The sequence below is a fragment of the Doryrhamphus excisus genome, chromosome 1 (assembly GCF_030265055.1).
Source record: "Doryrhamphus excisus isolate RoL2022-K1 chromosome 1, RoL_Dexc_1.0, whole genome shotgun sequence".
Lineage (NCBI taxonomy): Eukaryota > Metazoa > Chordata > Actinopteri > Syngnathiformes > Syngnathidae > Doryrhamphus > Doryrhamphus excisus.
The window spans coordinates 7,460,199-7,744,266 of record NC_080466.1 but is presented as its reverse complement, the minus strand read 5'-3'; the positions used below and the strand labels follow the sequence as shown (position 1 = coordinate 7,744,266).

The following is a 284,068-nucleotide window of genomic DNA, read 5'->3' as shown; positions in this document are numbered from 1 at the left end:
CACTGTGATCTATAGTTAACTTGAAATTAATTGAAATTACTCGCAGATTGTTAATCACTGTTTTTATCTATACCTGTACCTTTGCAGGATCATTTTAAAGTTTTTAAGACACCTAACAATGTAAAACTGAAAACTGTTTTTTTAAACAGCTCAACACAAAATGTATAAAAACAAACACAACAACCAGACATTGGTAAAGTAAACTGTTCATCACTCAAATATTCTCTACAAGCAAATAATGTGACAAACATTGCAAATAAAGGTCTGCAAAAACACCCAACAACAAAGTGAAAACAGGATGTTAGAAAAATAAATATTGACAACAAAAACAGTCAGTAGTTTATGAACTAGGACTGCACCCATAGACTGCAGTGCAGTCAAGCTCTAGCTTATATTTCACTTCCAAACACTCTTTTACAGAGACATTTACAAACACTCTATTTATCACACTTTTCTTGTTCTGGCCTCTTCAACAGAGTGTTTTAGCCTGTCATCTTTGATAAACACAGCAGTTCAAGCACAAACGCTAATAAATAATAATAATAGCGCTAATAAATTCCCTTGCAAACCTTTACTGCCATTTCATTTAGTGCTGTGTGTATGCTCACTCACTTCTGCCTTTGTCACATTGACACACACCCTCTTGCTCCAAATAGCTGTCCTAAGCTATGCCCGTCGGTAACTAGCACCTCACAACCCAAAATGGAGCTCACACTTCAAGCACTGTATAAATGACAATAAAAAACACTTACAATGCTCTTGCACCTTGTCTCTTGTCTCTGGTATTTGAGACCTGACAACTCACCTCTCAGAAACATTAGATACAGATAACTTTGGTTTTCCTTTTATTTGTCCATTTTTGCTCAATATTTGTTCCCGCTTATGGGGAAAGCATCAAGTGCCACACCAACACATTTCCTCAAATTACGATGTGGGCCGAGGGTTAAAGACCTGTGCATGTTAGTTATGTTTAAGAAATTTTATACAGCGTTAAAAGTGAATTTCCATGAACTTGTTATTAATGCGGGGACTTTGACAGCCCTAGTTAAAATAAAACATTTTCAGTAGAGCATATCCACTCATTGACATTTTTGTTGCCGGAAAACATTCCAATTATGGTGCTTAACATTTTGTATGATTTCCTCCTTTTCATTCTTGTGCCAAGAGTAACCGAGGGGTTGTTAACGCTTCCAATTGAGCGCACTGTTACTGATTTTTAAGATAATTACTGCATTATGTGAGCATCTTTACGCACTAGCACAACAAGTTATATCAATAATATAATTAAGCCTACTAATATTGGTAATAATCATACTGTAATTATATTTTTTTACAATCTGTTGTTAAGTGTGCAGTCTGCATTTAATTGTTGTTGTTCTGTTGACAATCAGGACTTTTTAAAGGCCACTCATCGCCTTTGCCAATTAGCTCCATGATGGCTTTCACGTGAAATTAGCCCAGCCATTGTTGTGGAGTGCAGGTGAGACAGCAGCCCGCAGTAGCCACTAGACCACAAGAGACACTTGATGTCCCCACACCCCCTCACAGCAACACTTGTGAGGGCTTTATTGATGTTATTCTACGTTGGTGCATAATCGACTGAAACTCTCAATGATTATTGTTAGATGTCAAAGCGAGAACTCTTCAATGCATCTCATAGTTAAATTGCCAAGCTAAAATAATAAAAGTTGTTGGGTTCACAAGTCAAATCAGCTTGTTTTTATCAGTGTTGTTTTACCGGTCGCATTGTTCAAATCTTCAAACCTCACCATTATTTTATTGTACGTACTGTACAATGGAACTGCCAGAATTCTTATAATTTTGAATGAAACACAATCCAACACGCCTGAGATTGCATAGGTCAGCGTTAGATTTCTTTCCACCAATTAGTGATGTCTTGAACCAAGATTTTCATTGTCTAATCTGATTTGTTAGATTTTGTTCACAGTTGACTAATTGAAAGTTGTTGGGGGTTTTATTTATCTTGTAATTCTTGGATGGCACAGCAAGAACCCTCATGATTTTGAAAGGCATGATGCCTGAAATGCCTGAAGCGGGGGTGCTGGAGCCTATCCCAGCTGTCTTCAGGCAAGAGGTCCGGTACACACTGGACTGGTCGCCAGCCAATCACAGGGCACATATCGACAAACAACCATTCGCACTCACATTCATACCTATGGACAGTTTGGAGTCGCCAATTAACCTAGCATGTTTTTGGAATGTGGGAGGAAACCGGAGTACTCGGAGAAAACATGCATGGGGAGAACATGCAGACTCCACACAGAGATAGCTGAGGGTGGAATCGAACTCCGGTCTCCTAGCTGTGTGGCTAACCACTCCCTCACCGTGCATCCATCCATTTTCTATATCCCTTGTCCTCAGTAGGGTCACATGTGCGCTGGAGCCTATTCCAGCTGAATTTGGGTAAGAGGCGAGGTATAACATAGACTGGTTGCCAGTTTGTAGCTGATCTTCAAAGCTTCTTAAAAATATTGTTCAATCTAAGTCATATCGCTACTATATGTTTTATTTGACATTTTTATCAGATTCTCGTGGCTGCTAACTGACTATCTTGTCACACTTTGTTTGTTGTGCTGCTGTTACTGTGTGTTTGATGCCTTAGTGGGGGAGGGGGTGTATGTGTCTGACACCTCTTTGGTTCTGTTAACCCCAATCAGGTTGTGCTGGACCTCTGTGGAACACCTGGTCCCACATGCATTGATGTGTGTTTGTGTGTTGAAGTCTCTGATGCTGAATCGATGGGCCACCTTGGGGATGGCACAGCGGACCGCATCGAGGGAGGGGGGCTGGTGGGGAGGGTGGTCTGCCAGCCTCATTCTTCACACTTTTTTTAAGAGAGGCGTGCGCACGAAATAATACCTGCTCATTAGGAGCACGCCGCCTCCTCCTGGCTAATTCATCGTGTACTGTCACTGGCTTGTGTACGACCCCCGGGAAAGACATAAATTACACGCTGGAACCAAGCGGTCGAGCGGCCGGCTCCATGCCCCCGACGCTGCTGATTTATCAAGCAAATTACTGAGTCCTGCTCGGCCCAAACACTTTGCAGAGGAAATCACCGACTAACCCCAGAGCCAACCGATTTATTGAAAAGCTGTCCCCCACCATCACCCATCTAGACCACCGCCCCTCCCGACTCCACACTTCCCCCATGCCACTCCACTCATCTTTCACCAACTTAATTAAAATCCATCCCGTTGGCTCGTTGGCATTTATTACAACCAGTGGGCTAATGAAACAAAGACAACGACAAACCCAAAGCTGCTTTGTGACAATAAACATTTTACAACTCCGCACACTCACACATGCACACACACTGGGCCTTCCTTTTGTAGTGACATTTAAACACGGTTTAAGATAAGGCAATGTATTAACACTGGAGGTTTGCTTTTAAAGTAGGACACTTAGACATTGCTTTTGTTTTAAATTAGCTTTCTTTGATCAAATTATTAAGTGTGTGGTATAAATGGTCGAGTAAGTGCATTATGTTATGTTGCGCCTGTATTTGTAGAAAAAAAATATTCACTGGGAAATGGGAGGTTGCTTGAAAACCTTCAGATATTAATATTCATATGTAGCATTTTTTGTGGTTAAAAACATTTTCGTTACTTGCTGCTGATGTTTTTCCATTAGGAAACTTATATACTTGTGATCAATCAATTAAACTTTATTCATAAAGCCCTTTTTATACATTTAAAATGCAACACAAGGTGCTTTACGGTGTTAATAACAATGGCTGGACAGTGCCCCCGCCCCCCGTGTCATACACTGACACACATGCATACACGCTTATACACAAATTAATGTATGGCTAAGCCATTACCAGACCACAGCCGCCAGGGCAGTGACACAGGATACACAACGGTAAGCAGACACACCACCTAATGGGCCAGTACCTCGGACAGCACCCCCTTCACAGCCATATCCAATATAACCCTTGCATACTAAGTAAAATAGTAAGAATATTAGTAAAAATGAAGATAAAAGTTAAACTCAATAATATTAAAATACAAATAGAATGAGATAATAGGGAAAGTAACAATACAAATACCTGATACATTATTCATGCATCCATTCATTTTTTATACCGATCTCCTGACTGTGTAGCCGACATGCTAACCACTTGTCCACCGTGGCTCTGGGGTTAGTCGGTGATTTGTATGTTTGGGCCAAGCAGGACTCGAAAATATGCCTCCATTTTAGCATCCTGGCTTTTGGGATACTTAGAGACCAATGCCAGAGGAGCTCAGAGTCCAGAGGGTCTGATCTGAATGATATGAAGGTCTAAGATCATCAAGACATTCACAAACCAGGAAAAGGAGGTTTAAATTTTATTCTGGTAGCCAAAGCAGCCATTCTAAAACCAATGTAACCTTCAGTGCCAACCTTCAGGTCTTTGTCAGGACATTTTCAGCTGAGTTTTTTAATAATTAGAGATGAAATTCTCTTAGGAAGGCCAGAAAGCAGGGCGTTGTAGGGTGATGGGCTGCCACTGTTGGTAGATGATTGGTCAAGCATTCACTGAGCATTTGAGGATACACAAGCAAACACAGTAGGCCCTTATTTTCCTCTTTTGTTGTGTGTTTGTCTAAAGCGGTACTGTGCAGTAGAAATACATGAACAAACATTAAATGACAAATACAAGTACCTGCTGTACTCACCAAGGATGCTTTTCCATTAATGAAACAAAGTACTATTTCTACATGGATGACATCGCTATAATCATTGTAACATGCAATGGCAAATGGCAAAAATAAACATGCACGTTAACATTAGCTTACTTTGCTGCAGTGGGCAGTGGTATGTACTGTGCACTAGTACAGTGGCTAATTATTCTAATATTTCAAATATAATATTTAGCATTCAATGGGTGGTGTTTTTTCTAGTTTCTTGTTGTTCTATTTTTCCAGTGGCAAACATATCACCCCAACTTAGCCTCCACAATCTCCACTTTGCTGTAGCGGCCCAAAAATGGTACCGTGCTGTGGAATAGCGATTAATTTTCTTGAAAAAAAAAGTTAATTTGTTACATATTTTACTTTGTAGAATTTTTTGCTCCAGCTGTCACTTTTCTTGCTGCCTCAGTCTCCTCTTGGATAACACGTCTCTGTAGAAGCCACATGTAAAAGTAAACACAGGACCCATTGTGTCAGATTTCCTACTAGGTTTGTTTGAAAGTGGTTTCTATTGTGTTTTCTATTGTGACCTTGAACAGATGTATAGCTGTTGTGAGTCCTAGATATAACAGAAGTGTAACCAAGCTCAATCCTGGTGCCATAATTGAGTCTTCTACCAGTGTAGAGTCTTGATACAGAGCCGTGATACTTAAAGTGCAAATGTGTCTTTATTAAATAAGCAAAACAACAACTGCATTACTGGTCTATCCGCTAAGATGGGAGGTGCAAACGACATTCTGTTTCTTGGTAGTTGCTGGACTCTCTCCCTTTCCTGCTTTTTCTCTCACCTCCTCTTGAGATTTGGATGGGTACGGATGGGGGGACTGCATGGAGGAAAGTGCTAAATTAGCTGGCTGATCTGTGCTCATTGCCGCATACACATCCCCCTATTACCACCGCCCGGGCGCCGCTTAATATTCCGGGCATGGCGAAGCGCGTCTAGATAGCAGATTTATCAAATGGGAAAATGAATGTATGATGATCAGTTAAATTGAAAATCAGCGCCCGGGTGACAGACCGCGCTGACACCTCGGTAATTAGAAAGAAAAATGATGGCGTCCGAATGCATAATAGAGCAAAAACAATTTACGCCCATACACACTACACCCCCCCTCGAGCTCCATCCCCACCCGCCCACCTTCAACGCTGTAATGACCGTGCGTTCAAATTGAAAATTTCTCCCAGGATGAAATTGAATTCATAAAATGTGATGCATGAGGGATGTTTGTGTTGTCCCGCTCTCTCACTCACTTCCTATGTCCCGTTCAGTCTTTAACTTTCCCCGAAAATTGAACCAACAGAGTGGATGCTAAAGGTTAGAGGTCGGTGTCTGTCATATACTTTGTCCCCCAGTAGCAAGCAATGATGGACGATGTAAATTAAAGCATTGGAAAGATGAAACAACCCAAAGTATATGCTATTAAAGCCCACCACATTACCCACTATTACCGTCATTTTCTTGTTTTCTATAAGTCATTACGCACTTACCAGCCAATTCATTAGATACAAAAAATATTCAATAATATACAAGAAATACAATAAAATTCCACCTTTACAGCTGTTTGAAGCACTTTGCAATTCTACACCATAGTACAACATAGTGTGTGTTTTTGAACACCATCTTGATGATCGACAACATTGCGCATAACAATCTAGTCCGTTTGCCCTGTACAGTATCATTCCATGGAATTGAGTGCCCAGACAAAGCATCTCACGCATTACTGACTCAGTCTCTGTGTATTTTTTATAGTGTGTGACTGCTAAATAACCTACCATGGAGCCAAAGAAAGTTGCAGTGTCAGCAATTAGACAAAGAAGGTAAGGGTGTTGGATTTTTGCTTCGATTTTTGAATTATTTGATTTGCGTTGGATCTTTTGGCGCAAATAACTGATACTAACCAATGTACTGTATTTTCTGGACTATAAGTCGCTCTGGAGTATAAGTCGCACAAGGCCAAAAATGCATAATTAGATAGAAAAAAACATACATAAGTTGGAATGGAGTATAAATCGCAGTTTTTGCGGGTTATTTATTTTACAAACTACTTTCAAACTATTAAAACCGACATTACATCCTCTTGGAAGGCAAGTTCTAACAACAAAAGAATAGAGAACAGGTTGAATAGGTGTAAGATATGCTAACACAATGCTTATTCAGCTACACAAAAAATGTTTATGTAACAAACATTTTTTTCATTTATAAGTCGCTCTGGAGTATAAGTCACAGGAACAGCCAACCTATGAAAAAAAGTGCGACTTATAGTCCGGAAAATATGGTATATTGTTAAATGGGGTATTGGTCAAAACTGAGCAATCAATATGTTGCTTTTTTGTTGTAAATCATATTCAAAAACGTGGCAAATAAGATATGTGTGTTTTAATTACATGTGCTTAATTGAAGGAAGATATTTTAGTCATACACGCTATATAGGTCTTTGCTATAAGGCAAGCTCAAATATTTTGTAATTAATCGGCCTCTTAATCTAACCGATTAAAGACTGTAAAGCATTTTTCCTTCTAAAAAAAAAAAAAAGAATTAACGATTTAATGTGATTGTTTCGGTCAAAGGGGACGTTTCCTGAGGCCTTATGGGAAAATAATGTCCTTATGAATTAAATAATAGGGTTATTACTTTCATTGATTTTGGCTGTCTGGGAATTTAGTGTTTAGCTCGGGTCTTAACGCAGCCTCCTCCTCCTCTTGCTCTCTCCTCATCCTGTTGTCTAATTATTTTCCTATAAGCCGCCTGCTTCCTGCAGCGCAAACAGCACACTCACTGGGCAAAAATTATGTAAATATTATTAAAGGGACTCGGGCGCGGAAATTCATTTTAGCTTGGCTCTGCAGAGTAAAGCCTCCGTCCCTCGGATCCTGCGTCAATTTATTTGCAAATAAAGGCGCGGTGACCGGGAGGGATCAGGGATATTTAGGCGGCCTGTCAACGCGGCTCCTCTGTGCACACGCCGACCAGAATTAATGGTTTTAATAATTGGGATTTCACTTTCCAGAGAACTGGGTGGCGTTTATAAGCACCTAATCTTAACATGCTCTTTTCTAAGCAATCCCTCTGGTATCCATGAGCATTTTTAGATCATTTTCAAGGATGCTTAAGCACCTCTAACATACAAAATAGGACATATAGCAGCGACAGTAATGCATTTAAGAGGAATGTGAATCTCAAAAGACGATATACAATGAATTTTGAGGCAAAAAGATGTGTATATCAAAATTAGATAGCCACCATAAATCATTGTTCACACTACAAGTCCCAGAATGCATTGAGTTTTGTCATGTAGCTGCCTCTTTGCTACTAGCTCCAACTGAGCATCTGGTGTAATTCGTTTGAACACAAACGGGTTTAAAACACCATGTAAGCCATGTAGTGTATAATTATTACAAATGTCCATCAAATGTCTGTTTGTCACAAGTCTTGTAAGCTAGCGGTGATTAGATTAGCTTCAGTTTACGTGCTAGTTAAAGCACAAGCAGAGAGCTTCTTGTGCAGATGTATTTTTAACCTACAGAATTGGTATTTAGATCACTTTTCCCCCTTATATCATCATAAATAAACAATAGATCCACTTTCATTCACTCTAAGTCAGCTTTAAACGCCACTGTTGACCATAAGTGCCTATTTTTATTGAGATTTGTAAGTGACATATTTGATTCTACGTTTTTACCAAATTCATTAAGTACTAATATTTATTATGTAAGTTATTATGGCGTGTGTAGGCCAGAGCCTGGAATATCTCTTTTTTTGGCATTATAATTTTATTTATTTAATATATTTATATTTTTTCACACCTTGTTACATTCAGGAGCTATGATTTTAGTGTTTTATTATAACTGGGGCCAAAGAAAAAAAATCTGATCCCTAAACATCTTTCTTAGTTTGAGCCCCCTACCCAAAAAAATGATTAATATGAGTCCTCACTCCCCATCTTTCCATTTTTTCCTTGCCTGAATCTTTATCTGGCTCACTCCCAGAGGGGCCCCCCCACAATAAAAACAAATGACGAGGGGCCCCGGTACCTTTTGTGAAGGGGAGGGGGGGGGGTGCAAAAAGGCAGGCAGGCAAGCAGGCCGTACGCCTGTCCTATTATGTGCGACACATGATCAATAGGGCGATAAGGCAGCGACATCAATATAAGCGACAGAACAATGAGGGATATCATCGAACATCTATCTTAATATAGCCTGCTACAAGGGCCGCCTGACAAGCCGCCAGCTCATGAAAATTCCGCCCCACGAATCACCCACCCCCTTGTCCCACCCAAACCCCCCACCCTTCATACGCTCAATAGTCTATGCGCACACACGCATGCAGGCGGCGAAGCGCGTGCACAAGCACCGTGCAGCTGGCTATTATTCCCCCATTTCAATTTGACACCCATGCCTTTCATGCTAATTCTATTATTGTAGGAAGTTTATGTGATTCCATATCACTAGAAATCACTAATGTCTAATAACCCTTTGGGCTGAGAAGGGGCGGGTGGGGGAGGTGGGAGGGGGGCTGCCTGGAGACCCTGCAGCAGCCAGTGGGAAAATAATTACTTTCATATCAAAACTCTGCAGGAGGTGCAGGGTCCTATAGCCGGTGGCCACTAACCTCATTCCGGGCCGGCCTTTTTCAAATGAATAAATTTGTTAAAGCAATAAATACAAACAGCCAGACGGTGGTGAGCTACGAACGGCAAAGATGGAGGATTTGTCTGTTCTAAGTCGCCGCCCACCCCCCCCCTTCTTCCCTTCTCTTCTTGCTCCATACCTGCAAAGACAGCACTCACTTTTTAAACAATAGCTTTTATTTATCAAAACGTTTACATATAAATATCATTTTCTCCTTTGTACAATATCTGAGGATTTCCGTTGCAAGTAAAGATGTTTTCTTTTACAGGTTTTGCTCGACCAAAAGGAGAAAACCTGCATCTGATGATGAGGGTGATGAGGAGGGTTAACCTCAGGATTTTGGACAGGTGATTTAAAAAAGTAGGCGGGAATTATAGCCCCTTTTCCGCCAAGATGTGCAGTTCAGTTCTCAATGGATGGTGCATTTTTTTTTTTTTTACCACCTTTGCTGAAAGTTCTGCAGAATGCTGAAATAGTGATATAGTGACTTTTCTTTTGGGTTGCCAAATGTCCGAGAGGGTGGAGCTGGGCACATTGCAGTTCATTAATTGGGTGTCAGGCAATGAATGAATGACTTTAGCCCCTTTTACACAGCTTGTTCTGCAGATCGTATCAAAGCTGTGACAGAGCTGGGACTACACCGTGTAAAGGCTGTAAATGCCAAAAATGGTAGGACAGCTGTGTGAAACTGGCTCATACACAGTTGCAGCAATAGTCTGTCTTCACTGTGTTCTGTATGAAAGGAAATTTTGTTGCACGCAACTGCGTCGGTAATCCACCTTTGCTGAGTTCTTGTGAAAGATTATTGTCATATCAATGTTAAACTGACTGAGTCACACACAACTGTGACCTCGCCTCCACTGGGTTCTGTATGAATAGTAAGTCATCTGTTACAGCTCTGATTTCTGTGTAGTAGAGCCTCTTGTTGCACTTCTATGATGCCTGTATGTTGTTTGTTTAGTGCACCAAATCAGGGTTTATCGTTCCCAACTGTACCTAAGCGAACTGAACTGTACCACTTGGTGGAAACGCGTGTATTCCTGATATGTTTGCAAGCATCTACTGTATGCAGAGCTTTGGGAATGTTTGAACAGTCCACTCTCAGAACAAAATGTACCTTTAAGGAGTACAAACCTTAAAGGTTTTTTTTTATCCATTACGCCTTTGACAGCTCAGGAACATTCCTGTACCTTTAGCGGCCCTGGATGAGGTACCATTGAGTCTACCAATCAGCTCTATGAGGTACATTAGGTTAGACGGTACCTTGTAGGAGCAAAATTGACTCCAACTGCGCCCCTTATTTCTGACAGTGTCTGAGCAAGCATGCGTTAGTCCATATCCACATCCTCGCCATCTGTTTCGGGTGCATTTCTACAGTCTGTGTTTATGCTGAGACACTCTGAGAGGTCTGGAGATGCTGGCTCTTCTTTTGCGCTCCGCTCCTCTTTCGCACTCTGTTCCTCTTTCACGCTCTGCTCCTCAGCTTGGCAGTCGGTAGTCAGCTTGGCCTCTGCTTGCATCTCGTCGGAATTGCCACACTGCAAGGACGTCAGAGAGTCGGGAAGCACACCACAGTCGCCAGCATGTTCCTCTGAGTCGCCTCTATTGCTATCAGGACCGTGGTGGTTGGGTGTTTTATGATCCGTGGTTGTAGGCTTAGTGAGACTGCAAGAAAGGTCAGTGGGAGTCTGTTCAAGGCTTTGTCCGAGGTGGAGCCTGTTGCCCTCCTGACATGGCGCTGCCTTCAAGGCCGTTTGTGGCACAAGAAAGCCAAGAGGCTGATGGGTAATGGGGTAAAGCAAAAAGTGGCCTTTACCCACCAGTGTCCTCTGAGTGGGCAGAGAGAAGTCCAGCTGTGGTTTCCGTCGAGGCGTGGCGTCCGAGAGAAGGCTCTCCACGCTGAAAGGGTTGCGCTTCTGCAGGGCCGACGACCTCGATCCTGCAGGACTACCAGAGCTGTGCGTGCTTTCCGGAGAAACCTGCTCTGCTTCTCTTCTTTGGTTTTGGTGGTTGAAGTGTCGTGTTTGGTCACAGCTGGATTCGGTTTGGTGTCGTACTTCGGAGCCTCTCGTTGTCAGGGGAAGTTCCATGTGAATATTCCCGTTCAGGCCTGAAGAAGGCTGCTGCTCGCTGTCGGTGAATTGCGACACACCGCTGTCGCTTTCTGAACCGCCGGGTGTGTGGAAGCTGTCACCTTGCAGAAGTTTGTTTTGTGACTTGAGCAGCTTCCGCTCCTGTTTGCGTTTCTTCTTCTCTGCACGTTCTTGTTCCCGCCGCGCAATCTCCTCAGGGTCCATGGGCTCACCGCTGCATGTGGTCGGATGGGAGTTGTGCGCAGGCCGACCAGGCCCTTTCTTTGTGTTCTCCTTCTTTCTCCACTTAGCACGTCGGTTCTGGAACCAAACCTGTGCACACAAGACGGATTTACTTGTCAGCAAAACAAAACGCATGCTACAAATGACTTCACTAACTAATTAAAAATTTTAAATTAAAATTAATTTGCAACAATTAAAGTCAAGACAACAACTGTAAACCATAAACTAAGTCTTCAATTAGTTTAATTCAAGTGTCAATGGGCAAAAAAAGAGGCTGAGAAAGGGTAAATGAAAAATGTATTAACATTTAAACACACAAAGAAAACTAAATATTTTAAGATAAAGGAAAACTAGGAGGAACAAACATGAATTACATCACAAAATAGATTATATGAGATTACCTTCAACACATCCATCCATTTATCTATTTTGTATAATATAACTCGCCAATTATCTGTCATTAAAATCTCCATAAACAACATCTCAAATTCAAACATTTATAATAATATGCCCATAAAATACACAGCTTCTTTTGAGCAGATTATTATTATAAATTATTATATAAATCACCACATTGTTAAAGTAATTGCCAATGCTTTGGAAGTTTTTTGGTGGGAAAATACAAAAAAAAAACTGAGTCACATGCCTAAGTCACAGTTGACTAGGCCATATACAACAGTTGAATGACACAATCTGTTAAACTGAGGATGTAGGCGTTTTTAACTGTTTGTTTTGGCAAAAAAAAAAATAATAATAACTTGGCCAATTATTTAACAAGGTCAAAACCTCTCCATCATAAAGTGAATGGTACCTTTCAACATGTTGCTTTTAACTTGTTTGACCATACAATGTCTGTGTGCATGGTTGTATACTTGCAGCAGGTTAGGAGATTTAAGTACTCGTTTCGCTTTAATCACCAATGACTTTGCTTAATTGCTAACTCCATCAATTAGATCTAATTGCACCCTAACTAATTGGCAGCGTCTCACCACTACCACCCCCAGCCAATCCTACAAGCCCTCCGCTCTAAGGGGCTCACGTCCCTCTCACGCCCGCCTGGGAGATTCTCCCTGGCCGGCTGCTGGGCTCGCTCAGGGCCGCGTGTTGGCCGCTGATAAGGTTGGACGAGTGAGAGGCGCATAATGAGGACGAGGCGCTGACACGGTGCGACAATGTGGATTGTTGATGTCGCAAACCTGCGATAAAGGAGCGTGTTAAGCGGCTTGAGGACTGAATAATCTCAGGTTTAGGTGCAAAAATCCGCAAAATACATAAAAGCCACCGCGGGTTGTGCATGTTAGCTAGAAAATGCAAAAGAACACTTTCGTTTGTGCAGATACAACAAACCAAATATGCTTCTTATTTCCTGAAATGCAATATATATTAGTAATAATTTATAATTTGGTCATTAATTTATTAGTTAATAAGATAATCATGCATTAATACTGTTGGTATGTATTCCTATTGCTACAATAACCAGTAAATGTATTGTAATTATTATTATTAGTGGTAGTATATTTATTAACATACTAGATGATCAACGTTTCAAAATGAACTAATTACAGTAATCATCATATATTTTAATTATAAATATAATAATTATTAGTGTGTTTATTAAAAATAAAAACTACTCACAATTTGTGTGCATTTGTAAGTCGCTATACTTATTTTATAAAATAATTGTATCTACTTATAAAGATGGAAAAATATTATTTTCCATCCAGTAGGCTCAGCAAATAGCCTAGTTTTTATTAACCCCTAAATCAATAGGTTGTGTCCATGCATAATTCACAGGCGACCCTTCTTTATTGAAGCTTTGGTAATTGACAAATAGCACGCCCCCACCCCCTCCCCAGTATGTAAAGGGATGGCCTTCACTGGCCACCTCCTAAACAAACACCCTTGGAACATTTCCTGGCATCTTTTGGTGGTGTTGTGCCGCACTGAATTAAAAAAAAAATAATGTAAAAAAAATGGCTAATTACCTGAACCCTGGACTCCACCAGGTCGAGCCTGAGGGCCAGTGCCTCCCGCATGAACACATCAGGGTAGTGGCTCTCGTTGAAGGCCTTCTCCAGCTCCTCCAGCTGCCAGCCTGTGAAATTGGTCCTGGTTCTTCTCCGTTTACAACCAGGACTTTCTTTGTCTGGGTCCCCGGGATCTGTTGAAGAATTGTTACATCATCATTGATGTCAAGGAAATCTATAATTGACTGACAGCTTCGCCAATTAGTTGATAAATTACTCTTCTATGCTGCAGCTTAATTAGATATTTTTTTTACAAAAGCTTCTAACTTTTCGTTCCAGAATCAGTTGGATGGGATTTGCTGCTGTGTTATTAGGCAACCAATAGCAGTTTGGCACCTTTTATTAAAGCATACAAAGGAAGGAGCACATGATTAATTTCTGTAAAATCAAGCAAATATTGTAATATTAAAATACTGTACATACAACATACATATTGTTTCTAATCAGTTGTCATCGATTATTGCACTTAAAGCTTATCATGATAAAATTACGAATAAAAGAGGTACCTTTTTTAAATATACAATTATACATCCACGGTGGGTGAAGATGGAGTCCTTACCGGAGAGTTTGTACGGTCCGTCGGGCGACAAGAGCCCGCTGGAACTGACCACCGAGGCCGAGCAGGAGCCGTTAAGTAATCCGTCTATAGAGAAGGGGACCGCGGCCGCAGATTGAAGCTGGTGCGCGCTGGCGAGCTCGTAGACGTGCTGCTGGGAGTGGTGGTGGTGATGTTGCTGGTGATGCTGATGCTGCTGGTGGTGGTGGTGAGGACCGAGCGGGTACGGAAAACCCACCAGCCCGCCTAAGGAGCCACCGAAGTGGGCGTGAGGATGATGCTCGAGGACGCGACTGTCCATGCTCGCCCGGGCTGCATGCGGCGGGGCCGAAGTGAGGATGCGCAGGAGGGGGCAGTGTGTGGCTGAACATGCAGTCAGCAAAGCAGGGAATGATCGGAAAAGAAGGTCGGGAGCTGATGTGTTGTCTCCCGCGGCCACGGATGAGCGTGTGGAAAGCCGGCAGCGACGTGTTGTGGTTCAGCCGGAGATGTCAAGATCGCTTCCCCCGCCTCTTCGAGCCAGCTCATTAGGACTCCCCCATCTGCTCGCGGGACCAATAAGAAACCTTAATGGCCGTGTGACATCACAAGGCTTGGAGGATTCGAGGGGTGCGAGCGTTGTTAGGGTTTTTTCTTTACTTTTACCCCTCAGCTGGGTCGATCAGCAATTACATCTGGTATCACCCATTCATTCATTTATTCATCAACATGCCCAAAAATGCAGCTGGACACTCAATGGCAAAACACTCCAAAAGTACACGTTACTGCCATGTTAGATGATCCACAACAGCTTTTACCTCCAAAATACAGCAGAATCCAATGCAAGTCGTGTGTATTTTATTTTATTATCATGTAGTTTTGTGATTTGCACTGGACAATAACTGCAATGCCTCATACTGAGAGCAGTTACTACTATTTTGGCTGCTTTATTCAGCACAAAAGTCCAATTTTGTATTACTATTGGAAGCAGCTCTCTGTAGCATGTGATTGCACAAATCGCTATGGCATGTCACGAGACGAGATATGAGAACGAGACGAGATTTTAACATTAATTTTAACAAATGAAAAAATATTTAAAGACATATGATAATGGATTGTAATTTACTAATTTTATTTCTACCTTCCACTTTGTGCATATGCACCAGCCCCGCCTCCACCCACCAACACAAAGAGGCTGTCTGAGTGGCAAAAGGGGTGCTCCAAGGTACTGACACCGATGCACAGAGTGAACTCTCCTCTTGCCTGTTTGGAGGCAAAAGGTGAGGAAAACAGACATGCATGCACTTGGCAATATATTTGGGGCCACCAATATCAGTTATTGTGTAATTAATTAATTAATTGATTATTGTCCGAGGCCTTGTGACGATGGGATTTCTAAATGTGAAATCATGTCATGGTTTTAATCTCACGAGTTCTTGTGCCCCCCTACAAATTGCAAAAGAAAAATCAATTTAAAATTAAAAGTTGCAAGCAGCTTTGACCGGGATAAACAGGCCCTCACACCCCTGCACAACTGGGGAGGGGGGGGGGGGTGGTCAGCAGGCACAAAGTGGGCAAAATGCAAGACTCACACGAGTATGGCGCTATAGGCTTCTCAAGCAGAACCTTCATATGCATACTATATAGCCACGAGGGTGCGCATCTGAGTCAATGCATACACATGGTGACCTAACCTAGTATAAAAAATATGGAGGTGATCTGACCATCTGTAAGGTAGTTATGAATCGGATACAAATACAATACAAATACGAAAACCCTGTTTTTCAATTCCATGGAGTAATTAGCCAGCAGGAAACAAGACATCCAAGTCGCACAAATGCTTGAAATTTTGGTTCTCTTGTTTTCTATACTTGCAATGTGGATATTTTATCAAAGGGAGGAAATACAATAAAAATGCACAAACATTTGCATGCACAGCATGCAATAACTTAGAATGAATGTTGCAATCTGTGTGTGCAGGCGTCCTCCAACTTGTCTGAGGGTGTTCTCCACAGCCAGAGACACCTTAAGTCCAGGAAGAAGCAGATATGTAAATTTTTCTGCAAAAGAATTGTTAATTCTTCAAAGTTTATGGTTGCAGCTTTGCTCAATGCACACTTCCATTGGGCTTGAATTGACTTATATTTGGCCAGTCTGGCTGACGTATGTACGTTTATTTAGTGCTCAGCTCATATATCCTTTTAAAATTAATTATTTTAATTTCTATTAGCAAGATATTCTGCAAGTTACTGGACACCTGTGAAGTTATTGCGTATACCGTATATAAGAGTGGTGTGAAGAAGTGTTTGCCCTCTTCCTGATTAGTTTTGTCACATGTAAATGTTTCAGATCATCAAACATATGTAAGTACTGAACACACTTTTTAAAGTCATCTTAATAGGATTCAGGTCAGGACTTTGACTCTTGGCCACTCTAAAGTCTTCATTTTGTTTTTCTTCATCCATTCAAAGGTGGACTTGGTGGTGATCATTGTCCTGGTGCAGAACCCAAGTTTGTTTCAGCTTGAGGTCACAAACAGATGGCTGGACATTCTCCTTCAAGATTTCTTGGTAGACAGCAGAATTCATGATTCCATTCATCACAGTAAGTCTTCCAGGTCCTGAAGCAGGTAAATAACTTCAGACAGTCGCACTACCACTACCATATTTTACTGTTAGTATGATGTTCTTTTTCTGAAGTGTCAGATGTAATGGAACACACCCCTTCAAAAAGTTGAACATATGTCCCATCAGACCAAGGTCTTTGGGATCATTAAGATCAGCAAAATTGAGACTAGCCCTGATGTTCTTTGTTTCGCAGTGGTTTTCGTCTTGAAACTCTACCATACAGACCATTTCTGTCCAGTGTCTTTTTATGGTTGAGCCATGAACACTGACCTTAGCTGAGGCAAGTGAGGTCTGCAATTCTTTGAAAAATGTTTTTTGTGGCCATCCACTCCTGGGAAGGTTCAACACTATTCCATGTTTTTGTCATTCGTGGATAATGGCTTTCACTGTGGTTCGCTGGAGTCCCACCTTTTCCAGAATGATAGATCTCAATTAATCACAGTTATGTTTTAACTGCATTTAGTGTTCAGTTGTGTTGTCATTGATTAATATTGAAATTGATTTTATTTTTTTTAACATTTTATTGTGACAAACATGCCAAAAAATAAGAAATCAGAAATGAGACTTTTTCACACCACTGTATATACTGGCAAAAATAGCGATGGTAACTAATTTATTTAATTAATTACGGAAAAATCCTTACCGTAATTAATGCATACTCATTATGGCAAGCCACGTCTCTCTCTTATGATGACAGACGATGCTCCCCACAGACTCACACAGATTCTGATGCTCTTTTATAACTTTATTTTGACCTGAACACATTAACAGCAGTCCAATTCCAACACCATATATGTATCTCCAACTCCAAACAAACACGTCTCTTGTTCATTCGTTATTGCAATGACACTTCCTCATTATCACTAGACAGACCGCAAGATGCATTCACAGCCACTCCAAACATCACAGCAACATCTTTAATAAGCGTGTATGTGTGGTCTAAATGGAGAGAAATGCCAAGAAAATCAGTAAGTGAATATTCACATCACTCACTTTGTAACTCTTAATGTGGAAGTACAATTTACTGCATGCAAGTATACCCGGAAACCCCAGAATATTCACTCAAAATGTGAATTAAACTTAAATGATATGATGTCTATGAACACAACTCCTCACTGCTCATAATAACAGTTAATGTCTGATTCAAATATTTTGCTATTAAATAAACCAGTGTTAGGTAAGTCGATTTTCAGATGCGTGTGCCATCTCTTAACTTGATTAAAATTTTCAGTTAATTTGTCATTGTTAAAACATAAATATATATATAATCCTGCCATGTTCTTTCAATAAAATACAGTTAAAATAAATTGCATATTTCAGACACAGTGTGATTAATCATAATTAATGTGATTAATCTGCTTAAAAATTGTAATCATTTGACATGATATATATATATATATATATATATATATATATATATATATATATATATATATATATATATATATATCATGTCAAATGATTATATATATATATATATATATATATATATATATATATATATATATATATATATATATATATATATATACACCGTATTTTCCGGACTATTAAGTCGCACTTTTTTCATATGTTTTTCGCTGTTCCTGTTTCGCTGTTCCTGTTTCGCTGTTCCTGCGACTTGTACTCCGTAAAATAAATTATCCACTAAAAATGCGACCAGTGCGACTTACATATGGTTTTTTTTCTACGTAATTATGCATTTTTGGCCTTGTGCGACTTATACTCCGGAGCGACTTGTAGTCCATATATATATATATATTGAGGGGGGTGAGAGACAGAGTGATAGCTACTAACTACTGTATATAATTTTGACTAGCTAGCGATATGCAGGATTTGGAGTTTGATGCTTCAAGGTTTCTGATTTCAAAGTACGTGCACTTTTCAAAAATGTGCAAAAAAAATTCTACTACTACAGAATCAGTCACCATCAGACACTCCCATTCCATGTGTTGTTGGTTTTAATGAAGGCAGGAATTATATTTATTACTAGTTTTCCTTCACAAAGATGATGTATGAAATTAAACATGTGTTTATTAATGTCAAGACAAGACAATGTGCAGCCACTAGAAAGGAACATAATTCGTCCCCTGCTACCAAAAGCAACTCAGACTGCAGAAAACTACATCAACTGCAATGCTAACATCCTGTAATCTATATATCAGGGGTGGACGACCTACCCTCAAGAGCATCCAGATCATGCCCACTATGCAATTCTAAAAAAGAGCTGTTGAAAAAGCCCCAGAACAGTTAATCATTTTCATAAATATAGTTTGGCCCATGGAGGCCCCTGATAGGATAAATGATCCACAGCCTTCATACAATCTCAGAAAGTCAGCTGTTAAGGAATGTTTTTTTTTTTTTTTTGCCGGTTTCCAAGTGACAATCATTCCGAGCGATATATGTTGTGTGTGTGTGTGTGTGTGTGTGTGTGTGTGTGTGTGTGTGTGTGTGTGCTTTAAATAAGCTAATTATCCAGTTGAGGTCTTGTCTAATGGCCCTCGACTTGAAGTGTGCATTGGAAAACGGGAGGTGTTGAAATTTGCAGTCATGAAAAGGGGCCAGCACCAACTGGCTGTGCGGCCCTCATCTCCAATGACGGCGGTGGAGGGAGGCTGGGTGGGGGGGGTGTAAGAGAAAAAGATTATACATATAAATTGTAAACGGTGTCGCTGGGGCCAAATCTTGCCCGAGGCGGTGACTGCTTCATTTTGTGTTAAATTTCTTGACAGAGAGACACCGGCGTGCTGGTGAATACTGAATGGTAATCAGAGCTGCTTGAATAAGTGCCCCCCCCCCATCCTTCCTGCCCCTCCCTTTCTCCTTCCATTATACTGTGAATTAATTCGACTTTATTTATCCAATTTCTGCAGCTGACAGAATGTTAATTTGAGTTGAGATTTCTCTCTGCTGTTCCACGCGTGACCCCGCGGCCCCCGGATTGGCGTGTTGTAATAACCCGAATCTTTCACCAGAAGCTCCGATAATTGTTACCTTATTAGCATGTAAATTGTTTAATTAATATTATTATGAAGAAGCATATAATCCCCTCCGTTACTTGACCTGCAAGTGGGCTCCTCTGCATTTAAATGTCTTGCTTGTTAAATGGCCTCTTTAATGTCGCCTTATAAACCTCTTCCTGCAATCTTAGCGCAACTTTGAGCACTTAAGTGGTGCTTTTGATGTCGCCCCATCTTCTTCTTTATGTCCCTGCTGCTCTCCCTGATGCCTATTTATTTTCCTGACATCAAAATCTATCGCTTTCTTGTCATTTGCTTATAAAAGCTTTCTTTCACAAAGGCCCTCGCCCCCACCCCTCTCTCTCTCTCTCTCCACTCTCCCGGCGGCGGTGCGAGCCAAACGCATGCGGCGCTCGATGAAAAGCAGCCCTTGACATGAGGTCCCATGAGAGTGCACCATTTAAATTTGCTTTTCTTCCTTCCTCCTCCCTCTTTTTTTTTTCATTTGCAGGGTACGAGTGACATTGTCAGATGCTAGCTTTAATTAACTTGATAATAAGATGGCCGATTCACATAGAAGGCTAGCCACCAGCCCCAAACAAGCCTCCCATCTTCAATGAGCAGGCACCGCAACTACATCCACATTCTGAATACAAACATGAAACAATGCAGCTAAGTAACTGTCATCACATTGTCACTATAAATAATATAATAAATAATAGAGGTGGCCTTTGACAGGGCGTGTCCTCGAGGTAACGAATAAGGAAGTGACTTCGATGTTGGAAACAAAGATGGCCACTGAAGTGATTAGCATAGATACTAACATACTGTAGCAGCAGTTTGATCAGAATTACTCTGAATGGACGCTGAAAAAAGTCTAAAGTTAACAGAATAAAGTTGTAAAGTGGGATTACATTGTAACTACATTAGTTATGAAAATAAAGTCATAATATTAGGATGTAATATGAAGTGGCATTGTAAATTGATGGACGGAGGTTGTAGTTTATGACACAAAAATGTAAACACATCTGGTTCATGTTTCAACCAACCCCACAAAAGCGACTTTGAGCTTGTAAACAAGGGCACCCTCTGAAGTAGTTAGCATAGATGCTAACATAGCAACAGTTTTATCAGAAAATTACTAGTTTTAATTGTGGGATGTGATGGGAAAATCCTTCATCCAATGACCTTTTAGTTAAGATTTAGGTTTTTTTTCCAAATAGTTTCTATCTTAAGCATAGGCTACAACCTGTACAGCAGGGTCTACGTGCAAAAAACACAAGAAACGCACGGACGGCGTACATCTGACTGAGCATAGATGAGTTCAGTTCAAACAAACCCTACAGGCGCTTACAATTCTTTCGTGCGTGTCTTTTGTACGTTTTGATGGTGTCCATTTTTTTCACACATTGCACTTGCGGACTCCTATGTTGCGTGCCGCACTTGCAGCCCAGATATGTAATTAGTGTGGCCGACAGACATTCAGATATTTCATGCATCCTCCATGCATGTCGAGATCTTACGCCTTCATGGTCACTACAACTACGTTCTCCACTAACCAAAAAAGAAACAAAACGCAGCAATTTGGGGAACTGCAAAAATAGCACGGCTATAAAAATCGTCAAATGGAAAAAAACCTTTGAAAAAAATGTTGAAGTTGCCAAAATAGTTGAAAACTACTAGAAAAAGTTGTACAAGTCATGACATAAATTTGTCACTTTTTCTTCATCACATTATTTTTAGCAATATATTGTCTTGGATGGTTCATTCATGGCAGCCACCTTGAAGACTGTGACATGATGACATGTAAGCTTTAGGCACTCACATTCATTGACCAAGAAAAAGAAAAAACGGGAAAAAGCTCTCCGGCTGTGTATTTGTGCCCTAATACATGAGATATCTATAATTAACATCTTGTCCTTATGTCTTACGCCTGAATAAATTGGCAGCACACTCACAGAGACTCATTATTAGCTGCTTTCAGCAGAGGCCTGCACACATCAACTTCACTAAATCGTTATGTTAATGGTGTGTGTATGTAGGCTGTATTCTACTGTCTAAACCAACCGGCCTGCTGCTTCATTTCAAATGTTCAGTTCAGAGGAGGCCCAATTAAACATAATAGACCATACTTTTTCACTTTGCAAACCAGTAGTTCACCTACCACAGATTCTCAAAACACATGTTCTGCTCTAGTACTGTAGTGCAAAGCCTCTCAAATAAGGACAAATGTGTTCAAAATTAGCAAAATGTATCCAATAAAGATAAGTAAATTGCACTACAGTGGTACCTCCATTAACATCTGTCCTGGTTAGCACGTTTTTCGGTTATTCATAATTTTTCGTAAAAATGTTGCCTTGTTTGTGTTTACCCGCTTGATTAGCATGCAATATGGGGCATGTAACAAACTGTTGAATTTGTGCTTGGTTTGTTTACGCTGCCATTTTTCTTTGGGAACGGTAGTCTTCAATGAAGGTAAACAAAACTTTGAACCTTCATTTATTGTCTTATTCGTCATGTATTTGCATTTAGAATGTTTTTTAAGACTATAATTATAAAGCTATAAAAACATGTTTTGTATTAACCGCAGATGACATCATAAATGGGCGACGTAACTTCTGGTTCAGTAAACCATGTTGTTATAAAAAATATATATATATATATATATATTAAGAAACCAGACGCACTCATGCAGTGTATTAACAGCACTACAAGATGTGTACCTGACTGTACGCTAATCGGAGAATGCACGCAAACAGAGGCAAAATTGTGGCATACATTTTCCACCTGGCTTGTGGTTCGATTTCATTTCATGTAGTTATTAGAAAGGTGTCCTACTTGACTGCTTACTTAGTTTTTGTGTTTGAAACAAAACAGCAGCAAAATTTGGATTTCAGTTGAATAGATGTCAAAGGTCCTGTTGATCAGGCAAAATGCAGATTCTGCAAAATCTAAAACGTTTACTGTGTGGGTTATTGTGTGTAGCTGCTCTATAGGAGACCACAACTCAATAAAATTGACATAATAGGTCCCCTTTAAGTAGAAATGCTCTGAAAAAGCTCATGGAACTGTTACATTAAATAGTCAGGTTATCAAGCCTATAGGACTTAGCTGTTTTGTATGTACAGTATCTAAAAAACAACAACTTAACCACAAAGACTTCCTTTTGTGCAAAGGAGATCATAAAGAGTGGACCCTCTCACCCAGCAGGTGAGTAAACAGGATAAGAAGCTTTCTTAGAAGAGTCTTAATACTTGCCTCTGGAGAGAAGGAATCAAGTCACATTTATTTTTTAATTAGTCAAAGCAAGGTGATGAAGAGGAGCGTTAATTAGCTAACTCTCCTCAGTGAAGTTGCTCATTATTTAGCCAATGGCTTGATAATTAAGAGTCTAATCTAAATTAATTGCAGGATGCTTTTTTTTGATTTGCGCACATGCTCTCAAACGAGGAAAGTGGGTGCAATTCCAATTACAAGTAAAAGGATTTCAAGTATTGATCTTGTGTTTTTTTTCTGCACACAAATGGCATAATAGCAGCTTTGATCGTTTGGAGAGGTAAAGAGTCCATTTCCAGGCGGGCGCTTTGCATCTCCTCATGTGCATGCAATTAGAAACAAGTCTTATTATGAATCTAATTGGGCTTATGACGGAATATGCAAATAGTTCTTGTTGAGTATTCCTTCATTCCACTTCTTCTTGGAGGGATTCAACAGGATGCATGTATAAAAAAAAAAAAAAAGTAAATAGAACCACCATTCAAACAGCAGCTGCTCATTTTAAAAGTGACTGATCACCTTTCCCTGAAAAAAACATGCTCAATATGCCATGAAATTCCATGCCTGAAAGAGTCCAAAATTCCATTTTAATTGTTATCAATGACTCAGATCTGCCTTCTACTCTCTACCACCCCCACCATCTTTGAGCGCCAGATTTGGCACAAGGCATATGGAAATAGTCCTAATTAACCTCGTCCTTCACAGGGGAAAACTCTTATGGAGATTCACACTTTTAAACATATTTAGGAGTGGATAGACCATTTTATGTATATATTTTTTAGTTTATAGAAGATGTTGCTTTCTCACAGACGCTCATAAAAACAGAAAAGCAAGCAAGTGTTCTGTTTCCCTGTCATTTATTTTATTAATAGAAAACTAATATATGCTCAAAAGAACAATTAAAGGTCACTCACTCAGAGGTGGTCCTGCTCTAGAACCCAAGTTGGTATCAGCTCGAGGTCACAAACAGATGGCTGGATATTCTCCTTCAGTATTTTTTGGTAGACAGCAGAATTCATGGTTCCATTTATCATTTATTACAGCAGGTCTTCCAGGTCCTGAAGCAGCAAAAGAGCCCCAGACATCACACTACCACCACCACATTTTACTGTTGGTAGGATGTTCTTTTTCGGAAACATGGCCTTACTTTTACACCAAATATAATGGGACACACCCCTTCCAAAACCAAAAACATTTGTCCCAAAGGTCTAGGGGATCATCAAGATGTTTTCTGGCAAAGTTGAGATGAACTGTTTTTGTTCAGCAGTGTTGTCTTGTTGGGAGTCCTGTACACTGACATTAACTCATGCAAGTGACAGACAGTTGTTTGGATGTGATTGTGGGGTCTTTTGTGACCTCTTAGATGGGATGTTGCTGCGCTGTTGGGTTAGTTATGGTTGGCCGTTTTTTTTTTCTCCTTAATAACATTTTATTTAAAAACAGCATGTTCAGTTGTGTTGTCATTAACAAAAGGGTATTTATTTAGTTTTATTTCGTTATTTAGTCATTAAGACAGAGTCTAGTAATAAAAGAAATAGATTTAATATTCAATCACTGTTGTGATATTGAGGCGGTTGGACAACCAAATATGCCTACTCTGTGTTTTTATTGCGTCATTTCACCTTGTTTGTTTGAAAAGCGTATCTTTCACATTTTAAAGTTTTACACCCACCCGTCCATTTTCTATACCGCTTATCCTGAGTTTTAATATTCGTGTGAAAATTGCATTATGATCGAACCTGTTTTTCCACATTTATATGTGCAGTTTAGTAGTTGTGACAAATCTACTGTATGAACAGTGTTAATAGGATAAAAAAAAGTGAACTAATGTACACCCTTGAATAATCTTTTTTTCTTGCACTGATCATGATTAATGTTGAAAGACCTGAGTGAGTAGATAACTCCCTTCAACTGGCAGGATAGCAATCACAACATGACAGTGTCTCCTTCCGAACATGCTCCTAATTGTTTACCACAGCTTGTTTACATAAACACAGACCACTTGGGTGGGGGTTGGAGAGTGGAGTGTGAGCTATGTATACTGTAGAAGCACAGAGAGAGAAATTAATTTAAAAATGGTGGCAGATAATTACTTATCAATTAAAGCTGTTATCCGGTCCTAATTAGGCAGCGTTCATTAAATACAGCCAATTTAAAACCTTAATCAAAGCTAGCGGGGCCTGACAACACAGCCGGGGACCAGCAAAGGGCTCCCCCCAGTGGACTACAGGGGAAGTTGACATACTTTTAAAGTATTTTTTTAATTAATATTTGGCTACCTTGAAAAATATTCACATACTTTACTCAATAATACAAAAACAGTAATTTCATCGTTTAAAATCACACTGGTTTTGCATAGTTTTAACCCATCTGAGGTAGATGTGTTAAGTATAGTATAAACTTCCTTGCTAGTTGGTTCCAATAAAAATGAAAATGAAGCAGCATATTCTTATGCCTTTTTACTCAGGTTTTTGGTAGTAAGCACTGTGGGATCTTGGAATTTGGAATATTATTTGTGGTGAGATCATTCCTCTCCACAACCATCATCTCTCATTAAAACATGATTTAAAACCTCTTGTTTTCACTCCCATGTTTCCCATGTCTTTCTATGTAAACAAAAGGCCTATAGTTCTCCTAAATATTGTTTACAAATCTGTCTAAACGTCCTACTATGGAATAATAAGATGGCAAGTAGATAGTTTGATTATTGCACAGGTGTGCATAAGTCTGGCCCCAATAAAAGGCCACACAAAAAAATTTCAGTTTTATCACACAACACAATGCCACAGGGAGCGTGCAGGTAGGCATGATGACTGCAGGAATGTCAACCACAGCCTCATCACCTCCAAGACACCCGCTGTAACAATCAGTTTGCATAACCAAATAATTTCTGCACAAACTGTCAGAAAGCGTCGCAGGAAGCTCATCTGCATGCTCGTCGTCCTCATCGGGGTCTCAACCAGATTGCATTTTGTCAACGCAACCGACTTCAGTCGTGAAATGCTCATATTCCATGACTATAGTTAGTCGTTTATTGTGGAGCGAGCGGCCAATTGTGGCAGTGGGGTTATGGAATGGATTGAACACTGATGAATTTATAGGCCTTTTGTGTGGTTTTCCATGGAAAACATTTTAGATATGAGTTCAGCTCATGGAAAAAAAAGTGTTTTTTTTATATTTTTGTTGAGTTGCCTTTATGATCTTTAAATGGGCATCGTGATATCTGTTGTTCTTTTCTTGCTAAAGCATATCCAAATCTATTATATTGAATGTCTTTCTATAAATTACAGCTATTTATTGTACACAATCGGGAAAATAAAATCCTGGGCCCGATGTAAGTAAGACTGGTATCGATAACAGGTACCATTAATGAAAACAGTGATTTTTTAAATATTTTATATTAGTATCTCCTGCCTGCAAATGACTTAAATAATCATACTGTTTATCAATACAGGTGGATCCAATGTCCTAACTGTGTATGTGACTAAGGAGTTTTCAAAAAGGAGGGGTGGGGGGTGGCAAAGATTTGCAGGGAGGTGCACAGCTTGACGAAAATTGATATCAACAGTTATGTTTGATGGTAATATGAATAGTTTTTTTGGTCCCAATGTGGGAAAACAGCTCAATCGTAGTCCAGAAATTTAGTTTTTCAGGGGACTAATCCCCCAAAGGAGGGCTCAAGCATGTGTTTTTATGTTCTATAAAGGTACGCTAGAATTAGAATGATGCAAAACATTGCTTACTCCAAGTTATCTCATAAGATATTTGGCTTTGGAGTATAAATATTTTGAGGCTTGTACTGTTAAACTGAACCTTTCAGACAGCATTGTGTGTAATATTCAGTAACTCTTGTATTGCATATCATATTGTATTGTATTGTATAGCATATATACAGTATATTGTTGAGCAGCTTTCTTTAACAGTGCATATGTGCTCTCAAATAGAACATTTCCTTTCACTGATAATTGGTGTCATTGTTGTGAACACCCTAACAGTCCTCACCCTCTGGCCTCTACTTTGATTTAACCCCTTCTCTTCTACGGGTCCAACAAAAGCACACAATGCCCAGCACTGAGGAACAACTTAATTAATATTGGCTCCTGTTTGCTCTTCTTAACGAATGAGGGATTTATGCACCTCTGGGACACAGCCTCTCTCAGTCGCTTTGAATTATCCCCCAGCATTGTCCTCCAATTTCACTACTGTGATCCTGCACCGGCGGGGCCCATGTCGCCGGGCAGACCACTACACACACACACACAGAATGAGGCCTCCCCCCATGGAGTCCATCTGTCCTGTCCATCTTTGTCCCACTCGGGTGTGTTTTGGTTCATTGTCTCCAGCATGTTTATTGTTTTAATGCAGTGCTGCTGTTCCAACCCATGTCATCAGCTCAAATAACCGCCATCCCATTAACATGTTAGAAGTGGGGGGGCTTGACAAACCAAAATTGGCTGCAATCTGATCCCCCCCCCCCCCCCCCCCCCCCATGCTGGTCAGAGGAGCAGGGGTAAAGGAAAGAAAGAGGATCCATATTATTTGCATTAAAAGCCTTGCACCGTGAAATTCATGTATAATTACAAAAAGGGGTAGTGGAGGATGGGGGTGATGTGTGTGTTATGCAGATCGAGGACATGTGTGGAGTCAATCACGCTCGGAATTGGTTATTTTGGTGATATGCTAACACAGAATATACGGTGACAGATTGCAATTATCCCGTTATTGTAATTGTCAAAGTCAATTCACTGCAGGGCTGACTGCATTAGGCTTTGCATGAAAGGGAGCCTTTTTTTTCCTGCAGTGCTCTTAATTTATAAGAGCACTGCACTCTGATATAAGAAAATGCCCCAATAAAAATACTGCTGTCATACCCTTAACTCATTATGACAGGATAGCACTGACTGTTAATCCCAAATTCTAACATATGCTGAGTTAGATTTTATGTTTCCATCCATCAATCGATTTTCTATACTGCTTGTCTTCATTAGGGGTCAAAGGTAAGCCAATCGCAGAGCAGATTTCAATTGTACTTGTACCCCAAGCAAATATAATATGAAGCAGTTAGTCATGTAACTTAAGGAGATATTCTGCCAGTCTCAATAAAATTATGGTAGGATTCCTTAAGATCTTCTTTGGGATGTACAAACTTTCATTGTACCAGTCTATTTTTGCCAAATAAGTTGTTAATCTTCATTTGTTAGCGGTACAAAAATATTAAGTTTAACTACATTTTTGTTTCCAAACAAATTTTATATTTGTATTTATTTAATATTTTTATTTTATTTTACCTACTTTTTGTGTGTTGTGTGTTGGCATATTTGTATTTGTCATACTTTTTGTGTGGTACTTTTTGAAACATGTCATTGCAATTTATTCAGGTATTGTGTTCATTTTGTTTAGTTTTATTTTTTTTTATTTGTAAAATATTTGGGAGAGAAAAAAGTACGCACCCTTTTATGGTTTTCTTTCCATTGACTGTACTGCCACCCAGTGGTATAAATCGTGTAGTGCAGGTTGTTGCACATACAAAGCTCATTCCATTGGAAGTATGATTCATTAGTTGAATAACACGCTACCAATGTCTTTATTGTTATTGTTACTATACAGGACGCCATTTTAGGGGTCTAAACAGAAAAATTAGGGGTACACATCACACATCAAAATTGACTTTCAAAGTAAATTTTCATTTTAAAAAATTCTCCAATTTTCAATGCATTACTGATAAATACTTGAACAATTAATGGCCACTGTCTTCTCTAACCACCCAGCTTCTGTTCCTACCTTCTGGAAGGCGTCTTTGGTGACATATACATTGTACCTCCATTAGGTCAGCTGGGATAGGCTCCAGCATGCCACCCCTGTGACCCTAATGAGGATAAGCGGTATAGAAAACAGATGGAAGGACTGTATTATGGGGTTAAAGCGGACATATGTCTAAAAACAAAACATTGTCATCACACACAAATACTTAGTTACAGTATTATATCACCATATAAAGACATTTAACGACATATTAACATATACATTAAAGGTCATGGGGCATGAGATGTTATCCAGGATCTTGATAGGAAATGCTGTGATGTATTAAGCATGTTTTTTTATGATTTTCAATTCCATAAAAAACACTGCTATCTATTTTCCACGCTTCCACAAGTTGTTGATACAAACAAGAGGTAATGATGAAACACTGATATCATGTGTGATGTCATGGAAGATCGTAGCACTTACAAAGCGCCCAATCAGATTACTCCTATGACACGTGCACCATGAAAGGAGACGGCTATGTGACGACTCAGCATTGGCAGTCATTTTGGGGCAAGGGAAATCCTTCTAATTTAAGATAATGCACGACTAAATGACAATTACTATGGCCGTAAATGCAGTCATGTTTTGCAGGCCATTACGTCATTTCCGTAAACACCTGCCTCCATTTAGTCTCTAATTAAAGTCACATGGTCTCCTCGCAACTGTTTCCAAGCGAGATGGCTCAGCCTCGCCGCGTCCAGCTGACATCTGTGACCTGTCAAGTTAACACGGCGGGCACCAGCACTAGAACCACCATTCTACCCCAGAAGCAGACGCCGTGTGTCGACAAGGAAACCACCGCTTCTGGGGACACGGGCTCGATCCGCCTCCTCCTTTCCTTGTTCGAGCCCGACGACCACAACTTCCCGGAGTTTAGCTACTCTCAACTGCTGGAGGACAAGGTACGACGACGTTTTTTGTCAGCTTTAACACATTATGTATATATATTATAATGCTTTGTTTTTTTCTTTCTAGTTGAAATGTGAAATAATTAGTTCATGTGCTTTTATCTTTGACTATGTTTATGTCACGTGAATGAACGTTATGAACGTTTGTATGCATCTTCCAGTTAATCCTGTATTTGAAATTATGGTTTTCCATTAAGTTTTGATGGGTCAGTCATATTTGTCTGTCATCTAATTAAAAAAAATGTAAGCATATTAAGTGTGAAAATATTTATAATTTACTTTTTTAGAAGAGCAGCAACAAAAATGAAGTCCAGCCAAGGTCCATATTTGAAGAGGAGGAACAAAAGGAGAAGGCACACTTGGCTGATATTGCCAAAAAGATGGAGGAAAAATATGTGATTTGCTGCAGCTTTATGAATGTTTTTTTTTTCTTTGGTGTGGAATAACTCAACTGTGTGTGTGTTCATTGTAGACCGTAAAGAAAAAGCAGGATCGGGTTCAGGACTTGATTGATATCGGTTACGGTTATGATGATGAAGATTCCTTCATCGACAATTCTGAGGCTGTGAGTGCTTCCAAGCGTACATCTGCATATTCGCACCAAGCACCACATTAGGTTGCACCTGCATTGTTTGGATCATACAAGAGTATTGGATCATCAAATTGTGCAGGTGCACCCCAAACTATTTACACAGGAGGGCACATATAGACAAACAACCATTCACACTCACATTCATACCTATGGACAATTTGGAGTCAACAATTAACCTAGCATGTTTTTGGAATGTGGGAGGACTGGTCGCCAGCCAATCACAGGGCACATATAGACAAACGACCATTCACACTCACATTCATACCTATGGACAATTTGGAGTTGCCAATTATTCATTAATTCATTCATTTTATATCCTCACGAGGGTCGCGGGAGTGCTGGAGCCTATCCCAGCGGTCTTTGGGCCAGAGGCGGGGTACACCCTGGACTGGTCACCAGCCAATCACAGGGCACATATAGACAAACAACCATTCACACTCACATTCATACCTATGGACAATTTGGAGTCGCCAATTTAATAAAACAACAGGAATTCATCTTTGCTATTGAATGAGTTAAAGGAACAACCCATCTTTCTTGTGTCAAACAACAGTTTTGCTTTATACATTATGTTGGCAAATATGTTTATAGTAACTGCTTTCCTCAATGCAGTACGACGAGTTTGTGCCATCGTCCATCACCACCAAATTTGGAGGCTTTTACGTCAACTCTGGTGTACTTCACTTCCGTGAGGCTTCTGACACGGATGACAAGAAACCCCCTGGCACCTCCAAAGTAGGCACAAAATTTAAATTTTTTTTATGACATTCCTTTTAGGTCATGAGGCACCTTTTTTCACTTGTCTGGCAAGAATATACAATATGGAGATAAAAACTTTTAATTGGACATTGACATACATTGTATTTTAGGGGAGCGTAGTGTTTTTATTCCCTGTAGGTGTCAGACCCTTATCATTTGGCTTATCACCCAGAAAATTTGCATCGTTCCATAATTATTTCTGACCAGCATCTGATGTGACGTCTAAAATGCTTGTTAGTCGCTGACACTTGCATTAAACATAATAGAAGTTGGTGTCAGGTGTTAAATGCCACACACAATTTCAGGCATTTCGGAATACCATCATAAACAGGCGGCATCTGACCTGCCGCAGTTCATATTCAACTCTGATGCTACCTCCTGACAATTCTGGGTTGGTTTTGCCTGTCCTATTCCAAATCAGTGTTGTTTATACACAAACGGGACAATGGGCTGTTTCAAAAGAGCAAGTGCCAATATGAGAGGGAGCTTATCACTGAGTCTATGTTCATCCTTAAAAAGAGCCTGCCATGTGACGGCACTCCCTATGTTGTCCAGAAACGTAAACTCAAAGACAGACAGGACCAGTCAAACCCAAAGAAGAAAAGCTGTCACAAAGTTTCAAAGGATCAAAACGATGCTGATGCACAGTCAAGGTGAGAGGTTGCAGTCATCGTTTTACACCCTGAGGTGTGGTATGAGGTGTGCTAACAATCCTGTTGGCTTTCAGTGCAGCGGCTGAGATGGTGGCAGTTGACGACACGACAATGCTGATGAAGAAAAAAAAAAAGAAGGTGGCGGGTACGCTGAGCGTCACCAGAATGCTCAAAAAGTTTCGACGAGAAAAGGAGTTGGAGCGACAGAAAATGGAAAGTGGTCATCCAAGCACGGTCGCCCTCCCAGAAACCCCTGTGATGCCCATGTGCCCGGCAGACGCTGGCGGAGGCGGAGGCTCGGGATTGACTGACCCGCTGCTCAGTTTGATCGGATCCACCAATGAGCATGTACTTCTCCAGGCCGCCAACAGGGTGGAGTTTGACATCGATCTGGACTGTCTGTTGGATGTCGGCGAAGAGATTTCCTCACCGCAATTAGCAACTCAGTGTTTAGCAGAAGCGCCACCTCCAACCCAGCCCAAAACAGATGACCAGCCATGTTCCTCCTCTAATGCACCTCCAATCAAAAAGATGACCCAAGCACTTTCTCTTCAGTATGCCCCACTGCCTGACGGACTCCCACCCCTCCTGGAGGATAGCATCAAGAAACTGATGTTGGTAAAGCGCACCTGTCTATTGGCGATGATGATGTCACATGTCTGACCACAACGACTGAACTCACACATGCGCACCTATTGTTTGTGCAGGTGGCCAAGACCTCTGAGAGTGAGTCCAAACTCAAGTTCTTCACACCAGAAGTCAACTCTGTCCTGCTGGAGTGAGTCCCTCCAATGCACACACACACAAACATGACGTACCAAAATGATAAGGTCCCCGTATTTAAAAAAAAAAAATCATTTTAAATAAGGTCCCACAAGCCAAGTATGCATTGCACAAATTACACTGGGGTTCAGACAATATAAAAGTGGTGATGGAAACAAGCTGTTTGTAAATGCCTGTCTCTGTGTGTGGCTCCAAGACGCGCTATTGTTCATGTTATCCATTGTTTTTTATACAGTGGGTAGCGAAAGTATTCATACCTATAAGCAGCACATAACAAAGGAAAGGTGTAATAAGCTGTAGTCAACCACGAAACATCCTCCTCCTGTGCTGCTTATCCTCACTTGGGTTGCAAGGGTATGCTGGAGCCTATCACAGCTGACTTAGGACGAGAGGCACGGTACAACCATGAAACCGCGATCATTTATTGTTTAAAAAAAAAAAAAAAAAGAGTGAGGGAGCGAAGTTTGAACCACAGTGTAACAGTACAGTGCAATATTGTACACTTTTGTACACAAAAATATTGTACACAATTGGTGTCTTCTGTAGCTGGCTGACTGGATGGTTGGCAGTATACCAGGCTTTATTTTAAGATGTGCAGTGAAGCCTCATTTAAAAGTCAATTTTGTACACTGATTCTACTCACGTGTTGACTGTCTTCACATTCAGTATAGAGTGTCAGTGCCGTGAGCATGGCGGACATCTGCGCTCCAGAGTGTACGCATACCTGTCGTCCTTCCTTCCCTGCAGCAAGGACACACTCTTGAAACGTGTCAAGAAACTCAAACTTGCAGTGAGTAACCTGTACACCACTGTGCCAAAATGACCGTGTTCAATTTGTGGGCTTTATTTTTATTTTTTTTGCAAAGGAGGACCTTTCCAATGTAGAAGATCCTGTGCAGAAGCTGAAGGAGGCCATTGGGCGAGCCATGCCTGAGCAGATTGCATGTTTCAATCAACACTGTGAAGAATATCAGCAAGTTAGGACCTTAAGGTGAGATTTTTAAATGCTCAAATACGTCAGACTAGCAGTGTAACATGTATTCGTAATCAAATTTTCTTGGAATGGAACAGAAAAGTACAGATTTTCCACACAAAAAACAGAGAGGAACCTATAGTCACAACAAATACAGTATAGTCCAGCCGGTGGCCAAGAGCAGTCATGGCATGCAATAGTGCCAAGGAGAAGCCAGAGCTTGAAAAATCTCTTGTTAATATTTCTTGTTTGGGGAACACTTTTGCAATTTGTTCTCTTACCGTACAGAAAATTAACCGAATTGTGACCTTTATAACCGAGGTATGTACCTTGACTATAATCACATATGGTCATAATCATGACTATGACCTCATTTAATAAAAAAGCCTGGTTAAACTGCTTGTCAGGATGACTGAGGAGGTTAATGACGTCAAGCAAGGTGGCCAACGGAACAATGTAGAAGACAAAGGAGTGAGAAGAAGCGGAGGTCCTAAGAAGTTGTTCAAATGGAATGAGGAGATCAGGTGAGAATGTGAAGAATTATTTTTGTGTTTCATTTCTATGTTTAATATTGTACTGTGTTTGCAGGGAGGGCTTGTGCAATGTGCTGAAGGAAAAACTGGACATATTTAAAAGCAAAAGTGAAGGTAGTCAGCAACTGGAGGACTACCTGAAGACCTTTTTAGATAATGACATCAAACATCTTTGGCCTAAAGGCTGGATGCAGTCCAGGTATGTGGTGCTGTGTTTATTTTGTATCCATCTCCATCGCTGTGTTGCATCCAAGTGTATGTGTGTTTTCAGGGTACTGATAAGCGAGAGCAGGAAGATGTTGGGCCTCCAGGCTTTACTCCCGTGAGTACATGAAGTCATCATTTGGCAGCATCAATCAAACGCTCAGTGAAGCATAATACTGCAATTGAACAGAATGAGGAGGTCGAGATCGGAGAAGAAGCAGTCAGTCATTGACGTTCCAAACGTCGGATCGCTCCCAGTCAAAGTGGAGCCTCGTGAAGTGGTCGAAGCTTCAAGCGTGTCCCGTGTAAACACGGAGGCCGATAATGAAGTCATCATCTTGGATTCAGATTCTTCATCTCCGCCGCAGATTGATGAGCCCTTGCTCAACCCTGCACCGGTGAACATCCTCACTGAGCAGGCGCTGGTTCATATGCGCCCCCTGGTGCCCAGCCAGGAGCTCTTGGTAGCCGCGGTGGCCAAATACAAACGTTCTCTGCAGCACTGGAGCTTCAACACAGGCAATGGCAGTCCACCACTTCCACCGCCACCTCCTCAGTGCAGCCCAGTCGACTTTGCGGAAGATGCCCTGTGTCACGCGGTTCTTCCTCACCTGCTGCAAGACTTCATGGGGCCCACTGGGAGTGTCAACCCAGAGGTCGAGATGAGCTCAGATGATGTCATTGTATAACCTCAGACATGGTCCATCACGATACGATGTGACATATTTCCTGAAACCTAACAACTTTATTCGAGATAAATGGAGGTCAGGTGCAGTCTAATACGCTTGTTTAGAATTTATTCACACAATAAAGACATTGCATGTTCTATTAGCTGTTTCTTTCCGTTTAACATTAACGTAATTAGTAGAGACATGACTGGCTTGAGATCAACATTGTCGAGGTATTTACAGTCTTATTTGTCTAATATGTTTGCATTTTGCATATTTGCAATTACTCACCAGGTGTTTGATCAACAAAAGCAAATAGCTGAACTCCAGATCAGAAAATATTGATATTAACGTTTGGAGCACCCGTTCTGCTCACATTCCAGAAATATGCATGCTTGGAGGCAATGAATGTGGGTGTGAATGGTTTGTCCAGTCCAGGTTCTGCCTCTGCCTCATGCCTGAAGACAGCTGGGATAGGCTCCAGCCTACCTGAGTGGGGACAAGGTGGTGTAGAAAATGGATGGATGGGTTGTGGCTGTAGGCAACCTCCTAATGTACTTTTTGTTAACTCCACAATATGCCAGTCGTTGCATTTGAGACTCACGTGCGCGCAGATGCAGAATTATTGATTTTGAAAATCTGTTCTGAGATACTTAGTACTTAGTATATTACTATATACTAAGTACTAATATACTTAGTACTAATATACTTAGTATATTTAGTCAGTATATGGATTATAAATTTAAATGAAAATACATTGTCAAGTAAGGGCAAATATGTTTATTCCAGTTTTATTTTACAAGCTCAGATGAAGTTTTAGTACTGGACTATTGTACATTTTTGGGTTTTGTAAAAGTACCTGGACAGGCGTCCTCAAGAGAAAGCCCTCATTATCGGCTGTAGTGACAAAAAAAAAAAGAGGGCAAAACTCCCTGACAAGTGTCCACACAGCAGTGAGACTTGAATCCCTTTTGGCTTCTACAACAAGTTCCATGTCAGTAGAAGCAGGGTCGCAAACAGAAAGTGTCTTTTACCTGGCTGTGCAGTGCCTATGAGAGAGGATGGGACACATTAAACACTGTGTGACACAAGTACAAACAATATGAACCTAAATATACCTCTGCTAGTGATCACCTCCACCTCTACTGTAAGATTCCTCTGTCCAAAAAGCCCGGTCGCCAAGACTGTGTATTTTCCCGCATGCTCCGTCATTGAGTGAGTGGGTGGTACCACCAGGCGGCCATCTTTGAGCCAAATAACCGAAGGTTGGGGGTTTCCTTGAACCTCGCAATGGAAGCTTTCTCCCATTCTCACCTGCAGCTTTGCAGGACAGAGTAGCTGTGGGCCATCTGAGGAAGTACAAGAGATACTTGTACATATTATTCCCAAACATTTCACAGTAGTTTGTCATTTAAACAATTTAGTGGGCCTCGTTCATCAGCTATTGTTTTTTTTTTTATTGTCCCATAAGACAGTATTGACTATAAATTCTGCCTAGCAACAACCATCATGTGCTGTAATAGTGATCTGAGTTTCTGCATCCTGTAGGCCAGGGGCGGGAACCTTTTTGGTTTTTGTAACACTCAATGCCGTACAACTAAATATGTGCATTTTTAAGACCAGTGCGCAGGTCACACAGCTAGGACACGCAGGTACTCCGGTTTCCCCCCACATTCCAAAAACATGCTAGGTTAATTGGCAACTCCAAATTGTCCATAGGCATGAATCTGTGTGTGAATGGTTGTCTATATTTGCCCTGTGATTGGCTTCCGACCAGTCCAGGGTGTACCCTGAAGTCAGCTGGGATAGGCTCCAGCACGCCGGGGCTTTTTGAAATGAATTAAGCAAGATGGATTTTACAATAACCACTGTGGAATAGGCTCCCTGTGACCTTATTGGAAATGGCATCAAAGATGGACAGATGGATTTCAGTAATATTTAACTTTAAAATGTGGAAAAAATATTAGAATTAATATAAATATATTTTCTGATGTTAAATGAGAGCCAAATGCAGTCATCCAAAGACCAACATCTAACTGGCGAGCCATAGGTTCCCTACCCCTGCTCTAGGTATGGGGGGATGGGGACGGTCACCCTGAAGAAGTTGGAAGGAGTGATATTTTAAAGAAAGTGGTCATAATTTAGCCAAAATTGTAAAATTTTCTTAATTATTTTTTTTAAATCAATTTTCTTAAGTATTGATCCTACTCCGGTTTCCTCCCACATTCCAAAAACATGCTAGGTTAATTGGCGACTCCAAATTGTCCATAGGTATGAATGTGAGTGTGAATGGTTGTTTGTCTATATGTGCCCTGTGATTGGCTGGCGACCAGTCCAGGGTGTACCCTGCCTCTCGCCCGAAGACAGCTGGGATAGGCTCCAGCACCCCCGCGACCCTCGTGAGGAAAAGCGGTAGAAAATGAATGAATGAATGAATGAATGAAGTATTGATCCTCGTTCACTTACAGAGGACAGCAGCAGGGAGTTTTTGCGACGTGACTGCTGGAGGCCACTGTGGTCCTTCTGGCTGCAGTCGTAATTCAGCCTCACACCAGTACAGCGCCCCGTCCTCCTCTCTCCTGGGTTGGACATCCAGAGTGAAGACTTCGGTCACGGGCGTCTTCTCCATCACATCCGAACGCAGTTGGCTCAGTCTTGTTTGACCCCTGTAGAAGGTCACAACGAGGTTCCCGGCGGGGGCCACATCTTGTACAGTACACTGTAGGGTGTACTGGCGATGCTCGAAAAGCGGGCCTGTGTGATTGGCAAAGCTGATGGACACGCTGTCTGGAGGCTCTGTAGGCGACAGAATATTAAACCATGATGAATTTTTTTTTCCCCACTTATGACTTTCTACTTGCATTGGGGCTTTGTAACACACACGAATCAAATCAAATAAATCAACTTACTGTAAACAATGACAGGGAGGCGAAGATGACAGGGTCCCTCTAGATTTGACACGGCATAGCACACTGCTGAGATGCTCCACTCTTTCATATTGTCCACACTCCAAACCAGATAGTTCTCCATTGTAGGTTCAGGAGCCACCTGATCATGATGATTCACAACTTCACATCCATAGAACTACCAACACACTCAAAATTGACTTTTTTGATGCATGAGCGTTCTACTACAGTTTGGCCCAAAATCTATTCTACAAACACGGAGTGGGTAGGATTTATAGCCTGTATCCAGATACTCCCAAGATTGTCAATATATTTGGAGCTTTGCTTCATGCAAGAACCAAGCAGTACATGATGATATTTTCACCAAAGAAACTGCAGTCACAGGGTATGATAACTTCAGAGGTGGGGTACAGCCTGGACTGGTCAGTATGACTTAAATTATCATTTAAAATAGGCCTATATATTTAAAGTGACATGATGGCCAATATTTAACCCTGGAACAGACTATTTAGATTAGAATTTGGGGGTAATCTGTACTATATTGTACTAATACAAATGTGAAATGGTTCTCACCAGTGAGACTTCCCATCCCAGCAGGAAAAAGTCTGTCCTTGACACTGAGCAGTTAGCTGTGACTGGGTCTCCAAACCTCCATGTTGAAGACAGTTCATAAATTGAAAAAAAGATATTGAATGATCATACAGTATCGATCATACATTAGTATTACAAAGTCTTACTATTATTTTGACTGTATTATGTTATGTCATTTTTCATCTCTATTGAGGAATCCCTTACTGGTCTTTAATGAATGTTTGGAAGAAGTGAAGTTCAGAATTTGGATTTGTACCTGACCACCATTGTGGAAGGGGACATGGTGAGAGGGCAACGTTGTTGTTCTGCTGAATCCTCTGTGATGGGAGGGATGCTGGTAGATGGACAAGGTCCAGATGGGAGAAATGTGGGGAGGGGAGGTGAAATTTGTGAGGGTAGAGGAGGAGCAGGTGTGTGCACAGAAAGGGGGGATGAGGTAGCTGAGGTATAAAGAGGGAAAAACACAGATTATAATGTTTTTGCTTTTGCCATTGCAAATGAACCTCCCGTATGAGTCATTGTTGCGTAATGCAGACAAAGGTCAATTGAATTTTGCCATCTGGTGGAATCAGACTGTTTTTAGCTGATCTATTGTGAACCATTGTTTTATTGCAGGCTGAATACACCCAGTGTGTTCCTCTGAGGAAGGAAGGACACCCTGCCCAACTCCAAAGAACTCATAGCTCCTCTTTTCTACCGCCATTGTTTCACTGGAGACTGGGCGCCTTCTCCACCCTCCCTGTGTGTGTGTGTGTGTGTGTGTGTGTGTGTGTGTGTGTGTGTGTGTGTGTGTGTGTGTGTGTGTGTGTGTGTGTGTGTGTGTGCGTGTACCTTGTCACAACAAATTGCAATTTTCCAACAGTACCCACACTTAAAAATCTATTAAACAATTTGTCAAGCAGCAATCATTAGTGAAGAAAGGTAATTCAAGGATTTGATTCAATATAAATAAAGAAATACTGATATACAACATCATTATTATTAATACTTTGGAAAAAATGGGGAAAAGGCATACAGTAAATTTCATTGAATTGAAAATGAAATTTTAATCAAATGCAAATTTTCAACAATTTCAGTGATGATTCAAAGAGAATCTGCACACCTCTCATTATTATAAAGAAAACTATTACTGTTTCTACTAAACTAAAGAAAGTATTGCAATGTCATACAATAGTTATATATACAATATATATATATATATATTAATCATTGAAGTTGTACTCATTCAAACAGAAATTAGAAATGATCATAAAGAAAGGAAAATATTTGAAACGCCAAAATGTATTTTTTCTTTTTCTCATTCTCAATCCAAACCAGTTTTATTTCATTTGATTGACATTTTTGAACATATTTCTCATATAATTAATGTACGTTAAACAATCTGTTGTCTTTGAGTGTATTTTCATATGTAATTTTAAATAATATTTTGTAACAAATTGATATCATACACACAATGGTGATCCAACATGTCACATTTGAAAGTGGACGTCCTCAGTCCCCGCCTACCACGTAGTGATGATCACACTCACCTGAGCCAAACAGGTGAAGCAGCAGCAGGGTGATCCTGATCCACCTTGACGGGTGCATCCTTCATCAAATATGACTTTCCAACAGCTGGAGCCACTGTGTCTGATGCAGGCAGTGTGAGACCTTTGAAGACTCTTCAGGGTTTTATTTGTGTGAGTGTGTGTGTGTGTGTGTGTGTGTGTGTGTGTGTGTGTGTGTGTGTGTGTGTGTGTGAAGCTGATGATCAGGCAATTCCTTTGCTTTGGCCTCTCAAAAGCCACCATGGGCGTTCTCTGTTGGTATATCGGGAGAGGAAGGAAGGGAGGGTCAAGAATAATGGTGTGTAGCACACTTGGCAAGAAGGCATGGAGCTCCCTGTATGTGTGTGTGGAGCTGAATACTCCAAACTCCCAACATGACCAATAGATATGCATTTAATTGGGAGGTGTTACTCATATTTTGATGGAACTTTTAGGGGTTACCGTATTTGGGGGGAAAGTTTCCAAAGGCCTCGAACTGACAGGGGCTCAAATAAATAGAGATGTGGTGAAAAGAGCTGCCTTGAAGGCACAATGTCATTTTTTTTCAATAGGGCCCAGAATTACTGATGAGAGAATGAGCTTGTTCCCTTGTCATCCATCCCCAAATGTTGTCAATCGCAACACACAGGATGGTCTAAAAGAGTGATGTTATTACTCTGGAAGAATCCTTTGTCAGGCGGCCATTAACCCAGTCATTACCACACAGACAATGGCCTTCAATCATGAGGGATGCCCCTGGAACATCTCCACAACTACCATTTTGACACCCCTGCACAACATGAAGCTCCATTGTTCCATTGAAGGAAAAAGTGAGACAATTTTGACTCAAAGCTTCCAAATATGACGATTTTCCATATAAAGATCGAATGCATATAAATAAATATGAATCAATAAGCAGTCTATGTTTGGTCAATAAAGTTGCGTATTTTGTTAATTTAAGCTTCAAAAAAACGTATAGGTTTGTCCGTAACGTCACATGACGCAATAACGTAACAATATAAAGTGTTCCACGTGTCAAACCTGTTGCCTTCTGTGACGTCTCCATACAACACACAATGGGGGACGTGGACCCGGAAGCCGGCTGTCAACACAAAGTCATGTGACCATAAGGGAGACAATAGCAAGTAACAGGACATTCGTGATTAAAAAATATGTATGTATTATTACAAACCATTTAATATGATACACTTTAAAGTATATTTCATTTAGTTTGGCTGTCAGTGTGTGACAAAGTTGGTGACGTCACTTCCTGTTCCCTGCTGAATGTTTGGCTGTCGAGTCAACAACCAGGAAACGAGATGTGCTAATGCTAAATGTGAACAACCTACTGCTAGCCTGGCGCTATGAAAACACACAATTACCGGAGAGCTAAGCGAATTGTGCTAGATTGACAACACGACGCTATTGAACAGCTGCCCGTCGGAGTGAGTTACACGGATTAGAATCGCTAAACGTTGCTTGTCGTTTTGTGGAGACCCGGACATCTGGTTCGTCCAGCGGTAACGTTAGCAGCGGGAGCTTTGCGGCGTTCTCTCTGGGGATGGCTGCGGCGCGCAGAGCTGGTGTCGTGGCTGCATTTCTACTCCTGTTTCTTCTGGTTGGGTGCAAGGCAAGGATACACAAACTCACCCTGAAGGTAAGTCGACATATCTAGGCAGATGAGATCGTGTTTGCTTCGAAGCTAGCATAGCTGCAGACGACGTTGGATTCGTTAGCTAGCTTTTGCATTAAGAGGCTTTATTAGTGTCATGTGCAGAATAGCATGTCGGGACTGTTGTATACTTCAAATCTGATTGTGGATTTTATGTTTTGTGTTCATCATCAGAACGAAACACGCTTTTTCGTCCACCTCAACACTTTTGGCTTTTACGCGAACGGGACTCTTGACGTCAGCCTACGGTCTCTGCGCCTCCCACAGAAACCGGTCAACTATAGCGTCTACCCTGTAAGAGCCTCTTTGTTGGATTTATCGACAATAATGTTTATCAAATGTCCAATATCGAATCAGCTGATAAGCACTTTTGCAACATATCCCAAAGTCTTAGCCTGTGTAGAAAGTGATCACGTGTTTGATGATGCTTACACAAGCATGTGATCTTTGTTTTTTTCAGGTTGGATTCAGTCTCTCCAGGTCCCGAGTGAGTGGAGTCTTGTCTTACACAGTGAGTGCATAATGTTGTACTTTATAGGGTACATATGTTATACTAATGAAATATTGTCATTTACTGATATACACAAAAAAGTAAAGCATATTAAATTTAAAGACCTGTAAATAAGACGCAAAATGTTGAGTCCCCATTGGCAAGAGCCTGGAGTTTGATAATGGAATGAGTGACAGGCACAGCATGTTTTACCGGCCAGCACCAAAAATCCAGTTTTACACAAGTGGAATTGTGGACAGGGATAACAAAGTTCTTTTAACACACACACACACTAGTGGTTTGGTGCATTAGTACATCTGTGGGTGTATTGCAAAGCCAAACACTCACGTTCATACCTATGGACAATTTGGAGTCGCCAATTAACCTAACATGTTTTTGGAATGTGGGAGGAAACCGGAGTCCCCGGAGAAAACCTACGCATGCATAGCAGATCATGTCCAACAGAGATTCGAACGCAGGTCTTCCCGGTCTCCTGACTGTGTGGCCTAGATGCTACATGCATGGTCCTGTTGTGTTGCTGCATGCAAAATGAACATCCATGGTTATTCTAAACAGTGGCAATAATGCGACTCTTTTTGACTTCCTCAGGCTGAAGAGACAGAGACCTGCCCCCTCACGCTCAGTAAAGTGACTAATAATGAACCCCTCATCCTCTTTCTTGTTGATATCCACAGCTGCAGGTGTGTACAGTCATTTGTGTTATTCTTGACAGTATGACAGGATTATTAAATGAGATTATTTGGTCTTTGCCATGTAGTGTCAACGTGCGTGTCTTCGGAGACCAAGACAATATTTTGAGCGCCAAATTGAAGAGCGATGTGCAGACCAAAGTGAAAGGCAAGCTTCCCCTTTCCCCAACACCCATGCAGTCGCTGCATGGTACAGTCACATGTCGTAATACAGCGTGCTTTGTATTATGCGAGGTTGTTGAGGCATTTCTTCAGCTAAGTAAATAGTGTGACATATCCACACTAAATTGTACATAGCAATGGACAGCCACAATTCAGTCCTGGATACTGAAACTTCTCAGCTTTTGGAATACATCTTAAAACACTATTAATTTATGAGGAACCTCATTCTCATAACTGTCATGCAAGTCTGAACCAACTTCTTGTATTGCACTTCATTCTTAACTGCACTACTGTATAGTAGAAGTTAACTACAGGAGACTAATAGTAAAAATTGTGATGTACATTGTTTTCTTTTGTTACAAAAATTAACTTTGTCAAATTGTATTGAGAAGCCAAGACAATGACCTTTGTGGCGCCACTTTTTTATGTCTCCTACAAGTTCCTTTTCTGGTTCTATTGTTGGCATGATTCATATTTTCCTTCATTGATTCCCTTTTGTGTGTGTGTGTTTTTTTTTAAAGGCTTGTCTTGGCCCGAGCCTTTACAACTAAACTTACTTACCTTAAGTGCACTAACACAACTGATTGTTGGAAAACCAGTAAAACCTCTGACACAACACAAATAACATCAAGCTACATGTTTGTCTGCTTCAGGTCAGAGGTCAAGCAGGGAGGCTCCTGCCAACGCTCCTGCTAAGCCTGTTGAGCAGACGAAAGATGGAGATAAAACGTCTGGAAAAGTTCCAGATGAATCAAATGCAAAAACAGAGCTTGTGGATCAGACAAAGCAGGATCAGACGGCAGGGATTACGCTTCCCGAATTCCATGTAAGAGGCATCTATTCTCGTGGCTATGGCGTAATTGTAAACGTTCATCTTGTAAAGTATGTTTTTACCTGTAGCTCGACAAGAACAAATCGCTGACATTGGCTTTGGAGAAAGTTAACGACACCTACAACTTCAATGTAAGAGCACTTTCATCATGCGTCACCCATGTTCGAGTGACCCCAAAGTTAAACGTTCTCTCCACCTTCTCCACAGTTCCACCTGCTGGTGGGCTTGCTGGCTGAAGGCTTGTACAACTTCAACTTCTACTACTGTCAGAACATGGAACCTGGCATAGACCATTCCTACTCCTTCACTGTAATTTTACAAAATTTTCTCATATGTTCTCGCCTCATACACACTCTTTAAACCACTGTATGTCCTCCACAGCTGGAAGTGACGGAGAAGAATCCCGGAGGCTTCCTGTCTGCAGCCGAAATCCCACTGTCTCGCCTCTACATTGGCATGGCTGGAGTCTTCTTCACCGCTGCCCTGGTGTGGGTGTACACGCTCATGAAGCACAGGTACTTGCACATGTTAACTGCACTTCAGTGCCTCAGTCAAGTCAGGCAATGATCACCATTGGTGCTTCTGATGTGCAGGTACAGTGTGTTTAAGATCCATTGGCTGATGGCGGCGCTGGCCTTCACCAAGTCCACATCTTTGGTTTTCCACAGTGTGAGTTCCACAGTCCAAAATAACTACACATTAAAAAAAAAAGGTTTCTCAAAGTAACCACATCAGCCATAACACTCTGACTTGGTCCAGCAACTATTTACCTTTTGGGTGTTGCACAGTTCCAGCAATATAACAACCGCTGTTTACATTAAATGGAATGTAACGCTTGTCAGAGTTTGGTCAAACGAGCTTAGGGGAGAGGGGGTTGGGAATAGGAAAATTGCGCATTTGAAAAATGCAATTTTCACTGTGACACCACAGCTTCCTGAAACATCCACCACTGCTTGAAACACTACACAAAGTGTCTAAAAATGTCACTGGAAGCAATGTGTGTATACTACCAGCCCCGCCCCACCCACAAGACCAAAACACTGTTTGACAGATGAAAGGACTCACACCGTTCATGCCATTGTGCCATGCCATTGCGAACAAACGTGTCAAGTGCTGAAACCAATGCACAGAGCGAACTCTCTTCCTGCCTGTTTTGAAGGCAAGAGACGTGGAAAACAGACATGCATTCACATGACGACCATTTTTTTTTATGAGAAATTGTCACGTTTTAATCTTGTGACACCACAAGTTCTAAGCGAAAATAGCCAGCCTTTCGGAGGTGAGTAATGTTGGATTTAAATGCTTTATTGAGCACCTCAAGCCTCACTACTTTATGTCTGTAGTTGATAAAAACTGTACACTTTTTCTGATACCCGCTGTTGCAGACTATGGTTCACTTTGAACCACATTTTGAATTTCCGCCTCTTAGCAGCAATCCCTTTTTAAGAATGCATTACCCCCCAAAATGATAGCAAAGTGTGTGTATGCATGATAAGAGTTGTGCATAAATGTAAGCATTTTCCTACACACAAATACAAGTGGTTAAATCCCATACTTTGAATGGGAATGTTCCTACCCACGTTCTGGGCAAATTATTTGACTTGGTTTGTGGTCTTAGCTCTGCTGCTGAAATACATTTAGAAAACGCAAGGAACACATAACACATTTGGTTGAATGACAGAATTCATTTTCATAGATTTTTTTGTTTTTTTGAAATAACCATATTGATGTGGACATAGCCTTTGTGTGCTAATGTCCTCCTGCTGTCCCTCTTCCTCTTTCAGATAAACTATCACTTCATCAACACAGAGGGGCATCCCATCGAGGGCTGGGCTGTCATGTATTACATCACACACCTGTGAGTCCACTTCCTCAGAATTGTCGCTTCTTTATCATGTGCGTGTTTGTGTATTACATATTTTTGCCGACTGTACCACCCAGGCTCAAGGGGGCGCTCCTGTTCATCACACTGGCACTGATTGGCACCGGATGGGCCTTCGTCAAATACATCCTGTCTGACAAAGAGAAGAAGATCTTTATGATTGTCATTCCCCTGCAGGTGTGGACTGTGAGCTACTGGGATGATTGTTGTTGTTGTTGTTGACATGCTTGTGTGTTCCATACAGGTCCTGGCCAACGTGGCCTACATAATCATTGAGTCCACGGAGGAAGGCTCCAGCGAATACCCTCTGTGGAAGGAGATACTCTTTCTTGTCGACCTCATCTGCTGTGGCGCCATCTTGTTCCCTGTTGTCTGGTCAGTTTTTTTTAGAATCTATACACTAAGCTGTACATTGACTACTCTAAAGTCTATTCATTGAGAAAGTATCATAAATGGGTGTATGGGGAGATACACTATATGTGATACTAATGTGTAATGTGTTTAATAAAAACAACAATTATCTTGTAGGTCCATCCGTCATCTACAAGAGGCTTCCAGCACCGATGGAAAAGGTGAGAACCTTAAATTTAGACGGCCACACGTCTCATCATCATCTGACTAACTGATTTACTTGATCATCCAGCTGCCATGAATTTGGAGAAGCTCAAGCTCTTCCGGCACTACTACGTCATGGTGGTTCCCTTCCATCCTTTTTACTTCTGTTCATCTTGTATAAGTGTCTAATTTTCTTGTTGTCTTTCTCTTTAGATCGTGTGTTACATCTACTTCACAAGAATCATCGCCATCCTGCTCAAGGTCACCATGCCCTTCCAGTGGCAGTGGTTCTACGAGGTACCTCTTGTCTTTTGTCATGGGATGTTTTCAATTAAACTTAACTTAACTTAACTTTCCTTTTTGTCCTCAGTTCCTGGTGGAAGTGTCCACATTGATCTTTTTTGTGTTGACGGGATACAAATTCCGACCCGCTTCCAACAACCCGTACCTCCAGCTGCCCCAGCATGATGACGATGAAGAAATGGATGAAATGTAAATAATCTTTTTAAAATCAGAATTGGTGCATACATGGACTTTATTTTAATGGACTTAAAGGGGACCTATTATGCTTTTCCTCTTTTCAGACTTGTAAATGTTGATACAATGTAGTATTCTCGTGTTAAACAATGCCAATGCGTCAGATACTGAGGTTTGCACATTGGAAAGTGAGCCCTGAAAGAAGTTTTGGACAGCTTTGCTCAAGATTTTTTTCAACACAGTTCGACTGATGTCAATGCTATGCGGACATCCTTATATGGGTTGCAGATTGCCTGCACTCAACAAACAGAGGCCTACATTTCCGGATCGTTCTCCAGATCGCTTGGGAGTTTGACCAATCACAGCAGAGTGGGCTCAAGGAGAGGAGATGTGGGGGTACAGTAAATTACACAGACCATTTGAGCGGGAGGCAGGAAATCCAAGAAAACACTGCTGGAAGAGGCGCAGAGTTAGGAAGTTCTAGAAATCTTTCTATGGAGGTTAGCTGCTGTATAGCGGTCCACAACAATATAATCCGAAGTCCCGGAAATGAATATAATGGGCTCCCTTTTAATGGTTCCGTGTTTTCCAGAGTGACGGAGTCGGGTGCACTGGAGGGCATTTCCAAAGTCAAGAAGACGTCCAACGGACGTGAGCGCCAGAAGGAAGCCACCTTGTGAGCATGGGCGGGGATTCATTAGCGGAGGACAAGGACCCAATAAGGCCTTCCACCCATGGCCACTGCCTCCTCTTCTTTCTTTTTTTTTTTTTGTGCAGTGGTTTATCGTGGTCCTTCCCACTCACTGCCTGCCTATGCAAACAGACTTCTGTGTCTTTGGAAAAATGCCCGACAACAGAGGGGCGGACTGACGAATGAGTTCTCCAAAGATCATTTTAGCTTTTTTTTTTGGTGTGTGTTTCTATTTAACACGGTACTTGCATTGGCCTTCCTCATATTTCTGCGTGTGCTGGGACGGGCTTGCAGGTCCGATTTATCACTAGAACTTGCTCAGGTTCTCACCCCCTTCCCCTGGCCAATCAAAATGCAGGCAACATTCAGGGTTCTACTGATTGGTTGAGGCTGCACGGTCCGCGTTACTTTCCTGATGGGGATATTTGAGGTTGTAAATTTTACTACATTTAATTATTGGTCCATTTCAGTATTGATGTTGGATTGCCCGTCACCGCCGCTGTACCTTTTGCGCTTAGCTTGTTGAGGTCACTCAAGGTTAGATGACCGAACCACCCTTTTTTTTGGCTTCACTGTGCCATTCTTGACAAACAATCTTAACAGATAATTGCTTTTGTCGGCTATTGTTTTTTTTTAGCATTCTACTTTGGATATGATGCATATTTTATGGATTATTGACAAGTTATTGCTATTGAAAGGTCAGAAGACTGTAAATAATGATTCCCCCAGTTCCTCAAAAAAGACAGTAATGTACAGAACTGTGCTTTCAGTTTGTTTGGAATAATGTGAGTGCAAAGTCAAAAGTGAGAATGATACTACTGAGATGACCACACACACACACACACACACTCCTATTCATGTGTGTTGCCTTCCTGCAAGGACACAAGTGTAGGGTAACTATACAGCTTAAACTTCACTGAGGGTTTTTCCATGTCTGTGACTTATAATAAAGCTGGTGTTCTGGTGTGCTAGATTTTATTTACTTCATCATGTATTAGCACTGGTTTCCTTAGCATGGACATGCTAAGTTTTTGTACAGTCAATGTGCTGGCAGGTTTTTTGAGTAGTATTCAGACTAACTTTCAACAAATGTTGAGCTCAGGTTAGGCTTGGTGTTAAGATTAAGCTTGAAGGTGGGAATCTAGACTAGGTTTGTGGTGGGGGTGACGTTAGTGTACTGTGATTGGCTGGCGACCAGTCCAGGGTGTACACCGTCTCGCCCAGTCAGCTGGTATAGGCTCCAGCACACCCCTGCAACAATGAGGATAAACAGCAAAGAAAATTTGAAGTTTGAAGTTTTTAATACAGGCTGCTAGTTACGAAATGAGAAAAGAAGTTAACTCAAAATGTCATTGATACCACCTCCATGCTAGATGCTTGAGATGCTACTCAGGATATAGCAGGATATACTATACACCTGGTCACCTCAGTGCTCTGCTGAACTTCACAGAATTTATGCCCGACAGGGACAATGTTGTGGTGGACTTGCCACTCCCAGCTCCCAACCATACTCCATCACCTCTCAGAGCCTGAGCTGGTTTCATGCTGGATGCATCTCCCTGAGTGACTGTTTCCCTGCAGGAGTATCAAGCACCGTCAGGAGCCAGCTTTCACCCAGCGACATTAATCCGAGAGGGCTGGACCAGCAGATTCCCAGAAGCAACTTCACCATCTTCTCAGAGAAGGGCATCAAACCTATTACAACCGCCCTATAAAACCCTCAGGCCAACCGTAGTACAAAGTTTGCCCACCTCGTCTACACCCACCAAAAGGAGAGACCCCAATGATGACTCCCTCCTCTACACAATGACCCAGAAGCAGTTCAACCGGAAACGTTGTGTGAGTCGTCCTGTGCACTCCCTATCCAACAGGGTTCGAATCTCTCGTCTCAACCGTTCCCACAAGCCACTCTTCATCTGGGTGACGCCACATTATAGACCACTGCACACCTGGGACCAGCCACCTTGTACCTGAAACCACAACCCAGCAGTGTGCTCGGCTATAAAGGACTGCGGAGATTCTACGAGGAATCCACGCCACTATTAGTACACTTGAGTCTGTGAGCACCTTAAAAGGGGGTGGGGCTTATTGTTAGACAATAACCTTGCCAGGGTTACACAGAATGTTACACATAAAAATAGCACGATTAGATTCCGAATGATGATTCCGAAGGTGACTCGGTACACAAATCACTTTTTAATTGTATCTTTCATTTTTGATGCAGTAATGAATAATGTCAAGGCCTTGGGTTGAGGAAAAGGTAAGAATTAGGGTTAACACTTTTATAGTGCTTTAAATCAATCTAATCTAAATGCGTCTATGAGCTCGTGCACAGTCCTTTCCCGGCTAGGCTCCGGCTCTGCCCCTCCCACAGGCTGCGCTGCGGATGGATGTAGTTGGTGCGTCAGCAGAGTGCAGCAGACAAGCAGCAGACACGCCGCAGTCAGTCCCAGTCAGCCAGTCTCTGCCTCTCCATCAGCTCGGCACGCTCCGTGGGAAGGACACTCACGTCACGCGGGACTGCAGGGACCATGTGAGTGTCAAAGAATGATTATGCACAACTGACATGCTCATTTTGGGGACTTTTCTCTAAGTCACCGTCAAGTTGCCGTCATTGAGGATGAGACATGCAGTGACTGATTTTGCAGATATGCATTTGACATGTTTTGAGCTTTAATAATACTAAGCTTATTAGAGTGTTTCATGCAAACATGGGGATGCTTTGCTTGCTGATCCTGCACATGACCTCAAAACGTCTTTGCTTTGGAGAGCATGATGATGATGCAGCACTACACTTCCTCTGCAGTGACAATGCACCACAACGCTGGTGCATCTCTGCACATGTTTCCCATGCAGCATTAAAAGCTTTATTACCAAATTTTCAAATGTATTTTTGTGTCTTGCAGGACTTTCTTCTCAGCTGTGGCTGTGTTGACCCTGGTGGTTATCACTGAAGGAAGTGTTGGGTAAATATGAAAACTATTAACTATATTTAGGCTTTATTTTAATTGTTTAACTGTACCTTTTTTGTAGATTAAAGTAGTCCTCGTCTAGATAAATGCACAATGTTAAGTATCTTAAATTTGCTAAAGAGCACTGAGATTGACGTGTTTACATGTGATGGTTCTTTGAATATGCTCATTTATGCCTACTTCCCCCCAAAATTATTTTTCCCCCTCTTTGACTGAAATATAAGTACCAAATATAAATTCTTTTGTATCAATAAAACCTTAAAAGATTACTTAAATTCAACAACCTCATCTATCCATCTATGCCGCTTATCCTCACTAAGGTCACAGGTATGCTGGAGCCTATCCCAGCAGTCTTCGGGCGAGAGGCGGGGTACACCCTGGACTGGTTGCCAGCCTCATCTACGTAAACATGACCATTTTGGCAACATTAATTTAAAAGTATATTAAATTCCTTGACTTGACTTTGACTCCAAGCAAGCTAATGGTTCACATGACCTCAAACCAGAAGGGGGTAACATTAAACATTAAACTAATGTTTAGCTACAATAAAGACACAGATGTTGCCAGTTGTATCAAATCCCATAATTCTGTTGGTTGTTGTGGTCATATTAACATATATCAACTGGTTCTTACTGGTTTCAGCCCCAGCACTAATGGCAGCTTTTGCACCGAGTCAAAGGAATGTCTCCAGTTCGATATGGTCTGCAGAACAGATGAATATGAGGTGAGGGATACTGATAAAAGCACCATAAAATGACCTGTGTGTGTTTCCTATGGTTGTCAGAACACTACTGCTGTTTACAACGATGTCATGTAAAGTGATGAATTTTGTGTTGAGGTGCGCCACTACAGCCCCACGCGCTGGGTGTCCACAGACGCCGAGGCCTACTTCATGGGCGTGGGTGCCGCCATGGCCTTTAGGAGACTTTTTCAGTACATCACTGGAGCAAATGAAGCAGGTAAGGACAAACCAGTCTTCAGTCTTTCACCTCATGGGTGTCCAAAGTGTGGTACAGGCGCTCTTTGGTACCCCAGGTTGTGTTTTTTTATTTATTTTATTAGACCTTGGAACATTCTTACAAATACAATTAAACAAGAAAACTATGACAATAATAAAGCTAAAATATTAGGTAAGAGAGTAAAATAAAGCAGAAAGCTGAAAGTGTAATTTTGGGAAACAAACAAAACTTGTATAATTAAGTTGTGCTGGGAAAAAAAGTTATAATATTATGATAAGAAAGTCAAAATAATATGAGAATGCAGTGATAATATTATGAGAATGTTCCATTTTCTATACCGCTTATCCTCACTATGGTTGCATGGATGCTGGAGCCTATCCCAGCTGTCTTCGGGCGAGAGGCAGGGTACCCCCTTGGATTGGTCGCCAGCCAATCACAGGGCACATATAGACAAACAACCATTCACACTCACATTCATACCTATGGACAATTTGGAGTCACCAATTAACCTCGGTGAAGAAAATTTGGACAACCCTGCTTTTGGAACTTCATTCAGTTGTTTAATTGCATTGTCAGGCATCCAGATGGAGATGACCGCACCTGTCCTGGTCAAAATCCCGGAGGAGACCAAGATGTGGGAGCCGGCCGTCTACACGCTCAACTTTCCGCTGCCTGCAGCCTATCAGGACAAGCCGCCAGCACCCACCAATGACAAGGTGAGCTGCAGGATCAGCGTTTTTGCTTGAGCGTTGTTAACATGATAGCGAGTGTCGAGTGTATCCGGCTCGCTCTGCGGACTTTGAAATAGAGTTGATCACAAGGTCACTGCTGTGACTCCCATGGAATCATAATCATAATTCACCCATGTTTCCACCGTATTTATATAACAGCTAACCACCTTTCATTTGTCTTTGATACAGTTGTACTTCACTGAGATGCCCGAGATGCACGTCTACGTGCGCAGTTATGGAGGTTGGATGCTGTCGGTCACCTCCAGGCTCCACGCTCACCTGCTGACTAAAGAACTGGAGAGAGTCAGAGCGACCTACAACCACAGCTACCACTATGGAGTGGGATATGACAGGTGAACACTTATTATTATTATTATTATTATTATTATTATTATTATTATATTATAGCGTAAAGAACTACTGAGACTAAAACTATGTACAACAGCATGCTAAATGGAGCACTTACTGTAAATACTGTAATTATAACCAGAGCGTTTAGTTACGTACTTAAACCGCAAAGGATGGACTTCCTGTTGCAAATTTAAACCTGGGGCACTTCAGTCATAAGCCACTTGGAAAGTGTTGACAAAGTAGCTAATAGTATACATATATGTGTGTGTGTGTGTGTAGCCCCTTGAAGTTATTGAACAGACACAATGAGGTGTGGTATGTGGCCGAGGGGGCACCAGTCTGCACCGACCCCCAGGAGCCAACCCCCGCCCACACCCCGAGGGCGACCCCCAACTCGCTGGCTGACCTCCCATCAGACCCCCTCCCGAACATGCTCTCTGATTCTCCAGCCCTCACCAACCTGTCATCATCCAACTCCTCGGACACACCCACTGACGTGCCGACAGACACACCGACTCTCGTCCCATCCGATTCCCCTCCCAGTCCGTCTTCTTCTGCCCAACCCACATCCGGCCAGCCCCCCACCTCCGCTCAGGTTTCTGTGGACCAGGACCTGGCTAAAAACGCCACTGGGCTTGACTCTGTGGCGCCCTCGCTGGAACTCCAGGGGGTCACTGCGCTTTGGAACGGCACGGAGCATGTCTTGGTGGACACACAAGCAGGAAGTAGCGTCAACCAACAACAAGATAGTGTCTAAGTAGAGAAGGATGCCACTATTGCTCCACCATGTTTAGCTCTGTGTTCTTTATAGCAGCAAACACACTGCATCGGTCTATCATGTTTGCATCATAGAAACACGTCAATGTTGCTATTAGCTGCTAAATTTAATCTAATTCTAAAGACAGGAAACAGTTGTATATTATAAAATCAAGCTTCTGGTCCCTTTTTAGCTACTTTTATTCTTTGCACTACATAATCATGTGATCTGTCGTCTGAGGACAGCCGCTTGAATAGTTTCCCAAATTGGGGTGTGTCTTTCTCCTCATGATTTGCCAATAGTGTTGAAATTTATCAACAACATCCTGCAGTAAATGTTATTAGGCTCTTGCCATAGTCATCTAATATCAAATATTTGTGTCACTAAAAGCTACGTTGTGTGCTCTGAGGAAGGTACAATAAAAAGTAACAAATACCCACCAGGCTCATTGCTTATATGTATGTGGTTTTGTTTAGTTTTTGGTGCTTCTTTCTTTAATTATAGTGTATGAAGGCTGTTACAGGCCGTGCCTGGCCCTTTAAGAAGAATTGCATTGTGGGCAATTGAATCTTTCTCTCTTCCCCTCTGTCTCCATTGTTTTCTGCGTCCTGATTGGCCGTAGACCATTGTCAATCAATCTCCATGTGCTGCCCTGCCTTGTCTCCTGTGTGTCATCGCTAGCTTCCTTGCTAGCTTCAGTTTGAAGGAGTCGTACTGCAGCAATACATAACAAGGATACAAAAATGCTATGGGACAGCTAAATGGGACAACAAAAATGGCAGGTTTGCGGTTAGTCAGCATTTTTTTGTTTCGGTTGTGTTTTAAATAATCAAAATGTGCATATGAAACAATGCAATGTTTTTTATGAGGGCTTCATAGTCGAAATAGGTGTATACGACAGCTTTGTAAGCTAGCTGAAATTTTAAAAGGGAAAGAAATATGTGTTCATGATTCACATAAGGATTCTGAATGATGGGAAAAATTACAAAAAAAGTGTGCAGGTCCCCTTTAAAGGGCGAGGCTCGGCCTGTAACCGCATCAATAAGCTGTAATTTCAAAAAAACAAAAGCAAATCCGCCAAACAGCAAGGGAACACTACTCAAAAAAAATATCAACTGTCCAGATGCTTCCCATGAGCAAGAGTGTATGCTTTTTTAATAATAAAATGTTCAACTTGGTTATACAGTACAGTAGTTGTTACCACACATGAATGTTGGTTTTAAAGCACCATCTTTATTCACATGCACTCTTAAATAGAGCACCATGATAGACACCCTCAGTTAGTAATCTTCAGTTATTTTGTGTACAGTAAAAAAAAAATCAGCTTCATTTGCATGTCGGGATCATTTCGCAACCAGGAAACTACGTACATATCGGTTCTCACCCACAGTAAATAATCATTCATTGACAATCTGTATCATTATGACACATCATTCGAGATAGGATGCTTTACAAAATGAATGTCCTGACAGTTTGTAAGCATGTATAAAAGTGACATTCTACTGAAGAAACTGTGGAACCAGTGGATGCACTTATCTTGTTATTGGACTGTGGCCATTTTGACTAAAGTTTTTTTACTGTATAAGAAATGAAAAAATGTGGATATTTTCATGCACATCAATGACAACCTTTTTTATTACCATTCCTGATCCAACATAAGCAATTACTGAAGGTTTGGAGGAGTTATCTGTCAGGATCAGGAGCTCTCCTCTTGACTTTAAACTACCTCAAAGTTTGAAGATCATCAACATCCATCCATCTGACCTTATCTTTTCTTCCCAGTCAGCTTGGGTCCAGTTGAAAATATTACCTCAATTGTCCGGCACCATTCAAAATCAATAGGGCTCTTGAGGTATGTGGGGAAAACTTTAAATGCCCTAAAGAAGAAAGGTGCATTTCTTTAATTTTTGACCTCACATGCCTCAGCCATCATTGTTTCCTTCAAAATGAATTGGGATCTTGCACTGACAACCCCTGAAAGATGGGTGGGTTAAAAAAATGTTGTAAGAGACATCCTGTGAAATTGATTCATGTCTTCTGCCGATAATCCATGGAAGAAGAAGGGATAAGGCGGGGTTAAATCCCACCTAAGCAACAACTTAATGTAAAATCCATCACTTGGAAACGAGCGCCTTCTTGGTGAGGCTTGCCCTCCTGCTGCCCCCACCTCCACCCGCTGCCCCACCTCCATGCCACAGATGGCCGGGGATGGTAAAGGCGTCCACGCTCATACCCATGGTCTTAGAGGGGATGGCACTGAACTGCTTCCTATCCGAGCTGTATTTGTACATGGACTCTACCTGGGCGGAGCTTATTGTCCTGGGTCCCACGCCAGCCAATCGCACAAGCTCCTGGGAGTCAGGGTTGGTGGTGTAGACGCCTCTGAACTGGCAGCTGGAGTCGCGCAATAGGATAAGGAAGTGGTTGGCAGGGCTCTTCTCCATCTCCTGTGGTTGAAGGAAAAAGAGGTGAAATATGACATTAGCGGGTGGGTTGTGGTCAGAATGTTTTGGTGAACATGCTAGCATACATCTAGCTAATGCAGATATCCTTAACCATTTAGAATTATTACACAAATGGACAATGACCTTGAAACAGTTAGTTGCTAAGTCTTGCGAAAGATGTTTTGCTTGATTGCTGATTGTTTGTCAGTCCCCTAAAGATATACAGTGTTCCCTCACTCCATCGTGGTTAACCTTTTGCAGACTCACTCTTTTGCAGATTCCTGCACCACGGAATAAATGAATCCTTGGCTCATGGAGGACAACGAGGGGGAAACAAACACAACGGCGGGAGCAACACACTTCAACAAGGACGCAAAAACGCTACAGCTGAATGGCAAAGAGCCACGGCCAGAGGAGCGAAACACATGTGAGTTACTTTAGTTTCTTGTGTCCAACCAAAACAAAAATTGCAAGTAAAGTGAAAGTGTCTAAACAAGAGAGAAATGTGAGAAAATGTTAATGTGTGTCTGAGAAAAGTATATAAAGTGTATGATGGTTTTGCAGCCTAAAAGCATGTATAATAATTGTAAACAATATGCCGGCTTTCACTTACTGCGGGCTATTTTGGGAACCTACACTATCCCCGCGATAAATGAGGGAACAATGTATAGCAAATTTTGTGATGGTTCATCCTACTTATGGGGTCAAACTTAATGTTTAATAACAGCATAACCATGTTGTGTATGACATATTGTCACCCTTTCAAGTGCAGTGGTCAGCAGTAGAAACGTTGTTTTTCACATGACTATGTGGTGTGGTGGTATGACCTTGAGAACATTCATATTAGCGCTCACATTCACCTCCACTATCTTATTCTTTTGGCTCTCATTGACCTTCCCAGCCAGGCAGCAGCGAGACAGAGCATTATGGATGATGAACTTGTTGGACTTGAAGCTTGGTTCTTTGAAGAGCTTTGGACCTGATCCAGAAAACACAAACATCACCGCTTGTTGTAATTGAACCAATGTGGGTATATGAGGCCATGCTAACATGCTAAAATACCTGTGTATTCCAGAGCAGGCGAGGTTCCATTGGAACCAGTTTCACAGTCTCCATCCTGCTTGGCCAACCGACTCGGTATAACACATCCAGAAGGCGAATCAGGTCGGCTGTCACATGACATGGCTCAATCAGATGCACAGTTTGGAGCATGTGCAGTACAATGCTACAGTCTAGACTTAGCAATGCTTGTGTATCTTTTCTATGTTTGTAACTTAGCCAACTACAGCAGAGGATGGCAAACAGAATGAGCACCTATGGACTTTCTTGTCGCTGTCGTTTCCATCTGTAGCTGCCAGGTTGAGTGACGAGTGAGATTTAGTCATCTTGGAGGCTGTAAGAACACAAGATCCTCGTCATAAATAAATCTTTGCAAGTGTCTAACTTGCTGACATTTTTTTTACCGGTGGATTTCTTAGCGGGGCTAAGAGACAACTGTGTCTCCTCCCTGGTCACACTGCGAGGACGCGCTCGTGTCTTCCTGACAGGCGATCGACCTTGACTGGTGGGTTTCTGCTGTAGAACCTTGTCCAGGTCGTCCATGAGCCTCAGCTGTTGGCGGCGTGCATATTCGGCACGTGTGAAATCCCCACGGCGGGCTGGAGTCGCCGGAGGGGTCGGGGAAGATGAGATGGTTCCAACCGCAGGTGAATTGGAGGGGGAGGCTGTCTTGTCAGAAGATGGTCTGGGGACAAAGGGAAAGTACTTCAGCATTGGTTGGACTGATTCATTTTTTTCTGTAGGGGTACCTGCCTTTTTTCTCGTTCTTGTTCTTGACACTGTCTCCTCCTCTTCAGCTCCTCTGCTCTCTTCTGCTGCCTCTCTAGAAGTAGAGCTTTGCGTTGAGCCATCTCGCCTTCGTTTTGCACATCCTCCTGCAGATACCTCATCAGTTTTTACCATTTTACAAAACAACTGCCATTTTTGTCACTTACCTTAAAGAAGAATCCTATGCCTCCTTTAGCTCCAAGCTCGTTTTCTCCTGGTTGTTCTACTGGGAACCCTTTTGCCTGGTCTTCACTGGATTCAGTTTGTTGGTCAGAAGAGTTCCCAGCTTCTGTGGCCAAATCCAGCTGTTCTGTGGCATCTGAAGCAAGAACAATGGCAGGCTCCAGAGCGCATTCTACCCGGTCACTCATGGAATCAGAAGAAAAGTCCTGCCCCTCATCTGTTTGCTCATCGCTGCCCCCTTGTGGTCCTCCAAGGGAGGAGAGTGACGCCTCGATCCCTGCGCCGCCAGCCCTCCCTCCATCTCTTCCCGTGGTGTATGCAGCAGAAATGGACAATGTTTCACTCTCAAAGGAGCATTCAGACGGAGCTCCAGAGCTGCTGCCAACCCTTGGTTGAGGAAGCATGGACACCATCAAGGCCTTATGGGCTTCGGTCACCTCAATGTCCTCCTGCTCAAGTTCCAGGCTGAACTGGGTGGGTGTCTCGCTGGATCCAGTGTCTGACGTGCTCTCATCAGGTGGTGGCGCTGGCTGGGGGGACTCCTGAGGCGTTCGAGGCCCGCCAATGCGGAATGACGATGTGGTCTGCACTTGACACTTGCTGGGCGACACTCTTCGCAGATGGGGGAGGGTGTCCACATTGTGAGTGGGCGTCAAGACACGATTAAGAGGCGGGAACTTGAGCTCCGAGGGTCGTGGGTGAGGTTGGGGGCGTGATTGATGTTTGGGACTGCGTGGCGTAGACGAGGAGTGGATCTTGGTACGAGAGACAGGAACGGAGGAGGAGATGACTGTTTTCGGGGAGGTTGATGCCGAAGGAGCATGAGTTCGGCGGGATGGCGAGGAGACAGAGGAAGGATTGGGGACAGTTGGTATCATCCAGGCTTTGCTGGTGCTCATGTTAGGACTTTTGGTGGGCGTTCTTGGTGGTGTCTTTGTAGGGGTGTGGGGAGGGTTCTTCGTCGGTGCCTTGGAGTTACTTTTAGGTTTTGACTTGGGAGTGGCTTTGTATGAGCTTCTGGGTCTCTGGTTGCCCAGAAGTTGCTGCTGCTGTTCCGTTAGCTTCTGCATGTCCGTCTGGAGGGACTGCAAAGCTTCACTCAGTTTCTGAACTACTTCATTGTACTCCACAAGGATGGCTTCTCCTCCTTTCTCTTTCGCTTCACCTTTGCTGTCAATAGAAAATGTCACCTGCTTCTCCAGCCGAGGTGGGTTTGAGACAGATGGCTTGGCTTTCTCCTTGTCTGCTTTGTTGTCTGTCTTTTCCTTGTCTTCCTCCTTTTTCAGCTGCTCCTCCATTCGAGTGAGGCGCTCCTCCAGGGTGAGATTGTCCTCCTCCATTCCCTCTCCTCCTCCCTCTCCTTGCTCTCGTTTTATTTTAAGAAAAGCTGTTTTTCCGAGTCTTTGTCTGTGCTTGGCGAAGATGGCTTCAATTCGTCTCTTTTGGGCTTCGATACTTTTGCGTTTTTCCTCCAGACGAGCACCTAGCTCCCAGGCCTCTGAACCCGGTTCAGTACCTCTAGGGCCCAGGCCTGGAGTGCAGGGTGTCTGTGGTGTCCCTGGGGTTGTTGGGGTAGTGGCCAAGTCATCCCCAGTGGTTACTGGGTGTCTTCTTCTGCTGTCTCGTCGCTCTGCGAAGCTTGTCATGCGTGGGCTGCTGCTGGCACTGTGGTGACCTTTGCTGGGCCGAATATTACCAGGGGCGTTTCGGGGGATGTCGTCAGATGCTTCAGATGAGTCTACGCTGCCGTCTCGCAGTACAGAGTCATCATCACGTGACATATGAGTGGCTCGTGGTGACCTCTCCTTGCTCACACCGCCATTAGCCTCACCACTGACCGGCCGATACACAACTCCTGAACAGCAGGGGGCGGAGCTACTTAGCTGTGGATTGTCCTCCATCGGGGAATGCAGGAAGAAACCAGCAGGGGCACCCTCGGGACACAACCTGGGCTCTGGTCTTGTTGCCAACACTCCCTTACCACCTTTCTCTGTAGTCCTCCCTTTCTTTCGACCTTTGGTGCCAGGAGCAGGAGCCACCTGCAGCGCCTCCTCGATGGTGGGCAGCTCTCCCAGCGGCGCCCAGGAAGAATGCAGCGATGGTGCTGAGGCGCTGACCAGGTGGCTGAGGTCCTCGGTGGGGCTGTACGGAACGCATGCCGTTGTTGCGGGGATGGCGGCGCTGAGGCTGTCCGTGCTGACAGAGCGAAAGACAGAATCTATTGGGTTGCCCATGACAATATCAACATCACTGTCCAGCCCAAATGGGATGCTGAAAGTCACTGCTGACAGAGGACGACTGCAGGAAGTGGGAGGGGGGGGTGTTGGTGATGGTGGCGGTGGGGCAGTGATGTGAATGCAGCAAGACCACAGAAGCCAAAGTAGGAGGGTTTAGAAAATTAAGGCAAAGTATGAATGCAACAGCACATTGACTACAGAACCAACATCCAAGTGTCATACCTGATCTGTTTCTTGGTCCAACTTTTGTTTTCTGGAAGGAGATAGAGGCACAAATTAGTCTGTAAACATGTATTTTAGTTTAATTAGTCACTAATAACACTCTTATGAGACAAATTTCTACAAGTGTGTCTCTCAAGTTGTTCCACACCAAACCCTTTTTGGGCCTTCAAACTCTTTCCACAAAGTTCATTCATTCATTTTCTACCGCTTTTTCCTCACGAGGGTCGCGGGGGTGCTGGAGCCTATCCCAGCTGTCTTCGGGTGAGAGGCGGGGTACACCCTGGACTGGTCGCCAGCCAATCACAGGGCACATATAGACAAACAACCATTCACACTCACATTCCTACCTATGGACAATTTGGAGTCGCCAATTAACCTATCATGTTTTTGGAAAACCCACGCATGCACGGGGAGAACATGCAAACTCCACACAGAGATGGCCGGGGGTGGAATTGAACCCTGGTCTCCTAGCTGTGAGGTCTGTGCGCTAACCACTAGACCGCCGTGCCGCCCCTTTCCACAAAGTTATTTTATTTTAATTTATTCTGTACCATTTTGCAATGCAACTCAGTGAGTGACATGTAAAAAGCCTTACCAATACAATGAAGAATACTGTCCAGCCAATGATGAGAGCCTGTTAGTATGTATTTACTTGCGCAGCACATTAGTTCATTAACATTGTCAAGTAGTACGTACCAATGTTTATGCTTAGCTTATGGCGCAGGGGAGTTAAGGGAACTGAATGCTGCTTGCTAACCTGGTATTATGGTGAAACAAACAGGCAATGCCACATTCACTCACCAAGCTTAAGTAAAAGAAAGATCTTTAAGGTGGACAACATAAATGGTAAAATTTATGTTTAAGTTTCCTCCCACATTCCAAAAACATGCTAGGTTAATCGGTGACTCCAAATTATCCATAGGTATGTGAGTGTGAATGGTTGTTTGTCTATATGTGCCCTGTGATTGGCTGGCGACCAGTCCAGGGTGTACCCTGAAGTCAGCTGGGATAGGCTCCAGCATAGCCTCCTGATCCTAATGACGATAAGTAGCACAATAAATGGATGGATGGATAATGGTAAAAAAGAAAAGAATGGAAAATGAAATGACAACTAGGTGTTTCCTACTAGATTTAGTTAATTAAATGGTAATTAATTGCGTCTCAACACTTTAGTGTGCTTCTTACCTGGTGATAACGGAGAAGAGATGGGCACAAACGGTTGTTTGAAGATGAATGAGGGGGAACCACTGAAACAGGACATCATAGTGTGAGACACCAGATACTCATACAGTAATCCTTTGTTTACCGCAGTTTAATTGGGTCCGAAATTAATTTCCACAAAGTAGGATTCATAGATAGAACATAGAAAACCTTTTTATGACCTTCTACATAAGTTTAATTGTGTTAAGTTAAGTGTTATTACAGCTCTCAGGACGATTGTTATTATTTTTGTGTTAATTGTGAGATAATCTGGTGCATGTATTACTACTGCCACCGAGTAGACTACAGTTCATCAACATCCTTTAATCTCAGTCAACCACGAGTCAATTACTAAATTTAAAAAAATTGAAATATGTTGAGGCCGCAATGATTAAACAGCAAAGTGTCAAGGAGCGACTGTACCACAGTATTGTTAAGGTGTACAGGTTGGACTCAGGTACCTGTTGCTGTTCCCGCTGACAGGACTGGTACAGAAAACTAAACCTGAGACATCTGCAAGACACAAAGGAAGCACAGCCTGCGTGAAACTACTGTAAATGCTCCAATTAACTAACGCCCTCTATTCAATTAACCAACAAATAGTCTTGCATGGTCTAAAAAGCAAATAACATGAGTGCCTAGTTCGTGGCAGCTAAAAAAAAAAAACATTGGCATTGATGGTTGTGGCTGAAGCAACCTCATGATGTACTTTCTATGAAGTTGGTTTATGGTCCAAAACATACCTGTAAGGTCGACAGCTTGTAGTGGTTGAACAAAATCTGGCTTCTTGATTTCAAACCACTCCAGCAGTTCGGCGACGAAGCTCATGATGTTCAGCTGACAAGAAAAGCAGTTATATTATTTATATTATAATCATTTAACAGCCCTATATGTCCCTATATGTCTATCATGTGTTAAGAGTGACTTAGGTGTTCATTTAGGTGTACTGGAAAATCCGACTTAACATAAATTACACTTGACTAGAGTAGCGGGAGCCCTAGAGCAAAAAAACCCAAACAAAACAGTGTTCCTTCAAACAGCTTTAAGGGTGCTGCTGCTTCCTCTGCAGGTATGAATTATGTATATATGCAGTATTATATATTTAAAAGTTGCTAATGCTTACATGCAGGAGAGGTGGCGCATAGAGAAGGTCCTCCAGGAGAAGAAGGCAGCAGCTCTGCAAACTATTCTCACAAAAATCTTTAATCAGCTGAAGGTTGTAAAGACTGTCCGCCACTGACATGGTGTCCTTTAGACAAACATCTGGAACAATAACAACGATGGAATAATTATTGTTTTGTCCAGAAGAAAATATCAATATTTGATGATGTAGTGTATATATGTGTGTGTGTACCCTCCAGAGGCAGCACGTTAGGGCAGTAGAAGTGCAACACAGCAGCTATCGCACAGCCATTAGATAGGTCTTTGACCGCAGTGACCAACGGGAAGGTGGGAGTCAATTTAGACTGCACTTTGTCCTTCCTGTATCGGATCTAAAGGAGGAGCACAAAGCCAGGGAGGTCAGAGTGAAGACAGCACAGCTTGGACTTACTAAAAAGACTTGTGTCCTTGTGTGATACAGAAATAAAGACTGTGAAGCCACAACAAGAAACGCAAAAACAAGAGCCAAAGAATACTTGCTAGCCACAAAATTAGGTACATCTGTACGGTCTAATAAGATATAATGCAAGCACTGTATCAAAAATTCTGTCTTTAAAGGCATAACTATGCTTGACTGACATGAATATACATGTTACAATTTTACTTAAAGGGGACCTATTATGCTCATTTTTCGGCCCTGTATTGAGTTGTGGACTATAAAGCAGCTACACATGATAAACAGCTCAGAAAGCTTTTTAGATCTTCCAGAATTTGCACCCATTTCAGGTGTATTTCTTTGGATTTCGTGCTTCCTGCGAAAATGGTATGTTTTAATTTATTTCACAGCCTTGGAGGACTTCTGTTGTCGTGCCATTAGCTGCTGAACCCAACTTTATAGGAGATGATAACCGGTATAAGAGTTGATAATAAACTGCGATTTATATTTTTAACATATTCGTTTTTAACATACAGCCATATGCTTTTGAACCATTACTTACACAAAATAAACACAGTTCGGACACTGATAAATTGTTACTTACTGCTTGCTCATCTAACTCTTTGACACCAAGTAAAGTTGAAAGGTTGTCAGCGAGTTTGTTGGCTAATCCAGCTGCATATTGGCCCATGTTCAGTGTGAAATTGTTAACAATTGTAGCTTTCCCTTAGACCTGAAGAAACACTTCCTGAGAGCCATTGCTAAAAACATCAACACTGAAGCAGACCTTGGGGAAGGGCAGCCAGCGTATCTGGCCTATGGCGCTGGCCCATATAAGGAAGCCAGCCTATGTGTGACATCACAAACCTCCGGTTTAACAACGCCCTCTGAAACAGAGCAAAATAAGTCTCCTTTAAATAAGTTAAACTTCAACAAGTTCAACTAAACAGTTAATTCCTCACACCGTTGGTGGAGGTAATTAATTCCTTTCTGACAGTGTGTCAATCAAAAATGAGCATTGTTATCGTCATAGAGGGAAAATTTTAGATACAGCTCTGGAACTGGCTCTCATTAGATTGTACAAGTGTACCTGATGTTGTGGCCATGTTGTGAGTGCATGTGACTATAAAAATACAACATAAACACACACCAACTGGAGGGCTTGGCCTCAAGCTCCAGAAAACCAAGCATTGAAGAAATGTGACCAACAAAAACAATTTTTAAAATATGGTTTTTAGGTGAAGATGCATCAAACGCACACACACTGGCAGCCATGAGGCTCTAAAACAAAAAAAGCCTTGTTGGAGGAGGTCAAAGGTCATTATCGAGCACTAGACATAGGGCAGGGGGTCACGCCTCCCGTAACGTGACTTTTTGGCACCAGTGCAGTGAAATAAAACTACAATGCAGCTTTAGTGTTAGGGTGGAGATTAGTGAGTCAGTGAGGTGGAGTATTGTTGCTACAGGAGACGTGGAGGACGAGAAGAGCGAGGTGTTATACGTTACCACTGGTGGTTTGTTCCCCGACTCCTTCAAACAAAAAGCGATAGCATGCTGGATGGGGGATGGCAGAGAAGAGGGACACAAGCGTAAAAATGACAAAGGGGTCCCCTGTAACACATTGACACACGGCGACAGGAGGGGGAGGAAGAGGAGGGTGGAGGGCACAGTGGTGGAGAGGCGAGGCGGGGGACAAACAAGGCGGGTGTGGTTTCACCTCCCTGCCCTCCTTTCTTGCCTCCTAGCATCCCTTTTGCTCGATTCCCTAGAGTCACAATGTCCTAAGAGCAGCGATGTATTAGTGGCCCACCAGAGGGCACCCTTTCTCTCTAAGATACATTTTACTGTGGTTTTGTAGGGTTCAGTTTTCGTCACGGTTGTCTCAATTTTTGTATAATGTCTCGATTATTGTATGGCCAAACAGTACGTCTAACAAACTAGTTGTGTGCCCAAACAAAGCAGCCAGCCATGCATTGATGACTAAGTCTCTGTGAAAAATGGATTCAATTGGGACACTACAGACAGATTCTGGCCAGGGAATCCTTTAATTGTCTTTATTATGTTTGTGTGGTTTATTTGCTACTCCATGTAGATTAATGATAAATCAACTTTCTTTTCAACATTAAATGTTTAAATTACTTGTCAATCATAAAATTACTGGGGAGCATAGTAAACCTCTAAGGTTGAACACTAGAGTCACTAGAGTAACTTAAAAAAGAGCTAACCGCTGCAATAGGAAAATCTTACAAAACACCATAATTTCTAGTGTATAAGCCACTAATTTTTTGTTCAAAATTGCTACTATTTATTTAAATACTGTGCTAAATACTGTGACTAAGTGAGGAAACGGTAGCTTTTTCATTGGTAGTAGCACGCTACCAGTGCACTCACAATGAGCTTGTCAACCCATTGGAAATTGCAGGAGGTAATTTTCTATAACAGTATACAATACAACAGTTTGACTCAATGCGTCTTACAATGAACACTAAATTCATTACACAGTAACTTAACACTCAAAAGATATACCTGAGAGTTACCCCTACCTGAGTTTTCCCATAATGCATTGTGTCTGAGTAATGCATTCATTGGCGGCCTGCCAGGGCTCTGCAATGACATCAACCTCCCTCCCTGTCGTCATCTGGTGGACAAAGCCAGCATTGCAATGCCATCCATCCATCCATTTTATGCTGCTTGTCCTCCAATGAAATGCTTTGCTCAGACGAAGTACATTATGCACTATTTAAAATTCATAATGGTACATGTTTGCATATTGATTAGTTATATCTTTTGAGTGTTAAGTTGCTGTGTGGTGATTTTTGTGTTCTTTGTAAGATTGTACAGTGAGTTACATTGAGTAATGACCTCCCACAGGTTCCAATGGGTTGATAAGCTCGTCATGAGTTTTTCATATAGCTCATGATTAGCTCCTGTCGCTCATGATTAACAGCTGCCTGGTCTCGTGCGCACCACACTGTGCCATTTTTTTCACATGGACATGTACAGCTTATACACTGGAATTTACAGAAATACATTTTCCCAAATCGTGCGATTGAATGAGAATTTCATCTTCTTTGACTTTCCACCTAATTTTTTTTAATAGTGAATCACTCATTGCTTGTGCCTAGCTACTTTTTCATAGAAAATACCTCAGACTCCCAAATATTAGCAAGCACACATTGCAGCACAAATCTCTTTGGTCAGCTGACATGACAGGCAGTTCATTTAAAGAGACACACAGACACACACATACATACTCACACACAGATATCGTATATATGCAGGCCCATCAATGTCAGCCACAGCGAGCACGCACTGAGAGGACATACTGCATATGAGCAGGCGATAGCACACTTACGGGGACTAGCTTCCAGTACCAGCGGGTGGATGGGCCCTGCTGGAGAGCAAGGTGTGCCGACAAGAGACCAGCCCGGGAGAGACACAGTGAGGATGATGATATTAGAAGCTTGACAAGGGGGGGGTGCTTGGCAAAAACAACATGTGTGAATGTATGTGTCACCACCCTTGACATCCTACCTTCACGGTGGGACCATTTTAAACTTCAACTTTATGCATCTTTACCGTTTCCTGAGAAGGTTGTTGATCAGTACATGGCTGAGACTTGGCCGGCTCCTCTTCTTCTGTACTCTCTCTCAGCTTCTGGTTCAGCTTTAAAGACAACAACATGCAAGTTAGGTCACCTGGGCTAAGTTCCGCCCCCTGTGGTCATGCATAGAATGATTCCATGTGTCTTTCACCACACTTGACGCACCCTGTTGACCCAAAAGAGCAGTGCGTTCTCCCACGGCGCCCCGACGCCCATCTGCTCTGCCTCCACCGCCATTTTGACCCTGCCCACTACCTCTCTGGCAGCCAGTGACATCAGAGAGTCGATCATGGCAAGGTGGGCTTTCTGCAACCGGGACACAAAACTGTCACTCAACTTCGCTGTGATTATACAAATGCCTTGTAGGTACGCTTCCAATCATTTGTGGTGTGGAGTTAGATGGACATGATGGACATGCCTACCATCTTGATGGGGACATGGCAGAGGTCATTCTCGGTGATATCCACATCCTGGACTTTCGGAGCGACCCCTTTCTTTGTGAGGAACTGCAGCAGGGCAGAGTTGTCAGCCGGGGAGTCCTGTGATGCCGACACGGTGGCACCCTGACCCTGGGCCAGCAGGGCCTGAACTCGGCAGTAGAACTCAGGGGAGACGAGCAGTTTGGAGATGGCTGGCTTGAGGTGTTCTTGTTCATACTTGTCCTTGTAGAGCGGTTCCCGTAACTCCACTGGGACATTCTCTGGAAACAGACAAGGGACGTGAGATAAGTAAATTCATGGTGGGTTGATGGGGACACCGGAAGGTGGGACTTAGCAGAAAAGCTAATGAGTAGTGCAGCATATTGTGATTGATAGGCAGACTGCCCAATGACTTAATGTGGAGTTATTTAAAATCTGACAAATTACTATGAAAGCAGGACATAAATAAAAGGCCATTAAAACCAATGATGTGGTGTTCATAGTAATTTATAAATAGACCGACCAATGACTGCATCGTGTTTAAAAAGTCCACCGATTATTTTACAGAAAAGAGTGTGGCTGCATAGTGAGTGATAGGTAGACTGCCCAATGAATTCATGAAGGAACAAGGCGTGTGACGTTATATCAATATATCAAACTACTGCAATGTTTTAACATACGATGGATTATAGATTATTATCTGTAATCGAAAAGTCTCCTACAACTTTTATTTCACATCGAAAACCTGCAAAACACTGAGAGTCAGTTTGGAAAAGTCTCATCCAAAAAGTCACAAAAGACCCCACAACCACATCCAAAGAACTGCAGGCCTCACTTGCCTCAGTTAAGGTCAGTGTTCATGTCTCCACCATAAGAAAATTAGTGAGCAAAAGTGGTCCAGTTATTAGGTTTAAGGGGAATGGATTTTTTTTCTCCCTTAATAATCAAAGGTTTCATTTAAAAACTGAATTTGTGTTCAATTGTATTTGTATGAAGAAATATTTAAATTTGTGTGACAAACATGCAAAAAGACAAGAACGGAAGAGGGCAAACATTCCCATTAAACCGTTGACCAATGTCTATATAAACACTGACTGAAAAGTACAGTACAGGAAGGCGGGACCTACACAGCCCCAGTGGTGCAGCACATAATGATTGATAGGTGACTAAACAGTATGAACAGTGACTGAAATCGGGTCAGTGGCTATACAGGAAGGGTGTAAAAATACAGTGGGTAGACTGCATGAAAAGTATGTGAAACAGGCAACCAATGACTATACAGAAATGTGGGACGTACACATACATCATCAAAACCAATCAATACCTAAAACGTAGTCACGATGACAAGTAAAGTTTTGCCACAGTGGAGGTTTGCTATTGTCCTACAAGACGATGATGTGGTCTTCTTCTGCATGAACAGTCCAGGAACAAACAGCGATGATTAAGTCACGCAACCCACAAAGAAGACGACAACGTTCCGCAAGCGGGACAGCACTGAAACACTGACCCACATTCCCGACACTGCAGTCTCAGAAGGATGCTGGAACTGTCGGGCTGACTAGAGGGAAGTCTCCAACGTCTATGCGAATTTATGAGTGTCTTATGATGTCTTCTTTCTTCTCTTATGTAACTCCTCCTCCAATCATCACTACCCTTAATAGAATCTACATTTGAGTTGTTGTCGTCCCATTTTTAGCTGACTCTCAGTTAGGGTGTTTACTTTGTGAAATCCTTTCACACATTCAGACACCAGTGGCAGGAAATGGGATGGTTGTCACTATGGAAACGATGGAAATGGAAAGCAGTCATTATTGTGTCCCAGCAGCGACAGAGGCAATGAGACACGACTGCAGAGTAGTAAGGCGGGCGGTGTTAACCCGTTTAGCATAATGCTGAGCTAATCTTATACAGGCAGAAGCAGGAATCTATGCCTCTGAAACATGGCCTGACACACCATGTATGAAAAGCTATGACTTTGACCATGTTAGTTTTTTCCTGGAGGAAAAGCTCCATAATTTAGTCAGAGTTCATACAATTTATTTTGTGGCTCTTCTCTTTTATGTCCCCTCTATAATAACGTACGAGCCAATGTTGTTGGGTTTTTGGTGTTGCTCTTTGTTCTCTGTTGTTGCTGTTCATTCTTTGTCTCTGTCATTCCCACCTTAAACCACTTACTATCCGATGCGTACTAACTGATGTTGACGCGACTTTCTCCTTGTTCTTGGCACAAATTCCCACTTAAATTGCAGACAAGGTGAAGCTCTTTTCTCCCTGTATGTCCCTTCTTAAACCAAACCAACCAATGTTCATTCATTAATTCATTTTCTACCGCTTTTTCCTCACAAGGGTCGCGGGGGTGCTGGAGCCTATCCCAGCTGTCTTCGGGCGAGAGGCGGGGTACACCCTGGACTGGTTGCCAGCCAATCACAGGGCACATATAGACAAACAACCATTCACACTCACATTCGTACCTATGGACAATTTGGAGTCACCAATTAACCTAGCATGTTTTTGGAATGTGGGAGGAAACCGGAGTACCCGGAGAAAACCCACGCATGCACGGGGAGAACATGCAAACTCCACACAGAGATGGCTGAGGGTGGAATTGAACCCTGGTCTCCTAGCTGTGAGGTCTGCGCGCTAACCACTCAACCGCCGTGCCGCCCCAACCAATGTTTTTTTTTTTGTCAATTAGTAGGTTACTTTCAGGATGACGAACAATTAGGTTTCACTGAGGACATAGTGACCCTAAAGTAAAAATTCCTGTAAAGTCGTCCCTCGCCACATGGCAGTTCAAATTTCACTGCTTCACTCGATCACAACTTTTCATACATATATCAATTAATGTCATGCTGTTTCGTGGTTGACTACAGGCTATTATAAGGTAAAAATATACATACTGAAGAAATTTGCTTAAATTAAACATTTTCGAGCATAAAAATGGCTAAGCCATTAAGAAAATCCATTCAAATGTGAATGTAGTATTCTATATTAGTCACTAGATGTCAGCAATTATTCGAGGAGACAAGCACCAGACTTAAATTATCTAAATGATATGAATGTAAAGGTGACTATATGACTGTTATTTCATGTCTACAGGTAAAGGGACACAATAATGTTAAAAACTGTATTTAGAAGATTCTGGTTCATAACTACAGAAATATTAAATTTTTAAAAAAGAAGTCCTACTTTGCAGAAATTTACAACAGCGATAAAAGAGGAATTATTGTATTTAACGTTATGCAGATTGTCATCAAAACACAATTCAGAAAATACAAAATGCAGCAATTTTTGGTATAATTCTAGTCAAACTCCTGTGACTGAATCCTACTATTTACTGCTGTGGTGACTATGACTTTTACTCAGCATATAATAGCCATCTCTAAATAGAAGCTCTGGTGTCATAAGGACATTGGAGAAGTCATCACTTGATCATTCGGCCATGTGTTCAGCTCAATTTGTGTGTGTGTGTGTGTGTGTGTGCGTTTGTTGGGTCCCATGTGTGGGCCTATTTTCCCCTTGTAGTCACTATTAAAATTAAAGTTACCCAGTGGGCAATTGAATGAATAAATAGATGATGTTAAATAATGGAAAATTCACATTTTCCCCATATGTTAATTATTGGTCAACAGTGCTTCATCAAAAAAATAAATTAATATAATATATATAAAAACAGAGAAATGTTAACCTTTTAAACATTGTAATTTAGGTAAGAAAAAAAGTATACTATGCTGAATAATTTAGTCCAATTTGTATTAGATGGCACGACACTGACCATGATACCTAATAAAGTGATTGATTAGTCATGGGCACAGTGACAGTGGAATGACGTCACCTAGCAAATACACAAAGACCAATCAACACACACTTCAACGTTGCACCTTTACCGATTCAGACTATAATACTACCAATAAAACAACAACAAAGCAGTCACCTTGTAACAGTGACACAAATATTATGCAGCTAGCATAGAACCGCCACTGGCTGACCCACTTCCATGCCGCACAGCAGCACTTTGCAGCAAGTAGTCTTTTGTTGCACTGAAGGCAACCTCCACGCAGCCCACGTAGCGTTCACACTTATAAGGGGTTCACCGACAGAACGTGATGGGAATTATAAAAAATGTAATTAGCCTTGTCATGTGGCGACCATGTGGGGAGGAGCAGCTCAGTATGGAGAATGAAGCAGCAAAAAAGGCCACATTAAGCATCTTCAAAGAAGGGTAGATTACACAGTGTATACAATAAAAAATATAGTATAGTGAGTGCCACACCCATCCATCCATCCCTTCATCCATCCGTGCATGCATGTAGAGAGCCCCCGTGGATGTTACCTGCACATCCGTAAGACTTGCACAGCAGCCACCGCACGCTCGCTCGGATCCTCGCCCTGCTGAAGTCACACCGGTCCAGAGGTGTGATCTCCGGCACGGAGAAAGGCTTCCTCGCTGTCGTCGTTGTGGCCTCGCCGGGAGAGTCCACCATGGCCGCGCTGTGGCGCACGGAGCACCGGCTGGATGGATGGATGGATAGGGAGGAGGGATGGGAGGCTGGAGCGAGGAGGAAGAGGACGAGGAGGAAGAGGGTGGGGGATCTTGTGACGTACACAGCCGGAAGAGAGTAAATCACAACTGGGAGACTTTAGAAACACTCTACCACCAAACACTGAATACATAATAAAGTCAATATATAAAGCAAATTAAATATACAGTTGGCAGAAAACCCTACATTTCTGCATAAATCGGTCATAAATTGTAATCTGATCTTCATTTAAATAGAATAATTTCCATAAGAATAAACTAATACCACACGTATTGAAAATAACAAGCTGTGCCACAGGTTATCATCTCCCCGTGGAAACTAGTTGTAGCAAACACGTACCTTTCCCAATATTTACATTTGAGAATATTAATATGTATTTATAATCCTGAAAATGAAATGCTTTCACGTACTTGATGCTGATGAATCAAGTGTCGAAGATGTCAGCGTGGGAGCGGAACACCAACGATCTTGCTCACAGTATTCACAACTTATTACCTTCCGGTTCCGTTCACCATGTTGTGATGCAGCCAGTGAAGATGCTCTCATGGTGCAACCATAGAAAGAGCAAATTATGTGGGATGATAACAAAAAAACAAACAAACACACACTTTAAAAAATGTAAATAACTACGTACATCAAAATATACATGTAAATGCAACGAGCCATTGTTTTTATTTAAAAGGAAACATACAGTTACAAACAGTTTTGCATGTGTATGTTATTTGTTCGACGGTCCTCGAATGCACCATTGTGAGTGTGCTAACTTTCTCCCACAGATAGACGTTTACCTCTCACGACATATTTGGTCCCAAATGCTGTGTTGATGCATAAAGGTAACTTTTGATGATGTTAGTGAGTGATGATGTGTTTATTTGTTGGTACACAGCCTCAGGTTTATTCATGCTAGCACACTGCCTGCTAACACACACATCAACCATCGTACTGGTGGCTGGTCGGTCTATATTCATTTTCTGGTTTTATGTTGTTACTGTGTTAGTTTTGCCCATTACATTAAAAAAAATATATTAGATACCCGGATAAACAGAAGAGAATGGAATTGAACTATCCATTTGAAGAGTAAGGATATAATATATAATTTCTTGTAATGTTAGCGCCCTCTAGGCAGCTGAGGAACCCCACTGCCAACAGTCTCTTTTATGGCTCATGCTTTTGTTGTGTCGTGTAATGCCTCTATTTGGCCACAAGGAGGCAGGCTCATACAGAGTCAGTACAGTCCTGTATACATGTGTCACATTGGTGACTTCTTTCTGAATTATTTGTCATTTTGCATCCGTAACTCCACATCAGCCTCTAATGTTTTGTGAAAACAACAAAAACAAGCCTTATTAATCTAGACCAGTGGTGGGCAAACTTCGGCCCGGGGGCCACATACGGCACACCAAGCGTTTGAATCCGGCCCGTCACTTGTTTTCTAAGTATTTAAACTTTTAACGTACATGCTGGTAACATGACTTGCAAGTCGGATGTTTTGTTAAGTAAAAAAATGAAAAAACAAAACTGTAAAATTCAATTTTGTAGTTTGATGTGGTCTGATGTTTAAAGTTAAAAAGACATACTAATCCCTTTTTTTTTTTAATCACTAACCTCAAACACTGGCAATTTATGCCGTTTTTGGGTGCTTCTGGGGCCCCTGTTGAACGTGTGTGAGGTTTCCCCTGTTTTGTGGAAAAGTGCATTAGAAGCAAGTTGAAAAAAAATTACATACCACCAGGTGTGGGCAAACTAAGGCCCGGGGGCCACATACGGCACATCAAGCGTTTAAGTGACACCCGTCACTTCCCTTCTAAGTATTTCAACTTTTAATGTACATGCTGGACACATGACTTGCAAGTCGGATGTCTTATTCAGTAAAAAACGGAAAAAAAACAAAACTGTAAAATTCAATTTTGTAGTTTGATGTGGTCTAATGTTTAAAGTGCTCCAAAAAAAGGGACATTAGAACATATAGCCAATAGTATGACACTTTTACAGATAAAATTAGACATATAATTCAAGGTGGACTGCTTAGTATATATACTTAAATATATATTCTGGCACCCTGGACAGTTTTGTTAACCCAGTGCGGCCCATGAGACAAAAAGTTTTCCCACCCCTGCTATAACCCCTTTCAGGGAAAAAATAAATGACAAAATAATATAATAATAATGACTACAACATGACTATACTGGCGGTACTGTATTAGCAAAAATGAATTTAAAAAAATCTGTCATAATTTTTTTTGTAACATTCATTTTATTTTGTTATTTTTATTATAGTATTATAATATTAAAGGTGCTGTATGTCTTTGGCTCTAAATAAGGACATTTTCAAACTAAATTTGTAATACAGCAACACTGGCAATTGCCGTAATTTGGCATTCGGCTGTCTGTGCTATGCTATGCTGTTGTTATGATGGGCCATAAATTCAATGAAAGCCAACTTTAGTAGCTAAACTTTAACTCATTAGCTGACAACAACGTAACTTGTGCCCAAGTGTTTGCTATGCTGGATGTAGATTACATCCACGAAGCATGTGGCTCTGAGCACCTGCAGGGCCGACATCACCTTTAACCTGTTCACTTGGTGACTGATGGCATACCTTGCCAAAAGCAATGCCTGTGTCTTTGTTGGAGACGTCAGTGCAGTGCGTTATTTAGTCAAAGACTAGCAGCACAGTGGATCATTGTGAAAGCGATACCAGTGAGTCAAAGCACCCTTCCTGGAATCGATCCAGAGACGTTGATAGCGCTCAGCACATGCTGTTGACATATAGATGCGCCGTTTTTTTTTTTCATAACTGCCAATAATGAAGTGCTTTTCTTTTTACTCCAAAGTCATGACCCTCCTGTGTTTGGTTGCCAAGCATAAATCAAACAAGCTATTGTCAACCTTTTGAAAAGGACAATCTGTGCCATTGTTAGTAACCTGACAGGGGACAGCACCACACCCCCCCTCTCTGTTTGATGGACACTCCACCTACAATGCAGTGGTGTGAAACGTAGCCCCACCCCTTTTTGCAGCAAGTCCGCCAATGAAAAGGGAACATCGATATGTAAATCATGAGGCGAGCATGACGGAGGGTGGAACAGGTGTTGGTTGTCACCTGCAACTGAGGTGAATCTGCCTATTGTCTCACGGGAAAAGCACACAAGCTAATGAGGATGTATCAAAACACATTCATGCTGTCAGACGCAACCATAATCTTAAATTATGCACACGATAAATTCCATGTTATTAGAATTTAAATAAACCTAATGCAAAAAAATGTCAATCTCATCTGTTAGTTGAACATTCTACTATGGAATGTGGATCCAAGTTCCTGACAGACAGCATACCACGCACGCGTCACGTTGTAGTAGAGTTTCGACGTGTAGGTTGTCTGCACATGAGTCTTTCCACCAATGTATGGACATGACAACCATAACAATCCATCCCTGGGTGACCTTTTGGTTAAGGATTTAAAACCACACACCTTTAACATTTCATGATTACTTTTACTACTTAAGTGATGTTCGGCTTGTTAGCAACATGCATTTTCAGTATGTGTTGTGTCCTTGTTAAATGCTGCTCCTGACAACAACATGAATTAATTTTGCACATTATTATTTTAGCGAATGCGCGGCACCTTCATTAGCATCTGGAATTAGTTTACATAGCAACAAGCTGGTGTAGCCTACAATACTCCATGTTGGAGTCACACACTGCTGTGGGATGGCATTCCATTTTTCAACCAGGAGTTCATTCTGGGAGCTTAATGATTTGGAATCAGAAATGCCATTTAATTGGGACAAAAATGTCAGATGTTGGATAAAAGTCTTGTTGCATACCAAAATAATGCTGTAGAAATTATATTTTCCTTTGAAAACACAAACCTGCTCCGAAAACATCAGAACATGGTAGAAGGAATTCAAAGAAAAATTCTTTGATTTCATCTTCTAGGCCTCCTCCTTCATCTAACCTCAAACATGCTCAGTTATGTTCATGTCTGGTGACTCGGCCCGCCAATCTGGGCTATCTTGACCTTCTTCACTATCAGGAACTTTGATGTAGACGATATGAGAAGTAGCACCAATCCTGTTGAAGAATTTGCCTTCTCTTGTGATTTGGAAGGTGAATCGAGGACTCTACTTTGCCAGCACATATAGACAAACAACCATTCACACTCACATTCATACCTATGGACAATTTGGAGTCGCCAATTAACCTAGCATGTTTTTGGAATGTGGGAGGAAACGGCAGTCCACGGAGAAAACCCACACATGCACGGGGAGAACATGCAAACTCCACACAGAGATGGAATTGAGGTGCAATTGAACTCATCCGCCATGCAGCTGAAGGGGAACATCAATATAAAAAAATACACGCTTCCCTTTACCTTCCAAATTATAAGAGGAAGCAATTTCAGCAGGATGGCTCTCATTCTCCCATCAAAGTTGCCAGTAGTAAAGAAGGTCAAGATGCATGAACATGAACATGAAAATAATTGAGCATATTTGGGGTTAGATGAAGGAGAAGGCTTGGAAAATAAAACCAAATAATCTTCATGACAGCTGCTAAGTGGTTAGCGCGCAGGCCACACAGCTAGGACACCCGAGTTCATTTCCACCCTTGGGCATCTCTGTGTGGAGTTCTTTTCACATTCCAAAAACATGCTAGGTTAATTGGTGACTCCAAATTGTCCATAGGTATGAATGTGAGTGTGAATGGTTGTTTGTCTATATGTGCCCTTTGATTGGCTGGCGACCAGTCCATGGTGTACCCTGCCTCTCGCCTGAAGACAGCTGGGATAGGCTCCAGCACCCCCACAACCCTTGTGAGGATAAGTGGTAGAAAATGAAAAATGAATGAATGAAGTCTGGAGTTATTCCAGATAGCTTTAGCAGTTATTAGGAGTCATTGGAGTCATTAGGAGTCAATCTAAACTTTCTCTCCTAATTAAATAAAACTCAACGAATGATAGAAGACTTAATTTAGCTATAATAAGCATAATCTAGAGGCTTTTGTCTTTCCTAGGAGTTATTTCTAATTCCAAATGATTAAATAATGGGCCATTCTCACTGTGTGTGTGGGTGAATAATTTGTCTGGACAGTTAGGATTAAGGTTATTATTGTTCATACAGCCTAGATAAGTGACAAGACCATTGCCAAATACTTGGTGAAATGTCCCCCCACCAGACACGTACGCCGTTATGAGCGTGTAATTTACAGAAAATTATAATATGTAAACTTGTGCGCCCAATTTTTTTTTAATCATTGCGGATGGATGTTGTATCATCATTCCACCCTGGTTGGAATGGCTTGTTTTTCCAGAGATGTAGCTGCCACATGTCCCAAATAACAGACACATAAAAACTTACATAAACAGACACATTTCAGCGACATATTTTATTTAAAAAAAAAAGACAACTCGGAATAATAAACAAGCAATGTGCTGTGCAACAAGTACACAACACTCTTCTTGGCACTCTAGCGTATGTGCCTGTTATTTCACAGTGAAAACAAAGTGATACAAGCTGCCTGCATGATAGTGATTGTCATCACTAAATAAAAAAAGACGAATGTAACAGTGTTTTCTCTATAAAATGACAAAAATATTAAATAACAGCTGCGCTGTGTAGGAGGTGGAATGTTAAGCCCAAAATTATTAATAACCTTTTACGTGAAAAAGTGAATGCAACTATCAAAGTAGTGTTGAGATATTTAATTCTTTGTATATCCAATAAGATCAGGGATATTAATCATTTTCAAAATTAAGAAAATGTAGCTCTGGTACAAATAATTTTGGGCTTTTTTTATATGAATACATTTACAGCCACACCACAACAAACAATAACCACGCCAATATTGACTTCATAAATAAATAATCCCAATCTGATTCAAGTTAAACATGTGAATATCTTTCAAAATATCTACACTTATTTACAGCAACATGCGTCACATCGGACATCTTTTATTCTAAACATTTTCTTCATCTTTGTTGATATCAAGAAATTCAGCAGCTTCAAGCATTTGCAATGTAAACCACGTCTTTGTAGTATTAGCAGTCTTAACATTCATCAAGGTCATCAAGTTGGGGCTAAAGAGCGAGGGCGTGTTAACTATCAGTTATTACTCTGAGCATTAACAAGGCATTTGAATGGATTTGAACTCCTAGCAAATGTGTAGAAGGCACACGTGTGGATTAAGACACAGGTCTGAGTCATCAAGTTGCTTTTGTGCAACAAATCGACTTCGCTTGTCATATACAATCATTGGACAGTATTACATGGAGCACCAATGATTATATGGTGGTGCCAGGCAATAATAAATATGAATATGGAGCAAGTACATTCAGACAAAAGCTGTGCAAGTAAAAGCATCTTCTGAATCTTTTGATTCTGAGGATGTTGAGGTTCGACTTGATGGCATCCTGAGGGCGTGCCCCACCTCCCGAATTCATATAATTCATAGTTTGGTGCACTATGGAAGATTGAAGTTGAAGAAGAAACATGGCCTTATTTTAGTGCTGGAAAACCCGTCAAAACCTTCACGTGTTCAGGGTCAAGCAACATCAATATCATCCATATTAAGGACTTGTCTCTGAAAGAAAAAAAAAAAAGGCATTGAATATTTTAACGTTTGTAATAATGAGATAGATGGCGTAAAGACTTACCTGAGGAAACACATAGTGTTCCGTATTGTTTCGGCATATATGCACCTCATCCTCGGTGGCCTTCTGGTAAACAGGATTGACAAAGTGGATGGTGTTGGTGTTCCTCAGTCGCCAGTGTCTCCATAGCAACACTGTTCCAAACACCAGCAAGATCAGAGCCACTGAAAAGAAAAAAGAACGAGTGGATTAAAGCAATGTCCGGATAAACAGGGCCACTTGAGTTTTACACTACAATGTTGAACATTACCGATTGGGATTGCAATGTAGAGAGCTGCAGAGTGGGATGACTCTGCTTCTGCAGGCCCATTAACATACCTATTGACTGAAAACATTGTTTTGGTTAGCCTGTTTCTTTCTGGAGAATCAGTCAGAAAACATTACAGAAAGTAACTTATTTTTTTCAAGGTTTTTTTTTTTGTGACGCATACGTATTACTCTTTTAAATGCATATTGTTAGCTCACTGGACAATAGGTAGGGTAAGTCACTGTAGATGAATTACACTGTTGACTTCATGTGAAAAAATCTGTACTATCCCTTTAAAATCAGCAAACGTACCTGCCAACAGAACAAGATTTGACTTGCTATAACCCAAACTGAACTTTTTTTTTCCAAGTGTAAACAATGATGAGTTATTATTATGTTATGATATATGATGATGCTTTCCAATGACTGCATAGACAGCAATTGAAAATGCCAGCCACTCAAATCAAGCTTGAAGGCGGGACCTGACACTTAAACCAATGCACAGGGAAAGAATACATGGCGACTGAGATCATGAAACCCAACACAATTTGAACATATTTTGTCAGGGGAAGAAAAATACAACTATTACTACTATTATTTATACAAAAAGTAGTGCATATATTGACCAAATCTAAGATCCCCAACACGGATTTAATGTGATCTACAAGCCGGTGTTAGTTGAGCTGTACCAGAAGGCTGTGGAGAGGAGACGTTGGGATTTTGGGGTTGAATATTCAATTTCCCTGTGGTTGTTTTGGCCGCTATGGTTGTAGTAACGGCCTGGTTGTTGCCTGATGGACAAAACAAACACAAAAGTTAATTGTTGAAAGTGACTGCTATGTTTTACTTCATCTTCAGCGACCTGTGCTGTGGGACTCTACCTGCTACACATTTCCTCATGTCGGGTGCCATGGTCAGGTGATCCGGGCAGGCACAGGTGTATTTCGGAGAGTTTTGATTGATGACAGGGGCGGGGAGGCACAAGTACTCGCAGCCTCCGTTGATATTGTTGCTTTCTGTGCACCAGTTTGGACCTATAACAGAGAAATGTTTAGAAAATGTGATACGACTAAGTCGACTTAGATTGGATCTCGACTGTGGTGATGTTCTTGTACCGCTTGGCTGCTTGAGGTTGTGATAGAGCACTATATCTTCAGGATGGTCCAGGTCTCTTGCCACCTCCGTAATATCCTTTCCTGTCTTACGGTTAGCACTGAAAACAGCCCCTTTGCTTGTGTCTGTCCAAAACACTTTGTCCTGGTTGAAAGAAAAACATATCTTAAAGCTAACACAGGATTAAGGTTTATGTGGAATGTACAGAAGAGACACAAATTACAAAGTATATTGCACACTTAACAGGTAACAGTTTTGGTGGTACGATACCAGAATATGGCATGAATATGGCTAACTGGACAACAAACCCTACGACCAAACTAAAGATGTTTGATATGAAACGAACTTTGTGGCCACTGAAGACATCACTCACCTCAAAGACAGTCAAAGAGAGGGGGTGCAAGAGCTTTTGTTGATTGAAAATGACAGTGTGCCTGGTCCCTCCATTTACATCTACACTGGAGAGTGTGTGCAACTTGGAGTCCACCCAGTAGAGTCTCTGGTTGACCATGTCTGTCCACACCAAAAAATTCCACTGGTTATTATTAAGAGTTCCTTGCACATGTCTGAAATAGTAACTGATGCTCATTAGATTACCAAGGGTTATTCCGTTCGGCCACACAATGTTGTCCGATACTAAGGTGATTCGGTCGGCTCCATTCAAGCCACTCTTCTCTATCTTTGCCTCTTTGCCCCAGTCAGTCCAGTACATGAAGCTGCCATGAAGAAATGATGGTTAAAATGACAACCGGCCACTCAATAAAACTCCTTACGGCTACTCACTTGTTCACTGGATCCACTGTAATGGCTCTTGGCTTCTGCAGGTTTTCTGTGATCAGTGTTTTCCTCTTGCTGCCATCTGTTGTTGCCACAGAAATGGAGTGCAAAGAACTGTCGGTCCAGTAGATGTTGCAATGGATCCAGTCGACCGCAAGGCCTTCTGGGGCCTTGATCTCAGTGTCAATGATCGTGGTGTGCTGAGATAAGTTGGCGGCCATGTCAATCTTGGAGCTGTGAGGGTGGGGAGTTTTTTTTTTTTTTAATACCAATGTCCAGATGAAATCCTCTTCAACGGCAGTCTACCATGTAACAGAACATCCATCCATCCATTTTCTATGCCGCTTATCCCAACTAGGGTTGTTGGTAGGCTGGAGCCTATGCCAGCTGTCTTCGGACAAGAGGCAGGGTACACCCTGGATTGGTCACCAGCCAATCACAGGGCACATATAGACAAACAACATTTCCACCACACTCACATTCATACCTATGGACAATTTGGAGTCGCCAATTAACCTAGCAAGTTTTTGGAATGTGGGAGGAAACCGGAGTCCTAGGAGAAAACCCACGCATGCATAGGGAGAACATGCAAACTACACACAGAGATGTGTCACAAAACAAAGTGATGCAATGTGGAGAAAGTCATTTCCAGAAAAGGTGTTATGTCAAAAGGAGTCCTGACAATAAAGTTTACAATACGTAAAATGCAGACAACCACAATGTATCACCCAGGCATCCTTCCACCATTTTGATTCTGTGGTGTTCAACAAAACAATCCAAATCGAGTCATAATGTCTACTGTCTTTAAAAAAATATATTTGCTAATCAAGGTCTGCACAAAGAATCTCATCTTTAACGCCTTTGACCTTTCTACCGCTTATGGCGTTCATAGTCATGGATGAGCTGGAGCCTACACCAGATGACTTTAGGCGAGAGGGGGGGTACACCCTGGACTATTCATTCATTCATTCATTTTCTACCGCTTTTCCTCACAAGGGTTGCGGGGGGTGCTGGAGCCTATCCCAGCTGTCTTTGGGCGAGAGGCAGGGTACACCCTGGACTGGTCGCCAGCCAATCACAGGGCACATATAGACAAACAACCATTCACACTCACATTCATACCTATGGACAATTTGGAGTCACCAATTAACCTAGCATGTTTTTGGAATGTGAGAGGAAACCGGAGTAGAAAACCCACGAGAACATGCAAACTCCACACAGAGATGGCCGAGGGTGGAATTGAACCCTGGTCTCCTAGCTGTGAGGTCTGCGTGCTAACCACTCGACCGCCGTGCTGCCCCACCCTGGACTAGTCACTAGTCAATACAAGGCACATATGGATCACAGTGATGAAGCAAGAGGTTTTAACCTGTAGATTTTCTTGTGGGAGAGGTCCGACCAGAAGATAATCTTTCTGGGCATGTCAATGTCAAGAGCCACTGCGTTCTTCAGCCCGTCCATCAGACACACATACTCGCTGTTATGCACGGTCATCTCCCTCACTTCATGTCTGTTTGTGAAATACAGGGTGGGTACGGTGCCTAAAGGAACAAGTAGAAGGGGAAAGGATGACTGAGCGGTCTCCAAGATAAACTGTGTGACTGCAAGTTGTTTCAAGCACTCACCTGACTCAGCCTTGCAGGTCTTCCTAACACGGTCCATGGCATAGCCTTCTTTACAATCACACTTATAGGTTCCAGGCTCATTGATGCAAATCTGGCTGCAAATATCCGGCTCTGCACATTCGTCGATGTCTGCAGAATGGTCAAAAAGTAGAAATAAGCATCTTTGCATTGTTTTTTTAAAGAAACACACACACCTTTACCATTTCTTAGCCTCTCACCTTCACATTGTTTTTTGTCCGCCTTCAGTGTGTAACCTACAGGGCAGGAACAGTTGTAGCCAATCTTCAGATCTGTGCAGCTATGGGAACAGCCTCCATTTCCAATCAAGCACTCGTTTTTGTCTGAGGAGAGCCACAGAAGTACAAACATAAACATATTGTATAAATATCTTGTGTCCCTGATCAAGTGGTCAGTCATGACATTCATTTATTCATTCATTTTCTATGGCTTATCCTCACGAGGGTCGCGGGGGTGCTGGAGCCTATCCCAGCTGTCTTTGGGCGAGAGGCAAGGTACACCCTGGACTGGTCGCCAGCCAATCACATGGCACATATAGACAAACAACCATTCACAGTCACATTCATACCTATGGATAATTTGAGTCGCCAATTAAGATTTTTGGAATGTGGGAGGAAACGGGAGTACCCGGATAAAACCCATGCATGCAAACTCCGCACAAAGATGTCCAAGGGTGGAATCAAACTCCTAGCTGTGTGGCCTGCAAGCTAAACACTCATCTGCCGTGCAGCCAGTCATGACATCTATTTTCCCAAAGTTAATGGAAACCAGCAGTAGATTCTTTCTTTCAAAGTACACAAGTCACAGTCACATGTTCCACGCTATGAACAGTCACGGTGCTGGAGACTGAGCAGGACAAATAATACTTACAACACTCAGACGCTGGTTCATCCGACCAATCCCGGCAGTCTCTCTGACTGTCGCACACCTTCGCCATGCTGATGCACTCCCCGCTGCGACATTTGAACTGAGTGGGGCCATCACACGCATTTTCTGAGTAGAAGAGCATGGGGACAAGGTAAAAAGTAATTAGTTATAGTTACTAGTTACTTCTCAAAAAAAGTAACTGAGTTACTCCACTACAAAAGTAACTATTGCATTACTCGCCACTTCTACATTCCGCTGTTTAAGTGCATACATTGCGCCCAAGTAGAAGTAGAAATTGATAGACCATTATGGTCAGTCTGCATTCACTTAGCACCGGAATGGGTCACTGATAGCTACAAAGTTTTTCAGTCTGGTTACCGCCGTTTACGTCAGCACCAGTGCCATAATGACATCTACTTTTGATACGCTTGCCTACGTGCATGTAGACGTGTGTAATGAAATATCTAGTAGTTCAATCCTATTTAATGAAATAAATCTGATAATAGCAACAAAACAATTAGGTACATTATTAATAAAGTCACCTGCTTGGCAGCCCAACTCATCGCCACCGTCTGAACAGTCGTGCACTTTGTCGCACTGACGGCTGCCATGGATACAGGAACCGTCACTACACTGGAACTCATCTAGGCGACAAGTAGGGCGAGCTGGAAAAAGACAACAATTGGATGAAATGAGGACAAAGACAAAAGACAAAGGATAAGATAATAGCAAATAGCAAATTGCACTCACTGCAGTTGACTTCATCCGAGTGATCCTGACAGTCTGTGCCACCATCACAGTGCCATGCGCCGTGTATGCAGTCGCCATCGGCGCACTGGAATTCATGCAATCTGCAAGTCTTCTTGTCAGGCTGCTTGTCCACACAGTTCTCTGGCCACTCATCAGACCCGTCGGTGCAGTCTTTGTCACCATCGCAGCGCCACCTATCTTGTATGCACAATGAGTTGTTGCACTGAAAGTGGCTTGGGCTGCACGTCGGCTTCGGGCAGGAAGCCTCATCTGAGCCATCGGGACAGTCCCGGTCAAGGTCACACACATAATTGGAGGACAGACACTGGCCTGTGGTGCAGCGGAACTGGTTGTCTGAGCACTGCTTTATCACTAGGGTGAGGAAACAGGTTGTAAATATTAACAGTATATTATCCTTTGCAAATATGAATGTAGAATACATTTTAAACATATATTACTGCTATAACTTACTGCAGTTTTTCTCATCTGCGCCGTTGTTGCAGTCATCTTCACCATCACAGTGCCAACCCAGTGCGATACACTGATTCTCAGGGCCACCGCAGCTGAACTCTGTATCTTGGCACATTTTGGCCTCTGGGTGACCAGAAAACAGGAAGTAAGACTTTATTTTTACTGAGCACAATAGAAAAAGATACGCGAGTGCCATAAAACGTGCTACAGTTTATGGTCTCACACTCAAATTCAATGGCAACATCACAGCCCTCATAGAAAAATACAAGTTATGTATGAAAAAAAGTGTAAAGGCAAACCACAAAACATACCGCATGTTTCAGGTAGTTCATCAGTTCCATCACCACAGTCGTCTGTACCGTCACAAATCCACCTGCGGGTCACGCACCTGCCGTTTGCACACTGCAGCTGACTGGAGCTGCATTCATACGCTGCATAAAAGAGTGACAAAGAAAAACTTACTATGAAGTTAAATGATCTAAAAACACGATCTAAGCAATGCAAATGCTGCTAAATGTGCAAAAATATGACATAGATACAAGAGTATGATGTAGAATTGACATAAATAATGCAAAAGTGAATGTGATGTTTTCCAGTTTGTGTGAATGGTTAGCCCATAGTTTATGGGGTCAGAGGACAGGGAGGGAGTTGTATATTTTTAGAAAATGTTTTACAACAAAGTGTTATTGAAAATGCACTAAAGTTTTGTACAGAAAATTTCACACACAGACAATGCACAGATAAGATGGTCGGCGTATATTCTATTGACCTGCAAATATGTGGGTAGGACCACACATGGAATCATTAGTTACCATGGCAGTAATTCATACATTGCCATTCTATTAAGGTGACAAAAAAACATGACCATAAGGCAAAACAGGCATCACACAATACAAATTGATTGCACACTGAAAACTTACAAATTACAGCTACAGAAGACACAGGAAAATCAAACAGCACGAAACAGGAAACACATGGCAAGATAAAAGCACAAAAAACAATAGTCTGAAATATCAAGTAAATGTGACGCAACACACTAATCATCGTTTCATTATTAAAGTTAAAAAAGTTTTAAAAAGTTCAAAAAGTGTCTTATTTTCACATTTAAATAGTCAATGAGGTTATTTTTTACACTTGCACAGTTAAGAAGGCTAAAATGTTATTCTAAAAAAATGCCTGCACAGTGAAAAAAAAAAGTTTTATATAGATTATTTTTCCTTTGGGAAAATTTGACTGAATAAAGTCATGACTAAAATAGACTTCATCTTACTTGTACCACCACTAGCACGCCAGCTCATCTCTTCATCTGTATCGATTAACAGAAAAGAGAAGAGTTTATCTGCGTGACAACTTCCTTGTTGAGCTCTTAAGTAGTCCGACCCCACAAGTAACTTTGGTGTCTTCAATGTTCAGAGGTCATGGCCCGAGATTATCACACCTATAAGCAAGCTTAGGGGTTAAACGGCACAGACCACAAACATGTACTGTATGTGCAGCAAACATCAGACTCCCCAAGTGAGGGTGTGGCCTTGTGCATCACTGCCTGTGTCCGTGACCCAGGAAGACAAGTCAGACTGGCCCTTTAAGACAATAGCATGGGAGGAGTTCCACAATCACACCACTGGTTGCTGATTGGTCCCACAGTGGTCTTTCCTGTAGTGGCATCACTATGGTAACCCCAAAGAATAGACTTCTCAACAGGAAGGTGGCTTACTAATGGCATGTCTGATGTTTTTTTTAATCATTATGGCAAGAAAAAGAGCTAAAACAAATTAGAAATTAGAAAAGAAAATAAGGTAAGCGGTTGCAGTCCCTTCAGCATCCTACCCCCTCCCTGCTTATTCCCAAACCACAACGCCAGCCCATTTGTGACGCAATCGCCTGACGGGAAACCTTCGAGTATTTACAGGAATAGATCCAGAGTAAGTGCAGCTGTTGCACAAAAGCGCAACCAACACAAGGAGACCACAACATTTGCAACGGCCCCCAGTAACCAAAGCATGCTTCACCACAGACTTTCACAGAGACATTGTCACGTTTTCATTTCCTATCACTCATCTTCCATGCCGCCTCCATAAAAGAGCCATAAATGACGCTCAGCGTCTAACGTGGCCTCAATTGTGCACTTCTAAGCAACAGTATGTGATGGCTGTACCTTGAAATGAGAGTGTCAATGGCAATGACACTGACTTGCGACAAGAAAATTAGCATCTCTGTCATCGCCATGGCAACCAGAGATCACATATTTCATTGGTCTATAACAGGCCGGACTCCCCAGGTCCAGGTCCTGCAGCATAACAACAATTTTCAAACCTGGTAAGCTAACTTCACTCACGTTTAAAGGCAAAATGTATTGAATTTTAGTGCAGTGAGAAAGTAAGTGTCATTGTCGCCCAGCTCCGACGCCCCCTGGATGATATAATCTGATAAATAACCCCCCAAAAGTGCCACCATTTTGATACAGAAGTTGAGAAACACTTGAATTCAAGAAATAACATAGCTTGTCCCTCACCTGGCTGCCTCATAGCCATCTTTGCGACAATCAAGTCTTCAATCAAGGTAAGAGTGACGTTAATGTTAATTTATTAAAATGAATTCACTTAGAGTACATTTCGGTTTGGGTCAGTCCTTCTGGAACATGTCGTTTAGCTCATACAGCTGCTCTTTTCTGACCACGTGTTTCTGGATAAAACAGGTAAAAATGCATTAATGCACTAAATTAAAACAACAGGTCAAAAGAGGCATCTTTTTAAATGCAGATTTAACTCTACAGTGAGTTGAGTTTTGATGCTTAAAAGTGGGTTGACAACTGCAGCTTTGCAGCGTCTTCCTGAACCACTCAAAAAATCAATCATCTGTGTCTGGTTTAATATAATCTCCTGAATAAACGTTGCTGCTGCTGCTTAACTGACAGCAACCTACAAGATATACAGATAGCTGTTCTTTTTATGGATGCTATTTATACGCACAGTTCCTGGCAACCCTTGTTGCCATACACGGTCATTGTTTCAAACAGCAACAAGCTGCTATGATCCACTTCAAATTGAATAAAAGTAATCTCGCAGCAGAAAAGAAACTATCATTGCACAATAATCTTCCTATATGAGCACATGTTCACCCACAATTAACTTTTTATGGTACAACCACTTACTACACACATAGGAGCTATACAGAGCCGTGTTTGTCCACACACAGAAAATGGTTAATTAATAACCAGGCTCCATTTACAATGTGGAGCCTCTGGAATGGATTACAACTAGTGTTACTTGATGCATCCATAAAAGGCAGCACATCCCGTTTGTGTGTTTTTCCCTCCATCCGCCTGCTTCCTCGAGTGACATCACCCCCAGAAATGCCCAAGTGGAGGGATTGCTACATAAACTGTGAGTGAAACTCCAATAGGAAGTGACTCACATGTTTTATCATTGACTGGAACCCAGAACCCACCCAGAAGTCAAGTTAATTCTTTGCACGTTGTATCTAAAGGCACAGGTGACCAAACCTTTCCCACCAAGGATTGCATACTAAAAAGGGGTAATTTTAATATTTTTCATTTCAAAACAATCCAACATGCTTAATGCTAATTAATATGCTTAATAATATTCTTAAAAGCTTGTCAGCTACATCATTACTAGCATTCAGATTTCTACTTTTTCTCCTGACATCTTTTTGCTTTCCTTTGTCTTGAATTTAGTGCAATTTTATTTAACTTTATTTTTATATATATTTTCAGGTGCACCTGACACTTTATGAAGCATATATCGTAAATACTGTACAGCATATCCATGTTAACTTTACTTAATGATATTTACCGGAGATATAAATGTGCATAATTCAGCTCACACACTTTTCACCACTTAAAACATATCTAGTGATTGAATCTTCAGACCAAATATTGCATTGATTTGTCACAGCCAAAGAGAGAGAAATGCAGATTTTCCCGTATTTCCATGTCCCACATGGACCAACCTTCAGAGAGGATGCCAGGGTACTTTGCCACGCCTACCCTTAAGCGACTCTGTACTTTGACCACGCCCACCGGAAACCCTCAAACCAACCGGCGATATGGAGTCGTCATATAAAGCTTGACCAAAGCTTCACTAGTCAACAAAATCAAGTCCAACTCGTACATACAAATCTCAAGCGTTACAATTTACATTTTATAAATTTTAATAATTAACTTTTGAATCACACTCAAGTAAATAGCTGCATTTAGTTAAAATTGGCGCAAACGAAGAAATACAAAGTACCGTGCTGTCGCCAATGAATCAACATTAAGGTCCACGATGCTGCCAACGGTATGTCTCACCTGTCAAAGCAGAGCAGCGGATGAGCATCAGCAGGCAGCAACATGTGTACAGTCGCATCCACATCTTCTTCCTTCCACCGGAAAAGGACAAACGTTCTCAAGGATGGGCGAGTTCAGTGAGTGAGTGAGTGAGTGGGCTGCCCTAACTCTGTAAGATGCGAGTGAGGAGTTGAGAGTGAGAGGAGCAATGATCCCATTTGGACCAATTTGAACAAGGACTATAAAGGGGCGGAGCTATAGCAGTGGCGTGATGTTTGAAATTGGACGACGGGGCTTCCAGGAGGCGGGACGATGGGCGGAGCTGCTTTGATGACGCTCTTTATAGTGTGTTTAATACAGCTATAGTTGGGGAAAATAAGACTCAATGGACATTTTATTAGGTGCATTTGCACACTAATGAGGTCTATCAAAAACGAGGCTTTTTACTATAACTATAATATTACATTTTGAGCCATTATCTTGTAGTTCTGCTGCTGTCTGACTGCACTGCATACACTGTCTCTAATATTCATGTCTTGCTGCTAATTAAGTTAACCAATAGCATGGTAGTTTTTGTTTCAGACATGTGTAACAGGTTACATGAAGGGACATCACATGGTTACATTTGCACAATTCAACATGTCTGAAAAAAATACTGATAATTCACTCAGACCATAACTTTTACATGTTGACACTTATTACAGAATATTTCACTTTACATCATTTTCCATTTACATTTGTATGAAAGGATGGTGCTTTTAAAAATCAAGGAGCAAATAGGAGTTAAAATATTGACACTATAAATTGTGTCCAGTATTGAGAGAATGGATACAATTTCAAGAAGGATACATTTGGAATAAAGACAGGATTAAATTTGAATTAATGAAACATCAAGGGTCGTGGGGGGGTGCTCGAGCCTATCCCAGCTGTCTTCAGGCGAGATGTGTGGTACACCCTGGACTGGTCGCCAGCCAATCACAGGGCACATATAGACAAACAACCATTCACACTCACATTCATACCTATGGACAATTTGGAGTCACCAATTAAACTAGCATGTTTTTGGAATATGGGAGGACCGGAGTACCCGGAGAAAACCCACGCATGCACGGGGAGAAAATGCAAATTCCACACAGAGATGGCCGAGAGTGGAATTGGACTCGGGTCTCCTAGCTGTGTGGCCTGCGCGCTAACCACTCAGACCACCGTGCAGCCTGTCTTTGTGGGTTATGTCTTTAATTTCCTTGTCATTGTGATAGAATCTTTTGATAGAAACACAGCATCCTTCTACAATATAGTCACTATCTCTCCTATGGACATGTCCCAACCATCTCAGTCTGGCCAGATACTTTATCTCCAAGGCCTCTAATATGTAATGTCCCTCTGATGTACTCGTTCCTGATCCTATTAGTCGTGTAGTGTTCCATTATTTTGACTTTTGGTCTAAATATGGCACCCTTATTATGAATTGTTGTGGATTTTTTGCTATAAAATTTGTTTAAAAATATTGTACCAGAGAAGGAGTTTATAACGAAGGAGTTGCTCAAATATGTTTGATAACGTCCATAATGTGAGCCAACTCAATGCTATTTTGCTAATGGTGCTGCGTTTCGGATTAATTGGCCTGAGTTTGACAGTTTGCTTACTTATCAATACAGTATGCTGAACACACAGGACAAATGTTCTCATGAACAGAAAATGCAACATACAGTGGTTCAAATGTTGTGTTGTACTAAATTTACTACTGGTAATTCTGCATGTTTAAATACTTTTATAATGAAAAAAATTAACTATGTGTGCATCAAGTCATTCAGAACAAAGTAATTTATGTTTATGTCATCATAGCCTTTGGTAACACTACAATAAGGTACACAATTAGGTAATTCCAGTAGTTAAGTAGGTAAGTTAACCTACCTAACACTAACCACTACTCATTAGTTCCTCAGTAACTTCTCTAAATTTGTGTGCCATAATCATTAGTCCCTCAGTACCTACTGTGTAGCTTATGGTAAAGTGAGACCTATAGCCTTTATAGGGTCAGTTTGGTAATACAGGAATAATTGCAGACAATAATTAATATTATATTCCCAAATGATGCTACGGGCATGAATAGTGCTAGTAAAAGTATTTTTGGAATGGGGAAATACTGGCTTGGTTACATATTTTTACATGGCTTTACCCACCCACAAAGATGTCTCCACCCATATATGGGCCTTCCTGTCTATGCCATAATAAGTAGTGGTGCATTCAAAGACCCCTCTCCCTAACAGATGTTAACAGCTATTTGTTATCTGTTGCAGAAGTTCAGTTGGTCCTAGAAACCAAATCTTTTAAACACCTACCCCATTACTCCCCTGAGTGGAAGGACACTTTTTTTCTTCCTTCAACACAGGCTCTGCTGAAAATGCTGTGAATTTCCACTCTCATCAGACTCACACTGAATAAACATGAATGTCAGTCTACATCAGGAGTGGGCAAACTTTTTGACTCGTGGGCCGCATTGAGTTAACAAAACTGTCCGGGGGACCAGAATATATATTTAACACACACACTAAACAGTCCACCTTGAATTATGTGTCTAATTTTATCTGTAAAAGTGTCATACCATTAGCTATATGTTCTAATGTCCCTTTTTTTCTGGAGCACTTAAACATCAGACCACATCAAACTCCGAAATTTAATTTTACAGTTTTGTTTTTTTCATTTTTTACTGAATAAGACATCCGACTTGCAAGTCATGTGTCCAGCATGTACGTTAAAAGTTGAAATACTTAGAAAGCAAGTGGCGGGCCGGATTCAAACGCTTGGTGTGCCGCATGTGGCCCCTGGGCCGTAGTTTGCCCACCCTTGGGTTATAGCCACAGGTTGTTTGATTTGTCTTAGTTTTTATTCTGAATGCCCTTCCTAACACAACCCTTTTATTTATCCGAGCTTGGGACCAGAACTGGACATCACCAGTGACTTTGTTTTGGGATTGTGGCCTGGAATCGAACCTGCGCCAGCTCCATAAAACTAGCTTGGATTACTGGTTTGCACGTTGGTTATCAGTCAGGAGATCAGGAGGTTCGTATCTGTGTTTGGGCATCTCTGTGTGCAGAGTTTGCATGTTCTCCCCGTGTGTACAGTATGTGGATTTTCTCCGGGTACTCTAGCTACCGCCCACATTCCAAGCATATGCATCTTATTCATTGGAGACTGGGTGTTTGTCTGTGCTCTGTGGCATTAAAACATAAAGGAATTTCATTGAAATGCTGAATTATACAAATGAGTTAATTTTGTTTTCTGCTTTAAAATATGTTTCTGTGATTGCATGAGCATATTTAAGGTTCGTCCAATGAGGAAGAACCAAACCCATGTGGACACAAGAGTGAGATAGTAAGAGACAAACGGCTAATCTGTCTCCTCAGTGCAAACACTCGAGAAAAATGACACAGCACTTTGTAAGGGTGATTCTGCTTTGTGTATAGAAGCAGTGCCCTCTAGTGGATAATATCAGCGGTACACCATTTTCCCTTTGGCCCAGGTGAGCTACACTGGTGAATGTTTCACCTGGAAACGATGACGTCACAACGCGTTCAGGAAAGAGACGCTGTACGTCCAAGATCACCGCTGAGGAGTCGCCTTGGTGCGGATTAGTTTTATATTTGAAAACATTTAATAACTTGTGGACACGAGTTGAATATTTCGACCCAACTTATAAACGCGAGATGTCTCTCTCCGCTGTGTTTGTGTTGGACTTGAAGGGCAAGGTAAGGAACTATTTTCATATTGTGATTTGTGATTTATCACTTACCTTCATCGAAGTTACCGTTTTTACACGATGGAGACAAACATTCTAAAATGTAGTGGGTGCAATAAGTGCAGCGTTTACTGCTTGACATTAATGGCGGTGGCATAGTTAAAAATTAATGAAGCGCAAACGATGCTATTGGGTTAACATTTGTGTGCTTCCGGGTTCATATCAGGAGTGGTATTGCGAATACTGACTAGTGTTGGAAATTCCGGCTCTTTATAGAGAGCCGTTTCTCACTAAAAAGAGTCGATTCTTTCATTGTCAAGTTCGGCTCCTCAGATTTTTTTGGTCTCAATTTATTGCCAAGTTATGTGTATTGTGTAAGATTGCTGATTGAAAAAAATACTTTATTTTAATAGATTTATTTAAAATCCTCATTGAACATCTACAAAAAAATCTGGTTGTTCACTGACACATCACTGATACTGACACTTTTCACTTGAAACGCTGAAGGATTTTGTGATTGTTTTTTTGTTGATCATGGTCACAATAAAACACAGGATATTAAGATATTAAACGGGACCTATTACACTCATTTTGAGGTCTCTGTATTGAGTTGTACACACGATACAACTTGCACAGAACGCTTTCTAGATCTTCCAGAACCTGCACGTATTCCAGCTGCATTTGGCTCTTCAGCTGCACATTGGCTTTTCCAAAACTGTTTTAATTGGATAGTAGTTAATAGTCTGAGAAGGAGGTGATAAGAAATTGACTCATAGACTCATGATGATTCAATGTTTTAGTTCCGGCTCATTTGTAAAATGCCACAAATATTATTAACATTCTATGTATAATATTCAGGTGCTATCATGAGAGCATCCAACAGAGGCTTTGCTCAGTCACTATCACTGAGTCATTGATATCTATGATGATGCAACACAGACCATCCCCAAGTTCATCTTTTCTTCCCTGTTCAGGTGCTGATATGTCGGAACTACAAAGGTGACGTGGACATGGCGGAAATTGACCACTTCATGCCTTTGCTAATGCAACATGAAGAGGAAGGGCTGTTGTGCCCTGTGATGTCACACGGCAATGTTCACTTCATGTGGATCAAACACAGCAACCTGTACTGTATCCTTTACCTGCTTTAAATGTGGGAGACCTGTCCATCCCCGGCACCTCTGCACCATCTCATGAGATCCACTTCCAGACGAGGGACTATTTCTATTTCTATATGCCTATTATTTTGGTGTAGTGGTGTTCCCACGATAATACACACATTACTATATTACGTTAATATCAGTGTCAATCAACCTAAGCAATATGAGAGTATTTCCTCACACGCTGGACCCCTCTCTTATAGATGCTGTGCCCCAATTAATTGCATGGTGCTTTGGTTACTTGAATAAATAAGCCTCAAATTGGGAGCTGTTAGGACTTTTACTATCACTGAAACTCCTCACGTACACCTCTTTCAACTTTTGGTGAAAGCAAGGCATGTACGTATATAAAGTTGATGTTTATGGTTTAGTTTAAAGAGACAGTGCATCTGTATTTCAGTAAATACCTCAATAGACACTTTACACCAGTGGTCTCAAACGCGCGGCCCGCGGGCCAAATGTGGCCCACAGGACACTAGTTTGAGGCCCCCGCCTTGATATGAAAGTTTAATGTTAGTGCGGCCCGCGCAAGTTTGATATGGATGCTGTATGATATCATGTACCCAGAAAAAATTATTAAGTTTGATTAATGTTCATGCTAAAGGTTAAATAACTGTTAATAGTTATCCTCCCTATCCGTGTGGAAGTGGTACGTTTTTGGCTATTTAAGTTTAAAGGAAATAACTTGAAGGCTACCGTTTAGGTCGCTAGCTCTTTGCTGTTTTATTATTATTATTATATTTATTTATTTATTATTGATTGATTTTCTTTATTCTTGATTTGTTTATTTATTTTTCATCTTATTTTGTGTAGAAAAATAAAGTAAGATATTTGAAAACAGTGGAATGTTTTATCAGAGCTTTTCTTGTAGAAAATTGGAACCAAAGCAAAGTTTTTTTTATTTTTTTGTTTTTAATGAATACATTTTTTCCCAGTCTCACCCAGACCCAAGCTCCAGTGGCCCCCAAGTAAATTGAGTTTGAGACCCCTGTTTTACACCCATTCTATGTACAGTGTAACACGTGCTATGTAGTAGCAAGCTGTGGACAAAAAGTCCTTAACTTGATACCTCCACAGTGGTGGCCACCACTAACAAGAACTGCAATGCCTCCCTTGTCTACTCGTTCCTCTACAAACTTGTTGAAGTGAGTATTTTTCTGCATTATTCCATGCAGCCACTCTCTTTGGAAATATAGCGTTTAAAGCCTATTGAAGACCTGAAGTGAAGCGAAGATGAAAGACTACATCCATCACAGTTGTCGTGTTGTGCAGGTGTTCTCAGAGTATTTCAAAGAGCTGGAGGAGGAGAGCATTCAGGACAACTTTGTGGTCGTCTATGAGCTGCTAGACGAGCTGATGGACTTTGGATTTCCTCAGACGACTGACAGCAAGATCCTGCAGGAGTAAGTCTAGGCCAGATATTCACATGGCATGTCTATGTGACGGCATTGTTACACTGAATGTTGTTTCTTTCAGGTACATCACTCAGGAGGGTGCCAAGCTTGAGGTGGCCAAGACAAAAGTGCCCACCACTGTGACTAACGCTGTGTCCTGGAGGTCTGAGGGCATTAAATACAAAAAGAATGAGGTGTTTATTGACGTCATTGAGTCCATCAACGTACTGGTAAGTTTCCATTTCAACAAGCTAATTTTCTTTGGTCGCTCTCGGGCTTCAAGTGTCGGTCCCACTTACAGTATTTCACCAACTCATCAAGTCCTGCTCTGCCTTATTATTTTTAATATTTTTATTTTTAAGTCGACATATATGGTTGACCGTGTTTCTCATACATAAGATATGAGAGTCCCTCGTTTCACGGTTAATTGTTTCCAGAGACCCAACTGTAAGTGAATTACTGTGAAGTAGTATTCAATATAAATGTATTGCTTAAACATTAATTTATGAAGCATTCATCATTCATGATTCAAAACCTATCCACCTCACAAATGTGGCATATCAAAATTCTGATAAGACTTATTGATTGATTGCTTGATTATCGCACAGGTGTGTCTTCGGTTTGCCATAATAAAAGGTCACTTCATACTCCATACTCACCCAACATGTCACCCATTGAGCACGTTTGGGATGCTAAGGGTCTCTCGAGACCACCACCAATAGAGTTAAACTGCACATTATGGAGTGGCCTTTTATTGTGGCCAACCTAACACACACCTCTACAATAGCCATGCAGTTTCATCAGCCACACTTGTGAGGTTGATACTGTAGATTATGAATTATGAATGATGAACGCTTACTAACACAGGCTTAGACAGATTGATTGTAACATTGCTGCACTTCAACCAATAAGGACTCTACAAATACTGTGGGAAAAAAAAGTTCAATATTATGCTTAGGTTATGCATGCAGTTATAAAACATTTCAAAAAATGTACCTGTGTTGTTTTATGACTCAGTTATGTACATTACATGTGTATATTTAGCTGTATTTTAAGATTGTTGTACATTTCCAGGCATGTTTTACTTATTTATTCAGGTGAACGCAAACGGCAGTGTGATGAGCAGCGACATTGTGGGCAGCATCAAACTAAAAACCATGCTATCAGGGATGCCTGAACTGCGACTCGGCCTCAATGATAGAGTGCTTTTCGCTCTTACCGGACGTACGTATGCCGCTAACATCTTCATTAATAACAACCTTCCTGGTGTTTATTTTGACTGTCGTTTTTTTTTTCAGGTGACAAGGGTAAGACAGTGGTGATGGAAGATGTGAAGTTTCACCAGTGTGTGCGTCTGTCACGCTTTGAGAACGACCGCACCATCTCCTTCATTCCTCCAGATGGGGAGTCAGAGCTCATGTCATACCGCATCAATACTCATGTTTGTACCTTTCACTTCCTTATCAACACAATCGCCTAATTCAGATTAGTCAACCTATATTGAAGTTGGTTTGGAAACAATGTTGTTCAGAGGAAATAATATAAATCAGTTCCAACATCAAACATGCAAGAATCGGGATGTTTTCAGCTTCCAGGAATTGTGTACTGTGGGGCCATGCATTATAATGCTGCAACATTGGAGTTTGACAGTATGTCATATGGCATACACTGTTTACTCGTAAGATTTAAACACAACACTCTAGCTTCATTCAAATAGAGATCCTACAAAATGGTCAGGTCAGAACCATAACAGAAGCACTGGCATTGTTCGCCTTTTCCTTTTACGGGATAGACTTTCATCGTAAATTAACCAATGTTACTAAACAAAATAAAATACTCTACCTTCCATTTAAAAAAGCGACAACATGTATGATGACTCCAAGCAAAACAGTTGAGTGTAAAGTATAGTCTCCAGCTCAAGGATTTTCATTGTATCCATCAAACTCGACGTTAATGAATACAATTATTATCTCTCTTCTTTCACAGGTGAAACCACTGATATGGATTGAATCAATCATAGAGAAGTTCTCTCACAGCAGAGTTGAAATCATGGTGAAGGTAGACATTCACACAGACACACAATGTTTACAAAAACTGATTTCATTTTAATGCACTGATATGTGCTCTTTTTTTTTAATTCTCAAGGCCAAGGGACAATTTAAAAAACAATCTGTTGCAAACAATGTAGAGGTGAGTGTTCCTGTCCCCAGTGATGCTGACTCACCTAAGTTCAAAACCAGCACAGGCCATGCCAAATATGTACCTGAGAAGAACTTGGTGGTGTGGACCATTAAGTCTTTTCCGGTAAGAATGCATCCATTTTTTTAAATAAAAAAAAATATCAATAATTTCCTTTAAATCTGACTAAGTTATCTTATCTCTATCATTACAGGGAGGTAAAGAGTTTCTAATGAGGGCTCACTTTGGTCTGCCCAGCGTGGAGAATGATGAACTTGAGGGGAAGCCTCCCATTACTGTCAAGTTTGAAATCCCATACTTCACCGTCTCAGGAATCCAGGTTCACATTGTTGTTTGCAGTGCATGCCAGATCAAGAAATATTACAGCTGACATGATGATTGTTGCTTCATGGATTTCAATGCATTTGCCTCAACTACTTTTTTTTTTAGGTGCGATATATGAAGATCATTGAAAAAAGTGGTTACCAAGCGTTACCATGGGTGCGCTACATTACCCAAAGCGGAGGTAATTGACTATTTTTGCATTTTATGTGTTAATAAGCTACACTCAGATGTACCAAAAAGTATTTTTTAAGATATTTGGAAGACATGCTAACATACATATAATACAGATATCCTATATAAGTTTTATCATCGACCATTAGACTTATTATGACTTATTGACAGTAAGTCCCACCTGTGGCTCTACCGGATCTATGTTTTGCTTGATGGTGACCATTTTTTTCATCTTATCTTACTCAGATTTGTTTACATTTTTCATTATCAGAAAAATAATAGCAGAGGAAACACAGTTGGGGTGCATGATTTTTTTTTTATGTTATTGAATTTAAAACATATATTATTTCTCTTTTTTAGATTACCAGTTGCGGACCAATATGTAATGCTTGAAGAGCGGCTTTGTATTCCTTTCTTCCAGAACTTCCAGAAGACAATTAAATACTCTATTGAACCAGCAGACTGAGAAAATGTCTTTAAATTTCACCTAAACTATTTAATGCCGCTGATGTTTATTCTTGTGGTTGTTAAGTTTGTTTTTATTATTGTAATAAATAGGCATCTGAAAATAAAGCCCAGGATTATTCCATTTGTCATCAGTTACGTTTTTGTTCTTGTGTTTTTGTTTGCAAAACATATTTCCAGTATTGCATTGTGAAATATTTCAGACAACAAAGAAGCCTGTAGGACATAAATTATTGAATGTCCTCTACAAACATCAACGTATACGAATGGCCCGCTTTCTTCCAATGCGTTCACATTGGCTGACCGTTGCTGTTGCCACGGTGATAGTGTAGTAATCTAGCTGTAGCTCCGCCTTTTTTGACCATATATGGCAAAACCCTACCCTCTAGGCGAGGTGTGATTGGTCAACGCGGGTTCCTCTTCTGTGTTTGTAAATTGTACACTGGAGACGCAACTGTGTTGAGAGCTCAGCGCGCAAATGTGTTTTTCCAATGTTGATAAACATTTATTTTTCGTATTTCATTTGAATATTACCGCTCCTTGAGGACATAGAGGGCAGAGAGCTTGACGACGTAGTTGAACTTCCCCACAAAAAGCGAGCGAGGTAAGTTTAAACCCCCTTTTAGCTATTCACTCTTTTATGTTAGCCGTTAGCTTGGATGCTAACCGCCGTCAAAATTCAGTTGACATGTCGCCGCTTTCGGTCGCCGTCACCGATAGACGGATGTAGCCGAATCATGTTAAGTCGGATAGACATTTTGGTGTGGAAACGGCGAGCCAGCTGCTGTGGTATATAGCTAACTACGGCAGACGTCAATTCTCCGCGTTTGATCGTCGCCTTTCGTTATCCAGTGTTTGTCTGAGACGTGTCCGCCTCTCCCCCTTCAGAGAAGAGAGGTGAACATTGCAGTCTAACATGGTTTTCAGTCAGATGGATGCCGCTAAAGCCTTGACGGAAGCAGCGGCTAAAGGGAACCTCGGCGAGGTGCAGAGGATCTTGGAGGAATGCAGGCTGCATCCCGATACTGTCAATGAGTTTGGCAGGACAGCACTACAGGTACACATGAAGATTATTACACTGACGTTGTGCTGAGCGACAGCTAGTCTTGTTTGTTTTCTAAAAATACACCTGAACTGTTCTTAAATCTACAATTCAAAGTGTGGAGCAATCTTTATGCACACAAGCATCTTTCCAGTGTCAAACTGTTGTCACCACAAGTAACATTTTCATTCTTCTAAGTGTAAAAGTAAGTTAAACACTGTTCTGTAGAAACAAAAGAACAATGATGGGATGCGGAGATGCATTCTTCAAAGTGTAAAAAGAAGTTAATCACCTGTGATAAACTGGAGCTGTATTGTTTTGAATGTGAGCCAGTGTACTTGGAAACTTATTTTCTTTTCATTGATGTTGTCAAGGCGGCACGGCGGTCGAGTGGTTAGCGCGCAGACCTCACAGCTAGGAGACCAGGGTTCAATTCCACCCTCGGCCATCTCTGTGTGGAGTTTGCATGCTCTCCTCCGGTTTCCTCCCACATTCCAAAAACATGCTAGGTTAATTGGTGACTCCAAATTGTCCATAGGTATGAATGTGAGTGTGAATGGTTGTTTGTCTATATGTGCCCTGTGATTGGCTGGCGAACGGTCCGGGGTGTACCCCCGACAGCTGGGAGAGGCTCCAGCACCCCCGCGACCCTTGTGAGGAAAAAGTGGTAGAAAATGAATTAATGATGTTGTCAACTTTGGCCAAAAAAGCTTGAAGATGTTTAGTTAATCCGTTGAAGTTAAAAGTGGAGCATTGAAAAAAAAAACAGGGTTTAACTGCGTGTAGGCTAAAGCTAACATATCAGACGACAGATCTTGACAAAGCGTTGTTTGCCCCCCTGCAGGTAATGATGATGGGAAACTCCAAGGTTGCAGATCTGCTCCTGGAAAAAGGAGCAGATCCCAACGTCCAGGACAAGCAAGGGATTGCGCCGGTCCATGACGCCGCCCGCACAGGATTTCTGGACACGCTTCAGGTTCTGGTGGCGCACGGTGCCTCCGTCAATGTGGCGGACCAGGTCGGCGCTCTGCCCATCCACATCGCCATCCGAGAGGGCCACCTGGACGTGGTGGAGTTCCTGGCGCCGCGCTCCGACCTGAAGCATGCCAACGCAAGCGGTCAGACTGCAATAGACGTGGCTCGAGCGTCACACGAGCCAGACATGGTCCACCTGGTGTTTGCTCACATTCACTCTTAGTCTCTGCTGGCTTGTTGGTGTGCTAATCTTAACCTCATATGTTTGTTGTGTGTGTCGTTCAAACCTGGTGACTTGAATTCATTGCTGTGTAAAAGGTTTGTTTTTGTTCATTGTAGCTCAACTTGCATGCGTGACGCAGGACATTTTGTCATGGCAGCTTCTTTTTCAGTGAGTGGGTGGCTACACACAGTAGGCACCTCTTTTGCACAGTGCAATTTAGGCACCTTATATACAAATGTTTATCTCTTTGGGAGTGCACATTAGCCCGTTTCCCTCCCAGTGTTTTTGTCACGATTGCATCATTTGCATTGTGTATCCGTTGATAACTTGTGTTTTTGTTTTCAATTTGATGACTCTTCAAATGGTGCAGCGTAATTACATTGTATAGTTGTTTCCTATTAACTAGATGAACTTAGACTTTCAATTATTTATTGTTGTTGAAATAGCAGTAATATTCTTGTGACTTTGTAAAATGCATCATTCATTGTGATTTGTTGAAATGTTATTTATACAAATAATACTTTTAATACAAAAGTGAAATGTTTCACTTTTCTATTTGAATACGAAAGCACAAAAATAAAAGTTTGGAACACTTGAAATCAGTTTTGTAGCCGCTTTTCCTCATTAATCACCATTGACCATATTTATAACAAACTTGTCTAATGTCACACTTCTTTAGAATTGAATATCATGTTAGATTAAACAGCTGTTCCTAATGTTGTGGCCACTGACATGCAAACAATGACCCATAACCAACCGTAAAGATGACAAGGCGTGTACCTGATCACTCCACGACTTGACTGATGGCTGATGAGGGCGTTACTTGCAGGGGGGAAAGAATACACCCTAGCTAAACAAAATGCTAGTTAGTTTGGCTTGTTGGTTGAGAAGGTGGAAATGTGCAAAAATAAGGTATGAGTCAACACGACACGCCTTGTTGGAGGGGTGTTATATAGTTTAAGAATGCACAAGAATGATGGGAATAGTTTTTGTGAACATTGGCGATATCATGAAAATAACATTGTACTATGGAGAGGGGTTAGCTTTCACAAGAAAGATGTAATTTTTGTAATGGTACAAGAAAATATTAAAGTTACAAACATGTGTTAACACCATTACCAACACATTTGGAAAAGCCAAATACTGCTGCTTGACACTACTGAAATTGACTCTATAAACCGTTTTTAGTGGGGAAAAAAGGCTTTAGAAAAGTTTTTCTCATAATCTTAACACTTTAATTTTTTTTTTTGTAAAATTATGACTTCAACCCATAACCTCAGAACCCCCCCCCCCCCCCCCCCCCCAGTGTGGGCCGTTTCCAAGTCTACAAAGCACATGCATACTAGGGGTGTGAATCTCAGCACTGAGGACGATTGATACACATCCCAATGCACTGCCAGCGATACGATACTTTAACGATATATGCACTTTTTGGGGACGGACAAATAGCTCCTGGACAATTAGGAAAGCAGCTGAAGATCCACTGACCTGATTTGCTTGATTTTCCCTGGTGTCCGACGACGTGGCGGGAGACTTGGACGTGTTGTGGTGTTATGCACTTTTTAAGGGTGTTTGTATGTTAGTCGTACTGCCGTGTGGCAGCGGCATTTTTTTCAAATGACGGACGTTTTGTCGAGCTTCCGTCGTTCTTTGCGAATCCGTAGTGTTTCCAAACATATATTAAATATAGAAACTTCCTCGCTGCTGCTTGCGTGCGAACGTCCATGTTGTTTTACTAGTAGTTGTATGTGCTTCACGGCTTCCGTCCGTATTCAATTCAATACGCGAAATAATGATGGTGCATTCATTGTACTTGGGGAACAGCATAATAAAACGGGGCTTGCAATCGGATTTTACCGATACCCGCAAATGCATCGAGATGAATCTAGATTTCACCCATCATGAAGTGGATAAAACCAAACCCAGTAGCGAAAGGGGTGAGTTTTCCTGCTGATGTTCATTAGAGGGTAAAACTAAGTAAATTACAAAAGAAATTATATACAAATAAAATGATTTCATTGTTAAATGAGCAAATTATGAGAAGTTTGATGATGATTAAGGGTTAAGAGAGAGAAGAGAAAAGTGAAAGAAGAGGAGAAACGACCAAAGATAAAAAGCTTTTGTGCTTCACTGCATTGTCTTGTTTTGATTGATTGAATTAGATTATAGCTTGAGGTTCAGGTTTGGGGTTTTGCTTAATGTTTCACATGGGGTTCTTCAAAATGAACAATGTTTAAAATAATAAATTGTATACATCAGACAGACTTTTCCACAAATTTATTGTTTAATTTGCCTTCAACAACACAGCATAGCACAGACAGATTGAAAAGTTAAAGTAGAATGAAGTGATGTTTTGTTTGCACGTTTCCTAAGTTCAACCGTTGACATACTGTAATGATAAAGTACAGTACTGTTCTGGAAAAAAAAAAGTCTAAATACACCAAAAAAAATGGTCTATACAGAATATACCACACCGTACAGCCATGAGGCGTTCACAAGCAGAGAAGAGCTACTGTCCCTCTGGTCCTTTGTCTTGAAACAATATGAAAAGTAGATGAAATAGCTTTTAACATCCTAAAATCACCACATAAATTAGAACGCAATTAAAAGATACAGTACTTATTTGATGGATGAAGACCTCGATGTGCTTCTAAGATGTTTGAAGTGCTATGGGACCAGGTTAAAGCAGCATATACCTTTGAGGCAAACATACACAAAAAGAAGCCCCACCACCATTAACCCTCAGTCAAACAACTGTCGGACGTTTTTTTGGCATCATCGGAAAAATGCTGCGGGATCGCAAGAAGAAGTCCGACCCAAACATGCAACGTACATAATGCTTTCTAAATGTGACGGTTGGTTAGGACACCATGCAGGATTACTGCAATGAAACCTCAGCATTTGGAGACTATGTTCTACTGTCTATTTAGTTGACTTATATGCAATGTCTTTGGCCATTTTTAACCTCTATACTGTATTACAAGACCTGCAATGATATTCATATGAATATAATGAAAACATGTTCACTATAATACTTTGTATTGAATGGCTTGGAATCCACCTACAGATCATTTTGAACAATTAATTACGTTACTATAAGGATTAAAAGCAGTAGTCTTTGTCAAAGTAAACTTCACCAAACTAAAATGGCTGATAATGTTGTTATAAGCACCTTATAAAGAATGAATAAATGGTTCGTATTTTTTCGCTCAACTTGCTACCACAATGAGATGATAGCATTTTGGTAATGACCTAATTCATAACATGCATATATTAGAATACAAAAACCAACATTTATGAGTTGCCAAGGACGTAATAAGCTCATTTGTGTCCTTAAAGTGCAATATTTTGCATGTATTTTCAAACTCTTCCACAGTATTTGTGTTGTGACTGAGGGTGGATGGAGGTTTTAGTCTGCAGACCCAAAACAGGAATTTATGTACAGTCATGGGGAAAATGACTAGACCAGCCTTGTTCTTTTCAGTTTATTTCTTCATTTTAATGCCTGGCACAACTGAAGGTGCTTTTGTTTTTACAAATATAATGATGTTAACAAAAATAGCTAGTAATAGTTTAATTTAAGAGGGTATTTCTAGCCATTTCCATGGTTTTCTGGTTAATAACCAAAATAAATGAAGTGCTTACATGAATAACTATGGCATTGTACTGAATTCCATGTTGTTGTGTTCATTGTGTTATTCAGATAACATACTTAGAGTGGAACCAGACATTAAAATTAACAAGCAATTGAAGGCTGGTCTAATCATTTTTTCCCATGACTGTGAGCAGGAGGATGGTCCCTTCATAGCGTATCTTCTCTTCAACTCTCTCTCAGTGCACTTCACGACTCTTCGTCAGTGGCACTGACAGAGTGATCCTAAGAAAATACACACACACAACACGTGTTTCCTAATTTAACTTGGAATTAATAATGTAATAATAAATAAATAAGCTTGTTTCTCAAATGATGACAAAGAAAGCAATAGAGATCGAGCCTTGACATGGGCTTTTACACAGGGTCAGGCAAAATGATCTGACACATTTGTAGGTTAAATAAAGTAAAGGAACAAAACTGTGTTTTTATTTTCGAAAAGTACATATAATGCCATTTTGCTTTGTTTCTTTATGATGCCATTGTTTTTCGTTTCTTTTTCAGTTGCTGCCATGAATTGGACTGGTGATGTTTATCAAAACAAACAAATCTGTAACTGCAACACAACGAGCGTTCCGTTTGCACTTCAATCTTGGTAGACATGATCCCGTACCAGCTCGAAACACGATGTTGTTATGAGCTACTGGATCTGCATTGAAACAAAAATCGACCTCACGCCGCCAGAACTGATTTAATTTTGAAAACATAATGAAACAGAATGGCATTATATGTACTTTTTGAAAATAAAAACACTTTTTTGGTTCTTTACTTGCCTTTTATTTAACCTACAAATGTGTCAGATCATTTTGCCTGACCCTGTAGAATTCAGTAGATTTTCAACTCCCTCAATTTTTAAAACAATCAGAAATTGTTTTATTGCCAGGTATGATCATACACATACTAGGAATTTGTTTTGGTGAAGTAGGTGCAGACACATCCATTAAAAATGAAAATACAAAATATACAGTATAAATATATATACACAGTCTGATTATTACTATGAGTTGAGTTGTTTGCAAAAAATGACTAATTTCAGAATAATAATAAAAATGTAATTTTGTAAAGAATGTAAAGAAAACTGAATGTAAGGTGGAGCAAATGCTGAACCACAAATATGCGGGTAGCTACTGTCTTTAATAACATATATTAAATATTGCTATTTCTCCGCTGCTGAGTAAAGTATCTATAAAAAGGCATTTTTAAAAATATCTCATTTATCACAGTTAATTGGTTCTGATTCAAATCTGCAATAAATGTCTGTTGTTCCCGCAATTACTTCTGGTGCGTGTACCTTTCACCATTAAAGTAACATCACTGACACCTAGTGACCAGTATAGAATACTACATATCATAATTGGAATGTGTCTTCTGATGCCTTATATTTGTGTTGTACTTCATTTACCAATTTCTATGCTTCAAAATGGATATTTCGGTCCAAAATATGTCAGATTTGCTTAACTATGCATATATATTTTTGACAAACTATAGTAAACAGTGTATGTTGTATTTTGGTGTGTCTTCTATTCTGTTTACTTGCTTTATTCAACTTCATTCTTCTGTAAAGTGTCTTTGAGTATCTTGAAAAGTGCTATACAAATAAAATGTATTATTATTATTATTATTATAAACCATGAACATGCATGATTCATTCATTAAAATACGTATGTAAAACTATGATAAGGAATGAAGCTGAGAAACTGGAGCCAGGATGGGAGTGGGACGACACTATACCATTACTGGATCTCTGGTGTACAAGTGTACCTAATATTGTGATCAGTGAGTGGACACACAATCATGCACGCACACACAGTAAGTTACCTCCTCTTGTTCATCTTCAGAGTCATCATCACTAACCACAGGTTTGGCTCTGGTGCGTCCCGATCGTCTGCTACGTCCCTTTCCACGTTCTCCTCCTCGCTCCTTCCTCCCCAGTCGGATCTTGACCTTGACGGAACGAGCTGAACATGCACACACACACACACAGGGATGGAACAATGTATAAATAGGAAGCCTATTAATGCTGTCAGGGGCATAGAAACCCACTTTTCTTACTTTCAGACTCTGATCCGTCGTCCTGCTCATCCTCCTCTTCCTCACTCTCCTCACCCTCGCTCTCCTCCTCCTTCTCGATCTTTTGCCTCAGACTGGTGAAGACAGACTGCAGTACGATGGAGTCCTCGTATATCTGCTCACATCGAGTAAGAAACATCACCGTCGCTGCATGTTGTTCAATGCTTACGAATTTTTGTGTGGATGGTGATCACCAGTGATCCCTCCAGGTTGAAGGTTTGAGCATTCTGGAAAAGCAGCATGACATCTCTCTCCAGGTCACCAAGACTCCGATAGCGGTGGCCTCGAATCCTCTCCTAGTGTTGGTGAAGGACATTATTGAATTGAAGGGGAAAAAAAAATAAATCTTGTGACGATACCTTGATCTTTCTGAAGTCCACAGGCTTGCGGATGAGTTCGTAGTACTCAGGCAGCTCCTTTCTTGATGGCAGCTGAATGAACACCTCACTGAGCTGACGACCACTGGTGCTAGAGGACATGACATCATCAGGATGAGACCAAAGCTAATACATAACAAGGTCCTACCACAAACTATGGATGGAAGAAGGTGATACATTTCGGGATTGCTAGCAAACATTCATTTGATCTTGCTTTTCAATTTTTACCCATCTTTGTATCTGATGACAGCATCAATGATCTTCTTCATCTTCTTGGTCAGGACGGGGGGATTGGGAGATATCTTCTCCACAGGCGGTCGTCCCCTTTTCCTTTGCCTCTTTGCATCTTCATCCTTGTCTCCTCGTCCTCGTCCCCCTGAGGAGCACGAGGGAACGGGGAGGTCCAGGTCTCGATCCCGCTTTCTCTTCCGCGTTGTCTTCTTGTGACGCACCTCCTCCTCCACCTCCTCCAGGGTACCCTCCTCTATCGCCTGCTCAGGAGGGAAAAACAAGAGACTCAAGTCAGTCCACTTCCACGCTACTTTTATGCCCACTCTTTTCCTCCAGTTACCTTGAGCCACTGCTTCTCGGTCAGCGAATCGCTGTAGTCCACCTCCTTCCGTTGGCGAGAGCCTCGTCCAAACATTTTTTCCTCCTCCTCCTCACAGGTGAGGCGCTCCACCTCGGCATCGTCCTTCATGATCCAAGTGGGAAGCTCGTCCTCCTCCATCAAGCGAGGTTTGCGGCGTGGGTTACGGGCCTCCTCGCGGCGCCGGTCCAAGTCCATACGCTGGGAGGTAACAAAAGCATTCATTCATACAGTGAAAATTAGGTAGTCATGTGAAATGTATTCGAAATGTAACGGTTGTATCATCGAGATTATGCTGGATAGATAGTTCAGAGAAATCAAGTTTTGTCCAGGATTGTTTTTAAAAAAAGAATGTCTACGGTAGGATATTACACCGTACAACCCATAACACATACTGGGGAAAATTACTGAAATGAGGTTCCTTACAGTGGCAAATTTGGCTAGTTCATTAGCTGCCGCAGCTGACAACAACCAAGCTCTAGTAATTCTACATTCGATCAAACTTACTTAAGGTATGTCAGATCAAAACACAATCACTGCATAAGAACTCAAAATGTGATATTAGTGGCCCTATTTCCTGAAGCTGCACTCTAAGCATCATGGGAACTGTAGTTCTTTGAGATTACTTACTGTGATCTGCAACCTATTTTCCGTTTATACATTCACACATGCAGTAAATATTTGGTGAGCGAATGGTTCCCAAGTATATTAATGCATGTGTGAATGTATAAACAAGAAGCACTAACTTCAACTTCTTTGTAGAAAGGCGTTTTATGAAAACGAGTATATTTACTTGTATAAATTGACAGCGCAGCCTTGACGCATCCAATATGGCGGCAACATTGATGTAACGGAGCAGTGGACAAACCCACTTGACGCAGCTTTTATGGGTGCTTGGCTGAATTTCTATAAATGTGTGAGGAATGGGAGGTGTAGTGTGAAGGCGTGTGAAAAGTATGACTCAGCAGCCCTGTAATTGGTAATACCGGCTCATTAGCCCGTAAAAATCCATACATTAGCCATGTTGTTCAAGCCGTAGGGTACAAAGCATGTGAAAAAAGTAGTGATTTACAGTCCAGAGATTGCAGTATTTTGAAAGTTTATTTGAAATAATGATTTAACTGTAGAAAAAAACTGCTTCCTGTATTTTTCTGCAATCTAAAAATGATTAAAAAATATAACCAAACAAAATTAGTCAGGTTAATTGTTGACTCCAAATTGTCCATAGGTATGAATGTGAGTGTGAATGGTTGTTTGTCTATATGTGCCTTGTGATTGGCTGGCGACCAGTCCAGGGTGTACCCTGCCTCTTGCCCAAAGACAGCTGGGATAGGCTCCAGCACACCCGCAACTCTCGTGAGCGGTAGAAAATGAATGACTGTGTCCATGCCTACAGGAAATACAGCAGTTGTTTTGTTTTGAGTGGATCAATACAGACCATGAATTGATCAAACTCTTCCTCACTCCTGGCTATCATCTGGTTGACCGTCTCGTCGTCTGGGACCTCATCCTCCTCCTAAATATGAAAAAAATCAGCAAAGCAGAGAATAAGAAAGAGAAGTCTCTAAAAATGGGTGGGTGTGTTGCTGGTGCACGCACACACATTTATACGTAGACACACTTCCTGACCCCAGACCTCGTCTTGCTCTTCATGTTCCAGGATGGCCTGCAGGAAGGCCCTGCGCTCGTGGCTGGATGACTTCTGGTCAAACATGCCTGCTTGGATGACCTTTTGGTCTACGTTCAGTTTGTACTTGGCGGCGGCCAATATTTTCTCCTCCACGCTGTTGACGGTGCACAGGCGCAACACGCGTACCTCATTTTGTTGGCCTATGCGGTGAGCTCTGTCTTGGGCCTGCAGGTCCTGGAGACAAGGGCAACACAAAATGTATATCCTAATGTAGACTAAAGTAGTTAAAATATGTTAATGTCACAATTTAATAACAATTACAAATACTAAATATCTAAAGCCACACAAAATATTGGCATTTGTATGCTATCAAAGTATGCAGTTGTGTTTTGCTTTTTCTTGAGATTTTGGTGCCATTTTCAGCTGCTTATTCCAAAAAAACAGAAGCCTCAAGAAAAGATGTTATGAGAAGAAGAAACATAAACATGTTCATATCAATGAATTAACAATTCAGTAGTAGATAGATACAAGATACATATCTTAGTGGGTCACTAAAGACCCACTAAAGGCCAGAGAGCATTTCTAGAGGGTGACAAGCTCAAGATGAGGGTGCTAGAGAATCAGATGACAAAAAAAATAATTAAAATGACACCTGGTGCGGGTTCCAGTCGGAGTCAAAGATGACCACAGTGTCTGCAGACTGGAGATTGAGGCCGAGGCCTCCTGCTCGAGTGCTCAGCAGGAAGATGAAATAATCGGACTCAGGATCATTGAAGGTCTTCAGTAACATTCCTCTGTCTTCAGCCTTGGTGGTGCCTGGCAGGACCAACAATAATGTCAGTTATTCATTCACTTCACACCACCATTTTGTTCAGGGTTGTGAGTAAGCTAGAACTGATTGCCCTGACTGCCCTCAAAAATTGTCAGTTTGACGATATCTTGATTGGGGCCATTTTCCTAGTTATATATTAGGGATGTTCCTATCAAGATTTGATGCTACAGATTCCGATACCGATCATTAGTGAGTTATATCAGCCAATACCGATCACATGGATTCATTGCACGTTTTTGAAATTATTTATGATGAGCCAGTGTTGCCTTTAGACAATTCCAAGGGCCCCTGGCAAATAGGTAATGTTCATTAACACAAATAGTGTTTGGAAGACAAGACAATTAGTATCAGGATAACAACAGACACTTGAAAAAGTTAGCACATACCTGATGAACGTAGTATCCAAACATTAGCTCCAAACTAACCACATTGCTTGTTTGTTTTAAAAACAAAATGTCACTGTGGTAAAAAGGTCACATTTGGAGTCTGAAGACGAGAAAATGGGCAAATAATTCTAGCTAGCTAGTTAGCTGCAGCCATTGACAGCTAGGCAAAGCTAGTATATTATTGTATATTTCTTCGCTACCTTTTGAGTGTTAAGTTGCTGTGTGACGAATTTAGCCTTCATTCTAAGATTACACCATGAATCAGACTTATATTGAGGAATGATCTCCTGAGATTTCCAATTGGTTGACCAGGTTGTCTTGAGTTCCCTTATAGCCTGTGATTGGCCCCTGCCAAAGGAAGAGCTAATGTTTCATCGCTCACTTGTCAGCGGCACAGTATTTAAATGATTTGTAGTAGTTCTGAAGTATAGGAGATGTCACAAGATTCTCTGTACGAGATGCAGGGTTCAAAGTTGAAAATAAACAGTGAAAATACATACAAATTACGGCAATCAAATTAGCCAACAAATTAGCATTAAACTATATTGTGTGTGAGTCCACACTGTGAGTCTTGTCTGCTGTCCTGTTTATTTATAACCATCAGTATTAGAAATCTACAACATTTTTATGACGCATACCTGTCTTTGTTTGTGGGGAACTTGAGTGCAAGTGTAGGGTCAGTCCAGGAGCGAAAACACCCAATTTATCATAATTAACTTGCAAAGAAATGAAAGAATATTACCATCTAGACGCAGATATTTGAAATTGCGGTAGGCAAAGTAGTCCTCCATGATGGTCATCAGTGATGTCATTTGACAGAAGAGCAACACTTTATGGTTTGTCGCTCGCAGTTTGGGTAGGATTCGATCTAACACCTCAAATTTTCCTGATGCTCGATACAAGTCAGGGCTGATGGACAAGGGGAAAAAATACATATGGTAAGAATACAGAGTACATATGAGTGGGTGTGCGGAGGAATTATACGGTCTTACCCTTGAACTATTCCACCAGAGAAACCCAAATGTTCAGAGAAGGATTCCTGCAAAAGAGTCAAAGTGAACTTCAATTGTGACAATATAAATTAACCCCACAAATATCCTGACAAGTGTACACTATTACAAAGGAGTATCAGCACCACAGAAATATCAATATTATGTGAATAAAGCTTTTTACAAGAACAAAGTAATAATATTATTATACCTCTTACTTACTTCTACAAATATAACGATTTCCTTGGAACATTACAAAGTTACTATGCTCCTTCAAATACCATATCATATTATTTTTATTATTATTTCATGTTGCTTGACAGTACCTCAATCTGCTGGAACATGTATGGGTGGTTACAGATCTTCCTCAGCTGCATAATAGTATTCATCAACGTCTTGGTGCCTCCTTTGCCCTGATGATGCATAATAAAGCAGATGTTTATTATATTGCTAACTATTGTGGCAAAGCCAACAGTGCTGACACGCTAAAAAGAAGGCATAAATCTTTGTCTGATTTCAGCCTTTAAACCCAAACGATGTCTATCCTCCACCTTCTTGTCTTTCTCAGAGCCATCAGTCAGCAGCACGCCCTTGGCCTGCATGTGTCTGTAGAGCACCCGCTGAAGAGACGACATGTCACACTTGATCACATACTCCACCTGTAGGGATTGGCAAGGCACATTAATGAGGGAATATAAATAATACATTAATGGTCTGTGATTGAAACAAAAGGTTCTCTGATGTGTCCATTATTCATGTCCCTTTCAGCAATTATTTCATTATATCTTCTCAGGGAAAAGGAACAATACTATAGAAACTGGTCGTGACAATAAGTGGTCACTCTACAGCTTGTATAGCAGTATAGATTTACCATTCTCGACACACAGGATTAACTCAACAAAGCCACTATTGTCTAATGTACAGTATCCTTGCTGCGAAATAAACTCAGCATGCCTTTTCTGGAAGTTGTGCCTCTACTTCCTTCTTCAACCTGCGCAGCAAGAAGGGACGGAGAACTTTGTGCAGACGACGGATTATCAAGATAGTCTCCTCTTCATTGAGATCCACCTGCAGGGAAGTGACAGGACAGATGCACAGCAGTGAGAACGGCCGTGGTGCCTTGGTTAATGTCAATCTGTTCCAGAAGGTCCGACTCAAACCAAAACAGAGAGCCGTGGGACTGCGTAGTAGGATCAACTGCATAGTATCAACTGAAGACACCGGAGATAGGCTAGCCGCTATGCTACTGTATGTTATCCATGTTATGTTATGTTATCGGAGCCGCGAGCCCAGTGTGTGGAGTGTGGTCTGACACTATCTAGCGCTTTAAAAGTAAAATCTAAATATTGGTCTTTTTTATTAATAAGCCTGACCTAAGCCTTCACATTTTCGTGCTTGATTTGTTCCATGAATTATTAGCAAAAGTTAAGATAGGTTTAATAAAAAGCTTTGTGGTGATCACATCTTATCATGTCATATTCATTCATTCATTCATTTTCTACCGCTTTTCCTCACAAGGGTCGCGGGGGTGCTGGAGCCTATCCCAGCTGTCTTCGGGCGTGAGGCGGGGTACACCCTGGACTGGTCGCCAGCCAATCGCAGGGCACATATAGACAAACAACCATTCACACTCACATTCATACCTATGGACAATTTAGAGTGGCCAATTAACCTAGCATGCTTTGGAATGTGGGAGGAAACCGGAGTACCTGGAGAAAACCCACGCATGCACGGGGAGAACATGCAAACTCCACACAGAGATGGCCGAGGGTGGAACTGAACCCTGGTCTCCTAGCTGTGAGGTCTGCATGCTAACCACTAGACCGCCGTGCTCATGTCATATTATTATTCATTAAACTTTATTCATATTTTAGCTTGTTAAAATGTGAGTGGATTTGATTTATCAGTGAAAAAAAGGTCGAAAAGGTTAAGAACCCCCCCCCCCCCCCCCCCCCGTCTTAGAGGAATTGTGTGTGGTTTTTTGTGTGGTTTCACAATAAAGGACACATTCTGCCTCATTCATGTCAAACAATCCCAAATACTAAGGGTTTGGCAGAGGTTTGCGCTCAATTTAGATCTTTTCTACTTTAAAGTCATACTAGTAGAAGTGAAAAATAATCCTCATTGTATAAAGCACAGATGTGACCTGCTCACCTTCTCTCCGGTCATTGCAAAGGGGGCGTTGAACCATTGCTCAAAGGTGCTGCAGCTCTTAAAGATGGTAGGCAGGAGGAAGTTGAGCAGCGCCCACAGCTCGGGGAGCTTGTTCTGCAGCGGCGTTCCGGTCAGCAGTACCCTCCGTGGCGCCAGGTAGTGCGTGTTTAGGACTTGGGTCAGCTTACAGTGGTGGTTCTTCATGCGGTGGCCCTCATCCACGATCATGTACTTCCAACGGATCTGTTGGAGGGTAGTAAGAAGTGCAAACTGGATAAAGCTGTCATTCTCTGTCTGTCATTGTTCAACGTCACCCGAGCTGACCAAAAACATGAAGGTGCACATGTGGAGGACGTCTTGGTCCTCTGTCATCATGAGGCAGGCCTTGAGCACTCTGCATGGAGCCTTCTCTACAATACGCACCTGATAAGGCCGTGAGGAAGCCTTATATGACTACATGCGTGCATGGCAGCATGGCGGCTACAGAAGACCGTGGGACCGTAGTAGTGAACAGACGACAGTAGCACCTAGGAGGAAGCACTGAGACGCAGCAACAAAATACAGCAAAAAAAAAACTCACACAGAATAAAATAATTTGCAAAAAAATGACAAAAGATGTCAAATCAGGGGAGACAAATATTTAAGGATGTGCTGCTATAAGCTCACCTTGGCCAGGACTTGTTTGTCTTTGATGATGTACTCATAGGTGGTGAGTAAAACATTAAACTTGCCACTACGCAACTGAGGGACAAAGGCTCTTCTTGCTGCAGGAGAACCCTAAAGGCAAGACACCATATAGAAACAAGGTTATAAATAGGGATCGACCGATATGGTTTTTTTGGGGCCGATGCCGATACCGATTTTTTTCCATCACCCTCAGCCGATGGCCGATTTTGCTTGGGCCGATATTTGTGGCCGATACTGCTTCTGATCCCTCAATTTACATGAAAAAATGACCATGATAACAAATATTACAGGTCTCATGTTTAAACAAATATTTATTGAAATGTAAACACTGAACACAGTAGGATTCAGCTTTCTTAAACACATTTAAACGGCAGATTTAAATTTATCTAGCATCGATGTGATGACTGCTCCTCTACAGCGTGAGGCGCACCCCCCAACATAAAGCTGCCCCGGCGGATGCCTGACTGTAAATCATGCGATGGAAAAATACATCGGCGAACCCACGCATGTATCGGTCGATACCGATACAAGGAAAAAACGCAAATATCGGCCCGATATATCGGCCGGCCGATGTATCGGTCGATCCTTAGTTAGAAATAAATAATATAAACATCGACTTTTGTCACTCCTCACATTTTAGCAGGCATCTTCATAACAGTATGTCCCCTCAAGGGACAATACTATAGAATAAAACTTGGGTATTCTGAACAACAGTGTTTCCCTGGGTTTAATATACAATGACCTTGGAAATTAAATGTTTCCATGTATCCCCTGCATCAACTTGAAAACTCACCTTATAGGACACTTTAACAACCGTGGGTGCCCACTTGTCAAACTCATACACCCAGTTCGAAAGAGTCCTGTCAATTAGAAACAGTTAATTGATTCAAGAATTAACTGTTCCAAAATGAATATGGATATAGGAAATTTAGCTGACGAGAGAGGTACGATGATGAGGTAGGGTCCGTTGAGCCTCTTGTGCTCCATGAGGTACGTGATAAGTGCAATAGTCTGGATGGTTTTGCCTAGACCCATTTCATCAGCCAAGATGCCATTCAGGTTGTTGTTGTAGAGGGACACCAGCCACTCCAGACCTTTAATCTGACACACAAGCAATTATTCCGACACACAACAGCAGGCTAGCATAAAACACAGAGTCAGCATATACTGTACGTGTCCACTGTGCTATTGTTTGTGTTTTTCTTTAGATTTCGTCATCTTATTGAAGATGCAATCTTCCACAAGGATTTCGTTACCAATCATCCAGAATTCCATAAGTAAAAGAAAATGTTCTGTTTCCGTGGCTGATCACATGTTAAACTTGACTTATTCTATGGTGTCCCACAAGGAAGACATCTAGGACACTTGTTATTTTACTGGTTATTTAACTGGTGATTGTTTACCTGGTACTGTTTGAGTTGTCCATTTATCAACAAAGTGGACTGCTTTTCCACCTTCTCAGTTACAGCATGAGCCACAGCGTAGTAAGACTGAAGTCCTCGGGCAAATGCCGCTCCACTGTACTCATCATCCACATCCTGTTTAGCATTCCTGCACAGGAAAAGTATATTGGTCTCAGTTACATCAGTCCCACGAGAACCTCCATCTCTAGATTTAGTTTGATTAAGTTTGCGCACTCACTCGATGATGTGTCGCACGTCGACTTCCGATACATCCTCGCTGTCGGGATCTGTAATCTTCTTCTTTTCTTCTGTTGGCGCTGTTGAAGGCTGATGCTCCTCCTCTTCCTCCTGCCACAAAATACAGTTCCGCCAAATTTGACAATTTGGAGACCAATGTGCAAACCCAAACGCTCACCTCTTCCTCCTCTTCATCCTCACTGTCTTCACTGTCAGAGCGTGGAGCCACCTCATAGCTGGACAAACACAGTATTGAGGGTTCGTATACATCTGCATTCAAACCCACATTTTAAACTACCGGTACTTTACTTGTTGTTGTAAATTATGCACTCAAAGTTATTCAACCACCCAACTGCAAATTCTATCTATCAAGTAATTTAAATCTGAGGACGTAAAATAGTATAAATAATAATAATAATAACAAAAAATACAATACATTTTTTTTTATAAAAGCCTCTCGCCCAAAGACACCAGGGATAGGCTCCAGCATACCCTGCACTACTAATGAGGATAGATGGGTACATAAATCTAAAAATAGAAAAATAAAATTTGGTATTATTGTATTAAAAATGCTTCCAATGTTATAGCACTTTATCATAATCTCGAGCACTTACAATTAAAATTGTTTTTTTTTTTACTGTAATAATTTATTGAACCAATCCTATAATTTTCAACAAATAGATTCTAAGGCCACGCAGACAAGGCAGAGATGTGAGAGTGATGCCTTGTTGACAGCATTTAGGAAGCAGCATTCCCATATTTAAATCCCTACAGGCACTAAATTAAACCCATTTCTAAAGGTAAGCAGCCCTGTACATTGAATGTACACTCAGATTGATAAATGACAATGCATCTGTTCCGCATTCATAATGATGTCTTACCCAGGGTTCATCTCCAGCCACGTTTCCAGCTGTCCTGCCTTCGGAGCATCCACCCCAGTCAAGATGTTGCCACTGTCCACATGGATGACCTTCACAGGCAGGTCACTCATCTGACTGGTCTCATCCAGAGGCTGCAGAGTGAGATTAGAGTTAACATTCTTAATGGAAGTAAAAAAAAAAAAAAAAGTATCACCAAGAAATGCTGCTTTTGCACACCTCTCCATCAGGACCCAGAGCTGGAGCTTGTCCTTCAGGGCTTTCCACCTGCAACAGAAGAATCACTGGTGTACCTAATGTTGTATGTATGTACAGTACATATGAATGTATGTATAACTGTTATAACTATCTGTTTACTGCCCTCTTCATACCTTCTTCTTTTTCTTTTTCTTCTTCTTCTTCTCCTTGAGGGCCTGTGCAGCTTTGTGTGCTCTGACCAGCTCCGTGAGGTTGGCCACATACTCGTCAGTCTGCTGCAGCAGGTAGGCCAGACGCTTGTCCTTCTTCTGGTCGATCAGTTTACGGTAGCCCTCCTCATCCTCAGCCTGAGTAGAAAGTCACACATATAGAGTCAGCTAGAAGGCGTGTACCGTGTGTTGTGTGGGTCAGCATGATAGGTGATGACATGTTACCATAAGTCTCCTCATTCTCTCTTTCTCAATGCGTTCGTTCTCTTTCTTCTGCTCTCGCTCAGTGTTGGCATGATAAGTGGCCACAGCTTTGGTCAATTTTTGGATTTTGCCTGTGATGGAACGATGGTACTCCTTGAAGTCTTTGGCATGCTGAAGGATGCTGTTGAGATACTCCTAAAATAAAATGGTGGACGACAACATTACATAATTCAATGAAGCAAGAAAAAGCCAACGTATTTACTTCAATGGGAACCAGCAAAATCAAATGTGATTAATACAAGATTTATATTAAAATATATGGTATTCAAAGATAATATGCTTAGTTATACATGATACTCTCAACACAAATGAATATAATAGAGCCATATTAGATATATGAAAATAATGCCATAATTCTGAGAGGAAAACTTGCAATAAATACAAAAACATTTTTATTGAAAGAAAATAGTCATAATTTTAGAAGAATAAAGCTGCAAATTATGTCAATGTTGCAATATTACAATAATGTAAGAGAACAATGGTTTTATATTGTGAGAAAAAGTTGTATTTTGGTGAATAAAGTCATAATATTAAAGGATGAAAAGTGCAATTTTAAGTGCAAAATTATGAGAACTAATAATTTAGAATGAAGAATGATAGTACATGATCAGTACATAAAGTTGTATTATATATAAAATTTTATATATAAAATGATATGAAAAAGAGATGAATGTCAACATTTCAATGAAAGTCCACATTCCTATGAAAATGCTAAGAAAAAGGACAAAATAGTGAGAATTTCCTGTGAATATAGCTGTATAGTCAGATCAAAAAGGTTTAATTTTAGGATAAAACTGTCATTTTCTGTGAATAAAAGGTGTATATTCTGAGAAAAAAAGATGTAATTTTGGGACCCAATCGTCATCATTTTTGTATATTCATAGAAAAAAAGTAGGAAAGTCTTAATATTACAAGAAGAAAGTTGAAGGCTCTCCGTGGATCATACAGGTGTACCTGTGTTACATGAAAACATTTGAATAAAAGTGGCCTACCTGATGCTTCTGTCTGCGTTTGCGCTCTTGTTCAATCTTCTGCTGCTTCTCCAGTTTCTCTGTGATGCGGGCCTCTCGCAGACTCTGCCGTTTGCTGCGTTTGTACGCTTTGGCGTCCAGAGCCGTTTCAAGAGCTGTGTCACGACGCATGCACACCACCACCTCCTGTCGCAGCTGGGCATGAAAAACAAACAAGAATAAATACAATCTGATCAAGTCAATGACTTATGAAATATTTCAGTGTGGTTGTAGAGGTTTTCACCTGTCTTTGAAAGTTAAGAAGTCTGAGAGCTTTCAGCTCGATTGTAGCTTTGGTACGTAAATCTCCAGCCAGAGAGCCTGGCAGATTCTCCAGCTCAGCAATGCGATGTGTGATGCGAGCTTGTAACCTGTGCACAGTTGTTACTTGAGAGTTCTTTCAAGATGAGTCCAACAACTAACAAACTGAGAAAGGAAGCTGCTGATACCTGTACTCCCTCTCCTGCAGAATCTCCACTGGGTCCAGGCCGCAGGGTTTCTGAATGGGGGTTATGCGGCTCTGCTTGCTGTGGTAAGGCATCATGGGAGGAGGCTGTGCCGGCTGGCCGGGCGACTGGGTCTGCGGAGGCATAACAGGGGAGGCCGCGGGGGGGACTGAGGGGGGAGCAGGAGACGGTCGTCCTGTGGGTTGAGGAGGGATCAGCTTTTGGGGGGCATTGGATGGCACAGCTGCATTCACCATCGGGCCTGCGAAGTGATGGAATCTAGACATAAAACTTGCAGTATCTCACAAAAGTGAGAATAGGCCTCAAATTTCAGCAACCATTTTATTATTTACTGTATTCTCAATAGACAACACTATAGCCATGACACTTGGATATACTGTACTTTAGAGTAGTTAGTGTAAAGTACTATGATGTGGTGGTAGCATCATGTTCTGGGGCTGCATGAGTCCAAAATTTTACACCTTCCCCAAAGCACACTGTGCGCAAATCTCCAATAAACTCATCAAGTTACCCCCACCCTCATCAGCCAACCCCCAGAAGTAAAAGTCCACCCGTCAGTGTATGTCATCCCTCTCTTCGTCAAACCTTGCCAGTCCCTATCTGTACAATGGTAGTACATTGGTCGGCGATCACCACTTTGATAAAGTCCTGGACTACTATATTGGGTAATACAAGCGTTGACGAGGCAGCAACCACTGCAAAAAAACAACAAGGAATTGCTAACGTCTGATTTTGTTATCTGATTTATGTCTACGGCTTCATATTTTCTCTATTACAGTATATGGACTATATTGGGTAATACAAATGTAAAGGTGTTGTTTCATGTCTAGAGGACTCGAATAAAAGTTAAAAACTGTATATAGAAGATTGTAAACAAGTTTTCTACGCCATATAAAAATAGTCTATTCTTTAATATTGAAAAAAATCAAAAAAGTTACAAAAAATTCACTTCTCACTGTCCAATCTAGAACAATTAACAGTGATAAATGAGGGATACTATATTCCAGTATATAGTAATGTCTCTTGAGAATATATACTTCACTGAAGTGTATTCACATTTTATGTGCTTTATCACTTTTAGGAATTTTCACAGCCCAACCACAAACCTTCAGGCCAAGACTTGGGTGGTCCATTGTGGTTTTGTCCTTGCATCCCAGTTGCACTACCTGGTGGACCAGGGGGAGGCATATTGGGACCCATCATTCCTACTAAGAATGATTGTCTTTAGTATTAAATTTTAGTTTGTATTCATATTGTTATAAAGACTTAATTTGACTGTCCTCACCATGAGCTCGGCTGTAGCCTGAACTCATCGGTCCTGGTGGTCCACCTCCTGGAGCCAAGCTCGGCATAGGTTGCTGCATCCCGGGCATAGGTCTTTTCCCTTGCACGGCCATCTGGAGGTGGTCTGGCAGGGGCTGACCCCGGGCCAGCATCTTATAGGCCATGATCTGAGCTCTCAGTTGGTGCAGTTGGCTCTGGTTGAAAGGAGTAGGACCCCCAGGGCCGCCAGGACCTCCAGGTCCAGCAAGGCCACTGGAGGATTCAAGGCCTGCCACTAGGCTGGGGACAGTGGAGCCTAGGTTAGGTGCAGGGCTGGGACCAGGCCCTGAACTGCCAAGTGCTCCTGGGCGGTTGTTGGGGCCCAATGTGTGCTGATCTCCACTGGGGCCTTCTAAAGGTGTGGAGGTAGATCCAGGGCCAATCGAAGAGGAAGATGAGGAGGAGGATGGAAGTAGAGGTCCAGATGGCGGACCGTTTGACGGGACTGGACTAGAATGATCTGAGCCACCTAATGGAGAGTGGTAACCTGGAAGACACAGAGACAGGTTGGAGACAAAGACCTTGTGCTATGGTTGTTTCCCGATGAGTGTACCCAGTCCTCATGACCACACCATTGCTTCAAATAGGAGCGCTTGATTTGCCAACCTTGTGAATGTTGGTCCAGTGGACTGGGTGGGGGGGCCATGCCACTGTGCCCGCCAGGCCTCACTGATATTCCTTTCATTTGACTGAAGCGACTCTCCTCGCTCATACTCTTGTCATGCATGGCCTCCATGGGCTGAAAAGACAATAGAACACGAGACATTTTGAATATATGCAAATAGGTTACCTCTACAAAGGTGGTTGTTGGTTTTGCAAACTACTAGTAAAGGCTCATATGACATAATGACACGACAGTATAGAATTTTATTCCACCTGTGCACATTTTCAATTAATTTAACTTTTATAAGTAGTTGATAATTGACAATTATAAGATTATTTATCCCCACAAAATATCTGAAAAATATATCTTATATTGGGGGTCTATCAACTTCTCAGGCAAGTCAAAGCTTTTCTTCCTGTCACTCACACACATACACAGTGTCTTTAAGAATAAGGTCTTATATTCATGGTGGTTTTATATTGGGATCAATACGGTACTTGTATTCTCTTGTGAAATAGCAAATAAAGCCAAGCTATTTTGATCTTTTTTAATTACATTGTTATACTTTCATTATTATTATTTTTTTATCAATTTCTATGCATTTGTGGGTTGTCCCCGCTGTGCTTTTATAGCAGCAATTAAGAACATTATTACCACTGTGGTGCATAAGGGCTTTTTATCTTTTCAAGGATGTTTCTGTCAAATATCAAGTAATCTCTAATAAAGTAGCCACAATATCCTTACTTTGTGCATGGAGTGCATGTTGTCCTGGCCGTACCCAGATGGGCCTGGCTGAGGGAGTCCAGAGGAAGGAGGTCCAGGACTCGGTCCCATCATGCTGTGAGTGGAGCCTGGGGAAGGACCTGGGCTGGGACCCAGCATAGCTCCAGGAGAGGGACCTGGACCCGGGGATGGACCTGGGCGAGGGTTGCCTCCCATGGGGGGATCTGGGGTTGACATGACTGCTGGATCTGACAAGGAAGGGCACATTATCAGTGCAAAACCTGCATTTGTATACAATAACGACATGTAATTATGTGGAGGATGTCGTCCAATCAGAGATTGACGCTCAAGTCTGTACTGCATATGTATGCAATCTGCCCAACGCCTATCAAAAGCTGCGCCTAATCACCCGTAGTGCGCATTAAGCTGCAGCGTCCATCCACAGCTGGACTTGAATTGATCGCAATAAAGCACACGAGCAAAGGCTGTGCAATATATTCTTATGTGTGGAAGGACGTGTGGTTGAATGTAAAAAAGGGGGAATGGCGGACTGTGCAAGTGCGACTGACCTACCTGCACTGTACTTGTACTGACAGTCCTTAATGGACGTCTGCGCCCCTTCGTGTATTTTTGGGTGACATTTTTCCCATTTATCACATCACACGCAGCAAATATGCACTCACCCTGCTTGGATCGGCGTTCGAGCGATGATTTGTGTCACCGACGTGGCTTGAACGCCTCCCCACCACAGAACTACACCACTTCTTCCACCTCCTCCTCCACCAGCAGCACCACGGCTTCTATGACCGAATGTCTAGTCACCGCTGCGCGACAGTGCGCATGCGCGGTAGACAACTTATCACAAAAAATAATCAAAAAAACATAGTCTGGAAATAGGTTTCAACTATAACAAAACAGGCAGCGTTGGTTAAAATGATAAAATAAGGTTTTACATTAAGGTAAAACAACATCAAAATCAATAAAAACGTATATATACACACATCTGTTTTGCTTTCAGTAACGTAAATTACATGAACTGCCAAATATATATATATATTTTTTTATCAGGCCCATTACAATCAATTGGACAGTCTTAGGAGACAAGATTTTTGTCTGTTTTTCCTAATTAAATGAAAATTGAATTAATCTTTGTTTTTAATATCAGCAAAATGACTGGTAGATGATACACATGTTTCTGTTGTGTAATGACTCTGTCATTGACCATCATTACCTAACATTGGCATCATTTCACATAGCTTAAGACACTTTCCGCCAGCAGGTGTCAATCATGGCTGCAGGTGATTTTGTGTGAGTGACAAGAAGAAAAGCTGTGATTCACTTAGGAAGACAGAAGGCACCACCTGTTGGTTTGCAAATATAAATCTCTCAACCCTGAATACATACCTCAAGGTTTTGTTGACCCTCCTATGGTTGGCCTAATACTATAGCCTTTTTCAAAATGTCAGAATATTTGCGTGTGTAAATATCTTAATAATACATAACCCTAAAAATAATAAATTAGATAATCCTTAAATATAATATCAAACAAAGTCCCAACATTTTTAAAAATAATTTATGCAACATCATTTATACACAAGAATCATGTAGCCTTTGCACAATGTATAGTCTACGTTTAAAATGAAATCTTCTTTTTAAACAAAATTATACCTTATCAGAGAATAAAACCAAAGGAGCCAGCAGGAGGATGATATACAGTTGAAGTGTAATTCCAGTGAAATTTAATTAGCAACAAAAAATATCAGTAGTAGGCGTCATTCATTCATTTTCTATGCTGCTTAATCCTCACTAGTGACACAGGGGTATGCTGGAGCCTATAAGTGGTAGGCTTCTTATTTAAAAAAAAAAAAAAAAAAGCCCAGATGATTCTGAGTCTCCCAATTTATCCCCATGTTTAGAGAGAGTATTGCTGAGGGGGAAAAAACCTGACTTTCTAGGTATGGAAATAACTGAGTGGCAGATAAAGAATGGGATCTTGAGTGAGCTATTGTGACAAACAGCATTAAAATAAAATTACAGCAGCTCAAGACGTTCAAGTGTAGACATTTTTTTTACCACCAGCAACTATTCATGCACTCACATTTTCACACACACATTCATACAGTTGATAAATAGCTAAACAACTACATATACAAAGGAGATGACACCAGACTGCTTCATAATACAAGTTTTCCTTCCACATTTTAGTAAGGGGTGGAACAGCGCCATTGTCCCTGTAGCGACCCTTACGAGTTAAATATGACCAGTTTGGGCCAGGTGAGACTAAAGGAGTACTCTAAGTCTACCAAAGTGGACTTTGAGATACGTTAGGTTTGAGATGATGCTTCAAGTATCTCAAAGTAATGTTTTTACCTAAATGGCAAATGGATGTCTGTTAGCTTATAAAACCCACAATGCCTGGCAGAGTTGAAGATAAATAGAATACAACTAGTTTGTGTTTCCGAGTCATATTGTGTGTGTGTCCTACTTTTGCCATCAACAGCCTCACAGGAAGACAAAGTCATCACTGTGTCTTCTGTTATGGACTCGACCTGATTTGCCAGGGGGCAGGATGTGAGGCGCTTGGCCACTGTGGTTACTACTCTGACCCTCAAGTCCATAGTCCTGACCCTGGCCCTCCACAAAAGTGAAGATGGGGTACTTCTCCGCTGATGACGACAGAGCCTGGGAGGACAACAAATGAAGGTGGTTAATGGGGTACACAATACACAGCCATGTGCTAGCATTAAGAAGGTTTGTGTAATGGAGTGTAGAACTAGCTATGGAAAGATTGGATCATGTTGATAAGATGGAGGTCTCAAACTCATGTCACTGGTTTCACTCTCAGTTCCACCTTTAAGATAATATTCTTTTGTTGAAATCATAATGTGTGTACAGCTGTTAAATATGTTGTTTACCAGAGCACAGTCTGGTGCTCTGGAAAAAGGAGAACAAGGCTCGCTGAAGGGGGAAGCAAAGCAAGGATTTGGACATCTATGCCATGCATTTGTCAAAAAGTTACAGAGGTTGTAAAACTCACCAAACTAACAGCAGAACACAAAGACTCAAAGTCTTTCTTGTTCCTAGCGTAAAAGCCAATGGTGCAGCTGGGATCCATACGAGTGAAGGGCATCTTTTTGGGAGAAGTACAGTGGAACGACTAAAGACAAAGAGTGATTAGAATCAATGCACATAATTGCTCTCGTTATCGAAATCAATCACACGTTAATGAGCGTGAATGTGACATTGTCTTAGTCTGATGTGATCAGAAGAGAGGGGGTGACAAGCTAAGAGAGCCTGAAAGCAGTATGATGGCCATAAAAAGCGGACAGAGAAGAAGGTTGTGAAACTGACCTCCAGTGGGAAGTTGACTTGAGTGACATCTACCATAGGCTGGCAGTAGTGAGGGTCTAAATACAGCAGCTGCTCATCTAAAAAGACACCAATTAGAATTAAATTACAGCAAAATTGGGGTTTATACATTTGCATTTTTTATTTCACATGTACATGTCTCTATTAATAATGAATATAATAGTAAGAATTTTGCTTAAAACATAATTTTAGTGTTGCCTGATGAACACCAGATGGAACCCAGGTACTACCAGTGGTACTCCGACCACAGTCCAAGCATTAAAATATTTTTTTTAACATCAACCTGGTATTTTAGTTTTTCCCTTTAACCAGTCTCCTCCCTCTCCATTTGCCTTGAACTAAGTGGACATTAGCTGAGAAGGTCATAATTTCTTTTTAAAATGTCTATTCCCCACCTCCTTTCAAGTCCACTTGTGCTCCTTACGCTGGAAAACCACTGTGCTATATAAAATAGTGCTACCTTGTGAAGAAACATCTGAATATATAATTCCTTCAAATAACATCCAATATAAGGCGATAGGAAAAAGCCGGTTCTCACCTTGGAACCCAACAAAGTAGAGTGAGTGCTTTGGTTTGCCACCAATGATTCCAATACAACATTCCAGCTTCAGGATGTTCTGGAATTTTAAATAAAAGCCAATTTTACTACGACGTTGTCGGAAAGAAGACAACTAAGTAGCACCAACATACCTTGACACATTCAATGTAAGATGGGTTGAGGGCCTCCCCGCCCAGACGAACAGGCACCAGTATGATGACTGATTTCCAGACTTGGTTGTCGGGTTCTGGGGGAGTCTGGCTGAATGACGGATCACATAGATGTGCTACGTCCTCCTTGTACACTATAATCCAACACATACATGAAGGGCAGGGTAACGTTGCGTTCACATGTAATCCAATGAACAGATAATGAAAAGTTCAAAGTATCACCTGTACAATCCTGAGCCACATACACAACTAAGTTGTGGACAACAGTGGTTTTGGCCACAGCTTTCCTAAAAAAAAATATTCACAAAATTAAAAATTAAATGACAAATCATATTTTCTTTACATGCAGAACTGATACTCACCGCAGTATATGTGCCACTATGGAGGGGCCATACCAGTCGCCAGCTTTCTTTCCAAAACTCCTGCCTATTCCCACCAGCTGGTGGACCCCAAAAGGTGCTGGTGGTTGATCACCAAACCAGGTGAGCAGCTTGTGGTGGATGGGCTCGGCTTGTCGATCCCTTGTAGACTCTGGCCTCTTCCTCTGGCTGGATCTGAGCGTTGGATCGCTTGGCAGAATCTTTTCAGGAGTGCCGTTTACTCGTGGAGAGCCAAAAGAGGGGATGGGGACCCCAGCGACCCTCACTGGTGAACGTGTTCGAAAGACTTCAAAGTCCACATCAGTTAGCTGTTGAGCATCTGGCCAAGTCCAGTCTAAATAACACAAATAATACTTATCTTTTAACAGTGAAAGCTGTTAACACATCAACAACAACCAAAAGTGAGTGCATATTTCGCATTTTAAGTAAAGACACAAACCTCTGGGCAACAAATGAACCACGAGGCCCTGAGCCAGCAGCATCTGGCCGCTACGCAGCATACAGCCCCAGCCACAGTCTGTGGTCCAACTGGAGCCCTCCAGCTGAGGGAACTCCCGTCTGTAGGTCAGCCAAATCCGGGACACGAAGGCCATACGAAACTGCTCCACTTGATCTGGTCAGACAGTGGGTTTTGATTGGATGATTCATGGAAGTATTAAAAATACATTGTGAAAAAGCAGAACGTGACAAAAAGTCAGTGTAAACTTTTGTCATGTGACATGTGAGTAATGATCTGATGTTTATCATGACACCAGGAATTCCTAAATCTGATGTGAAACCTGTCACCTTTTGCAGAGAAGGCTTTATCTTTTGGAGGTGGTAGCAACATTTGATCTTTTAGATATTCATCAGATTTTTTAAAGGCAAGTTCATTTTTATTTATTTTTTGTTAAAAAACATAAATATATATTATTTTGCATTTATTTACTCAAGTGTAGAAAGTACCAGGTGACTATTAAGGGTTGTTGCTTTTATTTTACAACACATTTTCAGAATATTACATTATATTATAATATATTGTGTTTTTCACCAATAAACAATGATAACTAATCAAAATAATATATTACAATATATAGTACCAGTTAAAAGTTTAGATATTTTCTCATGTCATTGATAAAAATATGCTTCCAGACCTCTGTCTTAAGTGTCATATAAAATTTGAGAAAAACAAAACAGTAAAAATGCAGGCACATTAAAAGTGTTGCTCAAGTCAACGTAAATATAGATGCACACAACATTATTGAGCGAGCACATTAAGGGAATGCTAATTGTTGAAAAGACGGTATCATCACTGATGCTGTGCACGGATCTTGTTTACAATATCCTGTAATACACCCCACTTTAATTCATTGGAGAGGCTGGTTACATGTGTTAGTAGACGCTGCTGTTTGGCAACAAAGTTCTATGACCTGTTAATTAATGATGAATAATTTGATTAGTAATTTCAGCAACAGTTAAGTGAGGTTTTTCAAGAATGTTTTATTAATTAGATGTCTTTTGTTACCTTCACTGCAGAGCAGATAGGAGTACCCCAGGAGAGTAACTGGTGAAACTTTATTGAAGGTGGTTTTTGATTTCACGGTCCACCCTAAAAACAGATGAGAAAAAAAAACAATCACCAATAATGTTCACAATTTTCATGGATAGAATTTCTAGGCGCAGCCAAAGTGTCGAGGGTGTCTGGTTCGGGGGCCTTAGGATCTCATCTCTGCTATTTGCGGACAATGTGGTCCTGAAAACCTCTTCGGGCAGTGACCTTCAGCGTTTACCTGGATGATTTGCATCCGAGTGTGAAGCTTCTGGGATGAGACACAGCACCTCCAAATCAGAGGCCATGGTTCTCAGTCGGAAAAGGGAGGAGTGCTCCCTCCAGGTTGGGAATGAGGTCCTGGCCCAGGTGAAGGAGTTCAGAGTCTTGTTCACAAGTGAGGGAAGGTCGGACCGTGAGGTCCACAGCCGGATCAGCGCAGCATCTGCAGTAATGCTGTCGCTGAGCCGGAAGGCTCTCAATTTAAAGGTCAATCTATGTTCCCACCCTCACCTATGGTCATGAGTTTTGGGTCGTGACCGAAAAAACAAGATCACGGATACAAGCGGCTGAACAGAGTTTCCTCCCGATGGAGCCGGAGGAGGTGGCTGGGGACCAGGAAGTCTGGGCTTCCCTACTAAGACTGCTGCCGCGACTCTGACTCCGGATATGGCGGAAAATGGTTGGATGGAAAAACAATAATATTGAATAGATTTATTTTATATATAGGTTCCCCCGAACACATTCATTTTGTTCATAGAAGAATCATTCATTATTGAAACAATTTTTTTTTTAACAAACCATATTTGACGTTGTTCCATGCTGACATGATTTTGGCTTTGAGCTTATCCATCTCCTCTGGCTCCTCTGCTGCTTCTTTGCTCGGATCTGGACTCTGTGGCGGTCTGAGTCCATAGCTGCCCTGCTGTGCACCGGACTGCTGCCGCCGACCGTCCACCAGTTCATTGTGCATCACTCCACCAGCGTACTGCACTGCACTTGGGGAAACAGAGTTCATGGCCTGGAGCAGTCAGAGTTGGACTCTGGAGCTCCTCATTGCAACACTGAACATCTGGGAAGGATAAAGAAAGGCAAAAAGTCTAAGGAGAAGGGTAGTACAGAGCGTTTACGTATGAAGAAACATTGCAATCCAAACTACTTTAAAGATATGCCATGAGATGAAAAATGTACACCCTCACTGCCACACATTTCTCATGTAGCGTAAGCTGCATATTAAGTCTCACAATATGTAGAACTCATATTCAAGATATATATATATATATATACACACACACACACACACACACACACTTCATATAGGTCAATCTCACAACAGCAATTTTTTTTTCTGGTAACATTACAACTTCCTTCTTCAAAAATTATTTTTTGTGGTTCATACTCTTAACACTTTACATTCTTATACAGTTTATATTTTTTCACTTATTTTCAAATTTTTTTACTCTTAAATAATTTTGACTTCATATATTTTTTCATATATTTTCTAATTTTTTTTACTCTTAAATAATTTTGACTTCATTCCTCTAAAACAACCGCTTATATTCTAGCAGTAACCTATACATTTTTTTTTCTTTTCAATGTGGCCCTAATATTGGTTGGTAATTATGAGCACTGTTTAGATTTATGGCTATTCACCTGACAACAATATTATTGTGAGCTGCACATAAATAAAGAGACTACTTTGTAGTCACACAGGGTGCATACCAGCCACTTGGAACTATTGCATGGTCATAGAAACACAGACTCACACAACCTACTATTGTTGTCTGCACTATTATTGTCACTTGCAGGAAAAACGCATGAATGGGCCCAACAGCAAAATGTTCAAAGCAATCCCCAATCACACAAGATTGCACAACAGTGCAAAGCTGTGTAGCAGTAACTTGACTTGGTACAGTAGTTTCAACAAGGAACAGCAAATCGACGAGAACAGCTCTGTGGAAAGTGACGGTATCATGTGACTGACATTTGACTCAAGGCATGACTTTTTCCACTAATCTGGAGGCAGAGATAGTGTTTATCTTGTTCATTGACAGGTGACATACGGGCAGAGCTGCACGTATTGAATATATAGTGTAATTACTCATTAATAGCCGTGACGTTTACATGAAAGGCCACATTTTAACACAATCCAAGTCGGCAAGCATATTATATTCATAGATTTAATGTGCTAATAATAACACAATAAGGTTTAACTGTACATAGCACACATAGTTCATCTCAGACAGCGCAGTATAAATTAGTATTGTACCTACCCGTTAAACTGGTCGATCAGAAAGTTGTACGTAGGTTCATTTTGGCGATTCCCTCTTGGTTCACCGACCGTTTCAGTGCTGTTTAATTCGCCGTACTATTAGCTTGCTAAAGCTAGCCGACATCAGCACTACCTCAACTGGCGTAAACCCAGTTGGCGGTCAAGCTGGACTGCCGCAATACCGCATAGACCTTCACACAACACCGACACAAAGACAATAATTCAAAGTTCATACATTTAAAACAACATACTTTAGACATATAGCCGGAAATACCTGCCGATACATAGCTAATTCTCTTCCCTTAAGAAACAGACTTCCGGATGTCTTCTCAACGCTCCGCGATTGGTTGGAGTTAACATCGCGATAGGGGATTAGATGAGATGCATCGTCGTTTCCTGATGGCGCATACCAATCACGTGATAGAAACGGGGCAGTAATGGTGCAGAACTTGATCTGCAAGATGAATGAAAATTGTTTTTGTTTTGGACATGCAGCATAAATAAGACAAAATAATACTTTGATAATCAGCATTTAATATCAATAACAGTGTTAATGCGCACCCATTTCGGTTGTCAAAACTGACATCAACTGATAAGCATGATATCAAAAATTGTGAACAACTCTCCAGACTGTATTCCAACTCACTGTACTTGAAGTGTCTATTTGAATCACATCTATCACAAACAAAATCATCATTCTAAGACACAATTAAACACACACATTCAATAAACACAGAAAAATGGAATGTGTTCAGTAATTTCTGAAATTCAAACAAGTACTGGTTTCTCTTAAAGATGTGTTTTTTCCCCCTAAATAAAGTGCTTTTAAATGCCTTTGTAAACGACACAAGTCTCAAATGTGTAACACTATAGACACTGATGTGTTGGGAAAAGCCTAAAATTGAATTTATTTATTTGAATAAGTTCACCCTGTTACTGAGCTGAGCTATAAAACCACCTTATTGTATCATATACACTATGTTAATAGTTTGTTCCTATCCCAAAGGAAACAGCCACATAAGAATGGAAACAAAAGCATACACAACAACATAGGATTGTGATTTGGCTTACTACAGCAGATACTTTGACACATAAATGCTTGTGAAGTCATCCTGGACTTGTTCTACACAACATTAGATGTTCTTATTTTAATTGCACACTTCAGTGAAGCAAGTTTGAACCACCAGAGGTCAGTGTAGTATCATTAAACTAAACCCATTGAACTGCATGAACCCTTTATTACTGCATTTAAAAAAATGTGATGACATTAAAATCAAGAAAAAAACATATAATTGAGAAAGAATCACAAAATAAATCATTGGTTTAAAATGTATGCTTAATAAAACACATAAATAGGTTGTTTTGTGAAATTGTCATTTATCCTCCACCTGCTTTGGCTTCTACATAAGTGCAATTTCCCTTCAACAGCTGTCATTTTCTTGCTAAGACTGTCAAGCCATCCTATGTGTACTTGCTTTTTGCTTTGAAATGAAATGTAATCAAAGAAGTGATATATTGCAATGCGTCCTAACTGAGGTGAGGTCATTTAACCTCTGCTTTCACATGCAGTTAAACATTTTGCATAATGTATATGTACACTTGCTAGTTTATATATGACTTATAGAGATGAATGATGTTTGACTGACATGAGCCTAACACGGGATAGCAACATGTGACCTCTTTATTTTGCCTACCTTACACCACAGTATCTTTGATTACACAAAACCCTATATTTTCTTACATATCCCACATGGCCTTCTATATTCAGCCCTTTTTGCATGTATGTAGCATCCGCAACTGCCAGCTTTTCACATTTTTTGTGTATGTGCTCACATTTTGTGTATTTGCTTCTATGCGTTAAGGGCACACTCACTCACACTGGGCTATTTCAACAACTACCGTACCGCACCACACCACACTCACCCGTGTCCAAGCACCCATCACGCCGTGACATAACACTGCATCAATAATAATAATTTAATACCACTCTGGTTATTTTGATGATACACAATAGTGTTAAGGCCTCAGGGGGAAACAAAGCAAAATTATGAAAAAAATGCAATATTGAAATAAAAATGTTGCAATGTTATTTAGACAATAAGATTTTTGAAACTTTTTCCCAATTTTTCCCTCCAATAATAAGATTATTTAAAAAACTTCTATGATAACATTTAAGGAATACATTTGACATTTTTTGATGAATAAAAAAAATTGCAAGATGAAAAAAAGCATAACTGTGATAAAATTACGACCTTATCTTGTAGATCTATATTATTCTTGGTGGTGGTATTTCTTCAAAGAGTGGCCCTTATACTGTATTGTATTATTTTATAAGGTGGTAGTTATCACAAACAACTGAACATTGACATTGATTATATGACTGGGGACCTGGAAGTGTACCATGCTTAAGCACGGCACAGAGCACAGTCAATAGTCATACAATTTAAGACTTTAGGTATTCAAATTGTCTAATGTGAGTACACTCCAATTCACAAGCATAAGGACCTGTTTTTGTTCAACAGGAACAAGACATGTAACAATTATGGTGTGTTTTATTTCCAGTTTGATGATTGTGATTGCAGAGTAAACTGCACTGAGTGCAATTATCCTCATCAAAAATATGCACATGCACTCAAGCTGAAAAATTCAGGACAATATGTATAGGGCCTCCCAAAAATAGCTAATTATTAATTAAAAAACAAAAAGGGGTGGTTTTGTGTTGTGTTTTTTTTCCCTTGCTCTCAGACAAACACAATTCTTAGAGCACAAAGGCGATGGATTTGAATGTACCAATATAAGCTGCTGGCAAGGATGCCTCCGGTGGCAAAGTGTGTGTTTTTACATGTGTGTTTGTGTGTGACTTCAGTCAGAGGAGGGGAAGAGGGTGGTGGTGGCCCTCCTGTGAGGGAGTGATAAGCACTGCTGAGCCTAAGCTCTGTCAACCCCCCAGAACCATCAGCAATAATAGACCCTCACACACACACACACACACACACACACACATACACACACACGTGTCTCAAAATGAGCTGCTGCATGGACAATAAAGCGCAATCATCTCATGGCTGATCCTGCACGTCATTGTGTGTTTGATGCAAACATGACAATGTGACAAATGAGACTAAATTTGGTCTTCACAGTTTTCGATGAGTAAAGCACTTTTTGACCTACTATACATGTATAGTACATACCATAAGACATGCATCCACTTACAGTAGACTCACACATATAGACATCTCATAAAGTGTTCCACAATACATTAAGAATTGTCTTATTAAAATAATCAAAAGTTAATGCACCTTTATAGCGGACTTTCTAAATCCCGGTTTAAGGTAGAATCAGTCAATGATTGGAATCAATAAATAAGATTTGATAAACTCTAAAACTGGAATGTACAACTTTTTAAGTGCTTGACTTTTGTTGCATTGTTCATCCAATAACAGCATTTCTGTTCGTAATATTAGGTCCCGTTTAGGGATTATATTTTGGGCAGGGTGCTACCCGAGGAGGCCTTTTCCAGGGATGAACTCGCAGGGCTTTGGGTCACTACCAGCCCACGACCTCCTGCCGGAGGGTCGTGTCTTCCTGCTGTGGTCGCCTGCTTGTCATCTGCTGCCTTGGTCTGCGGGTCTTTGCACTTGGAGCCCTCCTGGGAGCCCAGCTTGATGGGGCCCAGCACGTTCTTGGCCACGGTGGTCAGCTGGCTGACAAAGCTCGTTTTGTCTCCGGGGGAGACGGGGCGTGACTTACAGAGGGAGGGTCCGCACAGGGAGGGGGTGACGCCGGTTGGGGAGGGAGAAGGAGAGGGTGAATGCTCCTCTAGTACCTCCAGCCGACATTTGTCCTCCCAGTCGAGGGTTCCTCTGTAGCAGTTGACTGCCCCCAGGCCTTGTCTTACTTTGCTCAGAGTCAGGGGCTGTCCATGTGGGGGGACGACAGGGGCAAGGACCCGAGCTTGAAGTTTAGGGCTGCTGGAGGCTAATTCTGAAGTCCTTGAATCGCTGTTTTCGTTTTTTCTCAAGCCGTCCCCCATACCTGAAGGTTTAAAGACTTTCCGCATAGTGAGTGGACTGGCAGTCATTGCAGTACTAATATTTTTGTCAGGAGGCGCTGCAGAGTTCTTGTTGAAGGCAGCGCAGAGTAAACTAGGCCCATTGTTAGTGTCTCCCTCCTGCTTTGGTTCTCTTCCACCTCCTTTATGCTGCTCTTGAGGCGTTTTACAATCAGAGAGTAAAATTTTGGCTGCCTTGAGGTCTAGTTGTTTTGGAGTCGGGCGCTGGGGGATCTTTTCCAACCCGTCTTCTATTTTGGTAGAAGTGCTTGAAGCTGTTGCGGGTTCTCCACCCGCTCTTGAACTCAAGGGCTCTGCATGAGGTTTTCTTGTTAAAGATGTCTGGGAGGCTGCAGCTTCAAACCGGCTGAGTCTCTCCAGAACCGTCTCACTTCCGGTTTCCCTTTCTTTCTCCCGCTCCCTTCCTCTATCCTTCTCTTCCCTTTCTCGACCAGCCATGAGCAGAGTCTCCCTGCTGAGAGGCGACTCTTGCCTGCCTAATCTCCTCACGGGCTTCAGCACACGGGTCTCCGAGCCTGTCGAGGATGAGGAACACGGCAGGGGTGGAGGATTAGGAGGTAAACTCTCCCCATCTGTCTCTAGCAGGCTCTGGAGACCCAGCTCACACAGGAAGGCGTCCTTGCGGTACTCAGAGTGCTGCACCTCAAGACTGTGCTTCCTCAGCGGACCCCCAAGTCCTCCTGTTGTACTAGACTGGGTCAAAGGGGATCCGAGCTTCTCCGCCGACTGCACACGTTTCAGAAGGGGCGAACGTGGGGGCTCCGCACTCTTTGGCCTGGGACGAACCACTGGGGGCGAGGAGTGGAGCTTCACTGGGAAAGTCTGAGTGGTGTTGGAACTTCCTACAGTGTGTCCCGGTAAAGGAGGAGGCGAAGACTGGGTGGGTGATGGTGTGTGGGCCAGAGGAGATAAGGGGATGTTGCCGGCAGACTTGCACCGGGCTGAGCGGTATTGGCGGTGAAGTTTAGGGGAGAGGCCGTGTAGAGAACTGGGTCTCATGTGTTGGGAAGGAGCGGGTGAGTTTGGAGTGCTGGATGCTGGAGAGCTGCTTTGAGGTGAAGTACCTAAAATGCAAATAAATCATGAGAAGCCCACAAATAAACTCTAGAAATAAACTAGACACCGGACGTTTCTGGTTCCGTACCCAGATATGAGGGCTCAGCAGAGGAACGATACCCCTGAGTTGGAGACCGGGCAGAGAGGCTGTGAGTTGGCGAACCAGGGAGACTCTCGCTGGAGGACAGGGAACGATTCAAAGACGACAAACTGCGGCTGGTGTGCAGAAGGTTGGACTGCTTTGTGATCTTGCGGAACAGAGAGCTTCTCTTCTTACTGCACAGAGAGCAATTTTAAAATCTCAAATTTAGTACATTTATGTGGACGTACATCCACTCACTGTATGTGATCATGACAATTAATATACTCAAAAATATAATATACAATAATATAATATATCCACAAACCTGTCTAAATCTGTGTTAGTGAGCAGTCATCATTCATGATTCATAATCTATCCACTTCACAGGTGTGCATCATTGTGCTTGGGTTGGCCACACTAAAAGGCCCCTCCAAAATGCACAAAAAATACCTGTATTTGTGGTGGTCCGGAGGGGTCAAAAACCAGTCAGTATCTCCTGTGACCACCATCTACCCCAAAAACCATATACACCAATGCAGAGCATCCCAAACATACTCAATGGGTGCCATGTTGGATCGGCGTATACGGTATTTGAGTAAAATAGTGGTCACAGCAGATACATTCTGGTTTTCGGATGCCTATGGATCACCACCAATACTGCAAATTTTGGAGTGTCCTTTTATTGTGGCAGTATGCCACACTTGTGAGGTGGATCGATTATGAATCATGTGTCAACCCCCAGAACCATCACAAACCAATAGAACACCAATAAACACCAATAGGTTTGATAAGGATGTGATCAAAGCCTGTGTCAAACTGTCAAACTGAAACCATTGCGGTTTTACAGACTAGTGAACCTTGTTGGTGCAATACTGGTGGATACAGCATATACTATATATAGTGGTTACGCAACTGTGAAAAGTTTGGGAACCACTTATATACAGTATATCAAATGAAAAAATGATTGCAAAAAAACTGGTAGCAAATACCCACAGGTCTCGTTGCCCATACTTTAAGTACAGAGTCCAAAAAAAGGATAACAATGATCATGTAGTAGTACCTGTCCTGTCCGTCCTTGCCTATGGTCCTCTTATGTCTCCGGGCCATCTTACACTTGTAACTGGCTTTACGGGCTGGACCCACTTTAATCGAGGTGTTCTCAAACGGTGTTGTTGTCACTGTCACTTTGTTGCCGCTCTACAAAGATCAAGAGCAAAAAAATAGTTTCAGCGCAAATATTTAAAACCAACTAGCTATAGTTGTAAATACATATATATAAATATTTATAGCTATTTACACATCAACAAAAAATTAAAATCTATAATGCACATAAATAAACATGCTCAGTCCTACCTTGAGGATGAGCTCTACCACCTCAGTGTGGACCAGACCATGGACGGGTTCTCCGTTCACATGAGTGATGAGATCACCTGCACACAGACCAGCTTCCTGGGCGGGGCCACCTTCCTCCACATGCTGTAAATACACATTAAATAGATAAGAACCAGAATGGCTCATCATGCGCCAACTTGCCCATTGTGTTGTGTCTGCAGCAAGATGTTCCCAGCCCAGCCCGGGAGATTTAGTTAATATATTTACTAAAGCAAGGGACAGCAATAAATAAAACAACTGTCAATCAGCCCATTATTGACTGGCCCACTGAGAAAACTCCCAGTACTCCCAATGGCCAGCTCGCCCTGTGTTCTCTCTTTTTATGAACATAAAAACACTGTAATGTTGCTAAGCAATATTTCTTACCCAGACAATATGATGCACACTGTAGATGTCGCTGTCTCCAATATAAACCCTGATGGCCCTTAAGGTGAAACCATATTTCTTTCCAGAGCGATGAATAGTTATGGGGGAACGAAGCACGCTGACTGTGGGGAAGAAATCTCGACTGGGCGAAGAGTCGCGAGAAGAAGGATTGGAGGAGAACGAATGAGGGGACATGGGACTGGCCAGCGGAGAGAATCCACCATGCTGGTCCACTGGATGAAGCAGGGAGTAAGAAGACACTAAGTAAATCTAAAACATAACAATCTTACTCGGTCCAAATAACACTTGTCCTGCCCTTACCAGATGGTATGATGACAGACAGGGCAGTAGCCGAAGCTGATTTGATGACCTTGTTGCCAGGTCTGGAGTTCCGTTTTTCTCCATCACCAGACAAATGCGAGTGACGTGCCCTCCGGAAGACCAGGTCGTTGGTGGCCCGGGGGCCGAGAGGGTCATACAGAGGCGTCATCACATCACGAGCGACTGCTGCAGGAGCTGGCGGTAACATATTGATGGTCACGCCACCTGGTGTGTCCCCTTGCTTGGGTGACTTATCTGTAAGGAGTCCCATTGACAAGATTGATGTTATTGGTGGCCACATGTTGTCAATCCGCCTCTAAGAACACTGCCCACCTGCTCCGTCAATCTCTTTCAGACTGTTCCTCGGCTCCCCGAGGTTTACGGACGGAGCACCAGCCCCATCCAGGGAGGTGCCCCGGACTTTGAAAGTGGCTTGCCTCGACAGGAAGTCGGGCTCACCTTCAATAGGTGAGGCAAATCGGTGTGTATCCATCAAAGCTGAGAACCGTCGCCTAGCACCGAGGGGAGGGCTGGCATCCCCCTCCATGTAGAGTGACTCTGAGCAAGACAGCCGCTTCCTGCATGAACCACCATTGAAACACACATAATACAGTAGAAACACTTGCACTTATTCACTAATACTTCTTACAAATAAAACGGCCATTAAATCTTAAATTTGCATTTGTTTCGTGACACCAACTCAAGACTTTACAGAAAAAATAGGTATTCCCAACCCTTTAAAAAGGCAAGAAATTACCTTAAATTACCATACCTTGTGAAGCTCAGTGAGAGAAAACCAAGTGTTTGCAGCACTATCAAAATAAAACTATAAGCAAAACATAATGCGTATTTAGAGTTCCTACATACTTTTTTGTGAACTACATAATCCCACTTAGTCATTCACAGTTTTGAGAATAGTGTGGGGCATGACATCATCACTTACACACCAACATCATTATCGGCAGAAAAAAACAATACCGATATGAACCAATTCAAATTTTTATGCTAATCAATATTAGTTTTCGTCTGCACGGCACGGTGTTAAGTGGTTAGCGTGCAGGCCACACAGCTAGGAGACCCTGGTTTGATTCCCACTCAGGCATCTCTGTGTGGAGTTTGCATGTTCTCCCCATGCATGCGTGGATCTTCTCCGGGTACTCTGGTTTCCTCCCACATTCCAAAAACATGCTAGGTTAATTGGCGACTCCAAATTGTCCATAGGTATGAATGTGAGTGTGAATGGTTGTTTGTCTATATGTCGTCTATATTGGCTGGCGACTAGTCCAGGGTGTACCCTGTCTTTCGCCCAAGGACAGCTGGGATAGGCTCCAGCACACTCATGAAAGCGTTAGAAAATTAATTAATGAACTATTAATTTTCACTATTAGTTTCAAAATTGACATTTTGCCTTTAACATTTGTTTTGCATGAGGGATAATATTGCTTTGCAACCATGGAAACATGGTTAATAAAATAAAATATGTGTTTGGTGGTCATATCATTCTGGCTCTGTAATGTAAAGATTACAATCATTCATTCTCCTTTAATAATTCAGACAAAACATGCAATGGAAATACCAGAATTTTTCTTCAATATAAGAACTGTACTTAATTTCATAACTGCAGCGATAGAAGAGATAGCTCCTACCTGATATGCTGAAAAGAAAATCTAATATGGAAGGTAATAAATAACCAGTCAGCTTATCAATGTCCTAAATCTAGCTTGAATTCCGAATGTATAAATGACTTATTCCATTTGATGATTTTGGACATTAAGCACTGAAATGGGAGTTATGGGATGTAATTGCCAAAGTGACTTACTCATATTATCTCAGTCACCTGTATGCCAGTTGATTACATTTAAAGCCTACAGGTAGCTGCTGTGTGACATGCATACTTAGCAACACGGGAGACTTATGTTTCATAACTGCTAAAATCAGCATACATTTTTCATCTAGTCGGGCTAAAAATGAAAACCCCCACGGTTGTGAGAGCTCTCTTTAATCTTCTATTCAACGCCGTCATGACAGATGAGAGGTGAAGAAGCTGTGTCGGCTCATTACTGTGAATAAGGAACAACTTCAAGTAATGACTGAAGTACTAAGGTGCCTCAGAAATGTACCTGTAATCATCCTTCTTGAATAAGAATACTGTGGATGTTGGCAAGACAAGCAGACAAATTTGGGTTATTCAACACCCGATAGAAGAAAATGGCCTCTTTAGGGACATTTTTGGCTCCTATTGCAGACTGTTGACTCATTCACTAACTGAGAGTGAGGCAGAAAGCAGCCATTCAGTCAGACTCGGATATGTGACTGACAAAGACAACCTTCACAGATGATGGACAAGAACTCTTTCCACAACTCACATTTCGGGTGATCCAGTCCTCCAGCTCTTCTCCCTCATGCTGAAGCTACCCAGGCTCTCTCTCTTGGTCACCTTGTCCTCCCTCGGGCCTTTGTGCTCTCGACGTGAGACAGAGGTTGAAGCTTTCTGCTCCAGCTGAGAGAGATGCTCCATGCTACTGTACACCTGCACGAGGCAACACAGTTGGAACATTAAGCACATCTGATGGTACAAAATGACAGACGACAACCACAACCAGTCTGCTAGTGCAGTGTTTTTCAACCTTTTTTGAGCCACGGCACATTTTTTTACATTGGAAAACATCACTAAGTCTAGGAGGAACGAGCTAGGTGTTGCCACACGGACCGATATTACATTGCTCTGCCAGTCTTTACACCACAGACATTCGACAGTAGCCATGTTTTTACATGAGGAGTTTTTCTCTTTCCGAATGACTTTTCCGGAAACAATGGTATCCATGGAAAGGAATATTCCAATCTCTTGTCTACTACATGCATCGCTATAATCAACCAGAGTAGTCAATGGGGCATGCCCTGTAAAACGTAAACACCAACATCACGTGATACCGACTTCCCCGAGTTGTTCTTTCACTTGTTGGAATAACTCCGTATTGCCAGTTTTCCGTTTGTCCAGTCTTGAAATTTAGTTTGAATCAAAAACAAACTTTCCGTAGCAGTCCAGTGCCGATTGCTGGCCTCCATTTTTAAAACTGAAAAACGTCTGGAGCTGCGTGTTACGTCATATCTGAGCATGCAATATGATAAATTTAACCAGGAAAGGATCAAATTCAAGCTTGCTAATATTTTATAATTCAACTCGGTACATGTTTTATAGAGATATATATTGACTTTTGACTTATGGACTTGTGAATGGCGTATAGAAGGCTTTTGATTGTGTTCCACAGATGGCACTAATGCACACGAAAGCTGCTTGCCAACCGCCAATAAACAACAGAAGAAGAAGAACACACCCTGACAACTTTCCATTTGAGCGGATACCTCAAGATACCTCAATCGGATTGGGGAAAGGAATATTCCACCCCTGTTAATCCCATTATATATTCATTCGGATTGGCACTATTCTTTCGGAATGAGGCGTATACAAAGGTTAAATTCTTTCAATTTGAGCAAATAAACCAAATGCAATTGGAATATTTGGGTCCATGTATACATGGATATTGACATAATATTTGCAAATGATGATTAATAAATGTTAATTATAAAAAGTGATATTGGATAATTCCTCACGGCACACCTGTCAGTGGTTGAAAATCACTGTGCTAGTGCTTGGTTTAGTTTTGTTTAAGAAGGGACGGACAGAGAGAAGAGAAAAAAGGATGGGCAATTAAAAGGTAAACAGCAAAAGATACAACATAACAGTATGAGTATAAGTAAACAAAAGCACCACCAGTACACGTCTTTGTCATTTCAATTAGACAACACGCTGACTTCCAGGAAAATGTGTGTAATTTAGACCAAAATAGCATCCTGTCAAAGGGTGCAAAAATGTCACATGAAGAACAAAGGTGGGAGGAATCCAAGGAACAAAACCTGCAAACAGGTTATTATGTGCTACAGAATCACATGTGGGGGAGGAAAACAAGCTTATCCAAGGGAAGCTTGGAATGACTATCGTGATCAGTTCACCATGGTAACAAGGAGCAGCTGAGGACTCAGTAGCAAAGTTAAGCTGACAGCCAGAATACATGTTTGACTCCATTTGTTGAACACTTCATCAACAGTATAGTAATCTATAGTATAGTATAGTACATGTGGAGTTTTTAATGTGGCCTATTTTGTTTGGTATTTTTATTAAAAATTTGCATTTTTTGTTGTTATTGCAGCGTACAACGATGGGAACAAACCAGAACCAGCATCGTTATTTCAAACAATAAACGTTTGAGTTGATAAAAACTGCAGTTACAGTCACAGTTTAATTCCATTGTTATCTGATCTGGCACTAATTAATAACCCTGGTGGTTATTTACTTTACATTTCAGTGCTTAACGCGCAGGCCTCACAGTTAGGAGACCCGAGTTCAATTCCACCTTTGGCCATCTCTGTGTGGAGTTTGCATGTTCTCCCCGTGCATGCGTGTTTTTCTTTTTCGGCTTCCTCCCACATTCCAAAAACATGCGTTAATTGGCGACCCCAAATTGTCCATAGGTATGAATGTGAGTGTGAATGGTTGTTTGTCTATATGTGCCCTGTGATTGGCTGGCGACCAGTCCAGGGTGTACCCTGTTAAGTGGTAGAAAATGAATGAATGAATGATTACTTTTCCACTTCACCAAGGTCCTCAACAACAAAAACAATAAATTGAAAATGTGAGAAAGTCCCATTTGAGAGGTTAAGGGTGACAGATGGACACAATGGGAGCAAGCAGGAAAGATGATGATGATCTGCAAAGACAAACAGTCTGGCTTTAAAGATACATAGGAAACTAAAGAACCGACGGTAAGGTCTAGAATAAACACTCAGGTATGAGCTCCTGGCACACTATGACCTCCTTTTAACTTTTCCGTCCTCATTTAATCATGCCGAGCGCCGAGGAAGCATGACAAAGTACTGGTTGGCAAGCAGAGGGAGGATCATAATAGATCAGCGGCAGGAAAAGATAAATTGGATAGCTTTACAGGAGATTCAAACCTTGCTGAAACGAGGGGAGCAGGAGGAAAACTGTCTAATCTCCACCGGCTCGTCATCATTGGTGTCATCCCCGTCGTACGCGTTGATGTGGTGGTAACGATCGGAGCGTGCTAGCAGAGAAGGGGAAGTGAGGAAAAAAATGTCACTTCAATATAAAAATGTGCGACAGAACCACTGTGCATTCTAACAGTGATGTAGCGTACTATCAAAGTAGCTTGTGTCCTCCTCTGACTCAAGGTGAGGGATGAACTCGGCTTTTTGGCGCAGCAAACTGTTCCAGTCAAGTTCGGTAAAGAACGAATGCTCCTTCACTTCAAATGCTCCGCCTGTACAAACACAAACAATGCAATGAATAAATGTGTTCCTGCGCAAAAGGCGACATGAGGCAGATCTGCTGCAAGTGCTGGTACCTGTGCCCAGCCTCACAAGGGGGTTGGTCTGCAGCAAAGTGGAGATGAGGGCCTGTGCGTCTGAGGGTAAGGCGTCATCACCATCAGGCCAAACTATATCATCTGATGGGACAAGAACATTTGTTTACAATATATACTTAGCAGTAAGGATCGACTGATACATCGGCCGATATTTGCGTTTTTTTTCCTTGTATCGGTATCGGCCGATATGCGCGTGGGTTCGCCGATGTATTTTTCCACTGCATGATTTACAGTCAGGATTTACAGAGGACGCCGCAACACACATCCTCTGCGGTACCCCGCCCCCACTGTTGAATCACATCAAGAGCGCATTTTTACAAGTAATAGAGTTAGCTTGCTTTTTTACTAAGCCCATCACATTTCACTGGGTGATCGCTAGGCATCACAGTTTAAGTCACGGTGGGACAACAAGAAAGCCCAAAAACATCACATACCAACGCAACAGACGAATAAAAGCACTTTCACTAGTTGAGCAAAACAAGAATGAACAACTATGCAACTTTAAATGCGTGTCGTGTTATGCGTGTGCGCTCTCTCCGAGCACGCACGCACACACGCACAGAAGGAATTGGAGCAGCCGTGCCTGCTTAAAAGAGGTCTTTATCGTGCACAACACAAACTTTAATGATGAGAGGAATGTTTTATATATATCGTACTAAATTGTGTCAGTGTGATGTGTTTGTGTGTGTGGAGGCGGTGGGGTTGGGGGGTGCGCGTCACGTTGCGGAGGAGCAGTCATCACATCAATGCTAGATAAATTTAAACTACGACAGAAATGTAGAAATGTTTTGCACATGGTTGAATATTTATTCCTTTTAAAGTTAAAGATAATGCTGAATCCTACTGTGTTCAGTGTTTACATTTCAATAAATATTTGTTTAAACATGACACCTGTAATATTTGTTATCATGGTCATTTTTCCATGTAAATTGAAGGATCAAGAGCAGTATCGGCCACAAATATCGGCCCAAGCAAAATCGGCCATTGGCTGCGGGTGATGGAAAAAAATCAGTATCGGCCCCCCCCAAAAAAAACATATCGGTCGATTATCATGTAATCATTCACGGCAGACATGGTTGTTTTGGATCAGCGTTTAATCGGCTGATATCAATACCGTGCTTTTTCCACTAATATACCAAAATATACCAAACTCAACTGACCAGAACAATTTTGTGGAAATGAGGCATTGTGTTCACACTACAAAAAAAAAAATGCAATCCTCTTTCTTCATGTTCTTATCCTTTCCACTTCTTTCAAACGACATTAGAAAATAAAACTAGTGTCTTTTGGCACATGTGTTTTTGGCACATGGTGTTGCTGTGCCAAAAATACCTTTTGTGTCACAAGTGAATCATCACTCAGCATTACATATAAAAAAAGACCCATATGCTGGGCCTTGATGTCTGCTTTTAGTTTTTCTCACCTGTGATGACCTGTCCAAACAGCTCCTCCGGAGTGTCTCCAAAGAAAGGCACGCAGCCCACCAGGAACTCATAAAGAATGATGCCCATCGCCCACCAATCCACAGGTTTCCCATAGCCCTGACGAAGAATCACCTCGGGGGCGATATACTCGGGTGTACCACACACCTGAGCAATGAAATAAGGATGGAGGAAAAAACTATGAGACAGAAAGAGAAAGCAAAACACATTTTTTTTTGTAAAACAGACACACGCAGTACTGATGACGACTATTATTCATTCATAAACCATAACCAACAATAATGGTATTGCCATGATGATGAAGAGCATCCACGCCGTACTGATACAACAAGTATGGTTTTGTTAAGATGAACGACTTTGCGTGAAGACTGGAGAAAATGATGATGTCATTGTCTGAGTGTAACGGATGCCAGTTGGTGTATGTTGGTAAACTTCACCAGCTGATAACTGGATGACAAGTTGACAGCTCGGTCTTTTAGCTCGTCACTTGTGCCGTTTAGTGGGGATCGGTGGACCTGGAATCAAGCCCCAATGGGTGCTCGGTTCAGAGGTGGACGTTGGTGAACTTCATTCCCTGATAACTTCAGAACCGCCCTGCACGACAGGTTGACAGCTACGTCTTTTAACTCGGCTCGGGCTGCTCAACTGTCATTTAGCCGGGATTTGTAGACCTGGTGCGAACCCCGATGGTTGCACGGCCGGACCACCATTACTTGTGCATTAATCAAGCACGTTGATTAATGATTTTAATTTTGAATCCATTATTTCCTCTAGACCTTCCAAGAATGTGGATAGGAAACCATACCTGCTTATCCAGGAACTCCCTGGCGTCTTTCTCGATGTGTCCTTCATACAGATTGGTGGTGAGGCTCATCAGGCCCATTTTGGACAAGCCAAAGTCTGTTAGTTTGATGTGGCCCATGGAGGTGATCAATAGACTAAAATAGGATAAACACATGCAGTGTTTCTTATTTCGTCAACATCTGCCTGACAAGGTTGTAATTTTAAGACTCACTTGTCTGGTTTGAGGTCTCTGTGGACGATACCATAATTGTGCAGGTACTCCAGAGCTAGAACAGTCTCTGCAAAGTACATCCTGGCCAGCTCCACAGGAAGAGCCCCTATGTTCTTCAATAAGGTGGCACAGTCACCGCCTGCGGACACAGAAACCCCATAGATGACCCAGTTTACTTCATGACTTGATGTGTTTAGACTCAGAGGAGCATTAATAGAAAAAAAAAATGCACCCGCACCCTCAACGTACTCCAACACCATGCAGAGGTGTCTTCGTGTTTCAAAAGAACAGAACATGGAGACCACGAAGGGGTTCTCGGCAAAAGTGAGAATGTCTCTCTCAACAAAGGCCTGCTGGATCTGGTTTCTCAAGATCAGATTTTGTTTGTTGATTTTCTTCATGGCAAAGCGCTGTCGAGTCTCTCTGTGGCGCACCAGGTAGACAGCCCTGCACAGACAAGGAGGCAGAAGATAGCGTATACGGTTATGAGACAATGTAAACCTATTCTACCTCCTTCTGGTCATAAACCACATAAGATTGCCTTTCCAACCAAGAGCCATATTATGGTCGAAAGAAAAAGATGTTCAGGGGTCTACCATTATATAATTGAGTAGGGTCAATTTATGCAATTTTTCACAGCAAAGGTCATTTTGTCTTAAATTGCATCAAACAGACTAACTCATATGAATATAAAATGTAATGAAATCCTGCACATCACCCTGTTGTTTCAATACAACACAATTAGCTTGACACCTACATTTCATTTAGAAGGAAACAAGACCAAATTTCACAGAAATAATTAAACTTTTGACTGTACAAACAATGAAATAAACACAAGAGGCTTATTTTTTAAGTTAAATAAAATTGCAAAAGGCGAGTGGATAGCGCGCAGGCCACACAGCTAGGAGACCTGGGTTTGATTCCCTGCTCGACCATCTCTGTATGGAGTTTGCATGTTCTCCCCGTGCATGCGTGGGTTTTCTCCGGGTACTCCGGTTTCCTCCCACATTCCAAAAACATGCTAGGTTAATTGGTGACTCCAAATTGTCCATAGGTATGAATGTGAGTGTGAATGGTTGTTTGTCTATATGTGCCCTGTGATTGGCTGGCGAACAGTCCAGGATGCATGCCCGCAACCCTTGTGAGGATAAGCGGTATAGTAAATGATTACATGAATAAAATTGCAACAGTTTATCTGAAAAATAATATTAAATAATTGAATAAGTGTCTTTCAAAGAAAAGCGGCAAAAGTACATCCTCTGTCGTTGACATTGGAATTTGCCTGATTTTGTCGCACAATTCCTCTTTTTATTTATCTTCGTGTAAATGTGTTATGACTTGTAGATACTAAGCTTTTGGTGACGGTATTTTCCATGCTCTTACATTGAACTTCTGTGGTTACCCAGCATATCAAGTTCTTACCCATAAGCTCCATTGCTGATCAGTTTGATGCTCTGAAAGTCTTCCTCACTTGGTGGTTTGATGGCTCTTCCCTTACCCTGGTAGCACACACAATATTTCTCAATAAAATACTAAACATGGTCACAATTAAGAAGGATATTTAACAGGATTGCACAAAAATGGTCCAATAAACACCTCGCAATAAAACATTGGTTGTCCAGAAGATGGCAGCTGCATTTGAAGTATAATGCATCTGCTTGTTACTTTATCTATCTCTGCATGCGTGTGAAAATGTTGGTTGTGCCACTTATGTGTATTTGCGCTCAGCGCTCATTTTCTCATCCGGTCAGGATATGCGTGTTAGTTGCACACCCCGTATAAATGGGATACTGGTGGACCAAACCGATTGGACAAGATGATAGATTTATCATTTATATCATCATATAAACAAGGAAAGGGTGTTTTTCTGATTATTTTTAATAATTATTCCCCTGTTCCTGTATTTATGAAGTTATACATGTTGGTGCTGATCCAGTCTGGTTTTGAAATATTGTTTGCATGGAAAAATAAGAGAAAATAAGGGAAACTACATAAATGGAAGTTGATGGGAAAGAATAGCAAAATAAGGATAAACAAGTATGACAAGTATGAGTAAAGAACATGTTTGGTTTTTTTTTGTTTTTTTACCTCTGTTGAATCATCAGTCTCTGGCGTGTGTGGACCTTCGCTGTCATAACTGTCCAGGCTTGCAATATCTGGTTAGAAAAAAAAACAACTGTTAACAAGCAAACCTTCAAAATAAAAAAAACATTTTTTTCTTGCTACAACTGTAAGCCGCTCAAATCTCAGACACAAAGTGATTCCATTTCAGAGCACCAGAGCCAAACATGTCACATTAGGGGATAAAAAAAGAAGCGCCTATTAATTTCCCATGTTTCCTTCAGCTCTCCCTCCCACTAGTCCTCCTCTCTGCCTGCAGAAAGCTGCTAATTTCCGCTGTTCTTGTACCACAAGTCCTGTGCGTGACAGCTGCTGTAACACACTGATTATTATTATTTTAATGCTTCATTAAAGCACAAAAAAACACATGCATGATAAGATAAAGCATTTGGCTGAACAGAGGACCGCGTATTATTTATTATTTAGTTATTTGATGCAACAGAACAAAAAAATGGGAGCAGCGGCGTGGGTGGAACTCGGTGCCCATGTATTACGAGGCAAACCTCAAAGCAAAAAAAGTCTTATCTTTAGCAGAACTTATTAGGAAGAAGCCAAATAACTCTCATGGATTCACAATAAAACTTTTAGAAGGAGTCATTCCAGGCACTTTAGCCCATGAGCTAATGAACAGCATGCCAAAGATTAGACCCGGCCCATCTGACAGGTGTTAATTAAAGGTTTGGGGGTGGGAGGGGGTGGCGCTAGAGCTGTGATGATTAATGAGAAGCTTCCAGCAGCTCAAATTCCAGATGTCATACAATCTTATTACTACGCCACATGCATGGACAGAATGCTGGGTATCAATACAGGAAGTGACAATGAAATTCAGCTAACAGCTTTCATTCTTTTAGGCAATTTCAGTAAGGTTTTAAGAGTCATTTTGTGTGGTCAGAAGTCGGTCACGTACCTGAGAGAGGGTACCCTCTGTTTTAATTCATCCCAGAGGAGTTTGATGGGATTGTTTCAGTATTTTACAAAGTTTAAAATTATTTTAACACTTTATGTGTTAGATGCATCTGCAGTGAAAATCCAATTTCCATGAAGTCTTTGTCATTGCTGTTCCTCAGCAATGGTTAACTTACATTTAAATTTATGTGACAGTAGAATATTAAAATGTTTTTAAAAACAGCCACAGATTATTTGGAGTTCTATTGTTTTCCTCTCATACACCTTCTAGCGGGTCCCTGGTGAGCCCCAACTGGCTGATGATGTATCGAGGGATATCCGCCTTCATCAGCTGGCCCTCCTTGGCGTGGTCCTCTGCTGCCTCCAACAGATGGTAGAACTCTTCCGGATTAAATTCCTGTTATATGAGCACACAGAAAAAAAACCAACAAAGTCATGAAAACCAAACACAACAAGTTAACTGACTTACTAAATAACAAATATATACCAATAATTACAATTAATGTACGGTGCACAATAAGTAATACTTACCCAATACTCTGAACGTGCTGCATGTTGTGTTCAAGCCTAAATGACGACTTCTAACACATTTATATTGGTGTGAAAAACTTAACTCACACATTGCCCAGGTGTAATATCTCAGAAAAATAAAGGTTCTGGGATGATATAAAAAGAAAATACGCTCATCCATTTTCTATACCACTAACATGTGGAAGCTGACTGCGGGCAAGAGGCGGGGTACACCCTGGACAGTCAATCACAGAACACATATAGACAAACAATCTTCTTTACAAAAGTGTACAATTTAGTCACCAATTACGTTTTTGGGGATGTACTATAGGACAAAGCCACGAAAACCTGGCTCTCCAGACTATGAGGCTGACGTGCCAATCACTGCCTTAAAAAACAAGTAATGAGAGGCCTTAATTATTATTAACTGACAGGAAAGATCATCTACAGCAGGGGTCTCAAACTCAATTTACTTGGGGGCCACTGGAGCTCGGGTCTGGGTGAGACTGGGCCGCATCAGGTTTTCCCAAAAAAAATAAAAGATTTTAAAAACCTTCGCTTTGGTTCCAATTTTCTACAAGAAAAGCTCTGATAAAACATTCCACTCTTCTCAAATACTTATTTTTTATTTTTCTACACAAAATAAGATGAAAAATAAATAAACAAATCAAGAATAAAGAAAATCAATCAATCCGTAAAAAAATAAATAAATAGAATAATAACAATAAAACTGCAAATAATAAAAACTTAAGAAACCACATATAGTTGGTGGGTAGACAAATTATTTTTTTCAGATTAAAATTAACAAAGCATTATTAGAGCCCTGTAGACATGACAAAACACGACTATAGTCACATTTATACTCTTTTTATTTACAACATATTGCGCAACTGCAGGGTCTTGGGACACATGCTAACTCGCAAACTAGAGCGCTAGCGACCTAAACGGTAGCCTTCAAGTTATTTCCTTTAAACTTAAATAGCCAAAAACTTACCACTTCCACACGGATAGGGAGGATAACTATTAACAGTTATTTAACCTTTAACATGAACATTAATCAAACGTAATAATTTTTTCTGGGTACATGATGCCATACGGCATCCATATCAATGGATTAAACTTTCATATCAAGGCGGGGGCCTCAAACTAGTTTCCTGCGGGCCACATTTGGCCCGCGGGCCGCGTGTTTGAGACCCCTGATCTACAGTATATAATTTCTCCCGGTCATGCCCCACGTCAGCCGAACACCAAATATAGTGACAACAGTACTTAAATTAAAATACTTTTCTATAAGCATCCTTCTTTGTCTTTGTGTTGTGCTGTCCTGTGGGATTTGGTTTAATTCTTCACGGTGGGGAAACATTGTGATTAGAAAGCAGGATCATTTCCTCCTGTGTTCTCATCAGCTCCCCTCCCTTTGACCACAAGGAAAAGAATGAGCAGAGAAAGAAGGATTAACCTTCCCCTCAGATACCTTGCTCTCCCTCGGGATCGTAATTCTTGCACCTAACAGCTTCCTGACTGGGTGACATTTTCACCGGTGCTGACTTAAATGCTAAAGAGAAGAACCGAGGAGAGCATTTCATTATAGGGTTTCTTTTTCTTGCTAACTTAAAAAGCCATAAGGATGAAAAAAGCCCCATTCGCATCCTGTCTGACCCCATCGACCCCTTCCTGACGGTTGCCTAGGCAACGAAGAGATAAGCCAAAAGGGGTGGAACGGTGAACATGTGAGGCTATTAGTCAATGAGCAGACATACAGTTAACACTTATTTAACTGTATGGATGAACACCTCAAGGTCATGGCTTGTGACCTGCACGGTTTGACAGAAAATGACTTATGCTGGTGTAAGGAATATTTTTTAATTGTCACGGCAGTATGGTACACCCGCACAATCTCAGGAGATCCAATACAAAAGCATACAGAGGGATACTTGCATAAATGTGGCATGACTCGATTAACACATTTAAGACAACTGGCCATGAGTTCGAGTTTCCGCAAGAGTTAGTGAGATGTATTGTTCTGATAACTTTTTTTTTTTTTTTTTTTTTTGCATGGTGATACAAAAACCATGAAACTTTTTGGAGCGGTGGCACATATAAGCCAAGCAAGAACCCATTCAATTCAATTTTGGTCAGAACCTGAAATGGGCTCAGGGGGTCGTGGGCATGCTGGAGCCTATCCCAGCTTTGGGCAAGAGGCAGGGTACACCCTGGACTGGTCGCCAGCCAATCACAGGGCACATATAGACAAATGACCATTCACACTCACATTCATTCATTCATTCACTCATTCATTTCTACCGCTTTTTCCTCACGAGGGTCGCGGGGGTGCTGGAGCCTATCCCAGCTGTCTTTGGGCGAGAGGCGGGGTACACCCTGGACTGGTCGCCAGCCAATCACAGGGCACATATAGACAAACAACCATTCACACTCACATTCATACCTATGGACAATTTGGAGTCACCAATTAACCTAGCATGTTTTTGGAATGTGGGAGGAAACCCACGCATACACGGGGGGAACATGCAAACTCCACACAGAGATGGCAGAGGGTGGAATTGAACCCTGGTCTCCTAGCTGTTAGGTCTGCACTCTAACCACTAGACCACCGTGCCGCCCACTCACATTCATATACATTCATAATTAACCTAGCATGTTTTTGGAATATGTCGGACTTATTTGCCATTAGAACAAATTTGGCTTTTTTTGTGACTATTTGCTGTCTCCAAAACTAGTTTCTCTGATGGCGTTTCCACATCAACTGGTTCTGATTAACACGGATACATCCTTCCACCTGATACCAATGCCTGATTATGGCAGACCCCATTTCCTTACTTCAGGCCTATCCCTCTTCTTTCCCATGCACTGATTATTGACCTTCAAGCTCAAAAGGAGCTTGCAGATACTTTGAAGATTTCTTAGAACATCTCACCAAGCACTCCAGCAGTCTGGCTGGACGAGATATAATGATGAAGAGCTTCTTGACCAGCTCGATGACGAAGGTCAGTTCGGAGCTCTCTGAGCGTTCGTATGCCTGATGGATAAAGGCATAGGGACATGATAGCAGGTCAGTAAAAATAAATAAATAACGGTAAAGCATCAATCACGATTCAAACTCACATCATGTAGAAGTTTCTCCAAGTTCTCCTGAAGTTCACAGAAGTAAACACTGCTGATGAGACCCTCTTGTGATTTAGTCAGGCAATCTCGGGACAGCTCGGCTATCTGGTGATGGATGAAGCTGAGAACACCGTCGGCCAGCGGCAGAACGCTCTCTGGAGAGTAGTTGTGGATGAACTCTGCTAGCCTCTCCTCCATCTGAGCTGTGGCCTAAAAGAACAACACATATATTAATAATATTGCCAAGTGTTAATCATACTAAACTCATGCAAAGTTAGTACAATACGCAGAAATTGTAATGAATAACGGTGAAAAGAGGTCCATTGCCAGTGAGCATATGGAAAGATAGTGGCTTCATGTCACCACTTGAGTACAGGGTGACGGTGATGTACGTGTGTGGGTGTGTGTGAATGAATGACAACACATGCTCAAGCACATGTCGTCATGAGGTGAATAACACCTTACAGTGAATGTGACAAACTTCAGACGCCATGTTTCTCTGAATAGAATGCAATATTAGAAATATGATTGCCGTGTGTGTGTGTGCTTGTAAAATACCCGAATGTCATCACGAGCAGTATTCTTCAGAAGGAAACAACTCATTAGTTTACTTGGCTGTTTTAAAAGAGGATTTCAGAGGGGAAAAGTTTAAGTCTGGCTGGTGCTTCTCAGCTTCTCTAATCCTGTGATGTTTCCGATGGACAGAAAAACACAGAGCATTAATTATGGCGGGGCCGTGGCTGTGTGTCAGTACATTTGCATAATCAATCAAGTGATGCTGTGAGGACTTGTCATTTGGCTGGCTGCAGGTATTTAATAGGTGAAGCATGAAGAGATGATTCCTATATCCTGTCGTCAGACATGTGGAGCACACTTTGAGGCAGATCAAGCTCACTGCGATCGAGATTTTGGTGTTGCAAAGTACTGAAGATGATCAGTTTCTACAATGTAGGTTTCCTCCACAGTGTGAATGGTTGTTTGTCTATATGTGCCCTGTGATTGGCTGGCGACCAGTCCTGGGTTTACCCCGCTTCTTGCCCGAAGACAGCTGGGATAGGCTCCAGCATACCTGCAACCCTCATGAGGGTAAGCAGTATAAAAAATGGATGGATGGTACACAATAATGGATTAGTAACTAAAGATATATATTTTTGGTTGGTTAATGCCATGAGTATATTGGAGAAGCCCCACTTGGGGCACCTGGTGGTTCTGTGATAATGGTTCCTCACCTAGCTCCTCTGTGCTCAGCCATTTTAATTCAGCTACATTTTAAGCACTTGAGTTGTATTTGGCATGTATGTATAAATTATTGAAAAAAATCTATAGCAACTAGTAAATAATAATTATTAATAATTAATATATAAATATAATATATAAATTAAATTAAAATAATATATACAATTATTATAAATAATACAATATAATATAATATAATATTATACTATATTATATTATCTGTATTTGGCATGTATGTATAAATTATTGAAAAAAAATCTATAGCAACTAGTAAATAATAATTATTAATAATTAATATATAAATATAATATATAAATTAAATTAAAATAATATATACAATTATTATAAATAATACAATATAATATAATATAATATTATACTATATTATATTATCATAATATAATATTATTGTATTATGAATATTAATATATAATTAATAATAATTCAATGAAAAAAAGGTTTAATTGTTGAAGAACAGTAAGAACAGTAAAACAGGTTTTACATGTATAAGTTTACCAAGCAAAGCTTGTCGGTCTTAGGTTGTAAAAGTTGTCGGTTGTAAAAGTTGTCCACTTTATAATTGCTTTATAATCGAACTGGACAGGACAAATATGCCGCTAAAAGTCACAAATAAGTCACAATTCGCAGTTGAAAAGGTCATCATTCGTGATGTCTCGCAAGACCTCAGCTCAATAAGTATCAACATATCAACTATGTGTGTGTTTTCTTATTCTTTAGCGTATGGAAAAAAAATGGCATCTCTGAAGGTCTAACTGTATTTGTTAGGATGTCCTTTTTAAACATAAAATATACTAAAATGTTTGCATTTTCAATGTTTTTTAGCACATAAACTTTAGAGCAGTATTTAGTTATGGAAGGGGGCATGGCAGCCACCCTGTGGAGAAAACTTATTTTGGCTGCTTGTATCCACTACCTTCTGGTCACTACCCAAAGGTCATGATCTTAGGTGAGGATAGGAACGTATAGATCCACCAGTATGCTGGCGAGTGCCTGGTGGCCATGGGGCCATGGGGCCCAGCTAGGTACAGTCCGAAGAGGGCAACATGGGTTCCTCCCTCCAATAAGCTCACAGTTCATGCGAGGTGCTGAGTGAGTTGGGTGGCAGCCGAAAGCGGGAATATCACATTTATTTATTATTTATTTATTACTGATCCTGACTGTGTTGGTTCTGCGCTACTCTTTTTTGTACTTTGTATTTTTGCCTTTTTTTGGTTCCTTTATACTTTAGTGTGGCTTTGCCCAAGCTTGTGCTGTGATTTTTACTTGTACCTTTCTCCCAGTAGCAGCCTTTGTTTGTGCAGATTTTTTTTAAATCGTCACTTAGAAATTAGCTCTAATTACACATTTAAAAACTGAAAGATTGGACTCAACCTTTCTGACTTTTAGTGTTTACCCTCAAAGCCATTTGTGCTCGTGCTCCTAAGGTTTCTGCTCCATCTGCAGATTTGATTTTGTTTGTTGTCTGCAGAGCCACCCCTCAGGACATTATCATGACACAGTGTTTCCAATGTTTCCTATTGTGTCTCTGCAAAAAGCAACTAAGGACTTTGTCTATGATTAATACAGCGGAAATTAGTCCCCATAAGAATAATATTCCCCAATGCATGATACTTTAATATTGATACATTCTACTACTACATTATTTATAATATATTATCTGAATAATTATTCAGATAGATATTTGCCCATACAGTTCTAACTGTATAAATTATAATAGTGGAAAACCTTCTACAAATCTTTAGCAACAATTAGCAAATGAATGAACAATCCTTTTATGTACACAATAATACATAAATGTATTAAGCAAAAAAGCAATTACAGCACCCTCATGGGTCAGAAAGTGAAGTGGTGAAAATAGTATTATGACATAATGCAGTTATACACTATTATTATTTTTGTTAAGATTCACTGTGTAGGTGTAACCAATGAAGTGGACAAGTGACTACATGGCATTTAGCTGATTTACTACATTTATGACTTGACAAATTAAAGTCAATATGTGAGAGTGTTTTTTTTTCTATATTGAGTCACAGCTTGTTTGTGTGCGTGTGTCTGACCTTGGGAAAGCGTTCCTTGTACACATGGTTCATCATCACTATTTCATTGTCATAGCAGGAGGGCGAGCGCCCCGGGCTGTGGAGAGACAAAGACAGTGCAGGAGTCTAATACACATCACCCAGTGAGACAATCAAAAGACTCAGTAAAACAATAAAGGACAGTCAATGACGGCAGGCAGCGTAGAAATGGAGCTATGTGGTTTTTTTTTCCCACTTGAGAGACAAAAAGAAATCATTCACAGCTTCCACACATCTCTATTCTGTCTGAATTTTATGCTAATGGACTCCAGAAATTCACTATTCTGTTTAATTAATGGAGCTGTCTTGCATCAGTCAATTCCAGCCTATAAAGCTGTTAGAATCCCTTCATTCGACTACCGTACATGTAAACTCCAAATGCACATTGACTCAAATAGAGCATATTATGATGAAAGCTGTCTTGTGGGTAAACACATTACAGTCGAGCCGTACAGACTAACGCAATGTAAATCGTAATAATAAGCCATGCCGAGGTAAAATACAAGACTGTAATTTAGGCCATGAACTGCTGTGGAAATGAATACAGCAGCTGAGTAAGTCGTTGAGGTTGGACGCTGGGGTGTGCACACCAGCAGGGTGCACCTAACATGCACGCTAAAGTGGAGAAGCTGCTCTCCAGGAGCACCGCAGGTGCAAGGATATTCCAGTCAATCACAAGAAGGAAAGTCTGCAGAGCCGACATGTACATACAGTAGTAATCCTGTATTTACGTGTTATCTAGTTAAATGAAGCAACTGAAAAATTTATATATCAAACAATACTATAATACTTTGGATACATTATTCATTTTATTGTATTTTATAATAGTGTTTGGCTTGTGTTGTTGTTTTGTTGCAGGGAAGTAAGCTAAAATGAAGGCTGAAAAAATTCAGCGACCTATAATTAATTTATCTTTACAAGAGTTGCTGCTGAGCTTGTTACTGTACTTCTTCTTGTACTATTTATATGCTATAGTACTATTTTTCTGTTTGTTTGGTTAAATAAACATTATTTATGCAGTTAAACGAAGTTAAGTGTTTGCATTATTCTACATTTTTACTCTAATGTGTACACTTTTACTGCAAAATATTGTCTATCGGCCTCCTTAACTGATAATAATTGGTATCAGTCCTGACAAACCCACATCGGTCCATCTCTACTTTTAGAGAGCGAAAACGGGTTAGCATGAGCTAGCTAAGATTACACGTTTGATGATAAAGCCCTAAAAAAAAAAAAAAGAAACGCCAACACGGTTTCATAAGAGTATACTGATTTTTTTCTTTCTTTGGGCTTATCGCTTCAGGGGTTACCACAGCAAATCAATCTCCTCCATCCAACCCTCTACGCCTCCTACCTGGCGGCTCTAAACGCAGCATCCTTCTACCAATATATTCACCTCAGGACATGTCCCAACCATCTCAGTCTGGCTTCTCTGACTTTATCTCCAATGCCTCTAACATGTAATGTCCCTCTGATGTACTCGTTCGTGATCCTATCCATCCTGGTCACTCCCAATAAAAACCTCAGCATCCTCATTTCTGCAATATTGTTATTTTAACAGCTAACACGAAAAACCTGATTTACCTCGTGGAGTAACAACACCTAAGTGTTCGAACCATCACAGTCTGGCTTCTCTGACTTTATCTCCAAGGCCTCTAACATGTAATGTCCCTTTGATGTACTCGTTCCTGATCCTATCCATCCTGGTCACTCCCAATAAAAACCTCAGCATCCTCATCTCTGCAATACTGTTATTTTAACAGCTAACACGAAAAACCTGATTTTTAAAATAATGTTTGAAATAATAGTACATCCTATGACCCTATGGGTATGTCAAATTATAACAATTGTGCAAAGATGAGTGGGCCAAAATTCCTTCAGAGGGCTGACAAACGTGCAAAAAGTAATACTCATCTAACCATCATAATTCATTTGAGTGTATTGGTTTAGACATGTCAACATTCTGGGATAAGTGAACCTCCCTGATTATTTAAGCTTTAATTAAGGCAAAATTACAGCCTGCCACTCAGTATTAGTGCCATGACCTTGGTGTGTTTCTAATATAGAAACCAGAATGTGTTTGATTTAGCCCACATAAAAATGTATATAAAATAGATTTTCTATGCTTTAAAGCTTTTATTATCTAAATAAAGCTGTTTAACTATCATTAAAGAGAGTATTCCAAAATACTGACATTATTTGTCGTCTAATAAGCTGGATGAAGATGAAGCTGGAGTGAAAAAAAACAGTTTACTATGCAATAACTGTTTTGTAATACTGCCACCGATAGGACTGGGGTGGAACTGCATGGCTTGGCAAATGTTGATTTTGCAATCAAATGAGTCAGATGGACATTTCTAGAATGGTTGTCCCTTGATAACTGATAATTATCATGAAAGTAATAGTTCATCAGAGCATTTTAAAACAAAAGGCCACAAGTGCCGGGGTCTTACCTGAGGCTTCGAGAGCGAGGACGGACATGCGGCGAGCGGCGGCCCCCGTCATCATCCGTGATGCTCTCTGTGCTGCCAAAGTGCTTGGAGAGGAAGTGCAGCTCGTCCATGGTGGGCTGGAAGGGCAGCTGGTGCAGACGCTCCTGTGATGAGCTGGAGGACTGTAAAAGAAACCAGAAGCATGAAGAAAAGATTGCTTTTGTTTCTTTTTTTTTAATTACGTTTGATTTCCGTTGCTCCTTTTATCCCAGTGAGGCAGCTAATAATTGATGTGAATGAGAAAGCAGAGAAGAGAGGAGGAGGAATGTGAGCACATTGTGTACTCTCATGTGAGTGGGTGCAAACATCGTTGCAAAGAGAGTGGCGAAGGAAAAGAAAAGAAGAAAAAGCAGGGGGGCTAAACCAAATCACATAGATTGAAAAAAGGTTCAACTCTGCAGGGAACGAAAGAGTCTCTCCGAATAAAAGTGGCCTGCTGCCTTTGGGGGAGTGAGAGTAGCTTGAAGGCAGGGGGAACACCAGCTCGGATCAATGAGAGGCTGACTGAACACACCTCCTAACGGGATGTCATGCCAGGCTTTGACCACACAATGATTTCTGCTGTAAAACCCATTAGGAACTAGTCTCAGCCACTTGGAAGCTGCAGAATGAAATGACGGGAAATGCAGGAAGTCCAGTATAGAGCGCCGAGCCAGAGGCTTCCCTGCTGACAAACGGATGAAAAGACATGGACAGGAAAATGTCTTTCACGCAGTGCTTAGTTTCTCAATTTAATTGTGAGGTTTCATCCCCACGCTTTTGTTTATTTGCCTTCAACCTATATTGTTTAAATATGGTGTTAAGCATTAATGAGCTAACAGCAACAGAAAAAAATGATACGTCCATTGAGAATGAATCCTTGAAGGAGATCCTATACAATAAAACAAAACAAGCAAATTGGGTTTAATACGTAAAAATTAATTTGGTCATAAATAAACCACACAAAATAAAATAATAAATAATAATAATAAATAAATAAAATTAAATACACACTCCCAGTCATCAATAAATCCCTAAAAGAAATAGCTTACTTAATTAAAATGCTTATTTAAGAAATATATAATAAAAGAGAAGCATATAATGCTGGAGTACTATTGTTAAAAGTATACAGATATTGTATACAACAATTCAACGTTTTGAAAGCACTACTTCAGTTAAAAAGCAATGTAATTTTCTATACAAATAAATTCATGACAGTATGTATTAAATGACTTGATGATGATTTACAAAGATATTAACATTAATTATTAACATTTATTATTAACTTATTCATATAATTAATAGTTAATATAATAATTATTATTAACATTTCATAACATTTCATAACTATTAACATAATTAATATAACATATTAGTATTAACATTAAATATGAACATTAATTTAATACACTGTAGTTATTTGTTGTTAATATTATAAAGTGTTATTATTCCTAATTTTAATTTGATTAAAAAGCTTTAATCACATAAGTCGGTACCATAAAAAAGAACAACTGTCATTCCCTAATGGAAATATTTTTGCTCAATCAACAAACAAACATGCAAAAATGCTATTAAATTCATTTGAAGATCTTAATTTGAATATCATAACATTACAAGTAGCTATTACAAGTGGCTATTTAGTAAACATCCTTGAAGTATTGTAATCTTCAATAACTGCAGTGAGCATAGTATTCAAATGACCAAGTATTTATTACGGAAGCATCCACCCATCTGTTTTCTATAGGAGGACAAGCAGGACTTCGGAGGAGAGGCGGAACAAACCCCTGACTAATCGCCAGCCAATCACAGGACACATATGCAAACAACCATCACACTGACATTACAGACACGTATGAACAAGTTAGAATCTCCAATAAACCTAAAATGCATCTTGTTGTGGCACATGCACAAACCTTCAAACTCCAGACAGCAAGGCCAGAATGCTAATCAATAAGGTCAATAACCAGAACAGTCCTAATATTGCCCAGTTGGTAATGTTAGTAAAATATTTGTACATTTACCCAGCAAAGTGCTCTATATATTCCAATAATTGCACTGCCATGCCCTGTAACGTCCTGTTTTTGAAGGTTTTATGCATGCACTTGAAGAAGATGTAGGACACCTCCATACACACACACACACACACACACACCTTTCATCTCCTCTGATCAATATGCAAGGCCAAAGCTCCAGCTAACCAGGCAAATAATGGCTCTTATAGGTAAGAAGCAGCAGAGTTATAAAAGCCGATGGAATGAAATTGGAAAGCATGGTGATGGAGGTGAGGTGGGCAGGAGCATGTATAGACTGCAAGATTAGCCTTGTGTGCTAGTTCATCATGATGGATCATAAATCTTTACAACCTGAAGAAAAACAGAAATACAATAACATCCCGAAGAAACCAAACTAAGCTAAATCTCTTAAATATTACAAAGGCAAACCATTTCTGCTTGAATAGGCTTCTAATCACCTTTGTGACCTCTCCTCAATCAACTATCTCCTCCTGTGGGGGGACACGGCGAGATGTGGGAAACAATTACTGGAGCAATCTGTGACCGCAAGACACAATTTATTTCAATTATCTTTGGTCCTCTTTTTTTCAGTGATTATCTGCAGACAAATCAGGTCAATAATTTCTTGTCTAAAGATAAAGGGTTTTGTCTTTGCTTTTTTTTCTGTTAAAAGTGTCTTTGTGTATGGACGGCACTGATTGTGTTCTGTGAAAACATTTCACGAGGGGATCAGGAAAATTCAAACCATCCTATGCACACATAATTCTATGAAGGAAGTACATTTTCATGCAAAAGACACCATATCTTGGGATCTCATATGGTTAGAAATTGAAAAAAGCTTTTTCTATTTCTATTGCAAATAAAAAGCCTTATACTTTATATTTCAGTATTTCTTCGACAATAACTCTTACCGTCGAACTCGGTGTATTGGTGCCATATCCCGAGGAAGGAAGGGAAGCCAGAGACCATCTACGACCATCAGGCCTGAGGAAGAAAAACAAGCGTAAAAAATCACAATGTACTGTAAAAAGATTTTCTTGATCACTTCAAACAATCCATGTAATGCACACACACGTTAGGGGCATGGAAGCAAGACACGGTTGTGTATGCAAAGAGTGCATTTCCCCTCCAGTATGTAAAAAAATAATCCTATCAACAATTTCACACAACTGCTTCTTGCTACACATGTAACCTTTTAACCCCTAACAACAAAAACAGAGATGCATACCTTCTAGAAGAAGCGAAGGAGAAGTGAGCAGGTCCACTTGGTGAGAAATTGCGGGGGCTATCCAATGGGCTGCTTCCTAGTAACATACACAAAAATGGAAAGTACATTGTGAGTTTTGAGGTGGAAAACAACCAGAGGATCACTGCAAATTTGTGGTTTCTGGGTTAAAAATAAATAAATATAAACTATACTGCAAAATAATACAGCATATACGTAACGTGAGCATATGACGTTACAACGTGACATCAGTGCAAATTGGTTTGCCCTCTGTGTCTACAGAAGCACTAGCTTCTATAGTCACCTTGTTACAATATGGCCTCAAAACCTGCAGTGAGCACCTGTTAATGCACCATTCCAAATCATTACTACAATTACAACTGTATTACAACCGTGTGAATTATGGATTATCCACAAACAAACAGTGGTGAACCTTCTCAGGAGTGGTTGGCGAACCAAAATTACCCCAAGAGTGCAGTGACAACTCATCCAAGAGGTCACAAAAGACCCCACAACCACATCCACAGAACTTTAGGCCTCACTTGCCTCAGTTAAGGTCAGTGTTCATGAGACCACCATAAGAAAGACACTGTGCAAAAATGGCTTGCATAGCAGAGTTCCAAGACGAACACCACTGCTCAATTTTGACCGAAAACATCTTGGTGCTCCACCCTAGACCTTAAGAAAATACTCTTATGATCTGATGAGACAAATATTGAAAGGCTTTTTGAAAGGTGTGTGTGCCATTACATCTGGTGTAAAAATAACGCCACAGAAAGAGAAGAATATCATACCGACAGTAAAATATGGTGGTGGCAGTGTGATGGTCTGGGGCTGTTTTGCTACTTCAAGATATGGAAGACTTGCTGTGATAAATTGAACCATTAATGCTGTCTATCATAAATCCTGTTCGGGACATCCAACCGACACCAACTTGGGTTCTGCAGCAGGACGATGATCCAAAATACACCAGCAAGTCCACCTCTGAGGTGTACGTGCTGGGACTTGGTTCATGCTGGAAAATGTGGCTGAATTACAACAATTCTGCAAAGATGAGTGGACCAAAATTCCTCCACAACCCTGTGAGACTCACTGCAAGTTAGCGCAAATGCTTGATTGCAGTTGCTGCTAAGGGTGGCAATAACTTTTTCACACAGGCCATGTAGGTTTGGATTTTTTTCTCCCTTAATAATAAAGTTTCATTAAAAAAAACTGTTTTTGCGTTCAGGTGTCATGGACTAATATTAATTTTTTTGAAGATCTGAAACATTATGTGGCAAAAAAATAACGGCCTCAAATTCAGAGGTGCTGAGTCTCATCCAAGAAGCTTCCCACGCAACTGTAAACGGCCCCAGTGAACACTGAAGGTCACATCTTGATAATGCCATCAGGACCTCATCATCCGCAAATAGCAGAGATGAGATCCTAAAGCCTGCAAAGTGAATACCATGAACGCTTTGGCTGTGCCTTTAAAAATTCTGTTCATAAAATTTATGAACAAAACCAGTGACAAAGGACAGCCATGGCGGAGGCCAACGTTCACACAGAAGAGACTTGACTTAATGCTCCAGCTGTAAAAGGACCGAAACCACACAGTCAAATGCAATCACTTCTATCTGATACCAAATCAAGTCAGAAATGCTAATTTTATCTCAGAATGACATTATCAGAATCAATATGATGGTACAATGGCTATAAAGAAGCAAATAGCATCTATTTTTGTTGCCATGGTATCCCGGAATCGCCTTCTTTTTTTTATACTGACCTATGTGTCCAGGCAGTGGAGAGTGTGGCCTTGGCAGGGTGGGTGACGTACTGGTCAGGATGAGGCTTTTCCTGTTACTTGTTCTGCAACTGGAACATAAATAGGAATTATTCATGTTTGACAGCATAACAACATACTTATAGTGTATAGTGGAGTCCTACGTATGTGCAATTCAGAGGTCACAGTGTTGATTTTCGGTGCCCAAAACATCTCATTGTAAGTCGGAAATAATTAGTAAGTCTGTGACAATACAGGTACAATGTACGGCCTAAGTTACCATAGTGGGGTACACGTGAATAAAGATTAAAAAAAAACATCTTGACTATATTAGTGGCAAACACTGAGATTTAAATAATGGCATTGAATGCCTCATGTGAACAGCAACAGTAGGTATGTAGTACCGAGCAGAAGAAAGGTTATCTGTTCTGCGTGCGTTAGATGAACAAATAGGTAAGTGTGATGATGACGCTGTGCATTCAAAGCGTTTAATCTATAAGATTTAGAAAATCTTGAAGATCCACTTTTCTGACTTATAAATGTTGTATTCTCATGTTAAAGCTTCAGATATTAAGGTATGCAAATTTGGAAGTGAGCCCTGTAAGGAGTTTGGCGTCTGAATGCTCAGTTTCAGAGTTTTTTTCTCACATCCAATAACTGTGACATCACAATGAGCCTTATGAGAAATCACTCGCTCCATCCAGCCTGACTTCCTTCTGTGGGCGTGCCCAGGTACAAGCTGTTCAAGCTAAATGGGGCCAATCACAGCGGAGTGGGCATGCCAGGCAGAATAAATTAAAACAGACCATTTTTAAAATCCAACTTTCCTCCATTTTGCATCACTCAGAATGGTGTTGGGAAGTTAATCACATATTTCTTAATATAGCTCACATGACTCACACAAAGCCTGTATCTATATAATCTATATCCTTGTCTCACAGCTCTCCCACGACCATAACGCTCTTTTATTCTGAGTCTTGCTTGTTGTAGCGCAGCAAGACATCAGGCCCCTTTGCAGAATTTTAGCAGTGGCAGTGCCGCCTCTGTGACTCCGACGGAGGGAGAGTGTGTTCACCCTTGCAGAACGAGAGAGCGGCGTACTGAAATATTTAGGGGAAATGCATTAGCTCTAGATGTGAGGCTGGAAGATGGGGGGAGTTGGGGTGGGTGGAGATAGTGGGAAGGGGCAAGACCGAAAAAAAAATGACTCCTTTCATTGCTATTGACATATGCAGAACACACAATTTCTCATTCCACTCAATACTTAACCCCAAGTCTCACAAATGCACATTTACATTTGCTGACATTGAAAGGCTGAATCACTGAAGCAGACCCCAGTCGGGCATCACGCTTCAGTGTATTTTTTTTTAAGCCGATTCATCAATCTTCTCTTCTACAGGAGGCCTAAATGTGAACCAACAAGTAGCTGTGAGTCATTACAGCATAGACAGGCTGATGTCCTTTAGCCAATCGTGTTGCTGCATCGTTTTCAGTGATTAATGTATTAGCATTATGACTCTAAATTCACACCTATACCACCCACTAATCTACAGTAACTTTTCTTGCAGCTATTGGCTCTTTTCCAACATTAAAGCACATATGATTGATGAAAATAATTCAGAAAAATGCACCAACACAGAACTGCAGTTTGCTAAGCATGACCTAAAAAAGCACCAAAAGTGAACTATGTGTTCTTCTGCAGGTTTTTCGCCGCATTTATTCAAAAACCACACACATTGCGTCTTGTTTTCAAAGTTTAGAGAGACTTTTTAAACTTGAGTGACGTGTAAGAAGTAAAAAAGTGACACACAATTAAGGATAAATACAATCATAACATTAGCATTAGTGGAGACTCTATTTTCATCATGAATCCAACGAATAAGAAATAATGAAAATCCAATTATTCCTTTCCTAAATGTGAGCCTTTTATAAAGAATGAGTGGAGTAGAGGGAGGAAGGGAGGGTATGGAGGAGACACTCAGATGCTGTTTCATTCTAGTTCGTTACAAACTTAATTTTAAAGAGTGGACGGTGAGAGTCTGTCAATAATACAATCATCATTACAAACACCGACCCAGCTCACTTTCTATAATGTGTCTCTTCTAAACTGCTCCCTTTGCAACCTATGTTCAATAGGAACCTTTATGTTACAATTTTCTTGCAACAGATGTGACCTTCTTACTTTGCGATGACTTATTTCCTGAATTCAATCGTGTTTCTCACCTTCCAAGTGGACTGTTCAGGGTATCTTAAAAGACGTTTTGCCTCTCATATGACCAGTCTTCATCAGTTCATGCTCAAAGACTAGGTGGGACACACCATTAAGACTAGATAGGACAGCTCTGATCTATTAGAGAATAAATAGATTGGTCCGATGACCGATACGATGACCTGGATACATGAGAATATTACAGGTATTTTCCTTATCAAGGTTTTGACACTAATTTGAATGTTTGATTGATTATTTTGGAACCGTACAGTCTGAAAGCTTATTTTTCTGCCATTCCAAATACGCAGTGCCCTTGAACACCTCATCAGTGCAGAGAGCATAGTGCTTTGTAGGAAGAAGAAAGGAGACAGAGGAGACAGTTCAGCGTTCAGTGTGCATGAACAAATACATAATATACACATAATAAAGGTGATTAAAAGATTCCCTGGCCTGAATCTGTCTATGGTGTCCCAACTCTGAAAACAAAATGCAATCCATTCTTCTCAACAGACAGAATCACTAATGAGTGAATGCTTTTTGGGCACTGGATTCCGTTTTGACACTGGATTTGTATGACTTACCATGGGAATTTTTTCTTAGAAATCCAAATATTCAGGAATTGACCAGCATGGGACTCATTGAAGCAAAGAATACTAAAAATATTAATACTAATACTAAAACCAACAAGAGTATTTTTAAAATAAAAATGGCAATGAATGTATATGCAAAACTAGCACAGTTTAAAAATGCACGCACAAAATTTCAGTAGCGATGTCACAAAGGCTCTCCATTAAAATGACTAATTAAAATCTCCATTAAATTGCCATGGTGACAACATAGAAGCTTATACACATTAGTGTCCAATCACCATTATTTTGAAGCTGGTCTTTTAACATCGAATACCGACACAGTGCTACAGTCTACAAAGAAGAGTAGGAGAAATCTACCAAATAAAGACGACCTCTTCTGGTAAAGCCTGAGCTCACAAATATTGCAGAAGAACAGAAACCAACTTGTGCAAAGTCAACTAAAATTCCCATTAATTCAGAAGTCTTGTAAGCCACCACTTAAAAAGTGCTATCTTTACACAAGATACCCAAGCGGAGATTCGACCCACGTCTTCCTGATCTCCTGACTGTGTGGCCAACATGCTAACCACAGCCACTTCCATATTACTATACTGATGCCATCCACATTGCCTGCAGGGAGGATAATTGCTCGTCAAAGCTTCTGTAAGAGTCATTACTGCAGACTTAACCTTTGACACTCCCATCTTTTGTTAGTATATATAATAGAAGTATATACCGTATATAAGAGAGTCATTCATCATTTATTTCAATAAAATGAACAGAGACAGAGAGGGAATTAAAATACAGATTACGATCGGACATCACCAACAGATTCAAGTGGATTAACATAAGATCCATTAAAGGAAATGGAAAAAGTCAAGTCACTAAGCTGATATACTGCTGACTCACAGGGCACAGAGGACGCCACACACTTCCTGATGGCTGCGCCATCGATCTATTACACACACTTCCTGTCAGGTGATGTCTCTCCCGCTCTCTTTGCCAGTCCCTCATGTCCTCTTAAAGGTGAGTGCATATTTACACGTTTGGGAACTGGGGTGGAAAATAAAAATCAGAAAATGGGACCCCTTTAGAGGGCTACACTGTAGATCAGGGGTCTCAAACTCAATTAACTTGGGGGCCACTGGAGCTCGGGTCTGGGTGAGACTGGGCCGCATCAGGTTTTCCAAAAAAAAATGCATTTATTAAAAACAAAAAAATTTAAAAAAACTTCGCTTTGGTTCCGATTTTCTACAAGAAAAGCTCTGATAAAACATTCCACTGTTCTCAAATATCTTACTTTTTATTTTTCTACACAAAATAAGATGAAAAATAAATAAACAAATCAAGAATAAAGAAAATCAATCAATCAGTAATAAATAAATAAATATAATAATAATAATAAAACGGCAAATAATAAAAACTTAAGAAACCACATATAGTTGGTGGGTAGACAAATTATTTTTTTCAGATTAAAATGAACAAAGCATTATTAGAGCCCTGTAGACATGACAAAACACGACTATAGTCACATTTATACTTTTTTTATTTACAACATATTGCGCAACTGCAGGGTCTTGAGACACATGCTAACTCGCAAACTAGAGAGCTAGCGACCTAAACGGTAGCCTTCAAGTTATTTCCTTTAAACTTAAATAGCCAAAAACTTACCACTTCCACACGGATAGGGAGCATAAGTATTAACAGTTATTTAACCTTTAACATGAACATTAATCAAACGTAATAATTTTTTCTGGGTACATGATAACATACAGCACCCATATCCAACTTGCGCGGGCCGCACTAACATTAAATCACATTTCATATCAAGGCGGGGGCCTCAAACTAGTGTCCTGCGGGCCACATTTGACCCACGGGCCGCGTGTTTGAGAACCCTGCTGTAGATGTTGAATATAACATCCGCAACTGTGTCCACAATTGCAGCCAATTTGTAACTAATTGTAATATGGCCAATTGTAATTATAACCAATCCAACCCAAATTCATTATTAACGACCAATTATAACGCATGGTTTGACAGCAGCATCTGCAATCGCATGCGTTTCAGTGTAAGACGATCAAAGACAAGCACAGTGTGTGATGGTTGGGCTCAGCCTGACTACCAGTCAACAACAGATGGTAGCGACATACAAACAACAGGAGCAGAAGAGTTTCCATAGTTTCCATGTTTGATGCTGCAGTGCTTTGCCATACCAGTACAGCGGCTGTCATAAAGGGAGCGGCAATGCAATATACATATAAGATCCTACCGTCATATGCATGTAACAAGAAGCATGTACAACATATGTTCATGCATCAGGTTAAAAAAAAATGCTGCAATTCCCTTTGTGGGTCAGGGGAAGACCCTTGACACACTTTTTTTAATCAGGCTTTTAACTAATATTTTTAAACTTTTCTTATGTTTTTATCTTTTTAGTCCTATTTTATGCTTTTAGTCTTTAGCTTTTAACTCCAGTATTTCCTCAGAGGGGGTCCTCCACACTGGGGGCTGTGTCGGGGCTGCTGAGGGGGTGCCATCCTTGGGTCCCTTCGAGCCGGCCGGCTAGGGGTTCCTCCCTTTAATGTGGGGGCCCGCCCGTCTGTCAGAGTCGGGGGACCCGGGTGCTGGTCCTCAGTGTGGACGGCCCCAAAGGTGGCGTTTCCTTGATCCTCAGTGCCATGCCATGTCTCCCTACTGTGTGTGATTGTGTGTGATTGTGTGTGTGTGTCTGGTATGGAGGGTGGGAGGGAGGGGCTTTCTTAGTATTTGTTTTTCCTTTTAATTGTGGTAAGTGTTTTTAATTCTGTAAAGCACTTTGTGTTGCATGTCTCTGCAGGAAAAGTGCTATACAAATAAAGTTGATTTGATTTTGATTTGACACAAATCTACTCACTACTGATGGCTTTCCACTGGCAAAACTCAGTACTAAAATACTAAAAAAGTACTATTTCTATCTTGAACGGGCCTTTATTGTTATCAATTATACAGGAGTACAAGCAAAATTGTGCAATCATCCATCCATACCTAAACAAAATACTATGCAGTGAGACAAGGGGTGACAGGACAAGATGATTGGACGATGAAGGAGTGGTATAACAATAAAACTAGGTAGAACAATTCCAAACTAACCTCCTAAAATGAAGGAGCACAGTGTGGGACTGTTAAAAAAAAACTCAGCATACAATTTGGCATACAAGTATAACACAGTGTTTACACACATAAACACTAGACCAGCACCACTAAGGTGAAAGGGTTCCCAATGCGGCCAGCAGCCAACCACTGCTACCTGCAGCCAATTACGGCACAAGGCGTGGTCCCCGTCATGCCAGCATCTTTGAGCTCAGCTCATGAAAAAGTGTTATATATTTTTTTTTTAGCGTAATAATTAAAATCCTACACGCTGTTGATGGTGAAAAGCAGGGGGGGAAAACCTCCTGGTTCTTTGTTACAGTGTCAACATGTAAACAACTGTAAAATAGCAAGAATAGAGACAAGTAAATAGACTGAGAGGGTATAATCATGGGCACAGTTAACCTCAGTGGGCTTCTCTTAAATGTAGCTGAGATGTCGTTCCCCCCAGCTGCGCCTTTCAACCCACCTCTCTTTTTCCTCGCTCTTCTGCCTCATGCTCTCTGTCTGTCTCTTTTTTTTAACGGTCTTTCTTTTAGCTAAGCCTGTTTGGCAGTGTGCACAAAACATTATCTCACCGCCAGCCAGGAAAACAGCCATTATAAGCTCTTTAGGAATGGCGATGTTAGTCAGACTGAAACATCTGAACGGGCATAAAACGGATTCAGATGAGATTTTGTGCAGACGTTTGTGGTGGCCTGGCGGTGAACTCTTATTGACTGTGTTAATCCCCTTTCAAGCAGGGTGACGAGACAATTTGGTTCATCTCTGCAGCATCTTGGCAGCTATAGAGACGAGTGTGGAGTGGAATGAATATGCTGCATTCAGGATGACTTGCAATAACTGACAAATAACTATTTGAATTCTCTCCCTGGCCCGCACATTGAAATGACATCCAATACAAGAGCTCATGGACATCATTAGGTCTATTTCGTGGCTTCAATTGAGTAAATTTACCTTTTTTTTTACATTTACTTAAGAATAAGAAAACACATTTATTGTAGTTGGCTATTTTAAGAGATATAAACACCAACTGCTAAATATGCAGATGTAATGATGCTCATATTAATCCCCATCTCAGTAGTATTTTCTGTTGGATGATACAAGTATTGATGGATATATTTTGCAAGCATAGCCACAGTGGATATGATGTAAGACCACCTAAAGAATTCACCCTTTCTAAACAATTAACCCAGGGGTCTCAAACTCAATTTACTTGGGGGCCACTGGAGCTAGGGTCTGGATGAGACTGGGCCGCATCAGGTTTTCCAAAAAAAAACCCAACAAAAAACGCATTTATTAAAAACAGAAAAATGAATAAACTTGGCTTTGGTTTCGATTTTCTACAAGAAAAGCTCTGATAAAACATTACACTGTTCTCAAATATCTTACTTTTTATTTTTCTACACAAAATAAGATGAAAAATAAATAAAAAAAAATCAAGAATAAAGAAAATCAATCAATCAGTAATAAATAAATACATAAATATAATAATAATAATAAAACGGCAAATAATAAAAACTAAAGAAACCACATATAGTTGGTAGGTAGACAAATTATTTTTTCAGATTAAAATGAACAAAGCATTATTAGAGCCCTGTAGACATGACAAAACACGACTATAGTCACATTTATACTCTTTTTATTTACAACATATTGCGCAACTGCAGGGTCTTGAGACATGCTAACTCGCAAACTAGAGAGCTAGCGACCTAAACGGTAGCCTTCAAGTTATTTCCTCTAAACTTAAATAGCCAAAAACTTACCACTTCCACACGGATAGGGAGGATAACTATTAACAGTTATTTAACCTTTAACATGAACATTAATCAAACGTAATAATTTTTTCTGGGTACATGGTACCATACAGCATCTACATCAAACTTTAAACATTAAACTTTCATATCAAGGCGGGGGCCTCAAACTAGTGTCCTGCGGGCCACATTTGGCCCGCGGGCCGTGTGTTGATTAAGACCCCCACGCCACTCCCCATCATTCAATGCTTGAGAAGTCCCAGCAAGAGCTCTATCAAAAAATTCCACCTTTACAAATATGATGGATAATAATGGTTAACATAATTACTTTTTTCTTCTACCTTAATATGACTCATTTACTGAATCCCCCCCATACAGCCATCTTTCCATTTCCTCTCATCTTTTATCCATGCTGTGTTTGATAAAGTCGCTGTATTTGTGTTTGTTGCTGTATGTTAAGCAGCTCATTCTTATTTCCACTCATGGAAATACTCACTTTAGGTACAACTTGCACTTAGTATGAGTCAACGCAGAAGCTATTGTCCTTAGTTTTACTAGAAATCGCAGATGAGCACAATGTATTCTACCAGGCACCTTCCAACTGATACTGTATATCAAGGTGACTATTACGGCAATTGAGAAGGCATGTGTCATAAACATCACTTTGTTGCTGTCATATGACATCAGTCAGCTGACATTAAACACCAGTCCTGATTTGCTGTTGTGCCTCCGTGGCAAAGACACACAGAAATACAGCTTGGACCTTTATTGTTCTGATTATGGATAAACTTACTCAGTGGTAAGACACCTATATCTATATATCTATATCATCAGGAGATATGGGATATTGGATATGGATTGACACAAATCGGCAATGGTTTTTTTTTGAGTATACGTGGGGTCAGCATGGCACAAATAACAATAAGGAAGTAATAAATAAAGCAACTAATTAAACTAACATGTGGGAGGAAGCCAGAGCACCGGGAGAGAACCTACACAAGCAGGTGGAGAACTTTCAAACTCGCAAAAAGGGGTTTGGATGTGCTAACTAAACTGACTTTAGGCCATATTTTTCCACTCCAACCACAATAATAAACATATTAAATAAATACATTTTTAAGCATTATCTTCTAAAAGGCAGCTATTGTATTGAATCACATCAGATTGTGCAGATGTAACTGGATGGTGTGTATGAAAAAATGTATAAAAAAATAATATTCCCATTGAGATGACTACCATCTAACAACAAACACACTAATAGAGCTACTCTGGCAAGCGCTCCATAGAGATGATGAAATGGAAAGATGGGAGACAGATGGTGGACTTCAGGGACACAAATTCAAGAATAGAGTGGATGAGAGACAAAAACAATGGAAGCTGAGGGTTCAGGCTAAAAAAAAAAAAAAAAAAGTGGAGGGGAGGAGGGGGCGGATAACGAGTGGCACAGAGGGAGAAGAAAAGCCAGGAATGGTGCCAGGCAGACAGCACTCTCAGCACTGCACTGCCCACTGTTGGCTCTCTACTACACAAGCACTCCCTGGACATTGCCAATCATGCTAGCTTGCTCTCTCACACACACACACAAACACACACACATGCACACACACAAACACACAGGGCAACTGCCAAGCATACCTTTGCCACAACACCCACTTATATCACTTAACAGGACACTGACTCTGACCATAGCATACGCACCAACAAGTATTCATGTCTAAGAGGACACCTTCATGACCTATTTACTGACAGTCTTTTGGCCCCTCCCCTTAACCATCACAGCTGAGCTGAATCCTGACCTTGAAGTAAAAATCCTAACCTTTAAGTTTTTACTCCCAAAAGGGTTGTTTGCTCCAGTTTGTGTCTATCTGGGACCAACAAAGATATAAAAACAATGACACACACATAGCTTGGTATATAGATGCATTGTGTTTATAAATTAAGAAAGCCCTTACACACAAATGACACACACACACACCATATTGCTGGAGCTAAATGGAGACAGGGCGACAACTGTGAGACAGCACGATAGCTGGCAGGGACAACGGAAACATCAGCGGAAAAAAAAACACACACACATACACAGAGTTGACACACGGAGCGTACATGCTAATGAACGTAAGACAGCCCGACGGCGGTAGTGGCGGCGGCGGTCACAAAGAGACATGTTGTTACCTTTTTGTGCGTCGAAACATGTCGCTATCAGGAGAGGTTGTGTTGGCAGGTGAACATGAGCGCAGCTGAGCGTACGCACACACAGACACACACACACACAGGCAGTCAAGAGGCAAGCACTACAGTCCACGCCAGTATGTCTGCTCAACACACACACACATTCTCCAATGTGCAGGAGGGAGGTAAATGAAGAGCATGATATTTGGAGATGTCAGCAGGCAGAGTAAGGACACGTTAGACAAGCAAGGGCTGCATCCCTTCTTAGGTTTGTGTGCTCATGGATCATGTGCCAAGGCAGGAAGAGTGCAGGGAGGGAGGACAAAGGGGGGAGGAGGGGGCGAGTTGGAGACCGACAGACGGAGAAGAGCAGAGGGAGGAGGGAAAAGGGTTGGGGGGGGGGTGCAAACACATATCGTATAGATGGGAGATGTGAGAGTGGATGTGAGACATGACAGAGCAGCAGAGCAAAGACTCATTTGAGGAGGGGGTGGGGAAGTTCAGGGGGAACATGTGTTATTGTGCAGAATTTGACTTGCAAGAGAAGTGGGTGGCACTTTTTTTTTTTTTTTTAAATAAATGAGACCCCAGGTGGGAGTCGGTGTACTTCTGATTAGCAGCCAGATGAATTGGACATGAATTAATGAAGCCAAATTGCTTGTGCAAGTGATCAACATGGCATTATACAGTATGCACAGATTTTGAAACATGTTCTTCTAAAATAGAGCCATAATGTAACACTAGGACTGCACCAAAAAAAAATGGATGGCAAGCATGTTGGTATGAAGAAGCCACACAAAGCTGGATCATTCTACGACAAATTACAGCCGTGAACTGGTTCAAGACCTAAGTGAATTTCCGGACTCAATATTCAATATTAATAAACTGAATATTTTCATAGTTGGAGCATAGAAATCCCCTTTAATTACTTTTTAAATACAGTTTTTACCATCATTAGAGACCTGTACATATGAAATAACAACCCTATGGTCACCTTTACACTCATATTATTCTTTGTTTACACAACATTGCACAACACTAATGTGCAGGCTACAGGATCATTTGACATAAGAATTTCGGTAATGTTTTATCAAAATACGGCCAGATAGTGAAAGTATTACATTTTATCATTAATATACTTCTTGTATGATCACAGTATGTATATCAAATGATAAAACGCTGTTAGAGTTTTTTTTAGAGGGCTTCATAGTCATAATATGACCCAATTAGCTTAATTGCTAGCTTGATCATATTAACTTGTTATAATACACAGATGATGAATGACATTCCAAAAATGTAAGTACCTACATTTTAATTTATTTCTTTATTTTAAGATAAGATTATTTAAATGCTAATTTTCAGCCCTTTGTAATGAGTTGTGGTCTTCTATATAACCTACACAGAAAGCTTTCTAGATCTTTCAGATTCTGCACCTATTTGTGCAACATTCCCATGGATTTCCTGCTTCCGACCCGAACAGTCTGTTTAATTTATTCTACCCACAGCCCACCTCCAGGCATGTCCACTCCACTGTGATTGGTCACTCCTGAGAACTTCCAGATACGTAGGTTCGAGTTTAGTTAATGCTAGGCTATCTGCAGCCCATATAAGGAAGTCTTGATTGTACTGACGTCACTAAAAATTATCTGAAACCGAGCGAAAACCTCTTCATGTGAAATTTTGACACAATATATCCCCCTCAAAAGAAGACATTCTTCCAGTCCAAGTGAAATGTCAGACAGGACGAGCACTGCTATACCCTCCCCCCTTTTAAGCTTTAACAAAACCTACCAAACGTTAAAGCTGACACGGGCCGACAGCTACACAGTGATGCCAAGAGGACTAATTGAATAATGGATGCCGTTTCTAATGTACAAGTCTGAATGGATGAAATATACATGGTGAGGAAGAGATGGGGGTTGATGGTGCCTTGGTGGGGCAGGGGGTGGGTGGCATGATATGATAAAAAATGTTCTCATGCTCAATATTTGCATGTCTGTGGGTCAAGCTGAAATAATAGTCCAGTGAGACTTGACCTCCATCCACTGGAGGACCAAGTAAGCTCAGGCATGTTCCTTATTGTATCTGCCGCTGCAACAGCTCTTCCCTCTCCATATGAGGGTCAAAAACCACAGAAGAACACAACAGGCCAAGGACATGCACATGCAGTAAAACTTAGCATGGCAGTAATTAATGCACTGAAATTCACAGTGTGGGCATAGACCGACGCTCTTGCTACCAGACAACATCCCTGCCCTGCAGGTGTTTGAAGAATACTGAGTGAGATGACTACACACACACACACACACACTATCTCTTTTTCTATTTAGCCATGCATTATCATTAAACCATCTTAAATTGCCAGCACCCTCTGCTTATAACAATTTACATGACTAACAGGCAGATAACAGTGTTCAGTAATTAAATGTATTCATGTCTGTAGGAAAGATTTAAAGAATTTCAACACCCCCAAATGATGATAATGTCAGCAATGTGATAGAATTACACTCTTCCCCAAATCCTGTCTGGCAATGTCAGCAATTTCAGCATTGGAGACATTTTTGCTTTAATTTTTGAGGCTGCAAAAATCCAGCAGCAGGGATTCAACTCTCAGAGAGATAATTACTGTTAGAAAAACGAGCGTGAGAGATAGGCACAGTGAGTTTCAGCACCATAGACAGAGACACATGCACACATGTTCCAGAAAATAATAGTGGAAGTCAAACTCCCTGAAGTGTGGCCCCAGGAGCCATTTGCAGCTTGTAGCTCTGTTTTTATTGTACCTGCACTGCATTCCAAAAACACCATGAAACAAGAAAAAGACCATAAAACAAAAATATTAATGTAAGGACTTGAAAATGTTGATGCAATGATAATATTGACTCCTTGGTTTAAAATGGTGTCTTCTGCATGCTTTGATTTTGCAGCCTCTGACCCTCGGCACTTCTCTCTCTAAATGTTGTACAATATGGTATTCATTCAAAATGTTAAAAAATGACGCTAAAACTATGCCATTGTACATGATATGATGTTTTGTGTGTTTTTGCTGCACCACAGTTTTTGCTCTACCAGGGATAGCATAAAAAAATTGTAATGACTACCACATGATCACACATAAAAATTCATGCTGTATTTCCAGATATTATTGTAACAAAGAAAGTGGCTTTTCAGTACAATATGGTTAAAAGGTTTTACCATGCAGCAGTAACATCTTGCATCAGTTAAGAATATTATATAATATAAAGTGTACGATCTTGGTTTTGTTTTATTCATGTAATATCAGTCAGTTTCTTTTCACCACTGAAGAAAGGTAAGACTGATTTTTCAAAACCTCAATGCCAGTAAGTTAATAAAGGTTTCACAATGGGTGTCAATTTAACCCTGGAACAAAATATTTATATTTCTACTGTTTTTTATGGGTCATTTTCAACCTTTGCGGTTCCACTATATTGTGTTCTTTGTAGTTTTACCACATACCAATATTTTAATCAACTTTGTCAGGATTATACAAACATTTATAGTTCTAAATGGCATTGAAAATGATTGCAAAAGCTTCTAAATCCACCTCAGTGGAAATGCCGTGTCTGTCTGTATGGTGTCTCTTTGCAAAGCTGTCGTAGAATGTCTCTATATCTCGCTTTAAAGTTGACATTATGAAGGAACGTGCATTAATCCATTCATTAAATAACCCTGAAAAAGTTGTAATAAGGTCCAAAAAGATTAGTTGAGATCAACGTGTTTAACTGAAACTGAGATTTAAATTGCAAAAATGTCAGTTATGTTGATTTATGCTAATGAAACACAATTACCCCCCCTAAGGTTGATCCAAGGGTTCTATCTAGGACTGTATTATCTTCTGGCATATTTACTCACATATTGAGATATTTGTAAGATGAACAAATGCAAGTGTCCAAAAGGAGTAAAATATCTATTAATAGACTTATAAAGACCCATTAACCGCTTATATGCCTGAATTTCCCGAACTAATGCTGGAAAATACATGTGTGCCTCTGCATGCATTATAACACAGTATATAAAAAATGACCAGAGTAGTTTGAATAAAAAAGAACCTACCTGCTACTTTTCCGTGGCAGTGGAAGATCCTTCTGGCAACAAACATAAAAACATATACAAATTAGATCATTTATTTTTAAAAACATATCAGCATCATCACAGTAACACACTGATAATGTGTTATACTGTAGACAAGATGTTATTAGCAGCAGCCGAGGCATGATTACAACTGTAAGTGCTCTAATGAGTGAGGAAATTACATTGCATTCATTTATTTCAACAGAGCAGCACCTCATTGAAAAATTGAAGTAGATTCAACTAATTATACAGATATAATTACCATTTCTGATATTTAACTTTTGGAAGGATGGAAGTTGTTGTTAATGTGAAAGAGGTCGCTTTGCGTTCATCTTCTCATGGAAGCATTGAGACCAGCATTTTGAAAACAAGCTTTTTAAAGCGGTGTTTGCAAATTTTATTGACACAATGCATTTTTTTCTAGACTAGGAAATAAAATGCTGTATGAAGGGCAATAGTGAATACACATGTTAATTATGTACATTGTGCCACCTAGTGGAAGAGCATTTCATTGCTCTGCCTGTCAGTATACTGTACATACAGTACATCGCTGGCATTGACAGATGGACACATCAATTGTAGAACATAAATAATAAATTTGGACCAATTAAGTGAAATTAATCATCCCCACAGGTCACCTGATGATCTCTCACAGCAAAGCAATGCGCTGCAGGACAGTGGTTGGGAAAAACTCATGTAAAGAGTCACTTTTTAGCACTCTGGTTTAGCTTTAGCGACTCCAAATTGTCCATAGGTATGAATGTGAGTGTGAATGGTTGTTGGTCTATATGTGCCCAGTGATTGGCTGCCGACCAGTCCAGGGTGTATATCACACTGATATTTGATCTGATATTTGAGGGACTTGGCTGCATCTGCGTTTTAGAAGGGAGCGGATGCAGCTGAAGAGACCCAGCAGAGGTGGATAAACCTGCTATTCATTCTGGATTTCAGCTAATAATGTGAGAAGAGTAGAAATAAATGCATTGTGAAATACAAAATACAAGTTGTGGATATCAGTATTTTGGTAATGTTCTGGTAAAATAAGCATATTGGCTTTGTTTGGCTTGAAATAGTCTATGAAAATATTGGTATGGGCCAATTTCACTCATGTATTAATTGGGATCCCTACATACTACGGTATATGTCACTTTAAAAATTCCCAGCATAAAATCTACATGACTTTGAGACAAAGGCTGTTTTCCTTTCTAAACATAACACCAAATCATATTACGGTAAAGTCATCTGAGCTGATAATTGTAATGTTGGATGAGAATCAGGCCTGTGCAGTTTTGCCATTATGAGATTAATCCGATGACAACCAATCTGTCGTCAATACTCAGGGGCTCCAAAGAGACAGGAAACGCCAGCTTTAGTGGAGCAAAAGTCAATTTTAAAACAGTTGCTGTTCTTTTTACGAGGACGGGACACAGCAGTTACAGGGGCCTAAAGTGATTAGGCGTCAGTGGGACGCATCTTCTCCATTGCACTTGTTGAACCATCCATTCCCTATTAAAGTTTCTTAAAGTCAGTGTTGGGAAGCTTGACTTACACATCTGTTGTTGCCTTATCCAATAAGTCTCCACACTGTTACAACATCAAGGTCAGATGTTGAAAATCAACACGAATGTATTAGAACAAATTAGGTCCCAATAGTAAATGGTCTTCTATCTCATCATATGAGCTGTCTTGCATTCATATATCCTCTCTTCCCTTTCTGTCTTTGCAATAACAACACAAGTGTTACAAAGGCCCCGAACAAAGACAAGCTGATGAGACACGACTCGACAGCTGCAGCTCTCACATCAAAACAATTCTCACCAAGCATTCGCAAAAACCAAACTCAACCTATTTTAGTTTTGGCACCACGAGACACCGACGTCGACTTCTTTGCCTTGATTTTCAAAAATAACTGTTTGATCTGTGTTGGTTTTTAAATAAATAATGCAATCACAAACAAAGATTGCATGCTAGAGTGATGATTGTCTTCAAACCTTTTGGAATTGAAGTACAGCGGTCCCTGCCACTATTACGTTTTTATTTTCAAAAACATACAAATGAATAAGGGCGGCACGGTGGTCTAGGGGTTAGCGCGCAGACCTCACAGCTAGGAGACCAGGGTTCAATCCCACCCTCGGGCATCTCTGTGTGGAGTTTGCATGTTCTCCCCGTGCATGCGTGGGTTTTCTCCGGGTACTCCGGTTTCCTCCCACATTCCAAAAACATGCTAGGTTAATTGGCGACTCCAAATTGTCCATAGGTATGAATGTGAGTGTGAATGGTTGTTTGTCTATATGTGCCCTGTGATTGGCTGGCGACCAGTCCAGGGTGTACCCCGCCTTACGCCCGAAGACAGCTGGGATAGGCTCCAGGACCCCCCGCGACCCTCGTGAGGAAAAGCGGTAGAAAATGAATGACAAATGAATAAATCATGCTATTTTGTGGTTGAACACAACCTATTATAAGTAAAATAAATATGCATATCTAAGCATTTTCAAGCATAAAAATGCCTAAATGAACAAAAAAGTAAATTATAAGGTACTTAGAAGACAGACATTGAAGATATGTAGTATTCTACACTGGTTACTAGGTGTCAGTAAGGTTACTGTAATGCTCGGTGAGACACACACCAGATTTGATAGCCAGAACAACAGGCTTTTATTGCAGGTTTGAAATTCTCACAACAGGCACAATAATACCTAATAAAACACCCTAACAAAAACAAAGGCAACTGATGCAGCCGTAAACTCAACTCTGAACCCCCGACATCACTTCCTATCACGTCACGTCACGGGTATATGAATGTAAAGGTACCTAGGCCTCTAGGGGTATTATTCCATGTGTAGAGGGCTCTAATAATGTTAAATAATATTATTAAGCATTGTATTGAGAATGTTGTAAACAGGTTTTTAATGACATAACTATAATATTTATTAATATGGATGGTCAGGTCTGGAACATCTCTCTAGCTAGGAAGTTTTCCAGATGCTCTTATTTGAAATTCTATATGCAAGTTAGCTCAATAACATGATTGTTACACATTGTATATTCTGCATCATAAGACACTCACTCTCCAACACATAAACAGGATATGCGTAAATGTTTTTTATTTAGATTTTCAAAAACATGTACTCCTATGTAAAGGGACTACACTCATTTAAAACATGCATACTTTTAAGACCCGACCTCTGAAAAGAATCAGAATTGAAAATAGTTAGGATCTGAATCAAAACCTACAATTTCAAAATCTACTTCTACCAAAATATTAATGACCAACAGGGAGTCTGTGCATGTGTGCTTTTGCTTGAATATAATTTTAAAGTGAGAATGACATCACCCATCATGGGGTGCTTTTACTGGGATGGCTAATGAGTTACATCATCAAGAGGAAGTATGCTCGGCCAGAGTGTCTCAGAGAGCATGTGCTTGCGTGTGTGTGTATATGAGTGTGTGTTTAAATATGGGGTGGTGAAAGTAGTTAATGGCTGAAACCCCAACACCTGCTCCCTCTTGATGTCTGCCAAATGGCAGCTATGTATTGTTGCCATGTTACTTGTTCGCATCCCATTTCACACAACCGTGTGGAAAATTGGCTTTTCTTGTAAAATGGACCTTGAAAAACAACAGTAGTGGAAGAGTTGTAAGCCGTTGCGAATGAGAAGGAACATATAAGGTGAATATAACTATCTACTGTATAGTGTAGGGACCTGGTGAAAAATCCCATTATAGCAAAATCATGACATTACATCACTACTACTATCAGGCCATGGAGCTGCTGTTTCAGGTGGATGATAAGGTGTCTTCTAGGGATCGACCGATATGTTTTTTTTTGGGCCAAATGTGGCCCGCTGGACACTAGTTTGAGGCCCCCGCCTTGATATGAAAGTTTAATGTTAGTGCGGCCCGCGCAAGTTTGATATGGATGCTGTATGGTATCATGTACCCAGAAAAAATTATTACGTTTGATTAATGTTCATGTTAAAGGTTAAATAACTGTTAATAGTTATCCTCCCTATCCGTGTGGAAGTGGTAGGTTTTTGGCTATTTAAGTTTATAGGAAATAACTTGAAGGCTACCATTTAGGTCGCTAGCTCTCTAGTTTGCGAGTTACCATGTGTCTCAAGACCCTGCAGTTGCGCAATATGTTGTAAATAAAAAGAGTATAAATGTGACTATAGTCGTGTTTTGTCATGTCTACAGGGCTCTAATAATGCTTTGTTAATTTTAATCTGAAAAAAATAATTTGTCTACCCACCAACTATATGTGGTTTCTTAAGTTTTTATTATTTGCCGTTTTATTATTATTATTATATTTATTTATTACTGATTGATTTTCTTTATTCTTGATTTGTTTATTTATTTTTCATCTCATTTTGTGTAGAAAAATAAAAAGTAAGATATTTGAGAACAGTGGAATGTTTTATCAGAGCTTTTCTTGTAGAAAATTGGAACCAAAGCAAATTTTTTTCATTTTTCTGTTTTTAATAAATGCGTTTATTTATTTATTTTTTTAAAACCTGATGCGGCCCAGCCTCGCCCAGACCCTAGCTCCAGTGGCCCCCAGGTAAATTGAGTTTGAGACCCCTGGTCAACATAGACGGGTTGTCAACATAAGAGGGACGGACATCAGGTTCCACTGTATTAGACTAGAGGTCACTACTTGAGGATACACTCTCCTCCAAAGTGTATATTAGCAAAACAAAACTTTGGTAAACCTAGTCACAAATACTGTAGCTTCCAGAGCTCCAGTAAAAACAAAAAAATAGACAAACTGTAAACAGCCTCACAGATGCGTGCATGCGAACACATCCCTGGCCAAATGAATGCATTATGTAGAGCATCCGTGCCACAACTACAAATAATTAATTTGCTCTTCAGTCACCTTGCCATGTTGCAAAGGAACCCTTCGAAAACAGATTGAAATATTTAACAACTTTTTCTGCTTAACACATGACTGACGTGATTTTTACGTTTATATTAACCCAAGGAGTAAACATTAACTGGAATGGGAAAACTGGTTATTGTGCTCAAGGCCGGGGCAGAATCATAGCTTCTGTTCTGTTTCTGCTACCAAAAGTTGTCAGCAGATTGCTATCGGCAAATATCACTGTATTCTTCACTGGACGAGTTCCCAACCTTGGAGATTGACTTCACAAAGCCTTCAGAGAATGTTCTGCCTGTACATTTACTATTACATCCCTTGTTGGATTAGGCCAGTGGTCTCAAACATGCGGCCCGTGGGCCAAATGTGGCCCGCAGGACACTAGTTTGAGGCCCCCGCCTTGATATGAAAGTTAAATGTTAGTGCGGCCCGCGCAAGTTTGATATGGATGCTGTATGGTATCATGTACCCAGAAAAAATTATTACGTTTGATTAATGTTCATGTTAAAGGTTAAATAACTCAATAGTTATCCTCCCTATCCGTGTGGAAGTGGTAAGTTTTTGGTTATTTAAGTTTAAAGGAAATAACTTGAAGGCTACCGTTTAGGTCGCTAGCTCGAGTTTGTGAGTTAGAATGTGTCTCAAGACCCTGCAGTTGCGCAATATGTTGTAAATAAAAAGAGTATAAATGTGACTATAGTCGTGTTTTGTCATGTCTACAGGGCTCTAATAAAGCTTTGTTCATTTTATTCTGAAAAAAATAATTTGTCTACCCACCAACTATATGTGTTTTTTTAAGTTTTTATTATTTGCTGTTTTATTATTATATTTTTTATTACTGATTGATTGATTTTCTTTATTCTTGATTTGTTTATTTATTTTTCATCTTATTTTGTGCAGAAAAATAAAAATTAAGATATTTGAGAACAGTGGAATGTTTTATCAGAGCTTTTATTGTAGAAAATCGGAACCAAAGCACTGAAAAAGTTTGTATATTTTTCTGTTTTTAATAAATGCGTTTTTTGTTTTTTTTTTGAAAACCTGATGCGGCCCAGCCTTGCCCAGACCCTAGCTCCAGTGGCCCCCAGGTAAATTGAGTTTGAGACCCCTGGATTAGGCTTTATTAGCCATTACTCCCACTAGTTCCCGTATGGTTGACAAGTGGTTAGCATTTTTGCTGCACATTCAGGAGATCTGGGTTTGAATCTCCACTGGAAGATCTGTGTTGGAGTTTGCATGTTCTCCCCATGCTCTGCCTCCCAATTATCCATAGGTGTGAAAATGAGTGTACATGATTGTACGTCTATATGTGTCCTGTAATTGGCTGGCAACCACTACCCTCCCTCTCGGCCAAAATCAGCTGGCCCAGCTTGCCCATGACGACTTACACGTCATCTAATGAGGACAAGTGAATGGATGACATAATTGTTTAGGAAGCTCAGGGCAGTTAGACAATATGTTCTGTTAGAGAACTTACCTCTAATGTACCTAATGTTCCGTACCAAAAAATCTGATTAGGAATACATGTACTATTATATGTCTATAAGTCATACAAAGGTAAACTATGCAGGAAAGACATTTTATTCAAAGGGAGGTTGAGGGCAGCAAGAAAATGGCAAAGTGGAGAGACTGTGGAGTATAATACTAAAGTGTACAGAGCAAACGCACTGTAAGATGGAATCTGTTTATTCTTGTCATTTCTAGACTTTACGTCTCTAAAGGATTGGAACCCTGTCTGACTCAGTACAAGAAATAACTGGATTTTCGATAAAAGAGGAAAACAATTTTTTGGGTGGAAAATTTATAGACTATATCTTGTTACAGTAAGTTACAGTAATAATAAATGAGAACAAATTCACGTAATGTGAATAGGTTGTATGCTAACGTATGTTATTATGAGAAGAGGAATTGCATCTACCTGCAAGTCATTATGGATTATATGACAAAATATCGGGAGAATGTCATCTGTGATGAGTCATATCCGTCGGAATTGTCGCATATTATGTTGGATTTTTTTTTTTGGTAACTTGACAGCGATGAGGCGGTGGTGGGTCAGTGATATCATCACTTCTCGTATTGCCTGTATACACGGCAGCGACAAATTGGGGTATTCAGGTTTCACTCGGGAAGCATATGCACAAGAGTGCCCTCTCGCGGTTGTCTGGTCGCCAGCCAATCACAGGGCACATATAGACAAACAACCATTCACACTCACATTCATACCTATGGACAATTTGGAGTCGCCAATTAACCTAGCATGTTTTTGGAATGTGGGAGGAAACCGGAGTACCCAAAAAAACACACATCAAACTCTACACAGACTGAAGGTGGAATTGAACTTGGCTCTCCTAGCTGTGAGGCCTGTGTGGTAACCACTCGACCGCCGTGCAGCTAGTAGCAAATATTATACAACTGTTTTCAATAACCAAAAATGCAATACATGGAACAAAGCAGTGAGGGACAAACGTCTGCTCCTTCTTCCAGAATGACTCCTCTACACTTAGAACGTTAGAAATGGAACCGCTGCCCAGACGAAAATATTGGACACATAATTTTTACGAATGTGTGTGTGTGTTTGTGCCTGTGTGATGTCCTCTATACCCCTGACAGCAATGAGACTCAAAACACACAATGATTTGTGTCTGTAAGCGTGTGTCAGAGTACAAGTACTACAACTGATGGCACAATAACCTTCACTTTGTAAGTTGAGATGAAAATATCTCATCTCAAAGCCAAATAGCATTAATATATTCTCACAAGTAAAAGCTACAACAAAGGCTTAAACCAGACAAGAAAAAAAAAAGCACACAGCCTTTATTCAGTAGGAGGTTGTAAAATCATAATAATCACCATGATTTCATTTTCATAGTCAACTATGTTGCCTTTGTTGATAGTGCTGTTAGCAATGCACTGCTAATCCAGAAATATTTTGGGGGTTTGTCAAAAAATCTGAAAACATTTGTAGCATTTTTTACCGTGCATGTAATTGAAAACACAAATAGACTAAATGGAGCCCACCTGATGGAACCCATCACTGAAACATAGCCCAGACTCAAAATTCAGCCTTCTGAATGATGTTAAATGTCTATGCCTCCCTTTCCGGCTTTAACCACAGCCCACACTGAACAGGGATGCTTATGTTGTAATAGCCACTTAAAATGGGGTCTATGTAGCCCACGGCTGCTGTCATCTTCTCCTCCGCCAACCCCCCCTTCATTTAGGCCTCCGGCATTTTTAGGCCCGCTCTTCTGCTGGTGGTCAGTATTCCTCCCCGAGGGCCCAGAGCTCTTAGGCCACCATTAGTCCTCCTAATGGGCCTGACAACTGTGCCACATCCTCAACATTTAGACCTCCTCTGACTCAATATGGATATCGACCACTTCAGGGGGGAAATTGAGAGCGAGAACAGGGTTAGGAGTCCATTTGATATGCACATATGGGCATCAACACACTAAAAGTGCAGTGAGTGTAGCTTGGCCTCATAAGTCCGATTGGATTTGAAAGATTTGAAATTTCTCACACACACTCTACAAGTCACACGCTGTAATTTTAGGGTGTTTAGCTTGATCACCACAAAAAAAATTGGTTCACACTGTTAGGGGAAACACAAGAAGGGCTGGGTGAAAAACATAGCTGCCATCAAATAAAACATCTTTGCAGAGCCAAGGGGGAAACTTAGCAACGAATTACCCATAAGTCACTGACCATTTGTCTAATGTACTGCAAAGCATTTTGACTACAACGCATAGGGAGCACGACAATTGTAATATGGAGATGTGAGAAAATTATAACTCCATGGATTGTCTTCAATTTTTCAAAAGACTGTAGTCGTACGACCAGTCCACAGTTTATGGATGGATGGATGAATAGTACTATTTTTTTTTTCACACAGAGCCATACTAATAATGTTGAGCAGTATGGGTGTGTACAAGCCGACTGTGGTGCTCAGCACATTCAAAGTTGATCATTTTCTGACTCTGGTTGCATGGTTATATGACGGCTCAAATGTGCCTGTCTAACATCTCCCTATATAACTGACAAAGCAAGTAAATCCAATAGAAACATCAATTAAGGGACCCACATTAACTTCACCACCAACTCGATTTAAGTAGATCATTTTGTTTAATGTCCTTCAATCCAGCCTACATTGTGGCCCATTTACTGCAAACTGGGCAACATTTGCACAGGAAATCATCCAATTGTGCCATTCTATATTTTATAAATGATGAGCAGTCGTGTGCAGCAGATGGTATAAGACGAAGCGGAGTGCTTTCATTGCAGCTAAGTGGTAAATCAGTAGCTCTGCATCATGGACACGTACACCTTCACAAGATTCATGCCTGCCAGGGAACAAACCCTTGTCACCAACATACTAGATGTGTGGGCTAATCTGCTGTCAGTACTCAAGGCTCAACTAAGCTTATTATACATGTGAAACTCATAGCAGAGCTTAGTCACCCACTATGCTTGATAGCATTTTATTAAGTCATAATAACGACACCGTATAGCTTACCTTTTAGCAATAGCAAATTATGGTAAATGTAAAAAGACATCTTACTGTAAAGTAGTGTATTATACACTAATATGATGTGTGTTTCTTCCACAAAGTACATTATATTATATACAATACACTCATATGTGACTTTACTCCTCTGTATACACCAGTCATTATTTGCACTAAGACCCATTTATCTTTATTGTTATATGTTATTGTTATTTCAACAATGATAGTATGTCACTTGTCTAAGCAAATTAATATTGCAATGAACAGGCATTATGTTTGAGGTAAAGATTTGGAGAACCAAAAATAGGGAACTAATACCACAGAGGGCAAGTGAGAACCATGGTTTTACGAACTATCCAACTCACTAGTATATGATGTGCACTAGTTGTCCAATGTAATATAAACAGTATAATACAGTGGGGCAAAAAAGTATTTAGTCAGCCACCAATTGTGCAAGTTCTCCCACTTAAAAAGATGAGAGAGGCCTGTAATTTTCATCATAGGTACGCTTCAACTATGAGAGACAAAATGAGAAAAAAAAATCCAGATAATCACATTGTTTGATTTTTAAAGAATTTATTTGCAAATCATGGTGGAAAATAAGTATTTGGTCACCTACAAACAAGCAAGATTTGTGGCTCTCACAGACCTGTAAGTTCTTCTTTAAGAAGCTCCTCTGTCCTCCACTCGTTACCTGTATTGATGGCACCTGTTTGAACTGGTTATCAGTATAAAAGACACCTGTCCACAACCTCAGACAGTCACACTCCAAACTCCACTATGGCCAAGACCAAAGAGCTGTCAAAGGACATCAGAAACAAAATTGTAGACCTGCACCAGGCTGGGAAGACTGAATCTGCAATAGTTAAGCAGCTTGGTGTGAAGAAATCAACTGTGGGAGCAATTGTGAGAAAATGGAAGACCTACAAGACCACCGATAATCTCCCTCGATCTGGGGCTCCACGCAAGATCTCACCCCGTGGGGTCAAAATGATAACAAGAACGGTGAGCAAAAATCCCAGAACCACACGGGGGGACCTAGTGAAAGACCTGCAGAGAGCTGGGACCATATTAACGAAGGCTACCATAAGTAACACACTCCGCCGCCAGGGACTCAAATCCTGCAGTGCCAGACGTGTCCCCCTGCTGAAGCCAGTACATGTCCAAGCCCGTCTGAAGTTTGCTAGAGAGCATTTGGATGATCCAGAAGAGGATTGGGAGAATGTAATATGGTCAGATGAAACCAAAATAGAACTTTTTGGTATCAACTCAACTCGTCGTGTTTGGAGGAGAAAGAATGCTGAGTTGCATCCAAACAACACCACACCTACTGTGAAGCATGGGGGTGGAAACATCATGCTCTGGGGCTGTTTTTCTGCAAAGGGACCAGGACAACTGATCCGTGTAAATGGGAGAATGAATGGGGCCATGTATCGTGAGATTCTGAATGAAAACCTTCTTCCATCAGCAAGGGCACTGAAGATGAAACGTGGCTGGGTCTTTCAGCATGACAACGATCCCAAACACACCGCCCGGGCAACGAAGGAGTGGCTTCATAAGAAGCATTTCAAGGTCCTGGAGTGGCCTAGCCAGTCTCCAGATCTCAACCCCATAGAAAATCTTTGGAGGGAGTTGAAAATCCGTGTTGCCCAGCGACAGCCCCTAAACATCACTGCTCTAGAGGCGATCTGCATGGAGGAATGGGCCAAAATACCTACAACAGTGTGTGAAAATCTTGTGAAGAGTTACAGAAAACGTTTGATCTCTGTCATTGCCAACAAAGGGTATATCACAAAGTATTGAGATGAACTTTTGTTTTTGACCAAATACTTATTTTCCACCATGATTTGCAAATAAATTCTTTAAAAATCAAACAATATGATTATCTGGATTTTTTTTTCTCATTTTGTCTCTCATAGTTGAAGCGTACCTATGATGAAAATTACAGGCCTCTCTCATCTTTTTAAGTGGGAGAACTTGCACAATTGGTGGCTGACTAAATACTTTTTTGCCCCACTGTATCACATCCAACAATGTAATATAGGAGTGGGACAGGAGGACAGAAATGTTAGCAACACTAGCATGTTGTCAACACTCACTTTCAAAGCAACACCAGGCTTTTTAACCTACTCGTTGGAGAAAAATAAAATGATTAACCTTCCAGCCCCCACGTCTGGATGAAACTGGCAGGATAGTTTGATTGCGAGCTTTATTTTAAGATGTGTAGTGAAGCCTACTTTTTAGTTTATTTTTTTTAAATACAAAGCTGTTCTCCATGAAGTGTGGGTTCATCTAACTACAAGCTGGTCAGAGAGGATATGTCCATGATGGCTTTTCCTTCATGAAAACCCATATATTTGGTGCTTATATTCAGGCTATTTGGCATATTCCTTCCATAACATTACAAAGTCCATCCATATACAGTCCAACTGTCAAGCTGGAGCCTATCCCAGCTGACTTTAGGCGAGCGGTACACCATTAACAAGTCATTCATCTGCATAACATGGGACCTTCAACTTCTGTTTATCAGTTAGAACATTTTTAGTGTGAGATTATGTTTGACTTATGTTTTCTGCATTATCTACCCCATTATGAACAGGCATTATATATAAAATGGGTGTTTCATGTACATAATGCTGTTATTTTTGTGAATTTTTTAATTAAAAAAAAAGAATGAAAGGTTCCTACCTGAAGCCTACGTCTTCTAATGATGCCAGAGTCATCCATGGTGATACCTCCTGGAGAGTTTCTCTGCCCCTTGCAGTTTAGCTTTTTTTTTAAGTGACGTCAGAGTAAGCCACACTGTCACGTGACTTCCGCCAAGCACGCGCCGCTTGTCAATGGAGCTAAAAATTGAAGCGTTTCATTGCTGAATTTACATCATTCGGCAGCAAAGGTGTGGATATGACGATGAAAAAGCTCCCATTGAGTGACATGGATTCAAAAGTAAACACCAATCGAACGTAAACGGCGTGGAAGTGTCCCTCCAGCGCCGGACCCCATGCTGGGAAGGTGCTACGGGTGCGCGTGCTAGCTCAAGTCCCGAGAATGAAAACACCGGAAACGACCTAATTGTTGTCAGCTTTCGAGAAAACGAACCTATCCCTCCATAGGCCAGTCCACGGCTGAGATGGTGTACATGTCACGGGAGTTGAAGCAAAGCCACCGTGCTAGAGTTCCGCGCATGCATGATCACACCCGATCAACGGAACATCCTTCCGATGCACATAAAGGCGACACCATTGTGGGCGTGCTGCTTTCCGTCCTAGCGCCGCTCAGCATGGATGCACATGAAAGCACCGTCCCCGCGCCGAACATGTGTCCTCTCACGTGCATTTCATTGTGTCCCTCTCTGACTGACGGCTTCTTCTCCCCATCTTCAGCATCTCCAACACAACCACCCACTTCCTACTAGACGGTGACGTTTAACCCCTCAGACGCCAGACGCTCTCCACTGAGTGTGCGCGGATACATGGGAGGAAAAGGGGGGGTTGACAGCTGGGACCCCGAGAAGTGGCTGTGGCTGTAAAGAACGTGATTGCATTGATCGCCATGATGCAACATTGTAGCCTTTTGTCTGCATGAGGCATTGATAAAGTGTCAGGTGACCAGACGTCCTGTTTTCAGAGTACATGTCCTGTTTTGAGATACAGCCATCCTGGATGTTTACCAAAGTGATACAAAATGTCGTGGTAGAGTAAAAACATTCACATTACTATTACTATGGCTGTAGGAAACCTCTTTGTGTAGTTTTTATTAACTCTACTAGTAGCTGCATTTCAAACATGAGTCGCCAGCATCCTCCAGCAGCAAAATGTTGGTTGTGACACTCAGCTGTTGGTGTGCAACTCATATTGTAGTATAGAAGTAGTAAGTAGTAATACTAAGTAGACTTGATTATCTCAGTAGTATCAAGCAGTTCGCTCTGTATTACAACATTGGATCTGTTGCTGTTTTGTTGGTCGATATACATGGGTACCGGTTTATAAATGCCATGTAATAATAATCCAACATAACAAGCTCTATCCAATTTAACATTTAACACCATAGCCATAATTAGTGCAATTACTGTATTCCCAATTTTGCTTTAAAAATACAGTTCCAGCTTCATCTGACAATAGTGACCAACCAGCTAAGAAAGTATGACAAAACTAATTTTAGCGGATGACAATAAATTACCGTAACGACATCAATAAAACATGCCATTTTGGATCAATTGTTTGGAATTACCACATCTGCCATGAGTCAATTATAATTGCTGACCTCCATCACTGAAACATGATGCAGTGTTACAAAAGATCATCTGTCCACTGTCCACATGTCCTTGTATTGACAAGTTAAGGAATGATCCAATCGAACCCTTAATGTTGAAACTGCATGGTGTGTCCGGAACTGCTTACTAAAGTGAAAGAACACGATAGAACAAAGTCCATCGCATTGTGTCACTTTTTCGCTTTTTAAAAACAGAACCACAAAGGTTTCTGTGGGTTGTTGTTAAAGTGGTCATTACACCAAATGTTATTTTTGCCATGCAAATTAACATTGAAATGCATATTTCATGTGATAGATGAGTGGTTGCATGTTTTCATATTGCTGTGGTGCATACATATATTTATTTTTTCTTTTTTTTAATAATACTCGCTCGTTATGTGCGTCATCTGCAGCATCAGATGGGCACATAGGACACTTGTTTTGATAATATGCCTCTGATCAAGGACTGGGAATGAATGTGTATTACCGGCAGCTGCTTTTACCATCAACTGTCCTGATTATCTTTCCTCATCGAATAAGTTCAACCATGGAAAACATGCCATGGTGGCGGTAAGTAGATCCACATTTTTTTCTCTCCAAGATGAATTCTACAAAGGATAGCGAAACAGGGACTGGTGAGGATCACTGCAAGTCAAACAACATACTGTAACAAGCTAACATAACTCTCTGTAAAATATAAATACCAGAGAGCATTTGCATTTGATGCTAATCATTACTGTCTACATGTTAATGAAAACACCCTAATGTGCGTATGACGTGTACACACATGACTATATGAGAAAGAAAAAGGTGTTATCCTTGCATCAGTGTCAGCAGGTGAAATATCCCATTTGAAGTCATGACCCAGTTAGCAGCTTGTCGCCTTCCTCTATTATGTAGGGGGGGTTTGTTATTAACATTAAATAATTAATGAAAGCGCATGAATTTTACATTTTTTGGTGTGTTCATTAGTTGTATGATTTGGATATATAGGGAAGGTGGTGTCACCGTGACACTAGCTATGGGCAAAAAGCAGACACAGACAAAAGCTTTCAGAAATGATGTCAGCCTGTTTCAAAGGATGCCCCAAGGGGGGTCACGTGGGGTCAGCACTCACAACCAAAAGCCTGGCAGGAATGGGATTTGCAATATGTCTGCAGCTTTCCCCGACATGCTAAGCCTGTTTCACAAACACCACATCATCTCTTCATGAACTGCATGTCAATGAAAATGATTCAAAGAACAAATTTCTGTGATTCATTAAAATGCCTACGTTAACTTTCATGTTAATTAAATGTGAACAAGAATTTGTCATGTAACCACTGAATCAAGTCATTGTCCCAGCTTATTTTAAAAGCTTCTGTTGCAGCTGAACCGGGTTGTATTGTGTCTTGGAGAAAATTATGTTAATTCAAAAGCTTCCCACTTTAATAGGAAAATAGCATGGAAAAAATATTATTCACTCTCAGTGCCCTTGAAGCTGAATGCCGGGTCAGCTCATTCAGATCCAACTCATCTATCAGGACTGTGCAATCTAACAATCTTCCCAGAAAATATGCAGAGTGGTTTTCTAATTCCCTACACAGGGGAGGTTCTTGTAAATCATTTCTTTGAATACACATAAAAAATGCAATTTTGGTTAGCATTCTTGCTAATTGTCCATTTCTTTCAATTGGAAATAATATTTAGTTCCAAGGTCAAACTGTCCCCATCTTAAAACCTTTATGAACTGGCGTTTTTTTAACTTTTTAATTAACGATTGAACATTCTTAACAGCCATACAAGCGTAAAGTTAACAGGTGTATAATGTTCGCTCACTCTGTGATGGAGACAGTGTGTGAGAAGGACACATAGGCATGGTTGCTGAAAGCTAATCAGCTGTGCTTGTTAAACATAATGGTCATACAAGGGTAAAATATAATTTAACTGAACTGTGCATTAAGTTGTACTTCAACTGTCATAGAAAAGAAGTTAAGGACTCAAAATAAAAATCATAAATACATTTTATAATCACTGCGATGGAGGCATAGCGTTTTAAGGATGTGGAGAGGGAATGTTGTCAAACGTGAGTAAACTTCTTAACTTAACTTAAATAAACAGCTAGATAGTAATATAGTAAAACAACCACTGGCGGATGAGATTGCAATGCTCCACAGAACAGGAAGATGAACTTTTATTGTGCTTTTATTTTGTATGGTGTACTTCCTGTCAGGTGTAGGGTGCAGTTGCTTCACCCGAGTGGAACTGTGTGCAACTGGTGGCAATCATAGACAAGTTGGGTTCATAATCCCAGCATCGTCATAAGGCACTGGTTCATTACCTTGGTTTTCTTTGCCCGTGCCATCACCCAAACATTCTTGTTTCTGTTGCTGCTTTCTATGGCAGTGTTAGAAATGGAATATGTTCCACTCTGTTCTGACTCACCAAGACCTTTTACTTGGAACAAAAGGCACTCTCTTCTTTTTAACCTTCCTCTTGTGTAAGAGATGGCGCTGACACGTTTTAGATTTTGATTAAGACCCATTAACAAAAGACACACACACACGCGCAAGAGGTGTGTCGCTTATCTTCACTAGGGTTGCGGGGGTATGCTGGAGCCTATCCCAGCTGACTTTTGGGCGAGACATGTGGTACACATTTGACCGGTTGCCAGTCAATGACAAGGCACATAGAGACAAACAACCTTAACATTCATACCTATAAAGAATTCAGAGTGGAATCAGAAAATGCCAAAGAAAAACCTGTAAGGTTACTTCTTTAAATCACTAAAGTACCCACTCCCCTTATATCTCCCTTTTTCTTATCCTCATATCCTCCAAGTGCCTGAAAAACCTTGCATTTCCCCTCTCAATCTTCTGTGCAAGTAGGTCACAGACTCCAGCAGTGCTAAAAGCCTGATGTCTGCAGAGGAGCTCCTTTAAATAAATCACTGTGTAATAAGCAGATATACATATCGAGATAAGAGACGGGCTGGAGGTGAAGTCAGGTGAATTCAACAGTCCAGCATGCTCAAGTAAAAATATTCAAAGGGATAAGTGGTGCCAACACTGAATGGGCATGCACATCCATGACAGTTTGGTTTAAAGCATTGCATTTTGTGTTTACTGTTGTTTTCCTAAATGACATTGACTAAAATAACATTTCCAGTCGACAACTTCAGAGTTCTTCCACTTTACCGCAATTATTATATTATACTATTTTCCATACTTGTATAACAAGAGCCAGTGCTGGGTGATACAATAAAGTAATGTAATAATAGTAAAGGAACACAACAACAAAAAAAATGTGTTACTTTTCAATTTAGTGGGAATGTACTGGGATACCCCCGTGAAGTGAAAATGGATATACTAAAATAGGTGTAGCAATAATTTCAGTGTGGTTTGGCAGTGTTAGAATCCTCTTTTGACCGGCTTGCCTTGTAGTCCACGAGTCCTTTTGATCCAATGGGGACACAGTGTGGACAGAAGCCGCAATGCGCATTATGTAAAAACACAACATGCAGAATAATGACCAAAGAAATGTGTACATCATGGAAGCAGGTATGAGAGTAGGCAATATAAGGTGAGAAAGAATGTTTCAAAAAATAATTCTCAGACTAGAGTGAGTCACCAATACACGCAAGTCTCATGTAAGCTTTCTGTGTCATTTGTGGAGAGGAACCGGCACAATCCCATTAATGTAATTCAAGGGAAGCTCTAAAAAGAAACTGGGACTGTGTGTAACAAGATAAGGGATTAAAGGCCTGCTGACCTCCACTATCATGTCAGCCTCAGCGGTGCGTCAATTAGAACGGAAATGGTTAGTTATTGATAGAGCCACTGGTACTTGGCATTTTACAGAAAGAAGCAAATTGAATGGTTGATGTTTTGCAGAACTAACCGCACTAATTTGTAAATGTTGCTACTGCTCTGGAATTCTCTAATACAAAGCTATGAAGTCAATGCCCTCTTCCTTTTGACCGTAGTGTTTTTATTTGATGGAAGGGTGGGAAAATGTGGAGATTTATAATAAAATATTAAATAATTACTTATGCCAAACATTGAATTAATCACATCCAATGACGATGGTAATTTTTTTGTTAATTTCCAAATGTTGGCCCTCAAAGACCTGATATTTTTAGTTTTCCAAAGATCTTATCTCCTCTTTGGGCTGTGTTGACAAACCAAGTTATTCATTCCCCAATATTGATCATGACTGCTGTGTCAAAGCTGACAATTTGTTTGCTAATGTTGTTGCTAATCTGCTAACTTCACCTCATGTGCCCCTTATGCCTTTGTTGTACTTTAGCTTACGGATTTTATTTGAAAAAATGTTTATTTCGGATAAGACGGACATGATCAATCAAGCAAATAAAGAACCAGTGGAGCATCTGTTACCCCAACTATTACAAAATGAAAAAAATATAAAGTATAAATTCTAAAGCCTATTTACTCGGTATGTCAGCACAGACTGATAAATGACCCTGATGATGGACATGTGACCTCCAGGAGTTGGCTGTACTTTGTGTTCATTTGTTATACCCTCTGTTAATTTGTTTCCAGACGGCTACTGGCTACAAGCCTCTGTCTAAAGAACACGACTCAGCCACTGCAGACAATGACAGGATGATCTAATGGAATTAAGGCGGCTTTGAGCTGAAATAGATCGCCACCTTAGTCCTTCCCTGGCCATGCTATGCTAGCTATTTTTAAATCCCATTGACGCAGAAGAACTGGCCTCTTAGAGGGACTAGACACGAGCCATGGATGTTATAAATGGACGTAGACCAAGCGATCAGAGGAGGAATCAAGACAGGACACAACACATCAAACACAAGGTGTGTCTTCCTGCCTCAGGACAAGCATCAAACCCACATAAGGCCAGCCGGTGAAGTTTGTTTCAAGGGAAACAACCAGCCATGGAACACGAGGCTCAAACAGTGGCCGCCACAGCAGCCTTCGACCGGGACTCATTCCCCAGGAAAGCCTTGAGGGCGGCCCCAAGAGGAGCATCGTCTCATTTCGTGGGGAGCTCCATTATCATCCTGTCATCGTTTGCGGTGTCCACTTTGGCTATGAACTGCGGGAAAAAGATCCAGGAGTCTCGGCACAAAGCTAGTGACATCTAGCCGCAGCAAAACAGGTGGATTCTGTTTAGTTGACTGTAGTGCAACATGTGCAACGTGTCATCATACATTTTGGTGTCTTCTGTGGTTAGTGTGGACTCATGAAGAGGCAAAGGATTCGCTTGAGAGCAAAGAACAGCAACTGGATGGGATTTTGGCAAAATTTGGCAACCATCTCAAGGACCAACGCCTTAAGACACTGCAAAAAAGGAACGGTATCTTGTCATGTCACGATGCCTCCTCTTTTGTTTACCTCACACCTGTACCCACTAGTCTCCATGGTAAGATGTCAAATATAGCGATTGTAGCTATTTAAAACAAGACAGGGGTCAAACCTCAAAATGTCTACTGTATTAAATGTGTTTAACACATAAGAGCCAAAAGCCAGCATTTTAAGCTGATATTTTTGTCTCTTATAAAATGATGCTGTTTCTGTATTAGATTTTTTTCTGAATCTAATCCAAATGTTTACTGAAGCAATCAAGTCACCTGCCTGCTTCTACCATTAATTGTTTGATATCACCAAGTGAATGGTTTTTCACTCGTATAGTGCTTTTCCCCCCTCCAAGGCCAACAAGGCACTTCAAAACTTAGCACATTTATCTACTGATAACCAGCATCAGGAGCAACTGTGGGTTCAGTATCTTGCCCAAGGTACTTCGACAGGATCACAGGAGGACGGCGTATCAAACACGCAACCTTCAGGATGGGAAACGACCACTCTACCACCAGGGCTATGTCACCCCCATCGAGCAATCATCTTCAAGAATATCTAAATGTATTGTGCAACTCATTTTTACAATCAGTGAGTGAGGATTTATTTCAATATCAAGTGTTTTTAGTCAGCCATGTAAAACTATTCTAAAAAAGTAAAATTGCATTTCCGTGCTGCCACTAGAGAGCAGTATCTGTATTAAAAACAATACATCTACCAGTATTTAAATGTTTTTCTCTTTCAGAAAAGGGATGTTTAAACAAACATTAAAAATACACACACAAACAGGACACAAATAAAGATATTTCAACAGTTGTGTTTTGAGTGGTGATGAAAGCAATAACAAGACCTTCAATTGCCTCAGAGAGTGTTGATGCTCTTCAGCCTCCGCTCGGTGAAGAAACGGTGTGTCTGTGTTTGGTTGTTGCTGCCACCTGGTGCACTGAAGTATGACAACATGGACCTCTTGGCTTGCCGCTGCGCTGCCTTCTCTCCATCCTCGTCATCGTCCCTGAGGAGGGATTGAATACGGGTTGTGGTAAACACTCATCTCCTGGGGTCAAATGTTTCAATTAGAAATCTAATTTTGGCTTTCACACATGAGCAGATACAAATGTTTGAATCAAAACCAGAGCTAATTTTGAAGCCTCTTTTCCTTTTTTGTCTGTCATGGGAAAAAGCAGAAAACTTGTTATGCTTTGAATTTATCAACTCCGCCAAACACGTCCTTCCCACTTTAAGGACCATATACCACCAAGGGCTAGGACACAGTGAAGAGTGTTTTAATTCTGGTTAATAAATCATCCTTAATCTCTGCATACTCCTCTGACCTAAAGTAAAACATGTTGTGAAGCACTTACCAGTGGACGGTCACCCCCTTGGAGTCAATTAAGGCTTGGGCCGTGCTCCAGCTGAAGCGCACAAACTGGGGGTAGCCAAACAGTGGATCCAAGTACTTCAACAACCACGCTTTGGTCTTTGGGTCTGCGAGTTAAAACATGTGGCATCAGAAGGCTATCTCAAACACTACACAGGAAGCGTGCCATTTTGTTACGCCAAGTGTTACCATTTGGGTATCCTGAGCCATAATCAGCATCCACCTCTCCCAGGTCCTCAAGGAAGGTCCAGTTCTTCACAGCATGGTCCCTGGCCACCTGATCAGCCAAACACAAGCATGACATGACACAAATCAAGATATGGACACATGAAAATGTTAAACTCTCTCTCTAAAAATGTACTGAAAAGGCTTAAGTACATCTATGTGACTTTTGTTACTTCTCAAAAAGGCAATCATCATAATGTATCTTTTTTTTTTTGTCCCGTCCAGCCATTGGGGCAGATATTATTGTTGATCTAAATGCCCTTACATGCTAGACAGATTTGCTCTGTGTCAGGAAAGGTGTTGGCTACAACTTCCCTGTACCATGAAATTTTATTTGCCGTTATTTGATGTTTTTGTTATGCGCATTTGGAGCGACCGGACCGGAGCAAGAAGAAACACAGAAAAGAAGAGTAGAGAGAGAGAGACAAAAACAGCAGCAACAACAATTCCCATAACAACAACAGTGACAAACAGGACTGCATCAGTTAAATGTCAATGATGGCTAAGGGTCACAATGGAGATGATATCAGTGAAATGAAACAGTCCAATTTACCAGGGGCTTATCATAATGTATCTTGAGTTGACAAGAGACTGCAAAGTTATAACAAGCATAAAAGCAGCTCCAGGACAAAGTACGATGCTGTGGGTCTGACCTTAGCACAGATACTGGCTGCACTGACAATTGGGAAGAGGGAGTCAGCTTTTGGCCTCACTGTCACATTGATGCCTGGGAACAGCTTGGAGAGCTTCTCCTCGTACTTCTCAGCAGGGCCAACTGTATCCACAAACACCTGCAGAGAGACTGGCGTTAATTCCCATTGTTTTATTGTGTGGGTGCTCTGACAATTTTCCTTCCTGGATTAAAACTGCAATTCGATCAGCCTATCCATATATACAGTGGATTTACTCACATTCCCGATGCAGCATGCAAGGTCCTGCAAATTGTGTTTTTTTGTTTTTTTTTGGTGGGAGGTTACATCATTTTTTCTGCTTGTGCAACCTCACCCTGGCTAGCCACCTCCACACCTCCACATTCACCAGCCCAGAACATAACATCCACAAAAAGCATGGACCGTTTCACTTTTGAGGTTTTTGTATAAAACAATATAAAATTGAGTGTCCGGGGTTACGATAACACAGAGGGATAAACCAGAAGTATTATAATGATAACAAGAGAGCAAGATTGTTAAGTGAACATGACAGGCACTAGGTCAAAAACAAGCTGGCTAGCTGCCACTAGAGAGGCAGTGAGTGCCAGGCAAAATGTGTAAACAAAGTCTAATGACACCAAAACATGAGCACAGGCTTAGCCTGTGACAAGCTGTCCTCAAATGACTCCGCATTTTACAACTTATTTTTTATTCTCACGATAATTACAAACAAAGTGAACATCAACACAAGATGGGTCACGTACTTTTATCTGTTTCACTTGTGCAAGTGCTAACGATTCTGGTGCATGCTCATCAGAATATAGTGTTTATGATACTTTAAATTGAATTCAAAAAATTATGGTCAATATGTGCAAATATAATTAGTTGTGTATGTATCTAAATAGTGTATATATCCACTCATACAACATATTACGTAACATTGTTAAACCCTGGCCCTACTTGTAAATATAAAACACTTACATACCTCTGTGAGCTGTACGCCACTGTCCAATGCAAACTGAACTAAACCAATGGCTGCATCATGTGATAGGGTATTCAGGTTGCATTTTGTCCTTAAAAAAAGACATGTTGTTAGAACACACACAAGGGCACGTGTACTGGATTGCACTTTACAAAAATACCTCTGTAACATACTGGTGGAGATCGTGTTAGGAGACAGAATGTGCAAGGCCCAACCGATTAAACTTTTGCTCTGATCCAGTTTCTGGAACAGAGTCTCTCTTTCTGCCTCTGATAGCGTTTTGGAATCTGTTCAAAAACACATGTTAAAATGAAAGACAGCATATGCTGCGCATATACATACTCTATGGTTTTATGTACTATATCGCTGTACAGGGAGTAAACTCTGCATTGTCGATGCACTGCACCCATCTCAGTTTGGAAGTTTAATTGTCACACTATTATAAAAAGAAGTTAACCAACATTGTCATTAAATAGAAATGCTGCTGTTCAGTAAGTGGCATTTTAGATGTCAAAACCAAAGACAGCTGGAATAGGCTCCAGCACCCCCGCGACCCTCGTGAGGATAAGCGGAAGAAAATGAAAGAATGAATGAAAACCGATGCTAGTGTGGATGTTGTCATATGTAAATATCTGGGATGCCGGCCCGTACACAAGTACACAAACTCAAATATAGAAATCCACAGTATAATAAAAACAGAAAGGAATATGTCCTAAATGAGTTGAGATGTTAGTGTCTTAGCATTACCTGCCACTTTCAAGTCCTTCAGCTCCTCTTTTTTGGAAACCGGACAGAAGCAGATTCCATACACCATTGGCCCTGAACCACAAACATGACACTAGTACACTGAATTCCAAATATTAAATGAAAAATAAAAGTATCACACAAATGGGTGATAAAAAAATGCCAATACATGCACACCTACTGTGTTGCCTGTGCTATTAGTCCTGTGTCAAATACACTACATGGTGTGATGAAGTTTATCACACACCTCAATGAAACATGGGGCAAATGCGCAGCAATGTCCAAACACTCAAAACACAGAAACGATCCACAACCAAAAGCACACAAACAGCACACACTAGCAGCATGCGTCTTTTATTTCGGATCATTTCTATGCTTGCAGTTGCCTTGGAATCAACTTCCGGGGACTGACAAGCACATGCATGTGATATTTGAGCAAGATTGCTTGAAAAAGATTACCACCATCACCGGCACTAAAGATACTTAAAAATTAATTGGCCTTAAGTCACTGACCATTTGTTGAATAATTTTAAAAAAAAGGATATCTGTGAATGTGTATCAAATTCGTCCAGAGAGATGCAATTTTAAGAATTACTTTTAATCATATTTTCCAGAATCAGCCTAGTGCAGCCCAAGTGATGAAGATGCAAGAAGAGGACAAAGTTTTATATACAGAAAAATGTTATCAGACACCTTGTTATAGTGTAAGTAGATTTGATTTAGTCATTAAAAAAAACATCAAACCAGCAGCGATATGATTAGATTGGCTCCAGTCAACTTTAAAGCAGAAAAAGTTGGGAGAATCCTTGCACTGACACACACCATCGGGTGTCCTAATTTGTTCACATGCCAAGATAGAGTTGAAAGGCGTAGACATATTTCATGCAAGAAGTTAATAAATAACATACCCAGAACAGGTCCTCTGCCAGCCTCGTCGATGCCCAGGCAGCAGTCTTCAGTTTTACAGATATCAGGAATGATGGAAGCCAGCCGGCAACTGACGGAATTATCCGCGTCAAAGGCACTGATATCCATGACTGCTGATCAAGAAGACATTTAGCGTACATGAAACAACGCCATGTTGATAATTCCTTGTACATAGGACAAACGGATTAGCTAATGCTTTTGGACGGCTAATGTTGCTAGTCCATGAAGCACATTAGTTTTACTCTAACTGCGACATTAAGAGTTCAATTGTTATTTCAACGGCTACTATAACGCGAGATGAAACGCGTATATCCATTAAAGTCAACCCAGTCTTACCTTACAGGTCAGAAACACTACTTTTCAGACTTAAAGTTGCATTATTTATGTTTATATATGACAGGAAACTCCCAAGCAGATTTCGCGCCTCACGATGACGTCACGCACATCGACACCAGATGTGTATTATACTGCCCCCCGAAGGCCTGGAGTTATACCTGCAGGCTGCAACTATCAAGGATGTTGAAGGTATGTTTTGTTGTGGGTGCATTTGTTTCGTTTTTACTCAAATATATTTAGAAAACCATGGCTCATATGTCCTCACACCTTTGTTTTAACTATTTTAATGTGTAATAATTTTATTGTTGTTGTGTTGTCCATACATTCTCCAAAAGTTCCCCCAAAATATGCCTAATAAAATCCGCCTTATTTAGATTAAAAGGACTGGATGCAACTGGCTCCAAATTCATTTTTTTGAAACCAAATTATATGAGAACACCGCCACCAGAAAGTTAGCAATGGTGGTTTAAAAGAACAGATTGTACACATTTGTTAAGTAGTTTTCAAAATTACAAATTACTAACTTGTACCCAAGTTATATGTCCGCAGCATGGGCAGATACACAAAAGCAGTCAAGCATTCAAGCAGTCAACAATTTGGAGTTATTTTGTGGTTCTAAGTTATATCTTCAGTGATAGTGTTAACATTATTAGTTAACTCTACCAGATTGATATAATTAGCTGACAACAAACATTCTGTAGCTATAGTGGACATGTGTGTTACATAGTTTACTTCCCCAACACAAGGGATATAATGCTTGCATATGTTCAAATGTTAGCGCCCTCTAGGAAGCTAGAGAACCCCCCTGCATACAGTCCTATTAACTTGCTTGTAGGCATTGGACAAAATGCATCTGAAGTCCCCCCCAGTGAAGGTCCATTTAAGTTAATTTTGTCAGACATGCATTTATTCAGGTGGAGAGGAGAGGGCAGCGTGAGAGGAAAGCCATTACTGGACTGAAATTGGCCTGCTTTCTGGACTCTTAACACTCTCCCTTTCTCTTGCTTTCTAGCCTTCTCACTCGCTGAAAGACTCTCTTTGTCTTTTTTTGCAGTAAAACACAGTCCCCAGCCGATTAAATCGAGGAATTAGTCTTCAAATGTAGCCTACTGTGCACACAAACGCACTAAACAGCTTAGGTTGCTGGGGCACTGATTGTGTTATTATTACAGTTCACACGTCAGCAGCGTGCTTTTAATTTACTTTGCTACTGCATGAAATATAAAATGTATATTCTACATGTGCAATGCAATAATGAAGAAAATTCCTTACGTATTTTTTTATAAATAAGGTGATTTAATAGATGACAACAATATTTCAACATTGCTTTTTCTTGTAAGGAAGCAAAATATTCAATATATGGCAACACTTTACAAAACTATTCGGAATTATACAAAAATGGAGGAAGCAATAGGTGTGACATCATTAACATAACAAACAGTAACTGCATGGTAAGAAGGTCAGTATACAACGATAAACTATGCATTATATAGAAAAGGTAAAACCCATGGTAATGTCTATTATTCACATTGCCCGAGAGGAAGCCTGTTTTGGGCTGCTCTATAGGAGAAACCGTGAAGTAGAACACATGCAGAACAACCATACATGTGATTCCACATAATCCTTAAGTAGGACCCAAAGCTGGCCAATTATCTTAAGGGATTTGATTGAGACTTTGTACTATAGTTCATTACAACACGTTAGAACTCAAATGTGAATCAGCAAATCGTTAAAAAGCAAGGAAAAAAAGCAAAATAGTTCATGGAAAGTGGAGTTTTTCCTCTGCTAATGGCACAAAATGACAATGACAGTTGAGGTAAAGTGTCAAAGACGGAGCAAAAAAGCTGAAATATCTTTTTTTTTAAGAGCTCTCTTTCCCTCTCATATTCCTATATTGTTCCCATAAATGCTTCAGATCAGCAAAAGTAGTAAAGAACAAGACACACAGAGACGGACAATTGTTATCTACAGAGAAATTAGGTCGCAATTAGCTGGCCACTGAAAAGAACCCTTAAAGGAGCATTGTACTCCCGGAGCAGTGGTGAAGCTGTGTAAGTGTTATAATGTCAGTCACAATAAAGTTACACTCTACCATAACAATACTACTCATATAAAATAACACAAATCAATCCAAAAAGTCTCCTTTAGTTTGGTTAATAAATGGGATGATGTCAGTGTGAACCTTGATGAGATATCTACATAACATTGATTCATTCCTCTCCACTTGCTGTACATCTTCAGTCATACATTCCTGATGGCACTCATTTTCTAAATGTATTTTTATGATTGGCTGCAGACCCACACTGAGCGTGCCCCCCCCCCTCCCCCATGGATGCATTTTATCAGCTAAAAAAGTAAAAACCTCTAATTTTACAACAATATGGTCATGGACATACATACGCATACACATCAGGCAAAGCAATTACACACTCTAGCAAACAGATCCTCTCACACGCTTCCCATATCTCCCTCGACTCCACCTCTCCACCCCTCCCCTCAGGGTCTTGTGAGTGTGGTGTAAACAGGCTGCTCCCAGTGTGTGGGACTGTGGGAGGGAGCGACGCTGGAAGGGTCTCCTATGGTGGTGTACAGAGGCCTCTGTGTAGGCCCCATGTAGGAGAAGGCTGAATACAGCCCAGGGGCTTGACTGGAGTGGGCATAGTATGCCCCAGGCGCCTGGTGGTCTCCGTACTCAAACTGAGCTCTGGAGGCCAGCGAGGGGAAAGCGGAGCCGTAGTGAGGGAGGCTGAGCGGGGTGTAAGTGACGTGAGTCCCCGAGGAGGGCGACGACGAGGTCTCGGCGTAGTGGCTCGCAGTCGCTGACTCGCTTTTGATCTGGGGCTTGGACGGGTCAGAGGACGATGGCGAGGCCTGAGGCTGCTGCTGCTGCTGCTTGGAGAGCCAGGCCGAGTGGCCACTCGCTGCGGCCAGGGCATAGGCGTAGGATGAAGCAGATGATCCCGAAGCGGGCGTTCCGGGTGTGCCCTGGGGGTGGCCGTTGGGGGGCAAGTACTGGTCAAACTCGTTGACGTCAAAGTCGATGTTGGCCATCACCTCGTGGCTGATCTCTCCAATATCCATAGTGCCAAAATCGATGTGGGGCTTAGAGCTGGTTGACGAAGTACCGCTGGACACCCCTTCTCCCCCTCCACCGAGGGCTCCCCTGGATCCCCCTGATGCTCCGGTCGCTCCCTCCCTTTTGCTGTCTGACAATTTGCCTGACTGGAGCTCTGTCTTTGGGGTGGTAGGGGGTGTGGGGGGGCTGTGACCCTGACCTGGATGGAAAAAAAGCAGCAAATTAATGTGATGTATCTACATAAAGGATATGGTTAATTAATAATGACTAGATTGGTGGATGGATCCAATAAATCGGTTTGGTAGATGTATACTGTCATGTCTACTGACACTGCACTTCCTGTTTATGTCAACAAGGCAGAAGTGGAGAGTTTTTGCCTGATTTTGACACCCCCCCAAATGTTAGCCAAATCCCCACACTAGTCTACTAAGATGGAGTGCCACCTACTAGCAGAGTGATGGTGATGATGGTGGTGATGGTGGTGCAATTCGCCCAGAGGGGAACCGGCGCCGCCACTGTGCTCCAGATGCAGGCTCTTGTAGTGTGACTGGGAGTGGCTGGCCCCTTCTTCCCCCGGGCTGTCTGACTCATTAGCAGGCGTGAGTTTGCCGTTTTTGCGTCTCCGGGGCTGGTACTTGTACTCCGGGTAGTCCTTCTTGTGCTGTTTCCTCAGCCTCTCCGCCTCCTCGATGAATGGCCTCTTGTCACTCTCGTTGAGCAGTCTGCAGGAAGGAAAACAAGGAGCGATTTTTACTCTCGTAAGACCCCCGAGTTAATGTGGATGTTGGAAATGTGTGCAAATAAGACGCGTTGGCGCCGTGCGTAAATGGAGACGCATGCGTAATTGAAGCACAAATTAAACGGGCTCATACAATCAACAAGCTTAGTTGGCTGTTTGTCTTTTTGCGTCCACCAATCTGGCCTCATCGTTTCCTCGTTTTTGGCGCAAATTGCACAGGAAATGAAGTGCTACTGTATGGCTACTGTGTTCTTTCACAAACCTCCACAGTTTGCCAAGGGTCTTGCTCAGCTCAGCGTTGTGCAGGTGGGGGTACTGGTCGGCCAGCTTCCTCCTGGCCGCCTGGGCCCACACCATGAAGGCGTTCATGGGACGCTTGACGTGAGGCTTGGCTTTGTTTCCGTTGTTTACGCGCACCGGCATGGGCACGAGAGTCCAGTCGTAGCCGTCCAGAACCTGACTCACCGCCTCCCGGATGCCGATGGGGAATCGATCGTCCTCCTCCTCCGACTTCACCACGGACCTGTCATCTCTGCTGCCCTCCGCTACGCAGAGCGCCGTCAGGTGAGACGCAGGCCCGGTTAGAGGTGAGTCGTGGCCGGGTGGTGCTCCGGCATGGGACGGGGATAGGGAGTGAGCGTCGTCCGAGCCTCCGGGGCTCAGCTCCGCTTCAGACAAGCTGTGCTCCTCTCCGGACATTTTTTAAAATTACTTTTTAACACTTCACAATGAGTTGGAAAGTAGTAAGTAATTAAAAAGATATTTTTATGGACGTCTGTGAAGCTCCCTGTTATGAGAAACTATTTAATACAAAGCCATACTGATGCGTAAAATTGTCCAGATCCTTTTTACGCATGGGAATCTGCTACACCTGCGGAAGAACATATGAGAAGCTAATTATACGTCTATATAACATTTGAATTAGTGTCCATAGTACTTGTTGATGGAAACTGACTATTTGAACGAATGCAAATAATACACATTTAATGAAATCGGGAAAATATCAACTGGTAGATCAATATCATTTAGCACTATAAGTCTTATTTATTTCAATATTATAAAAAAAGACATAACTTACCAATTTAGCCGTGCAGTGGTTCAACATGGGAGTGTGTGTGGTGCTGGCCGTGGAGCCGATGAATGGCTGCTCTGTGTGGCGACACCGGAGCTTAAAGAGCGCCTTGTGAGAAGGACTGCGAGAGGGAGAGAAAAAAAAAGTAGAGATTGAAAGTAGAAAACATTCCCAGAGAGGCAGCATTCCAGCACACAGTCAACCCCGCCCCTTGCGCAACCCTGATTCTCTGATTGGCTCTCACCTCGCACGGCTGCTCGCCGATTGGACAAAGAGCAAAGGATGGCGTTTCATACCGGCCTGTATGTAAAATCGCTGCAGCAATTCCAACAGTGAAGAGGTGAGATTTGACATCACAGTCGCTTTAAATGACTCCACAGTGGGCCCATTTAGAGGCAAGGAGAAGGCCAGCTTTGTTGCAAGTGTTGACACGCTGCATCAAACAAATAAACAATCATCTACTGACTTATTACCTTCTTGCGGCCACATTAAATCAGAAGGGAGGGGGGGTTAAAATACCTCCAAAAGGAGGGTTCTCTGTTTTGATTGGGCGTCATGGAGGAAATGTTGAATTACAGGTCTCACAATTAACATACGTTATTAAAAATGACAAATAAATGAGTGTGGAACTGTCCACACTAGTCCTGTTATTAATGTCAATTCAATATGCATTGCTTCAGATTGTAGATACACGTATTGCATGAGAAAGAAGTGATCTTTCGTATATTTTCATAATTAAAAAAAAAACGAATGGATGGGTTTGAATGCAGGTAAAGGTGCTGCATAAAAGCTGAGATATATGTAATTATATGCTGCATATATTATATATATATATATATATATATATATATATATATATATATATATATATATATATATATATATATATATATATATATATATATATATATATATATATATATATATATATATATAATCTGCAATAGCCATATTATAATCATTTATATCCCTGTACATATTCTCACTGTATTATAGTCATAGCCTGTTTAGTTTGTAGATCTGTCCATTTTTTTCTGCATTTACTTACTATTAAGGTACTTATAAAATTGCACTTCTGGTTGGATGCTAACTGCATTTTGTTGCCCAGTGACATGAGCAATAACAATAAGTTGAATCTAATCTAATCTAATATATGCATGTATGCACATGGGCATATACAGATATTTATTATTAGATATGTATTATTAAAAAAAACAAATGTTAAATGTCCCCTAAAATGTCATTTAAAACACTGGTATGCACAGACAACAAACGACGTTTTTTACGGAAGTGATTGAGTAGAGAACTCAAGTAAAGAAAGTGTTGTTTACAAGGTAAGATGTATTTCTTGTTTATATTAGGACATCACCTATCCATCTATTATTACACATTAGGTATTATTTTCTGTCTTTATTACAAAGTGTCAAGCTAATATTGAATACAGAAACACGTATTCCCCTTTGGGCATGTTGAATCACGTCAGTGTAAACTCCTGACTTCTTTAATATAAGTTTGTTAGGCATGGTTGGAAGCAACTATACCACAATGTTAGTAGTGTATTTATAGATTCCGGTGCTGACGGGGGTGATCACATAAGTAACTGCGGGGATTTTACATAGGAATTGATTTAATTGGAATGTTCCTGTTCCTGCACGCAGAGCGAAACTGATGCTGTAAGTCTCAGCGTGATGGAGGATTTGTACACGCTTTAAGGCCACAATTTGTGCAGATAAAGCACGGCCTGCGTGAGTCAGGGAGCGCACACGCACTCTCACGCACGTACACACGCACGCACGCAGGCGACGCAGCTAGCCACTGCAACAATGAATCTTGTGTCCCCTCGGCCCTCTCTCATGGCTCTCGCTTCTTCTTTCTTTGCTTTCTTTGTCTGCATCTCAGGTGAATTGTAGCCATGTGATCAAACGCCCAAGCCTCTATCCATTAACCCTCGTAAATGAAAAAATGGGGAACAAAAAGCAGTTTTGTGCTGCAAACATGAAAAAAAATGATAACAGAGAGCGATGTGTGCGTCTTTCTCCCCTTATGTCCGGGCGTTGACACTGGTCGTGCACACAGAAAATCCTCCTCAGCATGACTGGATGTCTCTTGCCTCACTCTGCGACACTTCTTTTTTTGCACATTTATCTTTCTTTTCGCGCATCACCTGGATTTATAATGACAGTGGAGTGAAGAGGTTTGGTTTTAAAAGGTGAGGGATGCAGGGGGTGGGGGGGGGGAGGGTGTGGGGTGCGGGGGGATTCAGCCTGCACCCCATCGATCAACTGGTATCATCGGACCATGCAAGGCCTGGAAGTGAGTGTTGTATTTTGTTTGCGTGTTAAAGTGTATGTGATTGCCCTTGTTAGGTTGAGTTGGAGCAGTGCACGAGGGAGGAAGCTTGCGGTTTTGCGCAGAGAAGTTGACTTAATGCACTTGGATGTGCGCGACCCCCAGGGAGCAAGTTGGGGGTCTGTGCTCGCTGTAATTGCATTTGTCATGAAGTGGAAGTCATTTATTTACTATTTGAAATGACGTCAGCGTGGCTCCATGTGCCTTTTTTTTAAAACAGCAATTCGTTAATAGGAGTTTTAATTCGTTTCTGTCCTGCAGCTTCATCATGTGAGGATGTTTATTTGCATCAATTCACTATTATGGCACTATTATTTGAAATTGTGGAAAGTATTCAAAAATGTGAAATGTTCAGAAATATTTAGGTGTACGCTACTAAAATAGAAAAAGTGCAGTGATCGAATGCATTGTTGTTCATTTTTATTTTTCCCCCCAGCATCCTATAAGTGATTCTGGTAAATGTTGATAAACGGCCTATCTCCTTTTTTCGTAACGTAGGCCTTTATTTGTTTCATTTTTTCAATTTCTTTCACCACTTTCGTTCAGAATGTATTAAAATAACATCCTCAAAATTCGCAAAAAAACCAAAACCCATACTAAAATATAGCAATACATGTCAGACTTTAAATGTGCATACATTATTATGACTTTTTTTGTTGCATTTAAAAAAAAACACGGCTTAACACGTTTATATTATCATTTCAATTCCCAGAAATAAAAAATAACCAGTTTGACAGAAGATGACATGTTTTTTTTTTATCTTAGCCTGCAGGTTGTTGTTTGTCAAGCTGTAACACAGACCTTTAAAATGCATTTGTTTGTGAAAATAATATTACATGTGATAAGCATTACACGTCCAAATCATATAAAAAAAATCCAAGTATACTGAATGAAACTAAACTATACATAAACTCTTATCTTGCCAGATCTAAACAACACATAATGTAACAGAATCGAAATTAAATAAATCAAACTCGACTACTCAAACTTAAGGCCATGTTCTTTTAACAAGTGTAAAATATAAATTCACCACTATCATATAAGAAATTCCACCCATCAAAGCTAAACGCTTTAAATAAACTTAAATTATAAGTTTAACTTAAATTTCATGACAAGAGACAAAAGTAACTCTAATCTGCATCTAAATTAAGATAAACTAAATTAAACAAAGTAAACTTAACATAATGTAACTCTTCTCAACTCATCCATATACCTCCACTTACCTTTTCCGGTGACTGAGTTTAGGAAAGAGGAGGGGTAGACCCTGGACACTAGATTAAGGGTGTCCAAAGTCTGGCCCTGGGGTCACTTGCAGCCCACATATCCCTTTTATTGGCCTTCTTCTAAAAGGGAAAATTTTTTAAAGAAAACCCAGCAAAAGCAGCATATAAAAGTGATGGTAAAAAAAGCCTGGTTTGTAATAAGTAAAGTAATAAAGTTACACCCATAATGCTTTCATCATTAAATATTAGACTACTTTAAAAGGGAATGTTATAAGCAAATCAATACAAGTTCATTCATTAAGGTTTGTGTCATTTACTACAATGTTAATATCAATGTCCATATACATGACATCGTCATAGAATAATGTGAAATGATGAACAAATTTATATTTATTCAGACTGATTTTGCTACATTCATAATGTCTGGGGCACGAGATAAGCATTCACCGCGTGCTAGCTCATATTAACTCATTTTCTCGCACTGAAAAGGGGAAGGAATGTGTTCATGTTTGACATAAGGGTTGTGAATGATGGGCAAAATTTCCCCAAAAGTTTAAAGCTGATCATTTTAACAATGTGCAGTTACTGGCCTCCATTCTTGTCAGTGTAAACTGAACTAAATTCGTTTTAGCTCAACCCCGATACACTAAATCGACAATGTGACATACCATAGCTCAGGCTAGTTCAGCTAAAGGTTCATGACAATAAAATAAACGCAACAAAAAAACACAATTAAACATAATTATTAAAAATACTGTACACCTGTACCGTAAACTGAAGTTAGCTAAGCTCAGCCCAGTTAAAGTAATAACATAGTAACGTGATCTTAGCTCAACATGGCCAAGTCAATAACATGATTTTTAAAACGATCTTTATGTATTTTAAACAGCCTCAAGGTGAATGAGTGGTTAGCATGTTGACCCCACAGTCAGGATATGGAGGGTTTAAATCTTCATTTAGGCATCCCTGTGTGTTGAGTTTGGATGTTCATGACTGGTGACCCCCCTTGCTGCCTCTTGCCTGGAGTCATTTGGGATAGGCTCCAGCTTACCCGTGACCCAAATGCCTGTGTGAGATGGTTGTTCAGGGCCCCTGAGGGAGTGGTGGTGGTGGCAGTAACTAGGGAAAATGGAAAATAGGGCTCACATGGTGCATCAGTGTCTGCACTAACCTGCCATGTGACTGCAGTAATGGGCCTCTCCATATCGGCACACACACACACACCATTACTGTGTCACAAGAGTCTGTGTCTTGCTGCTCCTGGGGGGGAGGAGAAAGGGAGAGGGGAGATGGAATGACGAGGTCTCATGATCTGCCTGAAGGTCAAAAGGTCACTCCTCAGGTGCACATCAAATAATGGAAAACCCTTTTTTTTAGTGTGTGTAATCAGGTTGCAGTCAGGGGATACACTCACCTAGTCCAATGAGAGCTGCAAATTCATCATAACAATGCTGACTGACTGACTGATTGACATGGTGCCATGGTTGTAGTTTTTCATTTTGGTTATCTGATACAATACAGCAATATTATGGGGAAATGTAGAAATGCAGAATAAAACTACAAGCAAAATAATAAAGCTATTGTTATATGAATACTTCTCAGTCAAAACCAAACATTATGACCAATACTATGTTTTTACCAAAGCTGGACATATGTTACCTTTTTGTTCACACATTAAATTATGGCTCTTCCATTCCGCTTTTGTTAATATTGCAGTTTTTACTAATACGATTTATTATTAGTGAATAATGTCCTAAAACATAGACAGTATTATATACCTTATTATATTTTATATGAAGGTGTATTCATGAGCCGCACAGTGGCCTAGTGGTTAGCCAGGAGTTAGTCAGGAGATCTGGAAGATCTGGGTTCAGGTCTCTGTTGTTGTTGTTTTTTTTTTTAGGTATGAATGTGAGTGTGAATGCTTGTTTGTCTATATGTGCCCTGTGATTGGCTGGCGACCAGTCCAGGGTGTACCTCGCCTCTCGCCCGAAGACAGCTGGGATAGGCTCCAGCATACCCCCACGACCCTAGTGAGGATAAGCTTCATAGAATATGGGTTGGGTTGGCAGTTAAGTAACTTACGATATACTGTATTCAGCAGCCATGACATAACAAAACATCTGCAATCATTTGGCAATCGCCTCCACGCTGCTCAAAAGAGGAGTTCAGAACATTCAGAGAGGTTGTCCCATTCTATTCAAAGGGTATTTAAAGTAGAGAAAGTCATTAATTCATCGTTTCAATTGGTGATTGGGGTTTCATGTCTTACAGTTAAGCAACTTAAGCAATCAGCAAAATATAGCGCACCATTTGGCTACATGCAATAGATGTGCTGTTGATTCAGTCTTCACAACGTCACAACGTCAGATAACACAACAATATTATTGCAACCTATATTAGGGGAGCAAATCCTCAAGTAAATCTTACAGGAAAGCTTGCGATACAATAATATTGTGATAGTTTACAATATTGTCATATAACTTTTATTGCAGTGGAACCTTGGTTTTCACAAGATTCGGTTTTCAGTGAAAATGATGTTTTGGTTATTGTACGGCAAACCCAAACAAAGCATCCATGCGTTTTGTAGGTTCAATCTGTGAAGAAAGTCTGCTCCCCCCTCCCACTACCGAACTCTGTGTGTGCTTCCATTCATCCATTTTCCTCCGCTTAGCAGGATCTGGGTTGTGGTTGCAGCAGTCTTAGTAGGGAAGCCCAGGCTTCCCAGTCCCAAGCCACCTCCTCCAGTTCCACCGGGAGAATACCAAGGTGTTCCCAGGGTAGCTGAGAGACAAAATCCCTCCAGCGTGTTCTAGGTCTGCCTCTGGACCTTCTCCTGGCTGGGCATGCTCGGTACACCTTACCAGGCATCCTCAACTAGCTCTTCTAAATGTGAAGGAGCAGCACCTCTACTCTGAGCTCCTCACCCTATGTCTCAGGGGCTCGCTGCTTCTCCCTTGCAACAACTCCTGAGTGGAACAAGGTCCAGCCCTCTCCATGAGTTTGGTTCCAGAACCCAAACTGTGGGTTGAGGTGAGTCCGACTATATCTTGTCGGAATGTCTCAACCTCTCGCAAAAGTTTGGGCTCCTTCCCCACCATAGTATAAGTGACATTCCATGTCCCAAGAACCATATTTTGGCCGCTGAAGACCAGGTCACCCAGGCGCCCGCTCTCAACCTCCACTCAAAACACATTGCACCAGACCTTTATGCTTATGGGGAGATACCGCGTGGCTTCTTCGGGCTGGGCTCAGCCGGGTCCCACGGGTGAAGTCCCAGCCATCAGACACTCGCCTGCAAGAAAGCCCCTACCCCAGACTGGCTTTAGGGTGAGGCCCCAGTATCTGTGCAGTATCTTCTGAATTCCTCCTGGTCTGGCCCGTTACCTAGGACCTGTTTGCCTTGAGACCCTACCAGGGCATATAGCCCCAGACAACAACATAGCTCCTAGGATCACTCGGGCACTCAAACTCCTCCACCACAATTAGGTGGCGATTCACAATGTTTCCTTCAATAAAGGTTGTTGTCATATTAACGTAATCTTGTTACTTAGTTTTGTTATTTATTATGAAAAGTAACATTGAAAGGCATCCAGTATTCCCTGTGTTGGATGTGCACGTGAATATTGAAATTTTAACCATTTAAGAAAAATCTGGTCTGGAACATGCAGAGTATCTATCTGTATCTGTAACATCTAAGCCAGATGGACCTACCCGGAAGTTCTGATTTACTACAATGTTGTTTTGGTTAATTTTCGGCTTGTCATACTGTAAATGTTTTTAAATAGTACGCTTGCTCGTTGAGCCTGTTGCTTTAAGCTTGTTCACATTCGCCTTGTCAGGTGATCGGTAAACTTTGTGGGACACATGTTTTCACACTGCCCTGCAGATGGAAATAACAACCCACAAGACGTTATACCGTGGAAAAGCATGCCAAGGTGGCAGCAAGTCAATTCACATTTCTACTGGTAGCAGCTTAGTGCTGGCAGCTAATGCAGTGTGGATTCCTAACTGAAGCAAAGTGATCTGTTGTAGCTATCACTGCCAGTAAAAAATATATCATCCCCCTGACAACACAACATTAGTTCATGTTATTATTATCGTGGAGATGTCACTTTCTTTGCATGTTTTCTTGGCTGTGCTTGTTTGCATTTGGTTGCCGGTGTCACTCGTAAGTGTTTTGTGAATTGCTTGCAAAACATGGATCCTCTTTCTAGCCTAGCTTGCAGTCATTTGTAGTGAATCCATATTTTTGACTAGGTCTATTTTGGGAATCTTAAAAAAATAGTATTGGGATCCATCCCAAGGCTAAATAAGGAGTGATCTCGACTCCATGTTTTTTTTTCATTTTGCAGTCACTTACTGACTTGTGGCCGTTTTTGTGTGTGTGTTAATCATGGTTATAACAACTACAGTATGCTCAAAGATGTTGACAACAAGTGAATGTAATTATTGTGTTATTTACATAACATATCAATTTCTAGTCTTTGCTGTGAGCTCATGACTGCATGTTTGAATCGGGTTCCTGGAACGTGTTCTGGTCAAGATGCCCTGTCTCACACTCTGGAGGGTGTGACAAAAATCACCACTTCATTTCACAGTTGTTATTTCTTTTTAATCAATGACAGAAGTATGACAAAATGTTTTATTAAATGAGTACTTTTTTTTGTTTTTTCAAACTTTTTGGTGTCATGAGTACTTTAAACGATTATTCTTCAATTTAATCTGTCATTTATATGTACATATATTTTGAATTGTGTTTTGAATTGAAAACTATAATTATTATCCTTTTGGAACGGATTAATGATTGTTTCCTGGCTTTACAAGTATTTTGTAAGAGCATAATGCAAACAACAGTTAGCAATATGTAGTGTCATCTATGGTACTCATCATTGAGGGCTGCATATACTGCATCATTTTGATATTTGATGTTAGTGACAGATACATCAAAATATTAATATTTCATTCCATCCTATTCCATGCTAATGCCAAAACAGCAGTTCAGAACCTTCAAAGACAACAATACATTTTTCCTGCCTATTAGTTAATCAAGGGAATGTGGTCAAATCCCCAGAAACAAGACTTGCTGGGCTTGTGCAGAAACCAGTCAATCTGAGCATTGGGAATACCAAACTATTCCTATGAAATAATGAAAAAAAGCATGATGTGATGAAAATACTTGGACTGTACTGTACTGTAATTCATCCAACAACACATACTGAGAATGTTTTTGTGACCGATGTATGATTGAGGATGACACAGTGGCTCGAGGGCCTGATGTCATCTGGATGTGTGGGCTGTTACGAGCTATGAAAAACAAGGGTCACACTGGGAACGGGTCATAAGATGGTGACACGTGGATGAGGCCCAGGATCTTGCTTCTTTTCTTTTTTTTTTACGTGAAGAAAGCGAGGGATGCAGGTGTTCATAGATTGGAGATGTTTCAGCGAGACGAATAAAAAATGATCCTGCTTTCTGACCTCTGCCACTCCTTTTTTTTCCTCCTCCTAGTTTCACCCGATGAATTAGTGCAGCTGCACTTCTCCTAAATGGGTCCCCCTCTTTTTTCTCTGCAAGTGTATGTGACCCACTATGAATCCTCTCTTTGTGCTCCCCACCACCCTCAACCCTCCAGCTCCCTCCTCCTCCTTCTAGTTTCTTGCCTCCTTTTTAGAGGGGGGGAGAAAGGGACTTGGGTTGCAATGGTGGCAGCACTGGTGATGTGGTGGCCATGGTAGCGATGGAGGAGGCTGTAGGGGGGAGTGGGGTGGGGTGGGGGGGGGGTAGAACTTGTTGGACCACATTCCAGTGCAGCTGTGGAGGCTGGTGCAGGCCAGAGCGCGATCATCATTGCATTGGAGGGCACCATGAATGGACTATTGTTTGGAATCGGCTGATGCTGTTGCTGCGTTCGCATCTATTTGCTACTAAGTTCTTTTTTTTTTCCCCAATGGCCGAGCAGAACAACAAGTAGACAAAGAAGCACATTTAGAAATGTTTTGGGGTGTAAGGGGGCTAACAAGGGTTGGGGATCATCAGTGGAGAGAAAGAAAGACTTCATGTCTTTAGCCTGGGACTCGGATGTTGAACAGAATATGATGGTGGTGATGAAGATGGGTATGATAGCGTCACAAACACACAATGGTGCCATTGAGGACAAATTTATGACGTTTGTGCCCTACAGCCATTCATGCCTGCACGCTTAATTGCCATGCATTTATGGCCTTTTTTAAATCCTTCTCTGAAAATGTAGTAAGATTTTTACATATCATGTTATACCTTAAAGTAGTCTCTACATTAATGTTAACACTCTAATTAATAATGCTAGAAGTCATTATAGTGACCCTGTTTGCCAAATACAATGAAACAATGAAAACTGAAATAATCGGTTTAAGGGTCACACTCACGCCATTGTTATGAACATGATGATCTGATATGATCATCATGTTCATAACATATCATGTTCTGATATGAACATGATATGATCTTAATTAATTATACAGGCATAAAGCAGATCCACATTTTCAGAAAGCTAAAGGATCGGAGTTCATAGAGGACAATTTTTCCCTAAAATGTTGGTCAAATTCCAAATCGTACATCCTCAGATGGCATTCAACATATGAGGTTCTACTCTACTGTGAAGAAATATTAACCACTGTAACATTAATTCAATTAAAAACTATCTTTGAACACTTTAAAAGTAAAGTCAAATCACAAATGTTCTTTCATTATAAATGGTAGCACCTTATTAACATACAATTTTTATTTTGCCAGAGTGAGTCAACACTAAGTAATTTACAATTCCGCAACCTATTTATAAACATGTATAAACACTATTATTATTGTGCACTATCAAGTTTTGGATCATGTTGATAGTTATTTCTGTTTTCTTCAGTTTGATTACAAGTAAATAAAAAACATTGTTAGAAACCCAAGGTCTTTTAAATACATTTACATCTATCAACAAACAATTAAGCAATTAGCTGGATTCTGCATATGAGAAGCTGCAGACAGACATCCCCACAAATGCATTATACAAATGATTTTTGTATCTTTTGTAAAGGTGGCCAGTGCATTTTTTGCCATGTTGCTACCGGTAACACACATGCAAACATCAGCAGCTGACGAGAAAGTAAATTAAAATGACTCCTAAAATGCTACAATGTTGATGCTCCTGCTTTCTGTGGTTCTTCAGTCAACACCACCCCTGCAGAATGTGGTAGGTCTGCTTTTTTAAAAGATGAAAAACACAAGCTTCTATAATTATTGTGTGTCAAATATTTGTACAGTAACTTTATGCTGCTTAATGTGACCTATAAAACTTGTGTTTGACTCAATTTAGTTGTTTAACTATAACAGTGATCAAATGTTGTTGTATGTCTCCGTTTAAAAAGGATACAGTATATACGTATACTATATATAATTTGACATTATTTTTTCAATCACTGATTTAATTGTTGTTATTTGTTATTTTTACGCTGTACATTGTTCATATTTGATGTCTCCACATTATTATTTATTATTTATTATTATACGGGAGCCAGGCAACGACATTTCGTTGGCAATTTCACTGCTGTGTTATTGTGCAATAACAATAAAGAAAGTCTATCTATTTTATTTCCTTTTTTAAGGGACAATCATTTATGGATCAAAAGAATAATCCCTTGAGCCAAATAAGGATACAGTATTTGATACAAATGATGTATGTTTTTTTATGTTTTTTAAATAATTCAACAAGATGTCAACCAAATTACAAAAATAAGGAGAAGCCTTTTGTGTGTAGTTATTTTTTGAGAACACATTGATTTTGGGACATTTAAAAAAATATAGAATTATGTATGCATTTATTTTTGTATGAATAAAAGATGGTGAACTCTTTTGAGTCTTTTCATTGTAATTAAAAACCTTTGTGTACAGTATATCTTTGTTGTATGAGATTTTTTTTAAGAATGGATTCATAGTTAAGAATAGTTAGAAAGGGATTTTTTAAACTTAAAACATGTACTTTATTTGTTGAAAAGCTTTTGGATGTCGCTTGTGTACTTATCACAAAAGAGTAAACATGTAAGCAGAAAACTTCAGTGGAAGATAGAAGCAGACTTCCACTCCGCATTTAATTAGTCTGTGTAAAGCAAAGAAAGAAAAAGAAATGGGCCTGAGGGTACTGAGGAAAAAAAACGTCCACATGAAAGACTCTTCTTGTCCGAGCAGAGGGCAGACATGAAAGGCAACACGACAGAAAGACGGATGAGATATTTGGGCCAACAAAATGTGACAATTTGTGACACCCTGATGTGTGATATTGTTTAAGGACAATTTTTTTTTAAATACCCGTAAGTAAATTAGTGTGCAGTGCAAGAGAGGCATCATATACGCAATGTATACAACACTTACAGGAAAATACATAAAGATAAAAGATCAAAAGGTGAGACTGTTCAGAAAACATGGCAATAGTGTTGTAATAAAGATAATTCATTTAATATGGATGCAACTTTGTGCTTCTATAATACGTGAGGAGGTTTGTCGGCAGTTCGAGGACAGACAGGTCAGTGTCATTGTCACAGTGATAGGCCACAACCAATGGTATCACATTAAAAACACTGTCATTTTCAGATAGTAAATACACTACTATATAAGCCGGACATTTACTACTCAAAATGAGGCTGTACTGACTTATGTGACACTGTATATATATACTTACTATGTACTATATACAGTATATGCAGATATGCTCACAGAGGGAGAAGTGGCAAGCGTGCAAAGACCAAAACTGTTGTGGGCGTAATGGATTTGACTCAGGGGTTGTCACCCACATAAATTCTACATTCACAATGGCGCCTGGAATGTGCATGTACCAGTCTTATCTCAATATGTCATCTAAATCTGAGGGGTATTTGCATTTTTACCAAATCTTGTCAAATCTTAAATGTCACATCTAAATATTTAACTCTGATATTTTTCACGAGGGCTAAATACACAGAAAAATTGAAGGATGCTGGGGGGCATTTGTGAGTGGCCCCACGCTAATGGCACAGTGTTTTTTTTTTTTTTTTTTTGCTTGTTTGTTACACTTAAAATTTTCAGATAATCAAACAAATGTAAATATGAGTCTATGACAGGACTACCTACTTACAAACCTACCAAACCTATGTGAAAAAGTACCTAATAACTGGCTGGGCCACCCTTAGCAGCAACAACTGCAATCAAGCATTTGTGATAACTTGCAATGAGTCTTACTCATCTTTGCAGAATCGTTGTACTTTAGCCAAATTGGAGGGTTTTCCAGTATGAATCACCTTTTTAAGGGCATGCCACAGGTCTCAATAGGATTCAGGTTAGGACTTTGACACCTTGTACTGTTAACTTTTACACCAGATATAATGTGACCTTTTGCTCATCAGACCACAGATTATTTTCCCAAAGGTCTTGGGGATCATCAAGATGGCAAAATTGATACAAGTTCTTTTTGTTCAACAGTGGTTTTGGTCTTGGAACGCTTCCATGCAGGCTGTTTTTGCCCAGTGGAGTCATGAACACCGACCTTAACAGAGGCCTGCAGTTCTTTGGATGCGGTTGTTGTTGTTGTCTGACAGATCTCAATTACTTTCTTTTCGATTACATGGGATGTAATCACTTTTTCACAAAAGGCCATATAGGTTTGGATTTCTTTCTCCTTTATTAATAAAAAGTTTCATTCAAAAACAGCATTGTGTGTTGAGTTGTGTTGTCATTGACTTATATTTAAATTTGTTTGATGATCCCATACATTTAAGAATGACAAACATACAAAAAAATAAGAAACCAGATGTACACCTCCTCCCAACTGGCATATATATGTACATTAGAGCGGTCAAAAATGGCACGTTAATGGCAGTAACTACTATATTTCATAAATTACATTAACGCATACGCATCATGGCAAGCCACGGCTCTACGACATGGCAACAAATGGTGGCACAGTGTAACGTCCTTCAGAGTCACACAGTCTCTGGCATTCTTTTCTAACTTTATTTTGACACATCAACAGCAGTGCAATTCCGTCACCGTATATGTATCTCCTCATTGTCACGAGACAGACCACGAGATGGATTCAAGGACACTCCAAACAGCAAAACAACGTCTTCATCACGCGTGTATGGATGGTCTAAATAAACAAAAATATCACTGACTTTGTAACTATTAATGAGGAATACAATTTGCTGCATTCAAGTATGCTCTGAAATCCCAGAAAATCAACTTAAATGACAGTGTCTTTGAACGCAACACCTCATTGCTTATAATATGACTGATAAAGGGGATCTATTGAGCTTTCTTTCACTCTGAATGTTGTATTTTCATGCCAAAGCGTCAGATAATGAGGTTTGCCTGCACTCAGTAAATACAGAACTACATACCCGGAAGTCCTTGGGAGCACTTGGGAGTGTGACCAAACACAGTGGAGTGGGCGTGACTAGAGCTGGGGTGGAGTAAATTAAACAGATAGTTTGGGTTGGGAGCAGGAAGTCCATGGAAACACTGCAGAATCTGGAAGATCTAGAAAGCTTTCTGTGCGGGTTATTGTGTGTAGCTGCTCTGTAGGAGTTCACAACTCAATACAAAGGGCCACAAATGAGCATTATAGGTCCACATAATAGGCGTACTTTGGGCATCCCTGCTTTTGTGAATCTTCGTTGGTGGTTGAAGAGAGAGGTGCCCAACTGTCAGCTTCAACGAGCCGCATTGCCACAGCTCAAAGGAGTCTATAGAGTTATATTTTTGCCTCAATTTTGAGGTAGCAAAGGCAGATTTTGAGCCAAATTAATGTGCCATCGCTACTGTTGTGTGGACACTCTCTCAGACCTTCTCTCTGAATCTCTTCATGGTTGTCACTCAACACTTGCGCAGCAAGGCAAGCAACAAGCTGGTACCTCTGGCTAGGGCTAGTGGGCTGTGTTCCTGGATAGCGATGAGACGGTTTTTAAAATGTGCTTATTTAAGCACAATTTATTTGCCCAATTTAAGCATTTTCAAACAGAAAATTGGCTAAATGAAGTATAATACAAATACAAGACATTCAGAACAAGCATTCAAAGATGCTGTGATATTGTGAATTCCATACGGTCACTAGGTGTCAGTAATGTTACATTGATGACACAATAATCATTGCAGGAAGTACTTTACTGAAATTGTAAATTAAAAAAAAGAAAAACATGGAACTCTCCCAGTGCTAATGTGCAATCAAGTGTTGTGAGGAATTTATGTTTCAAGAACTACTTTATGACAGTATGACATAATTATAATTAGACTCATCTATGAATACTATATGATACTATTTTTAATCCAGGCACAGTAGCTCACAAAAGTGAGTACACCCCTTGTGATATACCGCTATACAAGCTGTACTCTGACTACTCTAAAGAGTTTAATTGCTCTTGTATTGTCCCTTGAGAAGATATGCTGTTATAAAAGAAATGTTGCTAGAATGTACGGAGTCTAGATAGACAGACAGATTTTGTATAAAGATAGAGAACTAGATAGTTAGATACAGATCAATATAGATAGATGGATAAGCATGCAGACAGTCAGAAAGTATCCAGTTTGCCCTGAGGTGCTTCCCAACCCAATTCGTCCTCTGCCATGCACACATACAATGCTCTTCTGTTCCTCCATCAAGTTGCCTCACAGCTCCGCAATACACAACAGCTCATTATGGAATCAAAGACACCCCCCCACCACAACTCCATGACTCCAGTGCTTCCCAGTGCCTAAATACTGTCCCCTGCCGAGCACACGCACTGTCACCAGCTCTGGTCGCACAGCCTCGGGCCGTAAACAGCTTCACTGGCTGGTCACGGTCACAAAAGGCCAGCGGATACACACACATGAAAGCAACACTTCTAGATGAAGAAGATGGACACACAGCACCTTATTAGGTAGACCTCTAGTCATCCATTAGTAGCTTTTACAGAGGTCACATGGGTCAGCCAGCTGCTCTCCTTCACAGAGGATGTGGAGTGCTTCATTAATCTGCATCAGAAAACAGCAGGAGAGTGAGGGATGCCATGACAGGGGAAACTAAATTATTAGACACATTCATAGATAACAATAGGAAGATGCTCGCCCTATTTGGTCGTTCAATGTGTCAAAGGGCATAATGAGGTCAAATTGAGCAGCAGCAGGAGGTAGATTCAAGTAAAAATATAATGTATCACTCTTAATTATGTTCAGCTTGTTTCCTCCCTGCAACAGGTTATGCTAATTAGGAGCACAAAAGAAAGGGATCATGTGATTAGATCCACCTTTATACACACATTGATGCATGTTTTAATACATACATAAGGCCGCCATGATTGATATGGGAAACAAAATGAGTACATATCATGAGTATATATTTTCTTTCTACTTTAAATATACTCAACTGTATATATCAGGGGTCTCAAACACGCGGCCCGCAGGCCAAATGTGGCCTGCAGGACACTAGTTTGAGGCCCCGGCCTTGATATGAAAGTTTAATGTTAGTGTGGCCTGCGCAAGTTGGATATGGATGCTGTATGGTATCATGTACCCAGAAAAAAATTATTACATTTGATTAATGTTCATGTTAAAGGTTAAATAACTGTTATTAGTTATCCTCCCTATCCGTGTGGAAGTGGTAAGTTTTTGGCTATTTAAGTTTAAAGGAAATAACTTGAAGGCTACCGTTTAGGTCGCTAGCTCTCTAGTTTGCGAGTTAGCATGTGTCTCAAGACCCTGCAGTTGCACAATATGTTATATTGTAATTATATGTAAATAAAAAGAGTATAAATGTGACTATAGTCGTGTTTTGTCATGTCAACAGGGCTCTAATAATGCTTTGTTCATTTTAATCTGAAAAAATAATTTGTCTACCCACCAACTATATGTGGTTTCTTAAATTTCTATTATTATTATATTTATTACTTTATTTATTTATTTATTTATTTATTACTGATTGATTGATTTTCTTTATTCTTGATTTGTTTATTTATTTTTCATCTTATTTTGTGTAGAAAAATAAAAAGTAAGATATTTGAGAACAGTGGAATGTTTTATCAGAGCTTTTCTTGTAGAAAATCTGAACCAAAGCGAAGTTTTATTTTAAATTTTTTGTTTTTAATAAATGCGTTTTTTTTTGTTTTTTTTGGAAAACCTGATGCGGCCCAGTCTCACCCAGACCCGAGCTCCAGTGGCCCCCAAGTAAATTGAGTTTGAGACCCCTGGTATATATACAAAAGCCAAGCAGGGAGTATTTTGGTGTTCACTTTTCAGCCACAAGGGGGAGCTTCCATAACAGCCACAAAAAAACTGCCTGCTTAATTTTTTTTTTTGCCTCTTGTTAAAAATAAAAATAAAATATTCCCACAGCAAGTCACACACTCCTTCCTGTGTTCTCACCCCACTTCATCTATGTTATCAATCTGTCATTTTCATTATTCCCTTAGGAACTAGCTAAATAAGACAATGGACAATAAAAATGGAAATATTTAGGGTTTTAAATGAGCAACATAATTAGCCTGGTTTAGGGAGCCTGGGGCTAAAATGATGGGCTCTGGTTTCTCTCGGGTACAATAAAACCTTGTCTTATACTAAATCATACAATTTTGCAGTACTTTCTTGGAATTAGGGATATTATGAGATTCACTGAAGCAACGCACTATTTTCATCACATTGGCATTGTGCTATGCTAACAGTTACATTAAATTGAATTCACCTCTGAAAATATCTCCAACATATTCTGAGCAATCCTAATTTTTAAAAATAATGTTAACAGTAACATTAAAAATACAAAACATATGTATATCTGTATTTTCCTTGCTTATATTTACAAGGCTAAAGTTATTTATAGTCTGTAGTCAATTTGTAGCTAACTTGCTATGTTAGCCAACTGAGGGTTAGGAAGAACAGTTGGCTTTACAGTTTGCTCTAAATGTGGTTCACTTCATCTACAAGAAAGCTGTTCTATTAGCAACAATGACTTCGGTAAAATATGTTTTCATTATTTCTCTGACAAGAAATTTACAATGCTTAAATTATTTATAGTCTGTAGTCAATTTGTAGCTAACTTGCTATGTTAGCTAACTGAGGGTTAGGAAGAACAGTTGGCTTTACAGTTTGCTCTAAATGTGGTTCACTTCATCTACAAGAAAGCTGTTCTATTAGCAACAATGACTTCGGTAAAATATGTTTTCATTATTTCTCTTTCAATACTTTTACAATGCTTAAAGTATTTATAGTCTGTAGTCAATTTGTAGCTAACTTGCTATGTTAGCTAACTGAGGGTTAGAAAGAACAGTTGGCTTTACAGTTTGCTCTAAATGTGGTTCACTTCATCTACAAGAAAGCTGTTCTGTTAGCAACAATGACTTCGGTAAAATATGTTTTCATTATTTCTCTGACAATACTTTTACAATGCTTAAATTATTTATAGTCTGTAGTGAATTTGTAGCTAACTTGCTATGTTAGCTAACTGAGGGTTAGAAAGAACAGGTGGCTTTACAGTTTGTTCTAAATGTGGTTCACTTCATCTACAAGAAAGCTGTTCTATTAGCAAAAATTACTAATATATTTTCATCTGACAATATATCCAAATCACATAATTAGTGCTCACCTTAATATATGCTTTCTCAGGCCAAAGGTGTTGACACAGGACATGGAGGCTGAGACCGATCCTATTCCTCCTGTAAGAAAGTGTGCTGTGCAAACTAAGGAAAGACAATTCAAATGTAACAGTACACAATGCTTTTAATGGTGTTTTATCATACAAAACAACATCATTGTGCTTGTATCGACTGATAAAAGTAATATTAAAGTGCATTTTCCTCTTCTGTACAGTACCTGTTTACACTGAACTGTCTCGATTCAGGATTTTTGTTCTGTAATACGACAATTTTGCAACAAAATATATGATTGTATAATATATAACAGATATATTTCAGCAACCAACTTATCAAGGGACAATACTATAGAAATGAAACTTACTGTATACTATAGAGCAGTGCTTCTCAAATAGTGGCGCGCCTCCCTAATGAGGTGTTTTGGGGCGCAAGAGGGAAAGGGCAGGATACTTCAATTTCTTCAAAGTTGGTAGGTCAAGTGTGTTTATTCATGCTTGAATAATTCTGTTGCCAGCAACACATTTAGTAGTTTGTATGGATAAACACATAAAAACTAACATACTACAGATTCTCAATTGTATTTTGGGGAAAAAAAACACGAGGGGGGGCTGAGAAAAAATTGTCCCGCTTGCATAGCAGTATATATTCTCCACTGAAATCTGAAAAAGACTCAACACACAGCCATTATTGTCTAAATACTAAATAGCAACAAACGTGACTACCATGTGCCTCGTCAACAGCCCACATGGTGGTGGTAGTGTCATGATCTAAAGGTGCACGAATGCTGCTGTGACATGGGAGCGCTGAGGAAACATGAATTCCATGCACTGTGATAAGCAGACTGTGATCCCCCTCCCTTGGGAGTTTTCCAACATAAAGTGCCCACACACAGTGCCTTGCTGAGGAAGCTGAAGGTGGTGAGCATAAAATGTCAAACATCCACTAGCTCCACCAGGAATGGAGGAACGGAAGATTCCAGTGACTATCAGTGATAGGATTTATACAGAGCTAGAAAACAATATTGTTCACACTAAATATTGACACTTTTGGACATGTTCACTGTGAGTTATTATAATAAAGGCTATGTGTTAACTCATTTTCAGAGGACAGTAAAACCAGACTACTATACAAGCTACAAGATTGAGAAAATGTGAAATCTGTAGTGTGTACTCACTTTCATGAGATAATGTATAACCTTTTTCTGATGTTATAAGTAAATTCAAAAGTAAGGATAGAACCAGCAATGTTTACACAAATATATTGTTTTTGATTTTTTCCCTGTTTAGCATCTGGGTGGCACGGCGGTCGAGTGGTTAGCGCGCAGACCTCACAGCTAGGAGGACATGTTCTCCCTGTGCATGCGTGGGTTTTCTCCGGGTACTCCGGTTTCCTCCCACATTCCAAAAACATGCTAGGTTAATTGGCCACTCCAAATTGTCCATAGGTATGAATGTGAGTGTGAATGGTTGTTTGTCTATATGTGCCCTGTGATTGGCTGGCGACCAGTCCAGGGTGTACCCCGCCTCTCGCCCAAAGACAGCTGGGATAGGCTCCCTCACCCCTGCAACCCTCGTGAGAAAAAGCGGTAGAAAATGAATGAATGAATGTTTAGCAGCTTAGTCAACTTTGAACAACTTTGCTTTACAACAGTCTGGTATACTGCTCCTCTGTCCTCTAAACTTCACCTCTAGTTTTAGTATTTCTATTATACTTCCTACAATGGTGTGGTTTGCTGTGACCGATGATGGTTGCCATGGATTTTTTTTTGCATGTGAAAAGAAACTGAACAAGGAAAGGGAAACCCATTCAGAAACCCATCAAATGCTTTGGACCGGATAAAGTAAACTATATACGTGTGAAAACACCCTACAATTAAATATGTTCCTATAACATGTGCAGTATTTGCATCTGATGTATAGTCATGACAATGAACTGAAAGCGTGCTATATTTACAAAGTGCAATCAAGAACAAAAGCTTGATTTTCCTCATACATCATTCAATTATAGCAAATAAATCACAAAGGTTTGTGAACATTTGTCATTGGAGATAAAGCAAAAGTCGTTGTTGCAATGGTGCGTAAGAGAATTTACAATTCCTAAAACCAGAACCAGTTCTTAGATAAAGCCAAGACATGGGTTTGTGACACAGCAGCAAAAACTCAGTTCCTTCTTGGGTCTTTAATTCCACGTCAGTTCAATGAACTCAGACACAGAAAAGAAAACAAATAGAAGGGCAGGTCTCCTCTGGTAACGGGCTTCAGACTCCAGACTCTCGACTGATGTATAAAGGTAGGCCGGGCTGCAGTTTGTCGAGACTGATCTGATTATCGGTGTCTAGCACACACAGCATCTCAACCATTTGCTCCTTTACAAATGTCTCCTTGAGGCCGAAGTGAAATTCATCTTGTAACTTTGCCTCTTGCAGACTTCCTGCTTCTCCTTTCTCCTCCTCTTCATCATCACCGCAGCAGAATGCTACCTCGTTCTCGTAACAGAAGGCGCTCGGGGAACGGAGGCCCAGGAGGTGGCCGGCTGCGCTTGCAACAAATGGTGATGGCGACCTGGAGAAACTTGACGTAGAAGACGAAGGTGGACCTTCACGACCTGCATTCTGGCTGAGTTCCCTGGCACTGCACTGAGGCGTTGATGGCACTTCGTATGTCTTGTGGAAGCGAGAGTAGTCGACGTGGTAGCGGCTCCCCTTCTCAAAGACCACCGGCTCAAAGCGGTGACCCCATAGGATCTCCTTGGCTAAGTAGGAACTGCGAGCCTGAGTGGTCATAGCCGTGGCCTCGACCATTCCCTCCAGGATGACTACAATCTCAAAGTCTTCCTTCTGAAGGTCGATGCTGGTCAGATCATACAAGGGACTGCTCTTGTTGATCTCGTGGACCACCACCAGTGGCGACACTAAAAATAGTCGGTCCAGACCGTCATCATAACCAACGTCAATGTCTGTTTGCTCCAAAGGCAGATACTCGCCCTCTGCAGTCACTTTGGGCTTAATGAGCTGGGCACGCACATGCGCCTCCACGATGTGACTCTTGCGCATGTTCCCCAAGCGCCACATGAGGCACAGCTTCCCGTCTCGTAATGCAATGACAGCATGATGTGAGAAGAGCAAGGTCTGAGCCCGCTTCTTGGGCCGAACCATCTTAGCCATGATGGTACCTATCATGAAAGAGTCAATAATGCAGCCAACGATGGACTGTACCACCACGGTCACCACAGCAACAGGACACTCTTCTGTAACACACCGAAAACCGTATCCAATGGTAGTTTGGGTTTCTATGGAAAAGAGGAACGCCCCGATAAAGCCCTGGATGTGCAGGATACATGGCCGCCATTTGTCCTGGTCTTCTTCTGCCTTGCTCTGAGAATCGCCTTCCTGCATGGGGGCGTGAAGGTCAAAGTCTCCATGAGCTAGTGCGACTCCCCAGAAGACCAGACCGAAAAACAGCCAAGACAAAAGAAACGTGGTGGTGAAGATGAGCAGCAGGTAGCGCCAGCGTATATCCACACAGGTGGTGAAAATATCAGCGAGGTATCTGCGTTGTTTATCCTCCATGTTATCAAAGACCACATTACACTGGCCATTCTTCTTCACAAACCGACTGCGGAGGCGACCCGTGCCCAGGTCCACATCAACATGTCGACATGGCGGCAAAGTGCGGCAGCTGTTGTGGACCGTGGAGTCTTCCGTTGGTCTCAGAGACAAATCCGCTCGCCCTTCATCCGCTGGATATTTTCCCGCTCCTTCGTCGGCCTGCATGAAGGACGCTGTCAGGGTCTGCTGCGTCAGAGGGCTGTGGCCGTTATGGAGGCTCAAGGCTGAGATCTTTAGGGCATCTTCGTCTGTGGAAACAATGCTGTATCTGGAAAACAGGAAATAATTTTTTAAAATCTTGTCCAAAGCTCTTTTAGAACTTGATTTCCAACATCATATACTATATGTATCTCCAACTCACAGTTAGTTCTGAGAACGACAATTCCTCATTGTCACTCAACAACAGCGTGGTGCACTCAGGGGCACGCCGAACAACACAACAACCTTATTTATGCATGTATGTGTGGTTTTGGGTATATAGCTCAAAGGCTGACACATTGTGAGGAGTCCTGGTCTGAGCATCATACATGATGTTCGGCATCTCTCAGTACTTTGTGGTAAAGAACCTAAATAAGGTTCAGTCATACAATTTCTTAAATGTTCTACTAAGGTCTATGACTACATTACCTGTTGACTCGCACCGCTCCCATGACAATGGTGATCATCAGTCTGTGTCTGCAGGGGCAGTAATGTAGGTTGGGACGGGCAGTTCCAACCATGAAAGTACTTTTGCTGGACTGGGATGGAATATGAGCTCAGGTCTGTCTTGCATTTGTTAATAACAGTGTCCTTCCATGACACATTTTCTGCAAACAAAAAAGAAGTTTCATGTGCAGCATTCAATTCCTGAGAAGATATTTTTTCCAAAGCAAATACCTAGTTATTAGAGTGATATAACATATAACATTTCAACTTGTAATATTACAACTGTTTTTCAGTTTTGAAACTTCAAAGCTTTCCGAAGCAAGATGGTAGTCACAAAAGGCCCTCCGAGGGAGACAGCTTCCCCAGTTGTAAAACAAATATCTTCCAAAGCTAACCCCCTATACCGCTAAGATATGTGTCCTGTAAAAAGCTGGCGACCACTCCAGGCTGTACCCTACCTCTTGCCTGAAGACAGCTGGAATAGGCTCCAGCATAGAAAACGGATGGATAGATTTCCTAAAAATTGCTAAAAATAAAACATGATTTGAGAAACTGCATGAGGCAGACAGCTTTGTATAATGAAAGCTTATTGATCAGGTTCTTTCTAGTGGTTTGCGTTTGGGAGCTTCAAGCCAACCAAGAGTGGAAAACCAAACGGGTACTGGCGGGGACAGAGATCTAACAACTTGAATGAGTTGTAATCTACTGTTAGAGGAACAATTGATTTGCTGGTTGGCCTGATGACAAGGTTGGAGGGTGATTTCGCTTGGCTTATTATGTCAGAACCAACAGAACCAAAAAACAGGGAGTTGCATAACTGATAGCGGGTCAGTCGCATGCAATCCTAAAGGGTATTTGGTGGTTTGCGAATCAGTTTCACATGACTTAGTGCATCAAAGCAAAAGTACTAATGGATGGTCTTGGGAATATTTTCGACAACTGCATTTTAAAAGCCTTTGTTCGATTCTGACGCGGTCGCAGCTATAAAGAGGCTCAGACACACGCAAAAAGAGTCACGTGTATAAATCTTGATGGGATTTGGTGTCATGTAATGTGTGTGACGCTCCCAGACTTCTTTCTCTGTTGCACCACGCACAGATGTCAACAACTGGCTGCTGATTGGCCAGATCCCGAGTGATTTTCAACTGGATAATCCCCGAAAAAGGGAGGATGACGTCAACATGAAGTCACGCGCATCTGGAGGAAATTGTCTTCAAACCTTTTCCTTATAAATATCTTAAAGACGTCTAGTCAATATGCCCGCAAGGCTCAGGTTGGATCAGTGAGGCACACAAATCACAAATCAGCTACTTGTCTAACCATCGCAGTGTATCATTGCAGTTCTGATCAATTGTTTTCTTTTATGTAACTAGGATAGTTTTCAACTTGGAACTCACATCCCAACATGAATAATGAAGTGAATACCTTTTGCTAAACTAGAATGGGTGCTTTATTGATCTGTTTTTCTATTTTATTTTCAATGAGATTTACTAATTTTCTCTCCCACATTGCATGCTTCTTAACGACAAGGGACAATGCATTCATTCAAGCCATTGCTATGACTCTCTTTTCTTGGAGTTTTGGGCTTCCCTCACTTTTTTCAATGAGGGTTGCATACTGAAAATGAATGCACGTGGCCACTTTGATATTTTTATGTATTTTTCAATTTGGTAAGAAAGCTAAACAAATATTTTTATGTATTTTTTAATTTGATAAGAAGGCCAAACAAATATTTTTATGTATATTTAAATTTGATAAGAAGGCTAAACAAATATTTTTATGTATTTTTAAATTTGGTCAGAAGGCTAAGCAAATATTTTATGTATTACTTTCAATGCAATATTATTTTAATATTAATTATATTTGAAATAAATATTAATTCTGATAAAATGATTGGTTGTTTGTCTATATGTGCCCTGTGATTGGCTGGCGACCAGTCCAGGGTGTACCCCGCCTCTCGCCCCAAGACAGCTGGGATAGGCTCCAGCATCCCCCGCGACCCTCGTGAGGAAAAAGCGGTAGAAAATGAATGAATGAATGAATTATATTTGAAATAAATATTAATTCTGATAAAATGAGTGGTTGTTTGTCTATATGTGCCCTTTGATTTGCTGGCGACCAGTCCAGGGTGTACGCCACCTCTCGCCTCAAGACAGCTAGGATAGGCTCCAGCATGCCCGCGACCCTCGTGAGGATAAGCGGTATAGAAAATGGATGGATGGATGAAATGAATGAATGATAATTATTAAATATTATTGTTAACCAACATTTCAGTTTCTCTTTAGATTTAGCCTTTTTTTAGACTTTTTTTTATACTGCGGTCCATAAATGGCTCGGGGGGCTGCACTTTGAACACTTCTGCTTGACATTATTTCTCCTCGCTCACAGTACGAGCTAAACATGTATCAATTTATTATGTTTAACATGTAGCTAATGTTGGATAAGAATAAAAATATTTACTGCCCTGAAAAAAAAATCCTACTATAACCCATGGAATGTCCTATTTGAGCTTCACTTGCATGACATCTGCACAAGAAAGTACACACTTTGTGTATCTGTGTTCATAATTTGAATATTTATGAAGAATTGAAGTTGTTAACTTGTTAAAGTATCAGTACGTATTTGGCTGTTGTCTCCTTTGAGGGAAGCTGTCCATAATTAGGGGTTGATCATCTTTGCTGTAATGTACTGTACGTCTCCATAGCAACGTTTTTCTTCCCTCGATGAGGCTAAATCCGTGTGTTACAAGTGTGTTTGTGTATTTTATATTACTCAAAAACACTCATTGGGCACTTCATCAGGTACACTTTAAAAAAATCTAATAGAGTACTGGCCAAATGTTCATTTTTGAGAAAGGAATGAATTTAACAAAAATGTTATTGGTTGTAGTTTGCAGTGGTGTAGAACTGCACTGCACCATTGTAATATTCCGATGACCTTATTTAGCAAACAAGAGAGGGGCACAATGTTAGCTTTCAGTGTGATGCAGTGCAGGGCAACAACACAAAAACACCTCTCAGTGTCTGAGAAACAGAGCACCGAATAAGCAAACCATCACGACATAAGAGAAAGTGCATCTCACTGCATAAATCGACGTCCATGTGACTCTTTATCAAGATTCACCAAGAGAAGAGCCCTCCTGCTTGACGGCAGCCTTATTCGAATATGTCAGCGAAACCAAACTGACGTTTACAACATAATCCTACACAAGGCAGAGGATGGAGGAAGACCTGGTCAAATACCAGATTACTCAGCCTCTTAATCTCTTAGTCCAACCAACAATATAAAAGGTGGTTGCTTGCGAGACCCAGTCTGAACCCTGTAGTGTAATTAGAAATATAATATAATGTGAGTGGAGGGATACACAATGAGAGAAGAAGAATGCGTAGTCGTAGAAGAGGCTTGAAGTGAAAAGTGAGAGTAATACAGGAATGATGCAGAAGTGTGAGGGGCAAAAAAGAATAGAGATTAAGATGAAGGGATTATGACATCAGGGGGATGTTACTACATCTAATGGTATTTACTTGAAAAAAAAGAGAATGAAAGTGTAAAAAACAATGTGTTCTAAAGGAGGATGAAGGTTTTTGTTGTAGTATTTTACGCAACTTTGTCTCTTTTAAGGTTCACCAACACTACATGAATTATAAATGAATAAATACAACTACATAAATTCAAACTTAACACAACATATATACAAATGTGTGTATGTACTGTATAAACATATATATATATAGTATGTATATGTATATATACACTGTATATATAAACAAAAACTTTAAACTAGCCAGGTAATACAACAAATTACTTATTAAAAGATGGAAATAATCTATCATATAATATATAAAAATGTAAAGACAACTGATTTAAAGTGTAAACATGTTACAAAGAGGATGTGAATGAATTATCTGTAAACGCTGAGACGTGGAAAAGGGGTAGGATTACAATACAGTACAGGTACAGTACTGTATTGTCCAATATTCAGTCAAATTGAATAATGAATATAATGAATCATAATGAATATACATCAAAAATATATATACAGACATAATATAAATTACTAAGGGTGGTATTTTTTAATGTATTTATTTGTCTTGGAAAAAATGTATTTGCTTTAGTTTAGGCCTCTCACCTTAAAAGCTTATTATAAAATGTCTTATTAAACCAATTGAACATGGCTTTTAAATGAAAGTTTCCACCAATAGCTACAATCAATGACACAAGTTATGATGCAGTTTGCAGACTAAGCAGCATGTGTGACGTGTGTGGGCCTGATTGAGGCCACAGGAGCTGTCCAGTGCTGAAAATCAATGCACAGCCTGCAGGAACAATCGACAGGCGGGATTGAGAGGGTTGGGGTGGGCCGCAGAGAGTCCCCATCTCTTGCCTAAACTCAAAAAATGATTTTTTTGGCCATTCAGATATTTTCCTCCCTCTGTTTACTCTCCCCACATGTTTTACAGTCGACTTACTCAGCCACATGAACGTTTTGTACAACTATTGATCTGCTGGAGTAGATGAGTCTGGTAAATATTGCTTGAGCTTCCCCTCAAAAATTCTTCATATATTTGTACATGAACAAAAAGAGAGATATACATGCAGGAAACAAACAGGAAGCGAAAAATTATTCATTTCATCTGTCTTATAGCTTATTTGATTATGATCATGTTGCTCAAGTACTGAATAATCACACAATAAAAAGTGACACTCACCTTGGTGTTCTTGGAGAGTGAATCATTTAAAGACAGAAGTTTTTTTCCATCCTGAGTTGGGGTCTCTGTCCTCTTCTTTTATCACTCTGTAATATTTCACGTCGTCTTGTGTTCATTACCTTGCACAAACTTGTAAATGTCTCCACTCTGAGCTTTGTCTCGTTGTTCCATAATGCCTATGAGTGCCACCCGCTGCTGCCTCACTTGTGCATCCCCCTCGATTTCTGGCCGCATGAGTGTGTGTGTGCGCTTGTGTCTGATAGTGAGAGAGAGAAAGGAAGAGAGAGTGCTCTGATTATCTTCTTATTTTTTATATACCATTGTCTTTGTGTCTTTTAGACTTAAACGCACTTGTGCTGATATCTGAATAATACAATTACAACAGAAATTTCTCCGAATTTTTTACTTTGGGGTGAAAAGGATGCATTTTCCAAGGTAGTTCGTAAGACAAAAGCATTAGGATAGAACACGATCATTTTGGACATTCAAATATTTTCCCTAAATTCATTCCTTGCTTACTTTTAATTAAATCACAAAGGTTTTGCTCAAGTATTTCACCTTAAAAACACTTGGATGAGACATGTTTATAGTAATAGTAAACATGCAACATGGCTATAGTCTCATGGTGGTGTCAGGTTCCAAAGCCGACCTCACATGCCCAACTGTGCCAACTGGAGTGATTAAGTTATTTGAGAGTCATTATGTGATGCCTAAACACATGTTATATAATGGTTATTTGTGGCGGCAATTACCAGAGTCTTAATAATTGTGAAGTTAAATGGGGTGAACGTTAGTTTGGGACATGTAGTCTGCAGCGGAGTGAGGCATCCTGACAAGGACGTGTCTAAAATCATTATAAATAGCACATATAGTAAAAATATAAAAAGTCTCATCGCCTCCATAGCTGTATTTTATTTGGTTTTTCACTTGTTTGAGCTATTATTGTAAATCAGACAAAACTCTTTAGTTTCCATGGGAACTGTATCTTTGCCTTTCTAGTGCATATAAATACACACGCTCTCCCGCCATGCTGTTTATTTTTGAAACCGCTTTCTTTTTAGTTTGATTCCACAACAGGTGGGTGTTGGAATGCGTAGGAGGGGGTATTATAGTGTTGAAAAGTGTTGGTTGAGGTCAGAGGTTCACCCGAGTGGGCTCACAAAAAGAATGAGGGGGCTGAAATTAACTTGCAGTCCAAGGAACACTATGTCAACATAACAAGTTTGAATGATAAAAAAAAAAAAAAGTTGTGAATGTTTCATGATTCACGCACACATACAGTGGTGTGAAAAAGTGTTCCTGGTTTATTATTGTTAGTATGTTTGTCAAAGAAATATTTCAGATTATCAAAGAAATTTAAAGATTAGTTAATAACAACACAACTGAAGGTTTTATTATGAAGGGGGAAAAAATCCAACATGGCCCTGTGTGTGATTTACCCCTACACCTAATATCTTGCAACAACTGCAATCAAGTGTTTGCGTTAACATGCAATGAGTATCTTACAGCACTGTGGAGGAAATTTGTCCACTCATGTTGTAATTCAGCCACATATAAGGGTTTTAGAGTATTCATTCATTCATTCATTCATTTTCTACCGCTTTTTCCTCACGAGGGTCGCGGGGGTGCTGGAGCCTATCCCAGCTGTCTTCGGGCGAGAGGCGGGGTACACCCTGGACTGGTCGCCAGCCAATCACAGGGCACATATAGACAAACAACCATTCACACTCACATTCATACCTATGGATAATTTGGAGTCACCAATTAACCTAGCATGTTTTTGGAATGTGGGAGGAAACCGGAGTACCCGGAGAAAACCCACGCATGCACGGGGAGAACATGCAAACTCCACACAGAGATGGCAGAGGGTGGAATTGAACCCTGGTCTCCTAGCTGTGAGGTCTGCGCGCTAACCACTCGACCGCCGTGCCGCCCGGTTTTAGAGCATGTGCTGTAATTTATGTTTTAACAATGGGGGCAACTTTCTTTACACAGGGCCATGCAGATTTGGGTTTTTTTTCATCCATCCATTTTCTATGCCGCTTATCCTCATGAGGGTTTGGGGGGTATGCTGGAGCCTATCCCAGCTGACTTCAGGCGACAGGCACGGTACACCCTGGCCTGGTGGCCAGCCAATCACAGGGCCCATATACGTATGTACAGTACAGACAGTAAAGACAAACAATTGTCCTAACATGCGTGTTTTTGGAATGTGGGAGGAAACTGGAGTACATGCAAACTTCACACATAGATGCGGAGAATCGAGCCCAGGTCTTCCCAATCTCCTGACTTTCTGGCCATCATGCTAACCACTTCACCACCGTGTGACCTGGATGTTTTTCCCCATCAATCATATTTTTCTTGTGATAATGTGGCATTTTCAGTGACAATGTTTGGAAGTTTGCTAAACGATGGCAGTTATATGTCTAACTGAATCTCTTATTATTATTATTATTATTATTACAGATTATGTGACAACCAGCATGAGTCCAGAATAATTGGCTGCTAATTGTCATTGCCAAAATGTGTAATTATAGTCCTATGCCTCAGAGCCTTTGGAGGTTCTTTGCTCAAAGAAACTGGCTCAAGCTATCACATATTGGATGACTCTACATAGATGCCCCCCCCCCCTCCCCCCCCCACGTGGATGAAATCCCCAGTGAAAAGTAGCCTCAACAACTATGCAGGGATCATGGCACACTAAAGGTAAAGGTAAAATAATGATTGCCACATCTTAAAAATGCGGGGTGGGGTGTTCCACTTTAAAAATGTTAATTAATATATTTTATGAATGGATATATCAAAATCGGAATCAGCTTTAATTATGGTATTACAATGTTAGAGGTTACAGATTATAGCTATAACTTAGTGGGGGGAGAAGCCAGCCAGGGGAAAGAACTGGTTGTTTTTTTTTTTGCTAAACAGTACGAGAGAGGAGGAATTGGAACAGTTTGTGGGTGTGGTGTGAGCAGTTTGCGGAGATGCTGCCTGCCGTCTTCTTGGCTGTGGACCGGTACAGTTCCGCTATGAGGGGCAGGCTGGTTCCAATGTTTTTTGTCTGCAGATTGTTTCTTACAATTGTGAGAATGAAAACTTGTCAATCGACGACAGCTAGACAGAGGCTAAGCTTATCTATGCCCATTGTGTGTGATCCAATCTCATTTGACTTTCTGGCATCTTTGTTTACACATTTTGCCTGGCTCTGGCGGCAGCTAGCTAGATTGCTCATTTTTATCCCCCGGGCCAAATTTCCTTTTTTTTTTTAAGTGTCACTGAACAATCTCGCACTTTTGTGTGGCCTTCAAAACACTAGTTGTGTATCTAAGTTGCTGAACATAAACATGTAGCTTTAAGATAATTCCGCTATCACAGGGTCTCAAACAGGTAGCTCCTATGTTAGCAGTAGCTCACCAGCTGATGCAGAGTGGTCACTAAAGAGTGTTCTATTAAAACATGATGCCTGTATTTAATGACAAATGAGCACACTGAGCCAAGTTGTACTTTGTAAAAGTACTATTTAAATTTGGCAGGCACAATAGCTCACGTCTCCTTTCTTTTGGTCAAAGTAGCTTTAATAGTGCTGCAGGTTGGATACACCTGTGCTATCATAACCCTGCACTCTGAATTTATACTGTTTATAAAAGACACATTTCTATATTTTCATTATTTTATTTTGGTAATGTTATGGCCTGTTATGGTCATAATGGTGAATCTTGGTAAAAACATAATTTAACACATAACTTCATCATTCAAACATTATGAATTATGAATGAATTGACAATAGTTTGGGGTCAAGTCAATGTGAATGTATCACATAGCTAAAGACAAAACAATAGGATTTTACTGCTTTTTCTCAAATAAAAAACATTACCAAATGTAAACTGTCCGTATTGGTCTACCCTGTTAGATGATCACATGGTGTCGATGTCCTTTATTTGACTTCCCTGAGGATTGACTGTCATGGTAACCAACTGTGTTGCCACCACACCTTCTCCATAAGACATCTGTCAGGAGGAGTCAGTCCACTTTCTAAAGATCTGAGCTATCTGATAGGACATGAGCACCATGTGGACCCATGTGAAGCCCAATGAACTTTTAAGTCTGTGACTGCACACTACCAAAACGACTGACGGTTACTGAAGGCTACCACTCTGGAGAGGAGCTAGTTCACTTTTGGTCTTCAGAAAGAAGATTGGAGCACATGGTGATGAGGTAGATTGTCATTTTGTATCAGAATTCTTAGAAATTGTGCAAGAAAGCTGAGATAGCGCTGGTTATACATTACAACACAGCGCAAATGCGCTTTTCTTCTTTTTCTGTTGGTGAGCAGAATAGTGATGTTGACGTTCAGGATATTTGCAGTATATTTTTAAACCAAACGATTAATCAATTACCAAAATAGTTGTTGATTAATTGGATAATCGAGTTATCAATTCATTACTCCAGCTCTATTTAAATGATAAACATTTTCCAAAGTTGTAGCAAAATAACATTGCGGTTATTTCTTCACCGATTATTATATCTCTTAGTATGTCTAATTAAAATGCAGAATTTAAAAAATCTGAAAATGTCTTAATGATGGTTTTTATTCATGTTGTTAAGGTTCCAATTTTGGTCTGATTTTGATGTTTGTCTCTCTCCTTTGTAGAGTTTTCTCATTTTAGCACATTTTGGTTAAAATTGGACTGCTGGTATGAGGGAGTGACATACGTAAGACAGAAAAATCCAAAATCTTAACCAAAATGCCACAACTACAAAAAACAATACAAACAACAGACAAAAGAAATAATAAATCAGTCCCAAAACTGAAACTAGAATGAATCACACTAACGTTTGGGACACCCAACTATGAACTTAAGCCAGTTAATCCCATTTCAATGACCCATGGCAGATGACGGACGATCTGAACAAACATGTGACTCTACCATCTGAGGACTACTATTGTCGGCGTTTTCTGCCTAACACCTTTGACCCCTCTCGCTGTGGCGCCTGTCTGCGGCCAAATCATATGCACCTTGGCAACAATACTGCACAACCTGATTCTTCACAAGAGTGGGTGTGTATACATGTCGTGCATGTATTGTATTGTCTGAAATGTCAAATGTCTCATGATGCTTGTTCTCGGTCATTATTTTGTTTTGGAAGACAGGCAGGATACATCCTGAACTGTTCGGAGCCAATTACAAGGCATTAGCAGACAAACAACAATCGCACCTGTGAAAATTTAGAGTCACCAATTGGCCCAACATTCATGTTTTTGGAGGAAACTAGAGGACCCAGATTTACGATAAGTGGTGGAAAATTTATGAATAAATAAATTAATGATAGAAGAGAAATTTCTGAGTAAGGCGGCACGGCGGTCGAGTGGTTAGCGCGCATACCTCACAGCTAGGAGACCAGGGTTCAATTCCACCCTCGGCCATCTCTGTGTGGAGTTTGCATATTCTCCCCGTGCAAGCGTGGGTTTTCTCCGGGTACTCCGTTTTTTCCTCCCAAAAACATGCTAGGTTAATTGGCGACTCCAAATTGTCCATAGGTATGAATGTGAGTGTGAATGGTTGTTTGTCTATATGTGCCCTGTGATTGGCTGGCCACCCAGTCCAGGGTGTACCCCGCCTCTCGCCCGAAGACAGCTGGGATAGGCTCCAGCGACCCTCGTGAGGAAAAGCGGTAGAAAATGAATGAATGAATTTCTGAGTAAGAGGAAACAAGATGTTTACCATTTGAATCTCTATAATGCATGAAAGCTTATAGGCAGCGCTTGAAATGTGATACAGTCATATGACACATGCAAACACTTTTTTTGCTCGCAACATAGAAATATTGAGTTGCATCAATGAATCAATTTCACTGACCTGCAATTAAGAGCACAAAGGTTTGACTTTCTGGAGGGATATTAGGAGATCAAACCTTAAAGATAGCTTTTGAGGTCTGAAAATGAGAGTGTAGAAGTGGAGTTGGGATCAAGATAAGGCCGAGAAAGCACTCGAGTGGGTGGTTCTGGCAATGCAAAAGAGCGATGAAATAATGATGAGCGTGAGTGGAGTCTAGCTTGTGTTACGTCCTGCATGCAGTCAAAACGTGCTGGCTTTGCTAAACGGATGAAGAGCAGAGCTGGTGGAAGAAGATTGGGATGAGAGACAGTAAGTGTACAGTATGTAATATGTATCAATATTATCATAACAGATATTGAAGTTGCTCTTTTTAAGTTTCTTGTTGTGTTGCTTCTTGATCTAAAATGTAAATGTGCACTTTGGTAAAAGAATGGGGATTTTAAACAAGTTATCAAAGAAACCACTCAAATTTGCTGTGCTTTTTTTCAGTCTCTAATATGACAACTTCAAACTTGACGACATTGGGTGCTCTGTGTTTTCCGATTTTTCAGACTTCTAGTGATGATGATCATGTACTCTCTGAGGTGACCTCAAGCGCCAGCAGTGATGACATTAGAGGTAGTTGGACCTACGAGTGGAGTCTTGTTCACAGTGTGAGCCCTGAGTGGGAACTTGATAGCTGTGACGCTGACATACAATCCAGGTGACACAACATATATCCTTTTAACCTGCTTTCTTACTTCTGCACCGGAAAACACTTAAGAACCATGAAATGACAATCCCTCACTCACATGCTGAAACTATAACTGTAATTACTAATAATAACTTCATATGAATGTATGGTACATAATGTCCAGTTTTGATTGGCACTGTCAAAATGTCAATTTAACAATACTGTAGGTTTACCTTTGCAACTGGCTTTGTCTTACATTGTCCAGCTCCGCAAATAATTCGGACATTCAACAGAGGAGAAGATCCCTCAGTGTAGAGAGGAACTGTGTGGACCAAGAAGATATGACCCGGATGGATCCTTCTCTCGTTTGCAGTACTCGAAGCCCCTGGATGGATGAGAGGAGAGGTAGAGACCGATCCCGCAGAGGGTCAGGTAAGTCACACACAGGCACTGTTCCTTCAATGCATAATCTTAACCTTTATCAAAGAAAAAATTTAAAACAATACCAAAAGTATACTGTAATTTTTGCACAATATCACTAAATGACTGACATTATATTGTTCTTTAGACCAGTGTTTTTCAACGTTTTTTAAGCCACGGCACGTTTTTTTACATTGCAAAAATCTTACGGCACACCGCTAACCACCTCACGTGCATCACTAAGTCTATTAGCGGAACGAGGCAATCGGCTACGTGTTGCCACACGGACGAATATTCCATTGCTCTGCCGGTTTTTAGACTACAGACACTCGACAATTACATAATACTTACATAAAATGATTAATAAATGTTAATTTAAAAATATATATATTGGATAATTCCTCACGGGACACTAGTGTGCCGCGGCACAGTGGTTGAAAATCACTGCGTTAGACCACAAAATACAGTAGTTTAAATCAACATTGCCTCTGCTGGTTGCCGCCATGTATTGCACTCCATTTTGCCTCATAAGATGTGGTTATCTAATGAATAAAAACTGTTATCGGGCTGCACAGTGGGTGAGTGGTTAGCACACATGCCTCACAGCAAGGAAACCCGAGTTTAATTCCACCCTTGGCCATCTCTGTGTGGAGTTTGCATGTTCTCCCTGTGCATGTTTGGGTTTTTTTCTGGTTTCCTCCCACATTCCAAAAACATGCTAGGTTAACTGGCGACTCCAAAGGTATGAATGTGAGTGTGAATGGTTGTTTGTCTATATGTGCCCTGTGATTGGCTGGCGACCAGTCCAGGGTGTACCCCGCCTCTCGCCCGACGACAGCTGGGATAGTCTCCAGCACCCCCACATAGGTGTCCATAGGTATGAGATATGAGATGAGGTATGTGAGTGTGAATGGTTGTTTGTCTATATGTGCCACTGTATGACATAACATTTAAGATGTTCCTGCCATTCTTCTGTAACGTCTTGCTGCCTGTTTATTGTGTGTAAATAATGTATTTATCATCATCCTAGATGTAGTGCCCACGTTTCAATCTTGTGACACATCTAGTGAATTATTCTGCCCATATCTAGATTCAAATGTTGTGTGATTTCCAGAATCCAGGGGAGTCAAGGAACAAGAGAGTGGATACTTCTCACCAGACAGAAGGACTGATGGTGATCAGACAGAGGACAGCAGCAAAAGGGCTTATCGTTACTATGAGAGGGGTCACCCGCTCCCTAACAACTATGTCCCTGAGCCCAAAGCTTCTGTCCCATACAGGAACGTCAATCTTGGTGTTCCATCCCAACGGAGAAACCAAGAAACCTACATGCAAGATTCTTGGAGAAGTGAATCGCCTCAGAGATACACTTATCACTCCAATTTTAGGAGGGGGGCTGACTCATTGAGGAATTCTCCGACACGCCACAGTTCAGCGAGCCCAGACAGATACAGAAGATCAGACAACCGAATGCGCTCTCTCTCTAGAAGTGGGACTCGATGTAATGCAGCATCTCAGCATACATCCGGCAGGTCCAGTCCATCTCGTAGACAGGGTTCCTTTGCCTCACGGGCTGCATCACCATCCAGACTGACACCTTCTCATCAGTGCTTTTTCCAGAACGAAGGATATGAATCACAAAGAGGATGCAGTCGTGAGTCCAGGCGCCCGTCACAGACTTCCAACAAACATAGTTTAGACTCCGAGAGGCTCTACAGGAATCTGGAGTCTATCTCCCGCCGTGCCTCCTCCTCAACATTTTATCAAAACACAAACAAGGGATCCCAAAGAACTCCTCAGTCAAGGGAAGCATCCCCATGCAGAAATGGCTCACACAGCCGCACATCACAGAGGGAGCTATCCTCCAGAGACAGCAGACACAGCGTTTCCCCAGGTTCCTGGAAGGGATCATCGCAGTCTGTGCTCAGCATCCCCGTCTCCTGTGGGTCCTCCACTTCAAAACAAGGTGTGTGCTCTCAGGAGTCAGCTGTATCGCCGCTCCATGCTGCAATAGTGGAAACGGATAAGGGCGCTGATGAGACTATTACGCTCAGCGGCGACAGAAGCAGGAGTAGCGTGAGGCGAGGCATGGAGGCCTTGTTGCTGTCTGAGCCTAAGAGGACTGCACAAGAATTGGAGGTAAATGAAATATATTTTTCGGTATTTTTGCGTAATCTATTGCATATAAAACATGTTGTTACAAAGATTACGTTCAGCTTTTTTTTGTCAGAGGTATTAATTTAACAATGTTTATTATTGTGATTGTACTTTTCTGTCATATAGAGAAGTGTTATGTTGCCAAATAAGGTAAATACACCCACCAACAATAAACATGTTAAATTAATACCTGTTTCAATATTATTATGTAATATTAGATGTGCAGGTGTATCTACTGTTGTGCCCGCTGAGTTATAGTGTATCACTGTTGACTTAAAAACTATTTCAGTATTGAAGGTTATTATGAGGCAAGATAATTTAATTAAGGTAATTGATATTTCTTTTTGTCACACTTCTGAGGCGGCGATGACAATGGAAGACTACATAGTTCTGGCTGACATTCCAACAATCCAGCTGGAGTCAGAGGAAGAGTATCCTGGGCTTAGAAGAAGGAACCAGAGTCCCAGTCCTTGTAGGGACCAAAGGATACGGACTCAAAGGTTAGTGGTACTTTATGCATAGTAAATTAAACATCCACCTACCACTCAATGCAGTAATACTACTACTTTATTTAAAACGTCGGACATATGGGGGGAGCAGATGAGCTACAGTCAACAGCGACAGGATGCTGTTGTGTTAGCTGCGGTGATGTGATGTAGAGCGTGAATGAAGAGGTGGATCGGTGAATCAGCTCAATAACAAATTATTTAATGATTGTTTCACAGACGTTATGCTTAAAAACACAAATACACTTCCACACATGGGAAGTTTCTAATTTGTTTTATTTGTATTAGCTCAAACTAAAAAAAGCACAATTCAGCAACCATAGTAAAACGACTTAAACAGACTAAAGTTTGTGTGTGTGCAAAGGGACACACACACACATGGATAGGGGCCCAGAATTTGGTGCTACGCCCCTGGGTGTGTGAACACAGTAATGCAAATCAGGTAAAGACCAACATATAAACATTAGAATATACATTTAGTGACTACATGTAGTATACTGTATTGGGCCGATGACTTACCATCACCATTTCTGTTTAGCATGCCGCTTAATGGTAAATACAAATAAAGTCACTTTTTTCTGATGTTATGTTTCTTGCAAGATTGTCAGGATCCATCCATCCATTTTCTACCGCTTATCCTCATGAGGGTTGCAGGTATGCTGGAGCCTATCCCAGCTGTCTTTGGGCACACTGGACTGGTCGCCAGCCAATCACAGGGCACATATAGACAAACAACCATTCACACTCACATTCATACCTATGAACAATTTGGAGTGGCCAATTAACCTAGCATGTTTTTGGAATGTGGGTGGAAACTGGAGTACCCAAAGAAAACCCACGCATGCACGGGGAGAACATACAAACTCCACACAGAGATGCCTGAGTGTGATTGTCAGGATATGTATTATAAATAGATAATTGAAAAAAATGTTTAAAAAATCTAGTGACATCTTTTACCTCAGAACTACAACTCATTGTTTAAATACTATGTGAGGAATACATAACTATTTGGTCAGAGCCACTCATAAGCTATCAGTGCACTCAACCAACAGGAAATCTGACTCACCATGTCACCTTACTAAGAACACCACTAAATTCATCACACAGCAACTTAAAGTATACCTCCGAAATATACAAACATGCACCAATACCAAGTTTAAAATGCAAAAAACCCCCAACATTTAAAAGTTTTTCCAGAAGGCATTGTGTCTGAGCAACGCTTTCTTTGAGGGCTACTATATCGGCTGCTCTCTGGACTCTGTGCACCTCAGACCCAATAATGAGATCTAATACATTTACAACAGAAAGAATGTTGATAATAAAGCTCTATTTTAACACTGTCATGTTGTTCTGAAGCCGTCAAGATCAGTCAGACTTCTACAACTGGAAGTTTGAGTCGGACGAGAGGGGCCGAGGCAGAGAGCGAGGGAGAGACAGGAGAGAGAAGGACTCAGAAAATGGACGACTTTCTCAAAGGCAGTCGACAGCATCGCTTAATTTGCAGGTAGCTTTAGTTAAATATACCAGGGAAAAAAAATAGGTTTCATTTTGTGATCCTTCTCTAATAGAACCCGGAGAAGCAAAGGGAGGCGCCTGCAACGGCAAAGGAGCGAGCGCCTCCTGGCAGTCCACTGACACAGGTGAGCTGTGGAGCACTTTGACTTCTCTCTTTATGAAGTATGTGGGAGGAAATGGCTCTTTCATTCATTCTATCCATTCACTGATGCGTTTTTGGAGAAAAAAAAAACAGGAATTGGTGCTGTGTTCTTGGGTATTCATCCTTGATTTATTGCCAACATTAATGGATTGTGGAATGCTGCAGGCAACACTAACAGGATGATGGATGATTACCTAAAATATAAAGCATTAACAGGGTTTCACCTATGATTTTTAGGTTGTGGTGGTGGGCTGCATGGGAGGCTATTGCTACTGCTTTGTCGTGCCACTGTGGCAGCAAATATTTTAAATATTTCAATTTACTGCAAGTAATAGTGTCAAAATTAGGTTTGTTTTTATAGGCTTCAACAAGAAGGTTAATTTGGTCGATCATTCATACATTCCAAACCAGGAGTCTCAAACTCAATTTACTTGGGGGCCACTGGAGCTCGGGTCTAGGTGAGACTGGGCCAGATCAGGTTTTCCAAAAAAAACAAAAACAAAACGCATTTATTAAAAACATTTTTTTTTTAAAACTTCGCTTTGGTTCCAATTTTCTACAAGAAAGGCTCTGATAAAACATTCCACTGTTCTCAAATATCTTACTTTTTATTTTTCTACACAAAATAAAATGAAAAATTAATAAACAAATCAAGAATGAAGAAAATCAATCAATCAGTAATAAATAAATAAATATAATAATAATAATAAAAACTTAAGAAACCACATATAGTTGGTGGGTAGACAAATTATTTTTTTTCAGATTAAAATGAACAAAGCATTATTAGAGCCCTGTAGACATGACAAAACACGACTATAGTCACATTTATACTCTTTTTATTTACAACATATTGCGCAACTGCAGGGTCTTGAGACACATGCTAACTTGCAAACGAGAGAGCTAGCGACCTAAACGGTAGCCTTCAAGTTATTTCCTTTAAACTTAAATAGCCAAAAACTTACCACTTCCACACGGATAGGGAGGATAACTATTAACAGTTATTTAACCTTTAACATGAACATTAATCAAACGTAATAATTTTTTCTGGGTACATGATACCATACAGCATCCATATCAAACTGGCGCGGGCCGCACTAACATTAAACTTTCATATCAAGGCAGGGGCCTCAAACTAGTGTCCTGCGGGCCACATTTGGCCCGCGGGCTGCGTGTTTGAGACCCCTGTTCTAAACAGTTCTTTTTTTAAAGACCAGAGTTGGCCAGTTGGACAGCAACCCTGTCTCCCCATAACCCAGTGAATGAGACTGTGTTCAATGACATGTTCACTATCGGCAGCGAAACTATATATTGGTTTAATTCTGAGCACATCGAGAATGATCATTTAAACAGGCCAACATCCATTTTAACTGCACAAAATAGCACTAACATACCACAAACAATGAGACTATTTTGGTTTCATTCTGCATATGTGGGGGGCTGGGTGAACTTTAGTTGACCTATGGAATAACCTGCAATAACTCACAAACAAAATCAGCGCAAATGTTCTTTTTAACCGCACAAAACAGCAGAAACATAACACACACAAAAATGAGTTTTGATTGGGGTGGTTGCCAACTTCACTCAGGTCTTTAGCACATCTGTAATGTTCTCTTGCATCAAATAGTGAATTGCATACTATATGTAGACTCTTGCATGGACAACTCTCTGACAGTAAGCAGTAAACCTTCGGAGTTGGAGTTATGTAAATAACATTGTGTTCAGGTAAAAAAAAAAAAAAAACCAATAACTCCAATGTGTGGCAACTTATTTTACTGTGGCACTGCAACACAATCGTTTTTTTCAGCCACATAAAACTTTATTTCACCTAACTTTTGTTCATTTCTGCTCCTTGTCACTTTTTCATGCCCTCATAATTAATACATTGGATACCATCAACATTGTGAGTATCATGTGTTTACTATCATTCAATTCTCCATCATGTTGGTGTATAACATGCCATATTTTGGAATAGTGTCAGTAAAGATAAAGTAAAGAAAGTGACATACATTACACTGCATACACTCATGAACTACACAAATAAATGTATATTATATTATAGGGAGGCGTTTGACACCTGGCCATATTCACAGTTTTATTGCTATATTATTGAGGAATAAGCCAAACTGACTACCCTGGTATTAGAAGCCCATTTTCATTTGTTTTAAGACTCAGATTTGAATTGTTAAAATGTAATGCTATGTGCCTTTACAGTTGAAATAAAACGCAACAGTGTCGTTGTGTAACATATTGTGGGCAATATCGTTTCTTTGGGGAGAAGAATATTTATTGCACAGTTTGAATGTGGTGTTTTTTAAGGCCATGCATATAAATCTGTACATGCACAAAGGCCTCCTCTGTATTAAAAGTCTTAACCATAATAGTCATATGATAAAATATGGTAGATTGCATTATATTCTATTTATCTCTGTTCTGCTTACAACAGTGCTATCTCATGCTGACATGCACTTTTTTTTCTACTTCAGCTTCTGTTATTCTGTTATCTTAATTTCATTGTTAGGTCTGCCGCATGAAATGCAACAGCAAAATGCTTTCTCATTCTTCCTTCTAATCCCATTGCAGATGCTGCCACTTGCAGGGGTGGATGTCTCTACTGGATGAAAACGGACAGGTAGAGATACAATTTTGGTCCTATTTTCTGAAACATCTAATATGAGTCAACTTTTGATACTATGAAGTGAGTACTCACACACATTCAGCTACCCTGTTCTAAAATATATATTAGAGTAGTCCGTGTATAGCAGTACAATATAAAGTTTATATCCACTGAAAATATCTCAACACACCGTCATTAAATAAATAGCTTTAGCATTGCCAGGGTGCATGAGTGCTGGCAGTACTGGTGAGATGTGGTTCATCAACCATGAATTGCTAAGCAGATCATGACTACGTCCTTTAAGAAACTGGGCTGCAGTTTTCTGACTTAAAAAATATATCCATGTTTCATTACTAATACACTGTCCCTCAAGAAGATGAAATGTGAGATACTGTACACATAATGTTGTTTTCTGTATTTTCGGTCAGTGGAGGAAATATTGGTTTGTCCTGAGTGATGCATCGCTGAAGTATTACAGGAACACCAAAGCTGAGGAGGTACAGTTACAATTAAAGACTGTCAATTTTTACGTGCAACAACTTAATTAGGATTTCTTATAGCAGTTTTTTTTCCTTGTTTTATTGTGCTACAGTCGGATGATGTAGAAGGAGAGATCGGCCTTTCCTCGTGTGTCAGCGTGTCAAACTGTGACGTGGAGAACAACTACGGCCTCCAGATTGAAGTACTGGGCTTTTGGTTAATTGACTCACACACTGTGCCACAATATTGGCATCATGTATTATTCTGCATAGATTCACATTTATTATACTTTTATACTATTACACTTGTCTGGCTTCTTCCTGTTTTACAATTTGTGTGTGTGTGTGTGTGTGTGTGTGTGTGCGTGTATCTGTCTTTTGATCACACCCAGACAAAGAGGGCAGTGTTCACTCTCTTTGCAGTAACCTCTAGGTTGCGGCAGAACTGGGTGACGTTACTGAAGCAGGCCATCCAGAACAACATAAAGTGAGTGTGGCTCCATACTGGGAATTGGTGGTACAAAAAAAAAAAAAAAGTCAGTGGAAAAGCCAGTAAAGTCTAAAAACGACATATCTGACCTAGATCACATTCCACGCCCAAAATATAACAGTTTTCCTCAGGGAGTTGACTGAAGGTAAAGATAAACATAGTTTAAACATAGAAACACATAAATCACGACCAACACAGAACAGACCAATTAAAAATACAAAGCACTGTCCTAAATAAAAAAAAAGCTAACAGACATTAAAATGTAACACATGATGTAACACATGACTAATAAAAATATAACTAAAAAAGAAGGCAATAAATGAGGAAAAATATTGTTATGCTGCCAACAAATTACAAATAAATACATACATATACATAATTACATATATTAATTCTTCATTTCCATCATGAGAATGTCACTTCAAACTCAGTTGTACTATAAATAAGATTTTTTTTTTTACATTTTCAATCCCCCCCAGTAAAAAAAAGTGATTGAGTTGCATAGAATTCTAAAATTCCTGACTTCATCAAAGAGATGCAACCGATGTGTTTGGGTGGTCTGACTGCAAAGAGCCCTTTTATCATCTTTCTTCAGATGTGTAACATTAGCCTCTTACTTTGCCTCATTCTACCCTCAGCCAATCAGACAGCAGTAGCGAGAAAGGGAACCCCATCTCCTGCGGACTGTCGTCATGCCAACCAGCTGCTCGCTTCACCTGCCCCGACTTTGAGCCAACACATTCCCACACCACAGCAACCTACTCCCACCAGGCCAATGGCCCACATCAACTTACTGACGTGAAAGTGCATGCAAACGTGTTCTCGGACCTTCACAAAGAAGAAGATTTGGACTGTGACTGGGCAAAGCGACTGGAGGAGAGGAACAAGTGGTTTGAAGACGGCGTCCCTTTCACAGAAATGGGCAGCCGGTGGGACGACATGCAGCTGAAGAGGGGGAGTGTACCTGTGCCAATCCTTGACACCATGGACTCAGCGGTAAGCAGGAAGTGGACGGAATTGGAAAGGCTGTCATCGAGGGGCATGACTGCACAATCGCTCATTGGAGCCCAGGCATATCAAACAATCACACCCTATTCCAATGAGCCTCCGGTTGATTCTCAGACATGCGAATCGAGCCCTGCTAGAGAAGAAGCGATTGTCACCAGTTTACCATCAGACACATCCTGCTCTAAGGAGGCTTCCCAATCTATGAATGGGTTGCACATTGTTCAAACAAACACAGCTGAAGCCCTACAAAAGGAGGTGAGGAAAAAACGTTTCTCTGCACCATTCATGCATACAGTTCAATTATATTAGCATACAGTTCCTCCATTTCATTAAATCAAATTAAATCAAGGCACTCTTAATATGGAGCGGGTTTAAGGCTAAATGTTTCCATTCATTCCAAATGCCTCTTCCAGGCCCAGTCCCTTCGAAAACAAGTAGAGAGCATTAAGAAAGAGCGTGCCAACATGGCGATAAAGGTTGACAGCCCGTGTGGACCCACGGCCCCCTGCAGGGCTATGCTTGAAGCTATGGAAGCAGCCCATCAGAAAGAACTACAGGAGCTGCAGGAGAAACATGAGAAGGAGATCAGCGAGCTGGAAAGACAAAGACAAAGGATGCTAGAGGAGGAGCGACAAGCTTCTACTAAAGGTGCAGTCAAAAGTATTGTATTTTCTGTATCGCTTGTCCTGTATAGGGTCACATCAGGTGCTTGAGCCTATCCCAGTTGGTTTTGAGCAAAAGGCAGGCTACACCCTGGACTGCTTGCCAGTCAATCACAGGAAAATAATAAGATGGCAGTTGAATTTGTTCTGCGGTTTTTACTTTGTGTCAACAATAGGGAGCATTAGGGCCATTATTTTAGGTAATTTCCTGCTCTGCATCCGTGTGTGGAGTTTGCATGTTCTCCCCGTGTGTGCGTGGGTTTTCTCCGGGTACTCCGGTTTCCTCCCACATTCCAAAAACATGCTAGGTTAATTCATTAATTCATTCATTTTCTACCGCTTTTCCTCACGAGGGTCGCGGGGGTGCTGGAGCCTATCCCAGCTGTCTTCGGGCGAGAGGCAGGGTACACCCTGGACTGGTGGCCAGCCAATCACAGGGCACATATAGACAAACAACCATTCACACTCACATTCATACCTATGGACAATTTGGAGTCACCAATTAACCTAGCATGTTTTTGGAATGTGGGAGGAAACCGGAGTAGGGGTGGAATTGAACCCTGGTTTCCTAGCTGTGAGGTCTGCGCGCTAACCACTGCCGCTAGGTTAATTGGTTACTCCAAATTGTCCATAGGTATGAATGTGAGTGTGAATGGTTGTTTGTCTATATGTGCCCTGTAATTGGCTGGCGACCAGTCCAGGGTGTACCCCGCCTCTTGCCCGAAGACAGCTAGGATAGGCCCCAGCCTGCCAGTGACCCTAGTGAGGATAAGCGGGATAGAAAATGGATGGATGGATATTTTAGGTAGGTAGTTTCATACATAATTTCTTCATGACCCAAGCGACACAAAGTAAAAAACACAGAACCAATGGTGTTATGACCTGATGGTCTGATGGTCTTTACAGTAGATCAGGTCGTTTGAAGAAGACACTTTTTAAAAGTGAAAGACAGTGAAAGACATGACATGGAAATTTTACTGTTGCATATGGAACAGATTAGAGGTTACATGTCTTGTATTGTTTTAGCACAAGACAGAAATCAGTACCTGATGAGCAAACTTTATTATGACAGCATTGGAGGCACTGAGCGCAGCCCACAGTGAGGAGCTGGAGGCCAGGAGGCTGGAGGAGGCACACATGGAGACATCTTACAGAGTGTAAGAAATCCTAAGTTTTTCACACGCTCTCCCCTGCAGGTTCAAGATCTGTTCTGCATTGGACCGTGATGCCACATGTTAGAATTTCACCATACAACTAGTGTATTGTACGTATTATGTGTGTCAGGCCCCAGGACGACATGTGGCGCAGCGAGTTGGATGTGCTGTCTGAACGATACTCTCAAAAATGCCTGGAACTGAGCCGCACTGAGGAGAACAAACGAAGTAGAGAAGCAGAGCTTGGATGCAAAGTGAGAGAAATGGAGCAGCTCAAGCTAGAGAACCAGGTTGATGACATTGTTATACGTAGCACACCATAAGCAATCAAAGTTAAATTCCCCCTTTTTGATTGTATATGCTTGTAATACTTCAAAGCATATCATTTCATTTTTTCAGGAGCTTAAAGACAAGCTGGCAGAAGAGATTAGCCGCATGCGTTATTTCATCACAGGGCAGAGGCCAGACGTGGTGTCCCTTGGCAACGCTGCATTAGAAGTTGAGGTAGTGACGACAGTAATTTGTGGTTAAATTAGAACATTTTTAACAATGTTGAACAACAATTGCTGCTACACAAGTGCCACACAAGTAAGCGTACAGTTTACAGCATCCTGCCCTAGTTAATTGTTCCTGAAATTGGATTTGGCCAACGGATGCTAAGGGATTTTGGACCCAATTTAATGAGACAAATTGTTAGAACAAGTTTGTTTAATGTGTTGTCTTGCATCCCCACTAATGGCTCCCTGATGCAACATTATCATCCTTTCCTTTTTTTTTTTTATCTTGGCCTTGTTTGTGGTGCATTTACCCACGATATGGTTATTGAGCAGCACATACTGCCATCTACTGGTTGATTTGCATATCCTACAACACCGGTATGTACCAGAAGACTTCGAACAAGGGACACAAAATAGGGGCGTACTTATTCATTTGGGGGCCCAAGGCAAACCCAGTCTTAGAGTCCTCCACTTCCTGGTAGTTTTATTCTCACCTCAACACATTTTTTTTAATTTTGGAACACATGGCTAGTTACATAGCCATGTTTATATACCTTCCCAAAACGTTATCCTATTTTCTGAACAGGATAAAGTTCTTAAAATCCTCCTGGGGGATTATTACCTAACAAGTGATGTATCTCAACGCTTTATTCTAATTGATAAGAACATTGAGCAACATTTAATATAGCTTACAGCTTTAATACTCACATCTGAAACGCATCACTCGTAGGCTCAGCTTCATCCGGAATACTTCTGCATCTGACAGTGAGAGCAGTGCTACTGTGAGGAGTGTCTGACTCTTGTGTGCCTACGTTTGTACATGGGAGTATGGAAAAAGTTGACAACTTCGGTAATTTTGACTATGTACTTATTTCTTCTCTTCTCAGACACTACGCTTCAAAGTTGCGTTTTTGACACAGTCTTCCTGAACCAATCTGCACGTGCGCAGTAACATGGAATAGTCCATTGCATGAGATGGGAGGGCGAGGACTGGAAACGCTATTTATAGATTTCGCATTTTGATGAAACACATACACGTTAGAATCATATTTTGGCTCTTATTAGATTGTACATAAGTGTGTACATAATAATCTGACCAGTTAGTGCAAATACATTCACTGTTCAAATATGCTTTGTTATAGGGAGCCAAGAACAACAAGGCTTAAAGTTTGTCAAGCAAAGTGAAATGAAGGTTTCGGCAGCTCGAGATGGTTTCTCTCCATGAGCACTTGAGACTGGTCAACGCAGCACTACAGAGGAAGAGTGATGGAAGCAACAAATGAGAAAAAAAAATGTCAAAGGCCCCTTTAGACGCATTTTATTGACTCACTTTGAGTTGACAACATGCAAATAAGAGTGAGGTGTTTTCATTATGCAAGCCTCACTTGATATGGATTTGTTAAAATATGTTTTGTTGATATAGATAAATGGCATAAGACAGAGGTAGGAGATATGCAAATCTGGGGATATCTGGAATATCTGGAAGCACAAACACCTCATTCCTCCTTTGACCATCTGATATTCAACTCAACAATAAACTCTATATATGGAAATAAAAAAAACAATAAGGGCAGGTTGCAATGTGTTACTGTCATGCTGACACAATATGGGCACAGGTTACATGAAGGTACACAAGATAGGCGTTTGATGCGGTCACTTCAGTCATCATCGTCATCATCTTCAGGGACGAAGATGTCATGCTCCTCCAAGAGGGCAGCAAAGTTCTTGCTTATCAGAGTTCCCACGTAGAGGAAAGGCACCACCACCGCAGTCATGCGGATAAGACCAAACGCCGTCTGGGAAACACAAAGAAATTTGGACATTAGGATTTATTATTATAAACCATTCATGGATCTCAGGGGGGTAGTGTGTGGGCAGAAAGCCTCGCTTGCAGGAAAGGTTTACCGTTTTGCATTTTCATCAAGTACAGAACTGCCTCTTTTTCAAATCGGCTTACTCACAGCACATCTTGCAACAACCTATAGTAATCTAATACAAATAGAAGGGGAAACACTAGAACATAAGGTGGATAATATAGGCAAGCATGCATTGTACAAACAGATTTTTCAGATAATTTTAGCCACATTGAACCACACTAAAGCAACATCATTTCTAATGCAAATATAGTATTCTGATATAATTGAGGTTGGTTGTGCAAAGGCGTGTTAATAAGACATTTTGTGCTGATCATGTGTGGCAAAGGACTTTCACCTACAGTATATTATACAAACAATAGTACATTAATAATTAAGCTGCACCAAATAACTCACGTTTCAAATGTGAGACCGTTTATTATTAGCGATTAGCTAAATTGTACAGAAAATATATACTTCTGGATATTGACTGTCCATTACAACTTTGCTAACCCATACCTAGATCACTACAACGATTGGCCACAGGTGACAAGCAGGACTAGGTCCCTCCGCCATTATGAGTCATCTTTCTTCTCTTTTGTTTTTTTAAAAGCACTTACTTTATCCGGTTTCGGTAGGATTGCCCCCGAGGACGACGAAACGGCACTTCGCGTTGGTGTCGTTCTATTTAGATATGATGTTTTCGAACCGTTATTACGCCCCAGTATGCCAGCATTCCTGGTGACATGTTTCAAGGAGCACCGTATAACACTCGACGCCATTTTTCCCCAGTCAAAGGTGACAGAATGTAGGTGGGTGGGGCTAAATGACGAAAAAGGAGTGTTGCCTTTTGATGACGTCACAGTTCATTCCTTCCTTTATCACTCCAGTTTAATGACCTTTTTTAAAAAGATAAATCAATAGTTTGAAGACCTCACATTTAGACAACATACAAAATGTCGTCACCTACCGAAATTTTGTTAGATACATTTTTTAAAGGTTATAGAGGTCCTGTGTAATACAAGTATTACAACTGCAAGTTAGCCTACACTTGTCTGGTGCTGGTTCTCCACGAGGTAGACGAGCATTATTTTCTGTAGGTCGTTTGTACTCTAATGAAATGTTGTTAACTGTGGCTGTAGCACTAATGTGGAAGTACAATTGAATGGCCATTAAATATAACAACTTTTACAGTGTCGTCGCAAGCCCAGTTTTATCACCTCTTTGTGGCGGAAGTGGCAGTGCGCGCTCTAACTCCGCGAGAACGCGCGTAGACGGGAAGTAGAGGAAAGACGGAAGACGCTGAAGCTATACACGCAAACTTGTAGCCGCCAGGCGATAATTACACACAATGTCAGAAAGGAACTTGTAACTTATTTCGACATAGCTTTGTTTTTCGTTTAACTAAAGCCCTCGATGTGTAGTCACCCTATTTATAATCTTTCTTCACATGACCCGGTGACTTGCCAATTTTCAAACAGACGTTGCCTTCCTTCAACAACCGCCACAAAGTCACGTTGGAGTGAGGGGTTCTGAAAGATCGCAGTCACCCAAATATACAGATTTTTTATCAGTGTACGCTCAGTTTGTTGGTTAAAGTTATTGTGGTGGGTGGAGTTGGGACCGAGGAGCTGCCACCGAGGCCTTCGCTCGGGAAGAGGCTACATGTGCGAAGACCGCGGCCGAGAAGAGACTCACTTTTTGCTAGCGTAGTAGCTTAACAAAAATGTCGGCCCAGGCTCAGATGCGAGCTATGTTGGACCAGCTCATGGGGACGGGGCGAGACGGTAAGCACAAATGCTGCTTCTTCCTGTTGTGTTTAGTGTCATAGAAGACATTTTAAGGAATTTATTGTAGTTGTTAGCATTAGCCCACATGCGAGGTGGTTTGTGTTGGTGATAGCTTTAGCCTGATTGCTAACCAGCGCTTGCATGCATTGCCTATGAAGCTAGCTGAAATGAGGCTAGCGAACTACCTGTTGTTCACATTCAAATTTAAAGCAGATTACGTTAACCTATTTTACATTGATGCCATTACCTAATTGGCAGTACCCTATCTACATGTTTTTGAGCGGGCTTCTACAAGTTAATTGCATGGAATGCAATTGTAATCTTGTCGGAAAGTTAGCCAGCTGTTCATTTTTCACAAAGTTAATACAAACTATTTTCACACTATGCAACACAGTATAATGCAGTTTACAAACATCGTCAATTTGTGTGTGACATATGAAAAGTGCAAATGACAGTCTCATGTGCACAATCGTGCTAAAAACTGTTTATAAAAAATCGGGATGTCCAAATTGCAGCCTGGGGTCTGTTGATTTTTCAAAATATGGCCCTCAGTAGAAAAAGTGTCACCAGCTCCATACCACAGTTGTATTTTGCAGTCTTATGGCTTTACGGGACAAATGTGTTTGTGGCAAATCTCAGTCATTGCGTTCACCTGCACAAAAAACAACCACATCACCCTTTACCAATCTAAATCTACATCAAGATTGGAGTTCCACCTGATAATGTTGTATGTTTGTTTTCTTTTAATAGGCGACACCATGAGGCAGAGAATCAAATTCAGTGATGAGCGGGTCTGCAAAAGTCACCTGTTGGATTCTTGCCCTCATGACATTCTGTCAGGCACTGTGAGTATTTTTTACACCACCCCCTTGTGCTTGTATTGGCAGTCCACATTTTAGGTATTTTACCTGTATCTTTTTGTTTTTGAAAAAGCTTATTCTGAACTCGGTAGCAGACAAGCACATATTTCAGAAGTCAAGTTTGCACTTAAAGCAATCATGCAAGCTTGATATTGTTTCCATAAAAGTATGTATCGTGGGAGGTTTTCTGGAACTTTTACCCCTTTTTGATATATAAGAATATACAATGATAAATAAAGGTAAAATTGTTAATTGTTACCATTCTGCAAGATTCGATACATGAAAATGCAGCCTAGTATGAATTTATTGTGTGTTTTGGGGGATAATCTTCGGTGGGGCAATATTGATGGATTTAACTGAACAACAAAGTCTACAATGAAAATCGCAGCAGCACTTATTTTCCATTATTGATACAATACTATGGTGCCTATTTGTGTCTTAAATTCATGAGAAATGGCGAGATTCTATGTACAGTCATCCCTTGCTACATTGCGGTCCGAACATCGCTCACTCTGTTGTGCTTTTTTCCAAACATTAATTTGGAAACATTAATTATTAACACTTATTAATTATTTATATATATATACACACACACACACATATCAATGTGGATATAAGGGAGTTGCACATATTTTGTGCCTGTGCTGTAAACCATTGCGACCACGACTAGTTACTATTCTACAGTGGTCACTATGTGTCAGTATTTTCTTGGTGAGGCTTCAAATAAAATGAGGGAATACTGTGTTATTACTTAAAAAAAATAAAAAAAGACCAAACGTGTTATTGGATTCAGCATCAATCAAGTGACATCACAATCACAAGTGACATCTCAGTTTTCATGTACGCGACTCTAGTGAGGATAAGCAGTATAGAAAATGCATGGATGGATGGAAGAACTGTATACTATGCAATTATCCAAAATCAATTAGTATAGTCAGCTTGGGTTGTTTGCCGTATACTGTGTTTACTTATTCACATGTAATTTCCTCTGTCCCCACTAGAGAATGGACCTGGGGGAGTGCGTGAAAGTCCACGACCTGGCCCTCAGAGCAGACTTTGAGATTGCCTCCAAGGAACAGGAGTACTTCTTTGAGCTTGATGTGAGTCATTAAGGGCATCAACACACTGCTTAGGACCACTTCACACCTAAAGTTTGGCACGTGTGTCATGGATCCATGCCTGTACATTTAATTTATTGACGTAAGCAAAGTGGACATTTTACCTCCATCTAGGAATATGACTCTACCTGTTGTTTTGCAGGCTGCTGAACACCTCCAGTCTTTTATAGCCGACTGTGACCGCAGGACAGAGCTGGCCAAGAAGAGATTAGCTGAGACACAGGAGGAGATAAGTGCAGAAGTGACAGCAAAGGTGACAATTACTATATCTAGACCTGTATGCTGCACCATTGTGACACAAAATGTAATCCCTTTCTCCTGTGTGTTTTTGTCAGGCTGAACGTGTCCATGAGCTGAACGAGGAGATTGGGAAGCTGCTTGCCCGCGCTGAGCAGCTCGGCGGAGAGGGTAATGTAGACGAGGCCCAGCAGTTGCTGGAAAAGGTGGAAACAACACGAGCCATGAAAAAAGAAGCAGAGGTCAGAAGATGATGCTGTTAAAAATGTTATGTTGGAATAGAAATGAAAGCTGCTTGAAAGGCCCTTTACTGCCTCATGATTCCAATGTTCTAATCTGTTTACAGGATGTTTACAGAAACTCTATGCCAGCTTCCAGTTTTCAGCAGCAAAAACTACGTGTGTGCGAAGTGTGCGCCGCATACTTGGGCCTCCATGACAATGATCGACGTTTAGCTGACCACTTTGGAGGCAAACTTCACCTTGGCTTCATCGAAATTCGCGAGAAGCTTGAAAAGCTAAGAGTAAGGCGCTTCACTGAAATCACAGATGCAACTGACTGACTCATAAACCGATCTAGTATTCTCTCGAACCTTATGATGGCCAATAGCTTTTCTTTTTTTAATGTAGAAAGCAGTTCTTGAGAAACAAGAAAGATTGCGTACGAAACGCAGAGAGGAACGTGAACGAGAGGATGAGCGAGAGCGGCAATGGGAGCTGGAGCGAGAAAGGGATAGAGAGAGGGAACGAGAGTGGGACCGAGAGAGAGAACGCCGGAGGTAAGAGATGAGCGGGCATTTATCACTCGTATTAACAACATTCCACCAGATGTCGTCATCATCTTGTTTGATGTTTGTCAATTCAGGTCAAGATCCAGAAGTGGGGAGCGATACAGGTAGACTTGCTACCCATGCACACATTCTCATATGTGAACAAATCCTGTCTTTTAGGAGATGTTTGATCTGGTCTTCTTTCGGTAAAACCTAGGGACGGAGGCAGTTCGTCCTCCCACCGATCAAGACGGCACCGCTCCTCCCGTCCCAGAGAGGAGGGAGGGGACCGTGATCGAGACAGAGAGAGGAGGCATAGACACAAGGACAGACACCGCTCACACTCGCACTCTCACAGGCACAAAAGAAAAAGGTTGGAAGCTCACCGAATTCTTAAAACCTTCCTCGAAGACTGTCCTCATTTTAATATTGTTCAAGCAGGCCTGACCTTCTGTTGGTATAGAAATATAAAATCAAGCATCAAAACACCTTTATTCATGGTACAGAAAAGTGGGAAAAGAAGTCAACGGAAAAAAGGCAGCTCACTGAGCTGTGATGACAAAAAATATGATACTGAAATATGCCTTGTACACACACTTCCAACCTGATGATGGCTTCCTTCCTGTTTGTCTTCCAGGTCCTCCCGAGACCGTTCATCTCACACTCGTGATGTCGAGCCCTCACTGGCCCAGGAGCGAAGTCGGGAGGGAACCACCGAGGAATGGTGTGACAAAAGGGCAGAGTACAGAGACTGGGAGGACCGGGAGAGGTCCACCTCTCCAGACATGGCCAGACAGGGGGACTGGGAGAGGTCCCTGTCCCTTGAACGTGACCGACAGTCCAGCTCAGAGGAGCGGGAGTCGGGGGAAATATGAAGCGTCTCTTGATGTCATCGCATTGTTTCGTTAAAGAATAAAGGAGACTTGAGTGTTTGCTTATATTAAAGGTGGCATATGTATATTAGCAAGGTGGCTGGGTTGAACATTAACGTGGGGAGGAGGGGATATTTTCAAGCCGTTGTAAGCAAAGCAACTTTTATGACTTTGAATTATGAGTGGCGTACATTTAATTTTTTTTACGCCATTACCAACTGTTTGCTCACAGAAAGATTTGGTTTCAATTAGTTAAACATGCAATACTACTCAATTTTATGTTTCAGTCCATATGGCTCATGGTACAAGGGGTTTGCGATGATGCACACGTCTAAAGTGGGATGGGATTGACTGCAGGCACTTACATTTGACTTTTTGTTTGCTGCTGTCAAGCCATAACAATTACATTTTTATTCACAAGATGCTCACTAGGGCCACCACTCAGTATGACATGACATGGCATGCATGTTTACATCCCTGTGTGATGCCAGGGCCTGTATGTATTTAGGAGGCGGGGGTGTACTTTGCTGTGCTGGAATAAAGTGAAAAAAATGTTGCCGCTTCAATTTATATGCAATGTGTTAAGACTTCTGTTTGCTATCCCTTTTTAATAAAGCCGTACCAGTTCACTTTGTATACCTTTTTGGAAGTTGAAAACATTTGATTTTTAAATGTTTAATATGGCTAATAAGCACAATCATTAAATATGATTTTTCAACTTACAATATAGCACCATGTTAAGTTTCCACAAGTCAACAGCGTAGTATATACCATACGTTACTCAATTGTAGTGTACCTAGCGGCCTGTAGGCGGCAATAAGCGCCTAAATATGCGGGGAAGAAACGTGACGTCACGTTTATTTTTTAAAAGAAGCGCGCAGACAGAAATGGCACTGGGAACTAGCCGCTAGACACTACTACAAACTTTATCCTTTATCTTGTTAGTTAGATACCCCTTGCGGAATCTGTCACCATGTCGTTGCTGAAACCATTCAGTAAACTCCCCGCTTTAAACACCGCCAGCATATTGGTAAGTGCTACTTCATAGACGAATACGGTGACTTTGTCTTTGTGTGAGAATGACATAAAACTGCATTCGTACAAATATGGGAAAGCAGGAGTTTTGAAAGCCTCTGTCACGTTAAAACGCAATTTTTATAGATCGTAGGAGATGATACTATGGTTGTGTTTGAATTCGGGGTCTGCATTGTACCAGGCCAGTAGCCTAGCCGGTCTACAGAGTCCCTGCTCCAGCTGCGAATCAACCTGGTGACTCCAGTAGTGGTGTGTCGATCATGAACGAACAGGTCAAAAGAAGTAGTTCTTTTTTGTGAACGGAATGAACGAGGTCACCGCCCCTAAAATACCCGTTCAGTCCGTTCGGTTGCAAATGCTTTTTTTTTTATTAGCTGGAGAGTCAGTTCACCGTTCCTTTTGCAGGGCGAACGTGAACATGAGTGAACGAACTGACTTGACACGGCTGACCGTGTCTATGCACAGGGGAAGAGCACAGCCTAACGACCAATTGACCGAAATGAACGAAATTAACAGATTTTTTTAACCGAATGAACCGGAATGATGCGGTTCACTGAAATGAACAGTTTTGCCCACCACGAGAATTCAGACCGTATAGCTTCCTCACAATTCCTGGTTGTACCGATACCTATACTTTAAAAAAATAATAAGTGGGACGAGTCACCAATCTGAATCGAAATCAGAATGAATTATTATAACCTTTTTTGTGATTTGCCTTTTAGATTATTCATCGGTTAAAATTCAGGAAATAATTTGGGCAGAGGGCGGCACGGCGGCCTAGTGGTTAGCGCGCAGACCTCACAGCTAGGACCCCAGGGTTCAATTCCACCCTCAGCCATCTCTGCATGTTCTCCCCGTGCTTGCGTGGGTTTTCTCCGGGTACTCCGCTTCCCTCCCACATTACAAAAACATGCTAGGTTAATTGGCGACTCCAAATTGTCCATAGGTATGAATGTGAGTGTGAATGGTTGTTTGTCTATATGTGCCCTGTGATTGGCTGGCGACCAGTCCAGGGTGTACCCCGCCTCTCTCGACCGAAGACAGCTGGGATAGGCTCCAGCACCCCCGAGACCCTTGTGAGGATAAGCGGTAGAAAATGGATGGATGATAATGTCATTATGTTAACAATAAAGCACATGGCCCATAATTAACAAAAACAATAAAGGTTAATAGTTGGAGCACTATGTGGATTTTCTGAAAGTATTCAAATTCAGGGTTCTGTACATGGTATTATAGGTCAATGTTTTTACTATGTTTACCTTTTTGTTTTAAGATCTTGTATTTAAATCAAAATATTTAATGCTGAAGTGTATTTTTTTTCATTTCAGCTTGTGGAGAGAGAAGAGGAATTTCAGCAGAGATTAGCTGACGCTCTAGTGAAGGAGACGGCAGTCACGTTGAACGTGTGAGTAGTGCTTCATTCCTCAAAGTGCTGATAATACAGAAAATGTATATTAAATAGGCATTTTCAAGTTTCTAGCTTACTGAACTGTGACAGTGTTCCGATTTCAATAAAATGGAGCATCATTGCCCTTACAAAGGAACTAATTGTTTTATGCTGCATTAGTTCTATCATGCCCAATGGACTGTATTTATATGGCTCCTTGGCAGCAGTCAGGCCTCTTTTATATGATCAGAGCTGATGGCTGCTAGCACATGCACAGTGCAGAGTACTCCATCTTGGGTAATTAGGGTGATCTCAGTGTGTCGCTCAAGGACACAATGAGACACATTCTACCATTACCAAACAGCCACTCCACCTCCCGGGCCCTTTGAATTGACAAAAGGGTCTGACTGAGTCACAGTTGGAGGTCGAAGAGCAGTCCTGAAGTGATACTTTTTATTGCTGTTTTTAAAAACAGGAGACTAGCAAAGAGTCTGCCCTTTGAGCACAAGCACAGCCGGCCCAGGATAGACCTGGTTGTTTTTATCATTAACCTCACCTCAGAGCTCAGGTATGTGTTTTTTAAACTATATACAGTACTAGTATATTACACTGTAAAATCTCTACTTGGAACTCCTAAAAGCATACTTAGATTTCCTATATTTTACATATTATATTTTATATTGTCCATTATATTTCCATTTTTATGATGTCAAATATACTTATTAGAGGGTTATCAGTATTCTAGATCAACCAAGAGCATGGTAGATGTTCATTAATTAAATTAATTCAACACTGTTTTGTGGTGACAGTCTACAGTCTGCGGAAGCATCCCTCAAGTATTTGGACCCTGCATATTTCCTTGGAAAAGTCTCCTTCATGGTCACTAACGGTATGTTAAAGGCGAGATAAAGCAGACTGAAAGTGTCTTCAAAGAAGTTAAACGGCGTGTCTCTCTTGTGCCCTCGTAGCTCGTAACGCCGCCATCCCCACAGAGCGCCTGGATTCTGTTAGAAAGCTGGCTGCGTTGCACCGCTGCACACTACTTTTTGCTGAGGATCAGGTTAGTGACGACTTTGGTCATGAGTATGTAGATGGATTGATGCATAGACATGTGATATGTACAACTTATTTGTAACGTAAACCTAAGTTTACTGTAAGGCAGGGGTCTCAAACTCAATTTACCTGGGGGCCACTGGAGCTAGGGTCTGGGCAAGGCTGGGCCGCATCAGGTTTTCCAAAAAAAAAGGCATTTATTAAAAACAGAAAAATGAATTAACTTTGCTTTGGTTCCGATTTTCTACAAGAAAAGCTCTGATAAAACATTCCACCATTCTCAAATATCTTAATTTTTATTTTTCGACACAAAATAAGATCAAGAATAAAGAAAATCAATCCGTAATAAATAAATATAATAATAATAAAACGGCAAATAAAATTAAGAAACCACATACAGTTGGTGGGTAGACAAATTATTTTTTCAGATTAAAATTAACAAAGCATTATTAGAGCCCTGTAGACATGACAAAACACGACTATAGTCACATTTATACTCTTTTTATTTACAACATATTGCGCAACTGCAGGGTCTTGAGACACATGCTAACTCGCAAACTAGAGAGCTAACGACCTAAACGGTAGCCTCCAAGTTATTTCCTTTAAACTTAAATAGCCAAAAACTTACCACTTCCACACAGATAGGGAGGATAACTATTAAGTTATTTAACCTTTAACATGAACATTAATCAAACGTAATATTTTTTTCTGGGTACATGATACCATACAGCATCCATATCAAACTTGCGCGGGCCGCACTAACATTAAACTTTCATATCAAGGCGGGGGCCTCAAACTTTTGTCCTGCATATTTGGCCCACGCGCCGCGTGCTGTAAGGCAATTTTTTTCTTGTTTGTCTAAATTCTGAATTGTTACAATCTCGGAGGCAGTGAGTTTTGACCTAATGATCAATTTTTTAAAAACTTGGAAAACTAGAATGACATTGAATAGGGCACATATCTCTGCCAAGCCTCAACAATTGTAATTTGGGTCAGCACCAAATTGACACGCATATGCTTGAATTGTGTCAGAATGATGTATTAGCAATGAGAAATTAAGATAGAAAAAATGTTGCAATCACAACAAAAGTATAGCCAATTTATTTAACCTACTCCTTGAATCACAGCAACTGGACAGCGACCAGTAAAGGGTGTACTCCTCCTCTCACCGAAAGTCAGTCATACCCCCCGCGACTTTAGTGAGGATAAACGGCATAGAAGATGGATGGACTCCTTGACCCAATCAGTTCCAATGTTACTCTCGCGGAACCAAAACTGCATTCACATCTCTTGTGCGAGGCTGGGGAATGAGCATGTCATAGGGATAGCAGCTTGTCCACACACACACACACACATGTTCTGCTTAACCGATTTTCATTTTCTGCTGTGACACACACAGTCTTAATATTTTTCCCTGCAGACAGCAGATGGTGCGACCAGCGCGGCGGAGAGGCTGCTGAGCATTCTGAAGGTGGCGGCCGGTCTGGTTCCCATGACGACGGCTCTCTATCTGTCACACCTGACGTGCTCCGTGCCCTCAGACATCGATGAGATGGGCTTTGATTAGCTCCCACGACCCGAGTGGCATGCTCCCTTGACTTTTCCATGAGTCTCTTCTTTTGTACTGGTAGACTGTCACTGATGTTGGATTACTTATTTACAGTACTTCCCTCTCATCTTCTTGGGATTTTGTCTTTCATCTGGGGATTCTCTTTTCTGGGAACCTGTGAAGTCCAAGTATGAACTGGGAACTATATAAATAAAACATCTTCATACACTTCCACAATACAGATCGTCATGTATAAGATGACCTCTCTTGTTCAGACCCTTTTCAATGTTACAACTGGTCGGGAGATTGGGAAGACCTGGGTTCGAATCTCCGCTCTGACATCTCTGTGTTCTCTCCGTGCTTGCGTGGGTTTTCTCCGAGTACTCCGGCGACTTCAAATTGTCCATATATGAATGTGAGTGTGAATGGTTGTTTGACTATATGTGCCCTGTGATTGGCTGGCGACCAGTCCAGGGTGTACCCCGCCTCTTGCCTGAAGACAGCTGGGGTAGGCTCCAGCATACCCGCGACCCTAGTGAGGAAAAGCGGCATAGAAAATGGATGGATGGAACTGGTTGATTAAAACTGCTCTACAGTTGATGCGGCTTCACTGATCGTCATTATCTTAAAATGATAATAAATCATAACTCCTCCTCTGTAGTTTGGTAGTTAATGGTTCCACATTAGACCACAAACATACCATGACTATTCTTTTTCAGAATTCTCTAGAGAAATGAAAATCTTATACTGAGGCCAATGCAGTGGTTTGTTTATGGTTGGTTGGACTGCATCATTTTGAGGTAAATGAAGGTAAAAAAAAAAACTTTAATATGAAGCTATGTCGTTCTACAAATATAGGAGTATGTGCGCATTTCTGGCTGTTTACAGCATGCATCATAACAGTACATACATTTGAGGTTTTTAGTATTTAAAGGAAAACTGGACTTCTCTGGTCAGTGACGGTGATATTTTAAATTGGTATAACATTTACAAATAAAATTATTTCCTCTTGTTAACGTTCTTGTTCTTGCATTGCAGTAGGTGAGATGCCAAGAGAGGAAGGGTGTTGATTGGGGTCTTTGTGTCTGGTGTCATATCTGCATCCCGCACTAACAAACACACTGACATTCGCTATTAATAGGTCATCATCCTGGCAATTACCCAGCATTCAAGTTCACATGTATTGTGTTGTTGGTGCAAACCAACACTGCTACTACCTTTGTTTTTCTAGAAATGAGGCAAAACTTAAAACACAGAGATTTGCTCATCTTCTCTCAATTGATGCTTGCCGCCTTTGAAGTTTTCTGTTTTACCTTGTGTGTGTGTTTCAGCATTATGGTGAGTATTATCACTTCCTTTTTGCCCTTACATGGCTGGTTGAGTCGTTAGCTGCATAATCTAATGTGCTCCAGTACAATAATTGTGTAAACAATTCTGCCCTTACAATGATGATACTGCTTATTATTATCATACTAGACTCTATGCTGTGTCCTCATGGTTGTCTGTACTTGTCTAACCTGTCTGGTCTGTCCCTGTTCATGCCTGAGGCTCGACCACAATCCATCGAAAGTGCTTCCTAAAAGCCCGAGCTGTCAACTCGATGTCCAGCGTGACTCTAAAAGCGTCAGTGAGATTTACCGACGTACGTTACACACAGACAGTAACTCAGAGGACACAGAAAGTGTCAGAGATTTTCAAAACCCCAAAGACTGACATATTTTCAAAATGGCCCTCAGCCTGTAAAGCCAAGCCCTTTGTATATGGCCTCGTTGTCAGCCATTAAGATGCCCACCACGTTTTTCATAGCCTGTTGCTATCAAGCCCAGCCTTCTCCTTATAGCAATAACCTCTTAAGATCGGTTGCACCAAGTGCAAACCAAGCCATATTGACTGTCACTCATACAAGTACCTTGAAGTTATTGGTGGATATCTTGTGTTTCATGGCTCTACCCTCTAGCCTTCAGCAGCTCTCCCAATTTCTGCAGAAATGTCAGAATTCCCAGCCAGGTTGGCCTCGTGAATTTCTGCAAATTTGGGCCACAGCTTCTGGGTATTGTGGTGCTCGGCGTGTAAACTGTGGAAACAAAGAAACGGTTGTAAGTTCCTATTGTCGAATGGTTTGTCCTGGACTGCATCTTATTCCGAAATCTAATAACCAAGTCAGAACCACACCTCCATAGGTGTTGTAGTCTTCCTCTACTGGACCCCAGAACCTGAGAACCATGTCAGTTCAAGTCTGCCATGACCTGAGGATATAAAGGAAATAAACTATGTGGGTGGAAAAGATTAGAAACGCTTGGGAATAAAAGCTAATTGGAGGAAAATTCAAAGGCAGAGGATGAGAAAAACAAAGACTATTATCCTTTTGTTCCAGAGTTACGTTTAATGGCCAGCAGCCATGAGGCATTGCATTTAAACTCATTATGAATACATTAGCAAAGCTTTGACCTCAATGTAGCGGTATGGTGTGCAGTGAAAATGTTCATGAGCACAAGCATCAAGGACAGCAAATATAATTCTGCTTCAAACAACCTTGTAATATTAATCAACTTAACGTCAGCCAACAAACAAAAAAACAGACATTTTAATATCAAAATGATTAATCCAGTTAAACTCACAGTACCTACTCATGGTGAGGTTGTGTAAATTATCCTACTGGGTTATAAAAAACTCATATAGGAGCATTAAAATTATTAAATAGAATAATAAAATTTAACAGTAACAGAAAGTGGCTTTGCACTGCGACAAAGGAGCACATTACACTAATCTAAAAAGAATAAAGTATTGATTTTCCAATACCTAATGCTGTTGATAATTGGATGCTACACCTACAGGCTTTTAAAGCACCAAATACTCAAAAGTAAAGTAGATAGCAGCTCATAAACCTCAAGACAGAAATCTATAGATTCTATAGAATCTTATAGATATTACAATGATATAATGAAGATCAGTTGTGATTGAAACAATTTGTAATAATATATGATAACGATAATGTATAATATTAATGCACTAAAGCATAACATTGAAAAAAAGATTAGCCCTCCTTCTTATCGTTGATTGGTCCGCACCTTAGCCCCACATCTCGGTGTGTCCAATTGAGTTTTCGGTTCATGTCACGAGGTACACGAAACCCGGAAAACGACAGTAAAGGGCGAAAGCGACATTTCACTCACAAGTTGGATTAAATTTCTGTTTTTGTTCAGCGTTTTCGCGGCTTAAATAAATTGTGTGCTGTGCAAAGCTGTAAGTGTTTCCCGATGCTCAGAGTTTTAAAAAACGTCAGAAACCTGTCGACCGCTGCAATGACACAAACGGGTAACTTAACTGACTGCTTAACAAAACGACTGTTAACGGTTGTTGTTTATAGTACGAAACTATAGAAAACACATTTTAATTCGAGTGAAAGAAATTGTATAGGCTATATCAGGCTTATGGTGATTTCTCTGTCCAGAACTTTCTTTACCGGTTCCATGGGGAGAAATCCGAGGTAAAATTTGGGGTCCTAATGATGGCCGTCCCGTGTTGTGCCTGCATGGATGGGCTGACAATTGTGGCAGCTTCAACACTCTTATTCCACTTCTACCCAAAGGTCAGCCATCTTGTCAGCTAACATGTGAACTTATACTTGCTGTGTTCATATTTGTTTTGAATATTCAGACTATGAAAAACAAAGACATAAACATACACATACTGTATAGTCACACTGTCCAGTTGCGATCATTCAATGCCCTGAGTACACTGACCTGGATGAATGAGATGGTGAGATATATTTGCCTGACAACTACTTAATGCTACTATGTTAAACTAAAGCAGAACAATTAGTACTGTTCTTTAGTTTCATCTGCTGATGCTAAACCTTCTTTTGCTCTCTACTTCCTGCCAGCGTTCCAATATGTGGCGGTGGACCTGCCAGGTCACGGCCTTTCGTCACATCGGCCTCCTGGGGTCTTTTACGCCTTTTCTTCTTATGTGGCTGATATTCGCAGAGTTGTTGATGGTGAGTCATATTGTATGTTTAAATACATCAAATGTTTTACTCTGAATATAAGATGTCTAATCAAAGGTAAATTGTTTACCCAGTTAATTGACAAAATTTTTGTTTGTTTTTTAGTATTTAACATTATTTTAACAGATATTCACACATCAACTTGGTGTTTGTGCACTTATTTGCTCTGCCAGTTCAAATCTTCTATTTCTGAAGAAAGAGGAGGAAATATTAAATGTTTTTTAAAAATCAGATTCATTGATTAATCAAAAATTTAATCGACCAATTAATCGGTTATTAAAAGAATTGTTATTTGATACTCTAATGTGGAAACAGATTCTTTATTTGTTTCTATTCAATCTCATTTGCATGCAATTGTTATCCCATGATACCCTCTGATTAGCAAAATAAAAAATGTCTAATAGCCTCTTATTGATTTCAATCACATTGTCCAGTCGTGCTTACAAACCCTGATGTTCCGTGGCAAGTAAAACCAATCTAGGATGTAGTTCTTTGATGAGATGCAGTGCCTGCCTGATGATCTGTGAAATTAACTCCCACAGCTCTCCGCTGGAGAAGATTCTCCATCCTGGCCCACAGTATGGGTGAGCATAGCCTTGTACTGAAAGTCACATCCTTTTAAGTATTGCTCTTCGGTAAATGGCCACATTTCCCCCTTTGTTTTTCAGGTGGTAATATCGCTGGGATGGTGAGTTGTTCGTGTATTCTTTTACTGCTTGTTTGAGGGTTTATTGCGAACATGTTGAAATAGACAGCGCAATTAAAATCCCGAATACAATACACATTTCACAAGTTTGCATTTAAATAATTTAACATGTCCAAAAAATGAGTAGGAAGAAGCAGAGCTTGTCTAACCTGGTAAAAATCAGTCACTGATTTCAGTGGTCAACGTGCACCACTTTGCAGTTTCAATTTCATGGCTTCACTCTTATCATGGTTTTTAGAAATATATAGTAATTGATAAATCATGCTCTTTTGTGGATGAATACGATCCATGATTATTAAGAAATATATCCATATTGAACCAGATTTTATGTATTTTTTGGTAGTGTTGTCAAATTAATTGAAGATTTTAATCAAGTCAATCAGTTTTCTAATGAATTAATCATGATTAATCACCAGGCTCCTAGACAGTCTCATAGACAATGGATGGATGGATATTTAATCACCAACTATTAACCATGATAAACATAGGGATTGCTGTATTACAGTTGTCCCTCGTTTATCATGGTTAATTGGTTCCAGACTGACTGCGATAAGTGAATTCAGTAGGATTCAGTACTAATAAATTGACTCTTTTCATAGTTATGGCATAGAAAACCTGTTTACGATCTATGGTTTTTAAGTAGAAGTATGGTTTTTAACATTATTAGAGCCATCAAGATATGAAATAAAAGTCACATAGTCACCATTTTATTCTTGATGCTTAAATTTAGGCCAGGAATGAGTTAGAATTGTAATTAAATTTGATCAAAAATACATATTATTTTACTACAAATAAGCCGTTTTCAACTACAGTGATCATTTATTAATATATTTTTTTAAATCAGCGAGTGTCAACAACTCTATGCTCTTCTCTTTAATGTTTTTGGTTAATGTTTGTTTTTGACTTTTTTGTGGTTTGAATACTTGACCCACCTTGTAATATTTGCAGTTTAGTGCTCTTTTTCCTGAGATGGTGGAGGCTGTCGTGTTGCTGGACTCTTACGGATTCCTACCTACAGATTCGGTAAACATTTTTAATGATGTCAGATACAAAGTGATTGAGATAGCCGGGATCACAAAGTTTGTATCAGTACTTGTCACCTCTTTGCTTAAACTTTCTGTGATTCTTTTCCTGTAGTCCTGTGATTTTCAAAGTGTGGCCTTGTAAACCTCCCTTCAGAGAATATAATACAGTTGGAGGCCGCGGCCTCCCCTGCTACTCGAAAAAAACATATTTCTTGAGCATATTTTGTGGCTTTTTGTGCTCACCCCAGATTCAGTTTACTTTCTCACAGTAAGAACAAAAAAATCTATTCATTTTGCCTTTAAGCATGACTTATAGAAAATATGTTTGTTACTTTTGTTGGGCGATATTTTTTATATACCGGTAGAGATTCTTCCAATGATAAGAAAATGTCTTATACTGCTAAAGTACTGCATAAATATCTTACATATGCAGTTGGAATTGCATGGGTGACTACATCTTCCTTAATCACAAGCACAGGCATTAGAGTTTGTTGAAGACTTAGTAGCAATATATGCAGAGGCTGACATGCCATAAGAAACGTTAGCCAGTTTGTTAGCAGTAAATACTCTACACGTGCTTTACAATTTGTGTACTTAATTATATGGCTTAAGGTTTGTAGCTTTTTATCCAAGATTTTGCTGAATTTAAATTTTAGAACGTTTTACATCGTCATATCATGATACATGCCAAACATATTGTGATGTACACTATGGTCAATATCGCCTAAACAGTCTCACACTTTGAAAACATTCTTCTGTATTCAATTACTGTACCTTTTAATTTGCAGTGTTGCCTGTTTCAAAATTTTTGTTATAATTAAGGCCAATCAGATCCCTATGGCACATGTACATAACCTTGTAGCATCATCTGTAGCAGTTCACAATCAATATTTATCCAATAACATGACAAAAATATAAAACCTTTTCAGTAAAATACATCAACCCACCAGAGATGTTAATTCCTCCTCCTAGGGTAGCCATTGTGGGCGTAACGTCGCTTGTTGAACAGTTTTGCTTTGATCAACTAATTACAGGATGGAAAAGTGATGCCGTGGTCATGGGAGGTGAATCTGAAGTCTGATTGGCTAAATAAAACCGCCTCATTGGTAATAGTGTTTATGTGACAAGGGCCAACACTCCTGATTTTGACGGCCCTGGTTAGATTATGTTGATATGGCAACACTGGTATTGCTAACAAAATGTCGGATTGTGGCTATTTCAGTGACTAATACAGAACAATAGCTATATATTTAGTGTTCTCAGTGTGTTTTAGTTCAAAATGTCATCCAAAAAGACAGAATACAGTCCAGATATGAGAGGAAACTGAGGATCTCGCACCGCAAATGACCTTTGTATGAGTACACACAGGATCTTATCAAGACCTCACCCGGCAGCAAATACTCACAATCTCTCAGTCAGTGGTTTTGTGCACCGTTACTTTCTCTTTTATTTCTTTCCAAATAGCAGATTTCAACCGGAAAAACTGTGCTGCCTCACTGTCTTTCTAGTACAGGAATATAATCTCAGAAGTATTACACTGCCACAAATGTGGGTCAGCCTCTCCCTTGACAAAACAGAGGAATTGGAGTACATTACTACATACTGTGTAAGGTTGAGAATTATTTCAGAACTGCCGGCAGTGGATAAGAACATTCTTTTGGTAAGGAATAGTGTTCCTAATTCAATGGTTTACCACTAAATGGATGATTACTGGACTGTGGGTGTTACTTGATCGAGCGTGTTCAGTTTTGTCATTTTTTTATTAATCTATTCTAATAAAATATACCCTCATGTCTCAACATGATTTTCAGAAAGAATTGTCCACAGTGATGCGGAAAGGGATGGAAGATATGATTGAGTTTGAAAAGAATCCTGAAAAGAGTGAGAGAGTTTACACCTATGAGAAAGCAGTTGAGAGGTAAATCCTGTTTTTGGTTGTAAGTTTTACCCCCCAAAATACTTTTTTCTATTATCTAGCTTTTACTTTTTCTCTTTGGTCTAAGATTGTTAGCTGCAAACCCGATGCTGTCTGAGGCGTCTGCCCGCAACCTTTTAGAACGTGGTCTTGTTCAAGTTGAAGGAGGTTTGTCTTGACATATTTTCTACTTTTTTGCATCCTAAATGAATCTTGAACTGCATTTCTTGATTTTCTCATGTAGGATTTGTGTTTTCACGTGACTTCCGTATTAATCTGGTAGGTTGCACTGCCTCATTTATTGTCATTTATAGATATTACATGCATTCAAGTATGTTATCTTTTATTTCATATGAAGAAAAACATAGCTCGCATCAGCTTGGAACAGAGTCTGGAGCTGCAGTCGAGGATACAAGCCTCAATTCTGGTGGTCCTGTAAGATATGAATTAATCAGTCAACAGCCCCATTTGCTGTGTTTGTGGATATATTCTATATTATTGTATTACTACATTGCAAAAGTGAAAATCTACATCTTTTTTTTACAGAGCGGATCAAGGCTTTGAGAAAATATTTGCAGAAGCAGATCAAAAGAAATTTACATCAGCGCTTCTGCAGGGCTTTAGATGCCAAAATGTAAGTGTGTTCATGCAAATTAGGTAAGCCTGCATGCTTATGCTTTATTTTTAGTGAGGGAGCCTGAATGTAGTTTTGCAGACTGAGTGAGACAGAAAATAACTACTATATACGCAGTCTGATGCAGAATGCAATACTAAACGGCCTTACCTTATGGGCACAGCTCCAATCAGCCGCCTCAACAGTGGAGGCATATGGACAACCTTGTGCTTGAACATGGTATTGTGATGGGCAATTGTGGTCAATGTTCTCATTCATTTAATTATGTTGATTGTTGTTTACACATGCAAACGTGATCTTGTTTCCTATTGCTAGTCTACATGTGTTTTAGATTAGATTAGATTAGATTAGATTCAACTTTATTGTTATTGCTCATGTCACTGGTACAGGGCAACAAAATGCAGTTAGCATCCAACCAGAAGTGCAATTTTTATAAGTACATTAGTAGTAAGTAAATGCAGAAAAATGGACAGATCTACAAACAGGCTATGACTATAATACAGTGCAGATATGTACAGGGATATAAATGACTATAATATGGCTATTGCAGATTATACAGATTATAAACAGTATGTACAGTATGGATGTGACAATATATAATAACAGTAATATGTACAGTATTGCAATGAAGTGACTAGAGTATGGCTATTGCAGATTCTATAAATTATAAACAGTATGATCTGTGAATGCAACAAGATATAACAGTAATATGTACAATACTGCAATGAAGTGATGGGGGGGCATAGATCAGCGGGGGGATGTAAGTAGTGGTTCTTGTCCGTAAGCTCCTATAGCGCCTCCCTGAGGGTAGGAGGGCAAACAGTCTGTGCGCTGGGTGGTATGAGTCCTTAGCAATTTGTGATGCCCTCCTGAGACAACGCTTCCTGTAGATGTCCCCGATGGCAGGAAGTGGGGCTCAGGCAATGCGTTGGGCAGATTTCACTACTATTTGCAATGCCTTCCGGTCCGCGGAATTATTAATTATTGTTAATTCGATCCTTAAAAAACACAACCTAATTTAAGTGTTTATAAGAAGCATTCAGGCAATAATTAGTATTTTTAGTGTATATAAATGTGGTGACAGACAAGCAAGTAGACAAAGTCAGACAGGCGGCTGAAAAGATGCAAAAAGCAGCAGTGTTGTGTAAGATGAATGTTTCATAAAGTAACCTACATAGTGGAGTCTGGTCAAGTTCTGCTAATGAGGATGAGATAAAAGATGCACATGAAAGTTAAACATCGCCTTGCTGGCTTAATGCTCCCTTCTTTTGCCTTTGTTTGTTTCCTCCCTCACAGCACTCTGTGATGACAGTACAAGGAGGCCATCACGTCCATCTGAATAACCCTGAAGTTGTCGCTCCGATGGTGTCTGAATTCCTCCACAACAAAGTCTTGTCATCTTCTGTCAGAGCAGACGAACTGTCTCCTAAGTTGTAGGAAGAACACATAATACTGCTTATTTCAACATTTGATAAAACAGACCTTACTTCTCATCTACTGGTTGCCATGTTACTTGCAGTGGAGACTTGAATGTTTAACTGTTTAATAAATTTGAATGTAGAGTATTGCTTTATGGTATCTTTAAGTACACAATTAGTTTTGTTGCTAAACAATCTATGTTGTCCCTGAAGGTATAATTCCATATACGCTATTGCAATTTTGATTTGTAGTTATTACATTTTAGACCCTGCAGCTGGACAAGCTCTTTAATACACTCAAACTATGGAGCCTCTATTGTTGTTTGTTGGTTATTCTTCCTGCCTGCTGAATTCCAATTTTTTTGTCTGTCCAGTTGACTTGCACAACCTGAGAAGACTGAAGCTGCTATATCACCTGCTGCCTTTGAGCAACCTTTCAAATCACTGTGGCAGCCCGCCCGACTTTGAAGTCTCCTGACGTTAATATTTCAGTGGTTGCATGAATAAATCAAAAGGAAACAAGTAGAAGAAAAGAAGCAGCACCCTTTGTGGCTCAGGGCCTGCATATTACTGAGGTGGTCTGGCCGGACCAGTCTGTGGAGGATTTCTGATTTGCATCGCAAGCTTTTTGCATCCCTATTACGCTTTCCTCATCTTACAGCCTTTAAAAAGTGTTGTTAAGGTCCCATAGCTTTTGGAGTGAGAATCACACATTTAGATTCTTTTGAAAGACATTTTGAGAACAATTTTTGTTCAAACGGATTTGCAAAAACATTGTAATATGGATGTCATGCCAGCAATTGGCGTTATCACTGTGTAAAGAAACAAAACATGCATGACTACCAAGTTATTTTAAGCGGCCTTTTGAATACCCTTCAAGAAAAATGTAGGAGTTTATAATTGGATGTATGCTTGTGAAACATCTCTTCTATTTACAGTAGCAGAGCCATAAAAAAGGTATCCATTGAGTCTTAAAATTACAGTTTCAATTCAAAGCCTTAAAAAAGCCTTCTCAATTCTTTTTAAAATCCCATAAAATATAGACAATTTTGAAATGTTTTGAAAATGGATTTACTGTTCATTCATTCATTCATTTTCTACCGCTTTTTCCTCACGAGGGTCGCGGGGGTGCTGGAGCCTATCCCAGCTGTCTTCGGGCGAGAGGCGGGGTACACCCTGGACTGGTCGCCAGCCAATCACAGGGCACATATAGACAAACAACCATTCACACTCACATTCATACCTATAGACAATTTGGAGTGGCCAATTCACCTAGCATGTTTTTGGAATGTGGGAGGAAACCGGAGTACCCGGAGAAAACCAGATTTACTGTTATTTAAAAGAAATACGTAAACTTTAGTCTTACTTATTAATGTTTTTGGATTTTTGAGGATGCTGCAACATACATAAACAAATGGAATTGAATCACATACAATGAAGTTCTACACTTTCCTGTTCTGTAGGTGACTTAATTGGTTGGTGAGAGTTTTTTTAATGATTGCTCTCAGACAGTTACTGTAACTATTATATGTAACAAGGAGATGTGTTCCTTTGGTTAAATAATGTGTTTTCTTAATGATCTCCCACAGGACTCCACCGGACCAAAGTCTCCATCATAGGTTACAACGTATAGGTGAGTCCCATAATGTACACACCACACTGACATATACTGTAAATAGTCCACCCAACCCAAGTGTTTTTTTTTTTCATACTTTGCTAATGTGATGACATCCAATCACTTATTAAGCCACTGGGATGTTATTAGTGCTGCAGTCGATTAGAAAACAATGATTTAAAGTCATTCTCATAATTGTAGCTTTCCGCTTGTTAATCACACACCAGTGCAAATTGTTTGGCCTATTTTTTATTTTTTTTTTAACTTTGATAGTTTGTTGCTTATGTGTTTGGTTCTGGGTGAAAAATTTTAGCTTTTTCTGCTGGCTGCAATTCCTAATTAGCATTCATTTTATGGTGCCGATTTACTTGAAAAATAAATTACGTATGAAATGATAGGAATTATTGTTTTACATCAAGATAAGAACTTGTATTTTTAATATTTGACAAAATATGACTGATCCAGTTGAGTGAAGGTACTGATTTTAGGTGTCAGGTTTGTCACAAGATGGTTCATGTTTGGCAATTCAGGTTAAATGTTAAATATTTTATTCCCCTCACAATTTTCATGCACATAAAAAGAAACAATTGCTTAAGGAAAATATGATTGCTCAGTTAGCAATCAGGTCAACATTTCATGAATTCTTTTACTTGTATGTGAAAAGAAGAATCCAGGGCTCGACAATAACGATGTACCGATGGCCCGGGGCAAGTTAAAACAAAATTGGGGCAAGTAAATCCAATCATTAATATTCCCGTCGGGCAAGTACACTTTAGCATGCCATACTGCCAATAGTTTTTTTTAAAGCGGTTCTTGTTGGGTGTTGGTAAAACACGGACTGTGTAATTCCGGTGGTAATTTGCAAACCAATCCTTGCAAATCTTGAAATGGACCAATCAGAATCGTTTATTTAGACCGCGGTCCGTAATCCACAATCCGCGTTTTACCCACACCCGTTTTTATTCGCGATCAACCAATCAGCGATCGTTTGACTACTAAAACATCTATCATGGCGTCCCTGCCAACATCGTCTAATTCTTCAACAACTTCTGAAGGAAAACAGCAAAAAGTGATGAAACAGTGCCTCCTAAACAAGTATTTTATTAGCGGCAGCAAATCAAATGATGGCAAAGGTGAGTGAATCACATTGCTGTGACAATTTGAAGTGGTCACAATGAAACACCACCCATTAGATCCAATACCAAGTGCTGATTTTAGCACAAGCTACAAAATCTAGCGGTTTCATTTCTCTTGTGTATTTTTCTCACCTTTGCTTCACAAATTATTGTTTGACCATTGAGCATTTTTTTCTGGATTAAAAACACTTTACTAGTACACAAATGTGTCAAATGTTTCATTGTGGTGCACAACTTCTAAATATCACTGCTTACTACGACTACCATGTGTAAGGTATCATGGCTTGCCATGTTAACATACATCTACACTATTTTTCAGACATTCCTCCAAATACAATGCATCAGTACTATTATCTGATGAATTATCAGCATATATTGATATATGATATCATTATGGCAGTCTTTTCATTTTACATGGGGCAAGTTCGGGCAAGTAGTTCTCACCTTAAGGATTCCCCATGGGCAAGTCATTTTGATTTTTAACGTAGAGCCCTGGAATCCTTTTATTTTTATATCCCACACCATAGCAAAGTTAGCTGGAGTTAAATATCATATTCTCATAAATTCTAAATTCAATTCCATTTGAATAAATAATTGCCACACTTAAATAAAACCTTTTTTTTCCCTCTCATGAAATAAAAGTAGCACATGGTATCAGTGTGAAGCTGTAATTCCCTTTACTATGACTGATATGGACATCATTAGGTGTATTTTGAAATGGCTTCAGTGCTACTCAGAAGTTCCTAAGCACCCTCGCTGTTAAATGGGATCTATTATGCTCATTTTCGGCGTTTTATATTGAGTTGTGGACTCCTATAGAGCAGCTACACACGATAACCCACACAGAAAGCTTTCTAGATCTTCCAGATTCTGCACTTCTTTGTGCAGCTTTTCCATAGAGTTTAATTGATTCCACCCACAACCTGCCTCCAAGCTCCTTATAACGCTCCTAAGCTAAGTTTCCTCCCACATTCTAAAAACATGCTAGGTTAATTGGCAACTCCAAATTGTCCATAGGTATGAATGTGAGTGTGAATGGTTGTTTGTCTATATGTGCCCTGTGATTGGCTGGCAACCAGTCCAGGGTGTACCGCTGCTGGGATAGGCTCCAGCATACCCTGCGGCCCTATTGAGGATAAGCGGCATAGAAAAAGGATGGATGGAGGGATGTGCTGACCTGGGAGAGGAAAGGTATGGGGTTTTGCAGAGAAGGCGGGACTTAAAAGACAAGTGAGCCAGATAACATCCTGATAAATGTCCATCAAATATAGAATTAATTAAGCCATTGTTGTTGGTATGAAAAATGTCTGGCGCACACATTTCTAGACACGCACACACACCTAGAGGTTAAGCCCCCTCCCATCTTTCAGCGTCCCTGTGTTGTAGGTATCCACACACAGCAGACAAGGCATCTGTAAAGCTAATGTTTATAATGGAGTGTAAGAGAAAGTACTGCATTGCAGAGCACAAGCTATTAAACCTTGAGCTGAAATGAAATTGGACCCTGCGTGATAAAATAGCGCTAGATAAATATATCTTTCATCTATCAGCGATGGCTCAAAGATGCATTTTTAAATTGATGACTGTATTAAATATGAATTGTTTACACTTGCATGAAAGTGCTGCACTTCTCCACCAGTGATAATGATCCAATGACCCTTTATGGGACCTCGAGCTGTTGAAGAAAATACAATCAAAGTGTTAAATGTGTCATGGTTGAGCATCCTTTTCTTTTACTTTGATGGCTTTAAGTTTCACTCTGTTTTAGAGCAAGGGCTTGTAAAAGTGAAAAGGGTGAATTTGTTTTTATCTCCTCTAGTCCTCTTACAGGAAATAATCTCCCTTTTGCTAGCCCTCCCTCATATGCTGGCGCTGCATCTCTTTGGCAGGATTTGTCTTCTCCAGAGACCCGCGGCTTCATTCTGTGAGTCTCTTTGAAAAAAAATAAGAGCAACATCAGGCTCTCGTGGGCCAGGTTTTTACTTCCAGCAACAATAATACTTTGATGTTTGGAGATGCGGTCAAGGATTTGAGCCTCCTGTTGTACTGCATTGCTCACTGCACATTTCACTAGATACACAGCTGCCTTTACATATTATAGTAATTCTTAGAGAGATATTCATTGAATTGTTCTTTCTTCTGGTTGTAGTTTGCAGTGGTAGAGCTACACTTGTGTGTTTATTTTGATTGATGAATTTATCTCCATGAGAGAATGAAAATCCTGAAATGTTTTCATTCTACCTATTTTGGAGCTGGCTGCACAGTGGATGAGTGGTTAGCGTGCAGGCCACACAACTGGGATAACCTCCAGCACGCACGTGACCCTCGTGAGGATAAGCGGTAGAAAATGAATGAATGAATATTGTGCAGGTGTACCTCATGCAGTATCCCTGGAGTATTTGATCATAACTGGAGAAGTCCATTCTCCCAACAAACAAAAGGCTTTGTCCCTGTTTAATTTCCACCAGCTGATCTGCTATTGTGAGAACATTTCATTGGTCCAATGCTTTTTTTGTTGGAGGATTAGTGAGGAGAAAAAAATGAAAAGCAAAGCAGAAATTAATATGGCTTACAGAAACACTGTAAACTTCCACAATCGTCCTATTACTTCATCTTTTTGTCTTCCTGCACACTTTAAAGCAGCCACCTCAAGCTTGAAATTGAGGCATCGCCAATTGTCGTGCAGGCTACCACTCATGTGAATAGACAGGGGGAGTCTTGTATTAATGTCTATATATTGTTGAAATTATTTGATTACAGTACAGTATAGCCAGTACCACAGATTATAGCAAATACTTTTAATTAATTAATCTGTTAATCATTTATGGCCATGCTGCAACCCGTGCTGCAAACTTGGCGACTTTGTCGCTAAATGTGGTGACATTCCAAACCCTCTTAGCGACATATTAGTGGCGATTAATGAATGATTACCATACTCACTTTTAGGTGATAGTATGAAACGTGAATGACACAAAACTGAGGCTGTTTTTTGTCAAAATACACTACTAATCTAAAATTTTGGAGAAAAAAATTGCAATAATTTATATTTTGCACAGTTAAGGAGAGCTTCAAAATGAAAAAATGGGAATGAGACAAAAAGTGTTTTGAGCAAGCCATTTATAGCAACCAAAAGTGAAATAGGCTGTTTGTCAGCTGATTTAAGAGCACAGCCTTTAAAGATAAAATCTTGGCAAAAATGTGTATTTAATTATTTTAGTTAGTTATTTTCTGTCAGGTATTAACAGTGCCAAAATATGCTTATGGAAAAAGCAAGAAAAGCTTTCTCGTTTTGAACGCGGTCAGATTGTTGAGCTATCACACATTGCTGCTGAGGTTGGACGCCTGAGGGTTATGGAACAAAGAGTCAAGTGGTAGGCCCACAACAATGTCACCAGCCCTGGGCTGGAGGATCCAGTTGGGCATCTGTCAAGACAAGGGATGATCCTCAGCCCACGTGAAGGCTGTTACTGGTGCTGAGTGCACTCTAATAACCTTCAACCGGGAGAAGGGTTTTAAGAGCAAAAAGCATCTTTAAAGGCCTTGTCTTCTTTGCTACAAAATTGGCCGTTTGGAATTTGCACGAGAGTACCAAACATAGGACAGTGAAAAGTGCTAAAAAGTTTTATTCTCTGATGAGGAAAAGTGTGACCTTCACAGTGCTGATGGCTTCCAACGTTACGGAGGTCCCACCTGGAGTGCCATCATGATCTGAGGTGTTTTTTTCATTCAATGGAACAATGGAGCTTCATGTTATGCAGGGGCGTCAGACGGTAGCTGACTATGTCGAGATGTTGCCGGCGGGCATCCTTCATGACTGAAGGCTCTTCTTGTCTGTGTGGTAATGATTGAGTTTTTCAACGGATCGTTGCGGTTCACAATGCCCACCTGACAAAGGAGGCATAACCTCAACCTGGATGTATCACCTCTAAATCAGTTTCAGATAGATCATGAGCTTTGGGTCGTCACCAAATGACAAGAAGACAAGAAAAGTGGCCAAAAAGTTTGCTCCATAAGGTAATGGTAATGGTTTTATTTCATTTGAACATGCATCAGATTACAATTGAGTGCATCACATAATCAGTTCACAGTTCCACATGTCCAAAAGGAGTAGGAAGAAGCAAAGCTTATTAAATCCTACCCCTCCATCTGGTACTTTTACAATCAGTAACTGTTACATTTGTTCACTTCCTGTTTTCCATAATACAGTTTAAGGTTTTTTTTGTTTGTTTTGTTTTATTTTAAATAATGCACCACGTACCGATGTACGAGGTGATATGACCATCCAATGACATAATGTGTACCATAGTAAGTGTCAATATAGTGATATGTATAGCACATCATGACTGGTTCAAGACTCTTCATCCTTGTATTTAGCAAACATCAACTGCTTGTATTGTTTCTTGAATTGGCTCATCGTTGTGCATTGTTTGATTTCCTTACTCAATCCATTCCATAGTTTGATTCCACATACTGAAAAGCTATGGCTTTTTAACGTAGTCCTAGCATATAAGTGTTTCAAATGTAGTTCTTCCCTGAGATCATATTTCTCCTCTCTTGTAGAGAAGTATTGGATGTCATTTTTAGGTAATTGGTTATTTTTATCCTTATGCATTATTTTAGTTGTTTGAAAATTAACTATATCAGCAAGTTTAAGTATGTGATTTTAGAAATAAGTTAGTATGTTCTCTGTAGGCGGCATTATGAATTATCCTTACTGACCTTTTTTGCAGTACATTTAGCGAGTGAAGATTGCTTTTATAGTTATTACCCCATATTTCCACACAATAAGTAAGATATGGTAGAACCAGGGTGGCTGTGCTGTTGGAGAATCCCGGAGTAAAACAGCTACTCAGCTTATTGAATTGAGGTTGTGCATCAAGTCACGAGCATCTGTTGGAACCAGGACTAACATTGCTAATTCTCCCGGTATTGTTCACATTTTAAAATTTTGATTCCTAGTTTGGATGCCCAGACCAGATATAGCCTGAAGCAATAACGAAGAAGAAGCCGACAAGCACCATTGAAGAATCGGATACGCTTGTTTATACACAAGCCTTCCTGTCATCCAGCTGCTTTTCATGAATCAGTTACTTGAGCTAAAGATAGCCATCAAACTTCCTCCTCGCGTCGTTTGTGCTGATCTTTTTCTTTTTTTTCCTGAAGAGTGAGAAATAACAACAACAATAATTCTGCAGACTACTCTGGAGTTTCTCTCCATAAATCAACACTGAGGGCGGCCTTCAGTCAGAGCATGATATGACACCCCCCCCACCCCGCCAAACACACACACACAGCCCGCCTCCTCCCTCCTTCTCCATGTCACATAAGCTATGTGATGGCCCTCGGTGTTAAATGGAGTGGAATTGATTTTACGCGGCAAGCTGAAGAAGCTGAAGACATCTGAAGGGCTTGCACCCTTCTCATCCCACACACACACACACACGCCGATTATAGTTATATAAGTTTCCCTCCCACTCCCTCCCTTCCTCTCTGTCATGAGCAGGGGTGTTGTCATAGCAACCCCACCCCTCCTCTCGAACGTCAGAGCCATGAGCTCGGAGGATGAAGCTGCATGCAGCATCTGTCTCTCGTGCCTCTCATAGAGCACCTGTCTTTTTTTTTGGGGCATATTTAATTTTTGCATGAAATACTTGAGAGCTTCAACAGATCAACACAACTCCGTTTGGATTGTTGTCGTGGATTAGACTGTCATCGGGTGAGCATTGCACACCTTGACGCACAGGTAAGGTCTTGTGTTTGTTCGCTCTTGTTCTGCATGCTTTGTGTCTATTTTTAAAATACTTGCATGTAAAGTCCTGGTATTTAATTGCTGAGTCTGCACATATGCACGGGAATTTTTTTTCAAGTAGCACAACGGAGTAATTCTCTTTACATCTAACATCCAGCCAGTTCTTCAAGTCTACTCATCCTCTGCTGCTTCCAACTCCCAGCGAGAGCCGCGATGTCGTGGTTGTTCTTGGACTGGTTTGTTCCTCTCTATCTGCTGATTTCCATCCTGGTGCTGGTGGGCTTCGGAGCGTGTCTCTACTTTCTAGAGCCCGGGCAGCAGGACACCCACATGTGGAGCAACAAAAGCGTCCGGCATCGCCCGCTGGTGGCCAGCGTGAACTGCAGAGACGGCGATACGGATGCTCTCATATGATCCGATGGAGGAGGCATTAAGGGGATATTCTGTTAAGCCGTATTCCATCACAACAACTTTTCTCTGATCCTGACCATATTGTAGTGTGTTTGCTTTTTTTTAAGGGAACTCAAACAAAAGTGAAGCAGATGGGTTCTTAATGAGACTGTGGAGGACACAATGGCCTTTGGGGAGGTTTGATGGAAAGCATTTTAATGCCATCTTTTCACCTGTGCCAATTTTTACATGCATTTTGTATTTGGACAATCACTTTTCTTGTATTATGGTGTTGAGTCGTGTAGTTCATTGTTGAAGTGAGAACCACGTCATTGTGTACAACTGCACAATCTAGTTAGGAGCAAATCTACCAGATTTGAATCGCACTTTAATACTTTTTTCTTTCAATCACATTGAGAGCTGTTTCTAAAATTGTGTCAATCAATGTAGCTTGAAGGTCAATAAATTACAGTTACTGTAATGAACTAATAATAACATTGTTACTATGCGGCTGTATCATGCTAAAAGCAAGCACAACTAATTATCCGCTATATAAAACATGGGAGGCGGCACGGCGGTCGAGTGGTTAGCGCGCAGACCTCACAGCTAGGAGACTAGGGTTCGATTCCACCCTCGGCCATCTCTGTGTGGAGTTTGCATGTTCTTCCCGTGCATGCGTGGGTTTCCTCCCACATTCCAAAAACATGCTAGGTTAATTGGTGACTCCAAATTGTCCATAGGTATGAATGTGAGTGTGAATGGTTGTTTGTCTATATGTGCTCTGTGATTGGCTGGTGACCAAAAGACCCTCATGAGGAAAAAGCGGTAGAAAATGAATGAATGAATGAATAAAACAAGGGAGTGCAAAAAGGATTGGAAGAAATAGTAAGAAGTTATTTGATGAATGTACAGTACCAACACCTGTAGGATGCGCCATCAGATACATTTTCGACAGCCGTGTATTTCTAGTTGTGCTTGTTTTTTTTGTTTTGTTTCACAGCCATACATTACAGCAATGTTTATCATTGTGGTTCTAGTTTGCAGTGGTGTAGAACCGCACTCCCCTGAGACCTGCTTCTAATATTTTGGTTACCGTGTTCAGCGACATGAGAGAGGAACAAATCGTTGACGCACTTCTCAGTGTGATGCAGTGCAGAAAACAGCAACCACAGGAATAAATATTGTTAAATCCATATGTCAGTCATAAATAAGCATTATTTTTTAATCTACCTTGTAAGTGTAACTCATGTTGTGCAATGATGATGGCGAGTCAGGAGTGTTGGCACAATGTGGACTGTTCTCGCCACTGCGGCCAAACAGTGTAGTAGTGACATTAGTAAAACAATACATAACTATTGGAATAATTTGTATTCTTTATCCTGTAGAGAGATGAGTCCAAATTGTATTTGGTCAATCTTTTTTTTCTCTCCATTGTTTCTACTTTGTGATGTTGTGTGCCTAACGGTGGGAGTGTCAAAAAACTATCATGTGCTTCCTTTGTTCACACATAAAAAAATAAATAAGTAGTTCATTCTTGTGGATTTGTTTTAGGGAGAGAAACGTTTTAATGACTTGAAATGAGCATGTATGCTGTTGCCCAGGATGCCCATTTAAAGGATGCACAGTGGGAGTAATACAGTGGAGTCTCAGTGTGCAGGAATCAGGAGAATGCCATTCTTCTACCCACATCTCCGACCCCCCCCCCCCCATGCTTCTCCTCGTCTCATTTGTCTTGTTTACAACAACAAGGGACAACAAGACACAAGCAAAGTCTCCATGCGCAGGTTAGTCATGTATATTTTCTTTTTTATGTTAATTTTTTGTGCAACTGTACTTTTAATATATTACAATATTCCCCTCCCCCTGACTTTAGGAAAATTTAAACCTTATTGTGACTGGCTGGATGATAGTAATGTTTTGGAATAGTGAATGAAAATGTGTTTGACCTCACTTCCTAGTGCTAGGTTGTAATATTTTACTGCGTATGTGTTATATGAAGCACATCTACATCATTTATTTGTACAGTATCTGTATATATTTTTGAAAATGTGTGTATAACTTTTTTTATTTATGTATTTTTGCTGTGGAGTCCCTTAGACATTCCAAAAGTCAATAATTGTGTCCATCTATAACCATTTTTATAGGTTAGTATTACAATGAAGGTTTATTATATTGGAAAGCATAATAAAATTCAGAATATAAATGGATGGATTGGCATTTGGAGTACTGGGAGTTTCCTCGGTGGGCCAATCAAAATGAGTCGATGGATGGCTGTTTATTACCGCCTCTTATTGTTTGTTATAAGCCAGGCACTAGGACCGAGTGGAAAATGGTCATTCAAGCTGAAGACCGCCGAGAAGCTGTTTCCGTATCAATGACCCTGGCAGAACAAACTGATTGACTGTACCCACTCGTCAATCCAGTGACAACTTGGCGAGTTTGTCTCTAAATCGGTGACATTCCAAACTCTCTTAGCGTCACATTTTCCCAAAAATCGAGTGACTTTTTCTGGCATTGTGGAGTTTTCTGGTATTTAGGGACTTAAAAATGAAAGCACGTATTGATCTGCAATTTCTGTTCTAAGCCGTCACAAGCCAAAAGAGTATAGGAAGAAGCTACCACCTTCCCCCCACATCACTGATACACACTCAACAAGAATGCAACACATACTCCCATCTTTCCTGAGCTGAACTTATACTTAAACAACTGAAACTTTTTCTATGTCCACAAATTTCTCTCAAATATTGTTCACAAATCTGCGTTAGAGAGCACTTCTCCTTTGCTGAGATATCAATCTACATGCGGTCATTAGGCAGCTTGATTATTGCAGAGGTGTGCCTTTGCCTGGTCACATTAAAAGGTGCACTTTTATCATACAGAAGAGTTCCACAGATGTTGTGTTGGGTTGAGGGAGCATGCATATCAGCATGCATATGACTGCAGGAATATCCACCAGAGAACAGACACCCGGGCAGCTGCTGCATAACCACAAACTGTCAGCAATCTCATCTGCATGCTTGTTGTCCTTGTTGGGGTCTTGACCTGACTGTAGTTTGTCGTCATAACAGGCATGAGCAGGCAAATGATTACATTTAATGGCATCTGGCACTTTGGAGAGGTATTCTATTAATGGATGAATCTC

The 284,068-nt window shown here is 40.8% G+C and overlaps 21 protein-coding genes and 2 long non-coding RNA genes across 42 annotated transcripts in view; 11 read left to right on the top strand and 12 right to left on the bottom strand.

Annotated features, from left to right (window-relative positions):
- The window catches only part of LOC131143218 (uncharacterized), a 36,222-nt gene extending 18,123 nt beyond the window's left edge, over positions 1-18,099 (top strand). For 2 of the 3 annotated variants that reach the window (XR_009133275.1, XR_009133281.1), the window contains 3 exons: positions 6,448-6,515; positions 9,595-9,673; positions 16,675-18,099. This is a non-coding gene — a long non-coding RNA (uncharacterized LOC131143218). Of the gene's footprint in view, positions 1-6,447; positions 6,516-9,594; positions 9,674-13,647; positions 14,028-16,674 lie in introns of those variants that run through there. The other variant, XR_009133287.1, reaches the window with a different exon arrangement.
- On the bottom strand, positions 9,530-14,680 carry LOC131143202 (homeobox protein unc-4 homolog). The gene is made up of 3 exons (XM_058091736.1): positions 14,228-14,680; positions 13,627-13,802; positions 9,530-11,731 (listed from the first exon to the last, which is right to left on the bottom strand). Exons 1-3 carry the CDS (start codon positions 14,523-14,525, stop codon positions 10,655-10,657), a joined length of 1,551 nt encoding a protein of 516 aa, XP_057947719.1. The 5' UTR covers positions 14,526-14,680; the 3' UTR covers positions 9,530-10,654.
- An 11,238-nt stretch (positions 18,100-29,337) lies between the features above and the next one.
- Positions 29,338-35,236, top strand: ubn1 (ubinuclein 1). Of its 2 annotated transcripts, XM_058091454.1 has the most exons (13): positions 29,341-29,773; positions 30,067-30,174; positions 30,252-30,344; positions 30,984-31,106; positions 31,686-31,783; positions 31,858-32,401; positions 32,491-32,561; positions 33,233-33,356; positions 33,433-33,557; positions 33,947-34,063; positions 34,128-34,271; positions 34,344-34,394; positions 34,467-35,194. In XM_058091454.1, exons 1-13 carry the CDS (start codon positions 29,519-29,521, stop codon positions 34,963-34,965), a joined length of 2,352 nt encoding a protein of 783 aa, XP_057947437.1. In that variant the 5' UTR covers positions 29,341-29,518; the 3' UTR covers positions 34,966-35,194. The 2 variants fall into 2 exon arrangements, with proteins under 2 accessions (XP_057947445.1, XP_057947437.1); XM_058091462.1 differs by lacking the exon at positions 30,067-30,174 and having other exon boundaries at positions 29,338-29,773; positions 34,467-35,236.
- Positions 35,237-35,719: 483 nt separating this feature from the next.
- On the bottom strand, positions 35,720-40,150 carry LOC131140761 (intercellular adhesion molecule 1-like). The gene is made up of 7 exons (XM_058091475.1): positions 39,976-40,150; positions 38,698-38,886; positions 38,424-38,499; positions 37,854-37,992; positions 37,411-37,740; positions 36,063-36,293; positions 35,720-35,993 (listed from the first exon to the last, which is right to left on the bottom strand). Exons 1-7 carry the CDS (start codon positions 40,026-40,028, stop codon positions 35,923-35,925), a joined length of 1,089 nt encoding a protein of 362 aa, XP_057947458.1. The 5' UTR covers positions 40,029-40,150; the 3' UTR covers positions 35,720-35,922.
- Positions 40,151-41,233: 1,083 nt separating this feature from the next.
- Positions 41,234-49,225, top strand: LOC131127710 (protein GPR108). Of its 3 annotated transcripts, none has more exons than XM_058069884.1 (18): positions 41,234-41,624; positions 41,814-41,933; positions 42,100-42,150; positions 42,739-42,830; positions 42,908-42,987; positions 43,655-43,827; positions 43,902-43,964; positions 44,041-44,142; positions 44,215-44,348; positions 44,427-44,502; positions 45,618-45,691; positions 45,775-45,892; positions 45,960-46,090; positions 46,244-46,287; positions 46,359-46,408; positions 46,484-46,567; positions 46,641-46,762; positions 49,020-49,225. In XM_058069884.1, exons 1-18 carry the CDS (start codon positions 41,529-41,531, stop codon positions 49,063-49,065), a joined length of 1,656 nt encoding a protein of 551 aa, XP_057925867.1. In that variant the 5' UTR covers positions 41,234-41,528; the 3' UTR covers positions 49,066-49,225. The 3 variants fall into 3 exon arrangements, with proteins under 3 accessions (XP_057925867.1, XP_057925858.1, XP_057925848.1); XM_058069875.1 differs by lacking the exon at positions 49,020-49,225 and adding an exon at positions 47,036-47,333; XM_058069865.1 differs by lacking the exon at positions 49,020-49,225 and adding an exon at positions 47,340-48,416 and having other exon boundaries at positions 41,236-41,624.
- Positions 49,226-49,827: 602 nt separating this feature from the next.
- On the top strand, positions 49,828-53,645 carry soul5l (heme-binding protein soul5, like). The gene is made up of 7 exons (XM_058069896.1): positions 49,828-49,971; positions 50,345-50,404; positions 51,053-51,134; positions 51,249-51,369; positions 51,946-52,085; positions 52,290-52,453; positions 52,731-53,645. Coding segments are annotated over exons 1-7 (1,047 nt in total). The 5' UTR covers positions 49,828-49,969; the 3' UTR covers positions 53,209-53,645.
- Positions 53,646-54,069: 424 nt separating this feature from the next.
- On the bottom strand, positions 54,070-71,855 carry LOC131127684 (calmodulin-regulated spectrin-associated protein 3). 6 transcript variants are annotated; one of them, XM_058069814.1, is made up of 20 exons: positions 71,833-71,855; positions 71,215-71,430; positions 66,885-67,162; positions 66,628-66,768; positions 66,438-66,524; positions 66,214-66,252; positions 64,365-64,412; positions 62,676-62,814; positions 62,445-62,584; positions 62,065-62,158; positions 61,783-61,834; positions 61,307-61,368; positions 60,122-60,152; positions 57,647-59,960; positions 57,465-57,586; positions 57,116-57,396; positions 56,967-57,045; positions 56,715-56,821; positions 56,513-56,631; positions 54,070-55,655 (listed from the first exon to the last, which is right to left on the bottom strand). In XM_058069814.1, the coding sequence occupies exons 2-20, from the start codon at positions 71,363-71,365 to the stop codon at positions 55,323-55,325; spliced, it is 4,617 nt and encodes a 1,538-aa protein (XP_057925797.1). In that variant the 5' UTR covers positions 71,366-71,430; positions 71,833-71,855; the 3' UTR covers positions 54,070-55,322. The 6 variants fall into 6 exon arrangements, with proteins under 6 accessions (XP_057925797.1, XP_057925835.1, XP_057925807.1 ...); XM_058069852.1 differs by lacking the exon at positions 71,833-71,855 and having other exon boundaries at positions 57,647-59,858; positions 71,215-71,567; XM_058069824.1 differs by lacking the exon at positions 71,833-71,855 and having other exon boundaries at positions 66,214-66,249; positions 71,215-71,567.
- A 4,937-nt stretch (positions 71,856-76,792) lies between these two features.
- LOC131137646 (low-density lipoprotein receptor-like) lies at positions 76,793-88,443 on the bottom strand. Its single transcript, XM_058085835.1, has 18 exons — positions 88,249-88,443; positions 84,251-84,370; positions 83,940-84,062; positions 83,469-83,840; positions 83,261-83,383; positions 82,722-82,844; positions 82,052-82,174; positions 81,834-81,962; positions 81,578-81,749; positions 80,215-80,442; positions 80,029-80,147; positions 79,805-79,944; positions 79,434-79,575; positions 79,200-79,352; positions 79,008-79,109; positions 78,322-78,396; positions 78,075-78,235; positions 76,793-78,001 (listed from the first exon to the last, which is right to left on the bottom strand). Exons 1-18 carry the CDS (start codon positions 88,310-88,312, stop codon positions 77,963-77,965), a joined length of 2,508 nt encoding a protein of 835 aa, XP_057941818.1. The 5' UTR covers positions 88,313-88,443; the 3' UTR covers positions 76,793-77,962.
- Positions 88,444-91,715: 3,272 nt separating this feature from the next.
- ap1m2 (adaptor related protein complex 1 subunit mu 2) lies at positions 91,716-97,811 on the top strand. Its single transcript, XM_058089752.1, has 12 exons — positions 91,716-91,976; positions 92,941-93,097; positions 94,204-94,271; positions 94,399-94,529; positions 94,603-94,750; positions 95,618-95,744; positions 95,819-95,961; positions 96,507-96,578; positions 96,666-96,824; positions 96,913-97,038; positions 97,149-97,224; positions 97,575-97,811. The coding sequence occupies exons 1-12, from the start codon at positions 91,935-91,937 to the stop codon at positions 97,598-97,600; spliced, it is 1,275 nt and encodes a 424-aa protein (XP_057945735.1). The 5' UTR covers positions 91,716-91,934; the 3' UTR covers positions 97,601-97,811.
- A 272-nt stretch (positions 97,812-98,083) lies between these two features.
- Positions 98,084-100,504, top strand: LOC131139834 (cyclin-dependent kinase 4 inhibitor D-like). Of its 2 annotated transcripts, none has more exons than XM_058089771.1 (3): positions 98,084-98,283; positions 98,607-98,736; positions 99,566-100,504. In XM_058089771.1, the coding sequence occupies exons 2-3, from the start codon at positions 98,611-98,613 to the stop codon at positions 99,917-99,919; spliced, it is 480 nt and encodes a 159-aa protein (XP_057945754.1). In that variant the 5' UTR covers positions 98,084-98,283; positions 98,607-98,610; the 3' UTR covers positions 99,920-100,504. The 2 variants fall into 2 exon arrangements, with proteins under 2 accessions (XP_057945754.1, XP_057945746.1); XM_058089763.1 differs by having other exon boundaries at positions 98,087-98,283; positions 98,568-98,736.
- A 1,685-nt stretch (positions 100,505-102,189) lies between these two features.
- On the bottom strand, positions 102,190-121,421 carry LOC131134918 (transcription activator BRG1-like). Of its 3 annotated transcripts, none has more exons than XM_058080625.1 (34): positions 121,285-121,421; positions 120,623-120,849; positions 119,881-120,013; positions 119,237-119,761; positions 119,058-119,159; positions 117,934-118,192; positions 117,729-117,855; positions 117,467-117,640; positions 116,436-116,609; positions 116,175-116,348; positions 116,023-116,070; positions 115,807-115,937; positions 115,104-115,161; positions 114,927-115,036; positions 114,689-114,836; positions 114,223-114,386; positions 114,079-114,145; positions 113,265-113,375; positions 112,599-112,841; positions 111,399-111,512; positions 110,996-111,103; positions 110,771-110,857; positions 110,448-110,494; positions 110,198-110,364; positions 108,890-109,053; positions 108,211-108,471; positions 108,046-108,123; positions 106,590-106,808; positions 106,247-106,512; positions 106,001-106,109; positions 105,836-105,937; positions 105,624-105,756; positions 105,390-105,529; positions 102,190-103,796 (listed from the first exon to the last, which is right to left on the bottom strand). In XM_058080625.1, exons 2-34 carry the CDS (start codon positions 120,836-120,838, stop codon positions 103,761-103,763), a joined length of 4,995 nt encoding a protein of 1,664 aa, XP_057936608.1. In that variant the 5' UTR covers positions 120,839-120,849; positions 121,285-121,421; the 3' UTR covers positions 102,190-103,760. The 3 variants fall into 3 exon arrangements, with proteins under 3 accessions (XP_057936608.1, XP_057936616.1, XP_057936625.1); XM_058080633.1 differs by having other exon boundaries at positions 106,247-106,509; XM_058080642.1 differs by having other exon boundaries at positions 106,247-106,509; positions 119,058-119,156.
- Positions 121,422-122,302: 881 nt separating this feature from the next.
- On the bottom strand, positions 122,303-129,238 carry atg4da (autophagy related 4D, cysteine peptidase a). Of its 2 annotated transcripts, XM_058090877.1 has the most exons (12): positions 129,133-129,238; positions 128,860-129,049; positions 127,388-127,658; positions 126,563-126,646; positions 125,498-125,671; positions 125,041-125,392; positions 124,901-124,965; positions 124,661-124,812; positions 124,509-124,587; positions 123,953-124,029; positions 123,639-123,758; positions 122,303-123,283 (listed from the first exon to the last, which is right to left on the bottom strand). In XM_058090877.1, the coding sequence occupies exons 3-12, from the start codon at positions 127,602-127,604 to the stop codon at positions 123,104-123,106; spliced, it is 1,500 nt and encodes a 499-aa protein (XP_057946860.1). In that variant the 5' UTR covers positions 127,605-127,658; positions 128,860-129,049; positions 129,133-129,238; the 3' UTR covers positions 122,303-123,103. The 2 variants fall into 2 exon arrangements, with proteins under 2 accessions (XP_057946860.1, XP_057946781.1); XM_058090798.1 differs by having other exon boundaries at positions 128,860-129,199.
- Positions 129,239-129,363: 125 nt separating this feature from the next.
- mast1a (microtubule associated serine/threonine kinase 1a) lies at positions 129,364-188,249 on the bottom strand. 2 transcript variants are annotated; one of them, XM_058090587.1, is made up of 27 exons: positions 187,504-188,249; positions 175,415-175,446; positions 161,514-161,602; positions 159,752-159,827; positions 159,435-159,507; positions 156,494-156,654; positions 154,023-154,098; positions 150,709-150,918; positions 150,521-150,622; positions 147,340-147,472; positions 146,137-146,204; positions 145,471-145,547; positions 144,287-144,495; positions 144,049-144,187; positions 143,839-143,971; positions 143,015-143,180; positions 141,571-141,672; positions 141,364-141,486; positions 141,161-141,270; positions 138,514-138,677; positions 136,481-136,725; positions 136,148-136,402; positions 135,827-136,059; positions 135,422-135,544; positions 135,129-135,265; positions 134,075-134,262; positions 129,364-133,994 (listed from the first exon to the last, which is right to left on the bottom strand). In XM_058090587.1, the coding sequence occupies exons 1-27, from the start codon at positions 187,540-187,542 to the stop codon at positions 132,337-132,339; spliced, it is 5,121 nt and encodes a 1,706-aa protein (XP_057946570.1). In that variant the 5' UTR covers positions 187,543-188,249; the 3' UTR covers positions 129,364-132,336. The 2 variants fall into 2 exon arrangements, with proteins under 2 accessions (XP_057946570.1, XP_057946652.1); XM_058090669.1 differs by lacking the exons at positions 159,435-159,507; positions 159,752-159,827; positions 161,514-161,602; positions 175,415-175,446; positions 187,504-188,249 and adding an exon at positions 158,982-158,999.
- Positions 188,250-193,602: 5,353 nt separating this feature from the next.
- LOC131140610 (uncharacterized) lies at positions 193,603-195,200 on the top strand. The gene is made up of 2 exons (XR_009132430.1): positions 193,603-194,187; positions 194,263-195,200. It is a non-coding gene; the product is annotated as an uncharacterized LOC131140610 (long non-coding RNA).
- rnaseh2a (ribonuclease H2, subunit A) lies at positions 194,955-199,758 on the bottom strand. Of its 2 annotated transcripts, none has more exons than XM_058091190.1 (9): positions 199,627-199,732; positions 199,272-199,403; positions 198,367-198,438; positions 197,780-197,906; positions 197,623-197,710; positions 196,641-196,778; positions 195,952-196,039; positions 195,746-195,869; positions 194,955-195,396 (listed from the first exon to the last, which is right to left on the bottom strand). In XM_058091190.1, exons 2-9 carry the CDS (start codon positions 199,396-199,398, stop codon positions 195,246-195,248), a joined length of 915 nt encoding a protein of 304 aa, XP_057947173.1. In that variant the 5' UTR covers positions 199,399-199,403; positions 199,627-199,732; the 3' UTR covers positions 194,955-195,245. The 2 variants fall into 2 exon arrangements, with proteins under 2 accessions (XP_057947173.1, XP_057947165.1); XM_058091182.1 differs by having other exon boundaries at positions 194,956-195,396; positions 199,272-199,400; positions 199,627-199,758.
- Positions 199,759-200,926: 1,168 nt separating this feature from the next.
- On the bottom strand, positions 200,927-222,768 carry LOC131101410 (transcription factor Sox-10-like). 2 transcript variants are annotated; one of them, XM_058046519.1, is made up of 6 exons: positions 222,691-222,768; positions 219,990-220,091; positions 204,520-204,634; positions 203,704-204,312; positions 203,150-203,424; positions 200,927-202,901 (listed from the first exon to the last, which is right to left on the bottom strand). In XM_058046519.1, the coding sequence occupies exons 4-6, from the start codon at positions 204,138-204,140 to the stop codon at positions 202,123-202,125; spliced, it is 1,491 nt and encodes a 496-aa protein (XP_057902502.1). In that variant the 5' UTR covers positions 204,141-204,312; positions 204,520-204,634; positions 219,990-220,091; positions 222,691-222,768; the 3' UTR covers positions 200,927-202,122. The 2 variants fall into 2 exon arrangements, with proteins under 2 accessions (XP_057902502.1, XP_057902511.1); XM_058046528.1 differs by lacking the exons at positions 219,990-220,091; positions 222,691-222,768 and adding an exon at positions 209,257-211,333.
- A 112-nt stretch (positions 222,769-222,880) lies between these two features.
- Positions 222,881-250,763, bottom strand: LOC131101399 (ATP-sensitive inward rectifier potassium channel 12-like). 3 transcript variants are annotated; one of them, XM_058046496.1, is made up of 6 exons: positions 250,518-250,763; positions 239,915-240,590; positions 238,399-238,550; positions 231,659-231,914; positions 226,932-227,110; positions 222,881-226,572 (listed from the first exon to the last, which is right to left on the bottom strand). In XM_058046496.1, the coding sequence occupies exons 5-6, from the start codon at positions 227,021-227,023 to the stop codon at positions 224,955-224,957; spliced, it is 1,710 nt and encodes a 569-aa protein (XP_057902479.1). In that variant the 5' UTR covers positions 227,024-227,110; positions 231,659-231,914; positions 238,399-238,550; positions 239,915-240,590; positions 250,518-250,763; the 3' UTR covers positions 222,881-224,954. The 3 variants fall into 3 exon arrangements, with proteins under 3 accessions (XP_057902479.1, XP_057902470.1, XP_057902489.1); XM_058046487.1 differs by lacking the exon at positions 239,915-240,590; XM_058046506.1 differs by lacking the exon at positions 239,915-240,590 and having other exon boundaries at positions 238,422-238,550.
- Positions 236,550-251,364, top strand: LOC131137704 (myosin phosphatase Rho-interacting protein-like). Its single transcript, XM_058085953.1, has 17 exons — positions 236,550-236,714; positions 238,044-238,195; positions 238,431-238,597; positions 239,700-240,724; positions 241,103-241,242; positions 242,605-242,752; positions 242,817-242,888; positions 245,502-245,534; positions 245,948-246,016; positions 246,112-246,201; positions 246,391-246,485; positions 247,127-247,751; positions 247,910-248,144; positions 249,231-249,315; positions 249,443-249,602; positions 249,712-249,816; positions 250,952-251,364. The coding sequence occupies exons 1-17, from the start codon at positions 236,550-236,552 to the stop codon at positions 250,973-250,975; spliced, it is 3,390 nt and encodes a 1,129-aa protein (XP_057941936.1). The 3' UTR covers positions 250,976-251,364.
- On the bottom strand, positions 251,112-252,495 carry smdt1b (single-pass membrane protein with aspartate-rich tail 1b). Its single transcript, XM_058046584.1, has 2 exons — positions 252,283-252,495; positions 251,112-251,605 (listed from the first exon to the last, which is right to left on the bottom strand). The coding sequence occupies exons 1-2, from the start codon at positions 252,442-252,444 to the stop codon at positions 251,468-251,470; spliced, it is 300 nt and encodes a 99-aa protein (XP_057902567.1). The 5' UTR covers positions 252,445-252,495; the 3' UTR covers positions 251,112-251,467.
- A 307-nt stretch (positions 252,496-252,802) lies between these two features.
- On the top strand, positions 252,803-257,937 carry zgc:158803 (LUC7 domain-containing protein). Its single transcript, XM_058046543.1, has 10 exons — positions 252,803-253,449; positions 254,203-254,297; positions 255,314-255,412; positions 255,573-255,683; positions 255,766-255,909; positions 256,014-256,190; positions 256,297-256,445; positions 256,532-256,561; positions 256,654-256,809; positions 257,074-257,937. Exons 1-10 carry the CDS (start codon positions 253,389-253,391, stop codon positions 257,309-257,311), a joined length of 1,260 nt encoding a protein of 419 aa, XP_057902526.1. The 5' UTR covers positions 252,803-253,388; the 3' UTR covers positions 257,312-257,937.
- Positions 257,938-258,164: 227 nt separating this feature from the next.
- Positions 258,165-263,266, top strand: pane1 (proliferation associated nuclear element). The gene is made up of 6 exons (XM_058046571.1): positions 258,165-258,338; positions 259,672-259,748; positions 260,206-260,298; positions 260,540-260,619; positions 260,699-260,790; positions 262,204-263,266. Exons 1-6 carry the CDS (start codon positions 258,282-258,284, stop codon positions 262,348-262,350), a joined length of 546 nt encoding a protein of 181 aa, XP_057902554.1. The 5' UTR covers positions 258,165-258,281; the 3' UTR covers positions 262,351-263,266.
- A 600-nt stretch (positions 263,267-263,866) lies between these two features.
- On the bottom strand, positions 263,867-266,262 carry mb (myoglobin). The gene is given in 7 exon segments (XM_058085929.1): positions 263,867-264,147; positions 264,150-264,165; positions 264,242-264,281; positions 264,283-264,312; positions 264,314-264,406; positions 264,489-264,578; positions 266,076-266,262. Coding segments are annotated over 6 exon segments (330 nt in total). The 5' UTR covers positions 264,557-264,578; positions 266,076-266,262; the 3' UTR covers positions 263,867-264,064.
- Positions 265,438-275,027, top strand: serhl (serine hydrolase like). The gene is made up of 13 exons (XM_058046556.1): positions 265,438-265,647; positions 265,784-265,921; positions 266,216-266,329; positions 266,881-266,922; positions 267,007-267,026; positions 267,993-268,067; positions 269,881-269,987; positions 270,073-270,152; positions 270,229-270,263; positions 270,343-270,419; positions 270,531-270,618; positions 271,915-272,051; positions 272,411-275,027. The coding sequence occupies exons 1-13, from the start codon at positions 265,590-265,592 to the stop codon at positions 272,412-272,414; spliced, it is 975 nt and encodes a 324-aa protein (XP_057902539.1). The 5' UTR covers positions 265,438-265,589; the 3' UTR covers positions 272,415-275,027.
- The last annotated feature ends 9,041 nt before the right edge of the window (positions 275,028-284,068 follow it).

What these genes read in the sequence shown, in the direction of transcription:
- LOC131143202 (XM_058091736.1), bottom strand. Translation starts at nt 14,525, where the DNA reads ATGGACAGTCGCGTCCTCGAGCATCATCCTCACGCCCACTTCGGTGGC. An exon ending in CGGACCGTACAAACTCTCCG is followed by an intron (nt 13,803 to 14,227) that starts GTAAGGACTCCA and finishes ATTCTTCAACAG; the next exon opens with ATCCCGGGGACCCAGACAAA. An exon ending in TGGTGGAGTCCAGGGTTCAG is followed by an intron (nt 11,732 to 13,626) that starts GTAATTAGCCAT and finishes TTGTGTGCACAG; the next exon opens with GTTTGGTTCCAGAACCGACG.
- ubn1 (XM_058091454.1), top strand. Translation starts at nt 29,519, where the DNA reads ATGGTCTCCTCGCAACTGTTTCCAAGCGAGATGGCTCAGCCTCGCCGC. An exon ending in AAAAGATGGAGGAAAAATAT is followed by an intron (nt 30,175 to 30,251) that starts GTGATTTGCTGC and finishes TGTTCATTGTAG; the next exon opens with ACCGTAAAGAAAAAGCAGGA. An exon ending in GCATCAAGAAACTGATGTTG is followed by an intron (nt 32,402 to 32,490) that starts GTAAAGCGCACC and finishes TTGTTTGTGCAG; the next exon opens with GTGGCCAAGACCTCTGAGAG.
- LOC131140761 (XM_058091475.1), bottom strand. Translation starts at nt 40,028, where the DNA reads ATGCACCCGTCAAGGTGGATCAGGATCACCCTGCTGCTGCTTCACCTG. An exon ending in CCTTCCACAATGGTGGTCAG is followed by an intron (nt 38,500 to 38,697) that starts GTACAAATCCAA and finishes TTCAACATGGAG; the next exon opens with GTTTGGAGACCCAGTCACAG. An exon ending in CCTCCCTGTCATTGTTTACA is followed by an intron (nt 37,741 to 37,853) that starts GTAAGTTGATTT and finishes TGTCGCCTACAG; the next exon opens with AGCCTCCAGACAGCGTGTCC.
- LOC131127710 (XM_058069865.1), top strand. Translation starts at nt 41,529, where the DNA reads ATGGCTGCGGCGCGCAGAGCTGGTGTCGTGGCTGCATTTCTACTCCTG. An exon ending in CATCTTTGGTTTTCCACAGT is followed by an intron (nt 44,503 to 45,617) that starts GTGAGTTCCACA and finishes TTCCTCTTTCAG; the next exon opens with ATAAACTATCACTTCATCAA. An exon ending in TCCGGCACTACTACGTCATG is followed by an intron (nt 46,409 to 46,483) that starts GTGGTTCCCTTC and finishes CTTTCTCTTTAG; the next exon opens with ATCGTGTGTTACATCTACTT.
- soul5l (XM_058069896.1), top strand. An exon ending in GCAGAACAGATGAATATGAG is followed by an intron (nt 51,135 to 51,248) that starts GTGAGGGATACT and finishes TTTTGTGTTGAG; the next exon opens with GTGCGCCACTACAGCCCCAC. An exon ending in TATGGAGTGGGATATGACAG is followed by an intron (nt 52,454 to 52,730) that starts GTGAACACTTAT and finishes GTGTGTGTGTAG; the next exon opens with CCCCTTGAAGTTATTGAACA.
- LOC131127684 (XM_058069814.1), bottom strand. Translation starts at nt 71,365, where the DNA reads ATGGTGGACTCTCCCGGCGAGGCCACAACGACGACAGCGAGGAAGCCT. An exon ending in CAAGTCTTACGGATGTGCAG is followed by an intron (nt 67,163 to 71,214) that starts GTAACATCCACG and finishes GTCTGTTTCCAG; the next exon opens with AGAATGTCCCAGTGGAGTTA. An exon ending in ATGCGCCACCTCTCCTGCAT is followed by an intron (nt 62,159 to 62,444) that starts GTAAGCATTAGC and finishes TTTTCTTGTCAG; the next exon opens with CTGAACATCATGAGCTTCGT.
- LOC131137646 (XM_058085835.1), bottom strand. Translation starts at nt 88,312, where the DNA reads ATGTGGATGCGACTGTACACATGTTGCTGCCTGCTGATGCTCATCCGC. An exon ending in GGACAAAAAACAATGTGAAG is followed by an intron (nt 81,963 to 82,051) that starts GTGAGAGGCTAA and finishes ACCATTCTGCAG; the next exon opens with ACATCGACGAATGTGCAGAG. An exon ending in TCTCTTTGACTGTCTTTGAG is followed by an intron (nt 79,576 to 79,804) that starts GTGAGTGATGTC and finishes TCTTTCAACCAG; the next exon opens with GACAAAGTGTTTTGGACAGA.
- ap1m2 (XM_058089752.1), top strand. Translation starts at nt 91,935, where the DNA reads ATGTCTCTCTCCGCTGTGTTTGTGTTGGACTTGAAGGGCAAG. An exon ending in TCCTCTACAAACTTGTTGAA is followed by an intron (nt 94,272 to 94,398) that starts GTGAGTATTTTT and finishes CGTGTTGTGCAG; the next exon opens with GTGTTCTCAGAGTATTTCAA. An exon ending in TTGAGTCCATCAACGTACTG is followed by an intron (nt 94,751 to 95,617) that starts GTAAGTTTCCAT and finishes TTATTTATTCAG; the next exon opens with GTGAACGCAAACGGCAGTGT.
- LOC131139834 (XM_058089763.1), top strand. Translation starts at nt 98,596, where the DNA reads ATGGTTTTCAGTCAGATGGATGCCGCTAAAGCCTTGACGGAAGCAGCG. An exon ending in TTGGCAGGACAGCACTACAG is followed by an intron (nt 98,737 to 99,565) that starts GTACACATGAAG and finishes GCCCCCCTGCAG; the next exon opens with GTAATGATGATGGGAAACTC.
- LOC131134918 (XM_058080625.1), bottom strand. Translation starts at nt 120,838, where the DNA reads ATGTCAACCCCAGATCCCCCCATGGGAGGCAACCCTCGCCCAGGTCCA. An exon ending in TTGTTAAAGTGTCCTATAAG is followed by an intron (nt 113,376 to 114,078) that starts GTGAGTTTTCAA and finishes TCTTGCCTTTAG; the next exon opens with GGTTCTCCTGCAGCAAGAAG. An exon ending in GTCATCAGATACAAAGATGG is followed by an intron (nt 106,110 to 106,246) that starts GTAAAAATTGAA and finishes CATGTCCTCTAG; the next exon opens with CACCAGTGGTCGTCAGCTCA.
- atg4da (XM_058090877.1), bottom strand. Translation starts at nt 127,604, where the DNA reads ATGAACTCTGTTTCCCCAAGTGCAGTGCAGTACGCTGGTGGAGTGATG. An exon ending in CTTACATTGAATGTGTCAAG is followed by an intron (nt 124,588 to 124,660) that starts GTATGTTGGTGC and finishes TTAAAATTCCAG; the next exon opens with AACATCCTGAAGCTGGAATG. An exon ending in AAGTCAACTTCCCACTGGAG is followed by an intron (nt 123,759 to 123,952) that starts GTCAGTTTCACA and finishes CTTTGTCTTTAG; the next exon opens with TCGTTCCACTGTACTTCTCC.
- mast1a (XM_058090587.1), bottom strand. Translation starts at nt 187,542, where the DNA reads ATGGATGACTCTGGCATCATTAGAAGACGTAGGCTTCAG. An exon ending in TTAGAAGACGTAGGCTTCAG is followed by an intron (nt 175,447 to 187,503) that starts GTAGGAACCTTT and finishes GTTTGTTGCCAG; the next exon opens with AAGGATCTTCCACTGCCACG. An exon ending in TGCTGAGCCCTCATATCTGG is followed by an intron (nt 133,995 to 134,074) that starts GTACGGAACCAG and finishes TTTGCATTTTAG; the next exon opens with GTACTTCACCTCAAAGCAGC.
- rnaseh2a (XM_058091182.1), bottom strand. Translation starts at nt 199,398, where the DNA reads ATGGATATCAGTGCCTTTGACGCGGATAATTCCGTCAGTTGCCGGCTG. An exon ending in TGGCAGAGGACCTGTTCTGG is followed by an intron (nt 198,439 to 199,271) that starts GTATGTTATTTA and finishes TTTGTGGTTCAG; the next exon opens with GGCCAATGGTGTATGGAATC. An exon ending in TGGCTCAGGATACCCAAATG is followed by an intron (nt 195,870 to 195,951) that starts GTAACACTTGGC and finishes TTTAACTCGCAG; the next exon opens with ACCCAAAGACCAAAGCGTGG.
- LOC131101410 (XM_058046519.1), bottom strand. Translation starts at nt 204,140, where the DNA reads ATGTCCGGAGAGGAGCACAGCTTGTCTGAAGCGGAGCTGAGCCCCGGA. An exon ending in ACCCTTGGCAAACTGTGGAG is followed by an intron (nt 203,425 to 203,703) that starts GTTTGTGAAAGA and finishes TCCTTCCTGCAG; the next exon opens with ACTGCTCAACGAGAGTGACA. An exon ending in TCATCACCATCACTCTGCTA is followed by an intron (nt 202,902 to 203,149) that starts GTAGGTGGCACT and finishes TTTTCCATCCAG; the next exon opens with GTCAGGGTCACAGCCCCCCC.
- LOC131101399 (XM_058046496.1), bottom strand. Translation starts at nt 227,023, where the DNA reads ATGGTTGGAACTGCCCGTCCCAACCTACATTACTGCCCCTGCAGACAC. An exon ending in GGAGCGGTGCGAGTCAACAG is followed by an intron (nt 226,573 to 226,931) that starts GTAATGTAGTCA and finishes CCTGTTTTCCAG; the next exon opens with ATACAGCATTGTTTCCACAG.
- LOC131137704 (XM_058085953.1), top strand. Translation starts at nt 236,550, where the DNA reads ATGACGGACGATCTGAACAAACATGTGACTCTACCATCTGAGGACTAC. An exon ending in GGACTGCACAAGAATTGGAG is followed by an intron (nt 240,725 to 241,102) that starts GTAAATGAAATA and finishes CACACTTCTGAG; the next exon opens with GCGGCGATGACAATGGAAGA. An exon ending in CTGAAGCCCTACAAAAGGAG is followed by an intron (nt 247,752 to 247,909) that starts GTGAGGAAAAAA and finishes TGCCTCTTCCAG; the next exon opens with GCCCAGTCCCTTCGAAAACA.
- smdt1b (XM_058046584.1), bottom strand. Translation starts at nt 252,444, where the DNA reads ATGGCGTCGAGTGTTATACGGTGCTCCTTGAAACATGTCACCAGGAAT. An exon ending in TCCTACCGAAACCGGATAAA is followed by an intron (nt 251,606 to 252,282) that starts GTAAGTGCTTTT and finishes TGTGTTTCCCAG; the next exon opens with ACGGCGTTTGGTCTTATCCG.
- zgc:158803 (XM_058046543.1), top strand. Translation starts at nt 253,389, where the DNA reads ATGTCGGCCCAGGCTCAGATGCGAGCTATGTTGGACCAGCTCATGGGG. An exon ending in AGTACTTCTTTGAGCTTGAT is followed by an intron (nt 255,413 to 255,572) that starts GTGAGTCATTAA and finishes GTTGTTTTGCAG; the next exon opens with GCTGCTGAACACCTCCAGTC. An exon ending in CCATGAAAAAAGAAGCAGAG is followed by an intron (nt 255,910 to 256,013) that starts GTCAGAAGATGA and finishes ATCTGTTTACAG; the next exon opens with GATGTTTACAGAAACTCTAT.
- pane1 (XM_058046571.1), top strand. Translation starts at nt 258,282, where the DNA reads ATGTCGTTGCTGAAACCATTCAGTAAACTCCCCGCTTTAAACACCGCC. An exon ending in CTCCTTCATGGTCACTAACG is followed by an intron (nt 260,620 to 260,698) that starts GTATGTTAAAGG and finishes GTGCCCTCGTAG; the next exon opens with CTCGTAACGCCGCCATCCCC. An exon ending in TACTTTTTGCTGAGGATCAG is followed by an intron (nt 260,791 to 262,203) that starts GTTAGTGACGAC and finishes TTTTCCCTGCAG; the next exon opens with ACAGCAGATGGTGCGACCAG.
- serhl (XM_058046556.1), top strand. Translation starts at nt 265,590, where the DNA reads ATGCTCAGAGTTTTAAAAAACGTCAGAAACCTGTCGACCGCTGCAATG. An exon ending in CGCTGCAATGACACAAACGG is followed by an intron (nt 265,648 to 265,783) that starts GTAACTTAACTG and finishes TTCTCTGTCCAG; the next exon opens with AACTTTCTTTACCGGTTCCA. An exon ending in GTGACTTCCGTATTAATCTG is followed by an intron (nt 270,264 to 270,342) that starts GTAGGTTGCACT and finishes TTTCATATGAAG; the next exon opens with AAAAACATAGCTCGCATCAG.